The following is a 278,595-nucleotide window of genomic DNA, read 5'->3' on the forward strand; positions in this document are numbered from 1 at the left end:
TGTTACATATGTCTATGGCAGGCAGCTCGAACTCAAGGTCAGCTTCTGAACTCCAGAGTCAACGTACCTAACACAGAATATATCAAAAAGATATAAAAACACAATGCGTGTGTGTGTCATAGCCATAAGAACCACTCAGGATGACTCCAAATAATAACACTTGAAAACGACAATAAAATGTAATACACAAGCTACAAAATTGTAGCTCGTGCTTATGAGCAACACTTGTCATTTTATGTTTTGGACTAATGTTTAAAACAATGATATTGTCATTGAAAGTTAAAGATTTAATTTGGTATTTAAGTAACATTATGAGCTAAATGGTTGGTTGCATATCTAAAACTATAGGGTGACAATACTAGTGTATAAACAGTACTGATATTATCTGTGATGTTGCCGTTTACTATGCTTTCCATGCTTTACCATATCACTCTTTGCTATGCTGTAATTTTTCCATGGTATATGTACCAACGAAGGTATTCATACATGCAAACAAACAAAAAAAAACATATTTACCCTAAATATGTGCATGCAATTTTAGAAATCAGAAGCGAAGTATATTTATTGAAATAATGTATTTAGTTTAAAAGTAGAAAACATTTTGGATTACACAACGTTTGAATAGCCTAGCGTTTTAAACATTATTATTATTATTATTATTATTATTATTATTATTATTATTATTATTATTATTATTATTATTATTATTATTATTATTATTATTATTTCAACTTTACAAAACAACATATTTTGATCTGCTATATAAACAAAGAAGTATGCTACACAAATCGACTGACATGAAAATTCTCTAGAGTAAAATCATCTTTTTTCTAGAATTGTATATATATAGACTGAAATCCTTTAGGCTTCAAGTTGCACATCTGGCAGTAGCTGCTGCCTGACACACTTGGTTACTTTAATAATGACTGCCGGGGCCTCCAGTCCACATTCCCCCAGCAGGGGGCGCTGAGTAGTGACGTGAGGATGTCCGCCAGGGTCACGCTGCATCCAGTATCCACTGTATTTATACAGGCTCTCCCCTAATTAGTACTTCGGCGGAGTGTGTTTTGCCTGTTAACGTATTGTTTATAAATGATCAGAATTAAAACCGAACAGAGACATCTGTTCAATGCAGTAATGTTTGTACCTTGCAGAAATGTTTCCGAACTGGAAGGTTGTAACCCCAGGAGAATGAAAGTGCCTGTAAAAATACATTGGGCAGAAAACAATGCTGTGTCATGAACCTTTTCTATATTTCCATTGTCCAATAACTGTATATTGTTTTATATTAACATTATTTATTAACATTACAGATGTGGACAAAAATTTTGCATCACCAAGAATTTTAGGATTGAGACCTATTTATTTTATTTTTTTTAATGAACATCATTTAGATATTTTATTTATCATCATGTAATCAAAGAAACTACAAAATGATATCTCAGAAGTCCACTGGAAGCCGTAATAGCAGTACAGTATTTCATGTTATATTTTGAATGGTCACATTTTTAAATTTTCGTTAAGTCTACTACAAAGCGGTATTTAATTCAATATGTTAACGTAGCATTATTCAGCAGGTTTAATTCGACTTCATGGAGCAAAATTGGTTAATTCTATAGTGTGATGCAAAACGTTTGATCCATAGCTGTACTAATATCAGCGACTGTTATAATTATTTTTCAACTCACAGCCACTTTTTACCAGCTTTGAACAGATAACCCTACAGTCACAGTGCCAGCAGATCTGTCATGATTTGAAAAGAACATTCATCAAGAGTCAGCTTTGTAGACATAAACTTTAAGTCTTCTTGTGCAAGAGACTGTTTATACATATGCAGATAGCAAACGTCACTTTTAATATAATTCAGGAAACGCTAATTTCTTCAAATGTATACCTATTTGGAACGTTTAAACTCCTGGTAGCTAATCGCCTTCTGATTGTAGCTACACTGTTGGACTAGACTGTTCCAGAACACAGAAAGTGAACAGGTCCCTTAAACGTAATTTTTTATTCATTTGTGTTTAATATGTATGTCTGTATTAATGTAAACGTAGTAAGAGAAATCAAGCGTAAAAAGTAAAGACATATCTGTGCAACATTTTTTTTTTTCTTACTTAATTTCATATTACGAGCACTATAGGGCATGTCTACACACACCTCTACCTATGTGGAATATAGGAATCTTAAATCAGAGTTTTCTGTAAGTGCTATAACAAATTAAATACTCCTTACACAACTCGTTAAAACACCGCAATGATATTGCAGCCTTATTTTGTAGATTGTCCCTTGAGTTATGTAAGGGGGAGAGGTGGGGTCAAAGCAATAAAGCCAAAGTTTGTGAAACTTCCCACGTTTCCATTATGGTCGAGTTCATTATTCTACTTTAGTTTTTTTCAGAAAAATAAATGTTACGTTCAACCAAAAAGAAGGGGTGATTTCTTAATGAATTGATTTCTGGAGGAGGGCGGCGCGGTCCACTCCGTTGCACACTCACGCCTTGCACGGAGGTGCTTCTCGTGGAATGTTACAAAAGGACTCGCGCGCCGTGCTTTCTTCACCCATCCACTGCACCATTTCCTGGTTCACCGTGGCCCCGGTTTGCTGCTGCAGAGTGCAGTAGGGAGGTGCTGTACGCGCGCAGCACACATAGCCTTGACTATATTAGAGTATCACAGTGCGGGAGGTAGGCAGGAGGGGACATCAGCCACGGCAGCTCAGCTGTATGTGTGTGTGTGTGTGTGTGTGTGGATTGCACCATCATACCCTCCCAGTACCTACTTTCAACCATGCTTTGAAAGACTATCGATATCTATATCTGATATATGCATATACATTTATATTTTGTATCACTGATTAATCAAAGCATTGCTCATTTGGCGTGAGTAAAAGAAAGTGACTTCGGCTATGGCTTTAGTAATGGAACCTATTAGCAAATGGACACCGAAGCAAGTACTGGAGTGGATGAAAGGTATGTTTTCACGCATTTATATAATGATGCCGCTATCCATCCGATGCATGTCGGATGAAACGATCTTTTGAATTTAATCTGCTGTTTAAGTTTTTTTTTTAAAAAAAACAACGCTATATGTGGTATTAATGGTGATATGATATTATGTATAGACCCTTCCTCCCGAGTATGTGCATTTGATTGTGCTGTTGGGATTTGTTAGTATGAATCTGTCTAACCGCACCGTGTGTGGATCGTGATTTTGGTTGTTCTGTAGGACCCCTTTTCTTTCACAGATCAGGTGAGGTGAGGCAGCGGCTTGCATGTATGACTAAGTGGCGAAAACCATAGCACTAGATTTGCTTATCATAATATCAAGAACGAAGAAAATGCTTCGGGGCTCTGAGGATTATGTACATTTCTTCTCCCTCTCTCTCTTATTTTATCTGATTCGGTTCATCCGATTATTTTGCTGACCATATATATTTTTTTCACTTACTCTCCTATTGCAAATCTAGCTTGATAAACCTAGCAGCACCATGGACAGTGCAGGCTTGCCTTATTTGGAAACTGTTACGGCACAGCCTAATTTTCTTATTACAGGTTTCATTGGAGGGAACCACAAACCCGATTTGCATTAATTACCGTAGCCTAGGCCTAGTGTTCAAGTAAGGGAATTAGCACTTTGGAATATGTTAGCGCCTGCATCAGCCGCGTGTAGCGTTAAGATGGTAGGAGTCGTGTTGTTATGAATAATGCTTCTCAGAACACAGGAATGGCACGATTCTCACAAAACTAAGCGTGCGTGGAGACTTAACATTACAATTTAAAGAGTTATTGAAAGTGTCACCCATTTTGAAAACATTATATATCCACCTCGATGTTTGTTCCCTAGATGCAACTCTGGTGGGGGCCCCAGATTTAACATATTTATATTTCAAACAAATGACCAGTAATTAATTTTGTGAGTGCTTTGATTTATAGCTTGAGTTGGTTATATTATTGCGACGGTGTTCTAAAATTGGGGTGACTTGAAAAAAAAAAAAGTGTAGATGCTATATAACATGGGAATAAATATTGACTTGTTTACAGCGTTTTAATATATTAATGCTTGAATGTCTAGACCTTAGGGGGAAATCAGCGACAATGGCTTTTTTGTAGGTGGACATGCCTCCAGTATATCCCGCTCTCCGGACCCTCCTTAAATTGGATTGATTTAATGAGATTGTGGACGTTGGCAGTTTGACGTGTCACTTCGCTATCAGACTGGGCATGTGGAGATGCTAATTACTCTAAGCAGAGCAAGCCAAGATATGATCCGTGAAAATAAAACGGTAAATTTCAGATTGTATATAGACTGTGTCTGTGGATCTATACGACCACAGCCATGGTCAGCGGTTTTAACTGAAATCTACACTGGAATGGGAATCACACCAATACTAAAACCTGAGAGCAAATAATAATAATTATCTAAGTCCAGATCCTTCAGTAGACATTTCACACAGTGGATTCCCACGTAGCGTCCACTAGGAAACTGTATTCAATGGGAATAAGGCAATGCTCGTCCATAGGGTCCTGCTTCATGCTAGTATAGGAGCGATTTTTTTAATCGGCCGTGTTTTATTTTTTATTTAATAAACGTTATTATAGATGATAATTCCGTACGGTGATATAAACTGCAATTTAAACCTTTAAGAGTGATTATTATTAAAAGCAACTTTGATAACCGGTGGATCCAAAAATTAGTTTTAAACAGGATTATTGTCATGACACTAATAATTTAATTAATCATTTTGATTTCACTTTTCAAACACTTGCTTTTTCGCTTTAGATTGTTGATTTACACCTCTATCTGCATTTTAGGATTGATCTGTCAACGTGATAATAAATATGCAAACCCTATTGCAAATGAGTGAGTTAATGCAACGAAAGCGGAATAACAAATAGTAGTTTGTGTGTGTTTATACGTATGTGGGACGGCTTTATCGATCTGTTTTATGATTAATACTGGGGTGATGTATATCACGTTCTTATCACTGTTTTTTTCCCATTTTGCTCAGAATAAAATTATACAAAAAAGTGAATTCAATGGATGTATTGATAAAATAAACTAACACTTACAATAATATGAACAAATAAATGACCAGTATTCATTTCATCAGAACTGTAGCCGTTTTGTAATGTACCGATGCAGGTATAAATACAATAAGTAAATAAATAAATAAAAAAACAAGATTCACGTATCCACAACGACCCACACACACACTCATGTAAGTGCAAACGAAAGGTGTAAGAAATATGGTTTCAATATTCAGATAAGAACATCACAAATATCTTCATCCATACGCAAATCTTCTCATCAAAGATGCGTGATGCTGTGAATGCATAGTTTACTTTTCAGATAAGCTCAGTGACCGGTTAAAGCCTCCATTAGAGACGGTGGTGGGTGTGCAGAGAGGCTATACATATTTCATGTATGTTCATTCTGGGCTTCCTGGACCACAAGCTGATGAGCATGTCTGTGATTCGTGTTCCGACCTGAAATGCTTATTTTAACACGAGCTGCAGACAGATCTGGAAGGAATCCTGCATACAAACTCTCCAGGGTAGGACTATATATGATAATTGGACAGTAATGCGTGTATATAATAACCTCGATGAGTCATTTGTTATTGTTTCAACCTCCCACATTCGGGGATTTACCCTTTTATGTATGCGAAGAGGCACACTAGAATACCTCAAAAACTGTTGCACTAATAATATAGCTATAGCTTACTGTACCAGCACAAGATGTGGGAGGAGGGAAATTCTACACCTCATCTGAGGAAAATACAGCTAATTTTTTAAAATGAACAATTTGGGATAAAAGAAAAAGGAAAAACGACACACAACTAAGCATATGTAGGCTCAGCAAACCCACTTGCCCAGCACACTCTGGTGTTCGAGGTTTATTGTGCAAAATGATCAGGTGTCAGACTTAAATATCTGCAAATCACATTTTAAATGTGTTTTTCCTTTTTGTCTTTTACTTTTTATAATTTTGGGTACTCCAATAGGCTACCAAGTGTTTTTATTATTATTATTATTATTATTATTATTATTATTATTATTATTATTATTACTATTATTATTATTAATTTTTCTCATCTCTAGATGTCCTTTCATTGCTGATAAGAGAATATTTGGTTGTCCGTTATCTTTTCTTGATTCCAGAAAAAAGACACCTGTCAGCCCTACATCACTGGTATAGGGATATTCTGCTTACTGTATAACTTAAGCATGAGCTGCTTTTCTTATTCAATATATATATTCCACACTCCAATGCACCACAGTTTTCCCGCACACCAGAAGTTAATTATATCAAATTCAATTACAGTACTTAACGGCCTGTGAGAAGATGTAGCCTCACATTAGGGTCATTGCTAAATACAGTCCGGAGGTCTACAGACTACAAGAATGCCTCAGGATTCTCTGAAACATAAAGCACTAGAAACATTTCTAATACAGTCTGCCTAATTCTATAAACCAGTGTCACAAATTCAGAATATAATACCAAAAAGCACAACTGGCATTTAGTGTTATATTTCTAAATGAAAAACAAAGACACTGTAGGTTAGTAGTTGTTTTTGAACTTCCATCAGGCAAGCAGAAACCAGTTGCAATATCTGTTTTTATATTCAAGTTATTATCACAACTGTCCACAGCCTATCCATGCAGTGAAGGGTTAGCTAATAACCTGAATCATCTTGGGAGAAATGACCACAAGCAGAATGATAGATGTTTATTCCTATCTATCCACTGTCTGGGGAACAGTTTTCCCTATAATTCATTCTGATGTTACAACAACTGTAGGTATAATAGGCTACTAAAAATGAGGGAGATTGCCTTTTTGTTTCCTGCCACTGTGCTATAATCATTTCATTCATGTACCACTATAAGCCACGACTTCTGCAATACCTGTTGCAGTTTAATCATTGGAATCCCATCTCTCTGACAGTTTTGATATCAAGACTTCAAGATATATCAAGTTCTTTACAGAGTGATTTAGTTTGGCAGTGAGAAATCAGTGTTACCTTACTCAATGTGTTCTTACTGTTGTTTAGATTATATTTTAATCAGCTCTTAAATTCATGTTTAACCTCCAAGTACATCAGGGACACCAGAGTGTAACCAATCATCATGCCACACTCTGCCTCTTGTAGAAATACATCAGTAAAAATACCACTTAGTTTCTTACATGCCCATTGCTTTGCAGGGGGACATGTTAATGCCAGATGTGCTTGGAGGTTAGACATGATTTGAAGAGCTCTATGGAGGGTGCTTTATACATTTTCCTTTTTTTTCATCGCCAATGGTTGGAATGCCCAATTATTATTTTTTATCCCGGTTCACCACTGCAACCCCCCAGCAACTCAGGGAACGGAGGCTGAAACACACGTCCTCTGAAACGTGTTCCTGCCAATCCATCATTTTTCACACTGTGGATCCACCAGACTTATAGTGCTGGAGGACAACACAGATCTGAATGGCTCCATTGCAGACCCGCAGGTGCCCTATCAGCCACAGGTGTTGCTGGTGCGTGGTGAACCGTGGATTGCCCTGTCGACCTAAGCCCTCCCTACCCGGGCGGCGCTCGGCCAATTGTGCGCCGCCCCCTAGGAACCCCCGGTCACGGTCAGCAATGACATAGTCTGGATTCGAACCTGTGCTCTCCAGGCTATAGGGCACATGCTGCACTCCACGCAGAGCACCTTTACTGGATGCACCACTCGGGAGCCCCTATACATTTTACTTTTTAAAAAGTCACCAGGATGTGATGACTGAAACAGAATATGGTACAAATTGAATCTAAGCAAGATGAACACATTTGTTAAAATAAGCATTTGGTTCTTTCTCTAGTTTTGTGTTTTTGCAGTCTGGAGAAAATAGAAATGAATTGTGTCTTTTGCCATTTGAAATCAAACTCCTGCCAGAAATTAAGCTACTGTTTCCTTTTATGTTCCTTGTCCTTTATGTTCCTTTATGTTCCTCATAATTAATACTGTTTAAATATATTTCTCAAAGAATTCCTTTGCCGCATGAAGACAGTCCCGGCAGGCTGGGTCACACAGCTGCTGAATAATGTAGTGCTCAGTGTAGTCATTATTGCCAGTACAAGATTCCGCTTATAGAACCAACTTGAAATGTACCATTTTGTTTCCAGTATGAATGTTGGGAGATGGGCACAGTGCCACCAGTGGTCAAGATTGCAATGGATGTTTCTGTAATTGGGTCTGTAGCTTTGAATGTTTATGATTAACCCTTTTTCTTAAGATTTTTTTTCTTTAGTTTAACATGGTGAATTTGCACTTGAATTTGAAGTTTCCTTATGCGATACAATTCTGTGCTGTGGAAATGTTCTTATTTTGATTTTTGTCCCTGAGCCTCTGTTATGCCTAGAAGCGAAGCTCTTTTAGGCGAAAGCGATTTAAAAAGAGAACGATACGAGCATTAGGGTGATTCACACACTCACACGCACACCTTGAAACCTTGAAATTGCCTGTGATGCTGGCGTCACCACGGTGACAGAGTGGGGCCAGATACACAGATTGTTACACTGATGCTTCAAACGTTCTCCAGCACAGAGACAAGGGACCTTGAATCGCAAGCTAACACAGTACTAATCCATACTTCCAGCCTCTCATATCTGCCCATAAAGACATCTAAGGGGTTCCCAGGCAGATCCTCGGTGTGAAAATACAACCTTCCAAAAAGTATTGGCCTGTGTCAGTTGCACATGCCTTCTGGTATTTGAGTTGAGTATTTAAAAATCCCCAGTTAAACCTATTCTGCCTTTATTCCTTGGAATGCACTCTTCTGTGCTTAGCAACTGGGTTAGCAACACATGTCAATGTGGCGGACAATAGAGGATTCCCACTCACATGACATTACAGAATATGCAGGTCTATTAGGCAAATACATGGAAGGGGAGAGAGGGTGTTTAGTGCTGACAATGAAGCAACTCAATTGTTAATTGTGGGTTGTGCCTGGTGTTTGATGTGTTTCGGGGGATTGGTGTGAACCATATAAAGCAGGGCTTTCCAACCCTGGTCCTGGGGACCACATGTGTCTTCTGGTTTTCATTCCACCTGAGCTCTCAGTTATTTAACTAGACTAATTAGATTAATTAAACTCATAATTTGCTTAATTAGACCTTTTTAATTGTTCTCAGCTCCTAAAAAGTTGCAGAGTTCAAGTTACTTCTAAAATGTTATAGCTAGCCTGAAATCTGCAACTGTTTAAGAGCTGAAAACAAGTAAAAAGATCTAATTAAGCACATTATTAGTTCAATTAAGGGTCTAGTTAAGTAATTGAGAGCTCAGTTGGAATGAAAACCAGAAGACACAGGGGGTCCCCCAGGACCAGGGTTGGGAAGCCCACATATAAAGGGTCTTGCTAATCAGATTAAATGAGTTTGGTTATTGTGTGTGTGGTTTTTATTTTTGTAACACTTTATTAAGCAAGAATTAAAAAGTCATTAGCCTGTGTATCAGCTTTGCATGGAAATGCAAAATAAATATACTGTAAGAAACAGCTACGAACAGATGGAGGATGAACCAACAGTACTGAGCCTTGTGTTTTGTAATGAATAGTGATTCACGTCACTAGATTTACAAACAGGTTCTCCTTGGCACATGTTCTTGAGGGCATCAGACGTTCAAGCCTGCTTGAGCATGGGATCTGTGATTGGCCGAACTAATATTTTGAATCGCTCTTCTAAATTTGATGTACCTTTGCCTGGGCATTTATTACAAGAGGTTATGCCAGGGTCACCACAGTATTTAGAAACTATTTGAGTGTTAATGCTCACTTAAGAGTGCTTTCTCAATGTGAAATACCGGAAACTTGGCACACCTTAGTATGTTATTTTTTTCTCTTGGTTAAATAAATCCATACATTTTTTTGTGATCAGATTTTTATTAAAAAATTAACAAAACAATAAAACAGGCAACAGACAAAAACAATCACATTTTCACCCCAAACCCCCCTCCCCATCTCACTCCCCTCCCAGTCCCACTCCCCTCCCCAAGTGGCAATGCCCCTCCCACTAATCCATAAATAAACTATGACAAAAGCACTAACGGGTTCTAGAACATCCTGTCGTGTACTACATTCTATGACAAGTGGAATCTCGCTACCATTCACTTTCATTGAGATTCCAAATCCTGTTTTCCTGCATAAAACAACACACAAACCCACACTGCAAAGGCTCCATAACGACTGCAGCCTGTTGCTGAGCAGAATGACTGATTCAGCTGAAATCAGACTCAGAGCAGAAGCAACACAGACCTGCCAGAACACCAAAATATAACATATAGCTTCTATTGCTGTATAACATCCTCAACTTTCACTGGGATTTTGTCCACTGAGAAAACCTCCATCATTTAATTCTAGACAATGAAGTACCTTTTCAATTATCATTGTTATGTATTGAACTCGTGTCCTTTTTCTTGCTTTTTGGAAAGGAGACATTTAAGTTTGGGATGACTGGCATCAGGTCAATACCCAGCCACGTGTCCTGGGAAAAGGAAATATCACACTGACGCAGCTTTGTGGAGCCTTCCAGGCTCCAGGCTCTGACAGAAATCCCATTGTGAGGTCGAGGATTCACTGTCTTTCTCCTCTTTTATCAATGTGCATTTCTATTGTGTTTTAAAGTTCAGGCTTTTTTTATATCTGAGACACAGTAGCATCAGCAAGAATTGGACAATCGATCTTCGCTGGCTCCAAGTCCTGATCAGAAAGGATGTACAGTGCTTGGCTGAGAGCTTGTGCTTATGACAGGCTGTCTTTTCATTTTTCTTTTTCTCCTGTATTTATCCATTGAGCGAGGATAGCAGGGACATCAGTGATAGTTCAGCCTCTCTGGCTCTCGAGCTGGTCCTGTCCAGTTGGGTCTCTCCCGAGCAGCCAGTCGGCATTGTTATGAGGACTGTCAATCATAATTCATTTGTGAAAGCTATATTCAAACTCCAGAATTAAAAAGGCTAGTGCAGAACCCCACAGTGCCACTGAGCAGGTAGCAACAGTAGCCCATCGGAGAATAGGAGGATAGGGGTGCTTTTGACAGCTTATAATATGCAAAAGCTTCAATGTGTTCAATGTGACCACCATGTGTTTCTAGAGTGGAATTACCCACAGCAGAGCACAGCAAATCCACTAGAACTGCAAGCACTTGGTGGCCAACAGCATCCACTCTTTTGCCCACGATATGTTATTACTCTACAGCACATCCCTATTCACTGGGATAGCCAAACATTTTATTTGACTTTTGAACTACACTGTATTTGCATTTATTAAAAAGATTGCAACCCAATTGGCTAATACAGGCTCACATGACCAACAATGGTGATTTCTCACAAAAGCCACACTTGCAGTCAATAGTACCTTTTGAAATCACACCTTCAATCAGAAATTCATAAATTTTTAACCCTCGGGGCAATAAATACATACTTGATAATATGCTGGTATGGTATCGCTGTACATACAGCAGCTGCAAGTCTTAGAGAAATGAAATGCAATACAGTTTAAACTGATTAGCTGTGTAGCATTGATCTTGTATTAAATAATTATACGTTTAGCTGAAGGCTGTTCCGTGGCGTGTAATTCCCTGATTTCAGGGATCACCCAAGTTGTTTTTGTTGTTTAAGTCAAATTGAAAAAGGAAAGGAAATGTTAGATAATCTGATAGTCATGTTTTCTACCTTAGTTTTCACTTTATCACCAGCTGCTTCGTATATACATGTATAAGGTAAATTAAATCTGTCCACATTCACTCATATAAATAAACACTGTACTGCATAAACGTTTATGGACAAACCTCTATTTATTTAATTGATACTTACAATACATATGCAATAATGAAGCTTGATTTGGGGCACATTTCCTATAATATGAAAAAGTGTATCATAAAATAAGGTGGGGCTTAACATAAATAGCCTACAGCTCACTTTGACTTACTTACAGAGAGTTTGTTTCCCCTTCAAATCAGTTGTTGTCATCCGTTCATACATTGCTATACTAACTTGCTGTGAAGAAGTCCTTGCTCAGACATTGTTTCAGCCTACAGTGTGCATGCAGGTGCAGGTGACGTCAATGTGTCTGACAGTAATGAAGGTACTGGTTGATGGTGGTGATAATGTTTCTCATAATGATAATTGAAGCAACTTGTGATTTGTTTTAGAATTGAGTCTTGGGTTAGGGTAATCAAATAATTTAAAGTGATAATGTCTTACAACGATCATAATTGCAGCAATTTCTGACAATAGGAAACATCGATCAGAATTTGCCACCCTGTGTCTCTCTTGAGAAGCAGATTCTGGTCTGGTTACTTGCCAGATTTTTAGCAGTAGTGAATTCTGGTGTGCACACACATTCTGTACACATGCAAATTTATTTTTATTTTTATTTTTTAACAAAAACTAATTTGTGAAAATGCTTTCTTGTAGCTGTAGTACATTCTGACAGAGAACAACATTAGAAAGGCCCCCACCGACAGTGGGTATTGTTTATTTGCAGTGTGGCCTGACAGACTGTCTTAAACAGCTTGTTTCTTTTTCTGAAGATGGAGTGTGAAGCAGAGGCTTTGTTTATCAGGGTTACTGGCTTTGAATGCCCCTGGTACACAGCATTGGTTCCAGTTGAATTGACATAGTCACTATCAGTATCACTGTCATTATAATTTGTCATACACAGTGTATACAGTATATGTACTAGAAGTAGAGCAGAATTCTAGTGTACAGGAATCAGCTCACTGAGTTTGTGCATCTTTTTTCTGATTGGCTGTTTTTCAGGTTGTTTGTTAATAACCTCTTGCGTGTATTTAATCAAAATAGACTTTAAAAACAGTCTTTAAATATCTTTGTGAGTTATGCCTGACATGCCCTGATTCTCAGAGCTGTTTACTCTCAGTAGTCACTAGTGCAGGTTTTCAGTCCCCCTCTCCACACACACATTTAAGTAACCAAACCAGAGACAGAAAAAAAGCCTCTGACATGTAATGCCTTATATTCGTGAAACTGCTCTAGACTGCTGTCGGTTTCTTAAACAAAGTGATAAGAAAGGTTTAATGCATATAAAATGAATTCTTTTAAAAAGACCGCTCTTTAATGAGTTCATTGTTTGTGCGCTCTCTGTGTTGTACCCGGTGTGAGATGTTGCATAGCCTGAGCTAAAATGGAGCTGCGAGCCTTCATCCTTGGGGTAAGCTTCAGTGGTCTCCTTCACTGACGGGCACACAATTCAACAGTTGAAGAGAAAGGCTGATGGGAAGTGAAGAAGCTTTCAGGTGTGACAGAGGCAAGCAGCACCTGAGCCAGCTAGTCAAAAACAACAGCAGCTGTCTGAGATCTCCAACAGAACTAGACTGGACCATAGCATTACTCACCATTCACCACATTGACTTGCATACTACCAGGGCAGTGTGGCAAAAAATAAGGCACAGGTGGATTGGGTTTGGTCAAGAATGTGCCATTATTGCAGCAACATTTGCTTCTGATAAGACTGGTGTGGGGCAGTGAGTCAGGGAAGCATATTAACATTGCACGGTGCAGTGAAGATTCTGGTTCCCCGCCTCACGACGGAGTCTTTTCAAAAGAGAATCATACAGAACACACATAATAGGATATTAAACTGGTAGGTAGTGAATATTAGGACTTCAGACCAAACCTAAAATATTTCCATCATGGTGTGTAGGTTGCCCCTTTAAGAGCAGCTACTAAAACGGGTCACATATTTGAGCATGGTTATTAATGAGAGTGATTGCCTGTAAATTCAAAACTAGTTTACACTCCATTAGCCGCGGAGCCCATTGCTGACTCTGACTGTCAATGAGAAGCGGAGCTTGGGGGAGGGGGAGAGGGGCTGTGCTTCAGGGAACGAGGCAGACTCTGTGATGTACGTGTGTAAAGCCTGGGTACTGATTTTCTTTATTACGAGGTTATAAGACCCTATTTCCCTGTTAAAAGTGTTGTGCCCCATGTTGAAATTGTCAGTTCTATGGGTGTTGTCTGTAAAGTTTTATTAGTATGACAAGAAACAAATTTCATTTGTTTACATTGCTTGCAGATGACATCCATAACCTCCTACTGCTGCAGGCGTATTCCTATTTAGTTTACAGTGACGCATAGTGGGACATAGGCTGTGCAGCTTTACACAACCTGGAGAGTTAAAAAGCTCTCTGATGTTATATGCTGCACTAAAGGGTAAACTGGACGAATGTAGCGCACAGGAAGCACATATTGCTTTCCTGGTTAATAAGACAACAGAAAAACAAATGTGGGAACTCCTAATTCTCACTCGGTGATCCCTGGCAGAATTCATTGTGGCACACATGCACACACGCTTGAAGACAGGGCTTTTCTAAATCGTCAGAGGCACCGTATTCCTTTTACAGAACAAAAACAAACAAACAAACAAGAAAAAAGTCTGGCCCCTTCCCCGGGCTTGCTGTCTGCTAGCTTTCAATTTGCAACAGACCCATTAAAGCTGGCAATTCATTTAACAAGGCGCAGTGCTGCCTGCTCCCTGCCACCACCATGTGACAGCACACATGAGTCATAGAGGGGCCGCAGGCAAGGCAATCCCCTCTCTCCCTCTGTAAATAAAAATTGAAATGTGAAACTTTAAAATTAGGAGCTTTGTAAATGATTATGCTCATAGATGAATAGCTCGTGGGTGTTTTTGGTGTTTCAGAGAGAATCTTTTTTTTTTTTTTATAACAATCTGCAATTGTGCATGTCTCGTTTATAAATTTTCAAATAAATCCAACCAGTCATTCACAAGCAGGAAGAGTCGTGATCTTTCATAGAAACAAGCAAAGAAATATCCAAACAAGAAACAGGGTAACCCAGAATGCGCCCCATATCTAAAGGAATTGTGCTGGTGAAAAATAACAAATTAAAAATGAGATTGGGCCAGAGACTGGATCTGGCTACACACTCAGCCGCTAGAACACTTCTTTGCGTTGTCGCATAAAGTTGTTTTTTTATTGCCGATTCGTATCTGTCTCTTTAATCCTCATCATCTTGTTTTTTGTGCGCCCCTCTCTTAATTACACTTCCCCCTCTTCAATCCTCACTCCCCTCACTCTTCATCTCTATCACAGTTTCTCCATCTTACTCTCTTTTCCTCCCCTCCTCTCACTCTTTCAGTTGGTTCTGCCATCCCCTATCTTCTTTTGCCTTGTACTCTCTCATCCTCCTTCTCTGTCCCTCTGTCTTTCCCTTTTTTCTCACTCATCCTGCTTCTTCACTCCTTTTCTGCCTCTCTTTTCACTCCCACTCCCTTTCTCTCTCCCTCCCTCTCTTCTATAGCTCCTACTCCCTCATCAACTCTCTCTCACTCTCTGCATCTGCCTTTATTTGTGGTCACAACATTTCTTTATGTAGGTTCCCAGCTGTACTGCTCTTGGCTGATTGAATATATAAACACTCTTTGCTCCTGAACAATTCATATCTTCCATCTCTTCTGTGTGTGTGTGTGTGTGTGTGTGTGTGTGTGTGTGTGTGTGTGTGACACTGCAGGCTGTTTCCACATAAAATGTGCCTTTCTTAGTAAAGAATCGGTGGGCAAAATGCAAGTCAGCCTTTGACTGCTGAGATCCAGTCAGGAGAAGGTAAAGCTAAGAAACAGCAAGAGCATTGAAACCAGGCTGGGGAACAGCTTGAGCACAGCAATTTCAGAGGTATCACTGATAATTCATTTATTAAAGAGGACTTTGCTGTTGGTTTGCCTAGCAACCGTTGCCAAGCTGTCTGGTCAGCAGCACTGCATGAGCCAAAGGCCCACCACAGTCAGACATTGGATTCTACAGCTTGCTGAAACCAGCCCAAGCCCCTGGCTGTAGCTTCTCTTACTGGCAATAACAATTGCCAAGGCAACAGCATGGGCAGAGGTATTCTCTATTGGATTTAGAAAGCATGCAAATAAAGTATTCAGAGGCATTTTGCTGGATATTGAGGTGGAGGAGTAAGTGAATGGAAAAATCATTTTTTTTGGTAATGAGATCGCAAGCAAGGTACTTCAGCTGATGCAGCTGGGATTACCTGCTAGTAAAAACTTGTTCTGATTGGGGTGACTGGTCATGGGGTATTTGCTGTCCATTTTACCCCACTCAGATCACATACCTACTAAATGTCTTGCTATCCCTGAATAGATCATCATCCACTCTTCAAATGTATGCAAACCATTTTAATCTGCGAGCTGTCTTGCAGATCTTGTACTTGAGTTGGGGAGTTTATTTTCCATTTAACCCCAAACGAACACCCTGCTCTCTTAATAGTTGGATACCGCCCCATCTTCAAAAATTAGGATAAAGATGGTAACAAGCAAAATGATTCATAAGTACCATCAAAATGCTATCCATTCAAGTGGAACATGTGTGGTATTTCTGCAGTGGTGACTGGCAAGACTGGTGTCATATTGAAAATCTTGATAGTCTTGATAGTCTTGGCAGTTTTGTGTTGAAGTGAAGAACAGATCCACAGTGAGATTCCTGATGTGAGTTCTTCCTCTTGTAAGACCAGATTCATTATGGAAGCAAGCAAACCACTCAGAGTGCTGTGCACACCATAGCACAGGCACCGCTACTTAGCAACCTTCCTGTAAGCAGCCATGCGGCTCTTCAAAGACATTAATGGCAAATATGACTTGACAATTAAAAGCAAAATTGCAGCTCGGAGCCAAGCAATTCCAAATGAATGAAGGTTCTAGCCAGCCAATATGGTCGCTAATAGTCCCAGAGTAAGACGTGCAATCTATTAGTCATACTTGTAATTAAAAATGGGAATAATTTATTTATTTATTTGTTTAAATTTAAGTTTCATCAAGCACATTTACAGAGCTGGCAGGGCTGGCAAAAAAGGGTTACTGCAAAGGGTATCTCAAAACATGAGGGTGAGGTCTGTCGCTAACAAGAGCAAACTAACCCCCACTCTAAGCACACTTCACTGTATATAGGCTGCTCTTGCTACTATTGGGGAAAACCAGTCAAGGCATAGAAGTGCAACTTGGCAAATGCTGGCCAAAAGGATGCTTAGCAAGGTTTTAGTACTACTATCTGGGCTTACGCCTATTCATATTTTTGCATTAACTGCCATTAAAGTGGCCACCATAAAGAATACATCATGTATACATCAGTATGTTGTTTTCATGTGAAAAAAAAATAAAATATCCGTGACTGATCCAGATACAGCCATGTGGCAGAAATAAAAAAAAGAAATTCCTACTAATATAGAAATTACACTATAAGGAAATAGATTAACTTCCATTGATCTTTTGATGTTTTCTGTAGAAGATCTACCATGAAATGAAAGAGGTAGAAAAGAAATGCCTGTTGCTGTAAAACGCATTTAGCATTTCTATCACTGTTATTCATTACCCTCGTATAATAGATATAATTTAGTGCACAGATGTACAGAAAATATCTCATCTGCAACAGGCCGATTCCTGCATGCATTGCAGTACTTGCACCAGATTGAATTCATGCTTCAAAATTCCAGACTGTTTTTGTTGAATGCTAACATCATATGCATTGTTGGTACAGGGTTATGGTTGTATCACATTTAAAACAAGACCTGTACAACTGTTGCAACTGAAACGTCCCAGCATGCACGTGTCCAGTGATGATCATGCAGCAGATCGAAGCTTGATTGTCTCCTAACACCAGCGAAGGGCTGATACAAATAGGAAACAATTGCTAAATTGGTAGCAGTATAGATATCGTTCTGTGCAAAGCGCTTATTTTCTAAAAAGAGCAAAAATGTTGTAAAAATGTACAACATTTCAACAGCTCCTGCCTGAAACTAAGTTCTTCGAATGAAAAAACAAAAATGGTCCAATGAAAACTGATGTCGTTTTTGCTCCCATGATGCATACGTATCACATAAACTGGTCTCATGACAGCAATGGTGCTGTTGTCACATTTGCGTATCAATCCCCATTTTTTGGCCAACTGACATGTTAATGTCGTGATCTGTCAATAAACTCCCACTTCTACCACCAAGCTCAGATTTGGTCGTGTCGCTTCACACTTGTGGGTTTGACGATAGGAGATTCTACACTCATTAGGTAGAAGGAGTTGACATGTCTCAGTGGCACAACAAACATCTGGGCCCTGTGTCATCTGTGTGCGAGCTTTAGCTCCGAGTGTATAAACACAGCCGACGCACGTCAGATTCAGAGGAACAATTAAGCCTGCAAGGCCAAAGCAAGGCCGAAGTGTTGACACAAACAAATATCAAAATGAGACAGCTATGGACGAGACTTTACTTTTGTGTGAAAAAAAAAATAGATGTCACATTTGGGTCAATCTCAGCCAGCATGTATATAGACACATTCTCTGTAATGCCTGTGCTATCTTCCTCTAACGGTTTTTACAATTGTACATTTGCATCTACCTGACAGGAATATATAAAAGTCCTTGGTAATGTGTCTAATTTTTGTCGATAAACTTTATCCAAGGTGACTTACAGAGACTAGGGTGTATGAACTATGCATCAGCTGCATCTCACCCAAAAGACGGAGCACAAGGAGGTTAAGTGACTTGCTCAGGGTCACACAATGAGTCAGTGGCTGAGGTGGGATTTGAACCGGGGACCTCCTGGTTACAAGCCCTTTTCTTTAACCACTGGACCACACAGCCTCCTCCTGATGTTGTGTTTGAATAATGCAATTTCTTTGAACTAGCCGACCAAACAAACACTGTGAATGTATTTGTATTCTATAGCTTTATCTAAGAAAACAGATACAGCAAATCACATATTCTCCTGGAATATGAATCTTGTCTTGACCTGCTTCTAAGAGGCTGATTCAATTAAAAGAAATAACACAAAGCTCTCTTGAACTAGGCAAGTCAGTGAAGTGTGTGATAGTAGGTCAGGGCTAAATGAAGTGTCATACCTTAAAGTCACTACCTACAAGCTGGTGTTGAAGACTTTTTTATACTTGATAACAACGCATGGGCATTTTTTAAAGAAGTCTTGACTGGCCCCTAATCTAATGGAATTCTTACACCTTGAAAATATCTCTTTTAATACACACACACAACGAAACACTGCATCCTGATGAACAGCCCCAGGTGTGCTTGCATTAATCCCTCTTTGAAATGCATTTAATTACGTTATTTTTAGCACAGCGGTTTGTAAGGGGGAGTGTTGTGTCTGTTTTATGTGCTTTCAAAAAAACAGCACAAGAACCGAGCATCATTTAGTGTGGTTTCAGAAGATCAAACACTGTCAGTAAATTCACTAAGAGAAGGAATAGTTCATCTGTGTTTTTTGTGGTAGGGCAGATAATGGGACTACAAAAGGAATGCCTAAGAGCTGGTGGGCAGGAGCAGCCCAAAGGAGAATCCAAACGCTGTGACTCCTTACTCAAACAAGCACAGTTACAGATATACTGGAGGTTTTCATCAGATCTGCCTGCTCTTCAGATCAAGCCATACCTCCTGCCTTCAAATGTCACTGGTGACTGACAGCTTTTAACAGACGCAGTTAACAGCAGGGGTAGGGTTGTCAGATAATGACATTTGCCATTATTGATAATGGGCTAGATAAGCAACCCTGTTGTACATAAGAACATATTTTATACCACGCGTGTGGTGTCGCAGTAACGGCTTTGCCAAGCTTTGAATACAGAGAAATGTTTAACCTGTAAAACAAAAATGAATTACTTCATTAAATCTATCCTTATCAGGGTTAATGGGTGGGAAAAACAGAAAACACAATTATTCTTTGTGGGTAACTCCAAAATAATCAATTCATCAGTAAAGACATGAAAAAAAAACCCATCTGGCAGGAAATAAAAATCAAGGCACTAATAAATAAGCTTGCATTAGGAAGCTTCAGTTATTATCGCACCATCACGCATCAAGTCATTTCATCTCCCAGTTCCACAACTTTTCATTCCTTTAAGGCAATAAATCATCCATACTAAAAAATGATCCATAATTTAACCCATCCCTGCCTAGTAGGGCAGTAATTATTTAGCTGATTGGTAAAGGAGTGCAGCCTGGCTTGCTCACAGTTAAGCTAGAGTAATAGCTTTGTCTGCTTCACTGCTAGTATTTGTCATTCCCATGAACTTTCTCTTTCGGGAAGCCTGTTCATGAGAGGAGGTGTGAAATAGTTTGGGAGGTTAACCTTGGCACCACCAGCATGACCTCTTTAATTGAGTCTCTCCATTGACTGCTTGAAATGGCTGAAAGACAGGAACAGTGACAGTGCATTTTGCAGGTTCTTTTTATTTTACTTTGTAGCTGCTATACATTGGAATTGTATTAGTTATTATTAACACCTGGGGATCCTGGATATATAGTGGAGTCTAGGTCACGGTAGCCAACTTATTGATTTGTGATTAGATGGCTAATTAAATGGATGGTGGTGAACTTTTCATTTTTTTTTTTTTTACAATAAGTTATACAATATGCTGAGAATACAAGTTATGATAAATCCATCAGGATGTGCAGTATGACATACGTATGGCACTCAGACATTTGTATAATGTCTTGTGTATATATTTGCATGGAATATGTATGCTACAACTTATATTTTAAAGTATAGTGCAGCTAACTGTAAATTAATCCTGCAGTGAAGATGCTGATTCTCATGGGTTAAGGTCAAATAATCAAATACATGTGATCAATACTACTACTTGAACTAATAATAATACTAATAATAATACTAATAATAATAATAATAATAATAATAATAATAATAATAATAATAATAATAATAATAATAATAACACTATGTAACACAATTTTTGTTCCTGGGTAGTAAGTGTTATTTCCTAATTGCTTATGCCTCAAAAGTATAGAAAATGGCTATTATTCCCCACAAACTTTGCTTTTGTGACCAGGACAGTGATATTTTGAAATGTACCTATTTCCAATGAGAAAACGGGCGAATTTGTGTCTTTTCGTTCACATAAAGTCAGAAAAAAAACAACATATGAATCCAAATTAACATGTATTTATACTAAAGTAATACAAAAATGACTACAAAAGATTTAGAAGTGAGTAGTCTTTTTGGTTGGGGTAGTATGGGTTTCTCTCCTCAGCTCCACCTCTGAAATTGTCATCTGGATCTACAACGTCTTCCTCGCTCTCTGACTTGCTGCTCTCTTCTAAAGACGGCTGCTCTCTCTCCGGAGGAGTGGGTACGGGGAGCTCATGGCAGTGTGGCACCGGGGCGATGGATGAAGGAAGGTCTGGATACGTGATAGCAGGTGCATTCTTGCCAGTCCGACGTTTGGAAGGGTCCACCATGCAGAAGTAGCAGTTGCTTGAGTGGTCAGTGGGTTCCCGCCAAATTCTTGGGATAGCGAACTTCATGGCTCTCTTTTCCCCTCTGTACCATCCTACAAAAATACATTTATTTCACCCATGACTAATGTGTAAGAGATTCTCGCAACATTTTTCATATATGATATATTTTTTCAATAACATTGAAAATTGTAAAACATTTTAAAATTAAAAACTTTTACAATTTTAAAAATTAACAAATTTTATAACATAAAATTCCGAGCAACAATTGTCCATCTTACCTTCCAGAGTTTTTTTGCAGTGCTCGCAGGTGAAATGAGGTGCCCAGGGTTTGTCTTGATCCCCGACAGGCATTCTGAAATATGCCTTGTAGGCCTCACACATCTTAGCAGATGCTTCCACTGAGTACTTTTTCGCTCTTGTCTTGATAAATTGGCCGCAGACATAGCAAAATGCGTCTGCCGGATGCTTGCAGCCTCTTGATGCCATCTCAGAAAAATGCAGATATGTATCCACTTAGGCAGCTGGAACTAAACTGAACTGGTGGGCTTAAGGCCCCTGTATTTATACTACTATTTATATTACTGGAAAGTTCTAGAAAGTTCTAGAAGTTACTCCAAGTTTACTCAGCACTGAATCTATCTGGAATGTTCTGAAAAATAGGTAAATTTCAAAATATCACTGTCCTGGTCACAAAAGCAAAGTTTGTGGGGAATAATAGCCATTTTCTATACTTTTGAGGCATAAGCAATTAGGAAACACTTACTAACCAGGAACAAAAAAAAAAAAAATTGTTACACGGTGTAATAATAATAATAATAATAATAAAAATAATAATAATAATAATAATAACAACAACATTACATTCCATTACTATTTTGCTGCAGCACAGCTCCAGAAGTTGATATACTGTACCAACATTTCCTTTGTATGCTAATTAGTTATACTCGGAGGTGTCAAACATGTCTCCAGATAAACAGTAATCAAAGAAGGTAGGGAGGATAGTTCTGTTTCAAACAAACAAACAAACAAACAACCCCAGAAGACTGCAGGGGGGTGGAGCGAGTGTGATGGGGTATGCTGGGAAATGTGGCATGCTGGGAAATGTGAGGCATGCTGGGAAATGTGGCAGGTCATCTGGATGACTTATTATTAGGGCTGTTGCAGGCTGGGGCTCCAGCCTCCCATTCTTCATCCGGTGGCAACAGCCCCACACTCTGCTACTCTGCTAACCGCATTCATTGATTTGCTGATGAATCAATACTGCATCTGGAACAAGAGGGAGAGTCAAGAGGGGTGTGTGGCAGAGGTGGGGGCTTTGCTGACAACATGTGCTTGCCGCCTATGTTGTGTTTTGCATTTCTATGACAATAATAGCCAGATTACAATATTATAATCAAATGTAGCCCTTTATACTGTATGAGGAGTGCTTTAGCCACAACCTTCATACTCATCGTACCAGAGGTAGTGTTTACATAGTGACAGTGTGGAAGAGGCCTTCAGACAGAACCAGCACGGGAAGCCCAAATGAGACTTATTAGATTTGTTTTGAGTAGAGCTTGCCAAATTACCTTTTATGCAGTCAAAGATTCACAATGCCATGGCTCTGCATTAAGAGGCAATGGAAGCACAAGGCAATTACAAAGGCATGAGCCATTGGTAGAAGAGCACCACTGTGATAACAGGATCACAATGGTCAGGTACTCAGTTGCTGTATAATGGTATCAGGGCTGGTGTGCTAGTGTATCAGATGCTCCAGATCCACTGTGTTAGCATTGCTGGTCTCATCTCATTTAAATAACTTCAGCGGTTTGGAGGGCCAAAGACAACATGTCAGTAAAATGACAGCGCTGGTTTCAATATTATTTTCCTCATAAGTGGCTATAAGGTGTTCTGCCAGTTCCAGCTGAAAGGCTTTGACTCATTTACACACTGGCTAGCTGGGTCTGATTCCTAACTACTAATCCTACCCTGGGGTTTATTACGACCTGTGAGGAGGCATATCCGTAGCAATGGGGGTATAGTAGGCCACACTTTAAAGTTTCACATATCAATTGAGTTGAAACTTGCTTAGGACGTTCTTTAGCAATCCTTATAGAATCTGGGAGTATAAGGAAATTAATGTGAGACACATACGTGCGTACAGGATTTCTCACATTGATCTTATAGCTAGAGCCGGGGTCTCTCACTGGGGGGTCGCGACTCCCTGAGGAGTCCCACAAAATGTATGAAGAATAATGCGTTCCTGTGATGTATTAATGAAAGGCTACATTAGGGGGATTGCAGTAGGCTCTGGTTACTTCTAGAGTGTTCCAGTTAGAAATGTTTGAAAAGCACTGATCTGGAGAATCAGGAGATAAATGCAGGAACCGGTCTATCTGTGTGTGCTACCATTTTAATATGCACATAGGGTGTATGTGATCTATTTATTTAATAATACTCTAAAACCTCTAAGGGGGGTGGGGGGCTGTACAGCATGTAATAACATACTTGTTTTAAGATCTTAATGCTGCAATTTTTTATGATATAATTTCCCCCCAGCAGTGATTAACATGCCAAAATACAATAAAAATGGTACATGCAAGAGCTTGTTCATGAGTTTAATAGCTTTGCAGATCATTAAAATAAATAGACTTGCCCCAGTCTACAGTGCTAACCACAAAATATATCCGATTATATTACTGACTACACTACAGCCCTGATAAGAAAACCTTTTTTTAGGTGAGCTCAGAAAATGACACACCGATAGCTTGCTTTGCCATTTAGAAAGGGAACATGTTAAACTGTAGAAAGTAAATGATACAGCCCACATCAAAGAACTAAACCGATTTCTTAATGCCACTGCGTTTTAACTGCATTTTGAGCTCACTGTTATTACAAAGGGGACCCCCACCTCTAAGGGCAGGGTTCACAGTATCAATGGCTAAGCTGAAACGCCTCCCAGCTGTCTCAGTTACACTTCCCGCATCAGCTTAAATCCTGTGAACACAATAGCAGCCTCCGTGTAGAACGAGAGATTACCCTCAGAAATGATCTTCATTTCACCGAAGGGCATTGCAACGTGAATTGGGTTGATGAAGTGCTGCTCGGTGACAGGACCAAAGACACAGAGTCTGAGGTCTGCTATTAACTTGACTTTGCTAGCAAGCCTTTTCAGAATGGCAGAGAGGTTAGTTTTGCTGTTCTACACCTCTGCTTGAAGCCCTTCGCACCTTGGCAAGCGAACACAATGAACGGAATTGAGAATTGATAAGTGTATGAGGCCTCCTAGCACTGGCACTCATCACAGCTGGGAAGGAAAATGTCTTCTGTATGTGATATATAATTCTTGCGAGGAAGAGGACTAGAGTACCTGTCTTCTTCTGTCAGTGTATGTGAGTTTCTTTGGGCGGTTCTCAAATACAACCACTTGGGTATGTGCCAGTCCTGCTATACTGCATTTCAATCGCACTGCTATTGCTAAATCCGGTAATGGATTTTCAGTGACTAGATGGTCCTATTATTGCTTTGAAACTCCAGTATACTTCAGGGTCTGAGACCTAAATCACAGCCTGTTGGTTTAAATCTTCTGTTTATCAATCCTGCCACTGGCTCTCTGTAATTCTACCTTCCTATCTGCCACCTTAGGCTCCATGACAGATTGAATATAGGATATGTTGGCTGGTTTAAGCTGCGCGCATTCAGGACAGGAGATACCTTATCTTCATCATTTTTTTTTTCTCTTTTAAACTGCAGCGAAATGCTGTGAATTCAAATAGAAGGTTACTGGCCTGAAGTTTAAACACATTGCACTGTAGCTGAGGTCCAACTGAACTCCAGCAGCAGTTAGAATGCATTAGTGAAGTGTGTTCAAGTTTTGGTTTTCTTTTGATAAGGCTGGGTTGTCATTTTAATGTCCTGAAATATGTCTCGTTTGAAGTGTGTCTTGTTTGTTTTTTTCTTTTGTTTGAGTGTTTGTCAGAGAAGTGAAAGAGACATGGATGAGCATAGTGTTTTCCCTGTGGGATTGTCTCCCAGTTAAGTTTTGTATTCCATAAAAGACACTACCGTGTAAAATAAACCAGCTTCATCTACTTGGACAGGGTTTGAAGCACACAGTGGGGCTACCTCATCTAGTCTTGTTCTCTTTTTTGTGGTTGCTAAAAGACCAGTATTAATCAGGGGAAAAGGGACCTGATTAGATCCTATGTATAGTTTTAATGAATTTTAAATGAGGAATGAGCTTTATATTTTTCCATTTCTAATTATTCTTGGAAGCTGCATTGTTAATAAAGCTTGTCCACTGATGACCAATCTATGTGCAATCAGTGTAACCAGATAATCCATTTCACACTCACTCATACTCACTTTAATCAAACAAATGTTTAATTATTTTGTAAGAAGGACAGCCTGGAAACAGAATATGGGAGGAGAAATTTAGCAAAGCTGTTTTGAAAACTTTAGCTTTAAAAAAACATTTTCTTACCTGATCTGTATGACAACACTGTCTGGAGACATTCTATTATGTGTGTGTGTGTGTGTGTGTGTGTGTGTGTGTGTGTGTGTGTGTGCAGATTTATAGTGCTTGCTGGGTCAAAAAAGTCTCCACAAGGAAAGTCTGACAAAACCTACCTTATGAGGACACAGGCAAAGTCCTTGTAATGTTTTAGATATCATTATTGTGTGTGTGTGTGTGTGTGTGTGTGTGTGTGTGTGTGTGCGTGCGTGTGTGGGGTTGGGGCCGTTGTTATGATGACATGACTGACTATCAAAAGATAAAATAATTTGAAAAGAAAAAATGGCAGTGATAAAAATATTGATAAAAACTATTTCAGTATTGATCATTTAGTACAGTACTTACTATGTAATAATAAGTAGAATTACTCTTAAAAATGCTCCTGTGATGGGGGTTGAGAGGTTAAAGTGGTGATGTAATAGCACGGGGAGGGGCTTGTGATGATGGTTGATGACGAGGGTCTGGACAATCTAAAAATAGTCCATACTTGATGATGTAATACTTGAACCTCCCCAATTGTTGTTGTTTTCTAAGTGCACAATCCTCTCCACAATCACTTCCTTTGTAAGAGGATCCCCCTTGACCCCACAGCACAGAACACCAGTGGAAGAATCCGAAAAATAAACACAAATCATAAGTATAAAGAGGTGCTTGGGAAACACCCCTCATGTGGAGCCCTGATTGATTAACTGATTGCTTATTGAATTTAATTTTGGCATTGAGTCCCTCCCCAAGACGCTTCATTACTGTTGCAGCTTAACAATTTGAAGAGAACAAAATCTAGTCAATGGGAAAAACTACAAAAATATAGATTTGAAAACGTGTCACAACACTAACTGCCTTGCAGTGCCGTTTGAATCTACAGTGTATCAGGATTTCTGCATGCTGTATAACAGTTCTGCTCACATTAAATAAAAAATACAAAAAAAACATGAGAATAATTTCATTACTCCTTACTTGAAATTAATTCTTTCAGTTAGGGTACTACGAGGTAATATGTAATGGTTTCTTCAGTGTAATTAGAATGACATCCCTTTGGTATTTTAGAATCTTTTCAGTAAGGGATTCCACCTCATTTAAATGGCTGACCTATTTACAGCGTACTCTGTAAAGCTTGGTTGCTTGCAGCAGCGTTTGGTTAAATGGCCAGTTCAGTTGAGTGGTGCATGAAATGGATAAATGTTGCTTGACTGTACAACTTGCATAAATCAGTCTGACAGTAATTTCTACCATTTATTTACTGCTGTTGGTTCATAAATTAGGTTTTATAAAGGGATGGTTCAAACTTTTCAAGAATACACCAGTCATGTTTTTCAGGCCTTCACACCCCTCTGTAAAGAGCACATATGAACATTTGTTTACAAATTTAAATGCAGAGTTCAATCCTGGGAAAGGCAATGTTGGGTGTTCTAATAAATAGGAGAAAAATACAAATCTTTTTTTTAAATCAGTAAATACTAGCACAGCACAAAAAAACCCTGCAGATCTGAGATAAATACAATCTTATAACACAAACGTATAAGAAATTATGGATTACTCAAAATGACATCTTATTACCTTATTTATTTTACAGTGCATCTTATCTTATTAACATTTTTGTTGTTAAATAAAACATTGTATAGTAATTGCTTAGTCTAGTTTATAACAAGTGTTTTTTGTTTTTGTTTGTTTGTTTAACTAGGCTTTTTTATTATTAACATTTTTTACATATTGTGAAAAATATACATACATTGGGAACATTTTTTGTACATTAGTGAAAATGACCCATGTTAAATCACCTGTATAGAAAGACCACCTATATATATATATATATATATATATATATAACACTTTTACATTGACTTACAATTGTTAATAATGCATCCAATATGAAAACAACGTTAAGAACTCCATTATGTTATAAAGCTGAACACCACTAATGTGAAAATATAGAAATAGCTTGTGTGACTCATATTTCTGTCTCACTGTCTGAAATATTTTCAAGGGAAACCCCACCAGCCCCCACCCCCAGCAAACCCCAGCTAGAATAATGTCATCCCCCCCCCCCACGATGGTCCCAATTAGAGAGGAGGTTGGGAGATTGACGTGCCAGTGCATGAAAACAGTGTGCCGAGCTGTCCCGCGGGTGGGTAGTTGGGATTTTAAGCACGTCTCCACTTCTATCTGCCTCCAGTAAGGGGGTTCCAGTCGGCTGATTCATTCCAGCAGACATCCCCCATTACTGCGAGTCCCACAGCTGTGTGGAAGACAGAGCTAGGTTTGCATTCTAATATATATCCCACTCTACTCATAGCCACCGCTGAGACACTGTGCTCTATAGTATTCAGGGTTTGGGTTTGAAACTAAGGACTAAATAACTCCTGGGTTTGAATCTGCATTTGAAAATACTGAGACAAGGAGAGCCAGTCAGTTGACATCCTATTTTTTTAGCACCACTGGATTCAAGCAAAAAATACAGCACATGTTAGTTCTTTGTTCTGTGACGCTATTCAATCAAAGTCTGTCTTAACACTCGATGAGTCCTAAATTACTCTTACATATATACAGCACCAACGAAAAGTAATTCTGGCACTAGAAAGGGGAACTAACCCTTTTTGGACTTTGATCTGCTGCTAGATCAGTAGATGATTAAGAATAATTGTGTTTTCTTTTGTAGAATATACAAAGTGGAACTGTCCAAGGTGCTGATTGTTTATACCAGAGTTCCAAGAGCCTTCAAAAAAAAGGTCAAGGGCACCTCGATGAAAATCTATTTCTGTTTAGCTACAATAAAAGATGCTTCACTGGGAGTAGTCATAACTTTTAAAATGCAATCATAAGATTGTCATTAATATTAATCTAAAATACTTGACAAATGTGCCATTATCAAGACACACGCACAGGCACCTGGACAAAATGTGCAAGATATGCAAGATATTTCAGTTTTTTATTTTTCTTAAAAATATTTCCCAACATAAAACCAATGTCACCTTACAATATTGATTTTGAGTTTCAGAGTTTTAAAATAAAATATCAAACAGAACGAAATTTCAATGTACCATTTGTAATTCAGTAATATGAGAGAATTGGTCAGGGGTCTGAATACTTTTGCAAGGCACTGTATATAGATATTCTATGTATAGTGACCAGATAAATTGGAGTTATTGCAACTGCAGCTTAACCACATAGTTGCTGTATATATTCACTTACTGCATTTTTCAACTCAAGAATGAAAACAAGAATAAAATAAGCTAAAACACAGTTTCTGCTGAACTGGTTAATAGGTACAGTGGTCCAGTGCTAATTACTCACTGGGTAAAGTAATCTTGTTATGCTGCACTAGTTGGTAGCTGAAAGCACGCAGGCATGATGCCTCAGGGTCATGCTTTTGGATAAACTCCTGGGTAGCAATGGAGAGCCAGGCTCTCAGGGAGAGGGGTGTACCACAAGGCTGGCTGTTCCTTCTCACATTGTCTAGTCTACTTTCACACAGACACACACACACAGACACACACACGCACACACACACACACACACAGTCAAAGCAATGACCTGAAAATGTGTTTTTCTGATTTTTCAAAAAATGAGGAGTTGTGTTGTTTGAATGTTAACCCCTAAGTGTCTTCAGATGTAATTTTATTACTTTATGGTGTTTGCAATAATTCTGAGCAGTACTGGGCTCTGTTACTCCCGCATTGCATTATTAAAATGGTTCTCTAAATCTGCCTTTCAGACTGAACAGCCTCCCTCATTCCATTGAAAGTATGTGACAATGTTATTTTTCAAAGCCCAACCTACTACTCTCTCTCTCTCTCTCTCTCTCTCTCTCTCTCTCTCTCTCTCTCTCTCTCTCTCTCTCTCTCAGTTTAATCACAGTATAATTAAAATTACCTTTGACGCTCATTACTTTTTATGTAGATGGATTGTTCCATACGTGTTGAGTGTTTTTGGGTGTGGTTTTGTGGTTTATGCAGCAGGTTGGAGGTCAGTGGTGGTTTTACACTTTTTGTTTCTATTTTTATTTTTGTAATACTATTTGAAATGATACCTGTAAAACCAAATAGTAAAATGGTAGAGGTCACGTCTTTTAAACATTAGTATTCCCTTTCTATCTACAACATGCAATAAATTAAAGCAGTTGAACATTTAATTTAGTAGACTAGAGATTGACGTCAAATTTCAGGACCCTGGACAGATGAATTAGGAGATAAACTATGGCTGGCACTCTGAGGATAAAGTGCATTACTTGAATAAGGTTGCAATAGTTTTTTTGCAATAGGTGTTTTCTTGGTAAAGATGTCATTTTAATTTATTTCAGTTTTTTTTTTATGCACATATTTTGTCTTTCTAATTTTTACTGATGAAATATTTCATACCAATCAATCAACGGCCCTTTTTTTATAAAGCGTTATTGAAATACAAGTGTGTTTTAATGTATTAAATAATATTGTATATTTTATCACAGTCTGGAACTGTTTCATTTATACAGAGCATTATTCAATGTAACAAATCAATGACTCTATATAGAAAATGCCTTATGTGATGATGGGACACCATTGTATACAAGCTGTTTCATTTTAATGTGTTTTTTTTCCTCCTCTGCAGGACTTGATGACTGCCTTCAACAGTACATTAAGAATTTCGAGCGGGAGAAGATCAATGGGGAGCAGCTCCTTCACATCACCCACCAGGAGCTGGAGGAGCTGGGGGTGACCCGCATCGGGCACCAGGAGCTCATTCTGGAGGCTGTGGATCTGCTCTGTGCACTGGTCAGTCTCCTACACACACATTACTGAATACACAGGGGCACATGTACCTGGGTCTGCATGACAATGTCATAGAGCCCTGTGCTGAAGCAAGAGCAAAGACGCCATTGAGAGGATTCAAACAATAAAATCAGGAAGCAGCAGCTTGATTTTTATACCAGTAAAATTGTCTAGGATTACATTTAGTAAGTACAAAGAGGTGTACGCCTTTGGGTCCATTAAATTAAACTCAGCTAAATCTAAACCTGTAAGGTACTAAATGGTGAATCTAAACATTGAGGTAAAACTGATCTTGTTTAGGGTAATGCTTTTTTTGCAAAAAATATATATTGTTATCAAGTTTTTACATGGGTCTACTAACTTACTTACTTACTGAAAAGAGGAAATCTGTGGTGCAACAAATGTAGGACATGAGCCAGCATATCTAGTACAGGCAGCAATTGAATTGTGAAGTGCAGCTCTCTGGAATGGATTCTGGAAGTGGAGCTAGATACAAGGTCTAGAAAAACAAGCTGTTTACTCTGCAGCCTCCTGGCAGGCTTGTAAACTGACTACATGTGTAACCGGAAACCCCGGCACTAATTAGTTAGTGTACCCTGCAGTGGCACACTCAGGATTGATCAGGATTTATTATCCTCGATTCTCAATCATCCCTTTATTGCTGCAGTTTCTGTCAGCGGTCAGTGACGCACATACAGTACATTCAATAAAGGATCTCATGTTTGCCGGGTTGAATTTTACAGTCAACAATTCCACTTTTCATATGTGGGATTTTCTTTCTGGGTTTGCGTAATGTGTGACATTTAAGTGCAGTACTATTTTGAGTTCCTTTCTTCAAGAAGAGGCATGATCCTGTGGTCAGATCACTGAGCTGGGAGGTTACCGAGATGAGAATGCCTCTCTCTTTCCCGGTCTCCTTTTGTCTATAAACTGTATGCTGATTCATGTGTAAACTGGCTGCAGCTATTATTTCTGCTATCCCCGCTTAAATGAAGCGGACATGAAGTTGACTTGAGTATCTCGCTTTCTGTTTAACTCACTGTGTCTTTCATTCATTTTCATCAGTTTGCATAATTATATACTTACATCTGTCATGCAGTGTTTATTTCTGTGTATGGATACTAGACCTGAAGCTGAATGCAAGTTTAGTTTGTTTATTTCCTTCTGCCTGACTAGAATCTAAAGGGGCTGGGCAAACTTATCAAGTCTGTAGCACAGTAGAGGGTAATGCTAAAGACGCTCTTCAGCATAAACAATTGAGAATATCAGTATCTGGGGTCTATGGAGGTTCCCTGTCTGTCTGCCCGTCCATCTGTCTGTGTTTTACAGTTACATCTTGACATATATGAAGAAAACCGCTTATTCAATCTTAATGAAACTTGCTAAGGACATTCATTAGCACGAGTTACACTCTGGGTATATGGAGGCCCAGAGGTGTAGGACTACTTTTTCCAAATAGTGTTTTTGATATACTGATAACACTGACATGTTCAGCATAGACCTTATCGGCATTGCGCTTTGCTGTGGGGGGTTTCACTGGTTTAAGGGGTGCTTGTATCACCCCCTGAACCTATTCCACATTGCTAATCTCAGCAGCCTTGCAGCATCAGAGGGGGGGAATGCTGCCAGCTGTGTGCTAACAAGCATGTCGCTGTCTCTGTGAGTTCACTCAGACTGACAGCGTTTCATATGCTGCATTTCCATCTGCTCCTGCAAACTCGGCTGCAGAACTCACCCTGGTCTAGTGTCAAATAGGGACTGCTGATGAATCCATCTGAAAAATCGCTGTTCGCTTTTACAAATAGGAGGATACTGGTTGCTAACAGTCTGCATGTTTTTTGTCTCCTCTATGCATCGTTTGCTAATAAATAGTCACAGGGATGTTTGTTTACTTATTTAAAGTCTTTTAACTGCTCATTAGGTGATTTCCAAGCAATTTGGAGAGACCGGTTTCTGCTAGGCCACGCTGAGCAGTCTGGGTGTTGACAGTGTACCAATTTACATCAGTTTTTGTTTTGTTACATTTTGCTAAAGGAATACAAACAGGAGGCATTTCAAATGGCTTTTAAATCAGTTCAAGTGATAGATTAAAGACTGGATATTAATACTACTACTACTACTACTACTACTACTACTACTACTACTACTACTACTACTACTACTACTACTAATAATAATAATAATAATAATAATAATAATAATAATAATTTGTGCTAATAAGCAACTTGCAAGTATGATCAGTTCTAAGGCCATATTTAATTCATACTAGCATGCAGGCTGTGTATGATGTAAGAGCTGTGAAACGCTCCTGCTTTTTTCCAGAGAAGAATATTTCCACTGTTCTTGCATCACCTTGAAGGTTGCAAAAAAATAATTTATTATAAAAGCATTGTAAAATGCTTAATACTATATAAGCCTGGTAAAAGCAAAATTATTGATGCAAACCAAGGTAACAAAAACAATTATTTACAATTTGAATTCCAAACAGATTTTTTTTTTACATTGAAATAAAATGCACACACAGAATTGAAATATAAAAATGAGCTTGCATAACTGTTGCACTTTAGTATTTCACTGATGCAAACCATTAATAGTACAGAATAATACATTTTATATTATTGAACGAGAGTGCAAACTCCAAAATGAATCAAGATAATATGAAGAACTACTCACAAAAATCCCCCAAAACTGGAAACATCCTCGGCCAGTCAAGTTCACCATTCCACCATTGGCCAGTAAATGCCTGCTGTACACAAAACACTGTAATAATGCATTAGACACAACTGTAGGCTACAGCAAACGAAACTCAAAATAAGGACGTAGCATTACAATGTTAAAATGGCTTGATTTTTACCCATGCCTGCAGATGGAACAGACAAGTATTTTTTCTTCTGTCACTTTCTGTCGGTATCACAGCCAAATGGTGAGAATTAGCCTTGGCTCAAATTCACAGGGGTGAAAGTTAGCCGGGGGTGAGCATTAGGCTGTGACACCGGCTGCACAAACTGGTAACTGCTTTCTCTTCTGATACAGGTCTGTAAATATCTGTTTATTTTGTAGTTAAGGCAGATTTAAAACGTAGCTGTATTTATTTGTTACCCATGTAGATTATATTTTGAAACTGAAAAATAATAAGTAACTAATTCACAGTATTTGTTTGGATGAAATATTGAAACTATTTATAATTAACCCTTAATAAACCTTAAAGTACCATATTCATTTGGATTAGACCATACAGTACCATTCTGTGGGCCAACAAGGTCAGACTGCTTCTATTAATGACCAATGGAATAGATGAAGTATAGAGAGTGATGCACATTAATAATAAGGACATTTCTGACTATCAGCCTTTTAGCTAGATCTCTGTTCTGTGCAGGTGTTGATTTTCAAAATGAACACTTGCAATCTATTAATAGGGATTTGTTCAACAATGTCCTAGATACTGAAGTGAATAATTTTGTGCATTTGTGCATTCTCTTTTAGTTTTTAACATTATGTGCATATCAGTTAAATGTATCTACCAGTTCAAGGGACAGGCCCATATATATATATATATATATATATATATATATATATATATATATATATATATATATATATATATATATACAGTGCCTTGCATAAGTATTCACCCCCCTTGGACTTTTCCACATTTTGTAGTGTTACAACCTGGAATTAAAATTGATTTAATTAGGATTTTTTGTCACTGATCTACACAAAATAGTTCATAATGTCGAAGTGGGGGAAAAAATCTACATATTTTTCAAAATTATTTACAAATAAAAAACTGAAATGTCTTGATTGCATAAGTATTCAACCCCTTTGCTGTGACACCCCTAAATAAGCCCTGGTGCAACCAATTGCCTTCAGAAGTCACATAATTAGTTGAATGGAGTCCACCTGTGTGCAATTAAAGTGTCACATGATCTCAGATTAAATACACCTGTTTCTGGAAGGCCCCAGAGTTTGTTAGAGAGCATATCTAAACAAACAGCATCATGAAGACCAAGGAGCTATCAAAACAAGTCCGGGATAAAGTTCTGGAGAAGCACCAATCAGGGTTGGGTTATAAAAAAATATCCCAAACTTTGAACATCCCCCGGAGCACCGTTAAATCCATTATTAAAAAATGGAAAGAATATGGCACAACCGTGACTCTGCCTAGAGAAGGCTGTCCACCAAAACTCAGTGACCAGGTAAGGAGGGCATTAGTCAGAGAAGCAACCAAGAGGCCAATGGTAACTCTGAAGGAGCTGGAGAGATCCACAGCTGAGATGGGAGAAACCATCCATGGGACAACTATAACCCGGACGCTCCACAAGGCTGGGCTTTATGGAAGAGTGGCGAGAAGAAAGCCATTGCTGAAAAAAACCCATATCAAATCCTGTTTGGATTTTGCCAAAAGGCATGTGGGAGACACAGCAAACATGTGGAAAAAGGTTCTCTGGTCTGATGAGACCAAAATTGAACTTTTTGGCCTTAGCGCAAAACACTATGTGTGGCGCAAAGCCAACACTGCTCATCACCCTGAGAACACCATCCCCACGGTGAAGCATGGTGGTGGCAGCATCATGTTATGGGGATGCTTTTCATCGGCAGGGACTGGGAAACTGGTCAGGACTGAGGGCAAGATGGATGAAACCAAATACAGGGAAATTCTAGAGGAAAACCTGTTTCAGTCTGCAAGAGACCTGGGACTGGGGCGGAGGTTCACCTTCCAGCAGGACAATGACCCTAAACACACAGCCAAAGCTACACTGGAGTGGTTTAAAAACAAGAACCTGAATGTCTTCGAATGGCCCAGTAAAAGCCCAGACCTCAATCTGATTGAGAATCTGTGGCAAGACTTGAAAATTGCTGTTCACCAACGGTCCCCATCCAACTTGACAGAGCTTGAGCAATTTTGCCAAGAAGAATGGGCAAAAATTGCAGGATCCAGATGTGCAAAGCTGGTAGAGACTCACCCAAAAAGACTCACAGCTGTAATTGCTGCCAATGGTGCTTCTACCAAGTATTGACTCAGGGGGGGTGAATACTTATGCAACCAACAAATGTGTTTTTTTTTTGTTTTATTAACTTTTGTGTCACAATAAAAAATATTTTTCACCTTCAAATTGTTAAGTATGTTGTGTAAATCAAATGGTAAAAATCCCAATTAAATCTATTTTAATTCCAGGTTGTAACACTACAAAATGTGGAAAAGTCCAAGGGGGGTGAATACTTATGCAAGGCACTGTATATATATATATATATATATATATATTTAAATAGTCAGTGTTGAAAATAGCAGTGTTATTGGTGTTTCCAGGATAAGAAGCTGAACAGTCTATAAGGGTTGCTTTCTGATAAATAAGAGTACCCAGTAACATATTCAAGAATATATATAGAATCCAATTAATTATATTTTAGTGTACATTTTAACAAAAAACAAAAACAAATATTACAGTACCATCCAAAAACACTGCAGTATACTATATTTTTTATATAATTAAACCAGACAGTGTTACAAGATGGTCTTTTGTTCCATTTTGCCTCTTTTCTGCAAATTAGAACCAGCGTGTGTGCTCAGCATGAGAAGGTTACAGTACAATATTAGGTCTGTAGTTTTGCTGCCTGTTCCAGGGAAATCATGAGTAGCCTGTAGAGTCAGCCTCTGGTCCTTTCTGAACACCTCTCCACTATCAGTTTACTAGTCTATCACTTGTTCCACTCAGCCTCTCTGCCACTGTTAGCCTAGTTAGCAGACCCTACTGCCTTTCTAACACGGGTCCGGTCTCTTGGAAATCCTGGTCCTATCCTTAAGAGATCTCTTTCTCACACATCTGCTCTCTCCTGTCTCCATTTCCCTCCAGGTCGGCTTCAAAAGCACTTCCTCTCTCCTTCGCTGCCTCTCAGCCTGCTAATGGGACTGCAGCAGCACAATCCTCTGTTGTTTCACACCGCAACAGCAATAACAAACAAGGCTGAGAAAAGCAAATCGCATTTCATGCGGTTAGGGACCCTTTTATTAAAGGTCCTTTTGAAGTGTAAATTAAGTTAGTGAGGGTAGGAAAGGAGGGGGATGCTGGGTTAGTCTCTTTCTCTCTCTCACCGACTTGATGTAACAATCCCTCAACCCTTCTCCAGTACAGCAATCCATTTTTTCACCAGCTTAATATTGAAATGCATTCCTTGCAAATACCAATTAACCTCACTGGCTTTAGATTCAACCTTCCTGGCTTTGATCAATGTGGAGCCAGCGCCCATGAACATAATACACTGTAGCCAAGTAGAGTGCTTGGCAGCAGCAGTGAATGGCTGGTGGGGGCACTGGGAGCAGTTGTGCATGTAGTGTCTTGGACCATGAGAAAATGGAATCACCAAAAGCCATTTGCTTGCACCATCTTGGGTGTTGTCATATTGTTTACAATTAATTGTCATTCTTAAAGTAGATTTTCTAAAACGTCAATGCTGCTGTGGGTGAGGTTATATAGCTGCCTTGGAAATGACACTTTATTAGGAAGTGGATGCTTTTAAAAAAAGTGATACAAAAAGGTATCCCATGTAACACCCAGCCTACTGGTTGATACAGTTCACTACCAGTACCTGTACTCAGTGTTTGGGTAATCGTGTATATTGATTATCAAACTGACATCACAATACTCTGCAGCCAGCAGCTTCCACATGGAGCAATCAGTAGTCTTCTGGGACCTTTGCCGCTGTTCTTAAAGATGCATGACAATAACAGTGGGCATTGATTTTCCAGATGCAGACTGAGATACAGAAGCGAACAAGCCAAAGTCCACTATTACACCCCTCTGTAAAACCCCCTGATAAATCTCTGCTTCAACCCATTTAGCAGTCAATTTCACACTAGCTAACTGGCCAAGGTCTTTATACTACGCAAATGTCACCTGGTTCCCATAGCACTGCCGTATGATGATGTCCCTATTTTATTTAACAGATGTTTCCCATGATGAGTCTGCATCCTATACATCTGGGTATCTTGGTTGAGCTTTCCTGTCTTCAGAGCTATAACGTTAGTATGAAACTGCACAGACATCTTTTGGTGTCAGAGGACGGGGTGTATCAGTTTTCATAGGACTGTTTAAATATTGTCAAAGTAATGGCTTCCTCCCTGGTTTGTAATTGTGATAAAAAAAAAAAAAAACAGCAGCGAACAAGGGGCTGAAAGTGACAGTGTGCGAGAGAAGTCCAAAATAATTGACAGCGCTCTGCAGATGGAGTATTGATTGGTCAGCGTGGAACGGAGCGGAGAGGAGCCTTTTGTGAGGTTTCACCCAGGCAGTGATGAACGGCAGCTTTGCAATCTCTGAGTAATTGATTGTCAGACTAGACACAGAATTGTGGCCATCTGGTTGCGAATGGAGGCCTGAAGTGGTTTTTCCATTAAGGGGCTGTTAAGGATGAAGTAGTTGTGTGTTTTTCTGTGGTCTTCTGAAGACGGCCTTTCAGATACAAATTAAACACTCTGAGCTGAAACATGGGGAGCTGGGCAGCGCAGCAAGTTTGAGATGAGCAACAGTAGCTGCAGTCTGTACTATAGAATTCTAACACCAACCCATCACTGTCTGTTTCAAGACAGCAAGACTGGTGTTTAGGGCTAAGGACTTAGTGGCTATGATTCAGGAACTGGACTAGGTTAATGGCTATGAACCTACTTAAAATGTTGGCACTACTAAGAGACGGTGTGGCCTAGAGCTGAGGTACTAGGAGGCATGTGGCATTGTGGTTAGAGCCTGAAGATTGGGAAGTAGTGTGGCCTAGTCATTAAATACAATTTCCAGATTGAAAACCATTCCCTGAGCTGTCTGCTCACATCTGTCATGACCTGAATCAGGCCCTTCATCAAGAAAGAAGCTCATTGGATTTTCTGCGTGATGTATGATATTGTTTAGAGTAGCTATAATATGTTTATTGTGCATTTGGAGGGCAGAACTAATGTGGAAAGCAGATGCAGTGTATCTGTTGCCCAGCAGGTGGCCAAAAGAGACATCAGAAGCTCTCAAGAAGGGTTGGTTGATAGTGGTGTACAGTCGTACCATCAACTCCCAGTACTGAGGTCTAGATGGAAAGTTAAACTTCCATTGCCCTATTGATGTCTATCATTTTTAGAAACCTGATTGTGTGCCACTAATAGTCGGACACATTATTTTCAAAATATATAGACTAACCTGACTATAACAACACTAGATTCTGCTGTATTCAGCTCAGAGCAGACATATAATGTTTCCATGTTGTTCCATTAAAAACACATTTCACAATCAATTAGTTAAACTACACTTTGCAGATGAAGAGCTTGAATTTGCTGCATTCTCTCTCTGCACGTAGTGTGTGAGGCAGCAATTTATGAGGAAAACATTCGAATTGAACTGCCTTGTCTGTACCGATCCTCCGTGCTTCTTGGGATCAGCAATGGGTTAAATGGCAGCTGCACTGCTGAAAGATTTATCTCCCGGCACTCAGCTCAATGCCAGCTGACGCATGTGAGTGCCAGTGAGATGGCAGGAGACGGGTCGATTCTTCTGTTACAGGGGCTTAATTATAAAGGTGACCTCGGTGCTTGTGGCACTAATACTTCAGGTGTTTTCCAATGCGAGGGGGAACAGATTGGCTTCATGTACTTTGTTTTCTTCTCTTTCTCATTTTGTCTACCATTGTACAAGGACAGCTTGTAGGGAGATTCAGGTTGGATCTAGGCTTTAGGCCTCATCATTTCTTAATATTCTTGTTTGTCGATATCAAGAATCGCATAGAATGGGAATTATATATAAACATTGCTATAGTATGTTGTGAACTGCAGTAACAAAATCTGTAAAAGGTCAGATTCATGTAAAAGTGGTCAGATTCATAATTTAACCACCCCACACTAAAGACTCCCTTGAAGTGGAATGCTTCTCTTGCACGCTCATCTTCAGGCCCAGGATGTAATTCTGATTGCTTCTGTGGTTCATGATGGCCATTAACAAATCTTTTATGGATTTGCATGGAGCGTTTCAGAGCTGGATCATGTGAGAGCATGACGTCATTCCAGCAGAGGCGCTGACATGACTAATCGCTGTGTTGCAAACAGCAGCCCTTGTCGGCACAGCCAGACGAGAGAGTCTGCACTGAGCTCTAGCTGAACACAGAGTAGGAGCCAGAGACAATGAATATCTCTGTCAGCTCTTCTGTTGTGACCTGAACAATCCGGAATCCAGCCCAACCGAACACATCCCAAAACCTATACAGACAGCCATTCCTATGAGATTTATACAGTCCATCACTACCACCTTCTTAAACCGGTTTGTGGAAGCCTGAAAAACCACCCATCATAGCAGCTGTTACTGGAGCAAATGTTTTTATCTTTTTTTTATTATTTTATTTATGACCAAGAATGTATACAGTAGCGACCAAAAAACATTTAGTTTTGAAGTCTGTTGGTTTTCTGTAACCTGCCTTACCCATCATTTTAAACCCTGCTTATTACAATCAAATAAACAATCAGTATACTTTTCAATACTTAAACCCAAAACAAAACTGTTCTTTAAATATAAACACTACCACACCTCTGGTGATGCAGGGGATTGACCCCTGGTCATTAAAAACCTTGGTGTCAGTGCCTGAGTTAAAGATTTTAATGAACAAATCATCCAACAAGTCCATGGTGAATGCAAGATGACAGTGGTCCTTTTTTTTCCAAAAGACAATCAAACAACCTCATTGCATGCTATTGTTCTTTTACTCCCCGAGATGGAATGATAATTGATTTGGAATTCTGCAGTTTGGTTTCCCCGCTCTTGACGGCAGATTAAAGTGTTCTAGAATGAGCTGTGCAGCTGTGTCTCTATCTCTGCACTGCACATTGCCTGGATTAACACACGCACAGAGTCGGGGGAAGCACTTTACAGGGACACAGAACGATGGATCTCCTCGAGTTCTGATCCCCTAATTAACACACGCACAGAGTCGGGGGAAGCACTTTACAGGGACACAAAACGATGGATCTCCTCGAGTTCTGATCCCCTGATTTAAGCAGTTATAATGATGTACTTGGTATGTTAAGTGTGCACATGTACCACTATTACGGGCTCACTGATGAGTACCTGACATGTACTGTATACTCCACTCTGTACAGGACAATATAAGAATCGATAGCGATGCATTTGTGTGATATTTACCCAATTATTGAAAAACAGTTGCATGTTGCATGTTAATAAACAGCTAAAAGATATGCAATATTCAAAACTTCATGACCAGCTGCCTTTTTATTTATAAATAATATTGGAGCAGGAAACGACTGTACAAGTAAAAAAAAAAATCTCACTATACATATGGATTATAAACACAAATTGCAATGGCCATCAAATGGTGGACACCACTTATTGATATATAATTAACATGCAACCGAACTTCAGAAAATCGATCCATTGCATATAAATTAAATTCTTAATTATGCCATGCATATTTGCTGTTTAAATACCTCCAACACTGTCTTCAGTAACCACACTCCCTTCAGCAGGTGTGCTTAACATACCGAAGCACTGGAAAGCTGTAGCTCTTTGGAGTATTTTTCATTGCCTTAATAGCCAGCCTGTAGTCAATTGGAGTCTGGAGTAGTCATAAGGGTAAACTGTATGGTTGTAATGTACAGCAGCAATATATAAACATGATGTAATCAAACTTAAAACATGAGAAAAGGTGATCCTCAGGATGAAATACTCTGCTGGCCATTTGTTTTATTAATTCCATGTCATCTTATCCTTTCAACCACATGTAGATCAGCAACTTTCTTTGTAAATGTGTAAAATGTACTGTTTCCATTTTGATCCATTAAAAGCTGCCTGCAAGTGCCATAGCAGCTGATATCAGAGAACCTGTAGAGGTACACTTCATTCTATCTGTGCTTAAATGTGTGTAAAGCAGGATATTGTGGGGTGTTGTGTGTCTGAAGCCCTACGGTCCACTGTGATATCCGGATAATAATACAAGCCTGGACCCACTTCCAGTTACGGTGGTCAAAGGTTTTTAGTTTCTTTACAACAGGCAGGTTTGTTGTCTGGGGTAGTGTAGCCAGTCCTGCTCCTTGGCTTGTTGCATTGATGTGCCTCTGACTCTTTAATTCACACAACAAAAACAAATAAACACGCAAGGACAAGAAACCAAATAGAAATGAAACTATATACACGTGTGCAGGGCCCCAAGCCTGACACATCCATCCATTTGGTATAAGGGTCTGCAACCATTGTCATCCCACGGAAAGTCCATGTTTCTTTACTGTGGATAACCACCATTGGCAAACCTTGTGTTATAGTGTTATCTTTGATCATGTGTGACTTTCAGAATAACTGTCACCATGAGCGGACCCTGTGAAGAATCTACATTGACACAGATCACAGACACAGCAGGGAAAACCATAGATAAACCTATTTGACCATGAAAGTGCACAGTACCTTGAAGCAGGGCATTGCTAATCCGTCAGTTAAGCACATCGGAATTCATAGATATTTTCTGATCACACTTCAAAATGACATGGAGGGTTTTAGTTCAAATGTCCTGGTCTAAATACCAAGAGTCCTTTTAGTGTATTTATGCCTGTGAAAGGATTTAAAACCACCAGGGACACGCTGTTTTAATTATTTAACTAATTAGATCTATCAGATTTGAGACCTTACACACACATGGGATTTTACTTATCCAAACAGTGGCTATAAATAGCACAACCCTTTTAACTCAACATTGATACAGGGCTGAATTATTGAATCCCAGAGGATAGAAGCACACCCCTCCAAAAACAGTGGGTTTACAAGAGAATATCTAGATCCAGTATAATTTGTGCTGTATTTGTTTGTTTTCTGAAATAAGTTGTTGACGTCCACATCATTCTTACGCTGCAGCTCGAGGTTACCATGGCAACAAGATAAACAGGCAAGAGAACTGAACAGAAGCTGATCAACCAAAGAATTTATCTTGGCTATATAATTGCTTTGGATTAATTTGATTCGGCAACAAATTAATAGGGGGATAAAAGTCTCCAGGCCCCAATGACTTCATCCCCCCCACCCAAAAAAAAAGAAAAGTGTTTTGAGAGCCAGAGTGAGGGGAGTTGCTCTATGGTTCCTGTTGGCCTTCTCCCAGCCTGCACTGCTCTAAACCAGGGTCTGCACAGAGAGCTTTGGAGGTTGCTTCTGTTTCCATGGTAACCTCTAGGAAAGGCTGGTGGTTGTGACTAAAGGCAGCTCCCTCATTTCATCTCTGTAAACAAAAAGTGTATAAGATGCCACGTCAGCATGAAGACCATATACCCAACTATTGAAAATTCATGTGTGACTGTTAGTTTAAGAGGAATACACACTCTTTTAAACAATAGGGCAAATACACAATATTCCTATTAGAATCAAAGTCAGTATCATCATAATTACAGATTTGTGTTTTTGGTGACACTTTACAATATCATATGGACTGCCTGTTTGAAGAGATGGAGGCTTTGTAAATTGTGTGCTCCCTGCTAACTGTGCTGACAGATGATAAATCAACACACACTTGTTGCTCCCAGCTTTGTGCGACTCCTACTTTCTGTTGCATTTTATGCCCCATTAAGCCAGATTATAAATCTACCATCTGATTGTACTACTGGGGTCTCCGACAAGGGAGAAAAACAGCCATTTTAAAGCTTTTAAGAGCATATGAAGACTTAAATTATTGCACACAATGCACATAAGAAAAAAAACAAGATTGCATCTTTGCATTTATGTATACTATATATGGCTTACGTGGAGTTAGTTGCTGTTTATTTAATGGATGTTTCCTATGAGCCATCTTGCAACATATGTATAGTTTCTTCATATTTACAATATACTTATATTTATAGACTTATATTTATATACTTATATTTATATATAGTCTTTAAGGAGCTGTTTACTGTCTTAACATTGTTGTTATGTAGTTTATCAAGTAAAGTTTCCTTTAACAGCCTTGTCACAATGTTGAACATATGAGAATGTTATTTCATTTGGTTTGATTTGTAAAAGGCCTAAAGTGCAATAAACAGGTCACACTAAAGCAAATCAACAAACAATGGGGTGCGGAACAGAACTGAAACATTAGCTGTCAGCTAACGAAGATGAAACGCACACAAATAGAAACACTGAGGCATGGGGGAAAATAACTCCAGCTACCGTGGCAGGTGTCAGTAGGAATCAGTCGATGTTACTGCGATGAGACTGGAGGTGCTGTCTGATTCAGAGCGAGACAGCAATCATTTAGGCAGGGCTGTTCTGACAGTCTGCTCAGTGTGAAGGGACAGGGCCTTGTTATTAATACTCTGTAGCCCTGGGGCGTTAATAGAGAAACTATGGTTAGCTCCTTCAGTCTCAGTGTTTGGTTTGATGCTTCAATAACCCATTGGGATCCTAACAGTGTACCAGAGGATTTTAAGAGGCTTATTCCCTGAACCAGCATAAAGTGTGTCACTGACTGGTGGTCTGACTGGTCTCGCGGTCCACCCAGCTTGAGTTTTTTTCAAGCACAGTTGCCTTCTCTCAAACACCCCTGGTTTGTTGCTAAGCAACCTTAAACGCCAGTGGGTGGACCTGCACGTCACTATTTAGTTACTGGGTTATAGCATGAGGCATCCTTCGGTTTGTGAAAAACATAACCACGTCATTTCTAAAGGTGTTGCTGTACGAGCTTTGTGCCCTGGTTGACATTCCGAAGGGACCGCTCTTTGGGCATTGTTGTTTTTAGGCTGAAGTCACACAAAGGCTTTTTTGAAACTGTAAAAAGTTTTAAAGCAATGTGGAGAGCACAGGTGCAGCCAGTCCTTCGTCTTTCTGAAAGAAAGAGTGACAGTTTAGAGACTAGACTGCCCGCAAAGGTGCAAATGAGTGCTAATTGCAGCGCTGGTGGTTGTGTGATGTGGCCAGCTGTCCAGTAGAAAGAGGGCTGAGACCTCATTTCATGCAGGGCACCCAACAGCCACCAGATGGAAGTGACGTTCAATCATGAGCTGGAATCAGACTGGGGACCTGTGAAGGGAAAGGCAAGATGAGGCCCTTCTCTTAGCACTGAACAAAACACATCCTGCATTGACTGCTTGCAAGATTAGCCAGGGAGTCAATACTAATCCAGTAATTTGGGATTGTTTTCAGCTATACAAAGAATTAGCTAAAAGACTTGTTTAGAACTTGCACACGCATGCACTCCTATTCTCATCAGCATCTCGAGCGGCATTATAGCACTAGATACGTCAAGGTAAATATTCACTTTTTAGATTTTCAGATGTCGCGATTTTCCACTGTAGTGAATCATTTTCATTGAATTTTTCAAAAGCTTTTATGTTTAGTATTTTGACATTAATGATGCACTAGTCTATCAATGAGCATCAAATGTAATCCTTTGTGTTATTTAAGAATCCACTGGTAATGTTATTGTGTGCATGCAGGAGACAAAGTGTTTTTGTGCATTTTGTTTTTGAAAAGCAGAATGGGTGGATGTTAATATTATAGTAAAAACTGGGGAAATGAAGATTCACTTGAGTTCGCAACGTGTTATATTTTTCAAACGGTTAGCAAGCTGCTAAAAATATACAAAGCCAAACTGCAGTCAAAGAAATAAGAAATGTGCTTAAAAATACATTTGTCTCAACATGTACCCTATCTTGCTGTTTTAGAACTATGGCCTTGAGACAGAGAACCTGCGAACACTCTCCCACAAGCTCAATGCCTCGGCCAAGAACCTGCAGAACTTCATCACAGGCCGGCGGAGGAGCGGGCACTATGACGGCAGGGCCTCCCGACGGCTGCCTAACGACTTCTTGACCTCCGTGGTTGACCTCATTGGTGCTGCCAAGAACCTCCTGGCCTGGCTGGACAGGTAAGCCTTGAGCACAGCAGTGATGGAGGGGGCTGGTGGTAGACAAGGGCAGGGGGGCCTAGAGGTTGGAGGTCAGGATTTGGAGGCCCTAGTGTTGCCTTGTGGTGAAAGCCAAGGCCTTAGAAACAGTGTGACCTCGTGGTTACAGCTATGCAGTGGAAGGCATTCTAGCTGGCTGGGAGACAGCATGGCCTAGTGGTTAGAGTTGAGGTACAGGGATTCAGTGTGGCCTAGTGGTTAGAGCACAGGTCTGGGAGGGTCTATGATCTATGAATTAAAGTAAAGGACTAGGATACATTGGGCCATATTTTCAAAGCGTTTACTCCAGTCTTTAATTAACTCCTAAAAAACGCCATGATGTTACATGATTCTTTCTCGTTTAAAAAAAAATAGGAGTTAAGTAAAGAATGGAGGAAAAGCTTTGGAAATATGGCCCAATGTGGCTTGTTGGTGAGAGCAGTGGGACTGGGAAGCAGTGTGTCTTAAGAACTGGTAGGCAGTACAGAGTGTAGAGATGAGGACTGAAAAGAAGTGGGGACATTACAGGGCAGTTCAGTTTACATGTCTAAGACAAAGTTAGTCAAAAAGAGTTGACTGTAGGGGATGGATGACTGATATTTTTAGCATGCCCACTTAGATTAATTAGTCCATTAGGGACATTAAGGATGGTATATAATGCAGCTCTTGTTGAAACAACGATGGATGGGGTCATCTAAAAAGCTGTTTGTTTCTCTCTGCCAGGTCTCCATTTGTAAGCGTGACAGAGTATTCAGTGCTGAAAAACCATATTGTTCAACTCTGCCTGGAATTAACAACCATAGTGCAACAGGTAGGTTCAAGCCTTCCATTTATTTTTCCGATCAGTCATCTGCCACACAGTGGAGTCACACTGTAAGTGATCGCTGGAGACTGATGTTTTATTGATATTCAGTAGGGAGTTTAAACATGGACTTTACAGGTCGCTAACAGGTCACCAATCTTTAGTCCTCTAGGTCCCTGGTTAGCCACAATATTCCAATTTCTTATTGATTAAATAAATAACATTGTTACAATAATAATATAAAATGTTGCCCTTTTGCATCAGAACTGTATTTGTACAAAATGAGTTCTGCTTTGCAGAATGATTTTAGTGTGAACAACAGAACTATTAGAAACAATGGTCCCCTGATCAGCTACAGGCAACCAGTAAGGCAATTCAGTTTCTAAAATGCCTGTTGCTGCAAAAGAAAAAGAAGAATGAAACCTGGTGCAGTTATTGTCAGATTAAGAGGGATTCATGTGAATAAATTCTCTGTGCTCCAAAGAGCTACAGCTTCCCAAAGCTTCGCTATGTTGAGCACACCTTCTTAAGGGCGTGTGGTTACTGAACATTGGCGGTATTTAAAGAATAATACTTGATTTTCTGTGGCATAAATATTTATTTAATATGTAATAAATAGGGGTGTTGGTGTGTATCGCCCATCAGACTTTGCAATTTTGTTCTCATATTCTGTTGAATATGTTTAAGAATCTGCAACAAATATTCAAGGCATAAAAAACATCTATGTAAAACACAAAAATAACTTGACATTTTCATATGATATATTTCATTAAAGTTACATTTTCTATGTAACTGAACTACAATTTATGCATGTTTGCATATCAATTACATGCTATTAATATCAAGCAAAATAAACTGTAGCATTCAAATAATTATTCTTATCATTAGCAGTAGTATTATTAGTGGTAGATTCATTAATATTGTTATTTGTTTAGTTATTTTTGTGTGTGTGTGTGTTTTCAGGGTTTCGTACATTTTAGTACAGTTAAATAAAGCTACACAAAAAATATAAAACATATATGAAAGTAAAATGGAATTAATTACAAGAAAGAAAGAAAGATGGACACTAAACATCTGCTTTCAGTAAAATACAGTTAAAATGTTTTGTAAGGTTTACACAGCATGAGTTATATGATGGGTACCTCACGTTACTACAGTTCAGGGTGCTGGGTCGCCTGCTCTACAGCACTGGTCCCGGAGAGATTACAGCCTGCCACACACTCCCACATGAAGCCAGGATACAGGGTCTAAGCTTGTAGCAAGTTGCACTTTCTGTTGTAATAACAGAGCAATGCTGCGGTTTGCCAGAAGAGGAGTGAAATCTGCAAAGGGAATGGAGAATTTGCGATGTGCCTTTATGTTCCACCTTCATGCTCAATTATTTTGATAACACAAACGCTTTGATGTTGCTTCACATTCATCCAGAAAAGAATTTGGCTACAACAGAAAAGCATTTTCATTCCGCGGCCTTGCATATCATGGCCTAAGGCACAACACATTTTTTCCATACAGCGCACTTTACATCCTGCCTGAGTACCAAATGCTAGCGGTTCTGCTCTTTACACAGACGTGAAACCAGAGGAGCCAGACTCTAGATGCCTTTGATGATCTGAAATCATTGACCACTCCCAGGGAGTTACATTCCACATTCCTCTCTGAAACCCTTCCTTCGTTAGGGGAAGATAATATACAGTTAGCAATAATATCAAAAAGGTATTGCTTAGAAAATGAAAGTCCAAACCACCTGAGAGAACCTCTTGCTACAGTAACAAACAACATGGGAATTGCTTGTTCTGGCTTTGCAGTGGGTGACTTCCTCAGCTAATCTGGCAAAGCATTATAAAGAAAGGGATTCCTGCTCTGTACATTTATTACATAAAAGAGCAGCCATTTAGAAACCTGTTTCCTCGCTCTAAAGACCGACACACTACCAAATGAACTATTTAATTATGTATTATTACAGATTCACGTTGGAGAGACGCTGTTAAAACATCTCATTTCTTGGAACATGATGTCATCATCTATTGTGGGAATGGGCACATTTTTGTATTGGAAATATTCTGTATTAGAAATGAGGTTAAATAGTGTCCTCAAACTAGACAGATCCACTCACTGACAGCAAGAGAGGGGATTTTGAGTGGAAGCCAGTCACAGTAGAAACCAAAAGGGCAACACAGCAGACAATTCTCTCGTGCAAATGCAGACGAATGTTCATCAATAAATGCAGGGCCACTGATAAAGAGAATAGACTTGAAATCAGGAAACAAGAGAGTATGTACAGTATTAATGATGTCAGTGCCAGGATGCTTAGTTGGCTTGATGTTTAAGGGACTTGTAGTTGCAACACCCTGCTGGTTGGTTGACTTTTTTCCCTGGAAAAAAGTGCAGTATGCATTGGCATTCTTAGTCATTGAACCATTCCACAAGGAGCATTATTATTATTATTATTATTATTATTATTATTATTATTATTATTATTATTATTATTATTATTATTAATTGTATTTTTCAAATTTCTCAAGAACTTATCCTACTAATACAAGGCAATATGATTACAGTTTTCATAATCAGTCATTTCAAGCAGAAGTTGAAGAATCTTTTAGATATTATAAATGCATTCATTTAACATTAATTCAAGCTAACCTGCATGTTTCCCTTCTCTGTCTGGCATGCATTTTGAATGTTAAAAGAATTCTTTTGACATCAAAAGGAATAATCCAGTTTCAATACATGTATGGAATAAATCTTGAAGAAATGCTCTATGAATAAGACATTAAATCTCTATCAGGGCCTTCGCTGTACCCCTTGACTGAATTGCTGGCTCATACAGTAAATCTGTGGTTGATGTTCAGCTGTCCATTAAACTGCGTACCATGTGTCTTTGAAAGTGTGTCCTAATGCTTGTTACCACTGCCCCACCAAGCACATTGCTGTAAGCAGCATGGTGATTCATACAGGCTTATCCTGAATTTAAAATGAATGACTAAAATACTCTTGTTTCTTTCAGGATTGCACTGTGTATGAGACAGAAAACAAGATCCTCCACGTGGTAAGTTCCTGTCCGTACTCTGTATCATCAAATGCATTCTGAAAGGTCTTTGTGTGTTCACCATGTAGAGCGTGACAGACCAAGGCACAGTCCGACTGGAAGTATCAGTGCATAAGACTCCACTGTGAATGAGGAGCACATAAATATGTCACATCTACTTCAAAAAGGTTCCAGCTGCAAAATAACATTGAAACAGGACCCAGTTGGGACTTTGGGTCAGATTTATGAACCAAAATCCAATCTGCACCATTAAAAAAATAAATAAATAAATAAAAACAGCTCAGAAGTTGTCTCTTACTCGTTTGGTATCATTAACCGTACGATTTGTTTAAATTACTCACTGGCCATAAATATAGATACGTTGGTCCTGTATATCAAGCTTGACAGACTGGAACCACATATTGTTGTTCACAAAGAAATACAGCATGTGTTTACGCAAGTCTTTACATGTGTCCGTTTAAGCGTTTAAGCATGTGTGTGTGTGCGTGTGTGTTTGTCTTTTGTAAATGTTCTTTCAGGGGTCACTTGATTTCTTCTATAAATAAATATTAGCATAACATGTTTGGAATTCATGCAGGGTAGCATTTAACCTCACAGAGGACATGGTCTATAGAGATATAAATAAAATATGACTTCAGTGAAAAGGGAATTGTATTGCAGTGTACACGTACATTGCACCCAGGGTTTGAAGTGCACAAATAAGACATTGGACTGAAAGTGCAGGGTTGAGTGTGTGTTGAATCCCACTGCAGGTACTTGTGTGTAAGAACGCCTTTTGCTTTTCAGAGAATCCAGCTCCTTCTCACCACGCAGAGTCGTGCAGCTTGTTCTCGGAAGCACATCGAATGGGCGAATGGGTTATTTATTAGAGCGAGTCCACATATTTCTTAAAAACAGCACTTTTAAGCTCTTCTGTTGGCAGTTAGTGTTCAATAATGCAAAACCTTGCTGCTGCTTCTCCATCCCTCGGGGTGACTGCCTTCAGCAGTCAGATGACGGTGTGTGTGTGTGTGTGTGTGTGTGTGTGTGTGTGTGTGTGTGTGTGTGTGTGTGTGTGTGTGTGTGTGTGTTTGTGTGTGTGTGCGTGTGTGTGCATGTGTGCATGTGTGCACACGTAGAGTGTGGTTAATACTTTGCTTTAGAAAATCTGAGAATCACAAATGAAATAAATACAGTCCTGTTATTACCGATTATCTAATAATCTCTAGAGAGAAAGGCATTCCTTTTTAAAAAGATTTTTCTATTATAAAATAAGACCTTTTTCTTGTATCACCGTACGTGTGATTTCTGAAAGCATTTCAGATTATCCTTAAAAGCAAAGAACTCAGAGCTGGTTTCTCGTAACAAGTTCGCCTGATCTCCAACAATTTTATCTTTTGGTTTATGGTTAATATTATTGGTTGCAAAGCAAGCTTTATTATAAATTGCACCTCAATCTAAAACTACTAGTCACCTGCCTGCTCCTACAATTCCAATGCTGACCCGTCATCGCTGAAGGATTTCTTTTTTAATAGGGATGTTAATAGTTTAAACATTTAAACGTTTTCCAAGTGTCAGAAATATGCACGTCACATATAAATGTCAGCTTAGTGTTTATACAGTAGTGCAAGAGCATTTATTCCAAGTCCTTTATGCATACACATTAATGTTTTACGCATGTAGTATTCCTGCACGCATTACTATTGTTGTGCATCATAAAAAAGGCAACAGCACTCTAAATGGATAGTTTGTCTGATTGTGAACTCTAATACATAAAAAATATAATGGAAAATTCACATGCCACATTTTTTATGATATTATCCACTGAATTTAACAAAACCTGCAAAGTTCACTAGAAATAAGACCCTCACAATGGGTGTTATCGTCAGTCATCTTGGGAAGATTAAGAGAACAAGGGTCTTTAGAAGAGCTTTGCTGCTGTAACTTCAAAGGGTACTACGGATAACCCCCGATGTACATGATCTTAGACCCCGAGGGTGACATTTATAGGATGTGCTATTGCTATTAGAGGGTGCAGCCTTCTTATTTTTTAGAAAAGGTAGTTTAACTAATGAAGCACTACCCCCTCAGTACTCGTGCTGTTGTCGATCCAGCTTGCTCACTCGTGTGTTCAGTTCATTAGCTGTTGTTCGTAGTGATTGACGCATTCACATGTCACAAGCCTCCAGTCTGCTTGTCATTCCTTATAGATGAGCAACGTGGCTCTTGATTCCATTGATCTTGTCATTAGAGCCTCTCCAGCTGAAATATATTTCCAGTATTTAAAAAAAAAAATGTCTTCAGTCTCCAAAAATAATAACAATCTTTATACCTCTTCTATTAAATTACATTCTATAAGGCCATATATAAATAAGATTTTAATACAATGCTTTTTAGCTCTCAAACAGCAGTTTCGGTGCAATTTAACTGTTGTTATAGTTCCGTCAATGAGCATCATGAAGTAGAATATCCTCTTAATGTACTGTATTAAGAGGCAGTATTTTTATGAAGCCTGACTTTAAGATGTCTACATACAAACTGTGCCGAGGAACTAGCAATCAGTTTGAATCGGGCTGAATACTCTGCTGTGTTTCATGATCTTAACAAAACCAAAACCTTTTGATTAGAAATAATAACGAAACATGTCTGACCAAAGAGAACACTTCTTTACACTCCCATTCGATACAGTGCTTTTGCTATATTTTAATATACTTCCCTATACCAGTATAGTTTTTTTATAGTGAAATTAATCAGCCTACTGTATATATTAATATCATCTAACCCTTTCAGTATTGTTTCAAAAGGGAGTGAGCAGAAATACTGACAATAAGCAATAAAAGACTAGAGTCTAATATATTAAAAGAGTGCTAATATATTAAATACAGTACGTCTGTTTGCTATCATAGGATATTAAAAAGGTATGCTATGAAATATGATAATATCCTTTTAACAAGGAAATGATCTGAGAGTGTATTCAAGCAGGTCTCTTGTGTCTAAACCCCAATGTCTTTCTGTGCCTCTAACCCAGCCCCTCTTCTCATCCTCGCAGTGTAAAACCCTGTCTGGAATCTGTGACCACATCATCTCCCTCTCCTCTGATTCACTCGTCTCTCAGTCTGCTCACCTGGAGGTCGTCCATCTCACCAACATCATGCCCAGCGATGGCCTGGTAAGTACGGTCCAGCTGGCTCTAAATACCTTCTTCCCATTGGAGTTTTCCAAATAAGATCCACAACTTTGGAACGTACAGTAAAAAGATCAGTTATACAAATTGATTTAAAATACAAGCAAAACCTTAAGGAAACTTGATGTCAGCGACATTTCAAACCAATTTTCACCATGTTAATAGCTGAAGCAACAATACCTGAACAATCTTGATATGAGCTACTTAGTGAAAATTGCCCCTTACAACAAGTTGCCTGAAAGCTGGCTAGTGTTACATGGTCTTAATGGTTAGAGAGTAGAGACGGAATGGTCTTACTATGAAAGACTGGCCAGGCAGTGTGTTTTTAGAAACAGGAACGTGTGGAAGATTTAAGGTGGCTGTTGGATTCAGATTTATGGTGCTCTGGGAGACATGCAGGACAGGCCCCTGTCAGAGTGGTGGAGCGGGATCACCTTGGTAGAAGCTGGTGACGTGCCTTCTTGCATGAGAGCTTATCTGGGATTGATTAGCCAGGGGACTGGGCAAGGGGACTGTCAGAGCAGCTAGAATAAATCAATATTCCACCAGTGAGGCGCAGATGAAATACAGGCAGCCACCCTGTTTACCTACGACAAGGGCATCTACACACATACACCCAGCCAGGACTGTGACAGGTCTTTCCTATCTAGAAGGTTAAAATCTCTGAGAAATTATGATCTTCCAGTGGATTAGGGCCCCGCTACCCTGCGTGTGGAAGAGCAGTTTATCATCTTTACCCTTGGTTTCCAGACAGCTCTCTTTATTCATCTTTGCTAAAGGACGCTCCGAGGTTTCGTTTGTGTGTTTCTGTTTTCAAAATGATTTCCCAGCTGAGATGCAGCATTTTGTTTCCTCGCCGTTGTGGAAGTTCTGCCTAGAAGAGCAGCTAGATACGAGCAAAGATCAAGTGACATTCCCAAGGTTGTGCAGGGCTACAGCTGTGAATCTGCTTTTAATATAGCAAACGCTTACATTTTTTGTGTACATGGTTGGTTCCAGTTCAATGAATGAATATCCGCACACGGTACAATGTTGTACAATAAGGCGTGATGTTATACCCAGACACGTGCTTTAAATAACCCTGTTATTATACATCACTTCCCACTAGATTGAAATAGAAAGGCTTCCTCCTGTCCTTTCTTCCTGCACTCAGACCCTTTAGTAGTCATAAGATGTGTAATTAGAATCTGTCGCTGTTCTAAAACCAAGCATTTCAACTGAATAATATCACACTTGACCTGCAGGGAAATGATCTGCTTCAGTGGTTGAAGAAATGAAGAAAAATCTCTGTTCATACAGTTGTTTTGTTATTTTGAGTGGTATAATTGATCTTATATCGTGCTCTATAAAGCACTAGGGTAGCAGAAAATGTGTAATTAAAATGAAAAGTGCCTCCCTCTGACCCCAGTGTGTTGCCCATCCTGCAGACAGTACCCTCCCTCTGAAACACTATGCTGCCCTCCTTCAATCCTGGAGAAAACACTGCTAAGAAAACTCCCATGAACTTGCATGTGCAAGTCTCTTTATAATCCGTCCCAGTGGTTAAGATTTCAAAGATGGGATCACCAACCTTTGAGTCCCTTATGATATATTTAGTAGACCACATTGCTTTCCAGAAATATAGAAACATACAGACATGCTGTTTTCATTTTCGCGATTATAAAAAAATCCTAGCATGGATTCAGGCTCAGGGGGAGAAATCCAATGTTGTCGATCCTTTTCAAGGATCCAATGCAACGTCAGAAAGCTCTGGTGAAACTGTCAGAAGATACAAGCTTTTACACAACCTGCTCTTAACTGGCGGGTTTGCTGCATTGCTGCTGGGAGCTTGCTGTGTAAACTCTTCATCTGGACATACAGTAGTGCTGAATGTACAGGCTCGCTCTGCTTCAAGACAAGTCTCCTGATCTACATTGTCCTAATATTTCGCTTCTTACAGTGCCTGTTTACGACTCCCTGTTCTCTGTCATTCTTTGCCGTTGTGTCTGCTTACACCATGCTTATTAAGTATTGCAGCAACATTTGCTTCTGAAAGCCTCCTCAAGTTGGATAATTGGGAATCATTTCAATGTTGCACAGGATTTAGTGTACAATACTTTACCTATGGGCTTCAGTTCACAGTGTAACAGTAATATGCTTCCCCACCTCCCCACAATCAGCCTTGAGGAATTTTTCAGAAGCATTTTTTTCTGGAATAGTTAGAAAGCATGGTAAACAGCGATTAAAGCAGAAATATCAAGAATCATACAGAACACACTTAATAGGATGTTAAATAGGTAAGAAATGTAATATTACATTGTGTAAATGGCATATCCCATTAAATAGACCTGCTTTCAAATTATTGTTCATAAGTACCTGCTGGAACTGTTTATATTATAAATAGGGCTTGAAGATTTCGGGTTTTATTTCTGATCACATGACGTCCCTTTAAACCTATTTTGAGCCAATTCTGTTTCCTAATTAAACTCAGAAAAAGCTGTTAATTACAAAACAATGTCACTTGCTTTTAACTTCATATCTTGACTGAGCCTGATTCTGTTTTTTTTTTTTATTTCAAACAGATTACGTTAATTGCTCATCGCTGATCCTAATTGCATTTCATTCTTGCAGTCACCTAGTTTATTGTTTGTGCTTTTGTTATTTTCACTCGTTTAACAGAGTTGTCCTGACAGATTTTCTTTTCAGCCTAAAATACCCAGTATGGAGTGTACACTGATAGCAAGTCCATCATTTAAAATCTCCTTGATTTTTGTAGCAAAGAAAAAAAAATCTTAAATCTTTAATTAGTAGTTTTCTTTTTATTAGGATGCCGATACAGCTTAACAACTACTAAATAACATTTAAAGGGAGCTAGGAAAATAAAAATTCGAAAAGTTCATGCCCTAATTATAAAGCGGATATGCTCTTAAATATTTGAATTACAATTCATTCAGGCTGCTTTGTCATGCATTTCAGTGTTTCTCTCTTCTCTCTCCCCCCTGGCTTGTAGGGGATGTACATCAAGTCAACATATGATGGGCTACATGTAATCACTGGAACCACCGAAAATGTAAGTTACAGCGACCAAACGTTGTCCCTTAACTATAATCCTTTTGTATGTGTGCACACACAAACTGGCCCCAGGTAAAGAGCCACAACATAGTCCTTACAAAAATGATCTTCAATGGCATTGCAGTGTCATTGTGAAGGGGAAATGGAAGGGTACTGACAGCTTCAGAGGTATGAGCTATTGGTAACACACTGGTGCTTTGTACTGTATATCTGACAGGTGTGTAATGTGAAGCTGTGCATGAAGAAACATTCACTCCACCTTTAGCTAAATACAAACAATACATGCAGTTGCTTATTTGGAAAATTGCAATTGTGGTACCATTTTCTGAAACTGTTGTGAAATATTTTATAAAATGCATTTAGTGCCCCCCTCCCCTCTCCAACCCATAATGACATGTATAATAATTGGTAACACAGTGTGGGTGCCCTGTATAAAATGACATGATATGCAATGGATAACCCTTATTCCCCCCCCCCCCCCCCCCCCACTCCCTATTGCAATAAAGCCCCATCATAGTTCAAGGATCATAGCTGTAGCTGCCTGTGCTGCCTCGCTGTTTACACTGATTAGCTGAAAGCAGGGGCCTTCTGTTGCTATGCAACCCCACTGTTACCTGGGAGACTGACCCCTTTAGCTGTCCGGGAGCTAAGATGGGGTGCCTTTGTTTATGTGGAGCTCTGCACCTGACACCCTGAGTCAGAGCAGACTGCAGGGCCCAGTCTCAAGGATACCCTCATTCCAGAACACTCAGGGAACATTGTCATTCAGGATTTCTTAATGCACACAGCAGCTGACGAATGAGCCAGTGACTGCTGTCATCTTCAAAAGCATCATTTATGAGTGGAGTTGAGCGAAAAACAACTCAGTCTCGGAAGTTACTCAGCTCTCCAGAATTACTGCCCAAATTCATCTAGCTCTTCTCCCTTTCTCCCACATGTTTACTCCACCACTTTTTCCCCTTCTATCCCCCTTCGCCTGAACTTTCAGTTTTACATTCAGATTGACTTAACCCAGGACAAGGTTGTTCAACATGGGATCAGTCAATAATAATAATAATAATAATAATAATAATAATAGATGAGCCCTCTTCAGCCTTCACATCACAGCTGCTTCACCGGGTAGCCTGCTTCACTCTCTTCATTATCCAGTGTTATTAGGCTGACACAAGGCCTGCAATCAGTTCACTGTTGCAATTTGTTTATCCTCTTTATGCTTCTCGTATTCAGCTGGCCTTGACCATGCAAACAGGAAATCCACAGCCCGATCTCATTTGTTTCACAGAAGCATCAAATTAGTCTTTAATTTGGGCTCTTTAATTGGTGGCTCAGTCGTTATTAGGGGCCGGGGATGTGCCAGGGAAATTGCTGACTGTTTGCAAATGACAGCAGCCTGTGTTTTTCTTTTAATTACAGTGCTTTCTGTGCTAAGGGAGGTAGGAGGTTTGTTTCTTTGTTGCTGTTTATTTGCTTAAATCAAACAATACTTTAGCCAAGAGGAAAAGCAAATGAAATGTCTGTGTAAGGGAATCTTGCTACAAAGAGGCCTTGGCCACATGTTGGAGCGAGGGCTAGACGTTCTTCCAACATAGTCTACCAATCTACCAATTCTTTTGAACCAAAACCACCCATTCACTCTCTGATGCAATTCCTCAGAGACACTAAAATGTGAAGTCCCGTTCAGGTTGGTCGATACTGTACAACACATGTCTTCTGCGTGTTTCATTATACTTAGTTTGATTCCTATTGCATGTGTACTGTACGATTCTCTGTTGTTGAGCTGTACACGGAAGCCCCTAGATGAAGTGTCTGTGCAACACTGAAATACTTCCCCGTCTTACTTCCCCACAATCAGCCTTGAAGAGTTATTTCAGAAGCAGTGGAAAACCATTACCTTGGTGATAACCCTTAGTCAAGAGAACAGTCAAGTTGTAATCCATAGAGAACTGGGGTTCCTCTTTATTAACAGTTGCATCACAGACTTAAAGTGGTATGTACAGTACAATATTCAATACTCTACCGATAACTGACAGCGACTGTTATAATATTTTAGAGAACAAGAATATAGAGAAGCAAGTAGAAAATGCGAGATCCGGTAGCCACAGATACACATTTCCATTGAGACACACTCTGCTTTTCACCCTTCAAGCCGAATGATCACAAAGTCTTAAAATAACAAAGCACGCTGTCCTAGGGGCAGGCTAATTAAAACTTGCAAGGATGTCAGAGCGGCGGCTCATCTGACACCCTCAGTCGGAGCGTGCTCTGCCCGATGTCTGGGGGTCTTGTGAAACACAATGCCGAAAGATGTGCTGCTGCCTGGCGCTCGCCGTCCTTATCTGTCTGACAGACACCCTGCCCAAGATCAGCGCACAGCCCACCTCGCTGGACTGGGCTTCAAGGGAAAGGCTCACCTTTCATATAAATAAGCAGTATACAACATGAATCGTATATATAATTTGGGCTTTTTTCTCAAACCACATCCTTAACTATTAAGAATACCGAAAGTAACATACTGAGTTCAGTGACAGACTTAATATAGAAGCCACTGAAAAAGACTTTCAGTCGAAACGTTTTTCCTTGAATGTGTTGCTTTGTCTGTATCTCTAAATGTAGCCCTGTTGAGTGTTTTATGGTTATGGATGGAAAACCTGAATTATTAAAGTAGTGCAAATGTAAACTACAGCAAAGGCAACTCATTTTGTTAGGGCAGCAGTGTGGAGTAGTGGTTAGGGCTCTGGACTCTTGACCGGAGGGTCGTGAGTTCAATCCCAGGTGGGGGACACTGCTGCTGTACCCTTGAGCAAGGTACTTTACCTAGATTGCTCCAGTAAAAACCCAACTGTATAAAAGAGTAATTGTATGTAAAAATAATGTGTAAAAAATAATGTAATTGTTTGTAAAAACAATGTGATATCTTGTAACAATTGTAAGTTGCCCTGGATAAGGGCGTCTGCTAAGAAATAAATAATAATAATAGTTGTTACATACTGAAATGAATGCATTCGGAAGGTGAATACAGTGTATCCCATAGTGCATGTAACCATACCAGTAATCAACTAGGAATTCATGCCAGGAAACTGTCCCTTCTTTTTTAACACAATTTTGGCAACACTATATAGAGCAGGGCTACTCAACCCTGGTCCTGGAGGGCCGCTGTCCCTCCTGGTTTTTGTTCCAACTGTACCCTAAATTAGTTATTTGGACCAATTAAGTGCTTATTAGAAGCTTAATTGGTCCAATTAATCAATTTAATATACAGTTGGAACAAAAACCAGACGGGACAGCGCCCCTCAAGGACCAGGGTTGAGTAGCCCTGCTATAGAGTATATATCAGGTCGTTGCATTGAAAGCCAGGGCTGCCTTTAAACTGCTGAGACTGTACATGACTTGCCGCTGGCTGTATAGTGCTAAGATGGTGTTTCTCTTTTCTCAGTCTCCCGCAGACCTGTGCAAAAAGATCCACGCTGGGGATGAGGTCATCCAAGTCAACCACCAAACTGTGGTGAGTGGTGCTGCTGGGTAATTTCAGCCTTTTCTAGTCAAAGAGGCTGTGGGATCATGCTGCCCAAATATCCTCAAAGCTGCTGCGTGCCCGCAGTCACCCAGACTGGAATTTCTTACGCGCTCACACTGTGTTAGGGAATACTGGCTGTGCCCTGATTACATCTGGAAACTACTACTACACAAATGCCTTATTTCTCTACGAGGGGGAAGTGTGACTGAAATGGCTTCAATATTAGTTAGGGTGATGCAAACTTGGATGCACAAGAGTTGACCAATCCCAACAGATCCAGAAATGTGTCCTGAATGCCCCTGCATCACCAAATCACAAAAAAAAACCTACATCAAAAAATAAAATGTTGGTCTGAAATAATCAATTTGAAATCAAAACCTATGTTGCTCATTTTTTCCCATCAGTTTTGATTCTGAGCAGCTCCCTAAGATGGCAAGAGTTTTTTTTTTCTTTTACTGTAAAATCCTGAAACCCCCAGTGCTATTGTTTGGGATCTGTGTGTTTTGGTTGTACTGCTGTTTGTTTAAGTTCAGAATATTCTGTTATAGGTGTAAAATGGATAAAAAGAATAGCATAGTTTGCTTCTGCTTTGAAATATACAAATATTCCTGAGCCAGATCTCATTTATATTGCACTGCCAAAGCCAATCTGTTTAAACTGCATTACCAGTGACAGACTGCCACTCCATAAACAGTCCTTTGGGAGGGCTGATATAAATGATGCGGTCTAGTTGTGAGGTAACATCATTGTCGTTTGCTATTTTTTTTTTTTTTCATATGCGTCCCAGAGTGATTTATTGCAGGTTTCTCCCTAATGGACTACACTTCCCAGAAGGCACTACTTCCAATGTGGCTGCAGTAACTGTGATTGTGGAAAGACATTACTGTGTTGTCCACTATCTTGGATGTTCATAGAGCTCTGAGAAATGATGCCTGCACAGCAGCGAATGAGCATTAATCAATGATGTTCTGTTGTTATGATTGGAAGGCAGATATGTGCGGGTGAATCTACATAAAGTGAATCTTGGAATTAAGGTCCGAGATGATTTACATGTAAATCTTTGTACGTCTTAGTGAAACGTCAACTTTGATAACACACAGAGGTTGTTTGTTGAACATAATAAGATTACATTTGTCATATTTAGATACTGTAAGATTCAGGTGGTAATGTATAAGGTTCTGAAAGTCACTTAGGCTATTTGTAATGGGTCATTTATTAAACTATTCTGTGATTTGAAGGGTGGAATTGTTTTACTTGCAAAGAAAGCAAGCAACAACCACACTGGTACTTGACTGATAGAATCATAGAATACAGCTGTGTACCTAATATGAAGCCACTGAAGCCTTTGGTCTTTATCATCCACTAACCAAAACAGTCCCCCGACCACTCTATTAGATCACAGCTCCAAGTAAAGGGTTACATTTTGCTCAGAGTTTCCATCACATAACACTGCAAATATTAGGTCAGTAAATTTTTGATGACTTATGAGCTGTTGGTGGATTTAGAAAAGCACATTAGCTCCCTTATGGGGTTTGTTATTAAGTATTATTATTACAGCATGTGTTTGCATATGTTTGTTTTAAACATATTGCAATTTAAACTGCCTCTTTGTACGAGTCTCTACATCATTTGCATGGAGCCTGCAGTTACAGTAATGTCTCCCAAGACACTAGCGGAAAGGAGATGTGTTCACATCACTGAGGTGTTTCTTAGCAAAACAATTATAATAAATAAATGATTGATTACCTCTTCTATTCCATTTTAAGGAATCCTACCCCCTCCCCCCCCCCCCCCCCCCATATGATGAGAGCCAAGCTCACTGATGTGTTACTTAAGAGAAGTGTGCCTCTGATCCTTAGATGCTTTTTGGAGATTATGAATTCTGCTAGGGCATCAACCTCTTAAATTACGCTGATGGGAAATACATTGAGAAGGAAGGTGTATGTTACCCGTGGTTCACTTAAGCTTGTGAAATGAAAAAAGTGCCCCATATTGCTTCGGCTAATGGACCATCACTGCATCAGATAACACAGGCTGATTCAAATCAATAAAACATTTTATATCCGTTATCATTTCCAGTAAAGGCTCCATGTGACTATAGAGCTTCTTCTTCCACAAATTGGGATGCGGTCAGTATGGCCACATGTGCCCATGCAGGCAGCCTGTTTTGGAGTGGTGGGGGGGGGGGTTAGGAGGAGGTGTAATGGGAATGGTGCATTTAGCTGGGGCAAGACGTCTGAAGAGTGTCACCATGCTGTAGTACAACATCTTGACATTTGCAAATGAGCACCAATTAAAGTTAGATGCATTTGTGTTATAATTTCCATGTCCCAATATCAAAATATTTTGTATAACTTTTTAGTCCTAATAAATGAATTAAGATGGGTCAGTCTGGAGTTGAACTTCACTCCTCCCAAACAGAAGCAGCATTTACAGTACTTTCTGTACATGCTAATAGCTCAACACAGACCATCAACTCATACCACTCTGCCTCGTCTTCATTTCAAATGTCTGAGAAAGTATTCAACGAGTCTCGAAGCATTCACAGTATGGAGTCCTTTCCAATAAGTAAGCAGTTTTAGCTGAGATGAAGCCTGTCAGAAAATGTTTTCCTTATAGGGGACGTGTGCCTGTAGAAATGACAGTGCCTTCTGACACGTATTCCCCATGCTATCACATCCACCAATTAGCAATCGCTCTGATCATAGTGATCACAATAAAGACGCTCTACCTTAGCTGTGCACAAACCCAAACCAGTTTTCATTCTCGTTCCGCACATGCACTATTGAGCATTTCTGAAAACCCATCTGCTGTTGTTGTTTGTGATGATTGCCATCGGAATACATTTCTACCTGCCAAGTGATGGATTAATATTCCTCAGTACTCATAGTCTGAAACCCTCAATTTCACCCCAGCGATCGCTGACCGTGAACAAAAAAAAAAAATCATTGAGGGATATAGCTGTGTGATCTAACAACAGTCTTTACTGCAGATAAACAGGCTCTTATTTTCGTGTTTATTTATATGCAGGATTTTGGCTTTGTGTTTGAGAGATGTTTGCTTTCTCTTAGCAAGGGAAAGCCATCATCTCCAAATATAAAGAGAGGATAAATCCCCCATTCAATGATCTGTGTTAGTAAGTGTTCAGGGGAGCAGAGAAGTGGTACTGGCAGCTGCGTTCCAACAAAAAGCATGCTCTCCTGTGCTGATGAGGGAGGTACTTTATTATGTATGCCTATTTTATAAAAATGGATTCAGATGAGTGGTTTTAGGGATTACGGAAAAGGCGGGGGTGGGGGGGGGTAGTGTTGAATTAGGGTTTAATAATTGATCTTGTTTTAAGATAAATTACATTTTTAATATTGACGGTTTCAAGTTATTTCTCCTTTGAGACATATAAAGAGAAACTGCAGTGTGTGGCTGGCTTTCACAGCAGGTAGCGAAATCTGGTTTTTAAGTGTAAAAGGCAGTGGTGTGAGATGGATTCTGACACCTAGAAGTGAGAAGAGGGTAAAAACCACTGGTGCAAATGAGCCTGGATTATGACACTAGTTTAGGGTTCATTCCATTCCAATAACAACAGAATCAGTTAACAAACAAGCAATCAGACTATCCTTTTTTTTATGCCTGCTTCAAATTCTGCTCCACGTTACCTTAGATTGAATACTGTACTTGACACCTTTAATCTGTACTTAAACCCTGGAAACAGGGCAGGGTTTCAGAGACACACTCTTCTATTCTACACCCTTCCACTTCTTGGAAGAGGAACTAGTAATGATAGGATAGGATTGACTTTAATGTAGCATTATGTTTGCCACAAGCTATGAAGTTGCTTCAGTTTTTTTGTCGCATGTGAGTAAACTGAAATTTTAAGTAGCTCATCAAGTTGTTTGTAATTTGTCATCCAAGCAAAATAATAATCTATCCAGTTTAATCAATGAGATGAAGAGCAAATCGTGGCTTTTAATATTGATTTCTATGTGAGATAAGAGAAAATGCAGCAACTATCTATTGTTAAAAAAAAGGAAACAGCTATCAGACAATATTATCTGGGAGGATAGTTGAGTTGAGATATATCACATCTGAGTTTGAGTGAGGTGCTAAACTTTCCTGAAAGAGTAAGTAGCTGGGTTCCAAAAAGTATAGCGTTCCACGTCCCCACATGATGCTACAACTGTTTAAATAGCATCATGACAACCTTTTACACTTATAGCTTTAAAATCTGTGTCAAAGCGCTTTTCTAAGTGGCCCCTCTAGTGCACTGGGGTTTAAGAGCTGTCCTTTAAATCACTGCAGGAAAAACACATAACAAGTGCTCTGACTTTTCTTTTCCGTACCACATCATGGATCGTTATTGCTGTGTTACCTGTTTCACAGTGTGGCCAATAATCCTGACACTATCAGTGCACTAGAGCAGACATTTTGAAGAGCTTTGAAACAGGCTTTAAATTTAGAAGTGCAAAAAGTTGTCAGGATGTTAACAATGAAAAGAAAAAATACAGGTACATTATTTAAACAGTAGCATATTTTTCAGAACCCCGCTACTTACTCTTTTAGTCTGCTTGGCCCAGAATTCACGGCTAACCTTAAAGTTCTAGAGCGACACAGGTGTTCACGTTTGTCTGCAGCGCATACTCAGAGGTCCAGCACAGCAGCAGCTCTGCCCCTGGTGATTATCACTTATAAGGAAGAACATTAGTTGGAATAATAACATTTTGAAACACTTATTTCAGCTGCCTGGGTCCGGCAGCAACCGTACAGTTCTCCTCGGTGCTGCTGAATTCAAATGAACTGTCGGGGTAATTGCAGCTTTTGGTTTTGAATAATGAGTTTCCCCACCTTCCAGTATGTGGAGTGGATAATTAGCAGCTCGCCGCATGGTTATCTGAAAAGGGGTGGGTGACTTTGGACGCCACCTTCCTTAATCCCACAGCGTGGTGATAAGCTCTCAGTCGTCCCCATATGCGAGGGTTGGATTACATTTTCCTAAAATACGATCTCCTTCCTGTAATATCCTATAGTCAGAAGTGGCTGTTATAGTAACACTTTTTTACCTGTGAACTTCCTTAGCAAGGTTCAGTATCCTAAAAGGAAGTGTTCCGTACGCCCGTTTGTCTGTCCTCTGTATCTCACAAACTGATTAAGTCAGGTGTTTTTTGTTTTTTTTTGGTATTTGTTTCTCATCACCTCCTATTCCCTTACATCATGTGAATTTAGCAACCAGTTCCGCTTCACCGGCAGTAAAGAACCTGGAAACCTTCCACGGTTCATTCATTTGTGGAACAGACAAATGCTGTTTGATGCTTCTTTACAGCGTCTGTTGCATACAGAGTACCTGTTACTGAGGGATTGGGAAGCTATTTAATAAAACAAGGTAGGCACTTTCTGTTGATTTAGCAATATGCAGTGTGGTCCTGGCAAATCTACCATACATAACATAAATCTATTCATCTGTGTACTGTTTTTTTTTTACACAGCAGGCTATATTACAAAGCATTTATAAAGCTTAAAACTATAGAGAGAGACTGGCTTTCTAAAATCTTTGTAAGTGCAAAATTAGCTTTGTAAATAGTTTAACATTTTTTTAACACACTTAGTGAATATATGTTTTATTATTTATTTTTTCACACATTTAAAAAAAAAAAACAATATTTGTTTGTACAGAGGACTTTATAATACAATAAACATTTTTTTAAATTACCATACAGTATAATGTATCTTACATCTAGATTATTAGATAAGTACATAGACTATATGAAAATGCTTATTCCAACCATTTTCCCAATTATTGTCCAATATAAATATAGTATAAGGGGATTCCCCCATATTTTATTATCAGCTATCGCTTATGAGTTATTATAATGATGTATAATTATATGGTATGTTTGATGTATAGGGCTTACTTTGAGGTTTGTGAAACTCTTTTACACCAGTAGTTACCAAACTTTTTAAAATGTTTTCCCTAAAACTGACATAGTTACACTACACAATATAGAGTACCGGTCCTTTCGATATTGCTGTTTTAGACTCATACGCTCATATAAACTATAAAACTTAGCAATCTTTTTATTCTGGACAGATTTGTATTGTCATTAATTGAAGAATGCCCTTACTTTTAAATGAAAGTGCATATATTTGATCCAATTAATCATGAAGCAGTCAGCTGATTAGTGTGTTTATTTGAATTTTGGATTATTAATGAAACTTGAATGTTGTGTCTCCTGACAATGCTCTATCAACACACAAAATCTGAGTAAGTCGGATCTCATGAGACACATCCTATGGGATTAATTTTACCATTTACAGCAGGATTATATTAGACAAATTGGGAATGTTCTGGGAGAAGACTGTTCTCCGTACTACATTACTGTGTGTCTGTGGCAAAGGATATCAAAGTTGTAAAAGTCATTTTGCACTCAATAATTGGGAAACGAGAGTGAAAAAAGCAGGAGGTTGATGAAGCTTTTTTTGTTTCTGTAAATCCCTGCAGTGTGCAGAAGAAAATAATTAGGCTGGTTTTAATTATTCCGCAAATAAAACAGCATTCATACATACATTATACAATCAGAAAAAAAGGAACTGTAGACTCCTGCATAATTCATTTACTCTTAGAAATAATGGGGACCTTGGGGGATTTTCTTCACTTCAGAAAGAGCTGTTCCACTGTGTTTTGGTCACGACACTCCACCTTTTTCTCCCTCTCTGCTTTTCTCCTTCTCACTCTCCCTTTACCAGGAGCTTTGTGGAGATTCACAGAATGTGATTTCCATTACATGAGAGTAGATGTTAAAGCTTCATGCTGATTTGAACTCAGCTCTCGCCAAGATAAGCACCAAGCAAGATGTAGCTTTACAGTTTCCTTCCATCTGATGTTGTAGATATCCTTCTGCCTGGTGTTGAAGTGTAAGGCTGAAGTGTAATGCTGGCTCCAAGGATCATCTTATTTTGCCTCCCCAGTGCATCAGCACACACAACGGCTGCGATGCTGGCTCTGGGGATCAACCACAGTGCTGTCTCCCCAGCGCATCAGCATGACAACTGTCTGGATTGAGCTAAGTAGGGTACATCTCTGGGGTCTTCAAGTGGGCACCTTCCATCCTCGGTGTTTCGTTGACTAGCCCACAACACTTCAAGAGGGCTTGACGGTGATTCTGGTGTCCCAGCATCACTCCACTCCATCCCCCACTCAGCTTAACCCAGCTTACTTACCCGTAAATCAGCATTGCTTTCTTTCTATTGTGCTGAGATCCCCAACCAGAATCTTTCCGTCTCAACCACAGCCAGTTGTTGCTCCTCTCTGCTGCTTCAGATAAGTTCTTCACTGTGCAACGCAACTCTTGGCCACTGAATCCGACATGTCTGAGAAACCAGGTTTTAGAGTGTGCCACAAATCCTCGACAACCCACCTCCACTGGGTAAACCCAGACTCTCCATCCTCGCTGTTCCGCTTCAGCGGCTAGTTGAGCATACCACAGTTTCTTCCTCTCATACACCTCATCTACAGCATCCTCCCATGGCACTGTTAACTCTACCAGGTGAATAAGGCGTGCTGATCCAGACCACAAGACAATATCTGGTCGAAGTTTAGTGGTGGCAATCTCAGGTGGAAAAATAAGCCGTTGACCAACATCTGCCAGCAGCTTCCAGTTGTCCTGGGCGAGGCTTGGTTTTAACACCTTTTCTTGGCGGTTGCTATCCTGGGCGGAGGAATGTTGTCTTTTGTGTGTAATGTTTTGATGGAACTAGTGGCAACTTATTGGTCATGTTACGCTTGTCTTCCAATGTTTCCTCCTTTGAGCTGGGGCTGCCTTGTGCCATGTAGGAGGAGCTAAACTGAGACCAAGATCCCCTTTTCCATGCTGTACTTACCTCATGATATCACCGATTTGAAGTCCAGCCTTTGTATCTTCCACAGCTTTCTTTGCCGCCCATTTTCTTCCAGTTTATCAACACAGTTGTTGCCTCCCTTACGCATTTGTCGCATGACTCTACTAATATAATTTCCAGTCGGACCTTGGCGCACTTAAACTCCTTGGTTAGAGCCGAGACTGGTAGCTGCAGTATTCCTTTACCATAAAGTGTCACTCTGCTGAGGCAGAGTGGAACTCCCAACCATTTCCTGACTTATGAACTGATTAAAGCTTCCAGATTCTCTACTGTTGTCAAAGAAACCTCGTACACAGTCAGTGGCCACAGCAGCCTCGGCAGTAGACCAAACTGAAAGCACCAGAGTTTTAGTTTGCCCTGTAAAGCGCTGCTGTCTATTCTCTTCAACCCTTTCACTGCTTGTTGTCTAACTTCTCCCACACAAACTGTGTCCTTTAGATCCCTGTCGTACGATCTCCCAAGACTTTTCACTGGCTTCTCAGACATTTGTTGTTGCCTCACCATTAATGTAGAACCTTTTATCTACTACTTTGCCTTTAATTATAGAGATGCTCTTTGATTTAGTGGGCTTGAATTGCATTCATGCCCATTCAGTGTTATTGGTTGATTTGCCCAATAACCGATTAGTGCAGCCTACTGTTGTAGTCATGCTTGTCATGTTATCCATGTATGCTCGAATTGGTGGTAGTCGCATTCCAGAAGCCAAGCACTCTCCTCCCACTACCCATTTTGATGTCCTAATAATTACTTCCATTGCCATGGTAAAAGCCAATGGAGAAATAGTGCATCCTGCCCTTATTCCAACTTCTAGGCATTGCCATGTAGTGCTGAATTCTGAAGTTGAAAAACTAAATTGCAAATCTCTAAAGTAGGCTTTCACTGAATGTGTTATTGTCATTGGTACACTGAAAAAATCAAATGCTGCCCAAAGACGTTTATGTGGCACTGAACCATATGCATTAGCCAAATCCAGGAATGTCACATGGAGCTCCTTCCTTTTAGCTGATTGAATTTGTTGCCAGATCACACTGTTGTGTTCTAAGCATCCTGGGAAACCTGGAATACCCGCTTTTTGTACGGAAGTGAATCCTTATTAAATATTTGTTTGTAGTTTAATTGATAATCTTCTTGGATTTGTTTTTAATCAGGCCAGCTGCCTGTGCTGTAGCTAGTGTAATGTAATATTATTTAATGTAAAAAAAATGTCTTGGGATCCTAATTGCATAAAACTTTCTAAAAAGAAAAGAGAGATTTTTGGGAACTTTGATATAGTGGTAAACTATGGCCAAGTGAAAGACCTAATATGTGTAAAAAACATACATTTGAAATGCACTAAATCTTTTAATTTTTAAAATCATTAATCCTAGGAGAGGAATTGAAGGTAGTGTGTAGTTTTAGCAGCTGTACCGTATGAACTTGTCTTCACAGCTATGCTGTGTATAGGGGTGGGGGGCAGTATTGTACGTCTATGTGATTCTAGTCTGTGGTTCTTGTGTTTCTAGTTTGTCATTGTGGTCAGTAGCCGAACTGCATCAGTCTCTTGTGTTGTTTTTGTTCTGTTTGGAGCCCGGCAGTCGGAGGGGGGAGGGTCGGTGGATGTCAGTAGCCAGTCTGCGTGATTCTAGTCTGTGTTTTGTGGCCTGTGTCTTTGCTCCCCAGGTGGGCTGGCAGCTGAAGAACCTGGTGAACGCGCTGCGAGAAGACCCCAATGGTGTCATCCTCACACTAAAGAAGCGACCCCAGAACACGCTGACCTCAGCCCCCGCCCTGCTCAAGAATGTACGCTGGAAACCCCTCGCCCTCCAGGTAACCCCTCCCCCCTCCCCCTGACCCCCCCCCCCCGACCACCTCAAACCACCACACACAGACACACAGATACATGCATATTGATCAGAGAGTTATGTAGTTCTTCCAGCTTTCTTTTTATTAGGTCTCACAAAATGGATAGACTGAACTGTGTGTTTTACAGGAGCTCTGCAGCGTGTTGGGGTGCAACGTCTAGTTACTGTGTTGAGGGCCCTGTATTAAACCCCTCCTCTTTCAGCTTGTAGTCTGTCTGTTCCAGGCCAGTAAGTGTTGCTGAGACTGCAAGTAGCATTCTTCCTGGCACACTCCTGGGTGCTGAACCAGCCAAGCACTGTCCAACTTCCAGATCGTAAGCTGAACGGGCGCCCCTCTGGAGCACAGAACAAGGGCATTTGATTTTATAAAGCCTGTGTTTGGTCAGTTTGTTTGTGATTCCTGAGCAGATGAGTGTGAAACCCCTCTCCCCTGTGTTTTATTCAGCAGGCAGGTGGCGATTTTATACTTACTGAAATGCAAATAAAGTTCTGTGCACCATCGTGCCACCCTTTCAGTTCACATCCTGGGAGATCAAGACAGGATCCCACTCACATCACTTGGCCGTTTGAGCACCCAGGAAGAAGACTTCAGTTTCAGCATCACTCCATGGACGTCTGAATTGCACAGAGCCCAAGTGTATGGCAAGCTGACCTGAAGAGACTGATTGTTAGCTAAAAGAGGAGAGGTTAAAAAACACCTTGCCGAAATCTATGGAAACTTATCTTGCACCACCACAGCCATGTTAAGTAGAAATACGTTAGGCTGGGCGCAATATTTTGCGTCCTACAAAACTGTACACAATTTTAAAAGATACTGTAGATTACTGTGGCATTTTAGCATGCCCAAGGGGGCAACGTAAAGGTATCCCAAAATCTGCTAAAAACATACTACACTCCTCGTCCATAAAAAGGGGTCCTAAATATTTGCAAGCATTTGCCCCCTGCAAAACATCAGTATCAATATTTTATAACTTTGTACATATTTCTATATAGTTTGGGGGGGAATGAGGGGTGAATGTCCTCTGTGCCACCTCAGAAGTGCCGGAACTGGTCAAGACAAACACAATAGAATTGTTTCAATATTAGATCTACTTTATCAATCTAAAAACTAGTGGATCTAAAGGGATCTAGTAATGTTAAATAGCAGATCAATAAATGACTCCAGGGGAAAAAAAACACCAGCAGGATTAATGCAGTGCTGTAAAATTTAGATCTCTTTCTGTTTGGATCATTAAAAATAAAAAGAACACACACATGGTTCCTCTGTCGGTGGTGGGGAGCATGTCTTGATTTCCTTGACTTCCTCTTTGTCCCTTGGCCCCTCCTGAGCTGTAAGAGTGGGTAGAAGCATCACCCCCACCCCCTCAAGAAATGAAATCCCAGTGATTAGAATAATTATCTTCCACATCATTGCCTGTGGATTGGAGTTATCTCCCTCTCCTTCCAATTTATCCAGCCCTGTTTTACTCCCACATACACCTCCTCTATCTCCCATCCCGGTAAGATGAACCCAGGCATCTCGTCTGGACCACGTTCTGTCCACACAAATGGACTCCGCTGCCCTCGGCCCCCAATCGCTGTCATTGCGGCGGTGTCGTCACGGCGGGGTTGTCTCTGCTTCCAGCGGCCAGTAAGCAGCTTTTCTGAATGCAGCAGCCTGGCTGATTGCTGAGGGAGCCCTGGATTACACAGCTGCTATTTTTAGAAGGGAATCGAGCTAATTCATTTTCATGCAGCGTGCCTGCCTTGATGTTGCAAAGCATTCTCTTGTTATATTATTTGAAGCATCAACAGAAAAATCCATATGTGCTCTGAATATAAAGTGTACTGTATGTATCGTACTGAATTTAAAATGGCATAAAGAGAGAAAGAGAGAGAGGGGGGATTTTTAAGGGGTAATTGGATTGTATTTTAACATGTACTATATGTATATTTATAATGTTCACCTGTATCCATGTATAGCTATGTACATAAAATATTTGATTGATTGATAGCTAGATAGATCATTTATAGTCTTTACAATATTATAAGACATTAGTTTATGAATATGTTCTGGTATTTTGGGCGGGACTATTATACTTAGTATTGTATATTTGTATATTTATTGTATTAAAGTATGTTTTGTACTAATATTTTTAGCAGATCCATTTAATACAGCATTGTATTGTATTTCTTATTTGGGTATACTATACATTAGAACTGTAACACAAATCCTCATAAGCTATATAGGTAGGAGAGCTTCTGAATGTTCAGCAGTATGACCTATTAACTGTATATTCAGTGCAATAGCTTTACTACTGGAGAGGAATCAAACACTCCCAGCAATACAATCTTATCTATATTCAGCAGAGTGGAGATAGGCACTCGTATTAGTACAGTATAAGCACCATAGAAACTCAAAGCACAGAACGGTGGAGATGGATGGCTGTAGCAGTAATGCCCTATATATAGACCCTTGCAGTTTGGAACAGTTAGGGAAATATTAATTTGTATACCAATATAATACCAGGACATTCCTCTGAACAAACCCTAGTTCAAGCAGACCGTAGCTTTGCCTGCAACAAAATTGATTTGGAACAAATATTGCACAGTGGACCAAATATTATTATTATTATTTGTTTATTTAGCAGACGTCTTTATTCAAGGCGACTTACAGAGACTAGGGTGTGTGAGCTATGCATCAGCTGCAGTCACTTACAATTACGCCTCACCCGAAAGACGGAGCACAAGGAGGTTAAGTGACTTGCTCAGGGTCACACAATTAGTCAGTGGCTGAGGTGGGATTTGAACCGGGGACCTCCTGCAATATAGATTCATACTATTGTAATAGCATTGATATGTCCAGAATGGTACCCACTGTAGTTCCATTCTACAAGTCTGTCATTCTGTTGTATTGTAACTTAGTTACCATGGTCCCCAAGTAGAGAACTTCTGCAATGCTACTAAATTGATATTGAAGAGCATTCAGCAAGGGAGGGTTTAAAAGGTTAGCTTCCCTGCTCAATAGCCCCATAGGGGAGATGATAGTGACACTCAAGCAGTTACCGTCCTGTGCAAACTCAGGGTAGTGTAGCTCCTCAGTCCTGATGCTCTCCTGCGTGGCACCCCAGGAATGTAAGATATTAAGATCAAGAGTAGACAGGCCCTTCCCAGTGGTGTAAGCCTGCTAAAAGCTACACTTAATCCCAGAACGGAGGGCCCTCTCCCTGCAGAGTAGCACAGAAGGGGGTGGTGGTATTATCAGTAGGCCTGTAGCTGCCAAAGCCTTTCTGATATAATATTGAAATTCCTCATTGCTGCTCTTTGCTTTGTGTCACGTTAAATGCAGCCTTAACCTGATACAATTACAATCCCGCCTGGTCTTTGTTCTGCAGACTTGTTTGCACGTTAAGTCTGTAATCTTATTGTCAGAGTTTTGTAACTCGTGTCAGGGCTGAGGTAGTGACAAAGGCAGCGAAGGCGGCTGTGATAATTAGCAAATTACTGTTTTCAGTTGTTAGATGTCATAATCATGTGAAGCTGGGGCTGGGAGTGCTTTCTTTTTTTTCCCGTTTGCGAACGATTGCTAAATTAATGAAACAGGCAAAACTATGGCAGAGCTAATTGTTTAAAAGAATAATGACACGGGGACAGTAAGTGTTGGGTTATGGGGGTTATTTGAATTTTTTTTTTCTGTTTTTTTCACATATTTGACCAGCTTTATCAAGATCTTCGCAATTACAATTTGTACCCTTTTTTGTGAGAGTTACAGTGCCTTGCGAAAGTATTCGGCCCCCTTGAACTTTGCGACCTTTTGCCACATTTCAGGCTTCAAACATAAAGATATGAAACTGTAATTTTTTGTGAAGAATCAACAACAAGTGGGACACAATCATGAAGTGGAACGAAATTTATTGGATATTTCAAACTTTTTTAACAAATAAAAAACTGAAAAATTGGGCGTGCAAAATTATTCAGCCCCCTTAAGTTAATACTTTGTAGCGCCACCTTTTGCTGCGATTACAGCTGTAAGTCGCTTGGGGTATGTCTCTATCAGTTTTGCACATCGAGAGACTGAAATTTTTGCCCATTCCTCCTTGCAAAACAGCTCGAGCTCAGTGAGGTTGGATGGAGAGCATTTGTGAACAGCAGTTTTCAGTTCTTTCCACAGATTCTCGATTGGATTCAGGTCTGGACTTTGACTTGGCCATTCTAACACCTGGATATGTTTATTTGTGAACCATTCCATTGTAGATTTTGCTTTATGTTTTGGATCATTGTCTTGTTGGAAGACAAATCTCCGTCCCAGTCTCAGGTCTTTTTCAGACTCCATCAGGTTTTCTTCCAGAATGGTCCTGTATTTGGCTCCATCCATCTTCCCATCAATTTTAACCATCTTCCCTGTCCCTGCTGAAGAAAAGCAGGCCCAAACCATGATGCTGCCACCACCATGTTTGACAGTGGGGATGGTGTGTTCAGGGTGATGAGCTGTGTTGCTTTTACGCAAAACATAACGTTTTGCATTGTTGCCAAAAAGTTCGATTTTGGTTTCATCTGACCAGAGCACCTTCTTCCACATGTTTGGTGTGTCTCCCAGGTGGCTTGTGGCAAACTGTAAACGACACTTTTTATGGATATCTTTAAGAAATGGCTTTCTTCTTGCCACTCTTCCATAAAGGCCAGATTTGTGCAGTATACGACTGATTGTTGTCCTATGGACAGAGTCTCCCACCTCAGCTGTAGATCTCTGCAGTTCATCCAGAGTGATCATGGGCCTCTTGGCTGCATCTCTGATCAGTCTTCTCCTTGTATGAGCTGAAAGTTTAGAGGGACGGCCAGGTCTTGGTAGATTTGCAGTGGTCTGATACTCCTTCCATTTCAATATTATCGCTTGCACAGTGCTCCTTGGGATGTTTAAAGCTTGGGAAATCTTTTTGTATCCAAATCCAGCTTTAAACTTCTCCACAACAGTATCTCGGACCTGCCTGGTGTGTTCCTTGTTCTTCATGATGCTCTCTGCGCTTTAAACGGACCTCTGAGACTATCACAGTGCAGGTGCATTTATATGGAGACTTGATTACACACAGGTGGATTCTATTTATCATCATTAGTCATTTAGGTCAACATTGGATCATTCAGAGATCCTCACTGAACTTCTGGAGAGAGTTTGCTGCACTGAAAGTAAAGGGGCTGAATAATTTTGCACGCCCAATTTTTCAGTTTTTTATTTGTTAAAAAAGTTTGAAATATCCAATAAATTTCATTCCACTTCATGATTGTGTCCCACTTGTTGTTGATTCTTCACAAAAAATTACAGTTTCATATCTTTATGTTTGAAGCCTGAAATGTGGCAAAAGGTCGCAAAGTTCAAGGGGGCCGAATACTTTCGCAAGGCACTGTACTTGTAACAAACAATAATTTAGCCACACAGTCCTTTTGATCCTGTCCCATTGTAACCCTTACTGCAATAAACTGCAGTATTACTGTAATAAATACAGTGCAGTATTTTGGGTGCTGTACAATGCAATAGTACTGCATGAATACTACGGCCATGTGGTACTACTGCTGTACAGAATAGAGCTGTATTTCCACTGCATTACTTTGTAAAAGGAAAGCATGGGAAAGTATGGAAAGACACATTTTCATAGTGTAATTATTGCAAAAGCATGGGAAACTATACAGTAAACTTTAGAGTGTGCTTTTAGTATATTGTGGACAGCAGTAGTGGTAGCTCCCACACAGCATCTGCTGTGATATGATGGCTTCCAGGCTCCCTGCTTATTTAATTATGTGCCTCCTAGATAAAAAGCAATGGTCGTATTTTACAGTGACCAATGGTCATAGACAATGCAATTCAAGATAATTAAAGTGCCAGGGTAACTGAAATATCGATATTGCAATGATCCTGATAAAATCTGTATATTACAGTTCATGTCTACATTCCCTTTCTAAAGTTTACTGTGGTGCATCATGATAAAAGCATAGAAAAGTGAAGCAAAATGACCTTGCAAATGTACCATGGTAAAGTTTTATATAGGTCTTTTGTAATTTGCTCAAGTTTAAACTGCAGTTGTTTTTTTTTTATATGGGAATTCAACTGAAGTGCTGTATATCATAGAAAAAAGACAAAGCAATGTCTTTATGTAACCGGTATATATAGAAGCACATTCACACTGGCTTAATAAACAGAAGGTCTGTGTAGAGATGGTATTTCTGTACATACAGTCGGAAAGGGGTTGCTCAGTTTCAGTATCCATATGCCCCATTCAGTATTAACTGATAACCTAGGACCATATTTCCTGCACTTAGGAATGAGTCTTAAGACTGCAGTTCCTATTGTCCTCTTCTGATACAGAGTTGTTTAGTTTACTGCAGTAGGTACTTGTCAGATTGTGAGGTTTGCTGCTGTGTATATCTCACCACTATTCAGTTTTCAAGGGTCTTCTTTTCCCAGAAGTGATGTCATTCGTATACATACACAGTGGTGAAAATATCTGAAGCATCTTGAAGCTGGGAATGTCATTTTCGGAGATGTGTGAGTTGAGGAGACCATGCACAGACCAGCCAGTTGCTCTAAGAAAACTGACCAAAATAATTTCCAAAATTGCTTATTTCTTTCTGTATAGCTAAAGTTGTACAATATTTCCATTGTTCAGGCTTGGGATAGACAATTTGCTACCATGGATCCTACTTCTTAGACTTAGGACCTAAGATGGAAATCTAGCACAGGTTTGGCTAAACTTCGAAGAATGAATATTTATATACAGTAATAGTCTCTATATGCCTTGGTTTCCCCTACCTATGGACTACATGTGAGGGAAAATGAGGAGTAATTACCCTTTTGAAACTTGAAGTTGTTAGGTATTAATTAAATGGAATAAAACGTGTTAATTACTCAACACAAAACAATGCGGTCCCACGGTTTCCCTTGTTTACACAATTATTGACAATCTGATAGTGTTATTTAACATAAAACCTGCCGTGATCAAACAAACTAAAACTTATATTTTATATATCTTACCTTTCTTTTATCCTTTTTTTTACTTTCATAAGTTTCCTTAGAACCACGTCATCTCTGCAATGAATTGCAGTGAGTCCTGTGCAAGATGTAAACTCGTCGAAGGAAATATATTCCAGTTTCCACGGTGGTAGCCCTTGAGTTATGTTTCAGAAAAGGTCACATTTACGTAACGAATCAGTTGCATTTGCTAGTTTTGCAACATATTTTCGTTGTCAGTTTACTGTTGGTCACTTGAAAATAGATTACTTTGAAATAATTGTTGCTTTGACACTCTTAACCCCACTGGACTCGCTATTTAGTGAGTATGTTGACAATTTTCCTCTTTGATCTGGTTGCTGTGCATAGGTTGCTAGGAACCTTCCCCTGGTTATCATCTGTTCCTGGTTGTCATGAACCTCTATCTGTTCTCTGGTTCCCTGGTCTACACACAGGTTCACACCAACTGGTTCTTATCAATGATTGGTTAAAATAGTAGTGGAACCAGCCAGGTATCCTAGTAACCGATAAAGTAACCAGTCAGACTTCTGAAACAGTATATACCAGAAAAAATGACTTTGGTATAAGCGCTTTTAGTACTTAGCGGGCAGCTGGCTAGAAAAGCATATTTCTAACTTTTTTTTTTTTACAGTGCTTAAATGCTTAAAAGAAAAGGTTTTTAACTTCTATAAAATTGAACTGGATTTAGCACACTGGCCCATGGAAACCAGGAAGCCTGTATTAGGTGTTGCCAGAGTCCTGGTTGCTAAGGTGTAAAAAGATATTCTTGGATACCACTGACTTAGTAACATGGAATCGGTTGCCATAGTGCTGGTTACTAACACTTACAAAAATGATCTTTTCAGTCTATGGCTTCCTGGTGCCAGAGCTGCATTGATCTGGTCACCCGATACCTCTTTAAATGACCATGAGTACCATTCTCTCCACAGCCCATCCCTACCAGCCCTAACAGCTGCTCAACCACCCCACCCAACACAATGGGCATGTCTTCGAAGATGGACAGCTCTAATATGCATGACGTTTTTATCCTGTCTCCTGTCTCAGGGCTTTATGGACCCAGGTAAGCCAAACCACGTTCTGTTGGGCCTGTTTTTCATTAGATGCCCTAAAGTGGAGTGTTGCCTGTCTTTGCTGAAAAGTGACCTTTTCACATTAGATAATGCCCTCTCTGTCAGTTAAAGTTTTTGTTTTAAATAATTAGGTAGAAGGGAAAAGCAATTTATTATGTATACCAAACTGCATTTCTGTGTTTTTTCTATTAGAAGAGCAGAGCTGAAAAAGAGGCTGTTTTTGTCCGCTAGGAAGTACTGTGGTCATATTAGGTCACGGTTATTATATGATTCTGTGCTTGCTTCACTATTGAACAGAGGCCTCTGGGGGCGGGAGATACAAGTTCAGCCTAAGTTGAAGAATAGTGTAGCAGAAGGTGACTAAAACCATCTCCTGCCACATTGAGGTCACCGTCCCTAACATTCCTGCACATCACTTGACTGAAATGCAATCCACAGGACACCATTCACAGAAAGACAGAATGAAAGCTGAAAACTGCAGCTGTTTGTATGCTGTCAAAGTCACTGCACTGCATACTGTGAATAAGATTTTTTTTAAAAGCTGTCGATTTGAGCATAAACTTATTCAAATTGTTTCAATGCTCCAGCCAAGCATCTCTTCTGAATAAATCCTAAAAATGATTAAGCATGGTAAATTTAGTTTTGTGTATTTTTATGTGACTAAACTGAGCATAAAAAGAACATGTTTTTGAAAGTATTTAAAGTTGAAAGTAGACTTTAATACTGTTTTTCACACTGTCCATGAGGCCAAAACACCAGGAAGATGCAAAAATATGAAGATGCATATGAAATCCTATAAACACCTACCATACTGATCCAAAATACATCAACTAGACCACATAATTCAATGCCCACGTTTACTCAAACTGCACCTGTACGTTTTGTTTGTCCAGGGAAGAGATGGGCATCATGTCCTGTGATGACATCAGCAAGTACGGAATGGGAAAGTCCGGGATGAAGGGCTCGGAATCTCCCAGCTACTTCCTGGACCACGAGAGTGGGAAATACTACACACTGATGGAGGGGGAGGGCGTCTCGGTGGGGCCAGACTATGAGCGGGGGAGATCGACGGGTGTGCGGAGACGAGAGAGGACGCCCACTCACGGTATGGCGCGCTCCTCTGCCACTTTACTGCTCCCTATTTCACAACTGGATGCTTTTAAATTGGGAGGATGTCAGGACATGCATGTCAATTAAGCTTTTCATTCTAAACTCCTAAACAAGCTGGCACTTTCTATATTAGGATTTCCCATTCATGCGCATCATTATGTCACGCTGCAGAATCTAAACAAGTCTATTTTTAAAACATTAGGTGATGTAAATTCACCAAAGTATTTAACTAATCTAACTGAACAGTATTTGTACTAGTACTTAATGCAAACGTTGCTGTTGTTGTTGTTGTTGTTGTTCTTCTTCTTCTTCTTCTTCTTTTTCTTTTTCTTTTTCTTTTTCTTTTTTTTCTTTTTCTTTTTCTTTTTTTCTTCTTTTCTTCAAGGAAAGCCCTTTAAAGTACATCTCCTAGTATTATAAAGTAATTTGTGACATCAGGAACTCTCTGACAACAAGTAGAGCTTTAGTGAATGGCTTTGGAGCACCTGGTGAATGTGTGATTTTCCATTTCAAGTGAGAGACTGAGTGGAGGGAGCATGAGATTAAACTGAGGTTTTATCAAGAGCGAGATAGGGCTGTAATTGTAATTTAATTGTAATTAAATAACAAAACATAGCATTATATTTTCATGGCACTTACTCCAGTCAGGAATCTAAGGAAAGTAAAGCTTAAATTTAGGTTTAAACCTACTGTCTTTTCCATATACTGTACTTGTTATATAAACAGAATGCTCCAGAAAATTAGATAAAAGCATGCTGGGCTATTGTTTAGAAACACCAAACCAATCCGTGCTTTGAAAATGTGCCTGTATGCTCATAGGACTGCGATAAATAACTTCACCTCCCTGACAAACAAAAGAAGCAGCTTCTTGTTGGGACTAATGGAATTTGTCTGTTGCTAACGTGTTGTTATGTTCCTACCCAGTAATAAGAACCTATCCTCTCTGGAAATGAGTGCGCATGTTAGTAAAGATAAAACACTGTCTGCTGCAGCCGAGGGTATTCTAATAGCAGGCTGTGGAATTAGTTATGGAAAGATTACATCAAAGTAATTACTTCACAGGGCCATGCTTTGCTTATCTGATGTGTATTAATCAGATGTGCTGCTACAGAGTGGCCCCACTCTTCTCAGGAGGCGAGTAATTGGTCCTTGGGCTTTTTTTCAGGTGACCTAAGGCCGGTTTCCATGCCAACGGAGTACAGCTGGATAGGAGAGACCAAGGAGCCCAACATGTACAAGAGGGGGAGCAGAGGTGGGTGTCTGCACTCTGAGTGGTATGTTCCAAAAGCGGCGAACTCCGCACACTTTCTGAAGATGGTATTCAGTAGATTTACATATAACACTTCCTGTAAATTGCATATTTGTCAGCATCTAGCAAGGAGCTTTTTTTTGTTTATGGGTACTGTTATGTTGCGAAAGGGAGAGACTTATTATCCAGCTGTATAGAAACGTATCTATCCATCTCTTTGCTGTCTATCATCTTTTGGTTCATCTGCTATCCAGCGCATAGATCTGTCTACTAAACAGCGTGGGATTGAAACAGACAGACAACATAACTCTTTTTTTCTTAGACAGTATTCAAGATGAATGATTTACTTCTTACAAACTAGTGGAGGGGATATCTGATTAATAAATAGATTGGGGTTGGATCAAACAATTGGAAACACCAGCTGTATGTAACAAACACTTCTGTGAAAATGGGCTGCCTCCCAAGTGATCTGGGTGATCTCAGGCAGAGAGGAGAAAGTGAAGCCAGGTAGTAAAGTGTTTCTACAAGTTTTTTTTTTTCTTCTTTTGATTGTAAAATTTCTAAATCAGAATACCATTTCTGATGTCTATGGTCTCAATACTATACAAATATTTTGTATTTGAGTTTTGGGATAAATATTGTCGTTTATTTATGAAATAAACCCTCCTGTCCTCCGAAGAGGAAGTTCAGGACCGCAAAGGTACCAGTCTGAATGAAATGAACCTTTATTTTTGATGTTATTACTACATGCCCCAGACCAGAACATAAGGTCATGTTGTGTGGTTTATGATATTCAATCACAATTAACCTAAAAAAGCAGCCATTATATAAAATATCAAGGCTTTATGGGCTATCACATATTAAGAACATGTTGTTACTTTTGTTGAAAATAGAGGGGGATGGTGTGAAACACAGAACCCTTGGAAAGATTCACAGAAGAGACTGATATTTAAACTTTTAAAGATGTTTTGTACTAAAGGGCAATATTAGCATTAGGGCAGCTGCAATGGGATTAGCCAATGGTAGAATTGTACCACAGAAGTAACATGTTCTTATCAATGGTATCACAATAGCGTGAACCATCTCTGGTAATCAAAAGCAGTACCATGGAACTATATCCAGTTTTATTTCGGGTTTATAAACTATAATGGCATAAATAGTTTTTTTTTTAACTTTACTGTAATAGAAGGCAATGTACGAGGTGCCCCCACACATTATGAGAGAATAACACACTGGATACAGACTGATTGCAACTAAATCAATCCAGTGGAGTACACACTATACTGAGGGGAACATGAAAAGTGCAGGATTTCACTTGTCAGATTCAATTACATTCTAGAGAGAATGTCGCCATGAGAGAAGCTTCCATGTTGTTTTTTCAGACTAGCCCTTGGCCCTGACTCTCCCTTTTGCTCTCTCTCTCTCTCTCTCTCTCTTTCTCTCTCTCTCTCTCTCTCTCTCTCTCTCTCTCTCTCTCTCTCTCTCTCTCTCTCTCTCTCTCTCTCTCTCTCTCTCTCTCTCTGTTGCTGTAGGAGGGAGACATTTTCAACCCGTGTCTTGACTCGTGGGTTTTGTTTTTACACTTTCTCTGTTAAAAAATAAAATCCCTCTTGGAAAAGTTAAGTGTGCACATTGCAGTCTTCAGACAAACAGCTCTGTGTGGAAGGCCCTGTTTGTGACACGTCATAACAGCATGTACAAAGGCTTTGCACAAAAACACAGTGGCACAGACAATCACTCAAGTACAGACACAACCACCCACTCACAACCAAAAACAGAAGAGTTGAAAAATGTAAACGCACACAAAGACATGAATACATACACCCGCTACAACAAAAGACTGGCCTTGATGAATGACGGCAAAATGTGAAGCACGGTACCTACAGGTACATAAATGCATACAAATCCAACAACATAAAAACATATACTCTATACACGAAAAATGATTATAAAAAAAAAGAAAAACCCACACCAAAATACTGATATTCCCAAACCCAAGAATCAGAGCTGAGCAGTGAAGTGATCACACCCTCACCCAGCTGCAATGCATAGTGATTTGTATTCACACCGCAGAAGCGAGTCAGCAGCAAAAAAAATCTCTGAAACCCATGAATAGCATTAAAGAAAGTGATTCCTTTTGGGTGTGCCGGTTCAATCAGGTTGTACTCCCCCTCTGTGTTACTAAATATAGCTGCCGCCTACGACTGGGGAAAGCGGAGGCGGTCTCAGCTCCCCCCTCTCCTCTCAGACGGCACGATGCAGCTTATCAGGGCTGCGAGAAACTGACACCCTCCTGAGACACGCCGGCTCTCACTGAATCTGTTAGACGTTTTGTTTTAATGACCGACAGAGCAGTGAAAGGATGCGTCATTAAATAGCATTTTGTATAGCGTGTGTGTGCGTGTGTGCTGTCTTTTTGTGTTGTCTGTTTTTAATTTCAGTGGATTTGTTACCCTTTACAAAATCTAAATCTGCCCTTACTGTTAAATGTGTGTACAATAAACTCTTATTCAGGCAGAAGATTTTGACAAGTGTCATATTCAGCGCGAGACATTTCTCCATGAAGTCGTACTTTGTTTTCAGACAGGAATCTTTACTCTTGTCTGAGAATGGAACCATAGTCCCTTTGGTTTCAAGCTACTGTAAATTCTTTGCAAATGTGAAATGTACAGCATGGAAATATTTGTTGCTGGTAAGTTTATCCAAAATTAAAACACTTAATCAAGAAATCTAAGTGAAACTATCTTAGCCTGGTTGACAAATTCTGTGTCTTACCAAATTACATTTCTCTCTTTTGATCAAAGCTAAGCGACAGAGACTGCCTTGTGATGGCTGCAGAAAAATGAGAAGTACTTATTTCATTTTTTACTGAGACGCATTACTAACAGAATGTGAGCAGAGAAAATCCAAACTGTTACATTACCCTTATTATTTGTTTGGTTTTAAATGGGCAACTACTCCAGCACCATATTTTATTTAAGGACCTGTGACATCTTATACTTGCATTTGCAAGTATAAAGTACAGCCTTTTAAATGCTAAATCAAACATTAGTTAATATTATTACAACAGCAGGTAAAATGATGTGCACAAACAAAGCAGTGGTGTTTGTAGCTTAATATATCTGAATCATTCATTTTCCTACTAAGTCTAATAATATTTAATTTCCTCATGCTTATGCTATGCATTTACCACAGTTTGTCTTGCTTTAATACGCTTTGCTGTGCTATTACCATAGTATACTGCAGTAAACTTCTTTGCTTATTCTACATAAACGCTACATCATTTTGCAAAACTCCTTATTCCAGCTAGTGATTTGCACCTGCTTGTGTCTCTGGTCTGAGCACAGGGAAGGGAAGCATGGTGATAGCCTCCTCTTCTTTATTTTTTCAGACTCTGAGAACTCTCTCCTTCGTTACCTGAGTGACGACAAGATCCTGGTGATTCAGGAGGAGCCGGAGACCCAGCGTGAGTGTAAGCGGGACACGGGCCGGCGCTCCCGGAAGAAGGGCAAGAACCCCAGCAGCCCCAGCTATCCCATCAGCCCCTCCCTGCTGACATCCACTGTGCGGCTGGACTCGTCCCAGTCAGAGCTGCTGTCCTTCCCTCTGCCCGAGAGCAACACTGTCCCCCTCTACCACGTAAGTGCCCTCACTTTGACTTTAACATGCTGGAGTCCACAGACTGAGCTAGCCTGTGTCAAATGGATGTCACCTACAGGGCATGGACACTTCATTAGGACCCATTAGGAAACATATAACATAGCATAACAATTCCATTAACAATTAAGCTTCGGTATCACCACCTACTCGATATATTGCGGTTATCGGGGTCAAATATAAATCCGCTATGTATCGAGGGCCGCAATACAGAGAGAGACCCATAGAAAAACAAATAGGCTAACAAATACTGTACAACCACTCCCTCGTTTTATCGGGGGCATCAGGGTCCAATATAAATCCTTTTCTCATTTTTCATATAAAAAGCAACACACAGTTTTAATTCGTACTGTGGAGGGTAACTGCTTTTCATCAACTTAAGTCTCTAATTAATTTCATGAGCCTTCTGCTCCTTCCTCAAATGCACAAACACGCTGCATTGAAATAATCCATTCCCAACATAGGAGGCTTGTTGCTAGGGAGCTGATGTCACTGCCTTGTGACTTTTGCTAGTGCATTGCTGCCACAAGTGATAACAGTACAATATTAATGCTTTGTTTTTAATTGTTTCGTATATTTTTGTTTGTGATGTGCAGGACGAAATAAAACGAACAGTAATTCTAAATGAATTATATTGCAGCTAAGACATGCGCAGTTAGACTGTAAAAATGGGGAGCCAACTCCAAGACTGCGATATATCTGAATCCGCAAGATAGCGAGGGGCAATATAACGAGGGCTGGGTGTATATATATATATAAAACCACTTCAGCAAAAGAAACCGAACCGCTCATTCCAGTTCTTCACCAGGTCACCTGGAGTCCACTGAGATTGCAGGGCATCTGAAACAGCGCTGCTTGCCTGTGCACACCAGCCGGTATGCTCTTCTGTATTGCAATTGTTTCCTATGTTCGTACATTATACATTATCGGCTATAGGTTCGGTGTGCTGGGTATTATAGTGTGAACAAGGACTTCCAGCAAGAGCTGTCATGTCAATGAACGGGAGAGGAAGGTCGTTTCAGCAGTGCGTACTCTACAGTATGTAAGCCAGGAATCCCTCTTTTTATTGTTATATTCTTTCCTGACTCCTCGCAGTTGGATGTCCTTGAAATTACCGTTTTTATCTGTCAGCCCACTGAGAAATGCCGGAAAGCTCCTTGCTGGCACCTGATTGGGTGATTACAGCTTTCAGAGAGCAGATAGCAACCAGACTGGCACTGAGATTCTCGTGCACTGAGCGGGTAACCCCAGCACTGTGCCAACCGCATTGGCTTCCAACACAATGTGAGTTTTATCTTCACTTCCCCAATCCAGTGTGGGAACACTGTGCTTCTCAGAAAGCAGGGTTAAAGGGTCTGCTCTGTATACATCTCTTCAGTTCAGCACGCCAGTACACTACCATGCAAGTGGAATCGAATGAAGCCGTCCAGAACGTTTTTACAACCTGGTCTTTATTGTAGATCCAGATCCTGGATTGAAATGGACTGAAAGAGCCACAAGTGAATACTACTATTCTATTCTATACATACTGTACTTCCCATTCCTAATATCTGGTTGGGCAACCACTTACCCCGACCACAGACAAGCCTCTCTTACTGCCTTTTCCCTCTGTCCATCGCTAACTATTTACAGGGCACACCATTGCTGATACTCTCTCATGTGCAATGTCTTTCAGCAGCATACCAATATGACTGTCCTTCCTACTGTGGCACCTGCTTGACGTGCACCCACTGTCATGCAAACGCTGGTGGATTGTTCAATTTCTGGTGCAACAGTGCAACTCTCACATCACATGATCAACCTCATTTTATCACATGATCAACCTCATTCTGCTTTCTAATTCAGGGCGATTTCTAATTCAAATGCAGTCCAGGGGACTGGTCCTAATAAAGTGGAAAACATAGTTCTGTTCAGTTACTACCTCTTGCCTTCTTGCCGCAGTTCACCATATTTATAACTGTAATATATAGAACTATGCATAATGAAATATAACTGGCTGAATATTTCTGATGAATCGATACCCCCTGTTAGAGCTAGAACCTGGTTGGTCATCATGTTTTGTGCCTCCAGCTGTCGAGTTTCATTTCCTTGCAGTGAATGGCTTTTCCACAGCAGTATTATAAAGTGGCAGACAGACAGATGTTGGGAATGAGTGAAAGTTGAGGGCTAAGGTCAGTCTAAGTATGTTACCGTTCAGGCGTTAGTGGCTCAGATAATTGCCCCGCCTTGTGTTTGTCAGAAGTGGCGTTTAGGCAGCAGTAAAACGGTCCATTGAATTCAGTCTACTGAGTTGTGTGCTTTGGGGATGGGCAGGCAGTCTGCCTACAGGAAAGGGGATACAGCCCTAGAGTACCTGGCATATATTTATTCAGTTTCATAATATTCATATAATACATCATTATTATTATTATTATTAGTAGTAGTAGTAGTAGTAGTAGTAGTAGAAGTCGTAGTAGTACAGAACATGTAATAATGTTTTCATAGAGGACTCTTGCTCACCAGACTTCACTGCTTGTGGGGCTGCAGTAGTGTATGGGAGTTTATTGCCTAATTTATAGCCACGTTGCTTCCTGCCTCAGCCTGCTCCTATACCGATATACACAGTAAATACAAATATAATGCATATCAAGAGGTATAGCACAGCTCTTTCCACAGAACAAACCAGAATGACTTCAACCTGTTTGAATACAGGTATTGGGCTGTGGAATACTGCATATCCAGTGTCTGTGCTAGAGCAAGAATGTCTTAACTTCAAGATACCTTAAGGAAAATGGAGCCCTGCAGTTCTTCTGCATGCACACGTAATAGTCTGTGGAGAAAAAAAAGACATCAACCTCTCATAAAGTGCACAAAGCGGGACAATAAATCTGCATGCCGTGAGAGTGCGCATAAGAGAGGTTAGTGTGGGCAAACAGCTGCATCCTTCAATTGATTGCACCTGCCACTGAAACTTTCAGACCCCATATCCACACACAGCTCACCCAAGAGACAGGAAAAGGTGTCCCTGTGTGCAGGACCTGTGTGGGAGCAGGACCCAACAGACAGGAAAGCTGCCAGGCCTCATAGAGCTAACTGACCCGCAACTAACCCTGGAGCACAAACCAGATGGAATGAATGGCCTTGGTGCAGACACCTAGTCATATTAGTAGTGGTAGGATTAGTAAATACTCTGAGCCACTCAAACCCACTCCCTTTCACACTGCATTCAAGTGCTCTAACCATTACTGTACTTCAGATCAAATCAAATCAAATTTTATTTATAAAGCGCCTTTCATGGCAAGCCATCCCAAGGCACTTTGAACTAATGGAGTTGAGTCTGATACTCCATACAGTACAGTCCTGTGCTCCAGTAATAGAGCCCCTCAGTTTCTGCAATTTTGCACATCAGTGTTTTTCCCTGGGATTAGGGAATTCTCAATCCCCACGACTCGCAGATGCTCAGTCCATCTTAACGAGTGCCTGTACTTTATCTCCAAAGACACTCTCTCTATTTGCTTGGGAAAGAGGGGATTAGCATGCAAGAGAGAAACGGTTAAGTTAATCGAGCCAGGGAGCGTCACATTTTTCACTGTCGAAATCTAATAACTTTAAAATTAACAGGCAGAGGAGCAGAAAATGTTTTAGACTCTTAATATGAATAAATTATGCCAGCGGTGTGACAGGCGACAGGTGGGGTTAGGGTTAGGGTTAGGGTTGGGTTTAGGGTTAGGGTTAGGGTTAGGGTTAGGGTTAGGGTTAGGGTTAGGGCTTACCTCTGTGCTTGTGGTTAAAGTTAAGGACTGACCTAGCCCAGCCTGGCTCCTGTGGGTCAAAAAACGTTTTGTGAATATTTTTGTTGTTTAAAGAAGGAAAAAAAAACACCTGGTTTTTCAATGCAATTCACGATAGTTTTTGTTTCAAAATAATAGCGAAGAGTGCATGAGTAGCACATGAGTGACAGCAGATTGAGCTTTCCTGGATCGATCATTTCTTTAATATGTGAGGAGGAGGGATGGCTGTCTCTTGCCATTGCTGTCAGGATTTAGTTCAGGTGCAGGCTGTGTGGACACAAGCTGCTGTCTGCACAGCTTGCACGGCACAGTCCCTCTGTGAATTACATCATCCGTAATTGTCAGAAAATTATCTCACCTCAGACCTGCATCATCCTGCGTGTCCCAGAAAGCCTTTTTTTAGCTGTCCCGTTTTAAAAATATCCCAGTCACCAGTCAGTTGTGCACTTTGTAAAAGCAGTTATGCAGATTTGTGTCACGATGTGAATACTGCTGCAGTCTGTTCTGTACTTTTTCTGGAAAGGTGCTTTGTGAATGCAAAGGCACGCTTGTTCTGAGATGATGTGGTGTTGTTAGATTAGTTTTTTTTTGTTGTTGTTTAATCTTAAACCAGGACTCTAAAATACAGTACTATCAGAATCTTATTTGGTTTAGTATTTGAGTTATCGTACATTTTAGGAACAAACAGACTGCGTTAGCTATGGAGGCTCCTGCTGACTGAGTGCTTACCATAAGCCCTCTATAAAAGCCTGCTCATCGTACCTAAAGCTGACTAGAATGCATGCCAGCGATAGCATTTGCATAACAGATGAATCCTCCACACAGGCCATTAATACAAAAATGTTCTCATTTTTTTGTCACCCACTTGGAGATAACGGTAACCCTCTAACGCAGCAGTCGAGGCAGCCTATTAAACAGCCATGATGATTGCTTCTCAGGCCCTGTTGTTTCTTGGCAACCTCACTCTTTCATATCTAATGCCCTTTGATCGGTTCAAACTGCTGAACTAATTATTTTTTCATTCCCTTGTATATCTTTTTTCTTTCTTTTCTGAATAAACAAATACTATCAGTCATCCGTCCTCAGGGAAGTCTTCGGAATCATGAGCTGAAACAGGAGTTTTTTTGATTTCTGGTATTTGTTTAAAGAGAATCCTATATGTCCGTAGGTCCACGATCTCCCTGCTATGAAAGGATTCAGAAATTATGACATCTCTGACTGCAGTGCGTCTTTTATCGTTTCAACAGTATGATTCCACCTTCACCTGGTATCTCCCTGGCATGACTTTCGTAATTAAAAAAACAAAGAAAAGAGGAGAAGATACCAAGAAAAAATTGAATTTGAACGCAGTTCCAAAAATTGCTCCCGTTTGTTGTAGACATTGACCCTTCTTTATGCCAGTTATGATTTTGCTTTAGACAAATCTTGCCATCGTTTTACCTGTACATATTTGTTTTTTAAAGAGCAACCAGTCTAAAATATCCTAACTGATGTATTATTCTTCTTGTTGAGAATCCCTTTGTGTATCATTTTGGGTTTCAGTCATCACATACTGGTGATCTTTGTACTAAAAGCACCTGTGTGACTTCAAAAGAGCTCTCAGGCATGTCTAGCTCTAAGTACAGCTGGTACACCAGAGTGTAACCATTAACCTGTCCCCCTGCAGCACTCTGCCTGGATGTAACATTGTAACATTTCTTACATCCCTGTCATGTTGCAGGGGGGGCAGGTTAATGGTTACACTGTGGTGTACTACTAGCTGAACTTTGAGATGAACATGTTTTGAGGTCACAGGGTTGTTTTAAACTTCAGAGTTTGAAAATAACACCAGGATATAATGACTGCAACAGAAGATGATATACAAAGTGAATCAAAACAAGAAGAAAAATACATTCGTTCAGATAAGTTGGCTGGGTTATTTTTTATCTGCCACTAGGTTTGATGTGAAAGCAGTTTAATACTGATCCTGTTTGTTTCCATCAGCAGCTTGAAACACATACCAAGATGGGTTCTGGCCCAGTGACTTTGGTGGAGGAAGTTACCTAATGATACATACAGTATAGGCAATCTTGTATTAAATAACTAATATATCGTAATGCACGTATTGCACCTATGGAAATTAAACTATAACTTTGCCCCTTTAAATAAATATGTATATACTTGTAATTTTAGTTAACCTTAATGTAACTGCGCAATGATTATTACACAGAGTGTTTCAAGTCATGCCCCGACACTAATAATGAATTGAAGAATGCAGTTTTACAGTTCTGCACAGTTGTACCTACGTGACCGCTTGTTGCTTGGAGGCCCTGTGGAGTGGGGTGTCTGAAAGCATCAGTTGCAGCCAGTGAGCTGCATCACATCAGCAGAGCTGTTGAGTACTCAATGATCCAAGCTGGCACCTCCGGAGCCTCAGCGCTGCCTCCAGGGACACATTTAAAGCTCTTCGGCGGAGGCACGGTGCTGGCGAAAGGTTACAGAATCATTTTTTAAATACTGTCAGGATGGATCATGCTTAAGCAACTGGGCAGCTGTTTCCGAATTGCTGTCAGCCGCCTGCATTCTGCACATTTAGAAGCCCCCCTCCCCACCCTTTAATAAAAACTATTTCAGAGCATATGGTTTGGACCAGGGCCACCAGATGACAATTGAGTCATCTAAAAGCCCTTTCCCGGAAATGTGTGCATTATCTGCATTAGTATTATCAAGCCTTAAAAGTGGCATGAATACAGTGAAATGTGCATGTCAATCTTATAAGAATGGTTTTATATATACACAGAGAAGTGCCACAATTGGGGAAAGAAGTGGACCCAAGGTTTGACTGTAAATGCCAGTGTATCAGCTCTCTCCTGCCTCCCAGTCCTCTGCTCTAACCGTTGGGTTACACGGTGCAGTGCTGCTTTGTGTGGGAAGATGATACAGTTTGTCTGCACTGTCAAGGCCCTGTGATGTTCCAGGAACAACAGCAAACAAACGAGTCGGTAGAAGAGTCCACCCCTGAGCAGGGATAGAACAGATTCCTAGCGGCCCAGCTGTGTTTACCCAAGCAACTGTCTGTAATTTACTGAGGAGCTGTTGTGTGTTTTTGGTTAACTGGCAAGCCCTCCTTTCTCTCTCGAGATCTGCTTATGCAACTCGAGGGATGCAAGATGGAACCGTGTTATACTGAGTGTGTGGGTGGTGTATTGGGTACAGCACTTATCTTTAGGCTGATTGGAATTCCAGGTTTGGGAAAGCCTGCTGTGTGTGTAGGGGAGAGGGAGACTGTGTGTTTGTGTTATACTGTACTAGATGTACTTCACTTCCCTAATACTCTAGTTTGGAGTATGGCTCTGTGCTGCTGGTTAGTGATAGTCTTACATCCTGGCCTCCAAGCATGGACTGTGTACTTATTGACATTCTAGAAACAATGATTGCTAAGCTAAAAAAAATAGGATCTCAGAGGGTTTTATAAATAGAGACAGTGATGGGGTATTAAGGGAAATGTGTATACAGGTTGTGAAACCCGAGAGCCAAAGCAAAGCTGTTAGATGAGAAAAGAGATTGCAGGTGTAATTGAGTCTTTGGGGGAGAAGCTATTCTTGGTCTGAGCAGAGGGGAAGCTGCTTCTTTCGTAGCTCTACGCGCTTAAAAGGTGTCCCTTCTTTAGTGATGAGGAGTGCTGCTGAGCTGTGCTGGAGTTAAAGTAAGGCTGTCAGTCACTGCAATGCACCTGGGAGGAACAAAGGAGGTGATAAGGATGCAGCATACACTGATGCATTTATGACAAACTGACATTGTGAGTGCCGCTGTCAAAAATGCAGCTTACAGTGTTTTTTTGAAGTGCTAGGATTATAACTATTTTAAAATGATAAAACCAGCAAAAAAATACTGAAAACTGTTGAATTGCTCCTAATCAAAATCACTGTAGGTTGTTTTATAATAGTTTCCTTTCAGTGAAATGACCAACTTTGCACCTACTTCAAAACTTACGAAACTAGAACTAGTAGATGTATTGAGTCCTTAATAACCTGCTGGGATGTTACTAGTTTTTACCAGTCTTTGAATGAGTGAATTAGTATAGGCTTTATTTTAATATGATGTGTACGTCAGATTAATTCAATATTAAGCAGAAGGATAGCCTGTGTTCGTTTGTACAGTGCACAATTCCTTTTAAGAATTATATAAAAGCATATTTGAACTAGTGCTGCACATGATCATACTGTTTCATATTCTAACACAAATCAGTTACAGCAGCAGTTCTAGATACTGTAGGCTCTATTTAAAAGCAATTACAAAAATACCAGTTTCTAGTTGTATACCATTTGATTCCCCTAATCAAATTTGCCTTTACCTTTGATCCTGCTTCAAAATAGCTAACGATTGTATTTGATTTTACCAGCATTTGTTGTAAACACACTGCAGACACAGCCTCTTTCATAGCACAGGTAAAGCAGTTGAGGGTGACATGGTCTGCAGCCTCTATATTCTTACGGTAGCTGAGCGATGTGGTGCAATTCAAATCATCTGTAACCTGTTTGAAACCATGAAGACCACCTTAGTTCCTACATGGCATCCCAGTTAGATCAAACAAATGACTCAGATGTGTATGCATGCATGTATTTATGTAATTCTTTCTCTATACCCCCAATCGTAGCCACAGCATAGATATGTGTTTGTGACCTAATTTTCCTGTCCGCCCATGCAAAGAGCTCTCAAAACCCTCTGTGAGGAAGTGTGGGTTAGAGTCTGTTCCATGACTCGAGAGCTGTCCTTCACAAGCGTCTTGTTCTGTCTTGCAGAGAGCTGGAGACACGCTGCGAGGAGACTCGGATCGGTAAGTAGACTCTGCTGGCTCTTCTTGTTTGGGTCGCTGTTGGGTTTCAGCTGCGAATAGAAAGTATATAAAACCTGTCTGTTTGTAATCTGTAGACTTCCTCTGTTGAGCTGTTCTGTGAAAACCACTGTGAAGAGCAGAAACAAGTGGTTACCAAGTTGCAGTGCAATGCAAGTTCATGTCTGAACTGAAAGGATATGGGCTCAGTTCACCTCACAATGGATTTCCTTCTAGTTTTTGGATAAATTAAGGTTTATTGTTATTCCATTAACTACAAAAACAAAAAAAGTTTAATTAGATACTTAGCAAACTATAATAGACTGAAGTGAACAGCAATACAGTGTTTTTTTGTGCTGTAAATTAATTATAAGCACCACATACTAGCATTTTCCACTGAATATCATTTTGAAATTGTTGACTGTCCATTAGCACATGTTCTGTTGGGTCGGTTTATTAATCTTTTCAGCGAATTGGGCATTTCAAATCGGGTAGAACATGGGGGTAAAATTGATAATAAAAAATAAATACAAAACATAAGCAAAGTGTTCCTAACTACATAAATTTGGACGCTTTAAAAATAGCTAAAAAAGAGTCAAATACATGTATTTGAAGGCGTTACTCCTTACCCAACAGAACAAAAATGTGAATTTATTTTTTATTTTTCTAAATGATGTGCACTGCTAATGAACCCGGTCTCCACCAGTGAAAATGGGAAGCTTCATCTTGCTATAAAAAAATAAATACTTTCATTGCATGTAGTGGAGCATTAAACTTAAAAAGAAAATAGTCCAGTAAAAAAAAACTGTAAAAAAGTGTTTAACTGCAGAAGCATACTCTTTAAGTTGAAGCGAGTGTGATTGCTGTCAGCGGGCTGGATCACAGCGAAGCAGCAGTGAGGTAAAGGAAACCACAGAGCGAACTCCCACAGGCCTGTGAGCGAGCAGGCTGCCAGCCGCAATGCACAGTGAACACACAAGGCTGACATTCAATACACACATAGGAAGGATGATTCGCATTTTGGTCACATGAATACTGACAAGCAACGCTACCCCACCTATGGAGTGGTCATATAGACTTGATAAGACCGGAGGTTTCACAGATACAGTGAAACCAACACGTATTGAGAGACAATAAGTTTCAATATCCAGAGTAGACATCCATTTAAAACAAACAAGTGAAGTACAGTATCTAAGTTTAATTCCTTAAACAAAAAACATGAACATCTAAAGCTCAGTAAAGATTGTTCAGTTTAAATTGCTAACTGTTTTAAATTGGTGTAAAAGCACACATTGCGCTTGTGAAACAATCGAATAATCTATTTCTAGGACAAGTTTCAGTAAAAATGCAAATAATGCAAGAGTAACAATTAACCAAGAAGGCTCCACCTTGAGACAAGGAAGCTCTTCATAATATTGAACCCACATAAAACTACTGATATTCAAGTGGAAGAATCTGAATATTTGTTGGTACAAATGTATTCATATAACTTAATTACCAAGAACCAGGGTTATCGCTAATGTTTTCTGGCTATAGGTATGTCAGCTCTAGAAGTGTGTTCATGTTCAGAGCACGTCTTTACCCATGTTTATTTTTATTTTTTTCCTTGAGTAGCTCTTTCTTTTTTGAAGTCCAAGTCATCTTTATTGAGAATCAAAAAAGCCGGGGGGGGGGGGGGGGGGGGGGGTGCGGGGGCGGGGTGATTCAGGCCTGTGACAGCTCTCAGCAATTTTATGCTGCTGCTCATTCCCGACAGAACATCTGCTTTGAAAACTAAAATAAGCCAGGCAACTTTCAAAATGAACTTAGTACTATTAGTACTATTTTTAAACATTCTGTATTTTTGTTTATTTAAAGCTAAGTTTCAGTTCTGCCATTTGATTTCCTGTGAAGCTATATTTTGACTTCAGACATTTAGGTGGCACAAATTATAGATTCTACACTACCCTTTCAAAATATATATATAGTACTGCACTACAATTGAATTAAATAATATTTAATTAAATACATTTTACACTTCCTTTGATTTTTTTAAAATGTTTTTTATATAGTGCTTTGACTATGCGCTCAGAAAAACATCATTTGTGTAATTGTGCTAAGAACACCTGACATTTAAAGCTGTGTACTCTAAAATGTATTTATACTGCAGTATTACAAGTACAGTATGTATGGGTATTTTGTATTGCAAAGAACAGATAAGTTAATCTTGGACTGATAAATGCATAGGAAAAACATGGTATACTTTTGTTTTTGTGAAATTCGAGGGGTCTCCCAAGTATTTGTTTGTTGACGGTATAGGCGAGGAAATGCTACCACAGGGCACAGTGCCGACAGTTAAACATGGGGGAGGTAATGTGATAGTGTGGGGGAGTTCAGTGGCAGTCAGAGTGTTGATCTTATTGAATTAATGGAATTATGTGTAAAGAAAAGCATCAGAGCATCCCCCACAAACTTGTGCTGCCATCTGGTTGGTGTCTAATTGGACATCAATTCAGCTCCTGCAGCAGGACAGCGATCCAAAACACACAGTCCCTTCCAGTCTTTTAATGAGATATGTGGAGAAAGAATCAAGGGGATAGAGGTATTGATATGATACATAGTGATGGTCCAGTGTGCTCCACTCAATCCAGCTGACTGCTCACTAATAGCATTCATGTGGGATGAAACACACACATTAAACCAAGGCAACCCAAAGCCATGAAACAGGATAGTTTAAGAAAGGTTTGGAAAGCTAATTGCAAGAGCATCTCCTATCTGTACTGTAATTGCCTCTAAACTGCATTATAGATTGTGTATGTAGCACACACTTTGTGGCTGATCCATTGTTATGCAAATGAGATCCCTGATATTCTGTAACATGTAAATGCTGCATCTCCCTCCCGGTCTGCATTTGATAGAGGGCTAACAGTACGTTCTTGATTGGCAGGTGCTTCTCTATCCAAGACTCCACAAATGATGTATGTTCTACAAGAAAAAGCCTCAAAAATGAGAGGAGAGTGTGCTAATTTCCACTGAAATATTTCTGATGAATCACTGCCTTCCTGGTTGCCCATAATGACCCCCTGATGAAAGCTTCCCATGGTTTTGCCATATCTATACAATGCATTTAATATGCTTTGGTTAACAACTGCAGTTCGTTTTTTCACTACCTTTGCTTGTTTTTACCATGATATACCCCACTGAACTTTTAGAAGGACCACAGTGTTATGTTATATTGTGTCCAGCCTCTATACTGCACAATGCATTGTCACTTGATTTGGCATCCTTGTTCCATTAGCAATAAATGTACGTTTCATATTAAACTCTGCCAGTGACCTGTTTATGATGCTGATTGGAGATGAAGCTGATGTATTGCTCATGTCATGAGAATTCAAGCATGTCTAATGAGTAAGCTGTCAATGGTTCAGACAATGATTTTGTCCTCTTTGTAACCCCCCCTTCCTAACACTCCTCTCCCCTCTCTTTACAGGTATGCTAGTTCTGGAATAGATAGACAAGGAGTCACATCCATGAGGAAGGTAAGCCCTAGTCATCTTCTTATTTAAAGGGATATATCATCAACATAACAATATTAAAGGCTTACCTGTTTAATGATGTGTGTTTGGTATGCTTCTCTATAGTTGTTTTGTTTAGATCATGCATATTTGGCATGCTTGCCACCGTTCCAGTATAAACTGCACCCAGACCTGGGCTGCAGGACCAGTTTAAATAACTAACTGTTTTAAATCGCTGTTAAAGCAATGCACTGTGCTTATGAAACAATTGAATAATCTATTTATACGACAGGTTTCAGTAATAATGCAAATAATACAAGAGAGTAGTAATAATTAATCAAGTGGGCTACAACTTGACAACATTTATTTATACATGTGAACCCACATAAAGCCACTGGTATTCAAGTGTAAGAATATGAATATTTGTTGGTGCAAATGGATACATATAACGTAATCACCAAGAGCCAAGGTTATCGCTAATATTTTCTGGCTATAGGTATGTCAGCTCTAGAAGTGTGTTCGTGTTCAGATCACAGCTTTACCCACATTTTTTTTCCTTGTGTAGCTCTTTCTTTTTTCAAGTCCAAGTCCTCTTTTCGAGAGCCAAAAAGCCAGGGGGGTGATTTTATGATGCTGCTCATTCCCCACTGAACATCTGCTTTGAAAACTAAAATAACTCAGGCAGCTTTTCAAATGAACTTGATGCTATTAGTACTATTTTTAAACATTCTGTATATTAAGGGATTTTTTTTTTTCTTCTGTAGTCTGTTTTTTAATGTTAAGTTTCAGCTCTGCTGGGGAAACATATTAGTGTCGCACAGCACACAGTTCTTCACCTACAAGATACAGTCGTGGGCGCAGCACTAATATACTTCCCCTCCTCACTTCAGAATATGAGAAGCGTTTTTTGTGAACAGTTTGTAGCATGGCAAATACTAAGGTAGAAACAATGATAGAGAACCATACAGAATACAAACAAAGGGATATTAAACAGGTAAGAAAATAAATATTATTATAGAACCATGTAGAGGGTAGATGCTGGTGGAGTGTGGATTGGAGTCACGTGCAGGAGAGAGGAATCACAGACTGGATGGAAGCAGCTCTTCCACTCTGACTCACTGGAGTGAAATAACCAGCTCCTTGAGGTCTGAACATATCTTTTGCTGAGATCAAAGAGAAGCCATTAATTATACAGTAAGCAAGCTGTTCCTGAATAACATGATGGAAAATGAGATACTGTACATGAAGGCTCATTTCACTAAAATAGAGAAATAATTGCTGTACAGTACATAATGTGGAATAATCAGGACATTGGGTTGCTTTTAAACAACATTTTCTTTTTTTCATGGCTGACTGTGTCTACCACTGTACAATATGAAGCATGTTATATAAAAGTTCAATCTATACAGTAATGTTGAGGTTTCCCATATTCTGAAATAGTTTATCATATTTTCCCATGTTTTGTGTCTGTACTTATTCAGACTTTACTAGACTTAACTGTGTTTTTACCATGGTTTACCTCAGTTAAGAAACCATACTGGTTAATACAAATTATTTTAAAAAATAAAAGCAGGAACCTGTAATAGAAATGAGAGGGCTGTCAAGCATTCTTCGGGTGTAAATTTTAATCAATCAGCCCTAAAGCTAACGTTAATCAGGAGCATCCAGGAAGGCTGTCATTGGGGGGACACTGTTTTAATGGGTCTAATCCACCAGAACCCTAATAAGCCACCCTGCACAGCCTCTCTCTGCTTGTTATTCAGCTCCTCAGCTTCAGTTGAAGTGCTCTGGCTAACTCTCCAAAAGCCGGTTAAGAAAGTCATGTTCAGTTGATGAGAGGCTATGACACTCCCAGTATTATTAGCAACTATTTTTTAAATTTTCAGACATGAACCTTCCATAATTCTAAGAAGGAATTTGGGCTCTCTTAACTCATTTATCCCCGGGCCAGCCATTGTTTCAAATGTACCTTTTAAGTCTATTCCCTGGAGGAAAGAGATATCAGTTTGACTGTGCCACTCCCTACCCCAGACCCACCTTTGTAAAGACGAATTCCATTTATAAGGAGACAGGCATGCTGTTGTTCAGCTCAACTATTGTTTTTCATGTGCCTCGGTTACCCTGTATCATTTTTTTTTTTTTTTAATAGCACCCTAGGGAGACACTGGGGTGCCAGTGCAGTAGAGCTTGGACAAGCAATGGATGGTTTTAATAAAATACAAGGTTCTGCAAGCAACCTGCTCTTCTGGCACCTTAATACCTTTAATTGCCTTGAAAAGACATGGGAGGCAGAGCACATAATTAAGAAAGTGTGGAACAGTCTCTGGGGCAGGTGTCCTGCATTGTAATGATGCCTTATCCACTGTTGCTGGCTTGCACATTTCTGATTAAAGTCCTAAGCACAGGTTTTAAGATGACTAATGAGACTGCTCTTCCAATGACAGAATATAATGTTGCTTTGGATACTACTGGGGTTTGGAGATTACACACAGGAACGAGTTATGAGGACACTTTGCTATATATAACCTGGAAAAACCTAAAGAAACTCAGTGAACAAACGTTTCATCAGTGTCTTAGAAGTTTCTTTCTTGAAGCTTTACCTTCCATTTTTGATTGTATTTTGAGGTTTTGGATGTATATAAGCTGGACTTGAATGAACTACCTCCGCTCCTGTGTGTTGGGTGGTGGGGCTCTGTGCTCTTTGTTTCAGCAATACCCCTGATCGGCTTCTCCATTCATTCTCTATTGTCTTTCTTTGTTTTTCAGTCATTTCATTACGCCTCCTTAAGGACTAAAACCAAAAAGAGAACCAAAGGTAAGAAACGAAAGTTTCATTAAGCATCATTATGTTATCTATAAAACTGAGCTGGTAGTCTGAGCTCCTGAACTTCAACAGCCCAAGCTGTGATTGAAGCTGTGAGACTTGTGTGGACTTGTGGTTAGTGTGAGGGGCTGGAAAGCAGAGTGGCTTGGTGGGTAGTTTTAAGAGATTTTTGGTAGTGGCTTTGGGGATAGTGCATAGTGCAGCCTATGAGTTTGAACCTATGAGCATAGCAGGATAGTGGGTTGGTACGGAGAGACGAGGAACTGGTAAACAGTGTTACCGTGTATTTAGAGCTTTCCATGCTAGTAGTTCCTGTAATGAGGTCTCCCTGCTAATCCCCCTCCCCCAGGCTCTCTGACCAGCGGAAGCCGGCGGAGGATCTCCTGTAAAGACCTGGGCCATGGCGACTGTGAGGGCTGGCTCTGGAAGAAGAAGGATGCCAAGGGCTACTTCATCCAGAAGTGGAAGAAGTACTGGTTCATCCTGAAGGATTCCTCACTCTACTGGTACACCAACCAGAACGTAAGGGTCCCGTAATACTTTCAAAGAAACCTAGCCATGCCTCACTCATCAAAACCATACTTTCTACACCTTACAAAATCCCAAATGCCCAATACGTAAATACTAACCCTTATGCTGTGAAAGAAATCACAACTCCAATCAGACACGCTGGCCTTCGCAAATTCATTTCTCTATGTCTGATTCTATTCCTTTGCAAGCAGGCTGCCTCAAGTTAGAGAAAATGAAATATACACTGTGTGGACCTACTGGAGAAACAGCCTGGCAACTTCTCCTTAACATATGTTGATCAGTTCTAGCTCCCTTCCCTAATTGACTGTTGGTGGATGACCTGTCTTGACTCCTCTCCTTTCTGTGACTCTCCCCCTCACAAGAACAAACAATATGAAATCAAGATAATTATGTCGCCCTTTTTTGCACATGATACAGTATTTTTTCAGAACAACTTTCCTGCACCCCTCCATACCGAGCTGTATCAGCCTAGCCTTGACTTCACAGAGGTGGTCTCTCTGTCCCTAATACCAGGATTCCTGGTCAAGCGCAACTGCAGCAAGTTAATAAAAAAACCTAGAGCTGGGACAGTAGCAGTATCGGCAGTTTCAGTTAGCGAGCCGGCTCCCAGATTTTATCTTGCATTCTTAATATGACAAGCTATTTGTAATGCTCTCCCTCTCTAATCCCGCTTTCTCATCTCCCCTCCTGTTCTCTCTGATAGGATGAGAAGGCAGAAGGGTTCATCAGTCTCCCAGAGTTCAGGATAGATCGAGCCATCGAATGCAGACGGAAATTGTAAGCTTGCCACCATGAGTCTTTATTTAAACAGGAACAGAATACTTGTAATATTGATTTACAAGTAAAATAAAATGTGTTTTTCTAATGTATTATTTTTCTTGCCACCCTTTTTACTGAAAAGTGCTGTGTTCAGTGTGATAGCTAATAGCACCTCTAAGGTGCGGTACATAAAAAGACAGTGTGTACCTGCAGGCTTATCCACATACCCAAGTAGTGCAGGCCTCAGCGATGTAGCCCGGGTGTCTGTCTCTGTGGTGTTTGTCTCTGATGACTCACAGCAGCGGGTAAAGGCTCTGCTCAGTCCTTCTGTTTCTCACACATCTCCAAAGCTTGTTTCTGAGTCACTTTCTCAAGCAGCCCTGGAGTTTCAGGTTTATAGCAGAACCATGGATTCCCTCAGTTTATAATAACATTTACATGCATACACAATGCAGTTTTTTTTTTTTTTGTTGTAATGTCCCCAGATGAACAATATTCATGAAATGTTCCCCGTTTACTGCATTGGGATAGCTTTTAAATCTCCACAGATGTTGGAGGGTAGTGCTTGTGCCTTGTACTGTGTATCGTAAAGCAATTGGTTAAACCTGGTTATTATTGTGAATATATTTACCCTTCTGTGAAGTTGTAGTACCTATTTATCAAGTCAAATGTGTACATGTTTGTGACAGAATGAAAAATGCAATGTTACAAAACTGTCAAGAAGCTATAGAGCTCAGGTCCCTTTCCTTTTTCTCATTCACAGTGCCTTCAAAGCATGCCACCCCAAAATCAAGAGTTTCTTTTTTGCCACAGACTGCCTAGAGGAAATGAACAGGTAAGAACGAATGAATGTGTTTCTCTATGAGGTATACCATTCCACTTTTATTCTGATGGCTACCCAATAACGTCAGGACGCATCCTGATGTGAAAGCACTTTACATAAGATTGGTTTTTCTGAAGTTTTCTGTAGCTTTTATAACGTGGGTTTGTGTGGCGGGCTGGTCTGTGTCCACGTGCGCATGCATACAGTTTGAGAACAGCCTAAGAAGCTGTGAGAGTAAGAAAGAGGCTGCGGAAAGATTCAAGCTGTGCAGTTCTCCTTTTCAGCGTGATGCTTTGAGTTTCCCTTTTTGCATTTGCGCCTGAGCTGTGAGCTGCAGAGCTGTCCTGCTTTTGAAATGGGAGCAATTAGCAGTGGAGCTGCGGCTGGAGCAACATGTCTCCCGACATGCAGCACATCAAAGACTTCTACTGGGGAATCACCCAGATCTGAGCCCATCAGAGCCTCAGCTCGCTGCAGGGGACTGGGCATGGGGGTGGCTGACAGAGCTGTACAGCACCACCCGAGGCAAACACAACTACTGCTCAGGCAGATCCTTCCAAAAGTAATGTAGCATACTCCATATGTTTCGTATTGAATTTACTAGTTTTTCCATTGGGGTGGTGTTTTGGAAATTACTGCATTATAGTTAATTCACACTACTTCTACACACTACTTATTTTCATTGAAAATGTTATTCATTACTATACCAGTCAATGGCTACCATTTAGAATAGCTTGTTACATTGATTGCCCTTACATTGCAATTACACAGGTTGTATAGGAACTAAGGAGCTATGTGTGTAATTACTAAGTAAAAAAAACAGCAAGACAATATTAGAGTTGCTGCATCCATGCATATTGTGGTACACAAGCTTTGTTAACTTTTTAAACTGATTTTGGTCTGTGAAAAAAATGGCACTTCCAGTGTGTTAGGGCTTTGCTCTGCAATATACAAAGAAGCAAGTTGCCCTTTAAAGGTTAAAGTGCAACTGAATGTCTTCAGAAGTGGGGATTCGGTCTCTGTGAGGCGAGGGAGTGAAACAGAAAGTGAGCGATGAGAATACAGTAAAAGATGCTGTTAAAGAGAAATCTCTCAGCTTACAGTAACTTGAAAAAACAGCTCCCTGTAACTGTAAACTCTCGCAGAATACCTTGTCACTATTCTGTATAGTGTACTACACATAAAACAACACAAAGACCACAGCCATAAAACAGAAAGCAAGAAGGACACCTTAACACAGACTAAAAATATTACAAATAAAACACAGTACTGGAATCATTGCACTACGAACCACCCAGTTCGTATTGCAATTCTAAATGTAGTAATAGTAATGGGACTGATAAAAAAACAAAAACAAAAAAAAAACAAAGATAATGTAATCTGAAACTCTATAAAACTGAGGTCCTGTCTGCTCCAGCATCCTGGCTAAATCCCAAACACAGGCCAAACCCTAACCCTAACCCCCACCCCCCTCCTCCTGCCCTGACTAATTCTCTAATCCATGTCTTGAGTCCCTCTGGTCAACACTGTAAATGAGAACCAGTTCTCAGTTGGTACCTGCCAGGTTAAATAAAGATTTCATTGATTAATACCTCAAGGCACTTCCTTCTCCACATTGTGAATCTGTTAGCAAACGTTGAGAAATGTGTCAGCGGTGCAGCCCCCTCAGAGGTGGAGGGGTACGGGGGGACTGGAAAGTCAGAGCCCCCGTGGTCACAGGAATTGAAATTAATTCCTCTTTAGTTAAACGACCATTTTAATTTACCCAGAACACACGGATTCAGAGGCAGTCTCCACCCACACAGGCTGATCCCAGGCTGAGCAGAGTGTGGCATTGCCACGCTCCTGTAGAACATTTCCCCATTCCCCTAAAGCTGTATAACAACATGTAGGCTGATTTAAGAAATACACATTGATCTGGAATATTAGGGGGTCTTACACAGCTTTCACATTTATAACATAAATGCTGACCTAAAATGTCAAAAAATGATCCTACCAATGAAGAGAACTAAAACTATTATCTGTCTCTGTAGTATACAATATATATTTATATGTTAGGTTTTGTCACTGAAAAGAAATTGTAAGACACGTGACATTTACACACCTTTAAATAAAACACATTTCAATAGCTGTTACATCTGCCTTCACATTAATGACAGAAAATCCCAATTTATAATGTATTACTTCATCTAAGAAGGAAGGAAAGGGAGGGCATCAAAACAATGGCTGCTAGGTTTTGTCGCCATGCCAACCTAAGAGCTCTCTTTGGAGGCTCAGTAGTTCTGATACCCACAGGCCATTGCAAACAGTCGCTTAAAATATGACTTCCTGCGCCTGTTCCACCCTGTTGGTGGTATGACAGTTCTGGTTTGCACTGAAAGGGGGTTATAAAGTTATAATAAAAACATTTTATATGAAGATATTTTTAAAGGACGGCACACATGTTGTATCTAGGGATTTCAGGCTGCAGTGTACTGTAAGGGAGCCTGCAGCCATCTGTCCCACCTCTCAAAGTTATTACTAAGCTGCTGCAGCTGGAGAGTCATCTAGTGTTCTCAAGTGATCTGGAAGGTGGGAGGCGTCTGTAGGAAGGGGAAAAGCCGAGAAGAAAACTAGGAGGGAGTGCTCGAGTGAGCGAGGGTCATTAATATTAAATACAAAAATAAAACAAACAAGAAAACCTGAAACACAATTTGTAAATCCCCAGAAAATTGACTCAATAAATAAATAAATACATAAATAAATAAATGAAAGTCAGCTTTCGGGAGAGAATAGCACCTAGCAGCAGTTACAACACACAAATAACATCCCTTTAAATGATTTTTATGTGCGTCCGAATTTTTGGTCACATGGGAAGCCATTTGGCGTCTAAGCTTTCTACCTTACCTCACCACCCTGCACCACACGTAAGCCTCCTCTGGAGATCCAGCTGTGGTTATTTCAAAATGTACTCTGCATTCAGTGCTTGTAAATAGGATCACACACACATACACACACATAGATAGTCTTCTTCGTTCCTTCTGAGCCTTGTTATTATATAACGTCTAAATGATTTCCTCAAAACTAATCGTAACCTTTAAAGGCGGGACAATTAACTCTTGCTTTTCTGTACGGTAAAGTACGACAGCTCGTGGAGGCCAATGGAAAGAAAAAACAAATCATGAGATAATTTACCTCAGGATCTCGATATTCCAATTCCATTATGTCGTGTTCATAATATAATTTATCCCAGGATCTCGGTGGGGATAAAAAAAAAAAAATACTTCTACATTAAAAAGTAAACTAAGAACAACCTAAATGAGCAAGGACCTTGTTTGAAGTCTTTACAAGTTGGTCACAAGTACAGATAACAAGACAAAACCCTTTGACTTACTACCTACGTGTCTAGGGGGGCGGGAAAATGACAAAATAGGTAGCAAGAGTGTCAGAAATAAAATTCCCTGTTGAGACTCTGCTGCATTTTTAGTTCCTGTGCTGTCACAGCCTGGTTCACAGAGATGAATTGCCACTGCAGGCTGGCAACTAAAATAGACCCCTGAAAGCAGATGTGGGCAGACCCTGCAGAAACAGGAATGATAAGGGAAGGGTCACTGTCTGCACATGGCCAGGCAGTAGCTGCAGCCAGGCCAGCTGAAGTCAGAAAAAAAGAATGCTTACTCCCCCCGCACCGTCCCCCGTCCTTAACATAATACTTTAGTGTAGAAAGAAAAAAGTAGGTTGAAGGCATCATCAAGCTTCTTGACTGTCACTCGGGAAGCATCGCAGTTTGCTTGCTGTGATCTGAAGCAGGCTTGTTGCCGCGCTGCGGAAAGACAAGGGGAGGCCAGCTAAGAATTTAACAGAGCAGAATGTTCCTGCTTTAGAGTACAGCTCACATACAGAGACCTGTGCTAGCCTTCCATGCATAATGCAGCTGCTTGTTCCTGTTTGTCTGCAGATATTTATTCTCCCCTTGTGACTATAATGTCGTATCGATATGCAGCGGTCGCACTGGAGCTAAAGTGCAGTCGTAAATTTGCATAAACAAATGCACCTACATTTTTTATGTCTGATCGGTGAGGCTTCATTTGTTCAATGATAACATTTCTAGTTAAGGTAGTTTACAGTGTAGCTGTAAACTAAAAACAACATCTTTCCCGACAGCAAAAAATTTCCGAGACAGTTCTGCTAAATTTAGAAAGATGAAAGCTGTGACAACATAATATAAATTATTTAGGATGTTTCAGAAAAAAAAAGCTTGCTTGACCTTTTTTGACCCGTTTTTCATTTTAAAATAAATAACGGTACTTATTTTGCAGATTTCCTGAGAAGGAATAAAACAGCTGTAAGAATCAGAATGTATTTAGCCTTCTGTCTGACTAATGTGAACAGTATAGCTACACAGAACTGGGCTGGTATAGGCTAGGCATTTATAAGTGAATTTAAAATCAAACTCATTCCTGCTCTGATTAGAAAGAAAGAAAGAAAAAAGAAAGAAAGAAAGAAAGAAAGAAAGAAAGAAAGAAATCTTTCTGGTCAGCACTTCTATGGCTCTGCACATCTACATTTTTTTGTCTCATTGCTTCCTTCTCTTGCTCCATTATTTATGGGTTTCTTTTCATTATTTTGTTGCATTATGAACTCCTGGATGATCAAAAATTCCCTTTGTTCTGACTCCCATAGAGAAAGACTGGAAAAGCCAAAAGGTGCTGAGTTGTAGCAATACAAATGTTACATTAAAACGCAATTCCTCGGTTCACTTCTGCATAGCGTTCCATAGTTGATCATCCTTCTGAGCACGTACCAGTCAATGGGGACAGTCCAGGTTCTTTACATTACCCTCGTTTTAACGGGGCAAGAAGCTTCTTCAGTTTTGAGGGTTCAATCGCTAAGACAGCAGAATTGTTATCATAGCGAAATGAAATGTACTTCAGTAGCAAGTGTTACTATGTATAGTTTGTAAGTGCTCTGCATCTGTCCTGTCCAAACCATGTGCATGTTCATTTCAATTTTTCATATTTTCAAAATGAACGGCATACTTTGAAAACATAGCTTTCCAATCGCTGTGTTGCTTAATCTTTTAATGTGCTTTCTGGTTGCCTCTGGTGACTGGAGCTGCCTCTCTTACTTACCAATAGCCATCAGTACAAGTATGTGTTTGTCTCAGTGGCTTAAAGGAGTGCTCAGCAAGGTTTTCAAATCCCTGGTCTTACACCTCATCAGCATGAGCAACATTACCCATGGTTCCCTTCTTCTTCTGTTGAATGCCTTTTGGTTCTTTGCTTGCTTTTCTAAATGTAATTGGGATATAAGTTTAATGTGTCTAAACCCCTTTAAGCAGTATTTTTTACAATAATCTGTTAATTTCGGTTACATTCACAGAATAGTCAGGAGCTTTTAATGTTAGTGTTATTCTCTATGTTTTTTTGAGAACACAGAGGTCTGGCTTTCCTTTATCAGTGTGGTAAATTGCTAAGGTTTTGACCATTTCCCTTAGCATGTTTTTGGCATGCTTTTCTGTTTTTTCTGGTATCCTATTTTTCAGAAAAATAACTTTGTTTAACATCTTTGTTTTTCATGCTGTCAGTAGGTTTTGAGGTTTTCTGTTGTGATTTTAAGATGTGGTTGTCATCTCCTGTTGAACTAATTAGTTGAAGCAGTTCATGTAACCAGCTACATATGTGATCAATTGCGGACATGAGAAATGTCAATATATTCTTAATCATATTGATTGCCATTGTCATCTTATCAAGACACCTTTCCTTGGCTTATTTATTTGAAGCGCTGATACTGTGTATTAGATTCATTGTTATATACAAATAGCTTTCATTCCTTATGTGTGGTTTATCTACAGCATCACAGCTACAGCTTGGTTTATAAATGAATGAATGTAATACAGTGATGGGAGTAACAGAAAAATGCCATTGTTTTTAGTGGGAAACATACTTCACAAAGTATTTTGTCTACTTTTTACACAAATATTTCATTTAACACATTAAGTAGTGTGGTGTTCACCTTTTCTTTTGCTGTGCCAGTGTGATGATTGTCACAGACGAGGGATGACTCAGATCAGTTAAAGATCAACTCACACTGTTCACACAGGCACACAGGAAATTAAGTTGTTTTTTTTTTTTTGAGAAATGATTCTGCCGAGAAATGAAGTATTTTATTTTACCATTAACCCGAGATACATTGGTTTTATTCAGAAACACCTACACAACTGTTTGAGCAACGATGCATACATACAAACAGTGTTTAAAAAAATACCCACAATGTTCTAGAATGTAGTATGGAGAAAAAATGCAGTTTGTTAGATTGACTTGTAGGATGGGCGCACAACCTTTGAAGATAATGCCTTCTGATTACAATTTGTTTGTTTGGAACATTGAGCGTGGCTGCAGGCATTCCATGTCTTTAAAGGGAGTTTGGAATGTATTATGCACTGCTGTACTGAAGTGCTGGCATGTCCTGTTTATTCTGACAGGTGGATGAATCGCCTGGGACTCGCGGCTATCGGCTACACACCTGACGACAAGGTACCTCGACCTGATGAAGGTAGGTGTGAGCCTGTCTAGTTATCTTTTTTATTATTAATAGCAAGGGGAATGTACAAAATACAAGGCACAATGCAGTGCTAGTTAGAGGCTTAAAATACACAATTATATTGGATCCTATTCACAAAACTTTAAGGAAATATTTAGCATGATTACTACTTAGGCCGTATCAGTGCCTCTTACTCTTAGTAGAGAATGCTGATTGAAGTCTTCTTTTGGGGTTCCAGACTACTGGAGTGAAAGTGACCAGGACGACATTGATGGTTCCCTCACCCTGAAACAGGAAGGTCCTTCCTCCACGTGTGATACCTACCATCGGACCTCCTCCGTGAGTTCCACACCCTTAAACACCCAGCCTGGACACTATGCAATTACACGAAGATACCAAAAACTTGAGCTCATTAAAAACAGGTTATTAAATAGTTACATGGTGATACATGGGGACATCCAGGTTGCCCTGGTAACTAAATACTGTCTCAGGCCTACTGTGTTGTCTGTGTAGTCTGTTCAAGATACACTGATCCGGGAGGTGAAGGTGCACAGCTTTGGAAAGGCAACAGTTAACTTAAAAGTGAATTGATTTGCAATTACTTTTAGTGAGCAAAAAACATGTTAATTAAAAGAAACCGAGCTGCTTTAAAGCAGTTCCTGGGGATACGGAAAAACTGAACAAAATAAATAACAGCAGCAGCTTTGTCTCCTGTTTCCCAGGTGAACTCCTCCAGCCCGTTCCCAGAGCCCAAACATGGGCGGCACTTCTCAAGCGAGTCGACCTACTCTCAGTCGTCGGCAGAGGAGTCCCGTCAGGACCCCACGGGCAGCACGCACTCCTCGGGCTGTCGGTCCTCGTACCGCGAGCGGCGCTCCTGGCAGGACCTGATCGAGACCCCGCTCACCAGCTCCGGGCTTCACTTCCTGCAGACGGTGCCCTCTGACCCCGAGTACGCTGGCGGCCGGCCGGGTATGTCCCCCGAGCGGCGGAGACAGGCCACCCTGCCCGTGCAGCGGCGCCACCACACAGACCGCGACGGGCCCTTCCCACTGGTGGGGTGCGAAAGAGGCTTCAATCCCCACTGGCAGGCGCACAAGCAACGCAGCCAGAGCCTGCCACGCAACCGTGACGCACGGTGCAAGGGCAGCGTGCGCCCAGCGGGGCTCTCCGAGGAGAAATCAGAGGACGAAGAGATTGAGTTCCGCAAGCAGAATGGATCCAGTAAAGAAGGTGTGTACACAATGTGAATGTTTTATTCTCATTTAAGCTCCAAGCATGACTTGTAACTAATCTTGTCATTAGTATATTTGTTGAGGTGCAATTAAACTATTAGAGCAGACAGAAGAGTTTTCAGAATACCAGTGCTAACCCTAACCTGAGCCTCTTCTCTGTGTGTGTGTGTTTCAGAGGGCCAGTGGGAGGAGCGGGAGAGAGACAGGGAGCAGGAGAGCCGCGACGGGCTGCAGGAGCTCTATAAGACCCTGGAGCAGGCCAGCCTGTCCGCCTTCGGGGAGCAGCGGCCATCCACCAAGCAGGAGTTCCGGCGCTCGTTCAATAAGAGGTGCAACGACCCCGTCATCAATGAGAAGCTGCACCGGATCAGGGCTCTGCGCAGCACGCTCAAGGTAGGGCCAGCTAAACCACACTTTCATTAACACACACTTGTGGGCTTTGCATCGGCCATATCTTTAAACAGTCGATAGACACCATTGATACACACACAGCACAGCCAAAATAAACCTCTTTAGGGTCTGGTGATGTAGAGATTAGACCCTTAGAAAATACTGGGCCAGTGCAGTTAACCACCTGAGCAAAACTTACGTCCATCAGCCTTATGTGGTGAAACAAAGTGTGCCAGCAGAGTTGCACAGCAATTGTTACATGATTTGGCAGCATCCTCATCAATATATATATATATGCTGTAGTTTTAGGAAATTACAAATGGATTTCTGTAAGCTGCAGATTTGTTTCTGTTGTTTTTCTATTCTTTCAAAATGTATCGTATCTAAAGAAAGACAACGGGGTCTATTCAGTTGATCTCAATGTCGGTATCTAATTACTGCCACCGTATACATCATTCAAATAGAAAGCTTCATATTTTCAAACACTGTGGGGTGTTTGATTTTCATAACCTTGGAACCATTATACATTATTTATATGGCATTTAGACTCAACTCTGTTTTGATCAACTGAGAATAAAATGTATTCAGGGGCTCCCCAGTGGTGTATCCGGTAAAGGCACTCTGCGTGGAGTGCAGGATGTGCCCTATAGCCTGGAGGTCGCCGGTTCAAGTCCAGGCTATTCTACTGCCAACCGTGGACGAGAGTTCCCAAGGGGGCGGCGCACAATTGGCCGAGCGTCGCCCAGGTGGGGAGGGCTTAGGTTGGCCAGGGTGTCCTCGGCTCACTGCGCACCAGCAACGCCTGTAGACTGGCTGGGCGCCTGCGGGCTTGCCTGTAAGATGCCCAGAGCTGTGTTGTCCTCCGACACTGTAGCTCTGGGCTGGCTACGTGGCAGGCCTGCAGAGTGAAAAGAAGCAGTCAGCTGACGGGACACGTTTCAAAGGACAGTGTGTGTTCGTCTTTGCCGCTCCCAAGTCAGCACAGGGGTGAGCTGAGCCTAAAATAATACAATTGGCTATTTCAAAATTGGGAGAATTTTTTTTTTAAAAAAGAAAACGTATTCAGTACCTTATTCAGTACACAGTATAACAAAGAAGGCACAAATTAAATGTGTCTACTTGGACTTAGAATTCTGATCAATTGATTACAGGTCACTGATAAAGACTTTTCATTGAAACATATGTCTAAGTGTATTACTGGTTTTCTTTTAGTACCAGTAACTGTATCTACCTTGAGGTAACTACATACTCTTAGTGAGCTGTGCTGCAGCAGTTTTCATCAACATGACATCTCGCTGACTTTAGATCTGCCTGGGAATCCCCCCCCCCCCCCAGTATGTAGTTTCTGCAGCGCTGTGTGGGAGCGACCACCAAACACTTATTTAACTTTGTGTTTTTAAGGCGAAGGAGGGCGACCTGGGCATGATTAACCACCTTCTTGACGACCCCAACCTGACCTCGAAGAAGTTCAAGGAGTGGAAGCAGAGGCACCACGAGCTGTTCATGGACATTTGTGAGTTCGGCTCGGGGCCCAGCAAGCCTCAAAACGGAGCCTCCGAACTGTCGGCCCTGCCTCCCCTCATGACACACACCCACTCCTTCATCGAGACGCATGTCTGAGACACAAGGGGGCGCTGTGGAGCCTGCTGGCAGTTCCTGAAGAACACAATCAACCCCCTGCCCTCCTTCAGCCTCACCCTTAAAGAGACACTCCCAAACCCCATACCCACCCGACCCCAACAACCAACCAACCAACCACTGTAATATTTTGTAAATAATGTATTCAAAACTAAAAGTTATCCTGTAAATACATTGGATGAAAGAGAATAGTGCCACAGGATGCCTAATACATGCATGAAGAGAAAGTATTATCCTTATGTTTTCTTCTTAACAAAAAAAAAAAAGCAAACAGAAAAAATATTTTAGTTGTGCTGTTGTGGAGCACTGTGTGCATTTTTATTTAATTTTATTCATTTTTTAATTTAATTTAATTTTTTGCAATAAACAAGAGGCAATGTAGCAGCATTATTGATGGGGATTCTCTCCTACCAGTACTAAAGCTTATAGTGCAACTGCTCTCATAAACTGCTCACAGATTTTTATATATATATTTATATAATTATTATTATTACTATTATTATTATTATAATTAATTGTTTTTAAGCGATAGATTAAAGGTAACCCAATAGTAGGATCTAGGGGCGTCTAACGAATCACTAATGGAGGGGACCCCGAAGAAACCTTATGTTTAACTCTTTACCGGCTGGACAGTTTTCTGAAAAAACTACATGCATGACATTCTAACATGCACTGGGAAAGTGTAACGATTCACATAAAGCAGCTACTCAATAAATCTTTTAAAACTGTGAATAAAATCCTTGTGAATGCAATCTTCAGATTCTGGCTATTCAGAATCCAAAAAAAGGGGAAAGAAACGCTTGCTTGAATCATCTCTGTTGCTTCAGTCACAAGCCAGTATTGCTTAGGAAGACATTCCTAGCTCTGGGCTGAACTCAGGTTTTTGTTCTGTTCTGTTCAAGCACCTTTATGTCAACTACTGGCTTACATTCAAACAGCATTAGCATACTGTTGAGTGCATTACAGTCCCTATGCATTTGACAACAAGCTCATGCTTCATGAATGCGCCCCAGTACAGCTTCACTTCTCACTAAGCTCCTTCAGACCTCGGAAGGCAGCTCCACTCTCCAGCTGAAATGAACTGAAGTAACTCCTTCTTGTTTTGTTTTTAAGGGAGAACTGAAACACAAGCAGCTCCCCGTCACAGCTAATATACCCTATCCTCACATTGCCCTCCGTAGAGGGGGTGCTGAGCTGCCAGCCTACTCCTCCAAATTCAGACTGTACTTGAGCGCAGTGACCCAGGTATCAAACTCATTGAACTCAACGAGAACCATTGGTAGCAAATCATATTAACTCCTCATCAGTTCTTTTAAGACAGTTTAAATACCGTTATCCCAATTTTAGATTAATAATGAGACTCTCCAAGTCATTGCTATAATTAGAATATATTCCCATAGCGTATACAGCCTTCATTAAAGGGAAGGCCAGAGAAAGTGTGCCATACAAACCTCTGGACAACAGAAATTAGCCGGTGTTCATACTGATGGTTCAAGTGAAACGTACTTTGGAGAAGTGTTTCAAATTGTTTAGCTTGTAAAGAAAACGTTTTTTTTAAAGACAAAGCTAATAAATGATTGTAGTAAATTATCTTGAATTCATTGCTAAATTCTTATTGAAAGAACAGTTCTTCACAGGAAAAGTGTGTTTGAAGTAATTAACAACAGCCACATTCAATCATGACTTTGTTAAGTGCCACAACTAACTTGTAAAGAATATTGAGGCCCCAGAAAGAGGTAAAACACAGGCTTGTGTGTTGGCTGCTGAAAGAGTTGCTTACCTCGGTTTCTGTCCAGCCCAGTCGTACATCTGGTAGCGACATTGTTAGTGGGTTTGAAGCTTCTTTCTGCATTGCTGTTGGGTTCTACGTGCAGTATGTGATGAGTGCAAAGAGCTCATACAGTGTAGCAGCGCACTGGCCCCGTACAGCAGCTTCATTTTCTTTACACCCCGCTCTAAGACACTCACCACACACAGTATCATCCCATATCTCCCAGCTGCTCAAACGATGAGCGCCACAGCTGTGTCCTTTCAGCTTGCATTGAGCAGGCAGTTAGGTACAGGCACAAGGCCATGCGCACCTCCTCCAAAAGAAGCCATTTAACCCAAAGACAAAGTAGTATTTCTACAGTGCACAGCATGTATACCAGCTAATAGGTGATTGTGCCATACTGTCATTCTAACCACACAATCAGATTTCAAACATTAAAAGTGAACTGAGACAATGTGTACAAAAATGTACCATATAACAAAGATTGGGCTTATTTCATTTTGGTCTTGAAAGCAAAATGCAATGCTACTACTCTACAATGAGATTTTAATATCGGTTATGTTTTAACACTAAAAGAAACCTTCTTCTTCCATAAATCTTACCAGTGGTTGTGGTTTTGAAAGAAACACATTGTAGTGAGTGGGATGGAAGTGGAATGAAATTCAGTTGTCCGCTACAATCACTTTAATATCTTAAATGAGAAAGACTTCTAGTCAAAAGGCTTGTCAAGCTTTCTTTTAGTAGTACTACATATTCTACCATCGAGTGGTTTCATGTAGCATCAAGGAATCATGTTGCTGAGTTCAGTTCAGTTCAGTTCAAGCGTGCTGGGGTGTGCATCACCTGATTATGCAATGGAAGAGAAAGAGCAAGAACCTTCTAACAATGTAAACTAAACCAGAATGGGCTTCTAACACTGTCCTTTGAGCCCCACAGGCTGACCAAATATTGAATGTGCATCAGTAATAATCCTGGTAGGCTGGCCATTATATTCTCGTTGTAGTCTCTAGCATCTATAAGTATAATGAGGTTTTATGTGTAAGGTACTAATACACTGAATGCTGAATTTATTGAAAATGATGTAAAGATTTTATTAGTGAGTCACAGAAATGACCATACACACAAATTTAAACCACACTTAAATCTGAATTTAACCATCCTTTATAATAAAAAAAAGGTGACAGTGAACTTCAAGATGTTGATAGTAATGCCAAGTCCAACCTATTCTGTTTTATTTTTTATTTTTTCATTACAGTGCAATATTATTTATTTATTTTTTTTCACGGTTATGTTTCAGCCTAGTTGTGCAGAAATGAAAATTACTCCTGTGGTTTGTGATGGAAATCTTCCAGTGGGAAGAACCAGAGGCAAATGATGTATTACCCTATGTGTTACCAAGTGCCAGTAATGCAAAAGATGTTATACCACATGTCATGACTAATGTATTTCACCGCACATTTTGTGACGTCAGTAATAGAATATGCTGGATCTACAAGGTTGCTGTGCAGGCAGGTAGTTAAAATTGACGACAATGGTGCTACTGCAAGCTATCTGAATTTGAAAAGCATTTCAATCCAGCATCATGCGGCAGCTTTGAATATCTTTTCAAAGAAAACTGATGTAGAAATGACCCCTTTGAAGAGCTGATGAACCTTAATCCACCAGAACAACTATGTAGTGACCAAAAACTGGAAATTGAATAAAAAATGACATGTGGTAAAAAGATTAATGCATGGGCTATTGGAAGATTTTATCCCTCTTGGGGCAGATAGCGGTTATGCAATTATGGGAGCTCATTGGCCCTGTTCAAAGAAGCTTGAGGAGTTTATACATATGTGTCAAAATATTATAAAACACCAAATATTTCTTACTGGAACTGCAGTATAGACTTTCCCTGGGACACCCAAACTGTGGGTCCTATATTTGTTTGACAGGGCTGTGAAGGCAGATCTGACCCTCAAGATGCTGTATGCTTCCATGCTGTGACTGCCTGCTGGGCCCAGCCTTTAACTGGGAGGAAAAGTGGGTCATTTCCCCGGGGAGGCATTTAGCTGTAAGGGAAAATAACATACAGGACTGTCTAGTTTATTACACCACTGCCAGCCACTTGGTTGTTAATCATTTGTCTTTATGGATGGGTGTTGCAGAATGTATTGGTAAACACTTGAACATTTTCATAAATTAATATGGAAATCTGCTAACAAATCAGTTTGGAAACAGACATAAATCTGAGTCAAGAGCAGCTGTGGGTTATTTAACAGCATTCCTTGGAGTTAGAAGTGGAGTGCATTCTCTATAAAACCAATCCCACTGTTAATTAGTGACTCTTTCTGGGAGAAGTAGGACTGGAGCATTTGCAGCAACCCCCAGTACGCTGACACAGAAAGTTTATTTGAGGCTGGAACTGGCACTGCCAAGATATATTTCTGAGACTTTTAGTTTCATCACGGAATTACTCTTCATCTATAACAGAAATCATTTGCCAGTTGAATTGCTGTATGTTGTGTCTTATTTCACCATGCTATTTCTTCTCTTTACAAGAATTATAGATTTTCATTTTAGGCACAGACTGTCACATTGTCTCTTTCTTTTCATGTGTCTCAAACTTAAGAAAACTGTACGAATGGGATTCCACTGTGTGTTATTTTCGGGGTGTATACCCCATGGTACATTGCACAGATGTGTAAGATGTAAGTTGCACTGCGACATTAAAAAAAGGAACATATTGCTCTTTTTTCAAAGATATTATTAACTGTTATTCTGTACATTGACTGATTTAAAAAAAAAAGAAAATTACATTTATTCTTCCTAAAAATTCAAAGTAGCCTTTTTTTGGTTTCAGAAATATATATATAAAAAAAGATTGTAAAACTTCAGTTGTAAAACTTTGACTTTAATAAACTGAATTCTCTGCACTAAAAATTGATCACATACTTATTGTCTAAAACATTTGCTGCATCTTTTAGTTTGATCCCTTGTTCTTTTCTTTCTTCTTCATGCTTTTGTTTTCTGCACACAACTCATCTGGTAAAACTACAGCAACTTTAGATGGTCTACTCTCATACCTGCTGTCTTGTCCATTGTGACTGAAACTGACATGTAACTGGGAGATGGTATAGCGAATATATAAATGTAGAAGGCATGCAATCTCCTGTAACATTGTAGGTAATACCAGTGGATCTGGTTGCAAAATATATCAAAGTAGATCAATTGAGTAGAAGCATGGTAGCTGCAGTGTACACATCATGCATGTCATCACAGTTTGAAAAAAAAGGAGTGATCTGAGTCTTTGCTTTAGAATGAAACTGATTAACTGCAGGCTCTCCAGGTGGAAGCGTGTGTGTCTGCTGAATAATGACACTGCCCTTTTTTAGCAGAAAGTAGGCTACCCTGGATTCAAATCCATGCTTCACTTTCTAAAGTGTAAAATAAAATAAACCCTGGAGGTGATAGCGCAGCCTGGATCGTCCCTGCTTAGAAGCGTAGGACACCTGATCAGTAGGGGTTGCTATGAGGTGAACTTTCCCCAGCCCATTTTTCTTCCCAACCAGTGGGAATGGAAAAGCCAATGCAGTGATGTTGAATTAGATTCAAGTGAATGTTTTCAGTTTTTGGTGTTAGTATGATTCCGTATTGGGGTAGTGAGTGCAGTTTTGTGTTTTCAGCAGGTTTTCTACTAGGTGTAAATATTAGTAATGCTTTAATTATGATCACTTTAAAGATAGATATGGATAGATTGCTGGAAGAATTGTCATTTCCTGTTACTTTATTGCCACCTAGTGGGCGACAATAAAAATACAACCAAGAAAGGATTTGCAGGCCATTTCAAATTCTATTTGGCCGTTGCGTGCTTCTCAGCTAACTGAAATACAAAATTAAAATTGAATGGTTTAATTTTTCTTTTAACATAAGAGCGAATGGGAATAAGCTAGTACATCAAAGTCAGTTTCTACATCTCGGTGCCTGATGAAAGGACTTCATAAAATGCAGCAGAAACGAAAGCTTATTTATTTATTAATTTGTTTAGCCCCCGAAGAATTTTGTCCTTCGTGTCGGCCGGTAGTGAGTCTGACGTTGGAGTGGGAGGGACTGACCATGTCTGCCAAGGTGAGTGACGAATGATCCGTTTTTTTTTACTGTGACTGAATTTAGTTAACTCAACTAAATTAACTTATTTCGTTAAATTAAATATTACCATAATGGAAGCTGAAATAAATGTGTCCAATATATTGCATTAAAAAAACCAAGGCAGACAGCGAGTTCATGCACGCATGACTGTTTATCTCATGAGTTTATCTGCATTTCATCTTAGAAAAACGAAATAACATAAGTGGTACATTTATATGTCTAACGTCTGTAAGCGTTTATTTATATTCTGAGCAGGACGTCACGTTATCATAGATATTGTCGATTTGACAAACGTCTACAGCACCCCTGATACCGAAACATTTTTTAAAACTGCGTTATTATTATGAACTCGATTTTATTTAGGGCACTCACACGGACAATCTCAATGTGTTATTCATTTACAAATCAGGAGATGTAATACAGAAAATTAAGCAGCAGGGTTATTGCATTCAGGTTTAATACGTATGATGAACCCATGCACATGCCCTCAAAGAAAGTGACATTAAGCAGCTATGTGGATGAAAGGGTTAACGTGTAGTTTTAGAAAGCTGCTTTGGGACTATGTCTGCAAAACGAACATTGGAATGGAAAAAAAAAAACATACAAATGAGCCTGTGCACAAATATCGCATTTTTCATACTTGTATATTTCTTTTGGTCTGTTGTAGGCTGTGAAGCTGGCAGCAATCCCAGCAGTGCTGGGGTTAGCATCCTTTCGGGTGTATGCGGTGAAGGAGGGAAAACACAATGGGAGCATCACACCTGAACAGGTAAAGATGGAGTACAGCTATTCATTGAAACGTTGACAGAGGGAAGTGGGCACAAGTCTGCTATGAACCATATTATTGCATTGTATAGACCTATGAAATGAGTAGAAGCTGGGGATCCCAGCCCCTACTTAGAAGAAATGATTGCATCTCATCCGTGTTTTAAATTAAAACATATGAAGAAGGTTTTAATAAACTGTACTTGTACAAACAAGGCTTCTGCACACTCTGTGCATAACATCGCAATCGCAAATCTAAAGTCATCCGTAAAAGAATATAGGAATATAAAAACGAGTTTCTCACGCCACATTTTCCTTCCCATCTCCAGCTCTCCATTTACTCCCCTCCGACTGTGAAGCTGAAGTATGTGGAGGAGCAGCCAGGTCGCCTGCAGGGTGGTTTTTCAGTGGTGAGGGAGACGATCCACCCCTTTGTCCAGAGGGTGAAGGTATGAAATATGCATTCCTTCAGAAGAGACCATTCAAGCATTACCGGGACCTAACTTCTGGGACATGTTCTCGTGCACCTGTTTTTGTAAGCCTTCAATTTTGTCAAAAGTTCTGCTCCTCTATTGTGACAAATTTGAGTTCCTGGAAAGGGGCACATCTCAAAAATAGTGCCAAGCTACCACTGTTTAATTAATTTTATTTAATTCGGACAGCCAGCTGGAGAACAGAGCTGGTGCGATTTGTTGAAGTCGAATAATTATACGTCTCTGCATTGTAACAGGAGGCACCATTCTCAGACATACTGCTTTTCACTAATAACTGCAGGAAATCAATGTAAACAATGACAGTTTTACCACACTTGTTTACTTTTTGCTAACCTAGCTTTCTGTATTTCCATATAACCCAGAGACCAGGCAAATTAGCACCTGTCAGTTTTGTTTATAAAGTATCTCTGTCACACTGAAGCTCTCCAAACCCATTTCTGGTTGATTAACCTCCCCTCCCTCCGCAGGCATGTTGATTCAGGTCTCTGCAATGAGAATGGTTGGTACAATATTCACAATGAAGATTAAGGAAGTACATAAGGCTGCCCATCATAATTTCACCTTTAAGCAAAACAAGTCAAGTGTAGACCTAGACAGTGAGGATAATTCTGTCTTTGTGTCCTTGGCCTCTGATAAAGTCTTCCAACAAAGGTTACAATGCTATTTTAAACAGTGGTTACTTGACAATCAGAACTTATACCACGTAGGACCCCTAGAAAACAGCACAGCATTAAAACATGTATGTTAAATTAAATAAACCTTTTAGTGTTGTGCTGTGTTACATTATATTTAACTTTTCTTCTTTTGCTTCACTAGGGTGCCTATGCATCTGTCAGAAATGGAGCCACGAATGCTGTCCATTTTGGACAAGGTAAAAAAAGTAATCATTTTCAGTGCTTGTTTTGTTCTTGATAAAGTCTGGTGCTGCCATGTAATGTTGTTGTTTGTATTTTTTTACTTTAGATACCTACATATACCTGAAGGACCCACCTCCTGGCTTTCTACCCAGAGTCAGTGTGATTTCAGTGTCTGGATTGGCTGGCCTGATCCTAGCAAGGAATGGTAATTGGATGAAATCCATAAACAAATGCATCCTGCTTGTCCCCAGGCTGTTAAGTGCTGGACACAAAGTTAGTAAATGATAAATCTGGCAAATACACTAATATACAGTGGCGTTCTCATTTGTAGAAAAGTGAGAAAAAAAACTTTGCTGGCACCTTTACACACAGTGAATTACAACGATGCTTATACGCCAGACAGGATGCAAAGGAATGCAAGAAATATCTCGGCATGTATTTTTCTTTTCTCTCTGTTTGACTACTCAGGGTCCCGGTTTAAGAAGGTGATGCTTCCATTGGGTCTTGCAGCTGTCGGAACATCTGTTTGTTACCCAGCACAGGCTGTGGCAGCTGTCAAGGTAACATGCATATTCTGAAGTGGCATGGGGTCTAGTTTGTATCTGAGACACATGGAATATGCTTTTGGTAGCTCATGCCCACAGTTGACCCCCTCCAGGAACAGGGCTGAAGTTCTTCACAGTGCCGCCTTCATTGGCTTCCAGAGGTCCATATTAGTCTTGTAGTATAGAAACTCCATTCATATCAATACGTTTGTGCCATAGTAGTTTCAGAACAATACATCTATGGAGAGAGATCAAGTCTCTCAGTCCATGAATGGTATGGAAAGATACTTTGAATTGTTTTGAAATTTGATAGGTCAGTGGGAAGAAGGTTTATGCTGTCGGTCACTGGGCCAATGGCGCAGTCAGTTCACTTTGGAAACCAAGTCCTGCTAAAGAAGCCCACGCCAAGCTACAGAGTCATGAGGTAATCTTTTATTTTGACTAATCTGTGTTTTACTGTTGAGTATTTTGTTACCTCAATATAAATTATGTAACCTGTTTAGAAGGTTATGCAATAGTATGACTTTTAAAAAGAAAAGACAAAAAGGATACGAGCTACTGCTGGGTAAAACTACAGTACTTTCTGTTATGCTTTACCAGAAGTTTGCAATCTTGTTGGTATCTCTCACATCTGATATGAAAAACCTCACTGAGATATGAAGTTGGAGAACTGTGACTAGGCCTTTTCGTTCTATGGAGTTCTGTCACTTACATTTACAATGCAAACTATCTCAAATAAGGATTTACAATTTAAATAATGTATTTAAATTGGACATGTATGTTTCAATGCTTGCTTTTCTTGATTTTGTAATTAAAGGATTTATTTAATGTAGTAGTAGTCATCGTAGTCATAGCAGTATTTTTTATAATTGTTATTATTAGTATTATTTTAATGAATATTATTTACTGAATGTTAAATTCCTGTGTGGTCTGATAAGCTTATTTAAAAAAAAAAAAAAAAACATCTATATAAAGAGAAGTTATTCATGTTTGACAGTGGGCACACACCAATACAGACTTCACAAGCACACTTACAGACACACGCTTACACTAATAGCTTGGTGTTAGATTTTATCCTGCAACTTTCAGGTATCCTTTAGTCAAGTGTGTTAACTGTGTCCCTGTATTTGTACTGCAGTCTGCTTCAGTCCCTGTGAAAGTGCCCAACCCTGATGTAGTTAAAGGCTTCGACACCCCAGAGGCCAATGCTGTTCCCATGCCAGAGGTAGTCCCACATGTTCCTGAGGCTGTGCCAGATCATACCATTGAGACTGAAGTACTTTCAGCAGAGGAGGCAGCTCCACAAGACAACTTACCTGCTTCTGAGCCTGTTGATGCTGCTTTGCTTGAACCTGCTCCTGTCCTCAACGCTGTGCCTGCTGAACTACCTCCTGCCTTTCCAGATCTTTCAGAGAAGCCCAAGTTCAGCCCTGACCCCCGCTTACTGGACCATGGGCAGTCGAACCCAGAAGATTCTGATATGTATAGCACCCGTAGCTGAAGCCAGCAGACAGTACAAGACAGGTTTAATGTCACCAAAAGCACTTACCCTGTCTGCACTTCTTGATTAGCCTACTGGAACTAAAGCTCCTGCTTTAAGACTTTAAGATCCCCCTGACTGCCTGTGTTGGTTTTATAACCCCCCGTTAGATTAGATTTATATCTTGAACATTTGAAAGATATCTTGTAATTTTTCTAGGACTAGAGCTCTTTATAAACCAAGGCATCACACAAAGAGCTGCGCTTCAAAGATTTAAATTGCTATAATCTGCAGAATCTGTCAAATAAAACAAAAAAGGAGGGGTTGGAGCAGGGGTTCAGCAACGGGATACTTTTCTCCCCAAAACTGGTTCCAGTGTGCCTGTGTATGATGTTTTAAAAAATCACCCTGTAGGTCTACAAAACATTTAATAAAACAAATCTAATGGTTTCATTGCTAATTAGCGTTATTTTATACCATAAAATGAGTAAGTAGTTCATATTCACATCTGTACACTTTAAAATGCAGATGACTTTGTTCAGTACTGATCTCCATATTGATTTAAAAAAAGGTATTTGCAGAAAAATGTAGATATTGAGTAGACTCGCAATTGGAGATTATTGGTATAACTCATGCATTGCACTCCAGTCACGCAGTCTTAGAACCAGAGCCATCTGATGTGTACAGAACATTTTAAACAAGTTTCTGAACTGTAATTAAAGTAATTAATATAAAATATGTTGTACCAGTAATGTTTGGATGGGGGTGTTGAATGGCACAGCAATCAATAGTTCTTCACTATAATCTTAAACTGAGATTATTTTCTGCCCTTCGTGCTCCAAATATTAAGTACAAAGTCTAGAGAAACTTTAGCTTTCGCTTCACAATCACAAGCAGTACACTAAAGATAATTAGTTGGTAAAAGGTTTCCCCTGTGCATTGGGGGATTTAGAGTCAACAGTGGCAAGTGTGTGAAAAGGTAAATGGGACCCTAATAAAACTTCCCACCCAAGGAGCTTGCTGGAAGCCCCTCACTCCTCGCCTGCCAGTTGGTAGAGGCAGTCCCTGTTCAATCAGAAGAGCTGGCAGCCCTGATACTCGGAGAGGTTAATGGCACCGCAGTGCTGCTAATACTCCATTGAGGGCCTGTTTCACTGTGCCACCAAGAAGTGAAAAATACGCTTACTCCAGGGGGCGGCATACTACAGACAGACGACATGTCCTCTGCTTCGCGTTTTTGTGTTACAATAAAATCAACTCTTACCTGACTATGGGTCTTTAAAATTTCAGATCCTATTCCTAAACTTGGAAGAAAATGGAGAGTATGTGTGCATCAGGGTCATGATTTTAACGAACAAATTAAATATTTAGTTATTTAGTGAAATAGGTACAACTAGCATTGGTACTGATTTGAGATTATCTCTAGTTAATAGCAAATGCTGACTTAATATCAATTTTAGTACAATGCTCAGTGTAACAGATGGTATACTGATTTCCATTTAAGAGGCTAGCACTGTTTAAGTGTTCTTAGTGTTGGCAAAAACACTGGTAATGCAATACAGCACCATATGGGCTGTCTTACTGATTTAGTTTTTATTATAGTTTGTAAAATTATTTGGTGAATCAGTGCCCTTGCATATAATAAATCAATTGTATCCAGATACCTCAGTAAACCTTATATAGAATTGAGCCTGATGAAATGAGCGGTATTCAGATTTTATGATTGTGTCTGGATGATGATGTATTACATTCCCACTGTAGGATTCCATCACATAGAAATCTTCCAGGTACAGTTGCTGTAGGTGTATAGTACATGGCAAAGCCCAGGACACTGACCTGGAAGAAGACCACAGTATAGCTCTGCTGTTCTCAAGGTGCATGTTAAAGTAAGGAACATCAAAGTTAAATTGAATTCATTTTCTATGAGGAAGGTAGATAGTCACAGAACAAGTTCAAAGTCAGGTAAAGGCAGATTTTGAGAAAATTGATAACAACTATAAGTTAAATATTAGTAAGTATTGGAGCAGCACAATGCAGAACCAGTCAGAATGATTGAATTGAGACATGTCAAAGCCCTCTGCTTAACATTCATTTGAAAAATACATTTTTTCTGGCATGGTGAGTTTTAATTGTGTGTAGCTTCACACTGGCACAGAATTGGCAAACTCAGCTGCATTTTGCTTTACACACAGACTAGACAGCACATAAAGCCACAAGGGATCTGTTAGACTTGGCAAACATTCTGTTGTATTCAGCCACAGTAATGCCTAATAAATATCTGAGCACCTGTGTTCTAAGCAGCAGTACAGCACATAACAATTAAACAACTGTCTATAACGTAGACATGCGTTTCATCATTTACCCTTCTCTGTCAGCTTCACCTCCTAGGGCATGTGTTCAGAAGTATTCAAAGATTTTGTATTTGGTGCTACATAGTAATTTATCTGTTTGTTTTTTTAACAGCTTGTCAAAATATAAGATTAAGTATATTTTTGTAAATATTGATGTGATAACTAGCATTTTGTAACATGGATCAGTATGGCTTCCCAGGAACCAGGAAACCAACACACATTTCAAGGGCAGCAGTTTATCACTTTAAAGACCTGGAATTTATTTTTAACTAAGTTAAATAATAACTTTTGTATCATTTTACTTTGTTTTAACTTGTAGTTATGGTTGTTGTTCATGACACAAATGCATTGTGTCAAATTAAAGGGCTGCATAAATTATGACAAGCTATGAAAAGTGTGTGAACTTTAATGAGCCTCGTGATGTCAGGACTGTCCTCGGGTATAGCTTTCCTTATCATGAACTGTACATTTCCAGCATGTCTACTTTCCATAAAGATAGTTTTAAGCTGTAGATGTTCAGACTTTTAATACAGTTGTACAGTATGCTGTGGATCAATAGTGTTGATAAACCAGTAATTAAGAGGCTGCCTCGAGAAATAGTGTATCAGGTAGTCATTAATCAATTGTGGAGTAAGCTGAACTTTTTTTCACAACACTCTTCTTTGATGGGGCAAATGGAAATACACAGTTGTCTCCTAGCAAGAGGAATTGTATTTAGAAATATTTTCAGCTCCAGTTAACTTCAAGGCTGTTTGTGCTCTTTAATAATGTGGTCCATCAAGCTGTATTGACAGTTTGTTTTTTCTTCTTGTTAAGGTTATCAACAATGTACCACTCCCAAAGTATACAGCAATTGATATTATTATTATTATTTATTTCTTAGCAGACGCCCTTATCCAGGGCGACTTACAATTGTTACAAGATATCACATTATTTCACATTATACAGACATCACATTATTTTACATACAATTACCCATTTATACAGTTGGGTTTTTTTTTTTACTGGAGCAATCTAGGTAAAGTACCTTGCTCAAGGATACAACAGCAGTGTCCCCCACTGGGGATTGAACCCATAACCTTCCGTTCAAGAGTCCAGAGTCCAGAGCCCTAACCACTACTCCACACTGCTGCCCCTCTCCTATATTGTCATACGTGTACTGTCAATTGATTCAAAGTCTACTGGTCATACAGTAAAACAGGTGTGTCAATGCATCATCACAATACTGACCACTTTAATGCATAAAAAGGTGTAGGTTTGTGGTATTTAATTACTTAAGTATCTTCAGTTGCTGTTTTACATTTCGCTTTTATATGTATCATGTTTATATTCATTTTTATTGGTTCTGGGTTCTGTTGCTCCTGTTTCTCTAAATCCCCCATTACCTGGCTTTAAACTTGCTTTGCACTTGTTCTTTCAATTCTGCCAGCCACACCTGTTTGAATTACATTCATATCTATAGAACAGCTGGGGCTGGCATTTGAATGTAATTTGTATTCTTAAATCCAAGTTTTTGGTTTGATCTATCCTTTGCTTCAACTCTCCCACATATAAATGCGCAAGACTATATTCACACAAAAGCACATCTGATTTTAGACTATGGGCTAGGATGCGGTAGGATGTTAAATTCGATGTCTTGTTAAAATTGTTCAAAGCACTGGTTTACAAAGCTGCTATGAGTCTATAAATATTACACTGGGATTCTAAACCTCATTATCACTCCCTTAATATACAAAAATTAATGCAATATAATAAATACAAATAATGTCATATTTCTGGTGTAATGGTGTTCGATATTATGTTTTTGTTTTCTGGTTCAGCTACGCAATCTAGTGGATGTTTCATGAAACTGTCACTCTTATTTATCTGCCAGGGGAGCTTGTTGTGGGAGGGGTCGGATTAAATAGTGCTGACGCTAATGTGTATATAATTGCATGGACCCCATAAAAACGTTAGCAAAATGTGATCTCACAGCAATAGACCTTAAACTGCTAATCTTTTTACTTTAACCTGCAATTTCATGTAGATTTTTATTAACCAGCGATTCAAAAGTTTTCCCCAATGGAAGACTTTGGTATTTTCCTTACAGCTCAGCTGAAGATAACATTTCCTCAGCCTCATGAAATTAGCTTTCAGAGGCTGTCTTATGAAATCTATTAGGAATACGTTGAGAGGGGTATTGGTTATTATATTATATTATTGAGTCCTGGGGTTATAGAGATAATTTAGGGGAGTCCTTTAAATGTAAATAAAACAGTGAAGGTCTGAATACAACTCTGGCTTAGATAAGAAAACATGACATCCTTGTGTACAAAGGTTATCATACGCAAACATCCCATAGTCCGTTTCCCATAGTCCGTTTTTAACAGTAACATTGCATTTTTACCTTGATTTTTGTTTAGATCTATATGATTTTATGTTTACCCCCCCCCCCCCCCATATGCTGTTACCATTAAAGGCCAAAACATTTAACATTTAACTAAAAGTTCTTCAGTTCCCTAACCTCCTGTGAATTGGGTACGTGATCCTTTTAAACAAGATATACACCCCAAGAACAGAGAGGCATGTACATTACTCCACCCCATTCTAATACTTCATGGAGAATAGTACAGTACAGGTATATGAGCTTTGTTTAGGGAAGCAATACAAAATAAAATAAACAGGACATTTTGACTATGAAATAAATCAGAGCACGGTAAAGTTAATTACCGTGACACGGCTGTTAAAATGCCATTAGGTAATCTTTGTCCTTGGTGTTATGTATAAAGCAGAGCCTGGTTTTCCCCAGTTCTTGTTCAGTGGGTGTGCTATACAGAGGTGTTTGTGGTTTGCTTCGTTGATGGAAATGGATGTACACCTTGTGCTTGGACTTCTCCTGATGGCAAACTTTGGCCAGACATCCAGTGGGCTAACTATTCCTAGAGCTGCCACAAACATTTCTACCACTCCAGACCGTAAGGAATTGTTCAGCATTTACTGCACCTGTAACAAACCTCTGCTTAGCATGATACAGGGCACTCGGGCATCTTCACCAGAGATTCCAGAAAACCAAACAAAATCAAAGCAGGAACTTCAGAGGAAATAATCTGCCAAGATTTTCTTCGCTTGTTACTAGCCAACATTTTTTTGCAGATTAATTTTCTTTGGTTAGACTGTAAGGAACTAAGTCAAGTTGACCACTGTCGAACTTTCTTGCCAGACCTCTACTACTTCAGCAACAAATCAATGCAACTCATTAAAAAGGTAATATGTCTAAGGGTGTAGATTCAGACGACTGGAATCTAGTCCATAGTAAACTTCAGTGATCCAAAACCACTGCACAATTTGGCACAATTGTATACTCTGGGCTGAACAGAAGGGATGGCTGTTAATGTTACGATTATTGAGTAGTATTGTCTGTGGGGCAGTTGCTGACTGGTGGACTTGAATTTGAATCTCTTAACTTTTTATCACTCACATTGATTGTGTCTTCTGTTACTCTTTAATTTAACAATTTATGTATTTGTTACCGTATGTTTTTGCTGCCCCCGGCCAATAGGAGGCAAATAATACTTGACAATGATTTCTATACATTAGAGATGGCAATATCAAAAATGATAGAGGGTTATAGGGCTTCACAATGCAGCAATGTTTATCAGCCCAATGTTTATCCCCCCTTTTTTTCTTTTTTTTTTTAGCATTTTGCGGATTCAGAGCTGAGTTTCAACTGTGTGAAAAAGCTCAAGATTTTAACTGTTCTAATGGGAACTGTTATTGTAGAAATAAAAAGCCCTACTGCAGGTAAGATTTTAAGATTTGTATTCAGTTTGCAACAATTGAAGTGGATGCAGATAACAAAATAACTGTATAAATCTTACCTGTCATACACTTCCATTGTATAAATCTTCCTGTCATGCAGTGTTGTCATTTTAAAAATGTATTTGCATCGCTGTCGTTCACATAGTTTGTTACTTTCTCACTTCCTGGGTCATTTTATCAGCATTGTCTTTGGGATTAAAGCAAGTTACTAGCTGCAAAGCATGTCATTCATTAAGGGGAAGCAGCTGGTTGGGTAATCACAGTAAAGAGGGTGTTGAATGGTTGGGGACAATTCACTCTCCAGTGGAATAGCCAAGGAAGTGCAAGGTTACTTGAAAGTAAGGCAAGCAAACAGGGTTTTCTCTAACCTAGTATTATGCCAGATACCATGTTTTAAAATTGAAAAGATGTTTGCTCTGATGCGTGTCTTTCAAAACTATACATATGAGATCTACATAGCAAATGGAGTTGCATTCAATTAACTATACCCTTACAGAGGAGACAGCCCTTACCAAATGATCTTGAATGGCACTGCAGTGGACTGGCAATGTCATGGTTGTGTTCTCAGAGGCAATGGTAGCACATGGCCAGCTGGCCAGCTACAGTAGTATGAGAACTGTGATAACCTTTAAATATTTTGGCATATAGGTAGGAGCAATTACACTATTGTTTGAAGTTTATTCTTAATTGTTGTGCAAAATTAAAAGTTTAGTGCTGCTGTCTGTTTGTGTTGTCTTGCCAGAACCCACTTCAAAATGAGGCTGTATTAATTATACATTTTGTTCAGATGTCAAAACTACAAAGGCGGCGGTGAAGATTTCTGGTACATGGGGGAAAACTGTGACCAGAAGTGGAGCTTGACAAACCTGATTCTAGTTGCTACACTGCCAGGGATAGCTCTTGCGCTGTGTGTTGGAACTGTCTTTCATTGCGTGCACTACTTTAAGAAGCCTTCGGGGGAGCCAGAGGATGAGGAGGAAGGGTAAGTAATACAGCATGAATCAAACTGATTTACGTAGAGCTCATATTCTTTTGTATCTTAGAAGACAAAAAATGGGTTCAGATTTTGTATTATTAGTCCAATAAATGGCCTTGATTCTCTTTCTCTGGGAGACTTGGTCTATCCCCTTCATTGCTGAATGCTGGCCGAGGTACAAAGAGTAAAAGAGTAAAAGAGGGGATTGTGAAAAATGTTGCTTGTCTAAAAAACTGTACACAGCCAGCGAGCAACTTGAACACGCCTTCTGTCCCTGGCTGTAGTCTCCTATAACATTACATTAATATTATGACCAGATTTTTGTGTGTCTGTGTGTTTAGGAAAAGGAATCTGAAGAGACAGGAAGTCCGTACCACAAGCGGGAACACTCCTCAAGAAAATGTGTACCACAACTCTATATTCATACCTGATCCAGAGCCAGATGTATACAATAAACACATAGATTACCCACCGCAAAGAATGGTGAGGACAGACTAATACCTGGTACTGGCTGCCTTGCTGCCTGCCAGCTGGCTTGTCTTTCTTTAAATGAGCCAAAGCCTGTTGTAGCTTTCAGGTCTCTGCTTTAAGCATGTTCTATATTGTTTATCTGGATCAAGTAATACTCCATTCAGGTACTAAAGGAGTTCATTATTTATTATACCTGTTAAGCCTGCTTTAAATGATTCCATAGCCAAGTCATAAATATTGCTGTGAAACTGTAGAGTTACTGTGGAGTTCTTGGGCAGATTTGCAAGGCAAACCTGTGTGACTTTGCTCCAACATGGATAACCATTGATATAGACATGACACAAATTAAAACCACATTCAATAAAATCTACAGTATACAGTAATTGTACAAAGTGGTTTATATCCACTTACAGATTTGTTTAAATATCTTATAAAAGTTATAGTAATTTTGTCTTTACCTTAGACATCCCACGCTACACTTTTAAAAGGGTTGCTGACACTGATTGGTGGTTTTTCTTTCTTTGCTATTTAGAACTCCCAGCGTCCACAGCCATTGGATAACTACCGAGTCCCCCAAGCCCAGCAAAAGCAAGACAACCGGCCCTATCTACCCCCACGGAACACCCCTCCAAGCAAGCCCCAAAGGTAGGGGAGTTTCATAATCCCAAACTCATTTATTTGTGGCAAATGGCAATTTTTTCAGCAGCATCAGCACCCTTCTGTATTTACGTGTTTCTTTGTTTGTCTGTTTCAGTTTCCTGGCATCCCAGTCCAGCCAACCTCCTGGTGTGGGCCGCTCCAGCAGTATGCAGTACTCCAGCCGCCCGCCCCAGCCGGCTCCCAGAGGCAACCCCTACCAGGCTGATTCTGAGAACTCAGGGGACGATGACTACATCCAGCCACTGCCTTCCACTGTCATGAGGCCCATACCGGTGAGTGAGCCGCCATTGTTATTCACCATTGCCACACATCCACAAAGCGTCTAATGCAAGAGACAGCACAAACTGGCAATTTGGAAGTATATATTTTTTTTCATATTTCGTATAAAAATATAAAGCCCTCGTCACACCAGACACGTGGTGAGCAAACAATCACACCGGTATGGGACCTCCTCCAAGCGGCTGATGAGTTAATAATACTTACATCACCATAAGACCCGTACTTACCTCTTGACTACAGAGCTTGCTCTTTAGTAGAATGGTACAGCACTCATCTTTGAACCATGTAGTTTGGGGTTCGCATCCAGTCCTTTCCTTTTAATTCAATGAGCTGAGGTGCCCATTAGAGTAGCGCCCTCTATGAACAGAATCCTGACCCCTGTGGTTGAAACAGGTGATTTAAACTGTGTATGCTTTACATTATAAGCTGACACGTGACTCTAAAACCCAGATCTTGCCTTTCCTTTCAATTCAATGAGCTGAGATGACAGTCATTTACACAGGCTAAATCAGTCAGTTACTTTTTTTTCCCAAAAGCTAAAAAATGCTTCTGCCTATGATATCCCTTTACAATAAAGATGCAGTAGAGTGGAAATCTATTCTGAATTGTATATTCTAGTACAATAGCCATTCCACTAACCCAAGAAGGAGAACAGTATTCATTGAATTTGTCTCACTAACAAAGGTTGCATCCGTGTTCATTTCCAGAAAGGTGCAGTGCCAATATTCCCCAAACTGGAATCCGGAATCACTAGCCTCCCACCAGCAGACTACAGACCCCAGCAGCGGCTACCGAGGGCAAGCACAGCTTCAAGACCCTCTTACCAGTACTGATGTGTCAGCACCGAGAACATGACATTTAACCAAAAAGAGAACGATTCTTTTCTGTCTGTAACATGAGTGCATCAACCTTGGCAAATCAAACTTCAATGATAAGTGACGTATAACAAACGATTAATGAAATGCGCTGGCTGATGCTGAGAAGAACGAGGTGATTGCCTGATTGCCTTGACAAGCGGATGTTGAGATGAGCTAGGATTACAGCACACTGTTATGGCGTTCCCCAAAGTGCCATCTTCAATTCTTGGCAACAACTCTGCCAACCTACTCGGCATACAACGAGGGGGAATCTAGGGAGGGAGGAGGGGTAAGAAAACAACCAAATACATGTTTCTATTACGTTTATTTGACAAAGTCTATCCTATAATCTCAGTACTGTTTTGCCACTGTCACAAACAGTATACATCATCATGTTTTACTAAATATTGTAATATTGACAGCTATGTACAATAAGATTTAATTTATTGTCATGTTATTTTGTTTAACGTCATCTTCTGCTCAAAGTTCTGTTTACAATAAAGCAATAAAGTTTCGAATGACACATTACAGTCCTTAAAGATTAAATTAGGTCTATCAAAACATACCAATCCCTAGAAACGCAGGGGTGAGCATTTTTACTCTCAAACACAAGAATGGAACAGTCAGGCCTATTCTTAATCATATCCTGATGTAACCATCACTATTATCTGCTGTATTATTGAATTGTGGTTTGTCACACTTGAGAATTATTGTATTTCTTGTTCTTATTGTATGACTTGTATTGTAACACTTGAATGTATTTGTATTTGCTTGCGATTGTAAGTCGCCCTGGATAAGGGCGTCTGCTAAGAAATAAATAATAATAATAATAATAATAATAATAATAATTTTAGTGGCTTGTTGCAGTAATACAGTTTAAGCTTCCCTTTGCCTTGTCTCATCCGTAGGGGTCAGTATTATAAATAACTCAATACAGCAATCTATGAGCAACAGATTCATTAAACAAATGTAACTGTCAGGGGCTGGGCACAACCAGTCAGGCTTGCTTACCGGGAATTGCGTCCATATGACACTTAATGGCAGAATATGTAGTATAAATAAAATGTATAAAATTATTTTGCAAACAATTAAACTTCAATAAATTTTAAGAGACACATTTATGATGCTTTTGCACCAGTGCACTGTTTGTTTTACTTATTTTCTGTATGAACAGCTATTTTAATTCAGTAACAGATTAGTAAATCGGTTTTATGCAGCTGGTTTCACAGACTCTGAGCAGCACTTACCTTACACTCCTTAATGTTACCAAAGGTAAGGTACTGTACTGTATTTCAAGATTAGTAGTAATCGGGATATGTGAAACAAGCCAGTGGTGTTTGATACATTCATTCCCTGCTATAAAACACTGACTGGCCAATAAACTAGAGTCTACAATGTATGCAAACTGGTGTGGTCACATGTCATGCAACACATTATAACTATTGAACAGTATCCAGGAGCTACGTGGTCCTACCCACTATTAAGGCCATTCTATTTCTTACTGGCCAGAGTATATATTATAGAATACATTATACTATAGAATGGCTTTTACTGTGGGTAAGAACACACAGATCCCAGCGTACTGTTGAAGTGGAAACAGACATGTCTTGTCCAGTGAAGCATTCTAGGATTTAGGCCTGATTGTGTCTTAACAGTTGCACACAATTTCCATAGTGGATCACATTACAAACCTGCTGTCTTTTTATTGTACTTTCATTCTCCATATAAATCACACTACTTGTACGGTTTTCCGTTGGGACTGTCTCCCACTGTAAATACATCATACGCACTCGATTTCGGCCAAAAATATTTATGAACTGGTTCTGTTTCTTGTAAACCAGCTGTTTCTTGCCCCATGCACTGTAGACAGATTCAAACACGGTTACTAACAATAGCAATCACGATAAACCATATCTGCATCAAAACATCTGGCTTTCGTTAACCTTGAAATGTTTATTCAAAATCGGTGCCACTAAACCGAACTCGAATTTGTGTGAAACCAGACTCGAGATTTTAAATTGTAATAAATAATCAATCACCGCTTCATTTTTACGCACGGGCTAGAGGCTACTGACCGTGTTAATCTAGAACAGTGTTATTTGCTTTACTCCCCACACACCCTTAAAGAATCGCCATTTATACATTACAACAGCAGTCTCCCGTTCTCGACTCAGCTGCCCTAAAGCAGCGCCTAACCCAGAAAAAGAAGAGCACTTTTCACTCGAGTGACGTAAACAGGCAGGGATCGGCGGCGGCGGCAGAGGAGGAGGCCGCGCGCGCTATTCCCCCCCCCTGTACTCCCTCCCTCTTCTCCCCTGTCAGCGAGCAGCCTGATTGGTCCAGGCCTGGAAAAGAGAATTCGAGAATCCCGAATGTGCAGGCCGCGGTGTCCGCGAGGCGGAAAAAAAAGCAAAACAGCCCGAGACAAAAGAAAGAAGGGAGAAACGCTTCCTCAAGACCGAAGGGGGAGAATCCGAAAGCAGGTAACCAGGGTCGGCGACCGGGAAACCCGTTAAGGGAGTCGGCGGGGAGACCTAACCAGGCCCAGGCGGCGGGCCCTGGGACCTCCCTCAGCCCGCTGTAAAAAAAAAAAAAAAAAAAACAGATAGCCGCGGCCTTATTCCCGCCGTGTTTTGTAAAATTGTAAGTTATATTCCGGTGTGGGCTTGTTTTACGGAGGTAGGAGGTTGTGTTTAGTGGGAGAGAATGTCTAACATGCACATTGTGTTATTTACAAAACGACATGGTAGTGCGTTTTTCTAAGCAAATTAGTTGATTTCGGCAGGAGGAGATAGAAAATGGCGGAAATCAAGATGTCGGCGAGCGATGGATGTCGCAGAGCGGCTCCATCTGCATTGAACTACCACATCTGTTTTGTTGTAGCTATAGAAGTCTAAATGACGATGGAAAAGTCGAATAACTGGATGTCGTATCAAGCATGCCCCGTGTCTCTTGATACGAATGGTTCCGTGAATTGTTGGTTGTTGAAATGTGTCTGATGGCAAACTGCCTGCAGTTAATTAAGGAAGGGAAGCGGACATTTTTTGGTCTGTCTGCTGCAGAGGGATATATGGGGGTTGAGATTGATAGGGCAGATCAAAGGGGCAGTGTGCAATTAGGAAAAATACTTTCGTGATATAAATAATGGTTAAAAATGATCTTCCCAAGGTCGATCACGCAACATTTTTGTGTTCGTATCATTAGAAAAGCATACCGGTAAAGCTACCCTTGAATGTTAGCTAGCACATATTTCTTTAAAATTTGTACAAATGCATCAAGCGCTGCATATTTCTGTTACCGGGTTATTGCAAAACGGCTTGCTCCTGCTGCTTTTCTTTGTAAAGTGATCTGGTTAATAACGTTTTATATTCCCCGATTTTGCAGACACTGTATCTAGCCTGATTTAAGATGAACGGGGTTTCACAATTTAGGGAAGGTATCATTTAAAACCTGCAGTGTTTTTGTTAGTCATTTTGATTTCACGTTTTTAATCGTTACCTTTTACATACACGGTGTATTTAATTTCAGCAAACGCATATTTCATATTTTGTATTATTCTCTGCTACGCAAAATGTCGTTTTGGCGGCAGGTTGTAATCGCATTGCTGCCTACCTGCTGTAGCTAGTAATAATATCACCAACAATGTTATTCGTGCAAATTTAATATACATGTAACATTTAATAATTCCCGTATAACGTTTCCTTTGTTACCGTGTCTTTTATTTATTTATTTATTTATTTATTTATTTAAGAAATTAAATAAGAGATTGTTAAGCACCTGTTCAACTTGTGTACAATTTTCAAACTGGTTACCGGTATGTAAAACATGTGGAATTATCACAAACTAAAATTGTAAAATTGTTGGTGCTGGAAATATACATTTGTGTGTTTTAAGGTACATCATGTGATAATGCGTTACATAAAACATGTCTTGTACTGGTGTGTATTATTACTTGGATCTGTATTTTATTGTAGAGGTACTTAAACGTTTGGAGAAAGTGTGTAGTTCAATAATGAAACACATGATGTGCTTTAATGAGCGTAAAAATGCACCATTAACAGCATGAGAATGAAAATCTGATATATATATATATATATATATATATATATATATATATATATATATATATAATATTCTTATTACTGTTTATTTGTCCCAGTGTTAGCCCAACTGTACAACATATTTAAGTCATACACTGTTCAGAAAAGCATTGCACCTGGCTATGCTGAAATATAGAATTTAAAAAACACCTGAACGAACATACATAAGTAAATGCGCAGTGTGTTTTTTTATGCATGGTGGAAATTATTTGTACAAATCATCCAAGCTGATCAAATGCAGCGCGTGAAGGGGGCTCATTCCACTGCTAGTTAGCGCTGTACTCAATCATAAAAAGTCAGAATGGACAAAGCGTTGGTATAATGCAGTGTCTCCACGAACACTGGTGCTGCATTTACAATGGCTTGCGGTGTGCGTTTGCAGGAAATGTATACATTTCCTATACATCGCCTTGCAATCAGTTTGAAAAACAAGAACGGGTCTCATTCCTTGTGTTTTTCCTACTGAGGTTTATACATGGGAGCAAATACCTTATGTTGCAGAAAAAAAAGCACATGAAAGAATGGCCTGGATTCATATGCAAAATGGGCAGATTCATTCAGTTTAACCAGTTAGGAAAGGCATACAGTTGAAATGCTCCTCTGGTGAAAAATGTAATGTAATGTAAAGTAATGGCATCGTTACTATGTCAGCCAGAGCAGGAAATGGGTGCATGTTGGGAGGTAACTGCATTGTAATTAAATGTACTGTTTCCTCATTTGTGTTAGGCACATGCAGGTTCCATAGGAAATACTTGTTATTGGCTTAAGCTGTAAGATTATTATTATTATTATTATTATTATTATTATTATTATTATATATATATTTTTTTATATAAAGTATGTCTGAGGATTACCTATACACTTTAGTGAACTTGAAGGTATACAAAATTTGGCACTGGTACTAGATAATTGGCTTATGGGGGTGCATTAGTGGTAATCTTATGCAGATCATGTATTTGTTTTTTTCCAACACACATAATGAATTATTTTGATTAGCATGCTGGCCGGAAAACCTATTCATGCGTGAATGCTGTTTAGTAGTAATTCTTTTTCTGATTAAATACAGCCATCCTAGGTTTACCTCAAGTCTGGCACTTAGCCAATATTAGGAAACACCAGTTGCATGCAGAGAACCAATTAGTGTCTTTGCATTGACACCCAAGTCAGAATTATAGACACCAATTGGGTGCCATGAAAAATGTAATGAAATCTAGCTGATTTAATATATTTATTGTCACTTTTCATATCAAATTGTATACATTTTTCCCATGGGCAATGAAAACTGTCAGTTGTCCTTAACATGGTTTAGGTTTGGTCATCTGTTTACCCCAATGCATTCCAGTTGGGATAGTTTATTTTTACTCTCCTATTGTTCCAGGGCCCAGTCAGCTTAATGTGTCTTATTAAGTCTCATGCATATTTGACAGGTTGGGAGCATTGATTTAGGATCTTTCACCATTGTTAGGTGGTCACCTGGGCTCCATGCATTATAATGGAGGATGTCATCTTCCGTCCTGATCTGTTGCTGCTCCCTAGAGCATCATAACCAGTTGCTATAGAAACCAGAGACAGAGAAGCAGCTATTCTGAAAATGCCAAATGTGCTAAGGCCACGCATGAAGAAAAATAGCTTTAAAACCTGGTTACGTGCTTATTACTGTAATTTGTTGCAAAACGGAAACCCTAAAATGTAATGTTTTAACTCTATTCTCAAGAACCTGTGTTTTATTCTAAACAGCGCGGTTTAAAGAGGTTGCATCTCATGGAGTGTGCATGTGTAGTTTTCATAGCAACATAGCAAATGGAAGTGCACAACATGAGGGAGGAAAATAGGCTACTTTATATCTTATAGAGAGCCAAGACTGGTTGTCTGTGACAGGTTTTACTTGAAATAAAACTCAATCTAAACAAACAAATTGGGAGTTTGTTGTTGCGTGAAAATCAGTCTTAGCAAATCACTGAAAGTAACATACAGTCTGTCTTTTATAGGTGCCTGCAGTTGAGCAACAAAAGAAACCGGCATTAAGTCTCGTTCTGTTTTGTGAGAACATTGGATCAAATGTGAAGGTAAGCAAGCTTTTAATTCTTTATACTTTGTGTTTCCTGTAGGAAGTAAACTGAGACCTATAAAGCTCATTTCCTAACCCTCGCAACTGTCAAATGGGAAACACTTCCATCCACTCCCATGACCTGGGCTGTAATTGAGTTTGGTGGATTCATTCAAATGGGGGAAATAGGTTTGTTTTTACCAGATAAAAATACCAGAAAATCAAGAGTGTCCTGTTTGCCTTTGCACAGTTGATCAGTCCTGTTTTTTTTTGTTGTTGTTGTTTGTGTGGTTACTGTTTCTCATAGACCTGCATGTTTATGCAGTTAATATAAGCCATGTTGTTCAATCATTTGTTTTGTAGTTCCTGGGACTAGCAGATCATGGACCAAGGAGGTGGGGGGTTGGAACTACAATCGCAGGATTTAAAAATGCCGCACACAATGATCATGCAGGACTTTGGTAGGTACCTGAGCCCAATTTCCACATGTTTTAACAGTATCATTTCACACTGATTCCTTTTAGTAATCAGGGGTTTATTTATTTATTAAATTAACATGTTAATTTGAATTCTAATAGGAATTTAAGTAATGAAGAATAGAGATGTTAATAGTTAATTTGAATCATTTAAACTCTTTCCAAAGGGTAAATGTTTAACCATTGTCAAAGATATGAAATAGAGGTTGTTTATACAGTAGGATCTGCAGAGTGTGAGATTTATTCTTTTATAAAAATGCATGTAGTCTCATCCACATTAATATTGTAGCACTTCAATGATGGCTTTTTTGATTTGGTTACAAAAATTCCCAATATATTAGTTTAAACGTGTTTAATCCCAGAGCTTTAAATTTAGGAAATTAAACTGAATCTAGCATCCCTATTATGAAGTGTTTGCATTATTAATTTGAATGACTGAAACTGCTGTCCATGATTCTTACCTCATTATTGCACTTTTATAGATTGACTTTGCACATATCGATTATGTATATGTTTGCAAAAATATTTTAATGCGTGCCATAGTTTTCTAGCTTGATGTTATTAAGAGGTGGGGGCAACATTTTACTAGCATATGAGCCGTGCACATCCCTTAAAAAAATAAAATAAATACATAATAATAATAATAATTTGTGATGTAGCACTCACCCTGCACCGCTTTCCCCAGTGGCAGGCATGGGTGGCATGGCCCATATTGACGGTGACCACATCGTAGTGTCTGTCCCAGAGGCTGTGCTGGTTTCGGATGTGGTGACTGATGAGGGGATCACCCTGGAGGCTGAGGTGATTGAGGGGCCGGACATTGAGCATGGGGACGAAGTGACCACAGAGGGGGTGATGTTACCCGAGTCTGTGCTGGGGGCAGAGGTGGCCATCGAAGAGGCCCTAGACCACCACGTGTTGGCCACGGACCTGATTGCTGAGCAAGTGAGGGACCAGGTCTTTGTGGCCGACTTGGTATCCCACCATCACCAGGATGGACACTTGCACCACCATGTAGTGCATGAATCTGAGATGGTCTCTGAGGAGGTGATGGTTACAAATTCAGATTCAGAGACAGTGATCCAAACACATGAGGGAATGCCAGCTTCCACCGTCACCATCAAAACTGAGGATGATGAGGACGGCAAGAGCACGTCTGAGGACTACCTGATGATCTCCTGTGAGCTCAGCTTTATTACTCTACCCTCCCCTCTCTTGGTAACCATTCAATAACATGGTGCAATAAGTACCTCCTTTATGATGTGGAATAACTTTGCAATAAAATGTTCTGAAGCTTACCTGGTCAGGAACTCTGTTGATTCATATAAACACGCTATACTCTTTAGCAATGTTTATGTATTTTTAATGTCTTTTATCTTTTAAGTGTCCATATTACTTGGCATTCCGTACTATGCTGGGCACTGTTTACGTAACTAACAAAGTAATCCTTATTTTTGTACAGTGGATGATGTAGGGGAGAAGCTTGATATTGGAAACACAAACTTGAAGATAAGCACTGAGATGACGCAGGGCGATTGTTCGAAAGAAGACGGCTATGGTTCAGAGGTCATCAAAGTATATATTTTTAAGGCTGAAGCTGAAGATGATGTGGAAATAGGTACATGATGAATGTTATGGATCTAAAACTTCCACTTTCCTTTACCTTTGGCAAATCCCCCACTCTTAACACCCCTGCCCCTTTTCACACTTTCACATCTTTTCCCTACTCCTAATCACCCACCATTAACAGATTAATTATAATGACGGGTCTATTTTACATACAGCTAATGTAGGGAGGGGCCATCCCTTCCTAACTGATATATTAATATCACCACATACAGTTTTAATCAGTACACTGAAGGCAGTAGCCAAAACATTTGTCTACTTAGGAGTTTTGTCTTAAGTGTTTTGATGTTACTCATGCCGCTCTGAGTGTTAGCAGTTTCACAATTTCAGTGTCAGTTCTTTAACCGCGCAGTCCATTTATTAAGTGTGCGTCAGGTGTGTCAGGTCCAATTTATTTTCACACACGCAGTTAATTTTAGACACGCTGTTTAAAAGTATTTTTTTCCACAGTCAAACGGGTTTAAAAAGGCCCTGCATATCAACAAAGCACTCACTAGGCAACTCCAGCCCTGCCCCACCCTTTCATTCGCTATCGCTTTCACATATGCTAAGAAATAAATGATGATAATAGTCGTACATACCGATCAATCATCTCCTGATCACTCGTTTTATCACCAAACTCCTCAGTAATGCAATCCAAGTCATTATTTTATTACTATAACATCTCAAAAAAGCTCTGCAAATGTCCGTGATAGTCTCTGTGCGCTGATACAGTAACAGCCAGCTTGTTTCCTTATGACTGCCCATATGGGATGCCAAGGGCAAGTATGACTATTCATGAGAAGCCTGCCTTTTTTTTTTTTTTTTAATCGGCTTGTCTCGGCTCCTGTCGCTCCCACTCGGCCATTGAATGGTTTTCTCGACTTTTTCCTGAGAAAAAACGACTAGAAACCCGTTTTTTGCGTTTTTTTGATGATGTCGGACAGGGTCCGACAATGGACCTGATAGGAATAATTGCAATGTCGGACCAGGTCCGACATAGGACCGTAAAGGGTTAAGAGGCCCTTCCTAACCCTGACATGCTTCTTGTGTTTATGTTTATGTGAAGGTGGAACAGAGGTTGTGACAGAAAGTGATTTCCACAATGGGCATGCAGTGCTGGAGCCAGGGGGAGTGGGGAGGCTTCACAGAGAGAAGATGGTTTACATGGCGGTCAAAGACTCCTCTCAGGAAGATGAAGATATCAGTAAGCATCGGGAGACAAGATTATACATAACTGTGTGAAAATGACGTGTATTCAAAGGCCCACTCATACCAACTTGGCGTCCTGTAGATTGAACCCCTGTCCATTTTTTGGCAGTGTCTGCCTCCTATATCAGTGTTCAACCCTATCTCTGTCCCCTTTCAGACTGTGCAGAGATTGCAGATGAGGTTTACATGGAGGTGATCGTGGGAGAGGAGGAGGCTCCTTCCATCCAAGAGTCTCAGATGGATGATTCCAACATCAACAAGACGTTTGTCCCTGTGGCCTGGGCGGCTGCTTATGGTAAATATATTCATGTGCAGCCCTTGTATGCTGAAGTGTTTTCTGTTATTATCAAAAGCAAAGTTTGGCCATACAGTGACATACTATTATTATTATTATTATTATTATTATTATTATTATTATTATTATTATTTATTTCTTAGCAGATGCCCTTATCCAGGGCGACTGCTAAGAAATTACCCATTTATACAGTTGGGTTTTTTACTGGAGCAATCTAGGTAAAGTACCTTGCTCAAGGGTACAGCAGCAGTGTCCCCCGACCAGGGATTGAACTCACGACCCTCCGATCAAGAGTCCAGAGCCCTAACCACTACTCCACACTGCTGTTAGAAAGAGAGTTTTTGGTTTAGGTTGGTCAAGATGTTTAGTTTACAAGTTGAATGGTACACAATCAGGAATGTTAAAATCCTGTTGTCCTTCTGCCCAGGGTGACAATGCACATTTGTTCTGTGGAATAATAAAAAATGATGTTTTAACCATTATACTTGTTATATTGTTCATTTACAGTACTCTATACAGTGATTTATGCAAACCATTTAAGAATTGATTGGCAAATATATTTCTTTTCTACAGGCAAAATTATAAATTAAAAAAAATAATTTATATATATAATGAATAAATCATAGAAAATTCATTCTTACTTAAAGTAAGGAGGAACTTAACTGTTTACTGACCCCTCAGGTAACAACCTGGACACCAGGCTAGAAAACAAAAATGGTACTGCCACCCAGTATCTACAGATTAGCGACAGCAACAGCACCAGCCGGGTGCTGAAACAGAAGGCCAGGAAAAGGAAGAGGGGAGAGACCCGGCAGTGCCAAACAGGTAAGAGCCCACCTTTTTTGCATTTGTTTGGACTTTCTTTAATGTGTCTCAGGCGTGTTGTATCAGTTTGGAACCTACATCTGAGCGCTTGGTTCTGATTCATTCTTACCTACATTTTACACCACCTTAGTGTGGTGGACACTCTTCAGAGAGAGAGAGAACAGGATATGATAATTAACCAACCAGCTTCATTCATTGCTAGAATAGCTACAATATGAAAGTTTGTCTAATCAGTTAAATTTGTAAATAGTGAACCGTCTGTACTGCTTTGACAAAAATAAATAAATATTTTTTTTTGGTAGTGGTATCACAGAAGCTTTGCTACAGATACAGCTGTATAACATAAGGTATATGAGTTTATTTTGAATGAGTGAGAGGTGATGTAATTTTTTTTCGAATGTCTTCTCTCCAGCTGTGATCATTGGTCCGGATGGGCAGCCCTTGACAGTGTATCCCTGCCACATCTGTGGAAAAAAGTTCAAATCTCGGGGTTTCCTGAAACGGCATATGAAAAACCATCCGGACCACATGTTCAAGAAAAAGTACCAGTGCACGGACTGCGACTTCACGACAAACAAGAAGGTCAGCTTTCACAACCACCTGGAGAGTCACAAGCTGATCATTAAGGGAGAGAAGGTCCATGAGTTCACGGAGTACACCCGGCGCTATCGGGAGGCCAGTCCCCTGAGCTCCAACAAACTCATCCTACGTGATAAGGAGCCTAAGTTGCATAAGTGCAAGTACTGCGACTATGAAACTGCCGAGCAGGGCCTGCTAAACCGCCATCTCCTGGCCGTCCACAGCAAAAACTTTGCTCATGTCTGTGTGGAATGTGCCAAAGGCTTCCGTCACCCTTCTGAGCTGAAGAAGCATATGAGGACACACACGGGTGAGAAGCCGTACCAGTGCCAGCACTGCGAGTTCCGCTGTGCTGACCAGTCCAACCTAAAGACTCACATCAAGAGCAAGCATGGCACTGATCTGCCCTACAAGTGTGGCCACTGCCCACAGGCCTTTGCTGATGACAAGGAGCTCCAGAAACACACAGAGATCTTTCAGGGCCACAAAACTCACCAGTGTCCACACTGTGACCACAAGAGCACCAACTCCAGTGACCTGAAAAGGCACATTATTTCTGTTCACACCAAGGACTTCCCACACAAGTGTGAAGTGTGTGAAAAGGGCTTTCACCGGCCCTCAGAGCTCAAGAAGCACTCAGAGACACACAAGGGCAAGAAGGTCCATCAGTGCAGGCACTGCGACTTCAAAATCTCGGACCCTTTCACGCTTAGTCGCCACATCCTGTCGGTCCACACCAAGGACCTCCCGTTCAAATGCAAACGGTGCAAAAGGGGCTTCCGGCATCAGAATGAACTCAAGAAGCACATGAAGACCCACAGTGGCAGGAAAGTCTATCAGTGCCAGTATTGCGAGTATAACACTACGGACGCATCAGGCTTTAAACGACATGTCATATCTATTCACACCAAGGACTATCCCCACAGGTGCGACTACTGCAAGAAGGGTTTCCGGCGGCCCTCGGAAAAGAATCAGCATATAATGCGACACCACAAAGACGCTCTAATGTAATGTTGTATTGCCCCTTCCTACTCTTCCCTCTTTTTCCTTGTTTGGGGATGTCGGAGGGGTGGGGCTGGGAAGATTGTTTCTATGGTAAATGATGATCCATTTTAGTGAACTGTTCTCCTGGTCAGTGCTGATTCACATATTTTCATTCATTGTAAAAAAAGAAAAATAATAGTCAGAAGTATTAAGAGTCAAGGGAGGGAGGTGGGGGCGGGGGAAATGTGTTTGCGCTCTCTGTTTGGCTTTCTTGTCTTTCGTTTTGGTTTGTCTTGATTAGAAGCGAAAGAATCACTCATCTTAAATATTCAGCGGTTCAAATACCAGACCCTCCTTATTTCAAAATAGCTTTACAAATGAATTTGGTGCTGAAATTAATTCTGTCCTTTCCACTTTAAACAGCGTCTCATCAATTGGGATAACTGCAAAACACAAGCTTTCGTTTTCCTTTTAACATTGTCATACATAATCAATACATTGTCATTTCAAATGTCATTAAAATGGGGAAGAAGGTTGTGAGGTTCCAGCTGCATTGTGACAGTCCGTTCTGTTGGTTTCTCTCAGTGCAGTGTGAATCGAATACATCTTAAAGGATTCTTATTAACAGCTAATCGTTAGAACGGAAGCTTTAGGTACCTCATGTAGGAAGTATTTAGTTAACAGGTTTCATGTTACCATTAAGACTTGGGTTGGAGCTTTTTCCAACTTTTTGGAAACATACACAATTTTCATATCGGTAGCCTTAAGAATTTTAGATCTAGATGTGCGAACCCTTACCAACCCCACCATGTCTACATGCTTTAGCTATGAAAGGACTTCAGATTACATCATCTTCAGAGACTTGAGTCAAACTATTTGAACCCCTGAACATTTTGTATACATTTGCCCCACTGTTTATTTTTTTTCCCTCAATTAAATATTATTGTCTCCCTAAATAAACCTTATATTGCTGATGCATAAAACTCAGAGCAGCAGTGAGTGTACAAACTGGTGTGCTTGCTCAATGACATGCATTGTTTCTAGATATTTTGTAACCCGTGTATATTTTACAATAAACTACAGATGGCCATAGAGTTAACCCATTCAGCCATCCCTGGCTTTTATTCTGGACAGTCCAATCTACAGTGTCCTTTTATTCTGTTTTTTTTTTATTTATTTATTATTTTTTTAAAGGAAAGTTTAAAATAAAACATGATTTTGCAATGAAGTCAGTAGAATTCATAGTCATAAAAATCAATTGTAGATCAAGAGGTAAAAATAGTCTTAGCAATACACGATCAAGGAAGAAGAGTTTTGTGAAAAATACTGGTTAAAAGTATTTCAGTAGTATTAGTAAACACGGTGGTACTGTACAGTAGATGCTAAATATTCTTGGCATTGAAGTACTAAACCACTGGTTTATGCACCTTCACTTTACATGGAACACCTTTTATGTAAATTGTTTATTTCTTTCCAGCATGTATTTTTATAATCAACTTGCTTCTAAAAGGGGACCTGACATTTAAATTGTGAAGTGGCTTGCCTCTGATAGTCATGTCATGTCATGTCATGTCTAGTCTAGTCTGCCTCCCAGGCCTGAACTCTAACCACTTGTCTACTTGCTTCAAGCCCTTGGTTCTTACAAGTAAGTCATATAATGCCTCTTACTCTTGGCCCCAACTATAAATAAATGATTAGGGATGCACTACCTTGCTGTGCCCAGGTGTAACTGATAAGTTGTACTATTTATTACACCTCAACCTGGGACGGGAAGCATATAATTATATATATTACACACACACACAAAGAATTATTCTTAATCTGGCAGTGCATTGTAACCAGAATACTGGCATCTTTTATTTTGAGCTTACTCTTTGAGATGGTATCAATGGGGTCTGCTTGTGATAGGGTTGATTTTCAACTCCCAGGGTGTCCCTAACCCTCAGTTTGAGTCTGGTTAGATAATGAATGACCGGATTCACAAAAGATACCGGGTTAGTTTATGTTTTGTTTTGTTTTATTTTATTTTACACGCAGCTGCATGCAACAATATGTGCTCCATTTTTTTATCCCCTATAGAGAAAAGCTTAAGTTTATCTATGGGTAAATGCACCACACAGACTTCAGCTTGTAGCTTTTTTGTTTCAACAAATTGCCTTTTATATATTTTCTTAAGATAAACCTGTCCAGCTTACAAATCTTCCACCAAAAAAAAAATACAGACCTGTGCGGACCATGGAAATGCACTTACTTAGTCCTAGACATTGTTGCTTCATACTAATAAAAGTCTTCATTTACTGCAGACAGCAAAATACATGTGACCCTCTGAGTTCTTTTTTTGAAAAGAGTTGATGTGATCTGAAAGTAGTGTTGCTTAAGTGTTTTGTAAAATGTTATTGCCCTATTAAAATGCATAAGTTCAACCATACTGTTCATTTTGAGACGGTCTATTCTAACCACTAAATATGCAGGAACATGATATATATATGAGTTTTAATAGACTGGCCCCTTTCCCCATAGCTGCAGTTGGAGACCAGTAGAATTGTTGTTTATGAGTTGTATGATTTTTATTTTTTTTTCTTTTTCTTTTGGGAAGGTGGAATGTATCTAAAACTGCAATATCAGTTTCGGGCAGTAGGTGTTAGCAGAGCATCAGTAACCAAGGAATACTTTAATACTTTCTTGCTCACTAGCAGAACTATTTTCTTAAGTACTTTTAAATATTTGCTTTTCATTTGGGACTCTGGTGAAGCCAATTTCACTTCTTGTGTAGCCAGCATAAAGCCCCCACCTACGTGTCACTCATTGGACTTTAGGTCACAGCACCTTATTATTATTATTATTATTATTATTATTATTATTAATATTATTTGTTTATTTAGCAGACGCCTTTATCCAAGGCGACTTACAGAGACTAGGGGTGTGTGAACTATGCATCAGCTGCAGAGTCACTTACAATTACGTCTCACCCAAAAGACGGAGCACAAGGAGGTAAAGTGACTTGCTCAGGGTCACACAATGAGTCAGTAGCTGAGGTGGGATTTGAACCAGGAATCTCCTGGTTACAAGTCCTTTGCTTTAACCACTGGACCACACAGCCTCCTGATTCTTTAGATATGGTAGCGTGGCTGTTTTGCATTTCTCTTCAAATATACAGAAATCAAGAGGCTCTTGTTATCTTGTTAAATCAAGATGTATTTTTTTATTTCTTGGTTTTACACCCAACATCAAATTGCTCTCCCATCAGTGTTTAAACATGAGCTCAATCTGCATTTTCAAAGTTATTGCACTTGGTTAATTCATCTAGTAACTGCCAATAAATATTAAAATAGGGGACTTTCTGTAATAAATTAATTTATTTTGTATTATGTGGTTATGAGCAGTTAAGTATTTTCTTTGTTTCTGGTCACAGCATTTTGATGTTACCTGTACAGCATGTAGGAATGAAGTATAATGAGGTTAAGTGAATTGTCCCAAATGAATTCCCATAATACTGTCTTCTCATCAATCTCAAACCACTTGGCACTCCTGCTATGAATTTGTTTGTGGAAATTCATCTTTAAGAAATTACAGACTAAAAAGGCTCATCCCAATTGGTAATTTGTCTAGAAGAAAATGTTACTGTATTTTAGTCCGTTCAGTGATAGTTATTAAGAACCATGTGTTATTTTGTCTAGCCAGGGCTTGGTATTCGTTGTTCTGGGATATGCCCTCTTCATTGTAATGAACTACAAAATGTTCTAGACTGATTAGCAGGTTCAAAGGTGGAAATGTATTGTTAACTAGCCTGTTAAACGAGGTGAGATTTATAAATGTCAAGTATCCGTGGTATGCAGTATGATTGTAACCAGTGCAGACTTGTTTATATATGACCAGTCAAGCTGGGGATTTCAGGGTCTTTGTATCCTACCTAGATTACCAAAAACTCCCAAATTTCACAAGTCTATATTCATTCTAGACTGCACATGCTAAAACCATTGTAAAGGACTGAATACTAGGGGCATGCACGACCATAGAAACCTATTGGCCTTGAATAGATTTCTAAGAATCAAACCCCACAAAGTGTTTTAATTGAAATGCTAACTTGTCTAGAGTAGAATATGTAAGGTACTATATGTGGAGCCTTATGTTTACAGTAGCGAGAGCAAAGCGACTGCAGTACTTTAATGCTAACAGTTGAGCTACCAGTAATTGTCGGAAACCTTTTTTTTTTTTCATAACCTGATGCACTGTGTACTGTTTCAACAAGCTGAACCTATTGAAGTACATTCATTGCTGCATCCAGTGATTGCATAACAGAGTAATGCACTGAATTATTTTTAGGGTCTTCAGACTTTTTAAAAGCCAATTTATTTTAGAATATAAAAAACGTCATAATATAAAACTAAATTTTTGTGTGACTGGGAATCGGCCATGTACAAATTGTTTTATTCAGCAGCAATCTCAACATAGCTTTATGTAAGTATTAAATGTTCTGATCCAATTGTTCTGTATTTACTGTACTTGTGATTATTTTTGGCACAGGCATTAATGGGGGATGGGGAGGGGTCCTCTGCTTTGCTGCTGATCTGTAGTTTTAACCAGGGATTCATGTTTTTGGCGCACAAGAACTTATATAAACTACATTTCCCATAGTACTGTTCTGGTGGCTTTTATTTCTAGTTGATGCTTCACGCAGTGTTTGAGATTAGTTAGTCAGTCTGTGAGGGTGGGGATTTCATGCAAGTCTGCCCCTAAGGTGGTAATAAGTGCCATGTCATAAAATTGGATCTTGTGGATTAAATAGATAATCTTGCCCCCAGACCCTGATTCTGTGTGCTGCTGCACCATTTGTTTTGTATTTCTTTTTTCTTACCAATTGTTAAAAAAAAGTTAGAAATAGAAATCTATTACAGTATTTCAAATGTATTTTCAATGCACATTTATGCTGAATTGTATGTACATGTACGATATATAACACTTGAACTTAAAATATTTAACTGGTGCTGCCAGCTGCTGAGGAAAAAATGGAACAAATTGTTTTTGTTGAATATTGTAATTCTTTGATAATAAGGTGTGGTTTAGGTGTGTTCTTGGCATGAACCACAGTCGATTACAACAAGCAGGGTTCATGGGCGATTTAAATAAAACAGTCAGTTTTTGTGTGTGTTTTATAAGTTGTGCAGTTTTATTAATTTAGCTTTTCAGATGTTTATCCTATTTTTTTTATTGCTTATTTTTGTGCCAGATAAGAATCAGTTCCCTGGCAAGTCAAAGTTTTATATTTCTAAACTTTAGAATGTTCATTTTGAGGATGACACATGTTTGTGGTTGACGTGGCTGAAAAATATATGTATGCCATGTAAGGAAAGAAAAAAGCTTTTGTCTTTGTATATGGGATTATTTAAATGTGTGTGTGTTTTTTGGGTTGTCTTTATGATTCCAAGTATTTCCTTGACTGAGAGAATACGTGACATTGTGTTCTTTCACTTAACAAGGTAAGTAGCATCCAGGTCCAAACAATTATTTAGCAGTATTTATTTTTTTGTAGTTTTTGTCAACTAAAGCATGGTGCTTGTATATCGTACTATTTTTTTTTTTGTATTATTTAAAAGGTGATTGCATTTTATTTGACTTGTACCATATTACATAATTGCAGGTTTAGTTGACTCTACTATACAGTATGCACTTGGGTTTCTGAACGGTACAGCAGGTCACCCAGACAACTCAAATGAAGTACAGCCGTTCTGGGTAGACACCTGCACTAGACAAGTCCTGAATCTTTAGTATCGTCTTTTCTAGTATATCATTCCTGTGATCCATCTCTTCTGAAGCCACTTCAAAGAACTGCATCCAGTGCCTGCGGTCAGTTGGTAAGAGGCTGGTAACAGTCCCTATTACTTACTTTGTTCTGCTCTGTAACTTTTTTTTTTTTTTCATAGATTGCATACTTTAATAAACATGCACATGTACTGTATAGTGACAGAAAAAGCTGTTTGCTAGCACACGTGGGCATATTTGGTGCATGCATACATGCATCTAGCACACATTTGGATATGCGCTTGTGCTCAGGACACTTGCACGTACATGCACAGCTAGGTGTTGATACAAAGTGATCTTTTGCATATAAAAACAGTTAATTTAATAAAACACCGCTCTGGGTGTGGCTGCCACAGCCTTGCTGTTGTAAACTAACACAAGTATTCCCACGGGCAGTAGGTCTCACGGAATCTGAAACATGCTGAAAACTGTCCAAAAGCCTGGAAGGCAGCAGGTGGGATATCTTGGTGTGTCGAGAAAAATCTCAAAACCAGTTAAAAGTGTTGATTAGAAAGGCAAAGAAGGCATGCAGGCACAAAGAGGTATAGCAACTTTATATTCTCTTCTATAACGCATGCAGGATTATTTACCTGCTCTAAGCAGTAATTAATTTTTTTTTTTTGAATGAGAGAGATGCCTTGAATAAGCCACCTCGTATGTTCAGTCCCTTTTGAATTTCGTTTTTTATAAAGTGCCGATTTGGTCCACATACCTGGTTAGATTTACAGTTATGAATCTGCTATTTTTTTTTAAAGGCTACTAAACAAAGAAGAAAAAGGGAAGTGGCTGAGTTGAAGGAAAGTCTGTCCTGTAGGATTACAAGACAGGGAGGTATGTCTGTCAGCTATATACACAACAAAGCTGCAGGTCCAATGAAGTATATCCGAGTGAGTGCCATATCTTATCATGGTGTTTGTACTTCTGCTTTATACATTGGAATTTGACATATTTTGCAAGTTGTGCATTGTTAAATTGTTCAGTAGAATTTGCATGGTTGTTTGTGAGAAACATTCTACCTCCAGTGCCATTAGATCAAGTTGTGGTTTTCTAGTATGCAAATTGTGTATCATGACATTTTGGTATGAAGACATATGCTGAAGGGGATGGCACACCCCAGCATTCCAATCCATTTTTTTGGCACTACACTTTTTTGTCATACTTTGTAGTGCAGTTGCTTAACCATTATCAGTGTCCTCTTTGCTCTCTAGTGTGGTCAGTTAGAGCTTAGAGGAAAGGAGAGGAGGTTTGGATAATGGCACACATACAACTTAATTAATCGAGGAAACTGAATCATACTCTAGTTTTGAATGTGCTGTACCACATCTCAAATGTAAGATGATATCAGTTATTCAGTGTGCAGAAAGTCAAACATGAATACAATCCTTTATAGATAGTTTCTACTTTATTAAAATACAACACAATCCCAAATTTCAAAAAACAAGATAAACATGCCACCAAAACAGACCGTAGACTGATCAAATACATACATTGATTTGGGGGTCAGGGTTTAAGGGAACCGTCCTGGAAAACACTGCATTTAAGTCATGTTATTGGGTTCAAAATTGAGGTGGTTATAATTTAGAATACGATGCAGGGGATACAACGGTGTGACCTGGAAGTTCCTCAAAAGAAAATAGTTTTTATGTTTAACTTTAATTAAATTTTATTTATTATTATTTATGAACTGAAATACCATTTAAAAACCAATGGATGGGCAGGTAGAGATTTGGTATATTATTTCTGCTCAACAGAGGAAACTATACAGGTTGCTTCTTAGGGTGAGGGATTAAAATAATGGGTAGGACAGGTGACAGTATATTTGAGTTTAGGCTAACAATAATTCCCTGAAGTTTACCATCTTTATTCAAAATCGAGGAATAGTTCAGATGGTCTCTATTGACAAATGTTTTAAAAAAGGACTTAAAAAAACCTTTTCTTTAGAATGTTGATTGTTCTGCCGTTGTTGAATCTCATTTTGGTTTCTTTTCAGATCCAACAGCAAACCGCACTGCTCCAAGTTAGTGTTTCTAAGCAGATGCAGAGCTTAATCTAAGGCAAGTAATTCTCAGAATTCAGAGGTTTAGTTTTTAATGAGTGATTTGTATTTGTCTGTGGAAAGTGAAGGAATCATGCAGACATCCTGCACTTTCCTTAAAGTGGCTGAGGTCCAGTCAGTCCTCATCTTTAACCACTTGGCCACTCCTCTCTTCATGCTCTAGAGGATGTGGCCCTGGTTCTGCTTTCAGCTCAGCGAGGGGACCTACTTCCCCTCCCTAGTTAGACACAAAGACTCCCATCTTTGCCACATGCCAGTCCATGAAGCAAACCGCATTTTAAAGCACACCCTATTATAACCCATGCACATTCCATTACAGCTCACAGCCCAGTAGCATATAAGTAAAAACAAAACTTCAAAATTAAGAATCATATCAAGCATCTTAAAAAAAATAAAATAGTTTTACACAAAAACAAACAAAATGAATAAGCATGAAACACTATTGTTTTTCCTCTTTTCGTTAAGGTCCAGTCTACAGTGTGTGAGAGAATGCATGTTTGATTTTGCAACCACACACAGCCCAATTGCAAAACATTAGCAGGGCCTCTTTCAGAAGTTTAGGGAACACTGGCCAGAACGTTAAGAGCAAAAAAATAGCAGCATGCAGAGATTAGTTATTTGTATGGATGGGTTCTTCAGCGGGCTCATTCCTGTAAGAATCAAGGAGTTCTTTTAAGGAGAAGTTATGTATTCCTGTCGAAAACAGAACAAACATGCTTTATGTATCGGTAGAGAATTACAGAAATGACTTCTCTCACTACAATTACAGAGCAGTTTATATATATATTGTAGAATATTTATAAAAAAAAACCAACTAATAATATCTAAATAATACATATTAATTATATACATATAAAGTCAGTTACACAAAAATCAATCTGTGGCACTTGCATTACTTCCAATGAAACATCAGTTTGCCTGCAGGCTTTATTAAAATCTTACCTTTAGCTCCAGATAGGGATTATATTTACACCACCCTCAGCCATTGTGGCTGAAAATTCTTCTATACACAGTTTTGTATTGGCATGGTTTCTTTAAGCTTTTCTATAGCACCACTGGTTGCTAAGCAACCTCCAAAGTTAATGGACCAGAACCATGGATTTTAGGCGTTCCCTAAAGTGTCTAGTTGTGTATGGATGTTTTCCATGGCGTGCAGATCCAACATTCCACTCTGGAGGTTATACTTGTATTTTTTTTCTGGTAAAATTTAAAGAAACTGAGCCATTTCCTACTCCTTTAAGGAACTTTTGTTATAAAACCTACTGGCTCACAGGGCCATTTCTCCAGTCTGACAACTATTAGTATTTCCTTTTTGCAACAGCCCAGTAAGAACCAATAATGCTAAGCTTTCAGCACCTTTGTGAAACAAGGCTAGGGAAGTCAGAACTGGGAAGGGGCAGGCCGTGGTGTGGACTTACAGTTTTGTACATCTCCCCAGTCCTCTCAATCACAATGGTCTTGGCTTCTTTCCGAGGCAAGGTAGCCTGGTATTCATCAGACAGAAGACCCAGAATAGGATACTGGTTTCTGTACCTGTGGGTAAGAGAGCGAGAGAGCGCTGCCTTTTAAAACGGCCTCAAAAACAACAGAAGTCATATTCATAAGCCTCTCAGTAAAAGGTAGTTTAGTGAAATTGAAAGTAGTTAGATGTGGCTATATGTAAACCGTAGAAGTGGTTTAGCTACTGGTGTGTTAGGTAAGCAAATAACAAATACATCAATTATGAGTCACTGGATCTCATTGTGGTTTTCCGTAAAGCAAACGATTTATTTTAGGCAGCTGCAGAATGGGATGCGCTCAGTTACTTTTTGGTGATGATGGTCTTGGTGACGCCCTTGGACTGGTTCTCCATTTCGGTTCTGTCCAGCTGAAACCTCCTTATTTCCTGGAAAAAAAGAAAGCAACGACAGATTAGAGCCGCTCACACTAAAAAAAAAAAAAAAAGACACGGAAGTGGCGAGGGCATTGTGAGTAAATTCCACAGATCAAAGGTCAATTAAATCACGCAACTTTATTCTTGATTTCTTCCCCCTTCCAGAATCTATTTCTTTGCTATTTCCAGAGAAACTCTAATCTTAACCCTTTCTTTTCACATTAGCAATGTATGTTTTCAGATGACTGGATGAACAGAGGATTTCAGCAGCCCCTTGACCTACCTCTTCCTGTCTCTTGATGATGGTCTCCTTCTGCTCCAGAGATGTCAGCAGCTCAGTCAGCCGGAGCTGGGTGCTGTAATCACTGCCGGACTTGGAGGAGCTTTCCATCTGCAACTTACGGAGCTGTTCCTGAAATAGAAATACAACTCATCATAGAAGTTGTATCGGTGGAGTCCTCTACTTAATACAAGACTTCTCTGCCTTAGTCTATCTGCTTGAAACACTAAGCCAAACAGCCTGGCAGTAGCCCGATTTAACCACAAAGCCACACTGCCCTCTCGATCCTTAATCTCCTATTCTAATTCTTAGCTCTTATAACTACTGTGACTTGCCAAAAAGTTGCAAAATGCAAGTATAATTAGAAAATCCCTGAATCTGCAAGAAATGTATGTGGTAGTGGTTGCCCATGCAGCCGGCTCATCTCTTAACACAGTGGTTGTTGCAAAGAACACCATCCTGCATGGTGTCCCAGTACTCCACTATAACCACAGTGGAAACACAGTCTCCCAGGATGCAGAGTGAGTTTTCATACCGTCAGTGATTTGATTTCCCTGTCCTTTTCCTCACGGAGGGTGGTGGTCATTTCCATGTATTGTTTGGTGATCGCGTCTGATTTCGCCTGAAAACTGGGGCTGTTGCACTGACCGGCGATCTAGAGAGACAAACAAGGAGTCAGGTTGGGAGCTACATACAAGTAAGAGATATACAACGTTGGTATTATATATGGATGGTCTGGTTTCTGTTCCTACATATTTCTTGCCACTTTAATGAAGAAAACGCAACAGTTACGTAGTACGGTAAATCTAAATGGGTGAAAAGAAGTGGAATTTGAATCAGTCCAGTGGTCCGCTCTGTTCAGGTCACAGTGGTCATGTAATTACTGATCTATTTGATGTATTATTACAAGACAGAACCATGATGCTCGATGTCGCCTTCTGGTGAGAGCCAAGGGCAGTACCTGACTGGTACCACTGTGTTTCACAGTTGGGTGTGCTAGTCTCTAACAATGGTATCTATTGTGAAGGTTACCTGCTGCCTCAGCAATTCATTCTCTTGCTCCAGCACCCTCTTGCTGTACTCCAGCTCCTTCAGCCGGTACTCCTTATCCGAGCCCGAGGTTCTCAAGACCAGGATCTTCTCCTCCAGGCTCGTGTTACTCGAGCTGCTCTCCTTCAGGGTTTGCTGCACGCAGGGGAGACAAGGGGGCACAGTCACCAGAGCGCGGTCAGCGACAGGCAGAAAGAAGGGAGTCTGGAGGGCTGATCTTTGTAAACTGATCTTTCAAAGAGTCGCCCAAGACTGCGGTGTATCGGATGCTAAATACCTTAAACTTGTATAGATGAGAAACCATTAACAATACAATAAATGCTGCTAGGGTTACGACAGAAGCAAACATCTGAACACACGTCTGGCATTCTTGAATGGAAAATAAATTCAATGAAGGAACCATCAAAAATAAAAATCCAGCTCACCTTTCGGATGACTCTGGATGATCTAATTTGGATCCTGTTGTGCAATTCAGGCTTGAGTAACACATGGGCTGTAATTAGATGGCAGCTCTAGTGCCAGTCGTGGTTGAGGTCTAGAGTGTGGACGAGGGCCTACCTGCAGCTGACGGTTATTCACTCGGACGGACTCCAGGAGCTTCTCGTACTGCTGGGCCTGACTGTTCTTGAAGTTCAGGTCTCTCTGCAGGGCCTCCTTGTCACTCTCCAGTCTCTGTGGGACAAGAGGGGGAAAGAGATGAGACCCAGCAGTGGTTATAGAACCAGCTATACAGAGAACACTTCAGGCTAGAGCATGATGCCTATTTGAAGAAACGATAACGGAACCACAATCTACCATCTACATTAAAGAGTGTATTACTGAGCTGCAGATTTAATATTTCTGCACTCTGCTGCTGCTAGAGTCTGAATCCAGAGGCTTGGGACTGGCAAAAAGGCCAGTGTTGCTTAATCTCAGGGTGCAGTGGGGAAACAAAGGGGTAAGCTGCATGTTCAGATAAGCAGGAACAAGACCCTGGACACTTTGACCAGTGAGAAGTGCAGTTTTTATGGAAGTCAAAGAAACGATGAGATCTGGGTCTTACCCTGAGGTCGTCCTGTAGGTGAATCAGCTCCTCTCGGAGACTGCTGAAGGTGGAAAGGAGCAGCCGCAGGGACTTCTCTGAGGTCACCCGCATCTGAGCAAACGAGACAGCAGATTAGACATAGTTCAGCATATACAGTGTGCTGTAACACATGCTGTACACAATGCTGTATGCATTGTATACAACATTGATATAGCATTTCGAGTTCAATATTGAAGAAGCGGCTCACCTGGAGAAGGTAGCTGATCTGCTGCTTGGTCAGATCGGACAATCCTTTGGGGATCAGATGCTCGACATCCTCGTTTTCTTCCTGGAAAACACAAGGGCCATGAGACACCCCTGAACATGAACAAATAGGTCTATACTGATAAAGTGTGCTGAACTTTTTCATCAGCACTGCAGACCTGTACACAGATCTAGGACACATCATTCCACTCGGAACAGGAGACTGTTAAAGGAATGTATCAGATAATGTAAAAGCCCCTGAAAATACTGACTTTGTTACAATTCCTTGGGTAGTCTTTCTGTAAAGTTGCTGAAAACACTCTTCTAGACATTAAGTGTGAATTGTATTTATTAATGATTTCATTTAAGCATGAATTAATGGGTTTAAGTTATGAGCTCTGTGAATAGAAAATGCATTAATACTATTACTAAAAATCAATTTAAAAGCAAAAATAACACAAATATTGCCAAATAAGGGAATTGTGTATTTTCTCCAAATGTCTCCATTGCTTCAACCAAACCGTTTAAAACACATTTTATTCACATAAAAATACAAGGATTACCTTTAGGTCCAGCTGACTTCTGTAAATTAAAAAAAAAAAAAGAAAAAGAAAAAACATGAATCAGTAAATAATACAAATAAATCATTGCTGTCGACATACAGGTAAGTAGAAAGCAGTACGGTAAACTTGCCAGTTCTGGAAGCCAAGTGATTCTAGTTTTGAATTTCATATAAAAATAATGAGAAAATAAAAAATAAACCACAAGTCTTGGATGTATTGAAGATTTCTTATTAAGTACATAAGTTTGTATTACATTGTTTTACATGATGGTTATAATGTGAGCCAAGGTATTTCTGCTACTTGTGTCTGTGGGTCAGACCAGCTAACATCTCCAGATTGTAATAAATTAGGCAAAAAAAAAAAAAAAAAAAAAAAAAGAAAAAGCCCTATGGCTCGTACCTGCTCCGGATTTTGCTCACATGCTCGTAGATGCAGGAGTAGATGTCAGAGCTCTTGCGGTGCAGTTCAGCAAGGAGCTCCCCGAAAAAGCGGTTATCCAATTTTGGACCTGTGTCATAGGAGACTTCCTGAGTTTTTTGTACCTTGACATTTACCTCACTCTATAAATTGAAGAAGAAAAAACACAAATACATGTATTACAAATCACCATTTTTAAAATACTTGTTTAATATTAGAACCCACTTAGTTTGGACTGTGGGTTTGATTTCTTGGTACTGTTTTAGTTAGCCCAGACAAAATTCCTCCCCAGTAATGTTCCCAACCATCCGTAAATTTACAGACAGTCAATACAAAAAAAGTCACATTTTAACACTGTCTGTAAACCAGTAAATAACAAAAAATGTCCAACTTGGCTGCCGCTTGAGGAATGGAGTGCTGGCCAATCTGATGGGCTTCAGGCATCACTGATTAAACTGACCTTCCAAAAACAGCACACTTGATAATCTCCCACATAGCCGAACCAACCAGCTTGATCACATTCCTAAAAAGGAATACTGTTCAAACTCAGCATGGGGGAGTGGCTCACATGTAACTACAGTAAACTGAGGGGGAGGTGTAGAGAAACTGTTTCAGAAGAGGCACATCGGCACGGTGAAACCAGTTATCAAGTTCACTGGACCTTAAATATTTATCTGGAGGTACCACTGCTTTATATATGTGTATAAATAACAGATAGTGTATTCAGAAGCAAGTTATTATTTTAAAAAAAATATATAATGCATTTGCTAAGCAAAGCATGATAATCAAAAATTGTATTACACACTGCCCAAAAACCTTCCTAACATAACACTTCTTCATGGTCAACAAAAACAGGTTTTTAGATACAGATTGCTACAATGGTGCCTCATGACTTTGATCATTCAGGACATTTTGTTTCAATGATATGTTATATTGACAACGATTACTGTGGAATGCAAGGTGCTGTAATCTCAAACAGGGCGAGTAAAAATACAAACAGAATAACAGCTTCGTGTTTCTGTACCAGCAAGGACAAGACCACTGTTACTCAGAAGCTCAAATGATTCATGAAGGTACTATCCAAGACCACTGTTACTCAGAAGCTCAAATGATTCATGAAGGTACTATCCAAGACCACTGTTACTCAGAAGCTCAAATGATTCATGAAGGTACTATCCAAGACCACTGTTACTCAGAAGCTCAAATGATTCATGAAGGTACTATCCAAGACCACTGTTACTCAGAAGCTCAAATGATTCATGAAGGTACTATCCAAGACCACTGTTACTCAGAAGCTCAAATGATTCATGAAGGTACTATCCAAGACCACTGTTACTCAGAAGCTCAAATGATTCATGAAGGTAGTATCCAAGACCACTGTTACTCAGAAGCTCAAATGATTCATGAAGGTACTATCCAAGGTTAATGTGTTTGTCTAAGAGATTAGTGATTAAAACAATATATAAATATCACATATTAGAAGAACATGTTACCACAGTGGTGTGAACATCCCACTCATGTCTCCTGAGCTATACCACCACCTTTCTCACATGCTGAGCCATGCAATATCTACTGCGATAAACACAATCCACCCTAGTTTAATAATGACATGAGAGGATAAAAATACCACCATCATTTAGATCAGCCCTGTTTATCGTGTTTTTGTGTGGTGAGCCTTCACGCTCCTGCAAATTATTGTTTTTCCTAATAACCTCAGACAGCACAAAGATAAGGAAATTTACATTCTTTACATACCAATACTAAAGGGTAGGGGATGCCCTTCTAAATACATACTACAAATAGATTTGTTTTAGGGGGGGTGTGGGTTCTATCTCTGGTAGCTTTTGACTGGGAACCCCAAGGCTTGGCTACCCAGCTGCCTGTACAGGGGAGGGAACTCTGTTCAAACACCTGAACAACTGCCCAGCTATTTTTTCTCAGTGGTGAAGTGGCCTCCCGTAAACTTTGAGCAGCTAACTGGCAGGGCTCCAAATGTTGCTGCTAATTGGACCATGCTGCCTATTTACTCTACTGCTGGTATGCCTTCCTCAGGTTCTCTGGAAATGCACCCTCCAAAAACAAAAATATATATGATTTACAAAAGAACCCCACCCTTTTCTACTGGTATGTAAAGAATGCAAAGTTAAAAGCATGCCTGGTATTGTGCTGCTATGAAAAAAAATATTTTGCAATGTTGCATCTTATACTTTATCGTTTTAGCCCAGGGAGGTTGGCAGTTAAATATACTAATACAAGGTTGGCAAGAAACATTTAAATGCTTAATTGTTGAAACTGTCTCTTGTTTCCTGTTAACTTTGATGAATAGGCAGTGCTCCAATGTGTTGATAAGGTATTGCTATTATGGGGGGGATAAGGCCCCACCTAAACATTAAAAAATAAGCCAATATGGTTTTTATCTCAATTGCTGATAAAGTCCTTTTTGCTATTTGTTTGTAACTGTTGCTATGGCAACTGACATGACCATGACTGAGCCAATCAAATACCATGGAGACCACAATAAACTAACCACTGCCACTGGTGGACAATGATTTTAAATTTGTTTGATGTACAGAAGTATTGAACTTCACAGGTTCAGGTAAAAGATAAAGTTAACAGAATTTAAAAAAAAAAGCTAGCTTTACTTATGAAACCAGATTAAGATGACCTTTGGAACTCGTATACGCGTAAATTGGATTGATGTAACAATGAATTGCATCAACAAATCTAAATATGGCATTTTTCACACACTCAGATGTCAATATGTTCAGATTTTAATTCTGAATACCACTGGGTTTATAGTCAGGTATTCGCTAGACACCTATACAGAAACTGAACAGCTGCTGTATTAAACACGCAGATATGCAGGTACTGTATGCAAAGCACGGGCATGCAATTTGTATAATCCTTTGCATGTGTCACGAATACAGAGGAAAACTAAAAAAAGAAACATGCATCTCTGCAACAGATAGACAGGGCTTGACTTGACTTGGAATGGTAAGCTGGCAAGAAATCAAGGGGAGGCACAAGCAAACTGCAATGTGGCAAGCAACAGCACTATACTAGGAAGGATTTGGATAAAAAAAAAACTCAAAGATGATGAAGAGAAAGACAGAACTACAGCGCTGAGTTTCTTTTAAGCTGCACACTATAGTAAGTATCATATCATTCAAGCAAAGGAATCTGAAAAGGCGGGTAGGGTGGGAAGTTTGTGTCTATAATTTGAACTGTATCCCTCTACCCTATCCAAAACCGCAATCAGACCTGCGCTAAATACAAGCTGAACTAAACTCCAGTAATGTTTATGCTTATAACACAACCAACCTTCTTTGCAAAACCAGCCTGGACCAACTTAAATAAATAAACAGTGTCTGCTTTAACAACAGACATGTATTAACTTGAGACAGATTTTGGCTCAGACACTTATTACTACACACAGCAATATTTAACCAAGGACTGGTTTAGGTGCATTTCTGTTCATTGGCAGCTGCTGTTGTTTTGTGGACACACAGAGCATAGTCATTAGTCAAAGATAAAGAGTAGGACTGCAACCTGGAAAGTAGTCAATTCCTGTTTATTGAACAATCAATGCTATTCAAACCAACAGCACACCTTTCTAGTGCCATATAGGAGGTGTCTGGGAACTGAAAACAGAAAGAATGTTTATGTTTCCATTAACCTATGAAGAAAATGACTGGGAGGTTTTTTTTTTGTTTGTTTGTTTTAAATATCCCTGGGATTTTCCCTGCTCCTGACTTATCCACATCCATGGGCATCTATTTTTCTAATTAACTGAAAAAAAGAAGTTAAATATTGAAACCAACATCCATGCTACTTGGAGCACTCAAATCTCTTTAGAGAAGCATATACATGTTACAGTACAAGTCAGAATCCACATTTTTTCATTAACAAAATCATTAATGAGCTTACAGTAACGCACATTTGAGCTATTCAACAGGGTACTGAACAATATTGTGATCCACCTATGCAGAACCAACCAACATTCTGGTAAATTTGCATATAAAACAATTCAAAATAGTGTTGAAGGATATTGAACTCCAAATACACAGTAATTTGATGAAAAATAGCATTCTGTTAAATGCAAATTAACTAATTTGGACCTTCATTTTTCAACAGAAAAATCACACTTTGTTACGACACAAAACGCCAAAGACAAGTAATAGATATATCTTCTTACTTATTGAGCATGGTAGACTCTTGTGGCACTTGGAGTTACACAGGACTCCTGAAGCCTTATACAATGCGTGAAGGCGAGACATTCAGTCATTAGCCAAAGCCACTTGTCTACTCTTGAGATTTTACCGGTAAATCTCCGAAGTAGAGAGTTATTTTTATTTCGGACATTTGCTGTTTTGCTTGGTAAATGTCAACATTTACCAGTAAATCTTAAGATTTACCAATATTCTGACTTTTACCATAACATGGATACAGTATAAAGAACATGCTAAGGACCAGTGAATCTTCATGCACAGGTCAAGGTGAAATACACTCTCCTGCCTCTGCAATGAATCCCCCCTAGTAACTAGGGCCTGTTGTCAAGGGCATGTCTGAGCAACACACCCCAGGTACAATCCAGCCTATTGGAGCAGATGTCATTTCTAATTATAATGTGATGTAAGGATTTTGCCTTGCACTTAGGCAACAGGATGTCATGCTGAAAAGGGCAGGCCAATATATATCATTTCCTCAGGACGCTAGCACAACTGATGTTGGCTGAGGTTTTCCAAACAACTCTGTTTCATGCTGAATGACCTCAGTCGTAAGGACTCAGCTCCTTCTCAGAAAACTTTTCTTTTCAGTGCACCAAGAAGACTTTGCTGCCCTTCCTCCGACATTTATTTTTTGGTTTGTATTTTTGTGCTCCACAAATGCCATACAGCTCCTATACTGTTCTCTGTACTCCTAACTCAAGTGCCACCGCTAAATAGACGGATGTGCTCATTGAGACCCTCATTATCAGAATTGCAGATCATTATTTGTGCCTGTTGAGTAATTTGCATTGCTCTTAAGCTTACATAGGGCACAGTGTAAAATAATTGCCTGGCTGCAATTTGAGTTTTGTATCCATAATTATTTGCACTGCGCCTTTACTTAAATCTACCCCAATATCTCCTCCCATAAAAGAAAGTCCAACTTGTGTACCTGTAATTACACACAGTTTCGTTTGGCACAGCCTTAAAGAAAATATAACAAAATGACATAATCTCATTAGTTCCTTCAACCTTACACCCACACACTCTTTGTTTGATGTTCTTGTCACGTTAACACTGTACACATGCATACTATAACTATAGGCAATACAAAATAATAATTACATTCAAACTAAAATATCGACACATTATCAGCAATGGCAACACATAGGATTTGGATAAATAATATTAATAATAATAAACCATACAGAACGCTGGTGGTTATTTATATGGTATCATGGCATTGCAAGCAATACCAGTTACTGTAGAACGTCAAAGTATGATATGAAGACTTTAGCACCACATTCTACCTAGTACAGAACCACAGCATTGCAGCTCATTGGGGAAGGGCCTACATAATGACTGTGCCCCAGGTGACGGTGGCAGGTTTCAGCTCAGGGATGGGTTGACTTACCACAGCAGGACTGCGAGGAGGAGTTGAGGTCCTGCTGGAACTAACCTGGCTTGACCAAGAAATTCCTTTTCCATTTGAAGTCTTCTCATGCAAATAAAAAAAACAAGACAAAATCAGCAACTAAGACCTCAGCAACAAAAACATTTGCTTAAACCTGCAATAAGTGAAAAGTACTGTGTTATGTGAATTCAATCTTCAAGCACACAGAACTTGACATGGTTATTTTTTGTATACTTCTGTTTATTTATTGACAGAAAATGTACTGCAAATGGACAATAGCCCTTTTTTGACAACTAGGATTCCTAGCCATGGTTTATTGACCACCCCTTCAATAAGCTTTCTATTATTATTATTATTATTTATTTCTTAGCAGACGCCCTTATCCAGGGCGACTTACAATTGTTACAAGATATCACATTATTTACATACAATTACCCATTTATACAGTTGGGTTTTTACTGGAGCAATGTAGGTAAAGTACCTTGCTCAAGGGTACAGCAGCAGTGTCCCCTACTAGGGATTGAACCCACGACCCTCTGGTCAAGAGTCCAGAGCCCTAACCACTACTCCACACTGCTGCCCATCAACATTAGCACATGTATTTTATAAGAAATGTACACTTTTTGATTTTGTTATCTTTTTTTTTTTTTAATTTGTACTGAAGATATTTCTTCTCTGACAGAAGCCATCCTCCTCCTATCACAGATGGCTGCAAGTTGTTTTTACACAAAGGCTAAACACAAGAGATACACCACAATTCTTATTTGTCCCTCAATACAATAAAATGAAAACTCTGAAAGATGTGAACAGGAAATAAAAAAATACATGTATTCCTCTAAACAGCAGTAAAGGGATACACTTTATATACAAAACCACTGTATAGACACTGTTTGCGGTTTTTAAAACCATATCTTGTCAAATGCGTACACGTTGGTGGCCTATTTTTCAGAATAATGACGCCACATGAAACTGCTGGAGACCAATGTGTTTTTACAGGTCTGTCTGTAACTAGGTGGGGCATTTTATCTGGATGGGAACAGAGTGCTGACGGGGGTGGGAGAGCAGACAACCAATTATCTTTCTCCTTTTAGGATTCTAACCCCCCCCAGATGCATACTTGACTAACATGTTTATGAAGGGATAGCAATCCCTTTCACCGAAGCTACTGATGTGGAAATGATTCTCGCAATGGCCCATCTCCTCTGTACTCGCCTCAGGAGTTCTCAACTGCCCGTAAAAAATTTGTGAAGTATTTCAAACTTGTCAGTAAATCAGTTGAATGCAATTGTTGTCAGATAATTGTGAGGAAACACCCCATATTTTTTTTTTTTGTTATCTGCCAATCAAACATATCCCACTGTAAATATTCAGTATTTTTTTTTATTATAATATTAAGGAAAATTAGGGGAACGATCCTAACATCACAAAGAGAGGTGTAAAAACCGTACAGCAACAGTAGCACCATGCAGTGTACAGTGCAACCAGAAGACATTTATGTTATCAAATAAAAGGACACAGGGAAAGTGAAAAATAATTTGGCACACAATTAAAAGGTGCTTACATTATCTGCATTAAAAGTCAAATAAACAAGCATAGAACCAAGAAAAGGGGCATCAGCAACAATGTGCATGCTGTCTAAACGGACTCCTGAGTTACACCTCTCATTGTGTTAATAATTAGAGAGTGCTGTACAGAGAAGAACCATGGTTACTAGTTATTAAAGCAGTCCTCTCACACTTACAGTAGCTAAATTGGATGCATGCCTCAACCTGTTTGAGTGGACTCCTCAGCTTTCAGGATACCCATCCACTCACAGGCTACACATTCATGTCTTAAGGGGAGACCCATGTTTTTGGTGCAGACCGTACAGCCTAACTATCAAGACATGCAAAGGGCTTTATTTCCACTTTGACTGAGCTGAAGCACATGGACCCATGGGCCCCATTTTAAAAGAAAGTGCAAAGGAATTTTTTCAGAGTGGAATATTTTGTATAACAATTGTTCCAAATAGCTTCTTGCTACTTTTACTTCACAATTCGCCTTTGCACATGGCTTTGAAATTGGGCCCTGTGTAAGATGACATCCATAGAAAATGGGAGAGAGGAAACCAAATACTTCTCTGCACTGAACAATCAGCGTTAACTGGGCTTACTGAATTCACTTCACCCACATGAAAATATTCAGCAGCTAAACAATGGGAATAAGAGAATATTTCTGGACAGGGAAGGTACGATTTATTTTTTATTTTTTAAGCTTGGTTATAACCCAGCTCTGACTTGGCTCTCGATGGCAGAACTGTGGTTGATGAATTCAACTTCATGAGGAGCAACAGGTCCTTTTTCCCTGTTTGCTCAGAATCGGCGAGCTGGCAAGCTGACATCGCTATGCACAAAATCCTGTGTCAACACCTTAAAAGGCATTGGGGTGATGTCCAGCCACCTTTCTCGCATTAGTGAAATTCCAGATGAAGTACAGCCTCACTGGTGTCTGACTTTCATCAGCTTAGCTGTATGGAATAGAAACCAGATTTTCAAATCCTACAAAACTAACGGTAGCAGTCGATTCATTAGGAGGACACATTTTCATTTACTGTTTCTGCACTCACACATATTGTTGAGAAAAACTCCCTGTTTATCCCTGATACTGCTAATGGAAGACAGCAGTTTCATGAGAAGGAGTTGTAATTTGAGTCACTGCTTGGCGTGGCTCTGTGCAATTACCCTGCCCTACTGCTATAAAAGGTGTGTACTTTCCTAGGATAATGGGCATGTTGTAACAGCAGCATTAATATCAAGTTACTATAATGTATAATTGCAATACATGTTTTCTTACACAACATAACAGGGATGGACATAAGACTCCCATTCCAGGTTTTACTACAAGCTTGATTAGCCACAGTGTGTATTGGTAAGAAGCGCAGGTGTGTCTTATTAAACTCTTAGTAAAACCAGGAATGGATCAAACAATGGGAGTCTTATTTACATCCACGCATACATGAAATTAATCCACAGGTACAGGCTGAATACAGGACTGTCTGGCATTACCAAAATCTTATAAATATAAAAGACGATGATACTGCTTGCCTTATTCAGTGCAGGTTTCCTTTTTGTAAATGCTTCGCAACATGAATGCCATAAAACATGCATGGTTTGTCAGCTATAAGAGCTCTGGATTCAAATCTTCATACAATCCATCACCGCTGAGGTTAAATACGTTACAATTAAATTAGAATTCACAAGCTGACTAGTATGCTCTCTCTTTGTTGGTAGCTTAATAATCAGGCTGAATATATTAATATTTAAACCAAAACTAAGCCACATATTCCACAATTGAAATAAATTAAAGTAATACGTTCCCTGATCAGTAGGAAATATGATCCATGTACTTGCATGTTTTTTGTACACCAAAACAATATGTATTAAGGTGCATTGTATAAGAAAAGAAAGAGAACAGAAAAAATCTATTCATTTCAGAGTGAAATAATATTGCAGGCATGGCTTTTTGATCTCTCAAAGCCATTTTATTTTGCACGCTTAAATGACGGAAGACTCCAATTGCAATTCAAAGCAAATAAGATATTTCAAACCATTAAAAAATAGCAACGCCTGGTACCACAACACAAACAAGACACGGTATCTTGTCTGAAGTGCAGTAGATACTGGGGATGTTCGGAGGGTCGTTCTCTGGGAGAGGTGTGGCATGAAGTCATTCTGACGCTATAAATGTGATATGCACACAACTTGTACAATGACAACTTCAGATGACGTGTACCACCTTATATATACCAGAGATGGTATGTCACAAAGTTGGACCATTTTTAGTACTGTAATGTAAAGCTCCTAAGTGTGTGCAAGCATGACTTATCCTTCCATTCTAGAACGGGTTGGAGTGCAAATTCTTTGAAAAATTCATTGCTATATCCTCGAAGTTTGCGATCATGCGGAAAAAAACAGCAAAACATGATAAACAATACATAGCGTTCAAAGCATGGTCAATCAGTTACGAGCATACTTTATACAAACAGCTTTGTGTACATATTTTCTGACTTTAGACCACCTATGTTTTTGACTTGTTTGCGTCTACTAAATATACTCCAAGTAAAACATAAAATAAACCACAAAAACATCACACACAGTGACAGCATCCATTTGCATACATTATTATACGGGTAAACCTACCTCCTTATGCACTGGCACTGTTTCCACTGTTTCCACTGTTTGCACTGTCTGCACAGTCGTGTCTACGTTGTTCTTGTAGCTGCTGGCGTTCTGCACGTAGCAAGGGGATAGTAGCTGTTGCTCTCTGGGTTGGGTGTCGACCAAAACATAGCCTTCCATTTTTCTTTCCACGGGAACCAGGTACTGCACCGTTTCGTAGACAACATTGCCGGCGTGAGCAGATCCATTTGTGGTCAGGTACACCGGAGACTGGACAGAAGCAAGCTGTGATCCGTACTGTCGTGAGATAGTTGAGTAAGGCGAGACAGACAGTTGAGTTGGAGAAACCGGTATTGAAGTTGAGGAAAGTTGTATTGGCCCTTGGGAATACTGCACTGATCCTTGGGAGTGCTGTATTGGTCCTTGGGAATAATGCACTGATCCTTGAACGTGCTGTGTTGGTACTTGGGAATAATGCACTGATCCTTGGGAAAACTGTCGTACAGCGGCTTGGCTGTGTGACTCAGACATCCTGGCTGAAAAATAAAGACTAGAATTAAAAGAGCAACTGGAAAAGTTTCCTGCAATAGACAAATGCACCTTCTAGTTATATCAGCATATAAACAAAAGCAAAGGAAATACGGAAATGCGCGGATCCTTACCTCCGAGCTTCTGTATCCCACACTACACACACCGAGGTCAAAATGCAATGGAAGACGAGCAGTCGTTCAGCTAGCCCAACCCAAGTATTCTCGTATTCTCTCTCTCTCTCTCTCTCTCTCTCTCTCTCTCTCTCTCTCTCTCTCTCTCTCTCTCTCTCTCTCTCTCTCTCTCTCTCTCTCTCTCTCTCTCTCTCCTCTCTCTCTCTCTCTCTCTCTCTCTCTCTCTCTCTCTCTCTCTCTCTCTCTCTCTCTCTCTCTCTCTCTCTCTCTCTCTCTCTCTCGACACGCCCAAGCACACCCCATTGCGCTGTTACCTGTGAATATGAAAATGTTTTCTTTCGAAAAATGCAGGCTGGTATGTTAATCATGATAGCAACTGTAGCCAGAGAGCTGGGTTGGATAATACTGTTTGAATGCCGTCTGAAAACTTTCAACTTCATCATCCCGCAGTGTTTTTTAGTTTACCTTTCTGTGCAATCTTGTAAGTTATCTATACTCTTCCACAGAAGACAGACCTGGTTTGTTTATGTTTCCCAGAGATAGTGTTAGCTGGGGCACTTCCTGTTTTCCGCTGCCACAGTAAAAACTACCTATCTCTTTAGTTATTTATTTTCTTTATGGGCTCAAAATGATTCAAAGACCTCTATTGAGGTCACTGAGGTGCATTACATTTCGGAGTTTTAAAGTCAGGGTGAGATTATTATTATTTATTTCTTAGCAGACACCCTTATCCAGGGCGACTTACAATTGTTACAAGATACCACATTTTTTTTTTTTACATACAATTACCAATTTATATAGTTGGGTTTTTACTGGAGCAATCTAGGTAAAGTACCTTGCTCAAGGGTACAGCAGCAGTGTCCCCACCGGGGATTGAACCCACGACCCTCCGGTCAAGAGTCCGGAGCCCTAACCACTACTCCACACTGCATGTGATGGCTGAAACAGAACACACCTTCATTCCAACAAATAATGCCGCCTTCACGTAATCATTTCAGGAACAGCTGGCAGACACAGATCCTATCTATTTCTCAATAGGAAGAGTCAGACAAAACAAAGTGCACCATCCAACAATTGAAACAGATTGCCACCTACGCTAACAAAACTACACAAACAAAGCAGGCTGACTGCTTTGAATCCCATGGGTAAACAAAGCTGAAACTCTCTTGAAAATCTCCTCTTAATCCATGTTATTAAACCACAATTTTGCAATAATTAAAGTGTGGCAGAAAAAAACGTTTTATTAACACAGTCGCCCAGACAGGATGTCCCTTGTTATAAAATAACTAAACACAGAGACACGGATTTACTAAGCTTTTGCACCAGGAAGGAATTGAAATCCATTGGAATCTTAATTCACTGATTCTTATCTGCACCTAACCTCTCTTCTCTACCTCTCATGTTCCTACACTAATCCCTAGTTGGAACTTGAGGGTTAAGAGTCAGGAGAATTCCTTCAAACTCAAGTACACAGCCTCAGGGTCAACAGGTAATGATACAAGACTACTGCTCTGTCACTGCTAGGTTTTTACTGTAAAAAAGGGTTATTCTGTTCAGAAAATGTGAACACTTGTTGCTCTAATACAGCATCAACTAAACATGTAACATAAAAAAGGAACAAGCGAGTGTGTGTTCCTTCATCAATGAATCGCGTTTGAAAGACACAGCCAGAAACCCCCTCATAATTCTGTAGGTTGATCAGTTATATCTGGATACTTCAAGTTATTTATTTCATTCTGGGCTCCTTACTCTTGAAACTGGCCCTATTCTTGGACTCCCTGATATTTAGTCTTAGGATGTTCAGTAACACCTCACCTCACCTGTGAACTGCAAAATATTAGTGCAAACACAGCGACGATTGTTTCGTTATTTAGAGTCACATTCCCCGGAGTCAGAAATTAACTCTCACAGGACTGGAACTGTCTTCGGAGAAAATGTCCAGTCTCCCAATTGAAAGGGCATATTACTGTGCTGTGTCAGCGAAATAAAATCCTCGTCTGACCACTGCTATTGTTGAAACAGACAAAACAGCAAACACCGAAACAGTTGTGTTTAAAATAGAAATGTGCAACAAGTAGGAAGGGTTGAAAAAAAAAAAAAAAGATATGAAATGATTTGTGAGTGAATGGGACTGGACTGAACCAGCATTTGTTTGCTACAGGCTTCAGTGTTAGAATCCCCTACAGTGAGGGTGTTGACATCGTTCAGCCTTGCCGGAGATGAAAGGCTCACACGCAGCGACTGGGCTGATTGATGTCCGCAAACGTGCTGCAGGGGGGACACCTGTTGGCAGTCAGCATACAGGCTATTATATGGTTGAGAATTGCAAGTCCTAACCAGTTTTCCAAATGATTTGTAATGAATTAAAGTGGGAAGGGACAAAACATGTTGGGGTGTTAAAGCAAAGACCTAGTCATTAAATTAGAATTATATCTTAGTGGAGATGACAGGGGTCCACCCTGCCACCTATCAGACCTATTAATCAGCCAAAAGATAAAAATAAAATAAAATAAAATGGTCTTAAATCGATACAAGACAGATCTCCACCAAAAAGAAAAAAAAAATGGTTCAAATAATTATTTACTTAGTTATGTTAGCCTTATTTGTCAAGAGATGAAAACGAAGAAACAACATTGAATGCGATACATTTTATTGTACCAGCATAGAAGTTTGAAATACCAGCTTTTGAGAAGAAATAGTGCAGATGATTCAATTTAAAAAAAGAAAACTGTGCAAAACAGAAAACACAGAAGAAATGCAGTTCTGACGTAGAGTATTCTGGGTTATGTATAAGAGGAAAGAAACAAAAACATTTGAACTAGATCCTGCCCCCCACCCCTCATGTCCAAAGCAGTAATCATCACCAGCGATGGTCATGGCAACAGCTTGTCCACAGGCATTCCACCTTTAGAAAATGTCCGCACTTCAACCTGCAAGACCACCCAAGTGCTCTCAGCACCAGTTGTAGTGAGTAGTGCCAAGAAAAGAAAATGATTCAGGATTTACACACAGGAAGCAGTAAAATTGGTTGGCTCTATGTTTTGTTAGTGAGCAATACCTACTGTATTATGCAAATCAGTTTCAGTAAGCAAATACTTGCTTGTTGGAAAGATTTGAATATACACATTTTGGCTACTGAATTAAAATCTTAAACAGAGGAAGTAGCTTGTCTGGAGAATCTGTTATCACAAGGTCTGTTTACATATATAACAGACCTTGTGATAATTAATAATAAGAGAAGGTTATGTGGTACAGTGGTTAAAGAAAAGGGGCTTTGTAACCAAGAGGTCACCGGTTCAAATCCCAGCTAACTGGCTCACTGTGTGACCATGAGCAAATCACTGAACCTCCTTGTGCTTCATCTTTCAGGTAAGACATTGTTGTGTGACTCTGCAGCTGATGCGTACAGAGGCACTGGAACAATTTTTAGTGGGGTACCTGAAATCCATTGAACAAAACTGTAACTCTTGTATATGATGGATGCCATGCAAAGCCAGGGGTGCTAGTGCACCCCCAGCGCCCCTGGATGCATAGTTCACACACCCTAGTCTCTAAGTCGCCTTGGCTAAAGGTGTCTGCTCATGTTCTGAATTGTCTTTAAAAATACTCTTTATTTAGGTGTATCGTTTTTATAAATTACAGTAAATTGCACTGCTGTGTTGTGATCTCAATTATTAGTGTAATTAAAATAAAATTTCTTGGAAGAAACCCCAGGTATGACTCAGAGCTCATCTCGTGTAATATTTTTGAAACAAATCTAAAACGACAACTGCTTTTAAAATCTGTTACTCTGCCATTTACTTTCAGCAATAGCACTGTTAAGAAAATAAGTGCTTATTATACACACACATAACGGCATGTTTAAAGAATGACCCTGCGTAAAATCTAGTTTAGCTGCAGTACAATTAAAGAATGAATTATAATTCATAATTATGCACATAGGGAGGCAATGTTGTTAAAAGATGTCCGAAGCACTTTGCTGTAGGTTAGTTATGTAGTTGAATCTCTGTGTCATTCATCTTTAAAGAATAGATCAAAACCTCCCAGAAAGCCATTCTGATTATTCTATCGAAATCAACTTATTGTAGCATTGCTTCTAATAAAGAATTGTTGTTTGAATCCCTTATGAAATACAAATGCTTACCTTTCACCGTGTATTATTTGTAATACTTTATCCATGCAGATATTCAATTCTGCAAATGGCATTATGTGGCTAAACGCTTTTTACTACAGTGCGGCTCACTAATTTCAATCCCGAATTTTCTTGTACAGTAATAGTTATCCCTCTACTGGTATGCGGTGAGAATGCATGCCAATGAACTTGGATGCACTCTTCAATGTCTCAGGAGACTGTACCCCGGCACTCCCTCTTCTCTTTCCTATAGCACTGAAGTCTGGAATAGCCTGGCAACGGGGCAGTGAGGAATGCGTGCGGTCCAGGGACGGTTTTTTCCCACGGTGACGGGGCACCGTTGTGTTTTGATGTAAAATCCAAAAAAGTTGTCAATGGATTTTTTTCCACGTAAATAAAAAAAAAAGTTAGGAAGATTTCTTCCTCAGAATTTTGTGCAAATGGAGCAAAATGTTATCCAGCCTCCGGGATGTGAAGGCGATCCTCCGACAGCAGAGCAGATTCTTCACAGTAAGTTCCGCTTTTCTTACAGCGCTGAAGGATAACTGCGACAGACGTGGGATAACACATATGTGAACGATTACAAATAAAAATAAACCGATAGAAATATGCATATCCAACGTTTCTTACGCGCGCCTGTTATCATTAATGACTCTTGAATGTATTTGTTTTTAGAAAGGAAAGTATAAACTGTTCAAAATGTTTGAAGTCTAATGCAAACTTTTAAACAGCATGAATGTGCGTTTTTGTTTATTATTATTATTAATTATTATTATTATTATTATTATTATTAATAAGATATATCAATAGGCTGTACATAACAATGTATTTCTTTGTAGACATTGATATACCCACTAGCACGCTATATGGAGTTCTAACAATGATGACTGTTCTGGGAAATCTCGTGTACCTCGAAGAAATCGTGTATTTATTGAGTAAAACACCTTTCTCTTACAAAATGACTACTTACATCTGGATAACTGGGGCGCCACCGGTAAGTATGGGGTTAATACTGCGTCTGTGACCCAGATTCTACGATTTAGTCTGGTTATACAACTTTCCTATATGGAGTGTCGCTTCTTTCATTGTAAAGCCCAAAATCTAATCTATTGTCCAATGTGCTCTAGGTCATAGCAGCCACTTCCTGCATTGGGCTGTGGATACCCGCTCAACCATGTTTACAGACTTCACTGCATCCATGGAAGTGTTTTCATGGACAAGCTGCCGAATTAAAAACAAAACAAAAATCCTGTAAAACAGCTGCTGAGTTACTTGAAGGGTAGTTGTTTTCATCTACATTTGGCTACAGGAGACAGAAACTTCGATGCATGTTGTATTAACAAAGGGTTAAAATGTTCTTACCTCTCAGAAGCAAAGCGACAGCCTGGTTGTCACCCTCTCCATGCCCCTTTCTGCAGCTACTTCACAATCTGTATCCATAAGTTCCTGGTGATGATGGTGGAGTAGTATGGTGGAGAGGAGGCCTTCATCCACAGGCTGCATGGAGTTCCTATGAAGATCAGCATGGGCCCTTGCTGTTGCTGCTGCTGCCTGTGTCTACCTAACATACCAATGTCCAGGTATGCCTTTTTAAAAAGAACTGCAACAGTGAAGTGTCTCATGTGTTACTTTACATATATATTGATACCACATGAAAGCACAAGCACCAGCTGATGCAGACATGTCAACTTCAACTCATATGTTTAGGACTCATTTAAAAAACTGATCCCTGCTGGAAACAAGCACACATTTTATAGCCTATACCAGGGATGGAAATAAGACTCCCATTGCGTAGCAGTTGGAGCCATTCCTAGTTTTACTTGCAGATTAGTAAGACACACCTGAGCTTGTTACCTATACACTGAGGCTAATCAAGCACATATTAAAACCTGGAATGGGTGAAGCTGCTATGCAACAAGAGTCTTATTTCCATCCCAGGCCTATACATATTCACATAAAGTACCACTTGGATCATCAAATAGTCCACTGTAGGTCATTACTTGGGTAAAAATCGATCTTAACTGCAGTTACCTTGTGTTTGGGTCTTTTGGACACTTTTCTATGCAATTCAATTCACATGGTCAATTAAGAATTCTTAGTACGTAGCAACTGTCACCTTGCTCTGGTTTCGAAAGCCAAGCCCTGAAAGTCTGTTTTAAAAGGTGATTGAGTCTTTTTTAATCCTTATCAATATACAGTACAATCCGAATAAAGCCGGCCATTAATTTGGTGTAATTGACGTTGATACATTCAGTCAACGATCTCATCCTCGGGTTTGGCATTGTCTTTATTCTTTTTGTACATCTCTTTCTTTGCTTTGGTAGGAAGACTTTAACTGTTCTGAAGTCTGGGACACTGCAAGCAGCTCTCCTGAGACCCATCTTGCTGTTTTTTGCCACAGTTCTGTGGACTAATGGAAACTATGAACAGGGAAAGGTAAAATCCCAGCAAGAATACTCAATATTAATGCAGTGCCTTTTAACATGGAATCACAAAGAACCAGTAAATACAGAATTAACAAATCATAAAATTCGATGCTCTTTAAATACAAACGCAGGACTGAATCAGAGTCTGACACTTGTTCTGAAGATGTATTGATTATTTGATTTTGTATTTATTTCACTTAAGCATTTTTTAATTAACACAATTGATTAAGTTGCTGTCACTTCCTTGGACCTAATCACTTCCTGTGCTGTAGGTAAAATTCACTCAGTTGCCCAAATACAGTTAGACCATGTGACCTACCACACAGGAACAAGCAACTTATTCTAGCATATTTAAAAAAAAAATACATATCCCAAAAAAGCAAATGACTGTAAAAGCAAACAAAACAAAAAAAAAAAACACATTGATTTTACTGTATTTACTAAACCTTGTCTGCATCGCTCCTTTTACAGATGAAAGTTGATGGCGCTTTCCTCTGGATAACTATTCTCTCTGTTGCTGCACTCATACTCTCACTCTGGCCAATAGGGATTCTCTTCAACCAAGCAAAGTCCAACCTGTCCAGCCACAACATAGTACCCAAGTTTGCTTTAAGTCAGGTAACCCCACAGATAGCTAACCACATGTTTTTACAATGCGTTGTAATGTAAATCTCAATTGAATGGTTTGTTTGTTTTTATATGGGATGCTATGTTAGAACAAGTCTGTCTATTGAGAATTTGATTTGTCTTTAGCAGTAGATAAGAGTTGTACAAGATACAGTCAAAATGCAAGAAAACTTTAGCACAAAAGTACTACAGCAGTGTGCTTAACCTGGTAAAACCTTGCTATTTACAATCTTTTGTTTCAGTATACCAAAACCATTTGCAACCTTAAAATACTTAGCATTTGTGATTTTTTGTGTGCATGGGCAGGAAACTGTTATCGTAGTAATCATGTCTGTTTCCTCCATTGTTTTTTTTTTTATTAAGAGTGTTCTTATTCTGACCCAGGCTCAGGGTGGGATCATTAACTTGCTGGTCAGCACGGGGACCATTGTGTGCGCAGCCCTCTTCTCAGCCAGAGCCAGAGGAGCATGCAAGTGTCCTTTCCATTCCATCATTTCAGTTTGACATGCTTACTATAGATATTCATAGACAGCTAGCCCAGGATAGCAAGGTGCCAGCATTCAGGAATGTCAGGTCACAGGTATACCACTTATAATAATAGTAGTATAAATAACATCTTAAATAAAAATAGAGTTAACAGGATTGCTGTTAGTGGACAATAATCAACACTGTGTTGCTTCTGTACTATATTCAGTTATTAGACACTAACTTTGTCCTCCAAAAACTAATGTTAGTCTATATATACAACCAAACGTGGAACAGAACCATAAACAAAGTCTCCCTCTTGTTGTTCACAGTTATGCATCAGCAGCTGCTGGTGATGGAGATGTTCATTCTCATTCTAGTGTCATGCTGTTACTACAGGCGGCAGTACCACCTGAACACAGAAGAGGGGTGTCCGCCCTAGTGCCAGGAGCAGGACAAGCTCAAGACTCACGCTAACGGGGGAGTCGTCCTTCTCACAAAGCCTGTGATGGTGTCACAACAAAAGGTGTAACTAACGTGACTCTGAAGTAAAATTAAACAAAACTAGATGGTAACTTTACAGGTTGTGGGGCTTGCTTTATTGGGAAAGTGGTCAAAGTAGCTGATTTGTGTCAAAAGTCACATTGTTTACTAATTGTCTCATGCTTAGAATGTGCTAGAATTTGAAATTTCTCAAAGTTCTATGACAGTTAATTCAACAGTGGGAAGTAGCCTACTGAAAGTTGATGCGGTTACTAAAACAGCTGTACCTCTTGATTGGTAGACGCCATTCCCGTTTTGATTTCATACTTGAATAGCTGAGAAGTAGAGGAATATTTCATTTGCTCTAAGTAGTCTAACTTGTTGGGAAAGTGGTCAAAATTTCAGTTGTTTACAAAAAGTTAGAGAAAATTTAGTTGATGCGGTTACTAAAACAGCTGTACCTCTTGATTGGTAAAAGTTAGTTATGTTTTGATTTCAGAACAAAACATAAATAACTTTGGGAAAGTGGTCAAAGTAGCTGATTTGTGTCAAAAGTTACATCGTTTACAGTAAATAGAATGTTGGAAGTCTGGGAGTTTTTAAACAATGGGGAGATTTAAAGTGGGGACTCTTGCTTCGCAAGCCCCACTAAATATTGTCTACCCCCTTCTGTTGTGTTTCTCTTTTCTGACACTATTTCCCTGTGGCGTCAACAGCACCCAGCCCTCTATCCACATGCAAAGACAGACCGTTCCAGCAACTGTGTCACGAGTTGTCGTATGAATGGAAGAAGGCTGACAAATACAATGATCCTGGAAACTTTCTGCAGCTTTTCTTTGCTTATTAGGAACACCTAACACATTTAAAAGCTTTAAGTAATAAACAAGGTTTAATACTAGAAAAAACAAAAAACAGTATGTGCTGGAGAATGTTTTCATTGCCTTCACCAAAACATTTAGAAGATATTACGAACGGTATAGGATTTTGTATATGCCAAAATATGTTTACGAGTAAATGTTTTAAGTTTATACTATTGTTTAAAGCTTTCGAATTGCAGATTGTGAGTTTAGGAGATACTCGGTGTGGAATTTCTATTTCATGTTTCACACTGGATTTATCGCCATATAAATAAATTTGGTCTGGTAGAAAAAAGAAAAAAAAAATCCCTCTACCAAAACTTTGCTTTATGTCAATTTGAAAATACAATACGGACAGCCAGAGAAGGTTGAGACTCAGACCTGGTTGTGACTTTACTGTGAAAATGTACCGTGGGAAAATTTTATGAAGCCTGAAAATATAGGATCTACAGCAAAAATAATAAGGGACTTATCAAGAAATGTATTATGCAAATGAGTGGTAGGAAAATGCTTTTTAAAACCTTGATTAGTGTTTTTACCTTCTTCATTCGACAGAATAATTGCTGGTTGACAGAGTAAAGAGTAGTGATGTGTGGCCCACTTTTGTGTGGTAGAACTAGTACAGGGCGGAGCTTCACTCAGCAGCACACAATGGGATAGTCAGAGTTGCCTAGAGACGGTGTTAAAATCCTCTGGAGATTTAACTGTTCAGAAACAGAGAAACCATTCATTCCAACTAGGAGGGACTGAGTGGAATCAAAATCTAAATTTTGCAAGAGGCTGTTTACTGTATGTACCACTGTAAATACAGCCAACAAACCAGAGGACAGAAGAGGAAGGGGGAACAGAGGGCCAACGCTCAGCTTTTTAAAGCTGCCGATGGGCAGAGCAATAGGGGCTTCTCGAGGGTTCCAGACCTGGCTAATTTGAGGGGTACAGCACAGCGAAGTGTGTTTCAGTTATGTTCCTGTCCGCACAGCACACGTTCCATCACCAGCTTCTCAGAAGTATTTTACCTTCACAGTTGTTTAAAGTTAAGATTATATATACAAGTGCATCTGAACTTTAAAACAGGATTGCAACTCAGGCATGCTAGGCCTCCAACACCAGATACCAAATAACTATTGCTCAACCCTAGTGCATAACATAAAATCATAGAAATAAAAATAAACAGATTGTTTTAAATATTACAGAGTGTAATTTACACAGACATTCTAAGAAGCATGGGCACACCTGTTCAGATGTTTAGTTACATATTACACAATTAAATAATACATTCCATTTACTGAAATGAATCAGCAGTACTATGTACAGTATATCATTTCAAAGCAGCAATTAAAAAGTGCAAAGGCAGCTTAAATGCAACCGATCTCCCTAAACAGACCATACCAACAATGGGACAGCAGCCAGCTAGTGAAAAAAAAAACCCCAAGCACAGCAATGTGAAATTGTGAAATCATGCAGCTCGTTTCACCACTCACAAGATTCTTAAGGAAGAAGAATCAGGATGTTTCACAGATAAAGAGGAATGATCTCACCCTGTAGGAGGGAGTGTAGTGACAGTTGTGTTCAAGTACGGAGAGCCAGGAAATACTGGTTTGTGGTACTCCCAGCTCAGCCCCAGTCTTCACTATGAGTCAGGGGTCATTATTACTGCTGTGCACAAGTTATTGCAAGCAACAAAACAAAACAAAGAAAACACAACTTTACAAATATAAAAAAATATTTTTCTAATGCTCTCTCTCCACACAAACACAATGACTCCTACTGATTGTAATACTGTATTCTAAAATTCTAACAGTTTTGCAGGCAAATGCAAAATGCAATACTTTTTTTTTTTCCAAATTTAGTAGTCATCAGTCATCAATTTTATAATTTTTTCTCCCAATTTGGAATAGCCAATTATTTTTAGGCTCAGCTCACCGCTACCACCCCTGCGCTGTCCTCCAAAGATGGTGCGCTGTCTGCCGACCGCTTCCTTTCACACTGCAGACCCACCATGCAGCGACCGAGAGCTACCGCGTCGAAGGACAACGCAGCTCTGGGCAGCTTACAGGCAAGCCCGCAGGCAAACACGACTTCTCACCGAGCACCTCTCTGACCTTCTTGATTGTATTACTCAATGCTACCATCTGTTTTTTTGGGACATTCTTCAACAGTAAAAGGCACATAAAGTTCTGAATCATACACGGTTATATCCAGGATATGCCTCCTTTAGTCCGACTTGTTATTTTTATTATTCACCCTAGAGCAACAAATAAGGCAAGACCTACGAAACAAAGATCCTTCTGTAAAGCCAACCATACCTACAGGTGTTTCTAGGATGTGTACAAGTTACAGGGTTCATGGACTACAGAATGAAGTGCATTACAACTTCTGACTTACAATGCAGGAATCAGGATATGAATTTCGCTCAGTAAAACATAAAAAATAAAAAGTATTTTCCGTGGATCACGCAGGTCTGGAAAACCTGAAATATTTTAAAAAATAAAATGCTAAAAAACTTGCATGATGACTTGAAATGACAAACACTCCTGCGCTAACAGGGTTATTAGTAGATTCTCATCTACTCCTTAACAAAACATTCACTTGGCACTTGATCAATGAACATGGAGTGTGGAATTTGCTCTTCTGTTTTTTTCCCCCCTATTAAAACTGCTTTCAGACACCACTTTTCCCCAGTGTCTGTTCTCAATTAATGTATATGCATGTCATCTGAAGACCACATTTACCTAGTCCAGCCAAAGCATCAGGAAGGTCTCATAGAATGGTTCTGTATTACATTTTGTTTTTCTGCAAGAAACAAGTTTTCCCTTAATTTATAAGGCTGCTCAGACAGCACAGCCATGTAACACATTCTAACCCTTAAATATAAAGAACAAACTATACGCCATGTTACAGACAAAAACAAACTACGACAACGCTGTAAGAGTTACTTATATTAATGTCTTGGCTTCCTTGACCAAACTTCACTAATTCCCCAACCACATTATGGGCAACCCTCATGTATGTAATGGCGACTGAAACAATCAACACGTGAACACAAAGCTACAAATTCTGACAGCGCCACAAAGCTGCCTCTGATGACTCTGGTGTCACACAGATGTAAGCAGTCTGTTTTTTAAATGGGGATCTTTTTTTGGTATCAGGCGATTCTAGGGCAAAGAGGGTGGACAACTTAGCAAGTTAATGAAATAGCATAGGGTGGTCTTCGCTTAATTGATGCCTGATGATCAGGAGATGAAAAGTTAAGACATTCAGAATTTTGAAATGTGAATTTCATGTCCTGCTTTCTTTCTTTCCTTCCTTCCTCCAATCATTCGTCATCCTCTTCCCTCTTTATTCATACAACCTCCACAGAGATGCTTTGATATGCCACGCAGCCCGACGGACGGCTTATTCTTTTGCATTGATTTGTGTCTAAACACAACAATAAATAAATAATATTAAATAACATACAAATACAACGCAAATGAAAACGGGTGTGAGGCATACTGTGACCAGTGCAAGAGCAAATCCCTGCATTGTGTGTTTGGGAGTTTCATAGAGAAGGCAAGCAGGACAATGTCGGGCTGACTCCCCCAATCACAGGAGAATAGAACAAGCACATATTTTGTTTGGCCACTACAAGGGGAGTTTCTTCAGCTGCTCGTAAGTGATGAAAAACTGAGGGCTCTAGTTAAGGAAAACATAAAATAATGGCAGAAAAGATCTTCATAATAACCTGGCTACATATAACACTCGCTGGTCACTAAAACTCACTTTGAACAAGGAAGCAGCAGATTTCACTCACTGCAGACACTCATTTATGGCATGTGAAGCTCAAATTTCAAGGCAAGGTCGAGTCGACCAGAGTTTAAGCTAGTGTCTTCATCAGTTTGAAACATAAGTTTGTACTTTTTCATTGTGACTGTGCTTAACGTGAGAATCTTAGTGGAGGAATTGCAATCTTACAAGACTACACATGTTCAAAGAAGTGTCGGTGTAGCTATATTATCCATATGGTTTATATTCCCTCACCTCCCTACACCAGCCAAATGATAGCGAAATAATATTAAATACAAATATTGCTTGTAAAGAAAAAATAAAATGTAAAAAAAAGGATACAATGATATTCCATGGTCCCAGGCGTAGCCAATTGGGCCAGAATCCTTTGTAAAGTGCAAAAAAGCCCTCGTTCTTCCAAGTGTGCAGCAGCCCATCCAAAGTTCCCTTGTAAAGCACTGTGTTCCCAGCCAGGACTCGCTGGTTCATCATGCGCGTTCGCACCACATCCACTGGATTGGATGCCAGGGCTCCGGCCAGGCCACACGTGAAGCTGGATCTGAGGAGGAACAAGGATGGTGGATCTCTGAGTTTTTGGCGAAGTTTTTGGATGCATTGTCGATTTAAATTGTAAGCTGCTGTCCTTAGAGCGGCTTTAAGGAAGAGCTGAACTGCAGAAAAGGCACGTGTCAGGTAGTAGTGGTGGGGATTAGGGTGACAGAGACTGGGCTGAAAGTGGACCACTGTCCGGCACTAATCATACTTACCAATCATAGCTTATCAGAAAACTGTGGGCCTGTACATTTTTAATACACCTGTAAATATCTTTCGACCTGTAAATTACATTTATTAGCACAATGAACATTATCATAAGTGTGTGCGGAGAAGGGGCAGTAGTTGCTCACACCAGTAATATATTTTAAAGTTATCACTCATTTAACTTTGTAACAAAGCTGCAAATATACTCACATGAAATGTGTAAGGATGGTGTCGTCCATCAGACCCGAGAGGATCAAATGCTTTTTGGTGATGTCATAGACGGGAAGTTCCACACCAACAACAATGGCTGCTCTCTGAGCAGTGGGGATAACGCCCTATAGGAAGCAAAGTGGGAAAGGAGATGTTGCAAATTCGTACTGCAAGGCATTCTGGACTACACAACTGACGCACATCTTCCAAATGCAAAAACAAGAAAACAGTTTCTTAAAACCAACAAGCTGTGGATAAATCCTGTTGGGTTTATGAAAAACATATCAGGGCCTTTTCACAAACACTGGAGCAAAATTTATGAAGTGGAAGCTACCGATGTGTGCAGCCACTGATCTCCAATCAGTTTCCACTGAAAATATGTCTACAGTACAAGCCTGGATCTCTTTCCTTACCCTCCACAGCCCACGAGTTCCCTCCTGCTGGTAGATATCAATGAAGTTTGCGATCATGCTTCCTGGGAGCAGACTCCCCTGAGCCTGCATACGTATCTGCAAGGAGGATAAAATAAACGCTGTCAGAGCTCCAGTGCTTTGAATCCCACTCTGAGCAAAAACATGCTATATACCTATAACAGTTGCCCTAAATCCAATAGCAATAAAGTCTGAAGCAATAGATAATACTGGACAGTGGGACTTTAGAATTTGTATTTAGAATGGCTCATATTTGTTGTGAAGCAAATTTCAGAGGTTTGGGTGCAGAACGCCTTACCTTCAGTACATCCGTAGGGTTGGCTATGGAAGATGATATGACCCCAGACACAACCCCACAGAAAACGTTGATAACCATCGTCTCATCTGAAAATACCAAATGACTCCAGAATCAGGTTTAAAAAAAGTAAAAAACAATGCATATGGAAGCAATACTACGTATCACAGTATCAATAAAAAACACCAAAACACTGTCATGCAGAACTATATTATCTATTTTAAATTACATTTATTAGACATTAGAAGAAAAAAAATGTTAACCTTAAAATAATTATCGGATAAAACTGAATTAAATGAAAGCCCCAGAAGAAAATGATGCTACACAATCTATATATGTTTATTTAGACTGACTTACAGTCTGTGAAATGTGAGATACTGTATTGTATTAATGTACATACGCATCCATTAAAGCAAGGAATCAAGGAGAGGCTACAATTATTATACTGTCGTTCGACAGGGATCATGAATTATCTCTAGCCACAGCGTAATCAACAAACAGGAGGTGACACAGGAGGAGAATGGATCAAGTTAGAACAATAGTTACACTTGTCCTTGATCAATGCGAGCAACAGTAAGAGAGGTCCAAGCGCTGGTAACACTGACAGGAGGACCCTTAATCTGTGCCCAACCATCAGTCAAACCAAGCCTGTATCAAAACAAGCAACATACACACTTTTTAAAAAGAAAAGAGAAAATGTTATGCTATCAAGTACGGGTTCCAATAATTGTGCCACATTTTTAAAGATTTGATCTTGCAGACAACAGACCTAGCAACTGTGCCCCTGTCCTGACATTAAAGCAATAATATTGTTCGTAATAAATAGTTCTGCTGTTTCTGTGAAATTCCGAGGTTCAAAAACCCGTTTGAGTACTGAGAAACATAATTCTTTGAGAATTGTATTTTTTTTATATCAAAACATAATTGCAATGCTTTGCCAGCAGAGACGTAAAGCACTAACTACAGCACTTCAGTGTAATCGCTTAGGATCAGATCCCGTTTCACATACAGGACGTAACGTTTCTAGTGGTTCAGTAAAAATGCGTCAGTAATTCTTTTAAATTCAGGTTTGCTTTTATATGAATCCTTTGCAACATAATGTACTTTAAATCCTGTGTGAAATGCTCGACTCTCAAAAAGAGTGATCTTTGCAGAGGCCACTGCTGCTAGCTAAAAGGTCAGATTTATCCCAATACACTTCCTTATCACACATTTCAAATACTCCTTATTCACAGCCACAGTTTCGTTTTTTGTGCAATGCACAAACATTTTCTACTATCAGGTAGACAAACACTGGAGCTTGTTACTAGCACTACTACCTCTCACCAGCAGCACTTACGTACAGTATGAACTGTGTGTAAGTTCCAAGGAGACTTCTAGAACACAGTAAACTACATCATCCAAGGGATATGAAATGGCTCACTATATACACAATGTCCTTAATGTGGGCCATAGCGTTTTCAGACAGATCATCAGCAAAGCAATGACGGTGGAAATGGCTACCTCTGCAGGTAAAGAAAAATTATACACACTGCCCAAACGTGTGACGAAGACGTTAACAAGAAATGTCCCTCTGCTAAATATATACAGTACACATTCTGTTACCAAAACGAAAACATACCAACCCTGTTACCAGATCCTGTAAGAAAAAGTTCTGGGAGTTTCAAAACCACAGCCTCAAGACAAAACATTTTTATCTTTATGACTCCTTGGGTTGGGTGAGTAATCCTGAAATTATTGTCCAAATCTGTGATGATGACTATTAAAATTCTCTTTATTTCTCAGAGAACCTCTCTCAAGTTATGAGTGTGCATGTAATCTGCTTAATGCTAACAATTACTCATACCTGTAGGTATACAAAATCACTCCCTTCCTAGAAACAATCATACCGTACTGACGTTTGGAAAACTGAAAATGTTTCAATACTGTCTTTCAAACAGGTTCTATATCAATTCAACCAGGAACACAATGGGTTAAAAAACATTTGAAAGAAAATAAGAACGATCCATCAACACCAACCTTCTGGGCGGCTTACAAACAAACGTTTCAAGGTTTGGTAAGTGCCAATCTTAATCGTGCCATAAGACGCTTGTCGCAAGAGAGCTGGAGAAATCCTGCATGGGGGCGGGGGGGGAAACCACAATCATTTTACTACAGAACAATAAATAAAAACATCCACACTAAAGAAATACTGTACAGTTATATTTATTTCTAATCAGCCACCTACAGCCTTGCACAAGGACGTTTTATGCATGGCTCTTATTTTTGGAATGAGGAAATGTATATTAATGCAAGACCTGGGTCCAGTGATTGGTAGACATTGATACTGTCATCATTTAAAAAAGACCAGTTTGACAAAATTAAAACTAACTAAAAAAGGTATCGATGTCTTACCCAGAGTAAAGAGCAAGGCATCCTTCTTCCCTCACTATTCTCAGCAAGGCATGAAACATACCCTTGTACCGGATCTCTGTGTAATGGGCATTGAATGTCTGTCCCTGGACCTGAAGTCGGGTCTTGGTGAGGTCAATAGGAAAGGTACCTGCAAAGACAATTGTAGAGCTCTTAAAAACTGTGATTTTTCTGATTGGAATTAAATGAGATATACACCACTGGCTGTACTATTTTAACCATTATGTCATTGGAATGTTAGCAGCCAATAACGATGCACGACATTTCCTAGCCATTTTACTAACACGTTTATACTCGCAGCTTGGTAAAAAGTTCAAGTCTGGGGAAAAGATGGCAAAAAGCACATGTTAATTTACCAGCAAACTTGAAGAAAAATACTTGCAAAAACTAACTGAACTGTGTTTTATGCAATTGCAATGGGGCCTGCTATTTAGAAAAAGGTGTTCAGGGCTTTTTGTCTTGACCAGGAATTGTAAAATGTCCCCAAATACAAACCTTTACTCACCAAACTCGGCAACAATCGATGCCAGACCTCCATAAATAAAAGGCTTCCAATTCAGATTTGACATTTCAGGGAGTGTAGCTGCCTCTTTGTCTGCAGGAAAATCGTGACACCGTTAATGAAAGTCAGTGTTACTGCTTCCATGGTAACATACCACCTGTGTTCACCTGGAGACCAGGCACAGTATGTGATTTTCAACTAAGCATGCTACTTACACTTCATTAAAACTTGAGATTATATATATATATATATATATACACACACAGACGTGCTCAAATTTGTTGGTACCCCTCCACAAAAAACAAAGAATGCACAATTTTCTCTGAAATAACGTCTGTATATATCAATCGTGCTTGACAGTCTTTAAAAAAAAAATTTTAAAAGTGGCTAGAAAAAATAAATGTAGGTGATCTATCCTGGTCAAAACTGGTAGGTTCCTGCTTTTCAAATGACCCTTTTACAGTGAAGTCGTTTACTGTAAACATCAACTATTAGCTGCACCTTGTCTATAAATCACGTGCATGTCCACTTGGGAACCAGTACATATTTGTTCCAATTGCCAAATCTTCCTGGCCAGAATCTCTTTTTTTTTTTTTGAGGCAGAACCGTCTGCTCAATTAATAATATTAATAATAATAATAATAATAAAGGCAGAGAGAAGGTGGTACTGTAGGTGTACATATAGGGAAGGAACAACATAAGATCTGCGCTCCAAAGCACTTTCTTAATTTTGTGATGTGGACTAACGTGCACTGGGATTTGGGTTGAGGCCAGCAAACTCGTTTCACTTGTTACAGACTGGACTCCTCGCCATGAAAATGCAAGGCAAGGTCTGCTGCACCACCCACTGTAGGAATCAAATACACAACACAATTAAAAAGAACACATCCAAATAACCACTCTTTCACGGACAGTAGCCGTGGACCGCGTTATTTTTTTATTTTTTTTATACAAGTAGTGAATTTAATAACCAATGAGTTTTTACTTTACTGAAAAGAATCATTAGGCATACATTACAGTACCTAATAACGCGCCTCTTATCTATATTATTTTAAACAACAATACGTCCTAATAATGTATGTCACTTCATGCAATTTTATTGGTCCATAGCAAAATTATTAGACAAAAAAAAAAAAAAAAAAAAAAAAAAAAAAAAATCAATTATATATCCTCTTTTGAAAAACTACTGCAACAGGCACACACGCAATACCATAACATACATTTGTCCACCTATATATGCAGTAACAATAACACTTAAACAATATGACGGGATTTACAATGCAGTTGACCTCCCGTGGCTAGCACAATAAATAAATGTCATCTATTTAGAATCACCCGTGCACATTAAAAATAGCTCACTGACCGACTGATTACATACTTACTAATACTACTAATAATAGAATTGGGAGCGCATACCTGTGTGCGCGGTCCTTGTAAAACAAACTTGGTAATTCAGGTAAAAATTATGTTCTTTCCAAGAGATTAAAAAAAAAATATGCAAAAAATTTAGACCCATACATACAGACTTCAATTTCACTGCTCATGCGCACAAACGGGAACTGGCCAACAGGAAGTTACCGGCCTGGTAAAAGAGGCGGGACTCGTGTCAGCCAATGAATTAAAAAGCCAGGGGGCTGGGGGTAGAGAACCTGTTCCTTCTAAAAGATCAAACGCGCAGTAAATAATGGTGTGATGTTTCTTGTACAACCTGAAGAATATGATAGTTGTATTATGAATGAGTGTTATTCATTAACTTTGGGGAATACACATTGCAATGCAGACTGATTAGTTTAACACAAGCACCCCCATACAACACAGTACTGTTATATTGTATCATACAGTAATGCAGGGTTTCATTCAAATATTTATTTAGGCATATTATATTCAGTCACTATAATTGCAGTAGCATATGAGTATCCCACACCAGAAGAAACCTGGCTGATCCAGTTCCACCTGCCCAGCATGTGTCACAGAAAAATTACAATTCAAGTGAATAAGCAAGCACCAATGCTCATTCCTTTCAGTGACTGGTTAACTTACTCAAATAAACAGCCACCTGTTAAAGTAAAGTGTGACTTCTATTTTTAACCTGATTTCACAAGGAAAACAGTACTACAGTCATATCTTTTAAATTGCTTTAAAATGTTACTTCTGTTTTATTTGAACATTTATCAGATAAAAAAAAACTTAGATCACACATCACACCTCCACTTAAAGCATTAACCAACATAAAGAAAAGGAAATTATAATAAGAGGGAGAAGTGAGGTCCCTTTCTCCTGCTGTTTGAGCTAAGGTTTTATCTTGTATAGTTAAAGGCTCTTTAACAGCCATACTAAGCAGATCAGACTGGTTTATGATCTGAAGCGTGTAAACCAGGGGAAAATAAACCCTTTGTAAAACCAAAAATAAAGTAGCCCTACTAATGCAGCAGCGGAAATCCTTTGTGTCTGAAACATAAAGATGGAACTACATAAGGCCATTGTAATCAGTTTTTAAAAAAGGTTAATGTTTTATTATTTCATTTCAGTTTTTCCTCCATGATAAACCAATGAAAATGCCAGGCTATAAAGTATTAAGAGTCCACAGTCAGGAAAGAAAGCTCAATTAAAACGCATCAATATCAAATATTTCTTCAGGAGGCAGGGCAGCTAGAGAGTTCGTTCCTAAGCTTCCATTTTCACAATGTTGTCCGCAATAGCCGGAGAGCCCTTTGGTACAGATGGTGAAATGCAGAGAACAGATTCCTGAAATACAAAATGAAAAGTCATATTTTCATATACTGTTGGTGTGAGGTCTCTTCAGCATACAATACAAAATGCATTTACAGTTTACTGGGCTTTGAAATCATCACCATAAAAACATGGCAATAAAATTGCACAATATTATTTGTCATGACACATGCAGTATGGATCGCTACATATCGTGATACAGCTTGTTTTGTCCACAACAGGGCTGCAGAATTCAGCCTATGGACAAATGTTTCATAAAATACTCATCGTTTATCTTCCGTTTATCTTCCAGACTCAGTGATTTCTATAGTTTTAGTCACAATAAATACTGTTGCGCTGAGAGGTAAAGGTACATTTGTAAACATGCTCCAAGCCGAGTGTGAGTGTATATTTACACAGAAATGTGCTAGGGACATCCACGCTTAAAGCAGATGTTATTTAGGAGCAAAAAAAAGTCAGAACTCCATTAATGTGCATGTAAAGTAACGATTTAAAATGAGATATGTTGCTCAATTGGTATTCTCAGGTACTGTATAAAACACAAATAAGGTTAATAGATTTGAAAATAAAGGTCTGGTTTCTCAACCTCCACTTATTGAGGAAATTTTAAATCACACCTTCATTTACAAAAAAAACCTGTTTTATCAACCTGCATTGTAATTTTAGAGGACATTTGGACTTTACAGAATAGTGGATAACAGTGGGCACTGTACTTAGCAGAACAACTAGTGTTTAACAAGACTATCACTTGCTTTTTAGACTATATGTATGTGTTTCTGTGACCAGGTGTGTTTGACAGCAAGTGTGCGTTTGTGAGCAGATTTGTGTGATTAAAGCGTGGGGGTCTACACCTAAGCAATAAGATGCATGAAAAGATGTACAAGTTAGGAAACACCACTGTCCCAAATCCACTAACAACCTACAAGTTGTGCCATTGATTGCAAATCACCAGCAACACCTATACATCTACAGTAGCAACAACTTGGTTTAGACCAGGTTAGAGAAGAGAGAGATTTGTAATAGTCTCTTCTTACCAGTGAAACAGCAAGCACATTGTGAACCTACTAATCGTCTTCATCAAAAGATCAAATCCATACCGTCCACAAGTTTGAGTGTGTTTATTTGAAAGTGCATTGCATTGTTTATTCTAGTTATTCTAGTTTTTATCTCTATAAGGAGAACTAACACAATGATAACCAAACTAATAAGATCTAGACCAGAGAAGGTGCGCTGACTCACCGGGTACCGAGCGACATGCTGGTGTTGCGGTCTGGGCTGAGGCAGAAGAGCGAGGCAAAACAGGAGAGGCAGCACAGTAGCACCGAGAGAAGTCTTCTCTTCAAGGACATTTCCAGCTCAGAAAAAATCAAGCGTTAAACAAGCAACCGGCGTATGTCTTTCAAAAAAACATAAAACAACTTGACAAAGCTTCATAGCCAAAACTTTCAGCAGTGGGAAAACTGGCTTTCAGGTGAGAGTAGGGCAGCAGAGAAGTCCGATTAGAGGCCTGGATGCCTGACTGGTTTAGTGCTGCTGTCAGTATAAACGCTGACAAAAGAGGGGACTGAATGGAGCTGAAACCTCTAGTAGCTTTGAATAGCATTCCTACATTGTGCGTGAGTGTTGTGTTTGTTCTGACCTGGGTTATGAAAGTGGGGCAAATTTAGGCTTCAGTGTTTCAGCTGAAAAGGTATTTCTGTGTGCCAGCATCACATGGACTGGGTTGAGTATTAGGGGAATACAAAAAACTGATCAATTCAGTCATCCAGTTTTAAGTGGCATTAGAAAGCCTTTCATGAAATGTATTGTTCAGTCATAAATAATTTAGTTGCTTTTCAACAGGAGAAAGACACTGTAAAAATGTTTTAGTTTTCACATCATTTTGTAAAGCAGCTCCATGATAAACTTTGGGAGTGGTTTTGATGACTCAAAGTGATTGATGAGCAGATATTTGAGGCCTCCCAGAATTAAGTTGATTTGCATTATATATATTTCTGTTATTTCTGATGATTAGCAGAAGAGAAACCGGCCAGAATTCTTCAAGATATAAACACAGAGAGCATGCAGGTGTGACTAATTAGCAAACTGGCAGCCACTCAATGTAAACAAATATGAGCTGATGCGTTCTAATGAGGCTGGAGTGTATTAGAGAGATAAAATGTGTCAACACGTATGAAGGCTCGGAACACAGTTGTACGCTGGATCATAGCAGCAACCAAGATCAATAAAAAGCGTACTTATCACAGAAAATGTGTTGCTGTCTAGCAACCAAGAAGTAGCCAGCGAGGGGAGGGTTCTATTTGGTACTGTCAAAGACCGATGTTTTTAATCAGCACTGCCCAAAACCAACAGACTTACAGGGAGAGGGAGAGAAACCGCCCATTACACCAACCAAAAATAATAATTATTCCACAGCCTTCACCTCTAACACTTATGAAGAAAAGATGTTATTTTGAGCACAAAGACATTCCAGCAGTAGAGGCGAAGTCTGGACTGTTGTCAGATTTCAGTCTGTGGAGGGCTGTGGTTAAAGACCTTGAGGTCACAGAAGATTCCAGATGCTGTAAAGTGACTTTAAACAGTGTTTGAGATACTAGGCTGCTGAATAGGAATAGAAGAATAAGAAAAAGGAGGAAAGCAGTTCAAACAGTTGATTGCATATTTGTGCGGGCATGTGTGATACATGCATGCTAACTAAATATTAATCTAGATGCAATATCTGCCACAATGCAGCACTGTAATCGGGATTTTAAAACAGCTGATGTCCACTGAAAACTGTAATCAGTGTGTGAGAGGGCGTGTCGGTGTATGTGTACACTGGAGAATTCACAGGAAAAGCAGTGGGAAGAATTTAACAAACGTCACTTAGCCAGGACAGCAACAACATTCGGACATGACGGGGCTGAAAGCATATCTGTTGCTGATTATGAAAAAGAGGATGCTTCCTAAAACAGCACTATGAACCCTAACATCATCGCCTGGATCCTGACCATTTCGTCTGTCCTCATCATTGGCACCAACCTCCTGATTGCAGCAGCCCTGCTGCTCCTTATTCAGAAAAAGGGGAGCATGAACTGGTACTTTGTGCTGAACCTGGCTGTGGCCGATATCCTAGTGGGAATCGGCATAACTGGGATCGCCACAGAGCTCTTCAATGCCCATGCCTCTATGACACATAAGACCGGATGCCTCTTGCGCATGGCCTGTGTGACATCTCCCTGCGCTGCCTCCATCCTCACCATGTTTTTGATTGCCTTCGACCGCTACCTGGCCATCAAGCTGCCCCTCCGGTACATTAACATCATGACCACCCGCACACTGGCTGCATGCCTCTCTGGTCTGTGGTTATTCTCCTTCTTGGTGGGGTTTTTGCCCGTGATGGTGAAGGATCTCCAGAATGAGCAACACTATGACGGTTTCTGTGCCTTCTTCTTAGTGGTGCGCCCCAAGGACACGATTATTGTCTTCTGCGTGGCATTTTTTCCTGTCTTCTTGGTCTTCATATTCTTCTACTGTGACATCTTAAAGATTGCTTACTCGCACGAGCGGCAGATCAGAGAGGCTCAACGTGCAGGCTCCCACCGAGCTCAGACTGGACACTACACAAGAGACATGAAAGCCCTGCGGACAGTGGCTATCCTGGTGGGCTGTTTCACCATCTCCTGGACACCCTTCTTTATGACCAGCGTCGTACAAGCATTCTGTGAGGGATGTCATCTTTACCAAGTGATCGAGAACTATTTGTGGCTCATAGGGCTTTCCAACTCTCTGCTCAACCCGCTTGTGTATGCCTACTGGCAGCTGGAGGTAAGGGAACAGGTAGGAATCATGTTTGCCCAAATGAGGGTCAGGATCTTTCCAGCATCTGCCACCATTGCCAGAGTCTTCAGCGTTGCTCATATCCCCACAGAAAACAACCAGAGGGAAGGTAAATGAACCAACCATATCTACTGTGTATTATTTTCTCTTCATAATCCACGACCTTTCTCTGTGTTTCTTACAGTCAACCCTGCTTATAAAGAATGTAAATGGAGCATTTAAGATGATCTTAATAGACAGGTGGTTAGATACAGGGTTGACTGCAATGTTTGAATTTCTTAGCACATAAAATAGCTTCCATTGTCTATTTACTGTTCTTATGTTTCAGATTAAACATCTTTGTCAATTTGCAGCTAGAGGTACTAAGTCATTTTTTTCTTTGTTTTATTTTTTTGTAATTTTTGGGGTTTTTTTTGCATCAGATGCGGACGTGGGTGATATGCATGATTTTTCATGTTTTCTTTCTTTCAGATCTTGAAAGCATCATTAACATTTCAAATGTTCTTTGTTATTTTTCAATTGGTTTTGCTCCTGTTGTTTTCCCCTGTATTTCCATTTCTGGAATGTGTGTGCGTGTCCTATCCTCACTCGTCACCAGTGTGCTTGGCACTGCAGCCATTACATGACACCACATAGTTTATCTTTGACTGTTATTAATACACAATTAATGACTGTTTACATTCAGGTTCTGTAGCACCGAAACGTTGATGTTTAATGATATTTTTAAAATGCTAATCGTTTGAGAATCGTGTACTATTGGTTACGGCTTGTGCACCTATTGATAAGGCATGTTTCATGCCAGCCATTCAATAGAAAAAATTGGTACAGAGGCCGATTCTGTTTTAGGCTTCCTGTGTTATTCCATTAGTATAATGAAGGGGAGAGGGATACAGATGTCTTTATTTGCTTTATACAGTCCCTGAAGTTAGAGCCTGGCTAATTGATTACATAATTTTCCATCATGCCCTTTTCCCTTTTATAAAGAAGGTTATAGTAAAAGGGCACTAATAGCCATCATGGTACGGTGCCTCATTGAGGACGGGGGGACGGGGGGGGATTGGTTGTCAAGATCATAAAATAATTAATCTCAGGATTTTGACATTTCAATTGACTTGATTTTAGACAGTCTGTCCTTGTTCCTCTAACCATGACTCCTGCTTTGCTTTAATGAAGTATGAAGGAAACAAACTTGAAAGAAATGTGTCCAAATAGGAAGGCTTATGGCAATAAAATAACCTTTTATGTCACAATTTCTAATTATTGGTGGTACAAAATTACAGTTAAGTGTATGAGCTATTTGATTCCTTGGATCCCTGTAGTGTGGGCTTATACAGTGTGTGGGGGCTGCTGGTTGACACTTGGGGGGACAAATACGGGCCACGGGTTTCAGGTTGTGCACCCATGCATTGTACACAGTATGCTACAACAAACATCAGATTATTTAATCGACAACACCATTCTTTTCTTGTCTCATCAGCTGTTCCTGCAGTGTGATCCAGACCATTTGCTATTCTGCAACACTCAGTAATGGAACCTGGACAAAGAACCAAAAGAACATTTGCAAACACTTGTCTTAAAAGGAGCTCTGATTAGTTTGTGCTGAACACACTGGGTTGGCTCAGTGTTTTAGCCCCTTACAGAGACTTCATCTTAATAGCTGGAACCTGGGTTAAAATCCAGCACAGATGAAGCAAAATGTAGCTCAGGGAACAGAAGTAAACCTTAAGGCCCAACTAAGAATTCATATTTATCCATAAAGCTGTTGTTATTATACTGAATGTACACAATTTGTTTCTGTATTTTTAATACTCCATTTGAAATATTAAACAGTAAATATTTGTCTATGTTCAACTTGTATCGGTTTCTTCATGGAATTGTATAGAATATTTTTAAAGAGGAGACGAATATCTATTCAGGGATACCAGGGTATTTGGTAAGTAAGGGCTCTGAGTGGCTTTCACAAACGTGTGTGTTTATTTCTGTGGCTGAACTGACCTAGTCCTTGTGGTCTGGTCCTTATTTTGTCCTGTCTAAACATACTCACCTAATCCTATTAAAAGGTATCACAAATAAAACGTTGTTGTCTTTATTTATATGTTCTAAGTTTCAATTAATGCTATAGGTCTGACCTTCTTTGCGTCTTGTACAAAACCTACAGTGCAATTATCACAGCATGCTGTACCTGTTTGTGCTGCTGGGGGTAAAGTTCACTGAGAATTGCTCATGAAAATGGTTTCATCTCTTCGGAAATTGGTTTGCATTATTCCCATAACATTTCTAATGTCTTCCGGCTGTGGCTGCAGGTAGGGACTGATTCAGTGAGTGGACAGCAGCAGGCAGTTCCATGCAATCTGGTCCGCACGCAGCAGATAACGCGGGGCTTTTTGTCAGCGGCTCGAGCACTCTGCTATTCCTTCTCCCACTCATACGACTGAGATGACGGCACGTCAGCAGAGCTTATTGAAAACAAGCTTGCAATAAAACGAGTAATAAAATAATAAAAAATCCATAATGGAATAATAAAACTTAAAAAAAAAAAAAAAAAAAGAAACACACACTCTAAAGAAAACTGGTTAAACAAAACGTTCAAATTCTGTAAATGAATTACAGACCCAATATACTTTATTTGATGCCTTAAAATGAACATTTACAAACAAAGCCAAATGATATCTAACAGAAGCAATTCCTTGTCCTGGACCGGCTCATTGATTAAAAAGGCCACGGTTAAGATCAGGGTATATGGGTGTGTGCCACACATTTACTTTGAATTATATGAGAGTCCATTCTTTTTTAACTTATAATAAACTAAGTAAAATGATTCAAAATCTCTTGTTGTCCTTGATGGAGTTTGCATACTATGCTGTGAATAAAGTTTAACGGCTGTGTGAAACTGTCCTTTGTCTATCAGGAATGTCTTCTTATTTATAAATATTTTTTAAGGGATTTCAAAGCGAAGATTACATTGTCCTCTGTAGCAGGTCTTAATAATAATTTTTTAAAAAGCTTTCAATTACTTTTGCAAGAGACGCCGCTAAACTACATACGTCAACTGCGATCATGAATATTCAAACCGTGTCAAATATTCATGAGGTATTTTTCGCTCGTTGCACGACCCGGAAGCGGAAATAACGCAAAGGGACGCAGGAAGTCGAGGTTGAATTTATATAATGAAGTAAGTTGAATTTAAAATCTTTACGAAAGTAGTTATATATATTTTATTTTTTTACAAAAGGAGATCATTGTGAACTGACACTCTCGTCCAACTACCCGCAACGAGTAGGAAGCTGGCGTTGAGGCAGTTTGTGTACTGTGTGTATATATCGCATAAACGCAGCGTGTAATAACATTGGAGTTTTATTCTACTAAATCTAATTAAGTAACTATTATTATTAGGACGAGCTGCAAAAAACGTAACTTGTTTGTATGGCATGCAAATGTATTGACGGATATGTAACGTTGCAACGTGGTACTATCAGAGTTAGTTTATGCTCCAAAGCTCTGCTTTGTTGTACAATTTAAGGGCTCATTTTATTCTGTACCCGTGTGTGTTTGTTTTCTAAAGAAATTCAGTTGTATGTGTGACCAGTTTCGCTTTTGTTCTAAGCTTTCCTACTCAGTTGTTGGATAGCGACACAGTTAGTTGTATGCCATTAGTGTACTGGTAAAATCGAGTGGCGTATACTGGGTCGGTATGAGTTTTCTGGTGTAGGATTAGAAAATTGTTATCCAAAAAACAAATTTCTGTTTATTTTATTACTTTATCTATTTACCATCAAGTTGTGACGAACAAGTTATAAATTTACATGGTGACACTTTTATAACACTATTTTAAATGGGACAGCACTGCATGAGATTGGATTTGAACCTTGGACAGGTGAAAGCTTATGTCTGTTAATTTGATAAAAAAAAAAAAAAAGTCTGACATTGGCTAAGATTCAGTTAAGAGTAATAAACTCAGTCAACGTTTCCTATGTGTTTAAATCTTTTGATTACATGCACTTGGGTTGAATAAGGTTGGAAGCCAACAAACGGTGTTCTCTTTAAAGTCCTCTTACAAAGGTTAAACTGATCAATGAACTGAACCAGAGGGAAGCACAGCTTGGCATAAATGAGAAAGTCTCCTGGCATGCAGAATATAAGGACAGTGCCTGGATATTTATAGGTAAGTTAAGCCATTTCATGGAGCAGCGTTCATACTTGTTAATTTAGTAATCCTGCAATAATAAACCCTTTTTTAATGTGCAGAGTTCCTTGTGTTGTGTCAAATAAGTAGATATTATTATTATTATTATTTAAGGAATATATAGTCTAGGGTGCTAAAATATCATCTTATTTTCATTCAACTTTACTGAGATTTTCTTCATTTGTAATATGTTTTTCATAAAATGTATATTGCTTGTTTAATAATTGAATTATACTGTTCAAAGCCATCTGGGTTTGTAAACCTGTCTTCAATATGTTTTCTTATTGATCTGTGCTATTCACCATTTTAACTGATGTTTCTTTCTGACAGGTGGTTTCCCGTATGACTTAACAGAGGGGGACATAATTTGTGTGTTCTCACAGTAAGTTATTTATTAACTTAACAGTTTGCCATTTAAAAAAAATGCATTGATTTAAGTCTACCCTTTCCACAAGCTTACCTCTGATGGAATTTGTCTGGCAGGTATGGTGAGATCGCCAATATCAATCTTGTGCGAGACAACAAGACGGGAAAATCTAAAGGCTTTTGCTTTATCTGCTATGAGGACCAGAGGAGCACAATTCTGGCAGTGGATAACTTCAATGGAATTAAGGTAAACCCAGTCAGTAGTTGTGAATCAGATATTCTTTCGGTGGCAGGGTAGTTAATGTCATTTTGGAGTCTGTCACACGCACAATATTATGCATTGTGTGTCCCAATTTGTTGCAGCTGGATTATGTTTTAGGTTTCTTAAAATAGACTTTTTTATGTGAAATAACATTTGTTGAACATTCAGAAATGGGGATTTAGAATAGGCGACACATAAATCTAAATAAAAAACAGCAAATGACTAGTTAAAGACTAGCAGGAAGTTGATACTAGCAGGAAGTTGAAAGTGTTTCTGGTCCTCACAAACCTTTGTTGCTCCTTCACAGATAAAGGGCAGAACGATCCGTGTGGATCATGTTGCCAATTACCGTCCCCCTAAAGATTCTGAGGATTTGGATGAAGTGACGAAACGAATACGGGAAGAGGGCTGTGCTCCGAAAACCCCGCCTCCTTCCTCTTCAGAATTCGAGGAAGAGGAGTGTGAAATGCCAGAAAAGAAGCGCAAGAAAGGTAGAACTCGGGACCTAACGGGGATTGGACTTCAGATGTTTCATATTTTTGCCAAACCAAAATCTTAGTTTAATGAATTTTGAGACCATGCATCTTAATGTAACTGTTTTCACGCTTGTATGGATCTCGCTAGGATTATTGCTGTATTATATTTTTTGTACAACAGTGGAATATACTTAGTGACAGCAGGGGCTGTATCTCTTATAGAGAAAGAAATTAGTCCCTTGATATTATAGGGTGGATATCTCCCTTATAGATTCCCCCCTAATAACAATGAAATTAAAGTCTCGATCAGTATTGCAAAACAGCTGTTATATTTAAGCATTTGTTTAATCTTTTTTTTTCCAGAAAAGAAAGAGAAAAAGAGAAAGAAGAAAGAGAAAAAAGAAAAAAAGAAGGCCAAGGAGGAGAGGCGGGGGGATTCAGACAGCCGAAATTCACATGGCAGGGTGGCAACGCCATCCCTGACCCAACCCACCGTCAAAAAAGAAAAGGAGGATTCTGGGTATGACAAGTACGTCAGCACCAGTCGCTTTCCGGATTCCGAGAGATTTAAGGAGGACAGGAAGCCCTGGAAGGAGAATGAAGGAAGAAGCAGGGAGTGTGAGAGGGGTGGGGTCCGGTACAGAGATCTCCAGGGCAGCAGCAGCAGTCGCCACCACGATGGCAGCCTGCAGGATGGGAAAGTTGGTGAGAAGGAGGGGGATCGGTGGTATAACAGCCAGCGGGACTCTGACAGGGGCAGGAGAGAGGACAGACACTGGCATTCCGAGCACTCGAGCCAGGGAAGCCGGAACAGGGAGCGGAGCGACCCGTCTGATAGAGAGAGATCAGCGAGAGGCAGGGATCACAGTCGAGACCAGGAGCACTGGAGGAACTGAACTGGACCGATTTATTTCAAAAGTCTGGTTCTCCTAGTTTCTGTACTGTTAAGAATAACATAAGAAGTCTTGAATGTATATTTTAGACTGGTACTTTTAATAGGATGTTTTCTTGAAGTTATCAGAAAGCCTTGGATGTGTGTAAATAAAATTATCCTAGTCATGACAAATATATCAAGCATTGGTAATGATAGTTTGTTTGGGTTTATTATTACCCCCACCTTACCATGAAGATACCCAAAACAGAAATTGGGCTGATGTTTAGGTATGAAGTACATACAAATAAAACTACCTAAACCACTTACTAACATCTGACCCATATATCTTCAGGTGACTTAAGGGCATATCCTTGGTCAAACAGTAAGCATGTGAGCCCAAAAAGCAGCAAACTGAACAATGCACCCCATCCCCAACATCCCCATCAATGGCATAGCCAACACTTCAGCTATGTAAATTGTATTTAATTGATTTGTAGTGAAACTGAGACAGAAACAGGTTAGAGTCCTACTGGTAGTACATGACTTTTTTTTTTTTTTATAAATGTTAACAAAATTAAATAAGCAAACGTATTGTAATATTACACAATTTAACAGAAAAGTAATGTCATGGATGCTCAAAAAAGCATCTACATAATTAGGATTTGTATAAACAAGAGTACATCAAATCAAAACAAGAAAGAGAATCTTTTTACTTTACAAACAATAACCTGCTCAACAGGACGGCCACAGTATTTTTTTCATTGCCAATGCACACAAAATTACGTGAATTTTACCCTAAGCCCACGTTCTAAGATATCAATGTAGACAACTACATATTGTTTCTTACACAAGGGTCATTTGTGGGCACCTATATTTAAAATCTCCCAGCAAAATGCAAAGCTTCATTGACACCAGGGCAAGAAACGGCTGAACATAGTAAATATTGCCCAATATTGGTCATTTTTCCTAATTTGCATCCATTTTAAAATAAATTCAGTCTGCAGCATGTTGGATAGCATTATGAGATCTGATAAATATTAAGAAATGATATTAAAAGATAGCACTCAGACGTGAGCCGATATAGGATTAAATACACATAGAAAAAAAGTTAAATGAAAGCAACTTCCATAGTAAATGTATGGCTGTCAATGTAGGCAACATTCCCATCTTATAGAACCTTGTCTTTAACACTCCCATATACTGATGGGACAGCATTGAGGTGTAGTGTATTTATCCATTGTTCTCCAAAGTACATGTTACAGATATGATGGCTGAGACACACTCCCCTAGAAGTCAATGCAGAATGTACTTGTCAACTGTACAGATCACCAGGCATTGGGCAGTCCTGAAGCATAACACGCAGAGGTTCAAACTGGTTTACATTTTAATGCACAGCTTCAGGTATATTACTAATAGGCGATATACCAAACAGTTCTGTATGCCTTTAACATAGGGCACAAGGATGCAGAAAGGCAAGAAAATATAAGAATAGCTAAAATTGAGAGCAAAGCTGGAAGTAAAAATAATTGTTGTGTATCACTTTAAAAAGCTTTTATTCTGATGTCAAAATATATTGTTGACGAGACGTGTTGCCATCTATACATACACTAAGACGCATACTTCTGCCATGCATGTGTGTCTCGCCTTTACAATCCCACGTCCCAGACTATGATCTGGTACAGTTTCTGTCTCTTGACGGCATGCGACAGGCTGCAGTTCTGTATTCCATAGTGGACTGCTGAAACTCAAAACTACAGAATAGGGAGGAATGATGGAAGCATCTAATACACCAAACTGAAAAGTGGTATGTGCCAAAGTCTGTTTTTATTACCATTATAATGTTTAATTAAACAATTACTCAGTTATGTATTTGGAATGATACATTATAGCACTGAATCTAGAACCTCGCCCACAAACCTAAAATGTAAAAATATTAAAAAGCGCTACAGAAGGTTAAATGCTACAAGAAATCCAATTTCCCATCCGAATACAATTTCATGCGATTATTCCTGATGCCACAGAGTCCTATGCAGGACCATTCAAATTTTAATGAATAGTTAATGATTATGACTAATACCTTTGTGTCAATACAATGTAGTGCATGGACACGATCAACCACTAATTTAGACTGTCCAAGAGTGTCAAGCTTCTATAGGTTTTCCAACCGAGTTCTGACTGATTTGAAAACAATAAATTGCTTATTGTTTCACAGATAAACTGTTCTTCTAATATCATTTTTTGTTTTCACCATTTAGACAACCATCAATTTTAATATGAAAAAGTTTATTTTACTAGGAGTAATGCCATTTGAAATCCCACCTTAGCAAAATGTTAAATATATATTTTTAATAACGATAAAATAATAATAATAATGTCACGAAAGGAAAAACAGATCTAGCCCATGTAATGTTACAAACCACGAATAATACTTTTTGCAATACACTGAAAATACTAATTTGATACAAATAAAGAACAATTCTAAGCAACTGTGGCTTCCACAAAACATACAATAATTTATAACTGCAATCTGTTCAAACCAAAATGTATTGATATATGGCTTTCTGAAATGAAAACAAAGCACACCAGGATGGCTACTACTGAAATTGCGGTGTGTGGTAATAGCAGGGCACTGGTACCTGGCTTTCAGTTTTGTAGTAAAAGGTTGCAATGCTGTTGGCGGGTCATTCAAGAGCGACACAAGAAACTTGCTGTATTGCACCCTGGGTCTAGTGAATCCCTGAAGCCTTCACAGAAAATCCATGGTAATAACTCTACCCCATTGTTAACAGAAGTGCAACAAACTATACAGACTTGTCTTTCTACTTAACCATCGAACAAAAAATGCACGGAAACAACACCAAGATTTACAAACATGAAAGAATGCAAATATATACGATTTTCAAAGCCAGACCGATGCAAATTCCCGTTTGAATAAATAGAATCCACAACTTCCTGGACTTCAAGCGTACGCCTTCTACAGCTAGTTCTGGTAGACAAGCCTTCTGTTTAATAGCACTGGCTTGCCTTGCAAACATGCAGTGCATCACGGATTGCAGTCAGCTATCAAGTAAATAGGGCCCTGCTATCTATACAATCTGTTCATTTAAACCATCAGGGTCAGGCTAAATACATGAGAAGTAATATCACTTCAGCCATAACACTCTGAAGAGATGTGGCTGTATACAGAAAAAGCTTGGATTGCCTGCAATTCTGAGGATGACGGATTCATTACTGAATACCTGAATATTATCATGTGTACAAGGGGAGAAGGTAACCTTAGTGCAAGAATGCTCATCATGCTTGGCAGTAGTACTGCAATATAGAACTAAAATAATGTATGGGTCAGAATATATAATGCACTTATAAGTGCATTAACAGTCCAAAACCAAAAAAACATTTTATTATTGTGTGATAATAATCTATAGTCCGACTCATGTTTCAGTTTAGTTTATTCACTTTGCCCACAGTTTAAATATGTTATTTTATATATCCTATGTTTCTTAAAGCACATTGTTTTCATTCATAAACTGTTTAAACAATGTATATTTCTCCATCCGCCCCCAGTGTATGCACGCAGGACACTGAGGGAGGGGATGCTGGGCAGACTCGCCATGCTTTGACCACATGGCTATACTATGCGATATTGCTGACACAACCTATACTGAGTGAAATTATCATACATTAGTGATGGTAAAACAGAAGGGGGGGATTATATTAACTCTCAGATAAACATGTACAATGGATGTTTTGTGTTCTTTTATTTTGCTCCTCTTTTAAAACATCTCCTTAAATTCTTCTGATATTGAACTGAACCTCACTGCTTCCGAGTTTTTCATCATTGTTTGGTGGAATGGCCAAGTCGTTTTTTTTTTTTTTTTTGCAAGAGTGATAGTGGCATTTTTAAATGAACCTGCTGACCCTGGAAGCACCATGACGTAGGATCATGCATATTATCAGAATATACTTTCCATATACCTCCATAGGTACATAAAGATTACAAGAATGTATTTTTTTTTTTAAATATAGCTTTCTGTTTCCATTGCAACATAGTGTGTGTGTATGTAAGTATGTATGTTATATATACACTTTCCAACATTTCAGTATGTTGAACATACCTTTGGCAAGGGAAAGTGTGTTTGAAAACAAACAGTGGAGGTACTTGTAGGCATTTGATGTCATAGTAACACACACACACACACACACACACACATACACACACACACTAAGCGTTCATCTAAGGTATTATGGGGACAGCATCAATGTCCCAGTGGAATATTTTGGAGCTCCACAAAGTATTGTACCGATTGCTGAGGAATGCTGTGTTTAGAATGACTGAATGACATTTTCTGCACCTAAACTCTCTGCCCATAGGTCCTACCTTTTGAAGAAAACATTTTCTCAATTCAGAACGAACCTATTCCTCACTGCTATTACTACACTACCAAAGTGACTGTAGCCTGATATTTCCAAAGTGCCTCGAAGTGCCCTCTGCTGCAGCTTGCCTGCTCTGCATCACATAATGCAGAATCAGTTTTGACCCTACCTAGCGGGACCATTTGGGATCACCATTAAAATCACAATGATCAGTCTCTCTCCTGCTCTCCACATTAACTTGCAGTCTTGTGTGCACATTGTGCAATTTTACTACCTATGCACAGTACACAGCTTGGCTTCCACACACTTGCATGCACACGCAGCCACACTGATGCATACTTACATGCACGCACAGAAACAGGTGCCGTACACGTCCACACCCTTGCAAGCATGCACACCCAAACATCAGTGTACAAGACGACTGCATGAACCAGCATACATACCCGTACAGGTCAGCTGACTGCTGCAAATTTGTAGAAAAAAAAAAAAAAATGCAAGTATGCAGCATTATAGCAACGCCAGATGCAGGCTCACAAACACAAAATCATGCCTGTCCTCACACAGGTTACTTGACATCAGAGCAGTTTGCAGCAGCCAGTCACCCTTGCACAACTCTGCAGAGTTTAGCAAGATACCTCCCCCTACGGGGTTTCCATGGTGAGAAAAATCCAAAGACCCTCCTTTGCCTCCTCCTGAGGCAGGTTCCTCTTTCTCTCTCAACTTCCACACTCATTGCCAACACAACTGCTGCTCAGCACATGGATATAGTGACATTAATACCCAGGTTGCCATTGTCTGCAAAGAGGTGGGCAATGGAGGTGTCAAAGACCAAGCAGTCGCTGTTCATGATAGCAGAGGCCACGCCGTCGTGGATGGACCGAGGCGTGGCCTCCCACGTCAGCCGGCGGCGGTTCCCGTTGAGTTCCAGGCGGTAGGCAAAGTTTTCGGCCTGCTTGCGGGTCCCAATGAGCAGCACGATGGCGAAGAACTGCTGGTGGCCCTCGTACTTCTCCTGCTTCTCCAGCACCAGCATGAAGTGGTGGCCGAAGCAGGACTGCATCATGACCCAGTCGACGGCCCCCGGCAGGTTGATGTCCGTGGCCAGGAAGACGATATCCTCGCCCTGCAGCGTGGTGATGCTCTTGTGGGCGTGCATCAGGTGGGGCATGACCGCCTCCAGCGAGCCCTGCCACTTGCAGGAGGCCCCCGGGCAGGGGCAGGTGTACGGCCGGAACTCACACACCTCTTCATGCTCCGGCTTCTCGCTGTGGTGCAAGGAGAGCAGGCAGCCGGCCGAGGCATACTGTAGAGAAGAATGAGAGACGGAGAGAGTCAATGTTAGAATGTTCTTTCAATACACCAGAGATGTCACCTCCTAAGAGGTTCATGCACAGTTCAGATCGTGAGCTTAGATTCCTAGCGCTACAGCATATCACTGTCGGTCACGATTTTGGAATTATTTTCAGAAATTTTAAAAGCAGTTTGTGTGAACTCTATAGAGTGAGAAAAAAAAACATGATGAAAATAACAAAATAGATACATAAATAGGAAACTTAAAGGGTACATAAGGACCTTTTTATTTTATTGTGTTACATGTTCCCATTGGTAAATCCATCTCAGTTACATATGTGAGCATGAGGATGATGAGAAATGTAGTTCTGAGAGGTCCATGCTGGTACATGTTAAGCCATCTTGAGGCAGGGAAAGCAATTTAAAAAAGTGGTCAAGGGGGCTCCCAAGTGGTGCATCCAGTAAAGGCACTCTGCTTGGAGTACAGGATGCGCCCTATAGCCTGGAGTTCGAATTCAGGCCATGTCATTGCCGACCTTGACCGGGGGTTCCTAGGGGGCGGCGCACAATTGGCCAAGCGCCGCCCGGGTGGGGAGAGCTTAGGTCGGCAGGGGAATCCACGGTTCACCGCGCACCAGCGACCCCTGTGGTCAATAGGGCGCCTGTGGTTCTGCAGTGGAGCCATTCAGATCTGTTGTCCTCCGGCACTATAGGTACAATTATGCACACGGTGACTGAAGGGGATATACCAAATTCTTCACATAGCTAGAATAACGTGTATTTGGAAATACAGTATTTGGAGATTTGTAAAAGGACATGCTCTCAGTAAATGAAACGGTGGCACCCTCTTAGCATAAAATCAACAAAAACGGAAGCTTACGTCACATTGATTCAGAGAAGCGCTTCATAAAACCCAGGTGTTGAGAATGTATGGCAGAGATGCTTGATCTAACTGGCCTTTTGCTTTGCTGTAAAACTCAAGACACAGTCAGCAGGAGGGGAGGCATTGAAACCTCTACTTTAGTGGATTAGTTCTTGACATGCTGGGAGGGTGGCAGAACGAACGCTGTGTGTAATATGTAGGTCAGGTGTAGGTCACAGAGCATCTCCTTACTGGAGCAATACGGGCTATACAGATTTGTCTGTGCTGCTGCACTGTAGCTTTAAGCCAACCGAGAAGGAAGTAAACTGAAAATGTGGACTATTGGTGAGAGTGTAAGGGGATTGCATAAGGATTTATTTTTGCTGATTTTCTGGGTTTGCCCATCTAGCATCTTAACCAAATAACACAGCCTTGCACTATAAAAAAGGGAAAGATCTTCAGGATGATGATGATAAAAACGTCAGAGAGAAGGATTATGAAAAAGAGACATCACCATTCTATTAAAAATCAATGATTTATTGAAGTTTATGAAAATATGCCCTTCTGCAAATTACATATGCTGTGCTCACATGATGAAATGCGATGAAATTGCAAGATGACTGATGAGGCAAGATGACTGAATTAGTAGAGAGTGGCATCCCAGGGCAGGGAGGGAGGAGAGCCTCAGTCTGTACTGTTACAGCTAACTGATTAGCCTGGGTCTCCGGGGGGAGGCTTCCAACAGCTCCACTCTGCATTACTGAGGTGACGGCTCTCTTTAATAAGCTGATCTTATTAAAGAGAGTGCTGCCTGTAGATTCCTCTGTAAAGGAGATGAAGCCAATGACAGCAACCCCTCCTACTGGGCACACAGACACGCTCCCTCAATGGGAATCACAAGGGTAGCCTAAGCAAACACACTAGGGGTGAGTGCCACTATTCCCACCCCTAAAATACACACACCAATTGTCTTTCTGCAATTGAAACTTTATCAGATCAGTGGTCTGTTTGAAAGATGTGAAAATCTTGTGAAATGAATTAAAGGAACTTCTGGAATTTCTAAGAGGTTGGAACAAAAAATAAAAAGAAAAAAAGAAAGCACTTGAGAAGCGCAGCAGTGCAGAACACATAGATTTAGAGCAGATAAAAACAGTATCAGGAGGAGAGGCTCTCTTCACAAAGAGAGGATCTGCAAATGAAGATAGTATTATTACTGCTAAAAAAACATTTTATTTAGTGATTATTAATGTCAGGGCATGCAAAAAAAAAAGCCTCAATACAGCCAGTTCTTCATTTAATTCACATCAAACTTCACAAATAGCTTATGTACTTCTTGCCAAAACATTTGTCTAAAAGTCTGTTTCAGTGCCCCCTAGGTTTAGGACAACCAAAATCCCATGTCATCTCTATCACACCGGGCCCATCACGGAGAATTGAACCTTAACATGATTCTAATTAGAAAATGCCATTTTTTCCAAGCCCTAATAAACTCTCTGACTTGCACCTCATAAAACATGCAGGCATATCCAGCACAGTCCTAATCAATTAAACAACAAAGCTTGGCATTTTATAGTAGGATCAGAACTCGCATAGCACTAGGGGCCTGAAAATAGCTTAAAATAAAGACAATAGGAAAATACCAAGACACAGAGATTAGTGCAGGATCCCATACTAGTTTGGTGATCACTGCCAACATCTCTAATCATAAGCCATGTCTTGAAGCTTCTGATATTGTTTAAAACTTACAAAACAAGATTTCACTGCCTGCCCAATGTAAATGTGCAGCAGTAAAGCCTGACTAATCAATCTAGTTAACAAACACCCTGGTGTTAAAGACTCACCTTTCTCCCTTGCACTGGCAAGGCCCGGCACACTTGTCTCCCTGGACACATTGTCCTGCGACGAGGCCTGCCAAACAGACACTGCAGTGGAGAGAGCTCCTGAAGGAGCGACAGGCACCCAGACGGACACAGCATTGCATTCAGAGCTCACACACCACTAGAAACTGCTCCTAGAGCACATCAACTCAATACTACAGACAGGCTAGTTCACACTCTACACATACAAGTCTTTGCAAATGATTTAGCTGCAAACATCCTAAATAATTAGACACACACACACACATTAAATACCAATTACTGTACGCAGTAACGGTGACAAACCACAAATCAGCACCCAGCTAACTCCAAACCATGCAGCCACTCACAATCCTTGAAATGCTCCACGCACAGAGCTGGAAGCACACAGCACTCCTGTGACAACACCCTGCAGCACAGAGAGAGAGACAGAATGAGAGAGAGAGAGAGAGAAGCGGCCATCGCCAAGTACAACGCCCTCCTCCACATTCCTGTTCTCTCCTCCCTCCATATCCTCCTCGATCTGGGACACTACGATTCAGTAAGTGTAACCTGGCTGTCTCTCTCATCTTTCTGTTCTCCCCAGTGCATTCAATTTGCTCGTAGCCTCGTAGAATCCTGCCGCTCCATCCCCAGAAGCCCCGACCTCCTCTCCGGTGGGATTGTGGATGAACGGGCAGACTCAGAGCCGTGGCTGAGCTATTAAGACACCTCTCTGCCTGGTTAACACACAGCAGCATCCCCTCGCTCCTGCAATCACTGTCACACAGCAGTTAATATTGAGATTGCAAGCTCCTGATGGCTCCCACACACACACACTGACAGATACTGCACTCCTAACAGTGTAAATGGCTAGCTAGTTATAGCAGCGGTGAGTGCCAGTACAATTAGCAGAGGTTAGAAAATAATGCAGCAGCTGCCCAGTCCCCTCAACACAGGGCAAAGGCCAGTAGAGGTGGCTCTGGGGTCTGTTGTCTTGCCACACACTGTAGGGCTGCTCAACACCCGACAGGCATGCCTCACATGGTTGAGCTGCGGAGCTGATGAGATTTTCAGAGTGTGAAATCGAGAAGAAAAAAAATAAACAGGTGACCTTAGCTTCTTAACCTCAGCCAGACAATGCCTACTGCCATACAGACAATTCTTTGCCGGTATCACTCTGCATGCAGGGTTTTGCTTTAAATATCACCGATCTTATAAAAGTGGTGTTGTGTCACGAATTAATGCTGTGTAACTAGGATACAGTAGCAGGGGAGAGAAGGTGGGAGGCTATTGCAGATTGCACCACAGTTAATCAGATTAGTTGAATAAAATCACACATTTTACATTAAATAGATTAATATTTTCATGATCAATTAAACATTCTAAAATTGGTCCAGTCTTGTTAACCGAACTATTTCCAAATAATTAAGTTGTTCTTTATACTATATGCTAGCACTATTATTATTATTATTATTATTATTATTATTAATAATACAGTAGTATTTTGTTTTTTTTACACAAATTGCTTCATTGGGTAAAATGAAATACTTTTAAACGCCTGTATGCATTAATGTATTAAATTGCAATATTGATCATTAAAAAAAAATTTATAAATCAGTTCTTGCTGCTCCAATTCCAATAGAATTGGTATTCCAGATTCTTAGGGAGATATCCTAGGTAGGCTGGTGTAACAGTTTGAGTATCATGATAAAAGTACCATTCTTCAAACAATTAAGGGATATCCACTCCCAGATGATACGCTCAGTAATTTGCGCTAAATGATGGCCCTTAGCAAGCATTATCAAAATACAGCATCAGTCTACAAAAAGATCTTCTACGTACACTTTGCTCAGGCTTCAAGTATGCAGTAGAAAAATGCAAAAAACGGCAGTGATGATGGTGATGGATAGTAGGGTAGAAGTGGATCGATTGCTCAAGTGTGACTAGGTGAGAAAGCCCAGTAGCACCGACACAAGTAGAAGAAAAAGGTGTGCATATGAAAATGGTCTTTTCCTTCACTTTGTTCATAGGGACACAAGTACAGCGTTAATCCTTGTATACCAGAATTAAGATCATTACAGTGAAGAACAGGAACGGCAGCAATACCATAACAGACAAAATTTGCTTAGCCCCATACTCCAATACCATCACCCTGTGATGAAGAATGCTATTACCAAGAGGACAAGTGGATAAGAGATTCAAGAAATATATGCACAACTATAAAGTGTGCCTTACATAGTTACATGAACTCTACTCCAGTATAGAATACTGCAAACATCATCAGCCAGCCAGGGATAACATTCAGAACCTTTCATCTACCAGCAGTCTAGATCTACTACTACTGTAGCACACCTACTCTTGAGATTCAAGACACAGGCATACCTCCAGAGTCATGGGTTTGCTTTACTTGTTTATAAAATGCTACCTTTGTTACCTTCTAATACGTCTCAGCTAGTGACAATCAACTCTAACAAACACTGTGCTTTTCCCTTCAGAGTTTGAGCAACTATATAAACGTCTCAAAGTGTATTTAAAAGAAGTATGCACACACATTCATACAAAAGACACAAACCTTCAATCTTTTTAGACTTGATAAAAGGGCTTCACCCCAATCTCTGCAGACGTACAGCAGATGAGCCCTCAATCAGTGAGCTGTCAGCAACACTCGCTCCCCTCCTCCCACCACACACAAACACCTATAGGGGATGCAGGCACGAGTGGGCTGTTCACATGCAGCTCACACACACACACAAAGAGCATCTCTCCACATACAATCTTTAGTATTTCTCCTAACCTGGACCCACGCAGGGACCAGCTGGCTTTCCATACAAAAAAATGTCCCTTCCATGCTGCAGACTTTATCTCTTTCTAGCTGCTCTGCCCTCAAATGCATATTGAGCACTGGGCTGTAGTATTATCTAGGGATGTAAATAAGACATTGCATAGCAATGCCCCAGAAGTTCAATCTAGAAATAAGTCTCTCACTGTTTCTGCTTTAATTGAACTTAGTTAAAGATCATTACATTTGATATTAACATGGAGGAAATGCATATGACAAATCAAACAAATGAATCAGTGAGTGAGGAAGAACACCACTTGTACTGTATGAACATTTAACCCCTATCCTGACATGCCACTGGAGACTGCATTCCCTCAAAAATAACCTTTGCCCAGCTGCATTAATATTCTTCGTATAGGTTTATGGAAATATGTTTACCACAGTAAAGATATCTTCTGGAAATGTGTTGCATTAGAAGTGCTGCAAGCGTGTGGGAAAGAAACATTTATTACACAAAGCAGAGATCATGTTTCTCAATGCCACCAGTCTGGATAAAAGCAGTCCTAATGCTTAAGTAATGTAATCAAAATCCTATAACAAATCAATTACAGAAGAGGCCGTCGCTTGATTTGCTTTCAGATTATACAGAAACGCAACCCCACATGCCCCATAACTGTCTTAAACAGTTCTAGTAAGCAATACCAGTGCTACGCTCCTCCTCCACACAGATGTCTAATCTCACTCTAGTTTAAACAGCATGTGTGTAAGGGGGTGGGTGGTTTGGGGGCTCAGTAAGCTTGTTATAATGTCAGTTGGGTAGGAAAGATAAAAGGATACAAACTACAGTTACCAGCCCTGGCCACATCATTCCAGATTTGTGTTTCAACCACTTTGAATTGCATTGCTTTCTATTGTTTAATTGCACAATTATTCCAACATTATATATATATATATATATATATATATATATATATATATATATATATATATATATATATATATATATATATATTATATATACACACATAATGTACTCTAACCTCTACAGGAAAAAACAAACAAACAAACTGTAGACTGTCAACAAGCACTGTTTACGCTTGGCTGCACAGAAAGGTAAATGATGCAAAATGTGGTAAACAGACAAATTCTCAGGAGTGTAAAACTGAACACGAGAGACGCTGCAGCAAAACAGTAGCGTAGGTTCATTTCTGTCGAGTGCCTGAGGGAGATCAAACACTGCTGTGATGACATTCACCTTCTGAAAGTCACGAGTTAGTTTACACTGCTAGTGTCAAGGGAAAACCGAAACACCACTGAAGAACTGCACAGCGCTGTAGGAGAACAAATAAGCTTACTGTAGCTTAAAAAAAATACACTTTAATAAATGCCTATACGCTGATCCACTTGTTCCCTGCCTCATTAAGTACACCACGAGGACCGTTTCTTAGGTCTGAGCCGTTACTGGACACATTCCTCAAATGTCAAGTTGATTTTCTCAACTAACAGCTGTCCTGGGAAGACCACAACCCCCCCAAAAGAGAATTTAGGCAACAAGAAGGTTCAATAGCCTAAATAACCTCCTGCATATATGTCCTCAAGACAGCATAAATGCAAAAGCGAAACAAACTTTGGTAACATTAACTTCATTCAGTATCGTACTAGACGATTAGCTTTTTCGGCTTTTACTAGGTGTGTTTTAGAAATCACAATATTGTTTAATCTATTGTCACACTGTTTTGAGAAACCTTTTTCCACTGTCATTACCTTAGTGTGCTGGCTGACCACAAAAGTTAGAACAACTTTTTTTTTTTACTGGATACGTAGACAGACGAAGGTTGTCGTCTTACCTTGCAGGGGAACGGGAGAGTGGAAGCCACTTTCTCCATGGCCAAGTTCCTGATGCTGGGGGTTAGAGGCCCGCGACAGGTGGGGCAACAGCTCAGCTTTTGTCGGCACTGATTGCACACTAGGTGCCCGGCCTGGCATTGCAGGATCGGTGGCAGCACGTAATCAAAACACACCGGGCACTCAAAAAGAGCAGTAAGTTCCGCGGCCTGGCACGGGAGGACTGCGGTGGGCAAAGAAGCAGCGGCAGCCGGAGTAACTGAGCCTGCTCCGGCCGCTGATCCGGCCACTCCAGCAGCTGCTGCTGCAGCAGCGGCGGCGGCAGCAACTGCGGCTGCAGCGGCGGCGGCTGCCCCAGCAGACACACCGTGCTTTCCACTCCCTGCTTTCCCGGCCCCGAGTCCTCCGCCTCCGCCGCCCGCAGAGGACGGCCGGCTCATGGCGATCAATTGTGTTCTACTTGGTGCTCCAGCAGAGTCTCGCAGCCCGGATCCCCCACCTCAAACTCCGGATAGGGACAGCTTCCCTGATCCCCCAACAATCTCCGAGTCTCCTGGGACACAACATGGCCGCTGCTGCTTCATTGGCTAAACCTACTTAAAGAATAGTAAGCCGATTGGACGCGCCTGTTGAGATTGGCAGCCTTTAAGCCACTCAGAAGACGCTTCCTGAGGTCCACTCCACATACCAAAATAATAGGCGGGGTTAAACTTTTTACAACCAGGTGCATTCTGGAATCTGTAGTTTTTTTTATAGTTACAAAATGCGCGCACAAGGTGCATTTAAAGGGCCATTCTACAACTACTGCAATTCCAACATTGCTTTGAATCAAATATAATAATAATAATAATAATAATAATAATAATAATAATAATAATAATAATAATAATAATAACAACCTTGGAAATGTTTTTTTCTGAAGTGTTTGAATGTGTCTAATAGGCTATACCAACTGCTTTTGTTATTCAAAATGCAAAATATCATTGTCATTCAACAACATCGTTTCTTCTTTTGCACCTCTGGATCAATACAGTGAACACAGCAATTGTAATTGTATGCATTTTGTTTTTTTGAGAGATCACTTGGACCTTTTCACACGGTACACGTTTGCCCTGTATCCAATGAATACTTTCTCTTGAACAATGTTAATATACTGAAATGTTCGTCAGTTTGATGGATGCTACATGCACCTAAGCTTTTTTTTTTCTCGCTTGTTTATAGCACTAACAACAGAGTTAATGGATACTATTACTGGCTCTGGAAAAAGGTAATCATATGCAGTTTCTGATTCCTTGTTGGAAAAGGAGAACGATGGTCGGCCTGGATTAATTTATATGGTGGTGTCAGGCTAACTAGTTGTGGTGAGGATTGTTAGAAATAAAATATTTCACTGCCCATATCAGTAATGTTGGATCCATATGGAGCCATGTGATACAGACGCTTCCTACATGGCGGAGTTGCCTTATTAAATATACAAAGGTAAATGCAGATAAACTTAAATGGTATACTGTTATTTTAGATTATTTTGTAGTTTTTCATAATAATAAACTGACTAGTAATCATTTAGTGCTGTTGTCTATGTGCATGGCTACCAGGGTAAGGCACACTTGCTGTCTTTTTTAATCTGCAATCGTAATACGTTTTGTTTCTTCTCATATACAGTAACAAGACCCCTTAATCTAACTGTACAACAGGACCAGTGAAAGGCCCCTCGTCTTAACTGCTATTCGTGATGGACATACAACAATCAGACAATGTATTCATATGTTTATTTCAGATACGGTATGTACTGGTATCTACCATGAACATACAGATGAGCTTAAAACCACGGATGCAAGAGCCTAGCTCTTTTGTATTGAAGGCCTTCCGGGTAAAAAACAAAACAAAAACAAAAACAAAAAAAGCGTTAGTTAGTACGCGTTTCAAATATTTAGTACACTTCTAATTTGACTTTAGTACGCGTTGTAATTCTAATTATTACACGTACTAATTTGTGGCGCTATATGGACTTGGTTTGGATAAAGTCTAGTGAAAGCTGGATCTGTACCCTCCCGAGCATCAACCGGCGGTTTCATCATAGCCTTAGAAATCGCTTTTAATTCCGTGGTAACCCCACTGTAGCTAATGTAATTTTAAGTGTTGAAAGCAGGTCTGACATATTTGCACTGTAGACGAAAATCTCTCGCCGCCATCATTTGCATTTTTTCTTATTCTTGTTTTTTTTTAAGCGCATTTCAACACGTACTATTGTATGTATTCTGATTGGTCGAAATCAATACGCGTATTAGGTATGCGTTTCTGACACGGATGGCTTCCATATTCATAGGCTGTGGTGTGGCTCAGCTTCACTACGTCATGCAGGAACTACTGTCACCAGGGGCTTTCCAACGGGGAGTGTTTGGGAAGTTCCCAGATTTATACCGATTTTTCATTGCTGTGTGTTGATAATGCTAAGGTGACATGGTTTCTAAAACTCCACCAGAACACAACTATCGTCAACTGAAAGAAAAAATATTCTTTTTTAACAAGGAAGCTGGAGGGAAATGGAACACGTTCGTGATTGTTTTGAGTTTATTGCTTGGTGCAGAAATCTTTGGGACAGCTTATTTGTTTTTTCACTTCGCTATGGAAATCAAACAGGTAAACAAAAAACGTCTATAAATGCCTGTAGTCTGTAAACAGTTTAGTTTTCGCGACAGTTTTTTTTCCCCACTGTAAATATTATCGATCTATTGTATATTGTAATTCGTGCATATAGTTTCTTCAAACTGTATATGGCAAAACTGCTTTCCGCTTTAATCTACAGAGTGTGTGTTTGTGTTTCGTATGTACCTGTAGTATGTATGTCTTTTCTGGTAGCTGTTATTTTATTGATGAGTTTTAAATGCATTTATTAATTGCAAGTACAGTACTAAGTTTTGTGCCTGAAACGAAAAAGTCAGTATTCCTAATAGGCCGAGGCTGTGGGATTCGTAAACTTGTCGTGTATATTGCTTGTCATGATCAGTGAAAGGTGAAAGAAATACATAGGGGATCCACCACAATATTACATTTTCACGTTTTATACAGTACCGCAGTCAGGAATGTTAAGTTAATTGAAAAAAAAAGGTTTAGGAAACATGATTTGAATAAAGGATACAGTTCCTTTGTGTTCATTGGCCAACTACCTTTTTTTCTCTTTTATAAGTGGTGATGATTCAGTATGTCATTTTGGAATTACTGTAGTTCCTTTTGCAATACGTACTGTACAGTAAGTTTGCTGGATGTTAATCATCAGTGGGTTATGTAAAAGGGGGGTTGCTCTGTCAGAACTGTACAGTATACAGAACCCTCCTCTGGAACCTCAGTCTTGTTTGGTTTATACAGAGCCAGTGTTCTATACTGGATTCCATTTATTATTTAGAATAACCCCAGATTTCAGGGTTGGAGTATTTTAAATGTGAATAGAGGTCCATAAACAGTGATCTGCAGGACCTTGTTCTGTTTCCATTTACCTAAGAGTCCATGTTAATAGTTAGTTTCCATCTTACACAGACTCAAGAGCTGGTGAAATCAGGAGACTACCCATTGCATTGTCTACAGTATCTTGTGGATCAAGACTTCCTGGAAAGGAAATTACCCAACTCCGGAGATTCTGCCTGTGACCAGTGGCTTAGGGAAGCAGAGCACAGTATAAATAAGGTACGCCTACATATGGGGGCTGGCCTTGGTTTCAATGGCTGTATTTAAGCTGCACTTTTATTAACAAAGATATGACATTTATAGTATATGGTATGTTAGGATCCCATGCTTGGGATTTAGATTAGGATGAGGCCATTTTAATAATCTATTCTGAACTCCAAGCTGATGGGGTCATATCTGTACTGGAGATCCTTACATATACACTGAATGGATATAAACTCAAGACACTAGGCACCGCTGCTGTGGAAAATACCAATCATGCTGAATTGAACAGTGCAATTGTTAACCTTGAAATAAATGGTAATAAACAGTGAATTAAACCACCCCTTCTTACTTACTGTATGATCAGTAATGGGTATTGTGTTCCATTAGCTTAAAAAATATATATTTAAATAAGTATATCTATATTAACATTAATTGGACCATTTTGCATTGAAAGAATAGCAGGCGTTAATGATAGTAATTTCTTGAACTAAAACCGAGAATTTTAACCTGTTGGCTCTTCTATAAATCTAAACATTGTTTTTTTTAAACATTTTGTTTTAATTTAGCAATTGAAGTCAGATATCAGGAACACACTATATCGTGAACTCACAGGTAAGGAATTCATTAAAATGTCTATGCTGAAGGTGCTTTTGAGCAGCTGAGGTTGCTTTGAGAGGTTAACCCCATCAAGTTTATCCGGAAGCTATAAATGAAGGTGATGTGAATGTCCTGTATCTCTTTGTGTCTTCCTCTAACCATGACTGTTTAGAAGCAGTGCTATGTATATACAGGAGGATGTCAGGCAGCTGGGGCTTTATAGGGACAGTGCTGGGTAAACACAAGGGCTTGTAACTCTATCATGAAACTTAGATTATCTATGGACAGAGGAAAACTTTTGTCAGGGCATGATTTCCTTGCCTAATTAAATTCTGTCTGCTCCACAGCACAAAATGTGTCTTTGACCCATTTCAGAAAACCAGCCATTCACCTCGGACCTGATCACCTCGGAAGACAATTCCGTGTGAAGCTAACTGGCGGTAAGAAACCCAGCTAGAAATCTAAACATGGAGCAGGATGACTTTTAACCTTCAATTCGTTTTTTCAAAGTCCTTTTTCTTACCTCTTGTTGGCATTAGCAGCATTACCACCAGTCCCATTTTTCTTGTGTTTAAGATCTTTTGGTTCTTTACTTTCTCCCTTCACTTTGTAATATGCAGATATTTTATGCTATAGAATGAAAAGAAGAAGGGGGGGACGGACGGACGGAAGGACCAGGTGTAATGCTTCTAAATGTAATATCTAATGTGGACTTTATTGGCCACCATTTAAAATGGTCTTTTTTTTCTGATGACAGAGGACACAGGAGGTCATAAGTTGCAGTGGGACAACATAGAGGGGATGGCGTTGCAGCAAGGGATGATGGGATACCAGGATGGCGAAATAGTCGTTCCGCGGGATGGCGTTTACTTCATCTACTCGCAAGTTTACTTCCGAGTCGGTCCGCGAGGCAAGGACCAGCAGAGCCAGCCCTTCCTGCAGTATATCTACCGGAAAACCTCTTATCAGGACCCTATCCTGCTCTCCAAGGCTGTGGGCACCAGGTGCTGGGACGCAGGAGCTGAGTTTGACCTGTTCTCCAGCTTCCAGGGAGCCCTGTTTCAGCTCGCACAGGGAGACCGACTTTTCTTGAAGGTGACTGACATCAGCACTGTACGTCTCAATAAGGAGTCCACCTATTTCGGGGCCTTTATGGTTTTTTAACGTGTGTGAAATAATAGGGTTTTTTTTGTTTTTTGTGGGGTGCATAACAAGGACCGATAAGTGTAATAATAGTATATATTATTATTTTATTTAGGATACTTATGGATTCAGTAAAAAAAATGTTGGTGAGAGTTAGCTGGAAAGAAGATTCTGTTTTCAGGTTTATATATTAAAAACTGTACTGGGAGAAACTGTCTGTGTTGTTTCTTTGATTGTGATGTAAAATACCAGTAGTTCTTATTACATGAGAGTAGCTGTTATTTACTTCATGTTTATATAGGACTCGGCTTTCGCCAAGATAAAATGAGATAGTAACGAGCCTTCAGTGCTTTACCTCCCCAAGTAATGTGGATTTCTTTATGGCCCGGTGTTGATGGCTGATGTGTAATGCTGGCTCCAGGGATCAGCCTGTTTGCGGTCTCCCTGGCGTATCAGCACACACAATGGCGGCGATACTGGCTCCAGGGATCAATCAAAGTATGGCCTGCCTAGCGCCTCAGCATGGCAAACGCCGGGACTGGGCTGGGTGGGGCACTTCGCAGGGGTCATCAGGTGGGCACCTCCCGTATACTTTACGGACTGGAATCTTGTGTTCTGTCAATTTTTCCCAAATAATTAAGACACAGCGTCGACTTCTGTTTATACCTCTGCATCACCCAGTAAGAGATGTTGCATCTTTTTCAAACCATTCTCGCTCATTGTGAACTGACACTGTAACCAGCTGCACTTGGTAGTTGTGAATGAATGAACGATCCATTTCCAGTCAGTGGTCAATCACGTGAAATGACAGTGTCGAGTTATTCATTAGTCTTTTTAATAGTAATAAGTGTCTAGTTACAAGTAAAGCATGGTGTCGAATTAAAAAATTAAGAGGCAGGATGCATATATTTTATATGGAGAAAATCCGGGACCAAGGCTCTGTCGAATTAAGCAAAGTGTCGAGTTATCCACTAGTCGAGTTAACCAAGGCTGACTGTATATATCTCTATATATGTTCTCTACATCTAGATCTATCTATATCTATCTGCTGGTATACAAGAATTCTCCAGATGTTATAGTTTTATAAGCTGATTTCATCAAAAATATATAATATGGTGGTTTTCAGGGGAATTATCAGCAAAGAAAGCCCTAACAGGACAAAATAAATTCAATATTATATGCTTGTAATGCATTTCTTTCCCTTCACCGGCCTCTAAAAAGCTTTTCGTCCATCTAGACTAAACTGCCTCCTAGTTTTAATCTCACACCACTAGGATAAACTAAAGAATGGGACATACTGTTCTATTACAAAGATTAACGATGTACTGTTATCTTTGATACAAAGAGGAAACACTGTGGCATTCATTAATAGACTATATCTGATGCATATATGCTGATATTAGTTGGATGCAATGATAATAGGTTAATATTAAAAACAGTTCGCAGTGTATGAAAAAATATCTTTATTATTAAAAGCTTCTGCATTTATTTAATAAAGACTTTGATTACATAATTGCACATTTACCTCCCTACAAACTCTTTACAAGGCAACGTTTTATAATTGAATGCATAATTAATAATAATAATAATAATAATAATAATAATAATAATAATAATAATAAACAACATTTGGTATTTTAGCGTATAGTTCTTTTTTCTTTTGCCCTTTCAACTGAACAACTATATTCATAGTCTGTTACAGGGAAAGTGTTCCAGCATTATTTTATAAAGCAGCAAAGTGCATGACAATAAATGCATGCCTGTTTAATTGTTCACATTCTATATGTCTGGTTAAATGCACGTTCACATTATAAATGCTTTTTTTCCCTGATATATTGCAGCAGACAAGAAATCAGTAAATACAAGGAGTGAAATCCACTGTATTTTGAAGAATTCATGCCATGCTGTGTAATACTTGCTTCATGTACATCAGGATAGCATAGATCCACTTGGGAAGGACCTGTCAATTATATATCTGCAGGTGGTACAACACTCAATATTTAGCCATCACTGGACATTATTGAACATCCAAAAATAGAGCCCTTTGGGGGGAAATACTTAAGCATAGGAAATACTAAATAAACTTATTTTGTACTGTATTTATATCCCTGCATCCCTGTGTGTTTGCAAACGCAACCCATTTCAAAACTACCTTATACATTCTTGCCTACATGTATTTCACAGCTGCATGAGGGGCTTCGTAAACTAAACAGTATCTGAAAGCACCCCTGCTAACGTGGTGGCTTTTGAGGCTGAATTTATTTCAACAGCTCACTGGATCACTGCCATGGGTCAGCCCTTAAGTATCTTTTTCCTCCCCTGAGAGAATTAAAACAGCAAGTGTATAATACTGTTTCTTACATGGAACAACAGTGCCATCCAGTGGCCAGAAAGAATATTGCCCCCCTGTACTTATTCCATTGTGACTGCTGTACCTTTAAAATTAGGCACACACTGACTTCACACAGTCTGTTCTCCAGCAGACCAGTTGAAACATTGCTTGTGACTTTTCCCTGAGGCATGTGCAGCACCCAAGATACAAAATTATTTTGTACATGAATTTCATAGAGCCCAGGTTCGAAAGATATAAAAACTTTCAAGTATTCAAACAATAGGTCTCAGAAAGGGCTTGTTAAAGATATTAGACTAAAATCTCAAAGCTATTTACTGCAAATTATTATTAGTGCAATGCTTTAATAGAAAATAAATAATTATAACATGGTATTATATTTGTAATATAATAAATATAATACAAACAGAATAAGACTAAAATCTGTGCAAAATTAATTTGTGCTGTCTTTTTCTGTATCATATAAAGAATTGTTAAAGTTAATTGCACAATCAAATTCACAGGCTGAACTCTAGGGCAGAATTCTGCATGACGGATGTCAGACCCTACATATTGCTCCTCTATCCATCCATTATGGCTCAGAATCCTATCTCTGAGCTGGCCTTTCATTTAAAACGGTCATAAAGCATGCTAGACTTCCATACCCCAAAGGAAGAAATCTGATTTAAAAGGCGGTAACTAACAATCGCTGCCTTGTAATTCCAACCACAATGCACCACAACTGTGCTCCATAGTACTTTCAGAGGTAGGCTATTTTTTTCAGAAATGACCTAATAGGCTGCTTCCTTATACATCCTTGCGCTCTTTTGAAACTTAGAAAAAAAAAAAAAAAAAAAAAAAAAAAAAAAGGATTCTGAAAACAGACATTGGAAGCCTAGAATGTACTGCTGTTGGCTTATTATAACTTCTTGACAACATTAAAAGCCACTTTTTGGGAGTTACATCTTGGTCTTGACTGTTGTTCAGCAAAGCCATCACCTGGACTCTGTCTTATTCGTTCCACCTTCCGCTGCATTGACCATGGCGTGGAATCTGGAGTTTTCATCGGACAGAAGGGCAGAAGGGGCATCAAACTCCACGACCTGTACCAAACAGAATGGCAGGCTTAAACCCGGACCAAATATTCATTCAGAAACTCCTTAGTGAAGCAGCACTGAGACCAGCGTTTCTTCTTAATTGCTCTTTACAGTTTCGTTTTACGTTGGAGATTGGAGACTGCATTCATACCTGTCCTTGGTCCAGCACCATGATGCGGTCACAGTTGAGGACGGTGTTGAGTCTGTGTGCGATGACCAGTGTGGTGCAGTGACAGAAAGACTCGCTAATTGTCTCCTGGATCAGCCCGTCCGTTTCTGTGTCAATGGCAGCTGTTGCTTCATCCAGCAGCAAAATCTGGGAGGAGAAAGCAGTTGCGTGGATTGATTTGCCTAAGCTATGCCAATGTCTGCAATTTTCTTGAAGCACTATTCCCTCAGATGCGTACAACCATCAGGTCATGCTGCCTCTCATCCCTTAAACTCAAACTGCTAGATTATACACCATTCCTCAGCTTGAATTACCAGATCAAAGGTTTTCAACCCTGCTCCTCATACTCCCCAATGACTCAGTTCCTTATCACAAACTACCACAGCACACTGACACTGAAGTCTGTAAAACACTGTGATTTCAGTGCTCTTACCTTACTGTTCCGGAGCAGAGCCCGAGCGACACACAGCAGCTGCCGCTCCCCCACAGAGAAGTTCTCCCCATTCTCCAGCACCTCTGAATCCAGCCTCTCTGGCAGCTGAGCAATCTGAGGAGGTCACACACACACACGGCACAATGTAAGAAAAAAAAGACAGCAGACAGACAGACAGACACGCTTGCAAGATTGACCAAACGATCTGACCAAAAGATTTAGAAGAAGTACAATTCTCCCAGCAGGCTGAGCAATGTGGCGCAGGTCAATAGAATGAAGCTAGTTGCCACACAATTAGAAATGGGAGGGCGTCCCCTGCACTCACACTGGCCTTCATGTGAGTCTTCTCCAAAGCCTCCCAAATCTGGGCATCTGAATACTGGCTCGAGGGATCCAGATTGACCCTGCAATGGAACAGTCTGTGTTGTATTAACTGGTAGGGTGATGGCAAGACTTTAATTATTAACAGTGAGGACGTATAGCATATACTGCGTTCATTCCTGTACCTGACGGTGCCAATGAAGAGGACTGGCTCCTGTGGTATAATGGACAGCTTCCTCCTGAGGTCCTCCAGGCCAATCTGTGCAATGTTGATGCCATCTATGGTGATGGAACCCCCGGCCAGCTCAACTAGTCTAAACAGGGTCACTCCGAGCGAGGATTTACCTGCAGGCACAGGAATCGGCATTGCAAACAAACTGCAGACAGAAGTGCTCTAAATGAGGTCAGCATCACAGGGATGGAATTAAGACTCCCATTGCCAAAGAGTTTGGCCCATTCTAAGTTTTACTGTGAGCCTTATTTAAGGGGTTCTCTGTGTCTGTTACTGTTTTACTTCTGTGGTGAATTCCTCTCAGCTGTGTCGTCAGGGTCACTCAAAAGGGGAAGCAGCTGTTTTTTAATGGAAGGGAAGAAGTTCAGCACTGCCTGAAAGCAAAGCTTGCAAACAGATATTTCTTTAACTTAGTGTAGTGCCAGATATCCTGTTTTATAATTAAACACATGTGTTCTATACCAAGTGTTTCTTTCAGAACTGTACATTTGAGACTTCTATAGCAATGGGTAAGAGTTATTGAATTATTTTGTTAGCCCCCTAGTGTCGGACGATACTGGATATATGGATTGATGTACATTCAGTATATTACAGTAGGTAGCACATTGTACTGCACATTTCTGTGAAAAGCCAGATGCTGGTAGAAATCTGTTAATGCCCTGTAAGAAAACGTGCCAACCTTTGAGTGTAACCAAATAAACTTTTTAGTCCACCAGACCAACGTCTCAACAGAAGTGTCTTTCAGTACAGCTACCTGATCCGGTGCGGCCCACAATGCCTATCTTCTCCTGGGGTTTGATGCTAAAGGTAAGTTTCTTGAGAACCAGAGGCAGTTTGTCACGGTAACGCATTTCCACGTCTTTAAACCGGATTCCTCCTTCCTGTGGCCAGCTGGGGGCTGGGGTGGAGTCAGGAACGTGCCGAATACCTTCACACTCCAGATTCTGCAAAAAATATTTTTTGAGCAATTCCTTGGTAAATTGGATTTTTTTTTTGATGAAATCCAACCCTATTCTAGGATTTAGAGAAGGACTTGAATTCAGACTGGTTTGCAAAAACAATACAGTACTTTCTGAACATAATACAATGTGCTTTACTAAAAATACACACTGATTATTGCAAGAACAGTATCTGTTTTAATGCATAACCAAATTAGGCACAATACCCTTTAAATTGTACACACTTTGTTTTCTATTATTACATGATACAGTAATACACGTTGAATATCATGCCAAAGGGCTAGGCAGTTAACCAGAAGTAGCTGTATACTTTATAACAGGATTTAAAACTGTTACCTTTATAAGACTCAATTCTCCATGCTGGCCACTGGAGGTCTCTCAATACAAACTAACTGAAAATAAACCCTCATACATAAGGCACTTTGAATCCAATCTTACTTTGCCATTTTTTTTTGCAAAACACAGTAAAATATTTTGTATAAATCTCACAAATAAAGAATGAAAGGGAAACATTATGAAATGTGAAAACTGGACTCACAGTACATTTGGTATGGGGGAAATTCTAGATTTGTGTGTGTGTGTTATTGCCTGTTATGTAAACCAAACCCATTCCTCCTTTGTTCTGTGCTGTGTCGGCTGCAGTCATGGTTATACAAGCCCAGCTCCATGTCTTCACTGGTCTCTACATCCCTTCCCAGTGGCCCTGAATTCTGCGCTTGTACCTTTATATAATGGCTGATCCGCTCCACTGATGTAAATCTGGCCTCGGACTCTGCAAGGAGGCGGACGGTGAACTGAAATAGACCTGTCAACTGGGAAAGACACAGACAGGCGAGACCTTAAAGAATTTCTTCCCAAACAAATACATTTCGGAATCTCTTACTTTTAATCTAATCAAAGCTGTCGTTTCAGTAACTGATCACATCTGAATAACGGAAACTTCAAAACAAAAAAAAATGTATTAATTGAAACGATAGCAAATCTTCCAGGGACTCAGTTTATCTCTGCTACACCTATGGGATATTTTTCCTGTTAACTGCCACAGTTTCTGCAGCACCACTGGTCTCAATAACTAAACTAGATTGCATAGCGAGAATATTTCTTCTGCCTATTTTTAATTTAATAAGCGGGGCAAAATTATTCAGTGTTTTTTTTTAGCCCAGGATTTCGTCTCAAGCCCTTCTTATAAGGGCTGTGACTGAACCCAACAAATTCAAAGATGTAGTTTAAGAAACTACTGTAGACCATTAGTGCAACTCAGCAAGGCCGATTACATCACTGCCAGAATAGCAGTTACCCCTAAAGGAAAAGCAGGTACACACACACACACTCACACACACACACACACACACACACACACACTATATCCCAGTACAAAAAACGTTTGAATGCAAATAATTTTCAGGAACAGGTAACATAATTGTGTAAATTCAAGTTTGAATGTAATTAAGTTCTAAAACACAAATGTCTTATAGCTGCAGTACCTTTGCAGAAAAATACCAATTCTGCATATTCCAGCCTTAAAAAGTGGGTCCAATTTACTTAACCATTTAGAAGGTACTGTTTTTCTAGTACTGGATTTGCTCGTAACAAAGTTCGCCCAAAACATTACTCCAAGCATTAATGACTGAAAATGAAATACAAATGGGAAGGAGCAGAAATAAAGTGTGAAATGAAATGAAACAGATTCGTCAGACTGGCAGGGAGGCAGGTGGTTTACCTGCACAGCGTAGGAGATAGCCAGCCCTGCGTACGCGGGCGGGATCTGTCCATGCATGAGGACAATGAGTAGTGTTACCATGGTGATGAGGGCAATGCTAATGAGGTCCAGCCGCACGGCTAGCCAGCGCATCCCACAGCTGAACAAGAAGTGAGGGGCCTGGTTGGAGTCTAGCAGCTCTCTATACCTGCCAAACACCAAATATATATATATATTTAAACTACATTTCTTATTAGCATTTGTTTGACTTGAGTATTTTTACAACAGGGTATATTAGTGCCAAACACATCCTCCACAAAAGGGACATAACCATCGCATGAAGAGTCACCACAACGCCCACAGCGTGCAGATGTAATCATTAATTAAGAGAACGTTCTGCAAAAATGGACTAAATATAGTAATGTTAACCAGGTTGTCTGTTATCAACAAATTCAGCTGTGAATTTAATTTTATATGTTTTCACTTATCAGTAGAGTTAGTAGTTGAATAAAATGAAACTTATGAAGCAGCCTACCCCACTTACAGTACCTATACTCAAATACAAGACTATGCCAGTAAGCTACAGGAATATTTTAATGAGCAAGCTGGACATTTCTTTGTTAGCAGTGTAGCATTATTATGAAGTTGAAAAACATGCTTCAACAGAGGCAATGAAGCTTATGAAGAACACATGAGTGTTATGCTTGTAATGTAGACAGGGCTCTTACCGATGCAGGACGGCAGTGCCCTTACCATAGGCGTGGATAGTGGGGAGGCCCTGGAGGCTGGAGGTGACGTGCGAGATGAAGGGAGACAGGCTGATGTTATCGAGTCGCTTGAGCTCCCGGATCAGCACCCTGTCAGGAGACACCGGGACAGTTAGCTGGGAGATCTTCACAGGTCAACCAGGTAAAAATAAAACACCACTTATCAGCAACGCATACACCTTTCAACAGGGTGTCAGTGTCACATATAATCTCTGCCAAAGGAGATAGACAACACATTTCAGGTGTCTCCATCGCCGACAGATTAGAAAGCTAATTAAGTCAACACTAAGCAAAATTGTACTAAATATACCAATGCTAATCATGTGTCTTATCACCTAATTTAGCTGTGCATTTGTTTTGTTTTTTTTAATTTAGTTTGGTAGCTCCCGTCCACAATCGGCAATGGAATAGCCTGGACTTGAACCAGCGACGTCAGGCTATAGGGTGCATCCTGCAGTCCGTGCGGAGCGCCTTTACCAGATGCGCCACTCGGGAGCCCCCTAGCTGTGTAATTGTTAAGGCAACCATGTGTGTGCTTTGACATCTCCAGGGGCTTTTTACAGTACAGTACTTTTAGATAGGTAAGAGCAGGTTACCTGGAGGTCCTGTTAACCAGGAAAAGGAAGAGACCAAGAGGCGCCATGGACACGAGGAACCACGGAAAGACTGCGCTAACGACGCCCAGGCAGAACAGGACCAGGGTGATGTTCTGGAGCAGCATTTCAGCCTGCATGGCCAGCCGGACATCCACTGAGGGAGGGAGCACAAGACACAACCGTAACACCCAGTCACAAGACATTTAGAAATCACATATCATAAACCAACCAATCACAGTGAAGCATTTGGCAAAATTCCAGTACATCTCGTCCTGTGTACAGATGTCATCCCGTGCATAGAACACCACACCTAATTCCAATGTTCAATCAAAACAAAACAAACAAACAAACATACCTGGTACCTTTTGTAAAATGGAACAGCTTACACAGTTTGAGTAGCAAGAGGCACTTCGTGGTCCTCTGAGCATGACATGACAAATTTTATACAAGAAGAGACACAACGTATTAGCTTAAATTATAAGGCAGACAACTACTTTGCACAAGACAATGTGTAAGTGTTCGTCTGTCTTAAGTGATTTTCAGTTAGTTAGTACAACTGGAGACAAAAGTGCTGCTAGTACTATAAATGCGCTCTGCCTAGCTTTAGAGATCTGTCAAGATTCCAGTCCAGTGAGGTACAGCTCCAGCACATAAGGATTGCCGGGTTCTGTGATGGAGGCTCACCTTCATCCATGTCCTTGGAGAACCTGTTGAGAATGCGTCCAAGTGGAGTGGTGTCAAAGAACCTCACTGGGCTGTGAAGGATCTTGTCAAACAGCAGGTCGTGGAGCTTGGAGGCAGCTCTCAGGGTGCACTGTGGGGAACAGAAACAAAGAGCTCCATCACTTGATTATACCAGCCCCAGCATACAAGAAACTTGGAAAGTCACCCCTCACCCTGCCCGTCTCTGTAGCTCCTTATCCACTCGTTCACCCATAGGGAGCTAACCCCTGTGTCCTTCAGTCCGCCCAGGTGTAAATGCAAATGAATAAACGGTGTGTATATACATGGATTTAGCCTGCAGGCAATGTGTTAAAATCATGAATCGTGAATAGAGGGCTACTTTTTTGTAATGCTGTTGAATCTAGCTCAGTAGTTTCCCCTTTACAAAACCTGGGGGATGTTAAGTGCCAAATGGGTGCAGGGTCAGCCTATTGTGAAAGAAGTAATCGGCTTGACATTAAAGAGGGAGCTGTTTGAATGGAGCACACCACCCAAATACAGCACATTCCTCTTTGGCGTCTAGGATCAGCAGGGAAAATGTGGTGTAACAGCAGAAATCCCTTTCTACAAGTGCACCCTAGAGCAAAGTACCAAGAAATGGCAAGTATACCTATCAGACAAGTTTAAAGACAGACAAACACTGTCACCTGCTACATGATAGTAAGTTAGTTATGTCTAAACTGGTATGACAACTTATTTATAATAAGTATACGTTCAAGACTATTACACATGGATTAAGGGTTTACTATATGATACATTTACACTGAACAGTATAATTATCACTTATGACACTACCGAGAGTAAATGAGATCCAACCCTATAATAGAATTGAAATCAATCAATATTCTATTATAGTAAGCCCAGGTGTTGCCTCTGAAGGAAAGGATACCTTTACAAACACGATCCCTCGGACAGCCTTCAGCAGGAGAATGGTGCCCATAGACAGAGCATAGACCCCGGCATAGTAGTGACTGTGTGGATTGTCTCTCATGCTGTCACTCACCACTGTCCCGTTGTCTAAGACAACTGTGGTGTTCTAAGGAAAAAGAGCAACACGGACGATACCTTAGCATAGCCTGCAGTTTATTTCAGACACTTTTTTTTAAAACATTTACACAGACAGTAAATATAGAAATGCAGGCAATTTTTTTTTTTTTCCCAATAAGAAAGGCATCCCACAAGTGCAAGGGAACCTCAAATGCCAATGCAGAACGACTTGAGTGGAGTATTTGTGCTTCGTTTGTGTTTCTACAGTGCTGACTGCCAAGACTGGCACAATGTTTTCTGGCAGTGGAATGCGTTTTCATGTAGAGGAGGGAACTATGAAAACACCTATAGTTACAGTGATAGCCAATGTATCAATTTTCAATTGAAATACTGCAGGGCCACAAACAGAAGTTACAATGCAAGACTCATTGACTGCTAATTACTGAGATATATTCATAGTACTGTTCATTTTAGCTAAGCTAGTCAACACCCCTACAACTGTTATCAACAATAAGCATGAATCCTGCTTAATTTAGTAGTCATGTGAAACTAACCAAGCCCAAGGTCAACCCTTTTTTTGCCTTAGCAGGAAAGTTAATATATGAAGGAGCCTCACCCCACTGCCCTGCTTAATCCAGTAACTGAGCCACCAGTTACTGAAGGTTATGCTCCCTGTGGTCAGCAGAAAGAGGACAATATTGATAATGAAAGCTAGGGCTCCCCCTGCTGCTCGGATGTATGCCTTGTACACCGACCATGACACAGAGCCACTCCCCTTCTCCTCCGCTTGCATCAGCTGACCTGCAGGATTGAGAGAGAGAGAGACATTCAAGTTTATTTAATCAAAATCTGTGCACTGATAGTGATAGTTCTACTGTTAGGTTATTGTAAGGCAGAATTTTTCTTTTATTATTATTATTTATTTCTTAGCAGACGCCCTTATCCAGGGCGACTTACAATTGTTACAAGATATCAAATTATTATTATTTTTTTTTACATTCAATTACATTATTTTTTACACATTATTTTAGATACAATTACCCATTTATACAGTTGGGTTTTTATTGGAGCAATCTGGGTAAAGTACCTTGCTCAAGGGTACAGCAGCAGTGTCCTCCACGGGGATTGAACCCACGACCCTCTGGTGAAGAGTCCAGAGTCCTAACCACTACTCCACACTGCTGCCCCTTCATTACATTCTTCAAATGTAATGCTTGAACAATGGTGGCCCACTAAATCATTATGAACTTGGTTATGAGATAAAACAGGCTGGAATCTTGTCAATTAGACAGAGGCGCGTATTGAAGGGCTCAGACATAAATCCAGTTCCATCTCTCCTCCTCCTGAGATACAGTTGAAAGCAGACAGCTGGTTCTTACCTTCCTCTTTGCTCTGGTGCACAATGCTGACAGACTTGCTGACAGACAGTGGCTTCGTGGCCGTCTCCTCTCCTTTCAACGGCCTGTTTCTCATGTTCTTCCGGATCAGATTCTAGAAACGCAGTCAAGGCACAGAAAAAAATATACAGTTATTTTTAGGGTCCCATAGAAAAATGGAGACCGCAATACGCTGCCTTATTCGTCCTTCTGTCTGTCACACTGTCTGAACACTATAACTGTGGAGTAGTGGTTAGGGCTCTGGACTCTTGACCGGAGGGTTGTGGGTTCAATCCCAGGTGGGGGACACTGCTGCTGTACCCTTGAGCAAGGTACTTTACCTAGATTGCTCCAGTAAAAACCCAACTGTAAAAATGGGTACTTTTATGTAAAAAATAATGTGATATCCTTGTAACACTTGTAAGTCGCCCTGGATAAGGGCATCTGCCAAGAAATAAATAATAATAATAATAACTGCCTTGATCTTCAAACTCACCATGCATTCTTACTCTTCTATAGACATTTCTAATTGCATTTAGCTAGAATTGAGTTTTTACAAATATGCCTGCACTATTGTTTTTATTCTTTTGGTAGTGCATTCACTACAACTACAGATTTTTACAGTCAACAAAAAGTTCTACGATTACCAAAAAACGTGCAAATTTTAATACAAATAAACAACCATTGACAAAGTAAGAAATATTATAAGCTGCAGCTTTTATGCTTATAATACAAATGACCTGCATGTTTGTCAGTTATTTTATAGCTTTGCTGTAACAAAAAAAAGAAAACAAGTCTTACTTCTTGCTGCATACTATTGAAGAGGGTGGCGTAGTCGCTTTTCCTGTTAATCAGCTCCTTGTGTGTTCCCTGCTCTGCAATGCACCCGTCTTTCATAAACAGGACCTCATCACAATCCTCCAGATACTGTGTGAGAAGAACAGCTTAATCAACAAAAAACATCTCAGCTCTGTATCTGAACATTCAAGAGTATCCACCTTCCCAACACATATTTTTCAGCCACTATATGCTCAATGCTGGTACATGAACAGTGTGCAGTAGTTCATTTTTATGCTACTGAAATGTTTTTAGACATGCAAATTCAGAAGACAGCTAGAACGATTCTCCCCAGGTCGCCCTACCTGGAGCTGGTGGGTGATAAACAGCACTGTCTTCCCCTTCATTGCCCCGCGGATGGCTCTGTGGAAGAGGTGAGCCCCCACGTGTGCGTCCACGGCACTCAGGGGGTCGTCGAGGAGTAGCATACTGCGGCCGCTGTACAGCGCTCGTGCCAGGCTGACCCTCTGACGCTGACCACCACTGAGATTCGCCCCTCGTTCGCCAATCTAAAACAAAAGCACAGTGAGGCATCTGGAACAGGAAGTGGCTAACCATCTGTGACACTGTGACAGTGAACCACAGAAATAGGAAGTTATGTGGCTATCAGAGTCCAGTCTAAAAGTCAAAGTTAATATTAGGTGAAGAATAAGAAGAGGAGGAATTGCTTAATGTAATGGCTTAACAAGGTTTTCAAAACAAATTGTCTTTTCCTAAAAGGAATGTAAATACTAAACTGATGAAATCATAGGTGTCTGAAATAGGAAGAATTGCAACCGGGTAGCTTGTTGGAAAGTTACCTCAGTCATGTCTCCATATGGCAGGTTAGAAATGTCATGGTTCAAACAGCAGGCCTCCAGCACATCTTTATACCTAGAGAGAGAGAGAAGCAAGTCAGGCAGTCACCCACAGAGCGGCATCTACTACCGAGGAGAGCAGGGTTAGGTTGAAAACAAAGAAGGAAAGAATAAATAAATACAGTTCAAATTAAGGGAAAGAAGCAGGCCTGTGCAAACAGTAAATTCATTTTTCACACATAAACTTCAAACCCTAAACTAAAAATTCTCACATAAAACTTGTAAAACTATATAAAGCAGGCAAACGTTAACCGTGTTCTGACATAATTGTTGCATTTTGTAGTTGCGGTTATCTTTACTGGGACTTTTGCCCACAACACATGGAAACAGGTTGAAGAATGTTGCATGGCAGCCAATCAAGGGTAGGAATTTTCTTTTAAATCATACAGCAGACAGACAGGTTTTTATTTTTTTTTCTTACTTGTCCTCGTCACACTCCTTCCCAAACAAGATGTTCTCTTTCAGTGAGTCGTTCAGGATCCAAGCCTGCTGAGCCACATAGGCGAACTCTCCACTCACAGCAGTGGTACCTTCCAACAGGGTCATCTAGAGACACATGGTTATGAGTGGGTATGTGTAGGGGGCGGGCAACTATGGTATGATAATTGCTGGAAATGCAAATGGAGCCCACTGCTTATTTCTTTTTTTTAACCAAATTTTAAAACCAACAATCTTGCTGAGGGCTTATGTTAGAATTAACTGGTAGGTTAGACTGATTTCACTAATTATTTCAACCAGGTAGAAAATAGGCAAAAGGTGCAAGGTCCAAGGTGGACTTGAGCCTTACCTGCCCGAGGATAGCTGAGATCAGGGAGCTTTTTCCAGCTCCTACACTGCCACAGATTCCCACCAGCTTGCCCTGAAAATAGAAAAGCATTCACTGTTCACTCAGAACCTATTAATATCACCTGCAGTTATTGATTAGATGCTGTACAAAGACTGATTTGACAAGACATAAATCATCAGGTTGGCAACTAAACACCCCACATTGTTATTTTTTTTTAACTGAGATTTATATTTTATTACACAAGAGGTAGTTACCTTTTTCACATGCAGGTTGATGTTGCGTAGTGTTTTCTGCAGAGGGGGGTGGTGGTACTGCCCTGCGGTCACTGTGTTCTGTGGACTGTCCTGTTCGATGTTGGACACCAGAGGCAGGGCGTTCTGTCCTCCCTTGTCTTTCTTCCCCCCTTCTTTTTCGATGTACAGGCTCAGCTTTTCTTTAATCAGGACCTGCTCGATCCCCCCCTTCCTCTTGATCTTTGGGGAGGTCCTATGTCTGTACCCTCTCCCTCCCCCTTCCCCTTCCCAGGCCAACGTCGCTCCACAGAACTCCACAACGTTCTCGGGATCCTCCGGCTTCATCCGGACAGCCTCACGCTCCTCCATCAGGAACAGTTTCTGTTCACAAATATTTCAAACACAGTATTTTAGTTGTAGGTATTTCCTTTGAGCATGTCTGCGATTCCTCTCCAAACTTGTTTTAATTTAAACTCAGTTCAGATTTCATTTCTGCATTTCAAGGTCTCAGGGGCCAAAAGCTGTTGCAGTATCAGGTATTGACCAAATATGCCTGGAGCTCTCAGTTTTATCCCTCCTACCTTACCTGAAACCTGCTGATGGCCACCGAGCCTTCAGACAAGGCCCGCACAGCCAGGGGCGTGACCTTGAGGGCAAAAGTCATGGAATTGAAGACAGTGACAACGGTAAAGGCCTGAGAAAAGAAAACAGGAATGTCATATCAAAACCCCAATTCAAACTTCTGTAAACTATGCAAGGAAATTAAAACATGGCCTTTCATTTAGACAAGACTTTATAGGTAAAATAAAGCAGGGTGCTGGACTGGTTCAAGGCTTGACTGAGGCTTAGGGAAGCTATCTGGGAAACAAACCTAATAAAACAATGACTTTGGTGCACAATGATGTAGTGCAACCATTAGCTGATTACGCTGAGAGGTGTAATGAGGTGTAAAGGTATAAAATACTTTTTTGTTTAATATTTTATAGACTGTTTCCTATTATAAAGCTGGGGTTCTTATGCTTTAATCAGTACACTTTCACACATGAGATGTGTGCTCCTCTAACTGTACCTGTGCTGCATTCAGGTCAAAGCCCAAAGCCATATGCAGGGTAAAGGTGCAGACACTGGCAATCACCACAACGATGGGAGCCACACCCACTGTGATGCTCTGAACATAGCCAGCCTTTTCCAGTATCCCACGTTCCTCTGCACGGATTTCTGTGAGAGACAGGAGGAGAGCAGGACGATGATTACTGGAAGCATGTCCACAGAACTGGTGCAGCAGTACACATGTACAAAACATAAGAACATAAGAACATAAGAAAGTTTACAAACGAGAGGAGACCATTCGGCCCATCTTGCTCGTTTGGTTGTTACTAGCTTATTGATCCCAGAATGTCATCAAGCAGCTTCTTGAAGGACCCCAGGGTGTCAGCTTCAACAACATTGCAGGGGAGTTGGTTCCAGACCCTCACAATTCTCTGTGTTAAAAAGTGCCTCCTATTTTCTGGTGTATGAGACTGAAACTATACAGTTGTGTTGAGAGAAACAAGACAGTGGATATATAATTCAGCTCTCAAGAGATCACTTTCTTTTACAGCTCATGTATGTATAATAGCATTCGGATAGTCCTTTTATTTCATTTCTCCCACTGCCATCTTAATATATGAGCAATCTGCTAATAGATTTGTACTGTAAGTAACAGACAGCTGTGCTACTGTGATTATTGAATATGTTCCTGCTCCTCCACATATGAATCAACATTTTTAATCATGTGTAATTCAAGATTAATGACTCTCTGTGCTCTGTTGCTCACTAATATATATGAGTGAAAATCAAAAATCAATCAATCAATCAATCAATCAATCAATCGGCTAATGTTCTGCCTCCACCTACTTACAGAAACAAACACAAAACCAATGTGAACACTGAAACCTGACGGTCTGGCGTTGGTTTCTTTGTTAACAGGGATGAAAGGCTGTTGAGATGTTTCTTCATCTCATTTACAAAGCTGTCCGGGGATGTGTAGAAAACCAGTGAAGTGCTTATCATTGAGTCAAACTGCCTCCCATTCCTCAGCCATGGTTGACATGAGGAATGAGCATGATGGGACTAGTGTACAGATACAGCAGGCAGCGCTGCCCCTCGCCTGGCTTGTGCCGAGGTGAAGATCCATCTGTTACATCACACATCTATTTTAGAGGACACCCACTGAACCGGTATTGATTTGCAGCACAGTTACACTGTCCCTACACCTGGAGGCTGTAAAGGCATATCATTAATCATTATAAAACGTCATGGGCAACCTAGCGAAGAATTTGTGCATTAACGCATGGGCCAGAATTTTTTTTTTTTTTTTTTACCTCATCACATTCTTAAAACTTAAATTAACTGTATAAAGATCAAAGCGCTTCTGGGTCAACAGCTTTTAAAAGTGAATTTCGCCACCACTACAATTGGTTAAGAACTATCAGGGCGCTTAGTCTTCCCATGACATTTTATAAGTAAGCAATAACACAGGACAGGGTGTGCAACAGATAAAAAAAATTACCGCACTTCCTGGGTGGCTGAAGGCACTTGGATTCGCCTCGTCGTGTGTTATTGCTTAAGTCATATTTGTAGATACATATATAAATGCATGCATATTTCAAGTGTAATTGAAATAGAACAGGGCATGAAGAAATACGCACTCTGTACGCGCTGAGTGAAGGGAGTCTCCCAGGAATACATCTTGATGAATTTGATACAATTGAGAATTTCGTTCATGATCCTCACCCGCCTGTCAGTCACGCTCACACACTTCTTACGGAAATGGGCAGTCAGCTGCGACACAAACGTCTGAGGGAGGGAAGTAAAGGGCAAAATCAAATAAACAACGTCATGGGCTCAAGAGATCGTTTGCAACAATCGCATGCTCAACAAATTAATCCATAACTTTAGAACAACAAGAAACTCAAGTCAAGCAGACAACATATTCCGACTTACTGTTGTATGTGCTTTATGGTATGTAACTCAATTTTCCCGGCAAAAATAAATAAATAAAATTAGGAAAATGATCTGTGCTTATCCACAGGAATTATTTTTACTGTATATACTGCATCGGCAACCAAGAACATGCAATACCTTCTGCACCCATAACTGTTAGAAAGAGTCCTACCAGGGAGGGGTAGAAGAGGATGAAAATGGCCGAGCCCAGCAGGGCAGTGGGTCCCAGGAAGACTGCGGTGTAGATCAGCCCCAGCACAGCCACGAGAGGCCCTCCGGCCAACAGGCAGCCCACCGTGGCAACCTCAAAGAGCCTCTGACCGTCACCTGAGCACATGTTCACCAGCTGCACACAACAAACAGGGTTAAACACCTGCAAAACGATTCTCTTTTATCATGTGACACCCTGCAGTTAAACAGCTGGGATCAGTACCTCATTTACTTAAACAAGCCAGTCAATGCTGTATTCACTGACGAAGCTAAAACAGGCTGTGGTGCTTGAAGGACTTAAACATAACACTGAGGAATGCTTGCACCCCACCCTGACCCTGCCCTTTTCATGTTGAATATCTTTTCGTTCTTTGCTTGGTTTTTATACAGTACTTTCATCCTGCATTTGACTATGTTTCAATACCACCCTATAGATTAAAAACGGTTCTATTTCCTGCTAATCACGTCCTGTGCTGTTGGTCAATTACACTATAATCCCCTGGTTGCAACCAGAGCATGTAATGGAAGTGTAAGTAAAGCAAGAGATTTGGCACCAGGAAGTTGCAATTGTTTTGCAACTTCCTGGTGCCGAATGGATTTAATCCGAATGAAAGGGGATGAAAGGGGAAAATAATAATAAAAAAACACCTTGTTTAAATGGCGTGAAAAAGCGTCAAACTATGGCGTGAGATTAGATAATAGCATTGTAGCTTTTAAATTTTGTGACAGCAATTAAATAGCAGTTACCAGAACAATGTATTACTGCATATTGAAACCAAGACTGCATTTTAGGGTAGTAGAGAAAAGATCTTTGTAATAGTCATTTAGGACATGTTGAAATGTCAGTTGGATAGGGGCCGACCTCTCCGATGCTGACGTCCTTGGTGCTGCGCAGTTTGAGGATCTTGTCGAAGGCGAAGGTGAGAGCCGCCCCGCGCAGCCGCGCCCCTGTCCGATAGTTGAGCGCCCACATGAGGGCGAAGGACCAGGAGCGTGTCAGTTCAGCAATGAAGATCCCGCCTACCAGGGTGAGACCGTAGGGCAGACGAGTCTGTGAGCTCTGAGAGTACTCAAGCAGGCTGCGGATTATTACAGCCTGCCAGGGAGAGGGGAAAGAAAAGAAAAGGAGGTCATGGGGAGAAAGTGAAGGAGGAAAAGAGAGAGAGAGAGAGAGAGAGAGAGAGAGAGAGAGAGAGAGAAAGTGAGAGAGAGCGAGCGAGAGAGAGAGAGAGTGTGTGAGAGAGAGAGAGAGTGAGAGAGAGAAAGAGAGAGAGAGAGAGCTTTTATGTGTATTATACTTGAGCACAAATACCCACCGGACCTTACATCAGAGGAAGGCACAAATAAAACAGTTTTTCTACCAGTATTGACCCCTAAACAACGCAGTTGTGAAGACATTTCAAGGTAAAAGTTCCCCGCAACTACAGTACTGTATTTTTGTGCCAGATAAAAAATTTTTTTAAAAAGTTATATCGCTGCCACGCAATACACCCTAAGAGGTATATAAATTTGGCATTTTTTGGTTTTAAATGGTTTTTCTTTTGCTTTGTCCTTTCCTTTTAGTTTCTCTTCTTGTTTTTTGTTTTACAGTGAGGCTGAACTGCTTCCTGTTACTGCTCAGAGAGCATCACAACCTGGGAGCACAGCCCTGGCAACAGCAGCTGTGGCACTCACTCAATCATGACCTCTGAAAAGCTTTTAAAAAGACTCTATAAAGACTTTCAATTATCCTTAATAACAATAGGCTGCTGTCTGAAAGGAGAGCACTATTGTAGCCTTACAGCTGTGACATACTGGTGCTCTCTTAAATCCTTGTAGCTTTACATTAATAACAATAATAAATACTTTGAGTATTATACTGGAAAGCAAAAAAGCTTTTCTTGGAAGAGTTTATCTATTTTGTGCCCGTGTTTGAAGGTACTGTCACTGTGTATAAGTGTCTGTTGCTGCAGTTTCTCCATCTCATATGCAAAGAACGTTGATCATACTAAATGTCTCTTATTTTCACATGAAACAGTGGCATCCTAATAGAGAAGAACGAGCAGAGGCAGGAGAATGATGATTGACTTACAGGGCCGATGAATCCAGTAACCATGGTTACCATCAGGGCGATGATGGCTACCAGAATGCGGGTCTGGCAGAAACTCCATATGACATGGGAGAGCGAGGCTTTGTCTTTCCCTTTCATCTTCAGTTCTGTGTGCCATAGCTTCTCAAACCTGCACTGCAAACAGACGACTTTAGATTGCTTTCTTTTTAAATTCCTTGTTGATTTTATGCAGGAGTTTATGGGCTCAAGTGATACTTATGAAACAACCCCATTGCGTTTAATAATCTGTATTGCATGGAGTTCTTATGACTGAAGTCTTCTTGTTTATCCACAGGGCAGGTACAGCACCAAGCAGCTGCAAAGTACACCTCCTTAAACATATACACACAAACACAATAGCTTGTATATATCTGAACCAAGAAGTCTGACAAGCCTGGGCGTGCCTCACAGGGAGACGAGACAGTGCTTGGATCTCTGTGCTTCATCTGACTGAGACAGAATAATTAGGCTTCCAAGCCAAAGGCTGGAGAAGCCTATTGTTATTGCTGTGTTTATTATTATTATTATTATTTATTTCTTAGCAGACGCTCTTATAATTACAATTATACAGTTATGGGGTTGTTTTTTTGCGACTAAAAATGAGCAGAATTATTTACAAAAAGCCCCTCCTAACATGGCCAAATCCCATTCATGACATCAGTCGAACTGTACTGAGTGTTTTCTGTATCTTCTGCTCTGTATCGTTATGGTTGACAACAACCTGCTTGAAAAATCATACCTATTCAGAATTCCCTTCAAATGCAAAGTCAATTCAATCAGACGCTGCCCTTAATCCCCAAAGGGATTCCCTTCAGCACCCTTTTCCTTCATTTCAATGGAAGTTTGTTATGATTAGAAACAACCCTAGCAGTTTCTTTTGTATATATACCACAAATCCATATAAAATAGACTTACAGGGCAACAACCAACTGTATATGGGTTATTTCAGAATTCATAGTGCATTCACAGACCATGTCTTTCAGATTGGGCCTCTATAATACAACATGTTGTATTATATAACCCTATAATACAACATGCAAACGCCGTATAAATGCAACCCACGGTCTCATATCCCACTGCTAAATTGTTTTGTGTTGTTAGCCACCCCCCTGGCAAGATATGTTCATGTCAACCTTTCAAGTTGCTGCTGGCAGGTCATTGTAGCCAACAGGTGTCGCAGTGACTTGCAGCTTACCAGGGTGTTATTTATACTCCTCTGGCAAATGAGTCGTGTTTCCAGGGAAAGGGGATCAGTTTTTGTCAGCAGCACCTGGCCTCAAGTGCAAGCAGATTGAATAGAACCCATGTAAAAACCTGCTAATATCAGATGTCCTTATTTACAGAGTGTGTAGATTACTATCATTCATTGTTTCTTGTATTTGCACTATAATTGTAGAAGAATGTGACTGTTAATGTTCTTTAAAAAATAACGAAAATATTAACAATACATGCAACAACACACCACAGAACAATTGAAAAATACGATTGGGATACACCAGTCAGTGTATTACCATGAAATCACCAGCAAGGTCAACATAATGGGATTGACAAATCTATAGCTCTGCAATGTATTACTTGACCTTCCGGCATTATTTGCTGTAATTATAATTTTCCACGAGGTGTTCTGTTGAAGGTTAATGTGTGTAATTCATACCTTTGTGACACCACTAGCAGCCTATGCCAAAAAGTGAAAATGTTCCCACAGTGCCACGATTCTGCAGATGTCTCCCAGCCCTGCAGGTGGTCTTGTGATACCACTGCACCTTTGTGCAGAATCGTACAATTGCTATTGTTGCTCCAGTGCATTGTCATTGAACATCATTTAGACGGTCATAAATCATTACTTGGAGTATATGGGTTTACAGGCAGGGAATCTAATACCTTGGCAGCAGTCATTATGATCAAGCTGAGCATTAGAAGGCAGTTTGAGCCACGGATCCTTAACTCAGAAAAGTTTTAAAAGTGTACAATTACCATTAAAGTGCTCTCACATTTCACCTAGATGTGTATTTATTACTAAGCTAATATGAAGCATAGATAAACTGCAGCCAACCCAGCTCTTACACAGTTTATATGAAGCATAGATAAACTGCAGTCAACCCAGCTCTTACACAGTTTATCCTTAGATGGATAGGATTGCGATTAGGAAGCTCTTATTATGCAACTGACCTAAGAAGTCCTCCTATTTATAAGCACTCAAGCACAGAGTGGAATTTCGGACGCACTGTACAACGTCAGTCCCTCTTATGTCTCCCCTCCTCCTGCCCTTTATATCCTTACAGCCCTTGCCCTGTTTACTCTCTCTCATTTCCCTATTGCAACACTCTATGCCATGCATTATATAGAGCCTCTAGTCACACTCCTTCCCTCCAATCTGACCCTGCTGGTACTATGAATAACCGTGTGTGTGAAGCTGATTGCAGCTGTGCCTCTTGCCCCAGGCCAAGCTGCAAACACATCCAACAAACAAATAGGTTTATTCCAGTCAAAATCATTCAAAACAAGCAACTGCAAAGCTGCTGCAGCTCTTCTGTTTCTTAATGCTATTTCAAAAGGCGTGTCTTGTTGTTTACCATGATAAAGTTATAAGCAGAAGGTTGCTTTGGAGCCTTAATTTAGTTTGGGCTCTATAGAACCACTCGTTTCATATGCTGAATTACACGTAATGGGTTTAATATATAATTAAATGGTTCTAAATAGAACTAGAAGGGTTCCATGAGACAATCACTCACTTGGAACTGACATGAGTGGAAATAAGACCCCCATTGCATAGCAGTTTGATTCATTTGTGGTTTTACTACAGGTTTAATACGACACACATGAGCTTGTTACCTATACACTGTGGCTAAATCAAGCTCATAGTAAAACCTGAGATGGATGAAAGTGCTATGCAATAGGAGTCTTATTTCCAACCCTGAACCAAGAATTAGGCTACAATGCCTGCTGTAAACAATACGTTGCAAATCAGACAGCTAAAAAATCTCATCAACAAAACAACAAGAATTTCCTCTATGATGTAGTAGTCAGAGTTGCAACTATCTAGATGGAACTCTGCAATCTTCTAGGCCCTATCAGGCAGGGATTAAGTGGCAGCTGTACCATACATGGGAATGTTTAAATATACCAACAAATACAGGTTGAGCACAGCTGTTTCTAAATTCTTTAAAAATAGGTTCTCTGTAAGCCAGTGCAAGCCCATGCATGTTAAAGGCAGGCCAGTGTGTTTGTGTCTGAAAAATGTCCTAGCTCCGTCATGATATGTGAGTTTTCTTTTCATCATAAACAAAAGAACACTTAAATAACCAGTAATTTTTGATATGCTTTATCAGGCTTAGGCAAACCAACGTAAGATCCAAGTAAAGTCAACAAAACACCCTGGGAAAGTCAAATATAATTGACCAGCTAGCTGCTGGAAGTATAATTAGTTTTTCATGTTGTTAATTATTGCACTTTATATCACATTTATGGTATAATAAACCATAAATAATTAATTCAAGTGTCCCTTCATGCATTAGCATAGAATAAATGGATCAAGGAAAAACACAGTATATGGGATTGTGTATTGATGTAAAGCTCAGGAATACTGCTATGCTTTACAGAATATCTAATATAACATTTTACTTATCATTTTTAAATATTACTGTCTGCAGTTACTTCTTAATTGCTTTTTTTCCCCCCAGCTCTTGCTTAATAATTCACACTGCAGCACTCAAACCAACATCAGCATGACCAATATAGAGATCTGTGATGATTGAGTTCAGTCTCCAGTGCTGCAAATTTAAACTTCCAACATGCATGCCCTTTGAAAAGAGGCTGTGTCCTCACACTCAGTGTCACAGAGCTGAAGAGCAGCATTTATTGGTAATCATGACTACAGGCCTATAGTCTGTAGTGCCTCTCTGAGTAACAAAGGTTGCATACATTTTATAATAGAAACCCAGAATTCTGCTACAGAGGCTAAACAGCAGCTATTTAAAAGCTGTGACCACAGTATAAAAATCATTAGTAACTGTGGTACAATGTTAATGACATAAGCTGTCTGCAGGAACAGGACATTATAACTAATCTACTCTATAAATAACAGTATCCTGACAGAATTAAAAAGGGAGTCTGAAAGAGAATTAACTCATGAACACAATGGACTTCAGTTACAACAATAAAGCAGATTATCAATTTATATGTATGTATGTATATGTATATATATATATATATATATATATATATATATATATATATATATATATATATATATATATATATATATATATATATATATATATATATATATATACACACACACATATACAGACGTGCTCAAATTTGTTGGTACCCTTACAGCTCACTGAAATAATGCTTCATTCCTCCTGAAAAGTGATGAAATTAAAAGCTATTTTATCATGTATACTTGCATGCCTTTGGTATGTCATAGAATAAAGCAAAGAAGCTGTGAAAAGAGATGAATTATTGCTTATTCTACAAAGATATTCTAAAATGGCCTGGACACATTTGTTGGTACCCCTTAGAAAAGATAATAAATAATTGGATTATAGTGATATTTCAAACTAATTAGTTTCTTTAATTAGTATCACACATGTCTCCAATCTTGTAATCAGTCATTCAGCCTATTTAAATGGAGAAAAGTAGTCACTGTGCTGTTTGGTATCATTGTGTGCACCACACTGAACATGGACCAGAGAAAGCAAAGGAGAGAGTTGTCTGAGGAGATCAGAAAGAAAATAATAGACAAGCATGGTAAAGGTAAAGGCTACACGACCATCTCCAAGCAGCTTGATGTTCCTGTGACAACAGTTGCAAATATTATTAAGAAGTTTAAGGTCCATGGAACTGTAGCCAACCTCCCTGGGCGCGGCCGCAATAGGAAAATCGACCCCAGATTGAACAGAAGGATAGTGCGAACGGTAGAAAAAGAACCAAGGATAACTGCCAAAGAGATACAAGCTGAACTCCAAGGTGAAGGTACGTCAGTTTCTGATCGCACCATCTGTCGCTTTTTGAGCGAAAGTGGGCTCCATGGAAGAAGACCCAGGAGGACTCCACTTTTGAAAGAAAAACATAAAAAAGCCAGACTGGAATTTGCTAAAATGCATATTGACAAGCCACAGTCCTTTGGACAGATGAGTCAAAACTGGAGCTTTTTGGCAAGTCACATCAGCTCTATGTTCACAGACGAAAAAATGAAGCTTTCAAAGAAAAGAACACCATACCTACAGTGAAACATGGAGGAGGCTCGGTTATGTTTTGGGGCTGCTTTGCTGCGCCTGGCACAGGGTGCCTTGAATCTGTGCAGGGCACAATGAAACCTCAAGACTATCAAGGCATTCTGGAGCGAAACGTACTGCCCAGTGTCAAAAAGCTCTGTCTCAGTCGCAGGTCATGGGTCCTCCAACAGGATAATGACCCAAAACACACAGCTAAAAGCACCCAAGAATGGATAAGAACAAAACATTGGACTATTCTGAAGTGGCCTTCTATGAGTCCTGATCTGAATCCTATCGAACATCTATGGAAAGAGCTGAAACTTGCAGTCTGGAGAAGGCACCCATCAAACCTGAGACAGCTGGAGCAGTTTGCTCAGGAAGAGTGGGCCAAACTACCTGTTAACAGGTGCAGAAGTCTCATTGAGAGCTACAGAAAACGTTTGATTGCAGTGATTGCCTCTAAAGGTTGTGCAACAAAATATTAGGTTAGCGGTCCCATCATTTTTGTCCATGCCATTTTCATTTGTTTTATTATTTACAATATTATGTTGAATAAAAAATCAAAAGCAAAGTCTGATTTCTATTAAATATGGAATAAACAATGGTGGATGCCAATTACTTTTGTCAGTTTCAAGTTATTTCAGAGAAAATTGTGCATTCTTTGTTTTTTGTGGAGGGGTACCAACAAATTTGAGCACGTCTGTATATATATATATATATATATATATATATATATATATATATATATATAAATATGTAATGAAAACACTGTGGTGTGCATTTATTAAACAAAACAAAACAAAACAAAACAAAATAAACTCAAAACACAAACACACTCTTAACAGGTTCTGATTATCCCAATTAGCACAACTGAAAAAACACTTAAATGCAGGGTCCTAAATCTGCCATTTACCCCATCACTATATATATATATATATATATATATATATATATATATATATATTCAATTTTTTAAAACAGAATTTGTAAAAAAAGGAGTGGTGCTGTTAATCACTTTAACTTCTCTTTGAAGCTCCCTGTTGTTGTTCCGGTTGGGATCACCTTCATCATCACACGATTCACAAGTAGCCAACAGACCCCCCCTACAGTTCTCAGCACAGCCATTGTTTACAACACCCGGCACACTGAGAAGCCTGCGTCTTACCGCCTGCAGTTTGCCTCCGAAGCCTCGTGGCACGAGATCCCCCAGATATCACTCATCTCCAGGGAGGATTTCTTGTAGGCTTTCCAGCCTAGAGGAGACAGCCAGTTGAGAGTCATGAAGGAGAAGAGTCCTGCGTTGTCTATTGGGTGCTGATCCCTGAGGAGGAGACCGTAAGTTCAGAACAGGATGTGTAATCTACCTGCTCTCTGGAGCAGCTGTCCAATCCTGCAGGGCAGAGGGTCTCCAAACTGTAATAGGCACAACTGAGGTGCATTATAATCCCACTAACATGTGCACAAGATTATTATATTCAATGGATTGGAATTGTATTAAGAGTAACCTGACATGTGAGACCATGAAAGAGGGTTGGTGAACGCTATACTAACTAAACTGTTGCAAATGAAAGTGATTATTAATTGTTAAAAGTTTGTTTTTTTAAATACACTCAAAAAGACAAAATTTTAGTGACAAATATGCATTTATAGTCTTACAATGAATATACATTTCCCCCAAATTAAGCTGACCTATCCTAACAAAATGGATCCACAATCCTTTTTTTGCAGAAAAGTTACACATTAGAGCAATTCTCAGCCAGTTTGTCTAAAGAAGAAGCTCTTCAAGGCAAGCTTGCTAAGGTATCTCATACACTGCATGCCAAACACACAGCACTTAGCGAAGACCAGCCTTGATTGAAAATGCATTTAAATTGAAATATTTATAAGATTGCCCTTTGGAACTGAATGTAAACAGACTATTTTGCAGTAGTAGCAAGAGCTACACCAGTATCCTTGAATACCATAAGATACCTGCAGTTTTACTACAAGCTGTTATTTGGCATGATTTTATTGAAAGAAAAAAAAAACCCCACAAATTATAATTCTAAAACTAAAAAAAAAAACAATGGGTAGTTTTTTTTTCAGTTTTTTTTTTTTTTTTTTAACAAAGCAATTGAGAATGTAGCTCTAGGAGTTTTATTTCCTCCACTGATGAGGAGAGCTGAATAATTGATAAGCATGCAAAGTGAATTACTGGCATCGTCAATTCCTGTAAAGATTGAGACTGAACCTGGAAAATGATGTAAATTCCTTTTATCAGTACAGTTAAACAGTTAAAAAACACCATCAGGAACAAACTATTTGCTTTGTTGTCGACCCTGACTCTATCAAGGGCTTATTATGATAAGATATAGGGCTGTTTTATGTTGAGTGCTATAAAACCTGACAAATAGAAATGCTGTTTCATTATGTCTGGGATTTAGTTTCACTGTAATGTGTTCCCTCTTCCTTATTTATTACAAAGATATTTTCCAAGGACCACTTTATGATAAAGAAAAGAACATTGTGTATAGAATCTAGGAGTCTTTGGGGTGTTGCTGTAACAGTACCTGTTTTGAGGGTATTTTCGATTCCTGCTTCAACAACAATACAGCTTTACTGCTTTAAGTCTAGTCATGTAAAAGGACCAGACTTCAAACTGCATTCCCTAGTTCGGCCTGTATCAGTTTGGTTTTAGGCCTGTATCAATGCAAACTACATGAGGAGCTAATGGTTGGATGATTGTTTCCAAGGCTTACTTGTGTGTGGTTCTGAAGGGCTTCAGCAGCTGCAGACTCTGGTGATACTTCCCCCTCTTCATCTCCTCCTCCTCCTCTTCCTCCTCCAGGATGCGCATGTCTGAGTGGACGGAGGTTTGGAAGGGCAGGCCCTCAGCGCGGCCGGCTGTTTCCAAGGCATCGGGGTAGAAGGAACGGCTCTGCGGGGGGGGGGGGGGGGGGAGAAAAACAGAGGCTCAGTCACCAGGGGCGGCCAGGCTGGGACACGGCTGGGTGGTTTTGTAGTCCTGGAATTAGGTAGGCTGTATTAGAAAAAACATCTACAAGGTCAAACAGAAAATACATAATGCAACACAATTCTCCAATAAACTCATACAGAAGGGAGCAGGTGTCTAACTTGCTGGTAGGCAATCCGAGAGACCTGTATCGATCTTGTGCTGTAAGTCTTTCTGATTTGCATTCCCCAACAAACTAGGTCCTTGCTGGAAAAGTGTGCCGATAAGGCAGGGAGTAACACAGATGATTTTCATTCACCTTGCTTTGTCAGGTTTGTCCACCTCCACCCAATCCGTCAGACATTGTTTACAACAGATTAGAAATGAGGAGTAAACGGAATGTTATCACAGTAACCCTCAGGAAACTGCCCTAATTAGGAGGTTTTCTGTTTCAATGAACAACCTGAATACATTCCTTTAAAAGCTAAGTGATTTATAACAGGACCTCGTGCACTCGTCAAAAATACACACCAAAATATTCCAGCCATGTTCGAACAGGACCCAGAGGTTCTGGGTTCACTTTGGAAAAACCACAAATACCTACACTGAGGGGCGTATGAAGCCTGCAAACAAACTCCCTTGAACATCTTCTTTATTTGATTTTTATTTACTAACGAAGCCAACCCACAGTAACTGCACTGACTGCCCTCTTAGGACAGGGGGAAGTGCAAGTATAAACAGCTTATCTTTTTAAAGTGGCCAGCTTTTAGTGCTAAAGCCTGCTACTGACTCAACACTAGATATGAGCTGTGTGCACGTCTTTCATAAGTGTTCCTGATCTTTTTGTGGAATGCACAACGATGATTTGAGGTCAGCATTAGATACAACATTGCTCTGAGTGTGTTGTGTGTTCAGCTATACAGTACTGGAAGTGTACTGGATAAGTATGAACAATTGTTCAGGTATGAACAACTCGCTTGTGGAAGACTGAAACAATATCAGAAAAAAAACTATATACTGCATGGATCCATTTTTTTTAGGAAGACCTCTGAGAAATTATTTTTGTGCACCAGTATTGAGCCAGACAGAAAACACACTATGTCTTTTTGAAACTGGCCTGACCAGTTTGAATCCCCCAGTCCCCCTTTGCTTTGTCACACATAATCAAGTAAAAAACTTTTATATACACACAAACAACATTCTTATTCACACCTGCTCTTCATTACAACTTAATAGGCATCTTTACAGGCCTGGCAAAGCTGCTTTTGAAGCAACTTGGTTTCGATTAACTTTTTGTCTATGTCATCTCGGCTCATCAATAAATACACCACTGCTGCACTTTTTATGATGGACATTCTGTTTCCCACTCGAGGACCCAAGCCACAGTTTCCCCTTTTGTAATTTTCCATGCACTTTTTTCATTGGCTCGCAACTTTTAAAAGGCACATAGCAATTATTAAGCTGAAAAAGTTCTACTGGCAGAAATACAAATAACGGTCACTATATACCCTGGTTTTGTGCATGAATAATAATAAATAAGAAATAGAAACGATACCACATAACGTGGCTTCATATCTACAGGGATCACTGAACAAGGAAGTACAGTGCGGAATTGAATTACGAGGAAGTAGCTACTGTTGTATAATTAAAACGCTTTAACACAGCACACTGCATAACTATTATATCATATATGATGCAGATGCATACTTCTGTGTTTTATTGTTGTTGGGGTTAAAAAGAAAGAGAGAAAGAGAAAGAAAGAAGGGGTACTCACTTTACAAGTATTGTCCTCATTATTTTTACATTCTCCAGATTCCATTTAATTAACAGACAACAGTCCGCAAGAACCCGTCTTTGTCTTAACAGCAGCGCACTTCTCACTACGGTACTTCTGTTATGGGAAATGCAGTATCTGTAGCCGTCCCCCGAGTATTGGATTAGCATCAACTAATGCAAATTGTAGTCAAAGTTTTGAAAACTGTTTTCGTAATATTGTATTACTCTCTGACACAGCACTAGTAGAAGACTTTCCAGAACGTTGATTTTTTTTTCCCCCAAAACTAATCTCGATGCAGCATTGTCGGTGCAATTGTAACTCTTATCTCCCAGTCTTTCCTGTTGCACCCGTCAATTTACATCAAGCTCAGTCCGTTCCTTCACTGGAGTGTCAATTTCTGCTTTACAAAATCCCTAGTTTGGATTTACACACCTGCAACGTCATTGACAGCCAACCAACCGCGCAGTAGCTTCTCCCGTCGCCTTGGTAACACATATACATGAACACATGGTTTGCGGGCGGCTGTCTGTTTTTAGTCGACATGAGACATAAATACAGTACTGTATCCAAAGCGATAATAATAATAATAATAATAATAATAATAATAATAATAATAATAATAATAATACCAGCACATAGGACATCGGCAAGTCACGTTAGATTTAGTAGACTTTGAATGTAGTAATTAGTACCTTTACTTTTTTTTTAAAATCAGTAACTGTTACTTTAACCAGGTAACGTATCTGATTCAACTGAAATTCATATATATGTCTGTCGTTCTATAAATTAAACCCACTATACCTTGCACGTGGTCTGTGTACATTAAAGAATGGGTCGGCAGGGATTTAGTCTTGTGGTAATATTTCACTCTCTTACCCAGAATATCCCTCTACAATTTTCTTTAACGCTTCTGGATTACAATACCAAATAATAAAACTTGTGATAGCAATGCCTGCTTTTTATGAGGTCATTATCACGTAAAAACTAGAGCCTTTGTGATTTGCATTGGGCGTTTTAACGAAAATGAATTACTGAAATCATCCTCTTTCTTATTTACACATGAACGGATACTTATTAACACATACTTTAGGCATCTGATAAAAACACCATACGAGTATAGCCCAATAGGTAAGACTAACACTGGAAATAATATTTAGAGTTGCTTTAATAGATTGTAAAAGGACCACACCTCTTCAAACAGCACCTGTAGAACTCCTCTGTTTGTATCCTGGGACACTATCACCCTTCATTTAAATGTGCTTTATTTTGCTCTTATCTGCCCCCTATTTTACTGCATTTAATCCTGTACTTCAGAATACTGTAATCTGCCAAGTGTTTAACCTGTAGTATTTTGTATTTAATCATATCCTTATGTAACTATCACTATTTAATCATATCCTGATGTAACTATCACTATTATCTGGTGTATTATTGAATTGTGGTTTGTCACACTTGAACAAAAGTTATTGTATTTCTTGCTCTTATTGTATTGCTTGTATTGTAACACTTGAAATGTATTTGCTTACGATTGTAAGTCGGCCTGGATAAGGGCGTCTGCTAAGAAATAAATAATAATAATAATAATAATAATAATAATAATAATAATAATAATAATAATTATAACTGATAGATTGTTTAATTCAGTCGCTGTTCTCATTAAGCACACAACTTTGTAAAATTGAAGCGTTTATCTACTTGATTTTCTATAATAGTTTCTCTAATTCTTACTTTATTGATTATGATAGTAAGTAGGCAGTAGAACTATTCGTTCTTTAACTTTGGAGTTATAGAAATATTTATATTGTTTACTGTTTTGTTACAGAATTACAAACACACCGAGTCCTTACCCTTCTAAGATTGTTACTATAGTTTTGTACACAGCATCATAACACCAAAAAATTATACAAATTTCAAATCAAATACCTTAATAAATCTGGCTCTTAACACACAACAAATCACAATTCAGCGATTAACTCTTTACAGTTCTGTCTGGTTCCATTGTTTCTGTCTGTAAAAAAAAACAAAACTGCTGCAGTAACGGTGATCTAGGAGTTCAATATGCTTTGCAAAATTGAAATATATATATATATATATATATATATATATATATATATATATATATATATATATATATATATATATATGAGTAGTTATACAACAAAAGTATGGTGTTGCTGAGCCATTATATCACAATACACTGGCACAACGGTTTGAAATAACTGTCAAATAACCGACTTTCTGTTTCATAAACAACAGTTTTTAATGACAGCCTGGCTGTTTGAGTTTGATAATGTAGTGTCTTATTAAGGAAACCAAAACAACCAATTATATAAAAATGTCTTCTTTTCCCGTCCTCGAGTAACACATATAAAATACTGAAAAGGAAAGGTCCATTTTAATTTCTTATAAGTGTAAAAAGTTGTCAGGGTGTTAATAATGAAAATGAAAGCAAAGGAACCTGGCTGCATTAACACATTGATTGCTATAGAGCTGCCATTAATTGTATGAGCAAGTTTAAAAACCCTTTTGCATGACACATTAGTATATTGGAAGCTATGCTGAGTGGAATTGATTGCCATGTAATCATTTCTTAGTTGACTCTACTTGAAACACATATTTGAAAGATCTCACCAGGTCCTCAGGTGTTTAATTCAAGCCCTACAGTATAAGTGGACTGTTCAATTCAATAATTAAGCAGATGGTTTGGACTAGGTATGGATGGGAATGGATTTTTCATGGGGTCTATTTTTCACTATCTAAACAGTATTGGATATAAATAGCTGCCATTAATCATGCTGTTTTTTTCTTCCTCAAATATGATTTATTGCTTCCACCCATTTTAACATTAGATTTCTACATATTAGATTGTTAGTATTAGGGTTGTTAATTACAAACAGCAGTCACCCCCCCCCCCAGTCCCTAAAGTAATTAAATCCCTTTTCCTACTAAAAGTTTATTTTGGTATTAGTACCTGCTCCACTTCTCCCCTTCAGTCCACTGTTGGTCTAGTTATTACTCCTTTAGGTATACCATTATTATATCCCAATAGCACTACACTTGATGGCTCGTTTTGAGAGTTGGGTGTCTGTCAAGCATATTCTTATTATGATATACTGACATCTGCTGGTTTAAAATGGGAACACACATATTTTTTGTGTGTCTTGCACATAAGATACATGGGTTTTGTCCCATGACTTTGCACTTGACATGAAAAAAGATTTGACGTAAGATAGTTTGTTATAATTTAAAGAATACCACTCTTGACAAAGTAGACTTTCCATTTACCAGAGAAAGGTTGTTTGCTACATTTTAGACTTCGTTTGAACTTTAACTTGCACAGACTGTTGTACCCCTGAAGCAAAGAATGCCCTATAATTGTTCTGAGTCAACCATTACTTGCTTGCTGAACCCTCAGTGTGACAAAGGGACACGCTTACCCTTGCAGTAATAGTACTTGCAGTCAAGGAATTGGCTTCTAAAGCCATTAATTAGTCAACGTTCAAGAACAACATCCTATCAAGGTTACCTTTCTAAATAATAATATTAAACCAAACAATAAAAATGGTCCCATAATGCAAGCAACAGATAACTGTTTTTCGTGCTGCTTGTTAAATAATGTGAACTGTGAGTTAGTATATGGAAAATGTTGAAACAAATCACAGGTAAGAAGTTGAAACAAGGCCCCTACTTTTAAGACATTATGACAGCTCTTATTATCAGGACTGTCTTGTAATAATTTTTGTTCAGATCCGACTGGCATTTACCCAGCAAAGCTTTAGGAAAACACATTTGTGGAGTGGCGTGACAGAGAATGGAAGAGAAAATGACAAGAACAGTCCATGAAAAATGCAAAAGTTCAGTGAGGGAGTGTGAAATCACAATTGAGGCAAGTGATTTATATGATAAATGTGTTTTGGTTTACTGGATAGTGCTTGGATAAAGGTTCTAAGACAAAAAAAAAAAACCTGTTTTGGCAACACAAACCTGTTTTGGCAACAAAAATCATTCTGATATTAAATAAATATTAATAAAATGACTGCACACCTGTTGGTGCTTTTTTTTAGTTTTTATTTACTGCATCTACACAGCAATAAATGACTGTTCTTGACAAAGTATGCTTACCAGACATCTCTAAATGAGCGAGAGTGCCTGTGCATTCTGCATGCTAATTCACCAGCCATTTTCACAAGAGCAGTATTTATCTTTTTTCTTTACCCAGGAGAAATGCAGCACAACCATTTTAGCATATGGTCGGTACTCCATGGGATAAAAGCGCAATAATTGTTATATTTGTGGTGTAAGACTAAGCAGTACAGCATGATCTGAACAGTCAACTTTGCTTACAGTTACAGCTCAAGGGTAAATTAGACTTTTATAGACTGGCCATGTGTGTGTCCAACAGTATGATATAACCGACCAGGATTTCAAGCAAGGAATTTCTGCTTCCAAATCTTTCAACATATTTAGGAGATTTGGGGTGGGGATCCTTATTGCTTTTATGTATGCAAGGCAGCAAGCTTTTCTAGTGATGTGATCGAGCTAGCTGTCCCAGCGTGCGATTGACAGGTTACAGAACACCCCATAAATAAAGTGTTCAGAAACTCATTTAACTGGTCTCACTTTACTGAGCTGGGAAATTTGCAGAACGCAGGCGATCAATAGGCTGGATCAAGCCTTCCCAAACAATTTCCCTGTAAATCCGTGATCTGAACGAGTAGCAGGAGCTTGCTTGAAGTTCACTGACTTTTCACTATTGCTTTAGCCATGCACAAGAAAGTTTTGAGAATTGAGCTTATGTTGGAGAACTAAAGCAGTTTCTTTACAGTTCTGTAACACTTGACTTTGTTAGAAGGCACAGGTTTCAATCCCGCTTGCAGTGATAACCTTGGCAGCTTCCTCCGCTGCAGCTGCAGAATGGTGCAGGATGGAGCTGAAAAAAAAACCAAACATAGCAAAGAGTCTACTTTGTAGAAGCCTTTAAAACCTTTTAATTTCACTGCACCCCTTTTAGTGTATCATTTTATTTTTACGTTTTCAAGATTGTGTATATCTACACCTGTAGCTATTGTGTATGATGTAATGCCCTCTTGTGCTGGACAATGCCCCTTTCAGAAAAAATATTGAAATCTCCACTTTATTCACCTATCCCACAGTTTTATTAAAGTGTTATGGGGGCTCCCGAGTGGTGCATCCAGTAAAGGCACTTCTCATCACTTCTCACGGTTCGAATCCAGGCTATGGCATTGCCGACCATGAACGGGGGTTCCTAGGGGGCGACGAATAATTGGCTGAGTGCTGCCCGGTAAGGGAGGGCATAGGTCAGCAGGGCAATCCACGGTTCACCGCGCACCAGCGACCCCTGTGGCTGATAGGGCACCTGCAGGGTCTGCAGTGGAGCCATTCAGATCTGTTGTCCTCTGGCACTATAGTTATACTGCAAGTCTGGAAATGTGCACATACTATACATTCAAGATGTATCATCTGAATATTAGTAAAAAAAAAAAAATGAATCTCTGAATTAGAATAAAATGAAACATTGTGCCTTGGTCACACCACATACATGTACCAATCTGCAATGAACAAATCTTTTCCTCAGAGTAAGGGAAACTTAAGAGCTTTTAGCCTCCAATAAAACAGCTGGGGAAAAAAAAAAATCATTTACAACCCTTTGGGAATAAGACTTACAACGAGGCTATCAATCAAGCCTAACAGGGGGACTATTCTTGCATTTAGTTTGAGCTTTTTGGCTGTCGCTGTTGATTTGATATACATTTCTTTGTTTTATTAAGTTTAACAGCCTCAGATCAAAACCCATTAGGAAACTACTATGCTAATACATATTTAATTAATATGGTAGCTCTTTGAACTGTAGGGACATGTATTTCATTACAGTTTGGTTGAAATTTGTTACAATTCAAAATGGGCCAGGAATGTATCCAAGTATAAAAATGGTTTATGTTGACTGAAATTGCCAGCTACTGGGCTGGAACAGTTTTCTTACTCTGTGAGTGTTCCTTTTCAGATGAAATGACTAATTACACAAATTTGTAAGAATGTGCATTTTCAATGTAAGATAACAAATAAACACACTGATTCAGCTTTTTAAAAACAGTGGTGTTGTATTTATCTTCCACATGTCAGCAATCTTGATTGTTCTGTTTCATTCTACTGAAATAATCTTACTGCGTCTTCAATTACTATTATTCAGGCTACTGTGTGGATATTTGAATGGTGTTAGATGCTACGTCTGTCAAGGTTTCTTTAGATTGGTGCAGCTCAAACACTCAGGATACACACATTAACAAAAACATTTTGAGATTCATAAACAAAATTACTTTATTTTCTAAAAAATACAATTTTCAACAATACAGATAATCTCTGGCTTTACAAAGTTTGTCGTAACTTTTCTGAACGTTTGTAAGATTTATATAGACTTTTCACTGGGACCGCAACTTGATAAAAGCACCTGAGCGGGAGCAGTCTCCTCACTGACTGGACCTGTAAACGTGTGTGCGCGCGCACCTGTAAATCTGTCTAAACTAGGGATGCTGGGAATGAAACACACTACCAAGCCAATGCCAACTACAGTATGCATATGAAGTAAAAACTAGAAATGTCCATTGGAATAACATTCTACTGCCTTAAAATGCATTCAAGTTGTCTGGTTAGAAGGTGCTAATAATTTATAAAATGTGTCATGAAGTTGACTGTCCAGAACTATACCTTTTGAACTCATGTGTGTTACATTTGTATCGTTGCCTACAAGGGTTTTTGATTTGATCAAATTAAAAGAACAACTAAACATGTCTGCTTGCTCCCAGCCATCAGTTTTTAACTAGAAGTCCATAATATCCTCCCATCTAACCAATCCCCCCCTAAGCTGTCTGAAAAATCAATATCACATTTTAAGATGGCAGCATTCCTTCAAAGAATCCTATAAACGCCAGACAGGAAAAGGAGGTATCGCATTGTATATTGTGTCACAGGTAGCTATTTTATAGACTGCAAGTGGATTTAGCCAAATGAATGTGCTTGTCTAAAACCCGGCAACCCTTTCACATTACTGTTTCTCTAATCTCATTGATTCATTGTTGACTAAAACCCCTGTTTCAAATCTTTGCAAAGTACACTTCACAAGAGCAGTTCCAGTTCAGTTCAAATTATATATATTTATATATTTTATTAAAAGGAAACTTAGACACATTTCCCCCCCCCCTCTTTGCCAGGCAACAAACTACTTGACATCAAAAAGCACCGAATTACTAGCCACCGAATTATCTGTACAACTGCAACAGACATTCGCTGCCAAAATGAATTTTACAAAGCAGTTTTAGTGAATTACATTTTCGGGTTGTTTAAAATGACCCCAAATGCAATCTTATTCTGCAGTGTGGAAAAAGCCTTATCTGAATAACACTATTACATTTGGTTTTTGACGGTATTGAATGAAACAAAGCAAAAAAAAAATAATCTCCAAAGCTCATAAATGACAAATACAGAACTTAAGCAACTTTTTTCCCCGCAGAGGAGATTGAAGGGTACAGCGAGTTCTCATTAATCTAAATTGCAGCCTTTCTCTCCCACTGTAGGTAGGAGTCAGGAGGGTTGGATACACAAAGGACAGTCTCTTCTTATGAGAAATAATAAATGATAACCCGAAGCATCCCAAATCTGAGACACGGGCATTTTATTCAGCAGATACTGTATCAGCAGCATGATAATTGTTCTATGTTCAATCAAATGCAGTGAGAAGAGAGCCAGCCAGCCAGTCATGAATCTCTTTTCAATGTGCTATACAACGAGGGTACCCAGAGGGCACAGCAGTTGGAGCATCAGATCCGAAACGCTCAGAAGTAGAGTAGCCCTGTGGTTAGAGAAATTGACTGCAGTGTAGACAGATAGTTTTGGTTGTGGAAATTAGTGAGTAAAGTGTGGGGCTACCACATGGACTGTTAGTCCTTCTTTTTACCTCAACCTTTCTTATAAGACATGTGCCAGGCTCAGGAGTCAGTACTTTTCAGAAAGTATGTATGTATGTACAGCCTAAAAAAAAAATCATAAAGACATCCCCAACCCAAAAGGGCAAGTTCCTGTTGTGCAGAATCAGGTATATGCCTGCTAGGAGAACATTTCAAATACAACAAAAAAAGAAACAAAATCAACAGTTAACAGGTTTTTTTTTTTTTAATACAATATATAGAGCACAGATATTTGTTTCTGTTCAGCCTGTTCAGACACAGTTAACACTATGTACATTAAAAAGGTAAAATATACATATATTAGCAAGGAACAATACGAAAATAAGCCTGTCAACTGACTGTTTTCAAATGATAAAAAGTTAATAGAAAAAAAGAAAGAAAGAAAGAAGACTGTGGTGTCTGATTTTTCTCCCCGTTTGTCAGTCCTGAGGAAATAAACATCCTCTCAAACACAAACAGGGCTGTCTGCAAGGCACAGACACTACTGTCACTATAGCAACCTGCCTGGGAGTGAAGAGGGCCTCTAGCGTCATTGCTGAGCCAAGGCAATTTGAAGCGAGTCTCTCTGACCACCAGAATCAAATCCCCTTGGGCCCAGTTCATTTCTTTGTGGGACACAAATCTAACCACTAACATCTAAGTCATTTTAATCCCCTGGAAGCCACAGAACTTCCACCTCTTCTCTAGGCTTGCCCCCACGCCTGAGATCTCTTGCCGGAATGTGTTCGGCAGGCGGCCCAGCAGGGTTTCCACTTCTGTGGTGCTGATCTGAAAACACAGAGAGGAACAAGTGAAAGGAGATCAACCATACTCGTTTTTTCTTTCTTGTTTATTTACCACTTTGTCTACAATCCTGCATCTTTAATATGCATGCTGATGACAGGGTCATCGTATTGCAGTGATGGATCCCTGGGATTGTGAACAAGTACAACTTGATTCTGACAAGCTACAGCTCTGGTTTCTGAAGAACAAACTCAAATTCATCTAAGGCAAAGATAATGCAGTGTGGCACAGTGAGGCTCTACAGGGGTAATGCATCCATTCTGGAGTTAGATGATGAGAAGAAGCACACCACAGAAATGGAGTTGAATTTTAAATATCCAGGCTCCTGGCTCCACTTCTCTATGTTTTTACCTTGTTGGCAAAAATGTGTGATGGGGTTTGAAAGCCACACACATCACGGCAGAGAGCTAGTGTTTTCATGAACATGTGTCTTGGTGTGTACCACTTGACTGCCAATGTGTTATGCTTAATTTCATGACTTAAGAAGCAGATCACATCTGTGGAGGGAAGATTGATCTGGCTGAAAAAGTTTGCTGGGACTGGAATTGACTTAAATCTGGAAAACTGTAATTAGAGGGTAGCCCTGTAAAGATGCAACCTTCTTTTCAATTTGTTCCTACTGCTACAGTAACCTAGGACCAGAAAAGGACGATGTAGAAAGCGGTGAGCTGCTCAAATTTGCTGCCTACCTTGGTGTCCAGACGCTGCAAATAAGAGCAGATGTACTCAATGCTGGCTCCAAAGGGATGGACGTGGAGAAACGTAGAGATTATTCCTGGAAACAAAAGACAGGATCCCACAGGTATTAATTACACAGTATTTGGGATTCTGCAGACATTATGGGTCAGGTATGTGTCAGACATCAATGTGTACTACTCCTCTTTCAGTTGCTTTGATTGCAACTGCACATCAACACCTGAATTAACTGAGTTAATTAAAATTAATTCAATTATATGAATTCACTACCATAAATATATAAGGTGATATTTTGTAGTCTACTGTTTCAGAGCACATTGTTGACAGTTTGCCTTTGGGGTGGGGTAAGAATGGAAATTGTTCCACGCAAGAGTGATTATGCGCCTTGAAAGAAGGATGTGAAAGCAAAAAAATCATAAATAAATATGTGCTAAATGCAATAAATCATGTCACTTATTTCAGCTGTGGGTTGATTATATTTGTGTTTTAGGACTACAGACGTACAGTTTTGAGTGAACTACTGAAAACACAGTACATCAGCAGAAAAGTAAAAACAAATTGAGAAACAGGGAAACACAAGACAATAAATAAATAAATAAATAAATAAATAAATAAATAAATAGCTATTTTCAAGCAAGGTACAGTAGAACAGGGCTGACCCTGTGAAACCATCTGTAAAAGGAAATCATTTGCAATTCTACAACATTGTAATTGGAAAGAATAAAACAATATAGGATTCCATTGTGAAAGAAAGAAGGGATAAAGCAATGACAGGAAATGAAATGCAGACATTAGGAGCCCAGACAACAGACCTGTCAGCAGGACAGGTGAATTTCATCTTTACATCAGCTGTCCTCCGCTGTGTTGTGACTGATGTGGGCTAATTCCAAATAGAAGCCTGTTAGCTGCTTAACTGCCTTGGAGCTAATCACAGCAATCACTGTGGCGTATAATGAGTTTCACTCTCCAAAGGAATCGACACAATAAATAAAATAATCATGTGCTGGGTTATGAAACCAGCAGCACCCTGCAGCCTCTTAACTATCACTACTACTTCATAGGAAGCGCTGGGGCAGGCAGTTGTACAGACTTTCCCATTAAGTGTTCTACTTTTTAAACAAGGCATACTCGTAGTTGTATTTTTTTTTTATTGAGTGTCCTGATGTAGCCTTTGACAAAGCAATCATTAATTGCAGAGCTTGGGGATACTGACACAGAGCACATGATTTCAGTTTGGGGAAATGTGATTGTTATGACAGATCAATGCCAGTGGCAGTTTGACTGGCATCTGTATCCAGACTCCATGTTAGCTTGAGTGTGTCTAGGCCATCCCAGTGGTAACCCAGGGCACAAGCAGCTGTTGCATTCAGAAAAAGCATAATCCATCAGGCTTAACACTGTTCACATCACCCCCTCTTGTGAACTGAGCTGAACACTTTGTGGTTTTATTATTGATTGGAATTAACAAGGTTCTTCCACTCCTCCTGCTCTCGACTTACCCACAAGCAGGGCCTCTCTCTCAGACTTTACTGGGCTGGATGGACCCTTCTCTGGCTGCTGTTCCTTCTCTTGACTTGCAGAAGCAACTTCTAAAACAGCGCTGTCCTGCTAGACAAACAGAGTTAAATTATGTTTTAGCTTAAACACAGTGAATCTCCCAAAGTCCTTCGATACTTCCCATAACACAAGCCCTTCACCAGAATACTGGAATTATCAGACTTCAATGTCAGAATCAGATGCTTTAACAGTTGTGTTGCTCAGGGAAAACCGTTTCAGCATCCAGTAACTTTACAGAAAGAATACCCTGGGCTAAGTAATTAGTTTAAATGTCAATATACTAAAAACAAGTCAAATGGGCACATATGCGCATATTAGTATATTAGATTAGTTTGCTGGTCTGCGGTTTCTATTCCTAGAATTGTATACAATGTATTGAAAGAATTAATCCCCCAGTCCAAGCTGCATTAGGGAATCACAGTCACATCTGCCTATTCCTCACTTTTAGTTCTGCTTTACATTTTCTGATACAATGGAATAAATTAGCTTTGGCAGCTGACACACTTAGATTGGATTTCCCTTTGTGGCTCAGCCATATATCTTTTAAAAGAATTGCAAAATTTGGATTGTCTGCACAACCCTTCCCTATTTATAAAAATATTCACTGTCCAAACAAAAAAGACCTTGGTCGTGCTGCCCTTAAAATTCCACACCACAGTTTAATATTTATTTTTCATTTGCAAATATATTGAGTTCAACAACCTACAGGAGTGCTCATCTCTTTGCCTTTGAAATGCTGAAGAGTTCCAGAAATGTGCTTTGGGTATTATAAATATCATATGGGAGATATTGAAATTGAAGAAGGGAACTATGAAAAAGACCTAGGCGTTTATGTTGACTTAGAAATGTCTTCATCTAGACAATGTGGGGAAGCTATAAAAAAGGCCAACAAGATGCTCGGATATATTGTGAGAAGTGTTGAATTTAAATCAAGGGAAGTAATGTTAAAACTTGCATTAGTAAGGCCTCACCTAGAATATTGTGTTCAGTTCTGGTCACCTCGTTACAAAAAGGATATTGCTGCTCTAGAAAGAGTGCAATGAAGAGCAACTAGAATTATCCCGGGTTTAAAAGTCATGTCGTATGCAGACAGGCTAAAAGAATTGAATCTATTCAGTCTTGAACAAAGAAGACTACGCGGCAATCTGATTCAAACATTCAAAATCCTAAAAGGTATAGACAATGTCAACCCAGGGGACTTTTTTGACCTGAAAAAAAAAACAAGGACCAGGGGTCACAAATGGAGATTAGATAAAGGGGCATTCAGAAAAGAAAATAGGAGGCACTTTTTTACACAGAGAATTATGAGTGTCTGGAACCAACTCCCCAGTAATGTTGTTGAAGCTGACACCCTGGGATCCTTCGAGAAGCTGCTTGATGAGATTCTGGGATCAATAAGCTACTAACAACCAAACGAGCAAGATGGGCTGAATGGCCTCCTCTCGTTTGTAAACTTTCTTATGTTCTTATGTTCTTAAATCATTTCTAAAGAAAAAGCCAACAGCTGGTAAGGAAAAAAAAATAAAAATTTAAACTACCCACGGACAGCATCAGAAGCACCCATCTCAAAGGTCTAACGACTGAAACAACTGAGCGTTAGCTGTGCTGATGATCACACTGTTGTTTGTTCCTTATAGTTAGGAAATCTATACACTGCCGAGTGGCCACTTGATGACTGCAGCAATAGGAGCTCCCGGTCTGACTGTACTGCATCAAACCGTCAGGCCTCCCTCAAACCCTTGGTGCAGCTCACTCCCTGGAGTTCTGGGTTTAATTTTCTCTGTAGATGCCTTCCTTACTTCCCCCAAATGAAGTGCCAGTACATTATTTTGTAACCCAGTTGTGTCTGGGTGATTTATCCTCCAACAAATAAAGCTCTCTGGCACTCGATGGCCCTCTAATGATCTGTCATGTTGTTGCGAGAGGAGAGCAGGGCCTGAGGACAGCAGAAGAAAAACAACAAAGCGCTTTCCACTTACATTTCCTTGATCAGCGCTCTCGTCACTCCCTCTGTCATCTGTGTCTGTCGTCTCCTGCTACAATCAAATCAATTAAAAAAATAAGAAAAACTCTTGAGAAACTAATGGAGGCACAATACTTGCATGACCAACTGTGTAAAAATCACAGGGTATCCAGAGTGGGGAGTGATTCAGGAGGGCAGTGCTATGGTACTAAAGGAGGGATGTTCACCAAACCTTTTGCCTCCAAACTGCAACACTGATCCACCCCACCCTGAAACCTCTGCCCTTTCCACTTCAGTATAACAGAAGCTTCTATTTTTTTCTGTTCTTTAAATGAACCAGTCACTAACATGTCTGTCAAACATGAACAGTTTAACATTTTACCTTTTTAGAAATGCATTATTTAGTCCTTTGGAGGCATTAAGAAAAAAACTAATTGAAACAAGATATGGACAATTGACCTCTCCCCTGATCTCAAACAAGATATGGTATTCAACCATGAGCTTTTAAGTTATTATCTTTTCACACAGCTATAGAGCACAAAATTGTAATTTTCACTTTGATGGGTTAGATAGAGAAGGGTAAATGACAGACAATTTAAATTCAAGTTTTCCCCTGACATTTTACAACAAGGTTTGAATTATAGAATATTTTTTTCTACAAATAACACACAGTTAGGACTAAATTATATTATTGTATTTTTTTTTTGTACTGAAAATAAATAAATTAATAACAACATGAAGTGTGCAGAAACCAATTTTATAATGAGCCACATTTTTTAATTTGTCAGTTTTTCGTTAATTGTATGGAAAACTATATGTATGGTATATATGTAATTCAATATGTTAACGTAACATTATTCAGCAGGTTTCATTTGACTTTATAAAGCAGAATTAGTTAATTCTATAGGGTGCTAAACTTTTGGCCATAGCTGTATATGTAAATTCTTTTTTCACTGAAATAATTTCATTTCTTTGTAGGCCAGGGTTTACAGTATAGAAACATAACTAGTTGTCACTTTACAATATGAACCACTTCACATGAATAAAGGTTTGGAATTAGTGCTTTTAATCAATCTGACACAGAGCTTCCATTGTGCCTTCTTATACAGCACACATTCAAAAACAACTTGCTGAATTACCTTGAAATAGTGCCCACAATTAAGAATGGCATCCTTCTGTGTTACATGTTATATGAATAAAAAATAAATCAAAAGTAATAAAAAAAGGTATCACAATGCATGCTGCTGGTATAATAATGCTTAAGATTTCATCATACTAACCTGGATTGGCTGTTTAGGTAACAGTGAGGGCTGATCCACCTTCTCCTTCACACTCTGCAGCTGGATCTCCAGCTGCACTTTCTCTTCTCTTGTCTTCTCCAATTCAGCCTCTTGTTTCTTTAATTCTTCTCGGGTGCTCAGCAGTTGCTGGAAAGAGTCAGAGACAGAATGATCCGTTTTATTATTTTTTTTAAATGATTAAAAACCTTGGTTTTGCTAATGTGCTAGCAACTATAAATCACTAGCGCGTCAGTGTGCATATATAAAGGAGATTTGCGTTAATTGCACTGTCCGTACGCCTGACATTTATATTGAATTTACTTGAGAATGCAATCATAAAGAGCAAACTGGTGCATTTGAATAAGCATTTATCCTAATTTGATTTGGATTTTAACCAGGTATATGCTAATAGTATAGTATGTACATTTGTATTAACATACACTATATACATACAAATTGATTCAAGATTATGACAATATGCTAGGGCCATAAACCTGCTAAATTCCACACAGTTACTGAGCTGTAGTTGCCCAAATTGTAGCTGCTGCAATCTATAATTGAATAGCTGATACCTGCTCCAGTCAGCAGTACCTGTTGAATAAATTGACCTTTTCTATTTTAGTCTCTCTGCAATAAATACGTCATGCAAAGCTGCACATAGCATTCTTAGCACAGCATGTGAAAAACAAACTAACTTATCTGATTTTAAGAGCTAGAATACTCCCAGTAACATATTTTCTTGGGACAACCTGGCAGGGAAACCTCATCCTAGGGGAAGAAGTGTTCATGCTGCCGTTACCCAGTTAAACAGCCAGGGTGGAACGGAGGTGAGGAAGGATCCCAGCTCTACCCACACAGTCACACAGATTCACAGCCTTCAGTTTAAAAAGTCAGCCATACTGCCTCCCTGTCCTTCAGCTTTACCCACTCAGATAGTCTGGTTCTTCGAACTCCTATTAGTGTTAAAATAACTTTTCTAGCTAGGATTAGAGGGAGGCACAGATAAGGGAGATCACCACTAGTGCACCAGTGGAAAACATTTCAGTTTCTATTTTCATCTTCTGATAAATAAATCAAACTGTGACCACTTGGACCTCTGCAGTACCATCAGAATACCAAGTATTTGTGTGCATGCATAGCCCTTTGTGAGGCGTGCTTGGTAGGGATGTAAAGCAAAATCCTAAATTGCAAAGTTTTGTACAATCCATCACGTGGAACTAATCTGAAACAATGAAAAGCAGAATACAATCATCACTGTTTTGTATTACTGTAATTTCATTCCATAGCTCAAATTCCAATACTATGGTATTGTTTTTATTAAGAGGATAGCTTTAGCAATGAAGGCACTAACCCGTGCCAGTTTATACTACAAGTGATAATGTAAAAAAAAAAAAAAAAACATATTGTGCTAAAGTTAATGCAGATTACTAGCTCATTCTTTCCCATTCTCTTCGGGTGGTGGCTGCTTACTGTCTGTAATGTGGAAGACACCTGCTTATTTGCTTTTTGCCCTAGTCTTCAATGGGCAGGGCTTAGTTACCTGTTGCATGCCCTGCAATGCCTGCTGCAGGAAGCGGAGCTGTTGCTGGCGGGTGGCATCCTCCTCCTCTGTGCGTGGGGGCTGAGCCTTGCCCTGCTCCTGCTTCAGCAGCTCCACCTCATTCCTATAGGCGTCTAGCTGGCAGCGCAGACTGTCGTTCTCCTCCTTCAGTGCCTCTGCCTGAGCTGCCAGGCCTAGAGAAACAGGGGGTAGAGGAAAATGGGACAGAACGAGTGAGTGAGTGAGTGAGTGAGTATGTGATACAGTAGATGGGGTACAGAGACTGAAATTGTTTCCATTGAAAAACTATTGAGGCTGATTTACAAGTGTATCACCTACATAGAAAAATGAGTACAGCGAATCTTTCAGTCAATGGATTACAATTACAATGTAAAAATTGTGAGTGGGGCAACAATAAAGTATTTAAATGAGGGCACTACTGCTTCTTTTCTATAGGTAAATATATTATGTTGCCATGGAAACAGAACATTATATTGAAAAGATAGATCCTTGTAATCTTCATGCACAGATGTGCAAAAAATGTATTCCTATACATACACCCTGGGTCTGCAGCTTCATCTAGAAACACCACAGAGATAACCAATCTTGCTACAACAAGCACAGTGCAACGAGAAACAAAATAAACCACAACACGACATATCCACTATACATGTTGTTCTGAGAGTTTTAATAGAATCCCTTCCTTTTGTTTTACCATCACGAACGTGTCCTGTATGATAATTTCACTCGTAGCTGCACTGCTCGTGCATTACTGCCCAAACCCAATTCGATATATGATTGTGTGACAATAAATTCAGAGCCATAGATTATTCTACTTGTATTACTTTCACTTGATAATGGCTAAACAAAATCCATTAATGAATATTTCACTGCCAATTAAACTAAATGCATGGTTTGCATTGCTAGCAATCACCTTTAATAATGTAGTGCTGCCTGTTTCCGCTAAGCATTCATATCTGCATAGTAACGTGATCATGCTTCATTGCAACAGCACAATACATTAGGGGACAATTCCATTTGTATTCAGGCACAGTAATGGTAAATTACTAAGAGTCACTACTAATGTGCTCATGCATCATTGTTGTAGGAGTTACATACAAATCTGCTGAAAGAGGATAGATTGGAGTGGTAGCAGCAGACTTCCTCTAAGCCTTTCTGTGCCTACTACTGGAGTAGCATGTTCTGGGAAAAATGTCAATTAAGAATATTATTAAAATGTTAATACATAACGTGTAAACCTGCAGGAATACTTGTTTGCCAAGTTAAACAGGTTAATTTAGACAGTAGAAAAGAAAGGACTTTCAACATACTGCACATAATACTCAAGGTTCTGGGCAAGGCCACCAATTCACTCCTGTTGTGATGTAATAACCCAACTGAGTTATCGAATGGATAAACACCCTTTTTTATACAGATGGTCTCTAGATGTCACACATAAAGAGAACCTGACTGAGGCTTGAACCTGGCTCCAACATCCTACAGCCTAGTGCCCTAGTCAGTGAGCTACTTGATTTCAGAGTTCAGCTGATACCACATACTGCACGACATCAAGATTAATTAGCTCCAGTATTTAATGCGGTTTGTTAATCAGTAATTAGTAAACGGGTAAGGCGAAAAACAGGCAGCCCCAATTAAAACTGGCTAAAATTAATGAACAAACTAGCATGTATTTACCTAAAGATGAAATGAAATGAGAGCTGTGGGCCAAGCAATGGAAAGAGGAGAGACTTCCAGCAAGGATCGAACCCGTGAAACCAAAAAAGACGACAACTAACTGAGCAGAAGAATCTGCTTCACAAGCAGAGATTCCATTTACTTACCAGGGTTTGTTTTGCTGTATGAATCAATGTATTTGTGAAAATTGACTTGAAGAGTTCATACTGTTTCTTACATTAGCTGTTATTTCTTATAGAGACTCCTTACACTACACTGCTAAATTTAGTTTCTATTGATGTATTTACTTATTTGTTCTTGAATCCTTATTAAAAGAAATAAAAAAATAGATTCAAAAGAAATATAAAAGCTATCACAACTGCATGAAAAAAAAAAGCTCGGCTGACACCCAATATCTGTTGACTTTGCTCAAGCTCCTAGCTGAGGACTTCACTGTGCTGTGTCACACCTGCCCCTGCCACACTGACCATGGGTCAAATAGCCATCATCTCCCATAATCACAATCCTTTGACAGGTGTTTGAGAAGGACCTTAAATTAGGTTGAATTTAAACCTTCTGGGAAGAAAGCTATTTTGTAAGCTCCATTAAGCACATTGCAGGCGGCTTTATTTGACAAAGGAGTGCCCTGGTGTGTAGAAGAGGGAGAATAGCTGTTAGATTATCTGTCAGGGAGTCTGAACAGCAGAGAGAAGGGGAATGCTGTGCATTAGCTGAGACAGCCTTTAGCCAGAGTGACATACCAAGATGCAATTGTCTCTAAAGCTACATTCCAGACTTTAAACCATTTATAGAAATGCATCACTCTGTTATTTATCTTGCTTGTGTTTTCACTAACAAATTATATCACAGAACGTAAACACAATATGACAGTTACTTGATAAATTCAGATATTTGTAAAACAAAATAAGCCTTTTAACGTACTATCAAGGCGTTTATGTAAAAATTGAAGGTGGTCATTTTTCTTTTTCTTTGATGGTGACACAATAGCAATGCCTGCAGGAAGAGGTGGACAGCTACATGCTCCTGGATGAATGTAGGATACATCAAGATATATTTCCATTATGGGCGAGGTAACTGATCTGTTGACCTACCAGTCTCATCGGCATCCCTGTTTTCAGGTGGGTCCTCCATGTCATCGTCGGACATCTCCATCTCCTCCTCCCTCCGGATCCCCATCAGCTCCTCATTGTGGATATTCCGGATTTCCTGTGGGAAGCGAGGAAATCAATCTATCAGCTTCATCTCTGTAAATACATCTTCATGTTTTGATTTTATTTATAGTAGTTTGAAGATTGGTGATGATGTGAGAATGTGGAGGAGGTAATAATTCGTAAAAGTTCAAACAAAGTAAATAATTCAAATAATATTAAAATTAAAATGATTCCTGCAAACCTTGATTCCTGCAAACCTTTACTTTTAAGCCAGAAATAGACTCTCAAAAGGCATGTTGACCTGGAATTTAAAACACCAGCCTTTTAATTGCTATTGAAACCTCCAGATTGGTCAGATTAGCCAAATAATTCTCTAGGTTTCATCACTTCAACTCTTATGTCTAAATTACCTGAATATTTGAAAACAACTTAGTTTCCTCTTTCATTTCTTTAGCTAATCAGGTGCTAGTCAGTGCCTTGAAAATGACCTTCATGAAAGTTTATGTTGAAGTTAATCAAATCTGGGCTTTTTCTTAAATCCGATACCAAGTTTCATCACTATCCGATGAACTGGTCTAACAGCAATAAAAGATTATTACCGTATGTTAACTGGAATGAGCTTCATAGTTCTGTGGCTTTGTACACTCAATGCATTTTGTCTGCACAGGTTATGGCTTGTTTTACCCACTGCATACCGAAAGACTATCCTTTTCCATGCACTTTGGGAACCTTTCAGCTGGCCAGAGAAGTGCTGCAACATGTTGATGAGCCTTATGTGTGACATGCTGTATGACCAACATTGCCATTTACCAGCAAAATGGACTGGTTTGCTTACAGGAACAGGATGCATCTCACTATCATTGATTATCATGATGTTCAAGAAAAGTATTCCTTAAACAAACAAGCAAAAACTGTAAACAAACATTGCCATCTGTTCCATGATTTAGATTAAATTAACCTTTTTTTTATTTTTCTAGTTGAAATCCTCACAGCCTAAACATGAAATCCACAGACCTCTGGGATTAGACTGTCTGTCTATTAAACTGAAGTTCAAATCCATTTGGGGTACAGACTGTTCTCGTAAGGAGGACAAGGCAGCCCCTTATAGAATTAGAAACTTAGTCCCATAGCTGTGCAGTTAGAGAAGAGGACAGGAGAAGCTTCTGTACCAATGTATGTTAAACCCAATAAATACACTTAGTCCCATAGCTCAACTGCAGGAGAGAGGTGACAGCTCAGAAACTCAGAGCATAGTTAAGCGCACTCTCAGGGGAGACAGGTGTTACTACAGTAATACCTGAGGTGTTGAATGAATGAGTTTCACAGCTTTCATTCAGGAGAGAGAAGCCAGAAGCATAAACCGAAAAGAACTAAGAGAGTTATCTGCTTGGTTCTATAGCTTTCCAGTAAAAAAAAAAAATTACAATAAAAAAATACAATCTCAGTTGTTATTCATTCATTTGCTGTACAAATAGTTCTTTAAATTACCACTTACCAGCACTAGAACACAGAGGTACAGTACTCTTGCTAACTTACCAGGCAACTCAATTCCTGCCCACAGTGAGGGCATCAGAAAGCAAATACAAAAGTGTTCCCACCCTGGGGAGCCCTGAGCAGGTGCAGGTGTAAAAGAGGAGTCTTACCTTTTAATATGAACAGCTTGCAATACTCAACTAACAAGTCTCTTCAAGACTCACTTATTGAACTATGTGTAGCAGTAGATTTGATCAGAGCTGGTTCTGTTCATCAACAATCAAAATGCTGCATCATTCATAGCAGGTTCATATATATATAGAGAGACACACACTTGTTGAGAGACATACACACATAAAGAAGTATACATTGAAAGCAGTTCTACTGTAATTGTTCCAATTGTGTCAGTCATTATTTTATTGAATAGTCCAGAGCCTTACTCCAACCTCTTGGAACAAGATCTGGGATTGGAACGGACCATTAATCTACAGAGTTTAACAGCGAATATGTCCCTTCCTAGATTATTAAGAGGCATACACATGTTTCCAAGGGAGTTTTATTTTCAGTGTGTTAATGTTTTATATATTGCTATTCTGGGCTGTGTCTATGAGACTTGTGATGACAGCGTCCTGTTAGCAGCAGCTGCTCTTGGCAGTCTGAATGTGCTGTCGGAGGTAAGCAGGCTTGTTTCTGTACATGTGAGAGAGAGAGAGAGAGAGAGAGAGAGAGAGAGAGAGAGAGAGAGAGAGAGAGAGAGAGAGAGAGAGAGAGAGAGAGAGCAAGAGAGGACACAAGAGGATCAGGGAAAGAAAGGTTCCACTGCAGTAAAAGCTAGTTTGATTGCTGAAACGAGTGCCACGAGCTAAGCCTGCACTTAAAGATCTTTGAGTCTCCACCCTTGCTGAACCTAATTGCGTCAAATTAAAAAAACAAAAAATTATACTACTAATAAAAATCTGTAATAGACTAAGCTTCTTTTATCTGGCGTTCCCTTAGCGCTGGCTGACATTAAATAATAAGACCATTTTGGTGTATTAATGCACTCCATTTGAAGCACAAAAACCTTCAGCTTGGTTGAAATAAGCCATTCAGTCCTTTATAGCCACTGAAAAATTCTCTCTTGTGTGGTAGAAGACCTTTATAGATTAATATTTGGTTTTTTTTGCTTTAAGAAAAGAGAGAAGACAGAGGTAGGAAGGAAAAATTATGCACCAGTCAGGTTATTATCCCAAAGCTACACCTTTAGGTTTCTCATTTACCCTGCCCACTTTTTATTCATGAGACACGCTTTCTACTCTTATTTTACATTTACACCCACCCCCCCCCCCCTTACCAGTCACATCAGTATGTTCATAAATACACATCTCATTTTTAGCAGATAACCACTCTTTTGTTTGAGAAATAAATTCCTAAGTCAGTTCACTTTTTTTGGCACAGTGTATCAGTATAGTAACCCAAGTGAGGATGAATTTCCAATAGGTGCTCAAAATGGCTTTTGGGGAAGGGAGTGGAGTAGAGTGGGAGATCGACAGATAGGCAGTTGCTGTATGGGAGGCCTGAAACTGCTCCTCTCCAACCAATGCTACAGGGCAATGACATGTTTACAACGGAGTGGAAAGAGACAAAATGAACCTTAAACATGAATCCGTTCTACAATTAGAGCTGAACTCCTTAATAAACGGCTTGTTTTCAGATAAAGGTTTTGTTTTTTATATTAGCTAAAATCATAGCTGAGGTGGTTCCACTACTATTTACCTTTGCACTGCTCCTGGGTATTTTGTATACTACAAATTAAGTTTGTTTGGTCACAAGGTATTCTTAATGAGGTGCAAGCATCATTTTTATTTAAGTCATTTTATTTGTTTTTCCAATCAGTGTGAATCAATGTATCAATTGTATTAATTATATTATACATTATTATTACTTGCTTTTATTTCCAGTAAAGTAAATGCTATTTATACTGGTTAATAAACAAGTTTAAGTGTTAAATGTAAAAGGCTTCAAGTACAATAAATGTAGCCCTTTATATCATATAATACTTAATGTGTAACCTAAAAACGATTAAAAAAAAAAAGAATGCTTGCATCTTACATTTTATATGGAATAAAAAAGAAGAGATATTTTATAGGGATAATCTTTAATCAAAAGCATTACCTTACAATGTACTTAAATAGACACTGGACTGTGAGAACTTACAGGCAGTGCAGAGTGTAGAGAGAGGGAGGGTGTGAGGAAAGTAAAAGGGAATGCAACATGTATATATTTATAATGCTTGGTCTTCTTCAGTGTTTCTGTGATTATCCCAAACTTGGTTGCATTACCTTTTCTATGAGTGGAATCTGCACCTTTAAAAAACAAATTCCATTTAGAGTGTAAATTCAGCGAAGTGTGTTTGTTACCTTCTATGTTGCAGGCAGCAGAGGCAGAACGCACATGCAGTTCTAGAAAATTGGAATTTAGTATATTCTGGGCGCCCCACACAGCTTCATAATGCTATAGCATTTAGTTGCCCAATTCCCTGCTAAACTAAAAATCAATACCCTGTTAGAAAAGCAAAATATTTCTCTCAGGAGTGGAAGTAGGGGAGTGGGTAGAGGGTGAAAGAGGGGAAAGAGAAAATCTAACAGAATAAGAAAAATTACCAACCTCTGCTTGCTTGCGCCACATGTCCAGGTTCTTGCGCTGGGCTTTCGAGAAATGGTCCCATGCCTTTTGTTTGGCAGAAGCGTGGAATACAGACACAATCTGCTCAACTGTGGTGGCGTGCAGGGCCGGTCACATAGCGAACCCAGTTTGTATCATCCAGAGAGGGCGAATGAGAAGGAGCAGAGGAGTAAAAAAGTGGAATCAGGTAGGTAGCCAGTCATGCTGTACTCTCCGTTACAGCACTGTGCGGGGTTTAGGTTCTGGGTCATGTCTAGCGGGGAACCACACAAAAAACATGAAGGGCCACAGTCCCGCCATGAGATGACTGCTGTCCTAAAACACCAGACCGTGCTGAACACTGCATGAAAATACCTGGCTTGCTGCAGTAATTCAAAAACATCAAGGGTCACCCCCACTGGATTGTGGTGCTTGGTGGTGGGACATTTGTTACCAGTTTTATCCCAGACTGCCTGGTTTGTATCCCTGAAATAATACTTGTGTACACTTTAGATATGATCATATAACTTTTATGAGCAAGCCCTCTTTCAAGAGCAGTGGTGCCCCATAATGTTATTCTTTCATTAGAAATAATGAACGACGGGGATTGTACATTTTCAGGAATTGCATTAACATCCATGGATACCAATAGGTAACATTATTAAACTAGCCAAGCAGTTTTGTTGACATTGTTGAATATCTAACTTCTCCAATATGGCTCCTCTTCAGTGCTTGTTTTGTCTGCCATGAGTACAACCACCCATCAAGGCAAGAACTAACATTTTGTGATTCTTCCAAGAACACACCAACAAGAACCCGAGATGGTTGCCCCACCCCAGTTACTTGTCATTTATAGAACATTAATGAAATTGTGGAGTACCGCTGCCCTTGTGAGGTTTGCTGACTTAAATAATAAAAACAAACAGCTACTTTACCCTTATATTCTACTATAGGAAGATCACCATGGTTGTAAACCATTAATTGCATGCAATGGTAGCTTATTTTTTATAACACACCCCTGACCGCAAGCACCAGCAGTAACATTTTCTTTTCCTTCTGCGTCAAAACTATCACGGCAGATGTGAACTCAGTCCAGGCAGGCCGTTTCATATTTACTGAATTTGATAAACTGGATATGGCACACCAATCAATATAACAGTGTGTACGCTGGAATCATTATATTCTTGATTTCATAAAGTAAATAACGACAGACGAACTGTAATTAAAATACTAAATACCTTCTGACATTTTTTTCTGCCCTCTTTGTAGCATTTGACATAATTTTCTAAAACTGACATGTATTAGGCAGTCCAAACTATTTTGCTTATGGGCAATCTTTTTAAATTATTATTATTACTGTTATTTCTTTTTTTATTTAAACATGAAAGTGTGCCATCAAGTTGCCCGGCACCTATTTTAGGTAACTATACACTTTTATTCTGAAAGGAGTGTACTGTATTTCTGCAAATGACAAATGATAAAGTGTAATGATTGTTTGGGATGCTTAAAAGAACTGCTGCAAGAACTTTTTTTTTTGATGCACAGCACCTGGACATTATCCACTGGGGAAAAATCATTCACAGCTTTCCTCCCCCCAATCCAATTTTTATATTGTTGATCTTAGCAAGAAGCCCTTAGTTTGTTACAACAAGCTTTAATTAACATCTCCAGCTAGCTAACAGTTCCTCAGCCATCGTTGATGCTGGAAAAGCTAAAGGATATCAGCGAGATCGTTATCTGGTTTAGCATCCTTTAATGTGACACCACGAATCAATACAGACGGGAGAGGAGTGTGTGCACAGTGCCTGGGGATATATTCACACCTACTCGTTAGAGCCAGCACGACTGCTGCTCTCAGCTAACGCTCCTCATCTCAATCTCCAAGGCAGCTCATGAATGAAAGGTTTTGTTAATTAAAAAAAATATTCTTCCTTGTAGGACACTTCCTGATATCTTTCACTCCACTGCAGCCCTATTTCAGCACTACAGTACCGACACAGCTTTTCCTTCTAGATACAGTTTCCCCCTGGAGTTCAATCTCCTTCACTGTGGGGTGGGAATGGTGACTCCTTCTTGCATCACAACATGTCTGATTAACATTGAGATTGAGCAACTTCAGGTCAGCGCATTCTCGATCCTTAAAATGACAAAGAAGGGCCAAAACAATTAAAATCACATACACTTCAGAATGTGGCAGCGAACAGAACAATTTAGAATTTGGTTTAGAATTGTATTTCATTATTGTTAGGTGTTATTTAATAAATGAGGGAAAACGCACATAAGGAAGGCTGATTATTTTAGATGCAAAGAGCAGCAGCAGCATCCCTAATAAAGGGCATTTGAGGGATCAGTCAGTAACTGTTAACAATCTTCAACTTTTACCACAATATAAAAGTAATAAAATAAAAGCAAGTATGTCAACATCAATAGCTTTTTCAATGTAGTTTAGCTTTTTAAAGAATAGCCTCCCGAGATTCTGCCATGAAAACACTATTTCATACAAAAAAGTGCTTTGCATGCCATGGGTGTGTTATAAATCAGGTCAGTTCTATTGTGACACTTACATACGAGCTCTATAGTTTTACTTACTTCAAATATATTGCCGACTTATCTCCTTCAGGTTAAGTTGCCCAGGATTGATTTAAACATATCATTTTGAACAAATCAGTCCCTATGCTAAACAGACATGGCATTGCATAAGCTTCATGTTACAATATCAACTCTTTGTTACTGTATTTAATGAAATTCAGCAGACCCTACCTGGATTGCATTTATTGCAGATTATCCCAAGAGTGATACAGACCTCCAGAAGACTTACCTTTTTCACAGGTAACATTGATATGTATAAAAAATAAAAAATAAAGGAAGGAAGGGAAAACCAACTGACTGGAACTGCCAGAGAAAAATATCAAATATTTGTATCTAGAAAGGCAACAGAGACAACAGTTTCTCATAGTGTGTATTTTTTTTTTTTTGCTGGGGTTCGGGAGGGGGGGGGGGGGGTAATCTATCTTTATCTTGTTTTTTTTTTTGTTTTTTTTAACTACCACTCAAAAATAATGTATTTATTTTTCTAATTAAGATTTTATCCTTAAGTAAAGAGGAACTGAAACCAGCTGGCACATCAAGTAATAAGCAACATGGGTTTCTGGTCTTTGCAGGGGGGTGAATTTGCATGATGCTAGTATTGACTGCCATAAACAGAGCAACAAGCTTGAAATGTTTACTAAAGCAATGCTCAGATTAGTTGGGTCTTACCGCTCAGCTTGTGTACTCAGTTAGTACACACTCACTGTAACAGCATGAGTAACAGATTAGAAGATTAAACAATCTGTTGTGATTGCAACATTTTAACATCTATATGGTTTTAACTTTTGCTTAAACGATTAGACAGTGTAGAACTATACATACTATAACTGCCTTGTAGATGACCATGATAAAGAGGCTGTGGTTTATAGTCTTGAAGCAGGGACTAAAGCAAAGGTGAGATAAGTTGTCGATTGGATGTGATAGATGTGGCGTGCAGTGTAGTCAGCCCAGCATGAAGGGCACAAATAGAAGAATTGTTCAGTGCCGTATCCTCCACAGCATCACATGACCTGAATGCGGTACACAGTTATTAGTGGCGTGAATGGTAATTAGTGGTGTCCCATTGCTCACTAGACCAGGACTTTAAAGGAAACCACATCACTGGAAGGACTGAAAGCAAACAGGAGATACTCACATTGCACCAGGATCCCAGACAGGGCGTTCATGAACTTCTCCTTGGCCTCCTCCATCTCTTTCTCGTGCGCGGCCTTCTCGTTCATGAGGCGGCGGATGTGGCTGTTGGCGGACTGGATCATGGAGTAGAAGTTGTTGGCATTGCGCCGGTTCACCTCTCCCCGCTCCACCCATGTCAGCAGGATGCGAATCACTTCAGGAAACTTGGAGTCATCTGCGGGACAGCAGTCAGAGGCAATGGGCAAGGTGATCAGAAAAATTTTTTTACTTGCTCCTAAATAACCATGTGGTCATTTAAGCTCAGTCAAAAAAAAAAAACATTGTCTGGCTGTCTACAGAAAAACTCCTCATTCTTCTATAAATGTGATGCACAATGCTTAAGAATGTCACAATGCTTCATGGCAATGGATTGATTTACTTTGTGGTCTACCACAATAACCTACTGAGTTTGACTGATTATTCAAACAGCATTCGGAAAAACAGATGCATCTAAGATTAATTCTCTCGGTTTCATTATTTAAAATATATTCTACATTAATGCAAAAAGACAGTCAGTGTGGACACAGGCGAACTAAGTTTATAAATACCAAGATCATGATCAAATCTTTTAGTCCATTAAAACGTATGTTACCTTTATTATTTAGCACAGGGAATCTAACAGCACTGAAATGTATTACAAAACATGAGCTGAGCAACACCCCAACTGCCATCACTCTGCCAATTACAGAGCATGTTCCACACAATACATTCCCTCAGCCAACACCATGACAATACTTGCTTTCAGACACTTCTTCTGGAGAGTGGCAATTCATATATCTCACTGCATGCTGGCTATCATACTGATTTTCCATTTCACATTCCCGTCTTCATTGAAAACAAAGCACCTTCTATTCATTTACAGTGTGATTACAGTGTCAATTTAAACAGAGATACTGATTTGTTACCCAGCTGAAACTGCTAGGATGTACCGCTATCGCCAAAGTTTAAACTAATTTTGCTTCATAAAGTATAATGAAACCTGGTGAATAATGTTACGTTAACATACTGAATTACATATACTTAATGAAAAACTGAAAATAGAAAAACGTAACATTTTTAAATCTAACATCAAATACTGTACTACTAGTATGGATGGCTTTTGGTAGACTTTTGCAATATCATATTGTAGTTTCTTTGATTACATGATGTTAAACAAAAACAGCAGAGACCAGTTCATTAATATAAAACTGAACGACTCATCCCTTGGGGTGGGTGAGTGCGTAAATAAAAAAAATAAAATAAATAATAATAATAATAATAATAATAATAATAATAATAATAATAATAATAATAATAATATGCAATACCTTTGATCATCTCCCCGAGCTGTCCACACTCATGCTCGGAGTAGTGAACAATTGGTGGGGGGGAGGGTGGCCTCATCAGGTCCTCCTCTATCCGCCGGCGGTGCCTCTCCTCACGCGCCAGCATGCGCTGCCGGCACTCCCACTCGTAGAAGTCATCCCGTGCCTGTGCAAAGTCCACGTGGAGGCGCCCCGTGTCCTTCTTGTCAGTGCTGGAACCTAGTCTGATCCGGTAGCCTGGATGAAACAGGCGTGAGTCAGGGGGGCACTGAATCTCTAGACAGGGAAATGCTTTCTTCATGCCTTATTGAAAAGTAGAACAATCCTCCAACTACAGTATTTCTGTTAATTAACTAAATATATCTACCACTGACCTATCTTTTCATGGGAACTTCAGAAAATGACATCAGAATGTGGGACACATTACCAAATTATTTTTGTAATATTAATCAGTGGCCTAGCGTGTAAAAATAGAAATATTGTTGACTCTGTGTACTATATCCCAGTTAATACATCTGAACTGGGGGGATTTATACTCAATAGAGAATTAATGGAGAGAAAAAAATCTCTGTTTTCTAATCTGGGGCATGGGAGCATTTGTAGAAAATAATAAAGTTTAAATGTGTATAGTCCTAGTCACCTTGCTGTCTAGCTGCCTCTCCATTCATCTTTATTATGTATCTACTCCTCATTTTATCCATTTATTTGTGTCCATCTATACCATATAAAATATCAACTTGTTGATCTAGCTGAGCGGTTCTCAAACTTTTTTTTTTTAATCGCGGACCACTTGAAAATTGCAGGGGGTCTCAGCAGACCACTTAGCTGAACGTGGGGCTGCAGGGAGTTTCACTGATGTGCGAGCAAAATCTATGCAGTGATCAAGAAACTTGACTTGATTGCAAGTTGCGTAAAGACGGATGACTTCAGCGCATTTCCAACATTGGAAGGTTTTCTGTCTGAAAATGAACTGGTTCTTCACAACAAAATAAGACATGACATTGAAGAACATATTGTTGCTCTCAAGAAACAGTTTGAAGATTACTTTCCAGTTGAAGCTGAACCTAACAACTGGATTCGTAACCCATTTGGCATTGAAATCAGTGAGCTGCCCGCTGGCTTCTCCACTAAGGCACAAGAGTGCTTGTTGGAGTTTTGGATTTAGAGAAATGGAGAGTACCCAGAACTTGCAGACAAAGCCGTGCATTTTCTGATGCCATTTGCTACTACGTACCTGTGCGAGATGGGATTTTCATCACTTGCTGCCCGCAAGTCCAAACACAGAAGCAGGATGAATGCTGAACCTGACCTGAGGCTGAAGCCGACAAACATTACACCCGACTTCACAGAACTTTGCTGACAAAAACAGGCACATCCTTCGCATTAAAAAGGTAAGACTATGGTTATTAAAGAGTTATGTTCTTTGATATGTAAAAATAAATAAATAAAGTGGTCCGCCGAGACCCCCCACAATGTTCAAGTGGTCCGCGAAAAAAAAAGTTTGAGAACTGCTGCTCTACAAAAATATCTACATAATTTACTTATCTATAAAACACGACTGCGTTTTCTCTATATCATGTATAACTCCATCCCCCTATCCCTTTCCTTAACTATGCCAATACTCCCCCAGAGCCTTTCTCGGATATACCAAGGATGAAAAGAATACCGCAATCCTTACCTAGCTGTAGGCAGAGAGACAGGTAGGCAGGTAAGCAGCAAGCAAGACTAGCTGACAACTAAACCAGGCTAGACAGAATTTAGGGCAGGTTTGCACTGAGGAGTCAACGTCTGCCGCGGATGGTTTATAACCCCCCCCCCAATAATCGTTTCAGATTTGATAAAGTGTAAAAATAAAAAAATAAGCAGGATTATTTATGGACAGGACTCTGCACAGCCATCAAACAGCAATTTTATTTATGGAGTGCTCCTCATAGCTCACAATGGAAACAGTCCCAGCCCAGACGACAGAGTTCTGAAGAACCATAAACAATGCATGAATATTCTTGGAGTGTATACCCTTTTTAATGGCCTTTGTGCAGCCAGGATATATGGCCCACAGTTTGCATACATGGAATGATTTAGAACACCACCAGGGAGTTAGTCAAGTTGCTTAGAAAGAGACATGAGATGATAAGCATAAGAGTAAAGAGCCTAGATGGGTTGAAAATGTTTACCTCTTTTTCATGATGTATACCCTCTCTTTAACCAATGTATTATTCCCTACAGTACTCTACCCTTTACCAGCTCAAACCCAACAGAGATAAGAAGCTACAAAATCTCATTCAGCCTTTCTGTACATCCCCTTCTGTCACATCATAAGCAGTGTATCCTGGTGAGAGCCAAGGTAGGTTTAAACCTACACAGATAGCCTTTGTTTTGAACAGCATTCAGTACAATTCAGCCCAATCAGACATTTGGCTTGTTACAGAAATTATTTCTTCAAAACACCCATACCATGGGACCAGTGTTTTGCTTTTGAACCAAACAAAAATAATTGCTCCAAGATCTGGGGGGAAGCTAAGGGATTGTGGCATTTTGCTAAATCGACCAGTTGGTGTCCGTAGTCGACTAGTAGTCTATTAGTCAAGTTTTTGTCTTGTTAACTAGCCCTTCAATGAATTAGTTGTCAGCTAGACGTTGCAGTCATAACCTTGTATTTGTGCTGGGATCAGATTGAGTGTTGGCTTTATTCATTCATAAAAGCTTAAAGTGCATGTCAAGACCTACCTGACAGGAAGAGGGCCTTGTCTACTGTGTATTCCTCGGCAAAGCGAATGTGACAGAAGTTTTTCTTGCTTTTGCGAATGGCAATAATCTCCCCGCATTGCTCAAACACCTCCACAATGAGTTGCTCTGTAGCGTTTTCAGGCAAACCCCCCACAAACACAGTCTTGCAGCCAGGGGGCCTCTGTCTGGTGGCAGGGGGGGGCAGATCTGCGGGAGGAACGAAGGGGCACACTGAGACCCTGCCATCGTGAATACCTGGGTCTGCAAACAAGTAAGCAAAGCAGAGCCAGAATATACAACCATGAAAAACAAATATGTACTCACCACAACATTTATCAAAAAAAACAAAAACCACGGTTTGTAAGAAATGACAAACCTGTGCTCCTGGCATGTCCGAGACTAGAAGCTGGTTAGTTGCATTAGAATATTGGTGGGGGTATTTAAGAAGTCATAATATAGCCTGAAGAACAAGTTAATATACAGAATATTTTTTTTAAACCTGGACATGTCGGTGCATATATGTACATATGCATTTTATTTATGCAAATTAGCTTAATGATTTCAAACATGATTTTTTCTTTTTATTCAGTGCATGTAAAATGAGGCATATATATACACACACATATAGTGCCACGTCGCAAATCCGACCGTCACATAATCGCCCTGACCAATTAACCGCCCAGGGTTAGTACAGTGTTAATGCCATCAGCAACTAAAAAAACTAAAAAAACATATTGTACAGGACGGCTTGAGTGTTGACGTCAGGCCAGGAAGTGAATCCAAAAACACAGTGCGGGTTGAAACGCACCTGAGCACTCAGGACTTTATTAAATAATAAAAACCAAAAACAGAAAATAAAGAAACACAAAATACAAACACCCACGAGATCGGAGAACAGGTCTCTCGCACATAGCAATTTAATTCCTTAACTTAACTCGTCACTTGCAGCTCTAAGCACTAAGCTTGCAGCTCGCCTTTACACACCTTCCCGTGCAGCAGAGCTGCACCTTTTATAAATGGCAGAGGGCTTAACTATCAGTTAATGAATGGGGCTGACAGCCATCACGGAATACGCCTGCTTATTGTAAACCGCATTGCAATGTATTCTTAATGTTGTTTACATATCTATCTATCTATCTATCTATCTATCTATCTATCTGTGTGTGTGTGTGAATATGCCTCTAAGTTGGACTACCAGAACTGAAAATAAATACAGAAATCCACAGAAGTGATTATATCAGGCCTGGCAATCACCCAGGCACACAAATGACATCCCTGCTCTTCTTAATATACACCCTTCATCATTCAGGGGACTATCTCCATTCCTGTTTATTGTACTGTTACTTTTTTTCAGGCATGTGGTAATGCCAATTTAAGCTCAACTGAAATAACAAAATAGCACTTTGGAACTGCTTTAATATATCTCAGAACACAGAGGAGCATGGACATAATGAGGTATGAAACTGGCTTAAAATTCAAACTGTGCTTTGGCTTTGGAAGCCCTCTGTACGTTCCACATATCACAGCCTTGGACCCGGGTATGCTGATGATGGAATGTACTGGTTATTTGGATCCTGGCTATGAAGGGGACCATAGATATGAACAACACTCAAGTCTGGCGCCTGGAGCTGATCCACTGCCGCTTTTCAACAGGGGTGAAAATTAGTAGTGGGGTTTAGCTGTGAAGAGACTGGCTGGACGTTAAACAAGCATGTCAATGACATTCATCTGCAGCCACAGTTATCAGTAACATGGACAATTCTGTCACCATGACCTACATCCATGACTTGCACATTTATGTAAAAATACAGACTGCCTCTAAAAACGTATTAACTTGTGATCACAATTGGACAAGCAGTTCCCAGAAGTGTGACATGTACATGGCCACCTATATTCCTGACACCTGTCCAACCAAAGATAGCAGTACAAAACATACCCGGTCTAAAAAAAAAAAAAAAAGAAATAAAACTACAAACTAGTTAAGGTTACATTTAATTCTAATTACCTAAAGCTTAACCCAGCTCTCTGTACACAATAAAAAGTTGATGTAGGTAGGCGCTTTCGATCTAAAACCAGTCCTGTCTGATTCCCTTGAGGCTGTACTTATTTGTCTATATAGTATGGATCACTATCCACTCACTACTCACCACCTCCAGAATAATTAAGAGTGCATCTGTTATCATACTTCACTTATATTTATAGAAAACCTTTTAATTACTCCCAGGCTCAAAGTGATCCGGATTTTGTAATCGAGATTACCTTTATCAGGATCATTTTGATCCTTTTTTTATTTTTATTATTATTTATTTTATTATTATTTATGATATAACCTAATGTAACAAAATAAAGAAGATCGTAGTAATAACAATTAATACACAACTTTATTTATTTATTTATTTATTTATTTATTTATTTATTTTAAAACAAAATCTAAGTCAACCAGTAATGGTTATTTTATTATGCCTACTTAGCAGAAATTAAATAACAATTTAAATTGAATAAAAATAACACTTTTGAAAAAAGGATATGTGTTTTTAGACATCTTCCTCGTTGGTCGAGAGTCCAGCATCTCTCAGACGAGCTTTAAGGAAGCGTATGTGAAGGCGTATGCGTATGCTTTTTTATTAAAGCTACTCCACTAAATACGTGTTTCCTTTTTGCTTGTATGGATACAAAACTTAAATAAACATGTAAATATTATATTCTAACACTCTATTTGGACATATAACGTGTGTTTGCTATGACATCGATGTTCTATGATCATTTAAAAGCTAAATCCACCTCTGCAGTAGGATCACAATAATCCTGGTATTTTGGATCAAAGTAATTCTGATCTCCTCTTTAAATTCTGAAAAACCCAACTGCAACATTTGCTCGTGATTAGAAGTGTGATCGGATTACCAAAACAAAACCCAGATCACAGTAATCCTGATCGCATTTCGATGTTTTGAAAAACACAATTGCACAATATAATCCAGATCAAAATGCAGAAATCGTATTACCAAAGTTTTGAAAAACCGGCCCCTGTACTATACTATTCAATCTGGATTGTTTGTTTTTTTTCCTTACTTTATAGAAATTGCAGTGCAATTTTATTCAGTTTAGTTTGTTCCCTCAAGGTTGTTCAAAAATCATTTAAACCTCCATCAGCTCTATTTAGTTTATTTGATAAGAATTTGTTTTTTCATCGCCTAGCTTGTTCGACAAAGCCAAAAACATATATTGCTCCTGTAATTAAACAACTATCTGTTTTCCATTTTGATGGCCACTTAACCTCTGAAAAGCTTACAGATTCCTAGGTAATGTGGTTATAGCAGCTGTCGGTGAGCAAGCATTCAACAGATTGTTGTGCCTTGGGGTGTATAGTGGGGTCAAGGCAGACTAAGATCATGAGACATTAATGCAACATTTTTGTAATGTTAAACTTAAGTTTCCTCTTGACCTAAAACATAAAACTGCGTTTTGTCAGGGGTTGGGGTGAGGTAAGGATTTCCTTTTCAAAAACCTCAAGATTGCTAGTTCTTGCATGACATTTGCCATGTCAAAAATAAGAAATAAGCTCTTGTAACAATGCCCGCCCTATGAGACTGCAGGCAATAATCTATCCTACAGCACTTCCCATACTGTGCCCTGCACTGGCTTGATTCAATTTCCTCTCTTCATCTAAAACTTGAGAGGCAAGTAACAAAATTCTCAAGCAAATCAGAAATAAGCTGTCACAAAACAAGTTTCCACAATGCACGTATTTCTGGAAAGGTAATGCGCTTTAGGAAAAAACCCAAAGCACTTGTATACTGAACACTGAATTGAATGAAATGCTGTGCGACATGCCCAGTGTTGCCTTAGGCACCGAAGAAACCTTTTCAACATGAAGGTCAATTACAGGGCTTGTAATAGGGACATTTTGGACCTAACACATTCTGAGAAGTACCATACGTGCAGTGTTTCAAAAATAATGCCTTTCCTTCAGACGAGGCAGTGACTCCCACAAGGACCCATGTCAAGACAGGTAAGGCTCCAGTGAAGGCCCAAAGTTTTTCTACTCATAATGATATACATGTTAGGCTATGTACAATGTAAACCTGGGTTTCCAGTTTATCAAAATACCCAAGGTTAGGGTTACCAGATTTCCAGAGTGAAAAAACTGGACTTTTTTTCTTCATCAATTCAATTAAAGCTGTAGCACCTCTGAAGCACTTAAAATAAATCATGGTCCAGGAAGTTAAACAGAATTAAACATACAGCCTAATTGGAATTATAAAACAAGTAATCCACACGTTGCTTTGTTTTATTTCTGTATGCTATCAACTTGCTGAGCACACTGCTACAGTTTTGTACTTATGAACAATGTGAATACAAAACAGCAAAAACAGGACGATTTCACAATTTTACTGTTCCTGACTGGGACAAAACATTAAGGCTGAAAACTGGGACATTCCCAGTCTCTCCGGGGACGTCTGGTAACCCTACTCAAGGTAACATTAGTTAGAAACCAGCTGTAAGTATTTATTTGCTGAAATGGTTATCTAATTTTAGAACTACGTTTATAAATAATAATAAAATACATAAATGACACATTATAATTAAAGTTAAGTATGAATCCCTTTATTGCACAGAAACCATATCTGGAGTAGTGGGGAACATTTGAGCCAGAAAAAATATTAACTTTAGACCACAGAACCTTTTTGCCTCATTCTTTCTTTTAAACGTGATGGTTTATTAAAATGTCGGAAAAAAGGGGGTGTTGTGCCTCACTCTACTGACTTCTAGTTGAAATGGGACTGAAAGTAGGATAGTTTATATGAATTTGAAAATTTGCAATACTGCTCGGATTTTAAAGCCATAACATACACCACTGCCACCTGTGTTTCAGCAGAACACCCCCCCCCCCCCCCCCCCCCCCCCCACCGTCCCTCCTTTTCTAATTCCACCCAGATGCGCTCTGTCTTTGAAAGTAAAGGATAAAGAGTGACGACCTTCACCTGTCTGACTGTGGAAAAGCCTGGGTCTGGAATACACAGAACTGTGGCTGGAAAAACTCAGTGGAGAGAATTAGATCACTTGTTCCAAACCATAAATGAAACATTTTTGGTTCATGTGCAAAATGT

At 39.6% G+C, this 278,595-nt stretch overlaps 13 protein-coding genes across 31 annotated transcripts in view; 8 read left to right on the top strand and 5 right to left on the bottom strand.

Annotated features, from left to right (window-relative positions):
• The first annotated feature begins 2,668 nt into the window (after positions 1 to 2,668).
• On the top strand, positions 2,669 to 114,115 carry LOC117412451 (connector enhancer of kinase suppressor of ras 2-like). 4 transcript variants are annotated; one of them, XM_058989293.1, is made up of 25 exons: positions 2,669 to 2,968; positions 30,331 to 30,494; positions 45,142 to 45,344; positions 46,086 to 46,173; positions 49,172 to 49,213; positions 52,242 to 52,361; positions 55,366 to 55,425; positions 58,861 to 58,929; positions 68,488 to 68,634; positions 76,596 to 76,726; positions 77,630 to 77,841; positions 79,012 to 79,098; positions 81,900 to 81,944; positions 82,487 to 82,734; positions 91,304 to 91,338; positions 94,805 to 94,853; positions 97,596 to 97,644; positions 98,003 to 98,175; positions 98,888 to 98,961; positions 99,707 to 99,778; positions 106,230 to 106,300; positions 106,527 to 106,627; positions 107,011 to 107,521; positions 107,699 to 107,916; positions 109,315 to 114,115. In XM_058989293.1, exons 1-25 carry the CDS (start codon positions 2,905 to 2,907, stop codon positions 109,531 to 109,533), a joined length of 3,252 nt encoding a protein of 1,083 aa, XP_058845276.1. In that variant the 5' UTR covers positions 2,669 to 2,904; the 3' UTR covers positions 109,534 to 114,115. The 4 variants fall into 4 exon arrangements, with proteins under 4 accessions (XP_058845276.1, XP_058845277.1, XP_058845278.1 ...); XM_058989294.1 differs by lacking the exon at positions 81,900 to 81,944; XM_058989295.1 differs by lacking the exon at positions 68,488 to 68,634.
• A 1,021-nt stretch (positions 114,116 to 115,136) lies between these two features.
• LOC131697828 (MICOS complex subunit MIC27-like) lies at positions 115,137 to 120,041 on the top strand. Its single transcript, XM_058989298.1, has 8 exons — positions 115,137 to 115,429; positions 116,118 to 116,219; positions 116,545 to 116,664; positions 117,526 to 117,580; positions 117,673 to 117,771; positions 118,035 to 118,126; positions 118,425 to 118,535; positions 119,250 to 120,041. Exons 1-8 carry the CDS (start codon positions 115,289 to 115,291, stop codon positions 119,610 to 119,612), a joined length of 1,083 nt encoding a protein of 360 aa, XP_058845281.1. The 5' UTR covers positions 115,137 to 115,288; the 3' UTR covers positions 119,613 to 120,041.
• A 5,603-nt stretch (positions 120,042 to 125,644) lies between these two features.
• Positions 125,645 to 130,093, top strand: LOC131697829 (uncharacterized). Its single transcript, XM_058989302.1, has 6 exons — positions 125,645 to 125,722; positions 126,528 to 126,722; positions 127,058 to 127,199; positions 127,720 to 127,832; positions 127,942 to 128,119; positions 128,834 to 130,093. Exons 2-6 carry the CDS (start codon positions 126,568 to 126,570, stop codon positions 128,957 to 128,959), a joined length of 714 nt encoding a protein of 237 aa, XP_058845285.1. The 5' UTR covers positions 125,645 to 125,722; positions 126,528 to 126,567; the 3' UTR covers positions 128,960 to 130,093.
• Positions 130,094 to 131,142: 1,049 nt separating this feature from the next.
• Positions 131,143 to 142,239, top strand: LOC117412349 (zinc finger protein 711-like). 3 transcript variants are annotated; one of them, XM_034903827.2, is made up of 9 exons: positions 131,143 to 131,466; positions 135,072 to 135,149; positions 135,494 to 135,591; positions 136,292 to 136,786; positions 137,069 to 137,224; positions 138,281 to 138,418; positions 138,581 to 138,718; positions 139,400 to 139,543; positions 139,956 to 142,239. In XM_034903827.2, the coding sequence occupies exons 3-9, from the start codon at positions 135,513 to 135,515 to the stop codon at positions 141,131 to 141,133; spliced, it is 2,328 nt and encodes a 775-aa protein (XP_034759718.1). In that variant the 5' UTR covers positions 131,143 to 131,466; positions 135,072 to 135,149; positions 135,494 to 135,512; the 3' UTR covers positions 141,134 to 142,239. The 3 variants fall into 3 exon arrangements, with proteins under 3 accessions (XP_034759718.1, XP_034759720.1, XP_058845282.1); XM_034903829.2 differs by lacking the exon at positions 131,143 to 131,466 and adding an exon at positions 131,535 to 131,626; XM_058989299.1 differs by lacking the exon at positions 131,143 to 131,466 and adding an exon at positions 131,641 to 131,662.
• Positions 142,240 to 148,288: 6,049 nt separating this feature from the next.
• On the bottom strand, positions 148,289 to 165,004 carry LOC117411857 (protein POF1B-like). 2 transcript variants are annotated; one of them, XM_058989301.1, is made up of 14 exons: positions 164,853 to 165,004; positions 164,212 to 164,726; positions 160,034 to 160,114; positions 154,394 to 154,554; positions 153,995 to 154,013; positions 153,436 to 153,516; positions 153,207 to 153,299; positions 152,723 to 152,836; positions 152,147 to 152,299; positions 151,650 to 151,769; positions 151,118 to 151,246; positions 150,767 to 150,846; positions 150,380 to 150,494; positions 148,289 to 149,611 (listed from the first exon to the last, which is right to left on the bottom strand). In XM_058989301.1, the coding sequence occupies exons 2-14, from the start codon at positions 164,719 to 164,721 to the stop codon at positions 149,606 to 149,608; spliced, it is 1,662 nt and encodes a 553-aa protein (XP_058845284.1). In that variant the 5' UTR covers positions 164,722 to 164,726; positions 164,853 to 165,004; the 3' UTR covers positions 148,289 to 149,605. The 2 variants fall into 2 exon arrangements, with proteins under 2 accessions (XP_058845284.1, XP_058845283.1); XM_058989300.1 differs by having other exon boundaries at positions 148,289 to 149,654.
• Positions 165,005 to 169,203: 4,199 nt separating this feature from the next.
• On the top strand, positions 169,204 to 174,505 carry LOC117412370 (organic solute transporter subunit alpha-like). Of its 8 annotated transcripts, none has more exons than XR_009307494.1 (7): positions 169,210 to 169,494; positions 169,824 to 170,564; positions 171,309 to 171,420; positions 171,882 to 172,028; positions 172,401 to 172,506; positions 172,835 to 173,028; positions 173,702 to 174,503. XR_009307494.1 is itself a non-coding variant. In XM_058989310.1 (7 exons), exons 3-7 carry the CDS (start codon positions 170,497 to 170,499, stop codon positions 172,942 to 172,944), a joined length of 543 nt encoding a protein of 180 aa, XP_058845293.1. In that variant the 5' UTR covers positions 169,210 to 169,494; positions 169,824 to 170,263; positions 170,403 to 170,496; the 3' UTR covers positions 172,945 to 174,503. The 8 variants fall into 8 exon arrangements, 6 of the variants coding, with proteins under 6 accessions (XP_058845295.1, XP_058845293.1, XP_033876595.3 ...); XM_058989310.1 differs by having other exon boundaries at positions 169,824 to 170,263; positions 170,403 to 170,564; positions 172,835 to 174,503; XM_034020704.3 differs by having other exon boundaries at positions 169,824 to 169,978; positions 170,112 to 170,564; positions 172,835 to 174,503.
• A 2,263-nt stretch (positions 174,506 to 176,768) lies between these two features.
• On the bottom strand, positions 176,769 to 183,932 carry slc25a14 (solute carrier family 25 member 14). Of its 4 annotated transcripts, none has more exons than XM_058989304.1 (10): positions 183,633 to 183,698; positions 182,964 to 183,063; positions 182,220 to 182,309; positions 181,697 to 181,844; positions 181,322 to 181,416; positions 179,306 to 179,391; positions 178,990 to 179,085; positions 178,577 to 178,701; positions 177,950 to 178,166; positions 176,769 to 177,508 (listed from the first exon to the last, which is right to left on the bottom strand). In XM_058989304.1, exons 3-10 carry the CDS (start codon positions 182,281 to 182,283, stop codon positions 177,467 to 177,469), a joined length of 873 nt encoding a protein of 290 aa, XP_058845287.1. In that variant the 5' UTR covers positions 182,284 to 182,309; positions 182,964 to 183,063; positions 183,633 to 183,698; the 3' UTR covers positions 176,769 to 177,466. The 4 variants fall into 4 exon arrangements, with proteins under 4 accessions (XP_058845287.1, XP_058845289.1, XP_058845286.1 ...); XM_058989306.1 differs by having other exon boundaries at positions 182,210 to 182,309; XM_058989303.1 differs by lacking the exon at positions 182,964 to 183,063 and having other exon boundaries at positions 183,633 to 183,932.
• Positions 183,933 to 187,552: 3,620 nt separating this feature from the next.
• Positions 187,553 to 190,840, top strand: LOC131697831 (glucose-dependent insulinotropic receptor-like). The gene is made up of 2 exons (XM_058989307.1): positions 187,553 to 188,874; positions 190,243 to 190,840. Exons 1-2 carry the CDS (start codon positions 187,905 to 187,907, stop codon positions 190,257 to 190,259), a joined length of 987 nt encoding a protein of 328 aa, XP_058845290.1. The 5' UTR covers positions 187,553 to 187,904; the 3' UTR covers positions 190,260 to 190,840.
• Positions 190,841 to 191,812: 972 nt separating this feature from the next.
• Positions 191,813 to 195,120, top strand: LOC131697832 (RNA-binding motif protein, X-linked 2-like). The gene is made up of 6 exons (XM_058989313.1): positions 191,813 to 191,937; positions 192,812 to 192,927; positions 193,279 to 193,330; positions 193,432 to 193,561; positions 193,884 to 194,067; positions 194,416 to 195,120. The coding sequence occupies exons 1-6, from the start codon at positions 191,933 to 191,935 to the stop codon at positions 194,946 to 194,948; spliced, it is 1,020 nt and encodes a 339-aa protein (XP_058845296.1). The 5' UTR covers positions 191,813 to 191,932; the 3' UTR covers positions 194,949 to 195,120.
• A 346-nt stretch (positions 195,121 to 195,466) lies between these two features.
• Positions 195,467 to 208,553, bottom strand: LOC117412281 (E3 ubiquitin-protein ligase Siah2). The gene is made up of 2 exons (XM_034020505.3): positions 207,917 to 208,553; positions 195,467 to 200,603 (listed from the first exon to the last, which is right to left on the bottom strand). Exons 1-2 carry the CDS (start codon positions 208,352 to 208,354, stop codon positions 200,052 to 200,054), a joined length of 990 nt encoding a protein of 329 aa, XP_033876396.1. The 5' UTR covers positions 208,355 to 208,553; the 3' UTR covers positions 195,467 to 200,051.
• A 1,702-nt stretch (positions 208,554 to 210,255) lies between these two features.
• On the top strand, positions 210,256 to 213,532 carry LOC117411923 (tumor necrosis factor ligand superfamily member 10-like). The gene is made up of 5 exons (XM_034019779.3): positions 210,256 to 210,554; positions 211,449 to 211,595; positions 212,147 to 212,192; positions 212,525 to 212,617; positions 212,935 to 213,532. Exons 1-5 carry the CDS (start codon positions 210,375 to 210,377, stop codon positions 213,339 to 213,341), a joined length of 873 nt encoding a protein of 290 aa, XP_033875670.2. The 5' UTR covers positions 210,256 to 210,374; the 3' UTR covers positions 213,342 to 213,532.
• Positions 213,533 to 214,768: 1,236 nt separating this feature from the next.
• On the bottom strand, positions 214,769 to 243,321 carry LOC117412677 (ATP-binding cassette sub-family C member 5-like). 3 transcript variants are annotated; one of them, XM_058989315.1, is made up of 29 exons: positions 242,932 to 243,321; positions 240,964 to 241,142; positions 239,391 to 239,546; positions 232,989 to 233,136; positions 231,780 to 232,013; positions 230,880 to 231,053; positions 230,413 to 230,560; positions 228,792 to 228,940; positions 228,309 to 228,416; positions 227,744 to 228,103; positions 227,490 to 227,561; positions 227,124 to 227,248; positions 226,646 to 226,718; positions 226,151 to 226,354; positions 225,810 to 225,935; positions 225,012 to 225,123; positions 224,249 to 224,433; positions 223,535 to 223,681; positions 222,607 to 222,736; positions 221,923 to 222,076; positions 221,288 to 221,416; positions 220,581 to 220,767; positions 219,583 to 219,672; positions 218,656 to 218,845; positions 217,855 to 218,014; positions 217,674 to 217,752; positions 217,349 to 217,462; positions 216,898 to 217,062; positions 214,769 to 216,752 (listed from the first exon to the last, which is right to left on the bottom strand). In XM_058989315.1, the coding sequence occupies exons 1-29, from the start codon at positions 242,974 to 242,976 to the stop codon at positions 216,645 to 216,647; spliced, it is 4,251 nt and encodes a 1,416-aa protein (XP_058845298.1). In that variant the 5' UTR covers positions 242,977 to 243,321; the 3' UTR covers positions 214,769 to 216,644. The 3 variants fall into 3 exon arrangements, with proteins under 3 accessions (XP_058845298.1, XP_058845299.1, XP_058845300.1); XM_058989316.1 differs by lacking the exons at positions 232,989 to 233,136; positions 240,964 to 241,142; positions 242,932 to 243,321 and having other exon boundaries at positions 239,391 to 239,450; XM_058989317.1 differs by lacking the exons at positions 221,923 to 222,076; positions 222,607 to 222,736; positions 223,535 to 223,681; ... (15 more) ...; positions 240,964 to 241,142; positions 242,932 to 243,321 and having other exon boundaries at positions 221,313 to 221,407.
• A 5,923-nt stretch (positions 243,322 to 249,244) lies between these two features.
• Positions 249,245 to 278,595, bottom strand: part of LOC117412178 (ecto-NOX disulfide-thiol exchanger 2-like) — a 122,629-nt gene continuing 93,278 nt past the window's right edge. The window contains 11 exon segments of the mRNA XM_058989318.1: positions 249,245 to 251,681; positions 252,386 to 252,471; positions 253,892 to 253,997; positions 255,929 to 255,985; positions 257,193 to 257,339; positions 258,733 to 258,926; positions 261,519 to 261,633; positions 265,698 to 265,804; positions 269,419 to 269,631; positions 270,764 to 270,997; positions 273,488 to 273,694. Coding sequence (XP_058845301.1) covers positions 251,550 to 251,681; positions 252,386 to 252,471; positions 253,892 to 253,997; positions 255,929 to 255,985; positions 257,193 to 257,339; positions 258,733 to 258,926; positions 261,519 to 261,633; positions 265,698 to 265,804; positions 269,419 to 269,631; positions 270,764 to 270,997; positions 273,488 to 273,694 — 1,598 coding nt within the window. The 3' untranslated portion in view covers positions 249,245 to 251,549.

The sequence above is a fragment of the Acipenser ruthenus genome, chromosome 16 (assembly GCF_902713425.1).
Source record: "Acipenser ruthenus chromosome 16, fAciRut3.2 maternal haplotype, whole genome shotgun sequence".
Lineage (NCBI taxonomy): Eukaryota > Metazoa > Chordata > Actinopteri > Acipenseriformes > Acipenseridae > Acipenser > Acipenser ruthenus.

Coding starts and splice junctions, on each gene's coding strand:
- LOC131697832 (XM_058989313.1), top strand. Junction 193,331..193,431: donor ATAATTTGTGTGTTCTCACA/GTAAGTTATTTA, acceptor TTTGTCTGGCAG/GTATGGTGAGATCGCCAATA. Junction 193,562..193,883: donor ATAACTTCAATGGAATTAAG/GTAAACCCAGTC, acceptor GCTCCTTCACAG/ATAAAGGGCAGAACGATCCG.
- LOC117412349 (XM_034903827.2), top strand. CDS start 135,513: ATGGACCAAGGAGGTGGGGGGTTGGAACTACAATCGCAGGATTTAAAA. Junction 137,225..138,280: donor TGAAGATGATGTGGAAATAG/GTACATGATGAA, acceptor GTTTATGTGAAG/GTGGAACAGAGGTTGTGACA. Junction 139,544..139,955: donor GACCCGGCAGTGCCAAACAG/GTAAGAGCCCAC, acceptor TCTTCTCTCCAG/CTGTGATCATTGGTCCGGAT.
- LOC131697829 (XM_058989302.1), top strand. CDS start 126,568: ATGGGGGAAAACTGTGACCAGAAGTGGAGCTTGACAAACCTGATTCTA. Junction 126,723..127,057: donor CCAGAGGATGAGGAGGAAGG/GTAAGTAATACA, acceptor CTGTGTGTTTAG/GAAAAGGAATCTGAAGAGAC. Junction 127,200..127,719: donor ATTACCCACCGCAAAGAATG/GTGAGGACAGAC, acceptor TTTGCTATTTAG/AACTCCCAGCGTCCACAGCC.
- LOC117412281 (XM_034020505.3), bottom strand. CDS start 208,354: ATGAGCCGGCCGTCCTCTGCGGGCGGCGGAGGCGGAGGACTCGGGGCC. Junction 200,604..207,916: donor CTCTCCCGTTCCCCTGCAAG/GTAAGACGACAA, acceptor TCTTCTCTACAG/TATGCCTCGGCCGGCTGCCT.
- LOC131697828 (XM_058989298.1), top strand. CDS start 115,289: ATGAAAGGACTTCATAAAATGCAGCAGAAACGAAAGCTTATTTATTTA. Junction 115,430..116,117: donor GACTGACCATGTCTGCCAAG/GTGAGTGACGAA, acceptor GGTCTGTTGTAG/GCTGTGAAGCTGGCAGCAAT. Junction 117,772..118,034: donor CCTGATCCTAGCAAGGAATG/GTAATTGGATGA, acceptor TTGACTACTCAG/GGTCCCGGTTTAAGAAGGTG.
- slc25a14 (XM_058989303.1), bottom strand. CDS start 183,732: ATGGGTCTAAATTTTTTGCATATTTTTTTTTTAATCTCTTGGAAAGAA. Junction 179,392..181,321: donor GTTTGTAAGCCGCCCAGAAG/GTTGGTGTTGAT, acceptor TGGTATTTTCAG/ATGAGACGATGGTTATCAAC. Junction 179,086..179,305: donor ACCCTACGGATGTACTGAAG/GTAAGGCGTTCT, acceptor TCCTCCTTGCAG/ATACGTATGCAGGCTCAGGG.
- LOC117412370 (XM_058989309.1), top strand. CDS start 170,497: ATGAAGATCAGCATGGGCCCTTGCTGTTGCTGCTGCTGCCTGTGTCTA. Junction 170,565..171,308: donor CCTAACATACCAATGTCCAG/GTATGCCTTTTT, acceptor TTGCTTTGGTAG/GAAGACTTTAACTGTTCTGA. Junction 172,029..172,400: donor CCAAGTTTGCTTTAAGTCAG/GTAACCCCACAG, acceptor TTTTTTATTAAG/AGTGTTCTTATTCTGACCCA.
- LOC117412677 (XM_058989315.1), bottom strand. CDS start 242,976: ATGGAATCTGGAGAATGTAAAAATAATGAGGACAATACTTGTAAA. Junction 228,417..228,791: donor TTGACCTGAATGCAGCACAG/GTACAGTTAGAG, acceptor TTCTTTTCTCAG/GCCTTTACCGTTGTCACTGT. Junction 224,434..225,011: donor GCACCAGAGCAAAGAGGAAG/GTAAGAACCAGC, acceptor TCAATCCTGCAG/GTCAGCTGATGCAAGCGGAG.
- LOC117412451 (XM_058989293.1), top strand. CDS start 2,905: ATGGCTTTAGTAATGGAACCTATTAGCAAATGGACACCGAAGCAAGTA. Junction 30,495..45,141: donor TGGATCTGCTCTGTGCACTG/GTCAGTCTCCTA, acceptor TTGCTGTTTTAG/AACTATGGCCTTGAGACAGA. Junction 107,522..107,698: donor GAATGGATCCAGTAAAGAAG/GTGTGTACACAA, acceptor TGTGTGTTTCAG/AGGGCCAGTGGGAGGAGCGG.
- LOC117411857 (XM_058989300.1), bottom strand. CDS start 164,721: ATGTCTGAGTCACACAGCCAAGCCGCTGTACGACAGTTTTCCCAAGGA. Junction 160,115..164,211: donor CAGTGCCAGTGCATAAGGAG/GTAGGTTTACCC, acceptor TTGCATGAGAAG/ACTTCAAATGGAAAAGGAAT. Junction 154,555..160,033: donor CTCCTCGCAGTCCTGCTGTG/GTAAGTCAACCC, acceptor TTCAATTTATAG/AGTGAGGTAAATGTCAAGGT.
- LOC117411923 (XM_034019779.3), top strand. CDS start 210,375: ATGGTTTCTAAAACTCCACCAGAACACAACTATCGTCAACTGAAAGAA. Junction 211,596..212,146: donor CAGAGCACAGTATAAATAAG/GTACGCCTACAT, acceptor GTTTTAATTTAG/CAATTGAAGTCAGATATCAG. Junction 212,193..212,524: donor ACTATATCGTGAACTCACAG/GTAAGGAATTCA, acceptor TCTGCTCCACAG/CACAAAATGTGTCTTTGACC.
- LOC131697831 (XM_058989307.1), top strand. CDS start 187,905: ATGAACCCTAACATCATCGCCTGGATCCTGACCATTTCGTCTGTCCTC.